This window comes from Leptodactylus fuscus, chromosome 1 (genome assembly GCF_031893055.1).
Source record: "Leptodactylus fuscus isolate aLepFus1 chromosome 1, aLepFus1.hap2, whole genome shotgun sequence".
In the NCBI taxonomy this organism is placed as follows: Eukaryota; Metazoa; Chordata; class Amphibia; order Anura; family Leptodactylidae; genus Leptodactylus; species Leptodactylus fuscus.
This window is the reverse complement of record NC_134265.1, coordinates 124,653,741-124,880,469: the sequence shown is the minus strand read 5'-3', so window position 1 is coordinate 124,880,469 and position 226,729 is coordinate 124,653,741. Positions and strand designations below refer to the sequence as shown.

General features: G+C 41.0%; 1 long non-coding RNA gene across 1 annotated transcript; it reads left to right on the top strand.

The window, feature by feature from the left end:
* Positions 1 to 5,812: 5,812 nt before the first annotated feature.
* On the top strand, positions 5,813 to 219,022 carry LOC142206766 (uncharacterized). The gene is made up of 3 exons (XR_012716884.1): positions 5,813 to 5,822; positions 38,682 to 38,710; positions 219,000 to 219,022. It is a non-coding gene; the product is annotated as an uncharacterized LOC142206766 (long non-coding RNA).
* Positions 219,023 to 226,729: the final 7,707 nt, after the last annotated feature.

Here is a 226,729-nt window from a genome sequence, read left to right as displayed (position 1 = left end):
ACATGGCCTTGGAAGAAACAATGTTTTTTTTGTTACACCAGCAATGTAGCACTAGCAGTGGAAAGTGGCAACTACAGAATTTTAAAAGGTAAGAAGTGGCATAAAAACAACCAAAATGATCCCTTTTCTGGAACATATTCTGCACCAATATAGCAATATTGGAAGGAACCAAAGTGAAAAAAGTACATAATTTGAGTGTTAGTGTCAATGAAGATGGAGAAGACATAGCCGAAAGGCTGTGCAGTATATTAGGTGTTTCAATAGCAGAGGAGCACACACTACCCTGACTCAAAGTAGCTGCATCATTGCTGTCAGATTTATCCTATTGTGATTGAGATAATCCTGCTAGGCAAAAGACCAGAAGTAGTGTGGTTGTTGCCAGTGCCACCCACATTACTGTTACTTGCAGTGATGGATGTTGTGATAGTAGCCTTGAGCGTTCCTTCTCCTCCTGTCTTTTTCTAGAGATTTTACTATGCAGCTTATGTAATAGTTTCACTCATTATATCAATGAATTTTAGGCAAAATGCTAAATTTTGGGTTACATGCAGTCCGGCGCTTAACTTCAGGGATAAAAGAATTACTGTGTGGTCAGATACTATCATAAATGTAGTTGTAAATGTGTCCTAACCGCACATAGGTGGCTGGCACTGCTAGGAATATATGTGTAGTTTTAAAAATACTGTGTCTGTTTTTTGCCAGATCTGGCTAGTCAGACTAATGTAAGACAGTGGACAGTTGCAGCCCGGCTACTGTAGAACAATGGCAGTTCTGACACTGTTCTTTTTGACAAAAAAAAAAATGCCTAAAGTGTAACTAAACTGTAGGAAAATTTGATTTTCTGGCAGCTTTTGTGATATTAATAAATATTGTAATATACTTTATTCATGGATTTTGACTTTTTTCTATGAAATCTCACACTGAAATCCAATATATCAATCCCAACTATGTTTAACCTCATGATCTCTTTGCAAGTAATTCAGAAAGCTTCGATTTTCATCTGAGTCTAATCTTTCATATGACACCAAAAGCACTGTTCTAGCTTGTAATGTATGAGAAATAACTATATAAAGTGGCTCAGTTCCCCTGCTTTATTAGAGCCTGTATACCCATACCCAGGGAGAAACTGTGAGTAAAGCAAGGCAAAGAATACATAGGGGACAGAAAATCTGTTAATAAAGCAAAATGTGTTATTTATTAGTCACAAATTGTTCCAGAAAATCAAAAGTTGTTCAAAAGTTTAGTTACGCTTTAATGAAATTGTACTCAAATGGTGACCTGGCCAGTGTAGATAGGTAGCCAGGCACTGGACTTTGCAGAGCTTCTTCCCACTATGGTGTATGGCGGAAGTATTTTATATGTTTATAGACTGGCCGTTTTTTGGACATGAGGCTGTATAATTTGTTTGTTCATGTTTATTTCAAATCTAGGGAAGGGGGATTTGAGTATTAATTTTTTTTTATATATATATATTTTTAAAAACTATTTCATTAGCCTAGGGAGCTTTTGATTGCAGATTCCATGGGAGATTCTCTACATAGCTATTGAGGTTAGTCATAGACCAGCCTTAATAGCTATATTGCTATGACAGGCCTGGGATCCTTCATTAAGTGCTGTAAGAATAGGACAGCTTCCTCACTGGAAAATGTATAGTGCTGGTGGGCCATGGTTTACTAATCTAGAGTTTGGGGTGGGCTCACAAAAGCAATGCTATGATCAAAGTGACCTTCAATCATGGGCGTTAAAAATACAGCGAAGACCTGGTGTCTATGGCACATACATTGCTTCAGAGTGGCCGCTATCTTTAAAGACCCAGTATCTGCTGTTACTACAGATGTCACGAAGGGGTTAAACACTGTTATAACACCAATGTTATTTATTATCCTTGTACTGTGGTATCAATGTGTCACTGCACAGCGATAGATCATGGCTGGACCACCACCGCTGTTACCAGTGGTGGTCCTGCTATCTCCTGTGATTGGTCCATTTGAATTCAGCACCAAAATGGTCGCCTTAGTGCAACATTCATATGGGCCAATCACAGAAGAGCTGGCAGCTGCTATTGATTTCAGTAGCTGCACGGCTCTTCTGTGATTGGTCCATCTGCACGTCTGACTACATTATAAGACCTGCTGCATTATATTATGATCTGGTGGTTCACTAAGTCTACCCTGCCCCAATTTCTGCCTCAAAAACACCTCCCAACTCTCCCATTCATTTCACTGAGAGTCAGGAGCAGATTTGTCCTCTGAGTTTTTCAGCTACAGGAAAAAAAAGAAGCATCAGGATCTAGATGCAGGCAGATTCTGCTTTGCAACACCCATTGAAGTAGGGTTTACAAGGCAGAATCCATCTTAGGGAGCGTTCACACTACCATCAGTTTCCGCTGCTAATGTCCATTCAAAATCTTGCATGGACATTAGCAGCGGACACTAGCTGTGTCCGTGACATTTTTCATTCATTTAAATGGAGATCGGGTGCGTTGTTTTACACTCCGTGCCTGTCCTTAAGTGTCCGTTCCTAAAGATGTCCAACTTTTCAAGCGGACAGCAAAACCCGACATGTAGGTTTTTTCTGTGCGCTTGAAAAGTCGGACATCTTTAGGATCGGACACTTAAAGAGGACCTTTCACCATTTTGCCCATAGGCGTTTCTATATACTGCCGGAAAGCTGACAGTGCGCTGAGTTCAGCGCACTGTCGGCTTTCCCGATCTGTGCCCAGTGTGAAGAGCTTACGGCCTGGTACCGTAGCTCTTCTATGGTCAGAAGGGCGTTTCTGACTGTTAGCCAGAGACGTCCTTCTGCCTCGCGGCGCCTATCGCGCTGTGCTGTGGAGCCGGGAAGAACGCTCCCTCCCTCCCTGATAACACTCGTCTATGGACGAGTACTGCGAGCAGATGGAGGGGGCGTTCCTCCCGGCTCTCACAGCACAGCGCGATTGGCTGTGCTGTGAAGAAGGACGTCTCTGGCTAAGTGTCAGAAACGCCCTTCTGACCATAGAAGAGCTACGTTACCGGACCGAAAGCTCTTCACACTGGGCCCACATCGGGAAAGCCGACAGTGCGCTGAACTCAGTGCACTGTCAGCTTTCCTGCAGTATATAGAACTGCCTATGGGCAAAATGGTGAAAGGTCCTCTTTAAGGACAGGCACGGAGTGTAAAAGAACGCACCCGATCGCCATTTAAATGAATAAAAAATGTCCCGGACACAGCTAGTGTCTGATGCTAATGTCCGTGCAAGATTTTGAACGGACATTGGCAGCGGACACTACCTGTCGGACACTGATGGTAGTGTGAACGCTCCCTAAAGTCCTGGTCTTGTGTAGTAATGCCCAGGGCTTGTGAATATACTACCTGGACTGGTCTCTAAAATAATCAAGGACATTTTATCCTCCACAATTACCAATGTGTGCCATGACATTGGCTCCTCTCAAACGCCCCCCTGGAACAGCTAAATAGTTGCAAATTGTTGTTACTCTTTTGTATTGTTCGTATAGTCAGATATGATAAGAACACGATACTGTTGCACAGGATTCTGCAGTAGTTCAGTGTAGTGCCACACAATATGGTAATAGTTTGCTGTAAAATATAATAATGTCACAGTATGTACATAACCTTATGTATGTGCCTAATGTTATACTGTAATCTAAATGAGATTATGCCATTTCTGTAAATATGGAACAAAAATCTATCCTCCATGAAAAACATAACAAACACGAACCAGGTCCAAAACTTACTAAACACTGCCATTATGGGGTTAAGATTTTGTTTAAATATAATGAGAAATAAATGATTTAGTTCCACATATTATTAAAGTGTATTGTTAGTTCTGTTACTGTAGTCAGATTATTTTAAGGTTTACCAACAGAGGGCATCATGCTACAACATAAATGTTTTTTGAGCATTTTTCTTTTCTGGGTGGAGATACAATGTAGTTTTAGAAGCAGGTATTTGGAAGGCTGTGCATTGTAGGTGCCATAGTGCGCTCACTTATATTCTTGAGAATGACAGTGAATTCCTATTGCTGCATGCTTATCTTATTTACTGTCATTCATCTATTTTACTTCTACCATAGCAATGTCCTTAGAGGCAAACTGTTAGGAGTTTAGGCTAACAATATATTTTATTAATAACAACAAATGCTAATTTATACATAATTTTAATATCTTTTGATTTGGTTTTAATCTGTGTTGAAGGCTCCAGTGCAGTGTCTGTCAAAAAATCGTAGATGAAGCATAATTTCTTTGGTTGCATAAACAATGGATACCAACGGGCTTCATTATAATCAACAGATCTCTCCGGATCCATTGTCTGTCATTAGATGGATCCAGATTAATGTTTGGTGTGTCAATGGATTAAATTGATGCAAATATGAACGCACCCTTAGCTACACTGATAATTGACATTGATCTGCATTCAGTGGCGTAACTAGGAAGGGCGGGGCCCCATGGCGAACTTTTGACATAGGGCCCCCCTGACTGATGCCAAAGACCCCGACCGACCGACCCCTCCTTTCCCCGCATTCCTGCACACAGTATTATGCCTCATAATGGCCCCTGCCCAGCAGCGCCTATAGCGCTATACAGTGTAAGCGAGGAGGAACACCCCCCAGTACTAGTCTATGGACGAGTACTATCCGGAGGGGAGAGAGGTGTTCAATACCGCTCTCACAGTACAGCGCTATAGTGAGGAAGGGCGTTCCTGACTGACTGTCAGGAACGCCCTTCTGGCGGTGAAGAGCTATGGTACCTGCACCGTTAGCTCTTCTCCTGGGGCACAGAACATGAAAGTCAATAGTGCGCTAAATTCAGCGCACCATCGGCTTTCTAGCGGTGTATAAAACCGCATGTGCCCCAAGTGGTGGTCCTCTTTAAGCAGTGGTGGCTGCCATCACTGCCCAAGTGATTAAAGCAATAATCATACAAAATAGAATAGCATGCAGGTGGTCAGAATGGGCTAAATATTCCTTTTACTGTCTTTCTCATCTGTATCTATATTAAGGAGTTAGAAAGGGTCTGCTTTGGTGTTGCAGCAGATCCTTAATGCTTCCATTCTCTTCTTCCTGATATACTGAAACCCTGTTTGATGCTTTTCTTACAGGCCTGCAGAAAATACTCATTCTATTAATGTATTTTACAAAGAAAATTCATAGCTTTATTTCAGGGGGTCAACAGGATTCCTCTTGAATTAGGAATGAACCCTCTTCATGACTACAGGCCTTCCAGTTCTATTTTGACGGGAGAGAAATTGTATACACTTCCTAACCAAAATTGTGTGTAAATGCAAAACTATACCTGAATCAACACTTATCACCTATAAATAAAAAGGGATTAGTGTCAGATTGTTGAGGGTCCCAATGCTCACGTGAACTCTGAATGGTGCGATAGTGAGCATACACAATGCTATCCCATTAAAGTCTATTGGATTGATGGGAATAGTCATGCACATTGTTTTCTGGTCTTCATCACTTTCCAATTTTTTTTTTCCAAAGTTGTATTTTGCCCGTTTTGCAATTGCAAAACCTAAACAAATGTACAATTCAAAGAAAAGTATCTACAATTAGTTAAAACCTTGACATAAGCAGGTGCATTTTTATACCACCCGAGTCTCCCCATACACCACACATCTACAAAGTGTTCGCCCTTTGTGTAATGAAATGTGTTATTGGCTGATGCTCCAGGCTACTTAAAAGGGCCGGGACTAGGGGAACGTGTTTGGAAAAGTTGTTAGCAATGAAATGGGTCATTAACCCACTCGCCTTGTTAACAAGAGCAGTGACTGCTTATTGCCCTAGTTTGTAATAGACCTGAAATTACTTTCATGTAAACAAGTGCGCTCCTTCAACCCTCAGGGAAAAGGGTGCTAATGTAAGTGGCAGCGGGCACCATTAACTCTTACTTCCAATATCACCTAGTCTGTAACTCCGCACGGTGAAATACCCTTCAGCTCGGATCAGGTTTTATAATTAAACATCCTTGCAGCGACGAAAAGCAGTTGTGAAACTCATGAGTGCACAGGACACACCAATTTTTAACCCCTTTATTATATGCATACGCAGAAATAAAATCGGAAACATTCGATCTTCCATGGGCTGACGTAAATTTTACTCTATGAATCCCTGACCAGATTTGGTTGTAATATTGTAGCATTGCTCCGTACTTCTACACACCGCACCATGCAAATAAAGTTCTCCAGGATATAACACTTGTATTTGCATATAGAAGCAGACTAGAGGGCTACAAATGGTGCAAGCAAATGAGTTTAGACTAAGTGCTATGAATTGTGCATACATGGCATCACTTCATCTGTGAAGTGAAACATGAAGCCTTGTCTCTGTTGAGTTGTTCAGATCAGGATGGAAGTGGCTTTTCACAGCGGGCTACCACGGCCCTGACTACCTTAACCCTAAATTGTTCCAACACTTTTCTATAGCTCTGGAGTTTTGGTTAGATGCACACTTCACTTTGGTAATGGCTTTTATGTTTCCTCTTATAGATTCATAATGCCGTGTCCTTGTATCTAAGCTAAATGTGCCCTAAGTGCCCCCAAAGCACCATCTGTGCAGCTAAGTCTCCGGCTTTTAGGACACAACGTCTAGTACGACTCAGGTGGCTAAATGCACAAATGTAGTCTCTAAGCATGCAAATCCTTCTATAAAAAACAGTAGTCCTTCAATATAATAATGTCAATTAATTATATTAATTATCATCAGAATCTATCTAAAAAGCCATTGAATTAATCATTCCATTATTTATTAGGAGTGCCAGGGTTAAAAACAATGGATAACATTTGAACCTGTATACCTGGATAGAGGCTCATATATGTAATGGTCTTATGGCCAAAGCAGAGGAAAACAGGGGAAATGAGTGATGTTCAAGTAAATGTAAAAAGTTATTCGAGTCTTAGATGCAAGGGAAAAACGTGATATAGTTATATACCAGTTACTCAATGAAAAGTAACAGAACGCATCTCAGGTAGAACTAACTACTTTCTCTCCCCCCCACTCCCAAATACTGTACATATAGAATAAACAGTACTGATTCACAGAGGATATGTCACCGAGGATTACATTGAAAGTCATGTCTTCTTATGTGTCCTTTATGCACCATGGCTGCAACTGCTACCACTGTACCCTCTATAGCAGGGGTCCTCAAACTATGGCCCGCAGGCCACATGTGGCACGCTAAGGACATTTTTCCGGCCTGCCGCATGTAGCCCGTGTGCCGTTGCCCAGATCGCTCACTAATGAGGAATCCAGTACAGGTGTACTGAGGAGCATATAATACTGTATGTGGGGGAGTACTGTGGAGCATATAATCTTAATTTTTTTTAAACTATATTTTGGCCCTCTAATGGTCTGAGTGACAGTGACCTGGCCCCCTGTTTAAAAAAGTTGAGGACCCCTGCTCTATAGCAACACCATTGCCATGTTATTATGTGGTATCTCTATGAAGAAAATGCATCACTATTCTCTTTACCAGTGATAAGGAATCCCCACATCAGTGACTACTAACTGGAATCTGACTATTCTCTTATCATCGAGGCCGCTGTAGTTATACCAGTACATAGTACATAGTTATACTGATCATCCAAGAACTTCAGTGCAAATACAATACACAAGTACAATATTTAGGTAAAAGAAGAAAGGCACTATATAACACAATGACTGAAAATAGACATCTACACTATTTCTGTTAATAACCCACAAGTCTGATGTGACACTGTGCCATCACTTTGTAGCACCAGTCAAGTGCAAATATTCGGAGTATATTTCATTTGCATGCATGGATGTATGTGTGCTTGTGCTTCTTAGGGTGCCTTCACACAGAGTTTACGCTCTGAGTATTCTCTCTACGCTCCGTGTATTCTTTCCGTTTTACACATGTAAAATTACACGTGTAAAATGTAGTTAGCCTCAATGGCTGACTACATTTTACACGTGTATTTTTACACGTGTAAAATGGACAGAATACACGGAGTGTAAACTCGAAGAACATAAACTTTTCACTATCCTACTAGTATCTTTCTTTCTGCTTTGTATCTACATGTGCATGCAGGCATTATTTAATGGGAAAAAACCCTAGAAAATACCATAAAATCTATACTTTTCACTATATGAATGTACAAAGGCATGCAGCATGAATGGAATATCACATAGGGATACACAGAAGGAGCTCTGATTATAGATGGGGATTCCCAGCTCATAAAACAAGATGAATGTCAGTCCAAAAGCAAACAGCCACAAGCGCAAGAAGGAGCCTTATGTCACAGAAGGAACGCCCTCCCCTATTACATTCCTCTCTGAAACTCCTGGGGCACGAATTGACATGCCCCCTTATCCCACCTCTATATTCTCCCATGGGAAAAGTGCCTTAACTCATTCACTATCAGATAAAAGGACAATGCTCCAAAGATGACATATCCATAAGAACATATATTCAGTGGCTCTGGGCCTAAAGCAGTGGCCTTTAGCACTATGACGGTGATCAATAACATAGGAAAGTGATATCTATGACATTGGGGAGAGTAAGAAGACTCATTTACATGTCAAAATAACCAGTCAGATATAAATACTATGGAGCAACTCTGTGTAATAACTGACTGCTGTAAACGGTTATAGAGACTGAATGATTAGTGATCAAATGCTTGTGGATTATGCCAATAATAATTTATGCCGACATAAAGTAATAAGAGGTTGCTTTCAAGTTATCTTTTACTTGCAACAAAAATAGTTTTGCATTAGCCTTGGAACGTTTCCAAGTATGGGCGGAACCAGTGTCCACCCCATATTTATCATTTATGTAACAAAAGTAGCGTAAATGACAGCAGAATATATGGTTTCTGGTTGAAAAGTGATGAAGAAGACTTAAAAAAAAAAAAAAAAAAAAAAAAAAAGGAAGTTGCTAAAAATGATCCCATTATGGGTGCAGAATGGCGCACCTCCATGGCATTAGTATTGAAAGTATCAATGGTGGGGGTTTTGTGTTATTTCACTGTTATACCAATAGTGTGCCAGTGGCAACTACAGAATTTAAAGAAAGATTTGTGGCAGATTGTCAGTGTGCCTGGACTGCCAGTTGAAAAGGAAAGATCCAAAGATTATTCCTTTATAGGAGAAGATGCTGCACCAAGAGGTGGCAATTACAGAACAAGAAAAATTTGGGCAACACTGACAGGGAGCCTGCCAGGTGAAAAGTGATGAAGTATTGGCTGGCAGATGCGACACCAAAATGACATTAGTATTGGATGAAGAAATTACATGGGTTTATTGAGGTGAGAGCTTTTTTTAAAATATATATAGCTATTATGCCAATGTTGGCACCAGCAGTATGGAATAGTAGAACATGATAGACCAGGCTACAGGACATGTCTAGCTGAGTGGTAGCTGGCGTGGCACATGAGTGGCAGCAGTACAGTGTGAAATATAATGTGATGGAGTAGGATGCATGAGATGATGTCCAGCTGTATAGTGGTAGCAGGCAGTATTAGCAGTACAATATATGGAACGTGATGCAGTGAGACCGATGCAGTGACAGATCTATTGACTGGCATCAGGCAGAGATGTGTCAAAGTCCTCATAGATCTATGTGCAATTCATTTTAACAAAAGTAATTTCCACTCTTGTGGTGGTCAGTGTTATCTGACTAGGTATTACAACTCCACTGGCAGCACTGAACACCCTCTCAGCCATTACACTGAGGCTGGACAGAATAAAATGTTCTAATCTATTGGCCAAAAATTCCATGGTGTGAAAGCTATCTGCTAGAATATTGGAGTACTCTAGTTACAAACAGGGGCATAACTAGCAAAGACTGGGCCCCATAGCAAACTTTTGACTTGGAGTCTTCCCCCAGGGCATAGCACCCCCTTTCCTGGACACTGCACAGTATAACACCCCATTTACACACACTATAATGTTCCAAAGTGGCCTCCAGACAGTATAATGTTTCACAGTGGCCGCTCCACACAGTATTATGTCTGATAACAGCCCCTCCACACAGTATTACGTTCCATAGTGGCCACTACATACTGTATTATGTCCCATAGCAGCCCCTCCACACAGTATTATGCTGCATAGCAGTCGCTCCACACAGTATTATGTCCCATAGTGGCTCCTCCACACAACATGTTCCATAGTGTCGCCTCCACACAGTATTATGCTGCATAGCAGTCGCTCCACACAGTATTATGTCCCATAGTGGCCCCTCCACACAGTATTATATCCCATCATGCCCCCAACGGTGTTTGTTGCAAATATTGCTAAAATTTCGGGTTCAGTACAACTCAAAATTTTGGGGGTATACCACCTATGAAATATTATTATACTCTGGGTTCTATAATGATCGGAGGCCCAGGGGAGGTGACAAACATGAAAGACAGTGTTACTAACTAGAGATGAGCGAACACTAAAATGTCCGAGGTTCGAAATCCGATTCGAACAGCCGCACACTGTTCGACTGTTCGAACGGATTTCAAACCCCTTTATAATCTATGGGGTGAAATGCTCGTTTCAGGGGTAGGCAAAGTTCGATAAAATTATACTTACCAAGTCCACGAGTGACGGTCGGGCTGGACTCTCCTTGAAGTCTTCTCCTGGCGCAGCGCCCCCGCGTCTTCTTCCGGCTGGAATTCACTCTGTCTAGGCATCGGGGCCTAGGCAGAGCCGACTGCACATGCGCAGTCAGCTCTGCCTAGGCCGGATGCCTAGGCAGAGTGAATTCCAGCCGGAAGACGCCGTGGGGACGCTGCACGGAGAAGATTTCTAAAGGTAAGAGAAGAACCAGCGTTGATTGGCAGAATGTATAGCATTCTGCCAATCAACGCTGGTTCTGCATCGAACCTTAAACTTCGAACAGCAAGTAGTGTTCGATTGAGTACGAGTATTTCGAATACCGTAGTATTCGATCGAACACCTACTCGATCGAACACTACTCGCTCATCTCTATTACTAACCACTCCTGCGCTCCGATGCAATTCCCTGCTGTTTTTGATCCTGTTCAATGACATCACAGATGTGGGTTACACCGGTGTTATTATGCGTCGTGCCGATAGCCAGACCCAAGTGACGTGGGGGATGCACGGGGCACCTGGTAGGACAGAAGGGAAAGTGGATGCGGCAATGAGCAGGGGCAGGGATTCGTAAGTAAATAGGTCCTGTTAGCTAACGGTCTATTAAAAAAAAAAAAATCAAGAGCGGTCCATCAAGCCCCCTAAGGTTGCGGGCCCTGTACGCGGTACTTACACCACTAGTTACAACTGCACCTGGTTGTGCATTTGGTGGGTGTCAGTTGATTGCTGTGAGTCCAGTTGGTGCTGCAGTGTAAAACATTTTTGGTTTATCATGTCCTAGATACTATATGGGCTGCTGTTGCTGCTTTTCCTCCTGCTAATTGTAGATGTGGCACTGGCAGAGGCAGTGGGGCTCAATGAATGAGTAGGACTGGGCGTGGGCAGAGCCCTCCTGGGTACACATGCAGCTGGCAGTGGCAGTGGTCTTCCTAACAGTTGCAGTCAAGCTGGTTGTACAGCCTATCTTGATAATATGCCAATGGAAGCAAGGAACAATTGTCCCATTTTGGCCTTATAGTAAGCACCCCTTTGCTTCAAACTAACAATGTACTTGTCATTATTTAGGCAATGAATTATGCGCACAGAATCCAGGGGTCTACCATGTTTGGTCAGTGTGGTTGTTCTCATCATCATCTTGAAACAAATTAGTCGGCCTCCTCCTTTGGCTGCAAAATATCAAGACCTTCATCTGTATCCAAAGGAAAGTCTTCCTCTTTCTCCAGTCTTGAAATCCCAGGTCCTCCACCACAATAATTCAGACCCAGTTCTTCATCCTCCTCAAGTTCCCCTTGCATCACCCCAGGGCGATGAACATGTCCAAGAGGTGGCAGTTCTTCTATTCTCATTGCACAAGTGTTATTGTTTGCTTTAAGATATATACAGTCCTATGAAAAAGTTTGGGCACCCCTATTAATCTTAATCATTTTTTGTTCTAAATATTTTGGTGTTTGCAACAGCCATTTCAGTTTGATATATCTAATAACTGATGGACACAGTAATATTTCAGGATTGAAATGATGTTTATTGTACTAACAGAAAATGTGCAATATGCATTAAACCAAAATTTGACCGGTGCAAAAGTATGGGCACCCTTATCATTTTATTGATTTGAATTCCCCTAACTACTTTTTACTGACTTACTGAAGCACAAAATTGGTTTTGTAACCTCAGTGAGCTTTGAACTTCATAGCCAGATGTATCCAATCATAAGAAAAGGTATTTAAGGTGGCCAATTGCAAGTTGATCTCCTATTTGAATCTCCTCTGAAGAGTGGCATCATGGGCTACTCAAAACAACTCTCAAATGATCTGAAAACAAAGATTGTTCAACATAGTTGTTCAGGGGAAGGATACAAAAAGTTGTCTCAGAGATTTAATCTGTCAGTTTCCACTGTGAGGAACATAGTAAGGAAATGGAAGACCACAGGGACAGTTCTTGTTAAGCCCAGAAGTGGCAGGCCAAGAAAAATATCAGAAAGGCAGAGAAGAAGAATGGTGAGAACAGTCAAGGACAATCCACAGACCACCTCCAAAGAGCTGCAGCATCATCTTGCTGCAGATGGTGTCACTGTGCATCGGTCAACTATACAGCGCACTTTGCACAAATAGAAGCTGTATGGGAGAGTGATGAGAAAGAAGCCGTTTCTGCACGTACGCAGAAAAAGCACATTTGGACAAGGCAGCTTCATTTTGGAAACAAAAATTGAGTTGTTTGGTTATAAAAAAAAGGCGTTATGCATGGCGTCCAAAAAGAAACAGCATTCCAAGAAAAACACTTGCTACCCACTGTAAAATTTGGTGGAGGTTCCATCATGCATTGGGGCTGTGTGGCCAATGCCGGCACCGGGAATCTTGTTAAAGTTGAGGGTCGCATGGATTCCACTCAGTATCAGCAGATTCTTGAGAATAATGTTCAAGAATCAGTGACGAAGTTGAAGTTACGCCGGGGATGGATATTTCAGCAAGACAATGATCCAAAACACTGCTCCAAATCAACTCAGGCATTCATGCAGAGGAACAATTACAATGTTCTGGAATGGCCATCCCAGTCCCCAGACCTGAATATCATTGAACATCTGTGGGATGATTTGAAGTGGGCTGTCCATGCTCGGCGACCATCTAACTTAACTGAACTTGAATTGTTTGTCCAAAATACCTTTATCCAGGATCCAGGAACTGATTAAAAGCTACAGGAAGCGACTAGAGGCTGTTATCTTTGCAAAAGGAGGATCTACTAAATATTAATGTCACTTTTCTGTTGAGGTGCCCATACTTTTGCACCGGTCAAATTTTGGTTTAATGCATATTGCACATTTTCTGTTAGTACAATAAACCTCATTTCAATCCTGAAATATTACTGTGTCCATCAGTTATTAGATATATCAAACTGAAATGGCTGTTATAAACACCAAAATATTTAGAACTAAAAATGATTAAGATTAATAGGGGTGCCCAAACTTTTTCATAGGACTGTATATATTAAAGGGCTGACATCACTGATGCTACAATTGTCTCTACTGACAATTTCCCTTATGAGCTTCCAATGGTGAATTTCGAAATAACACATTGTCCGTGTGATCTGCTGCATGCAGTAATCATTTACCGCCTTCTGCTACTCACACTCATCCTCCAGCATTTGCAGCGTGGTATTCCAGCGACCTGGAATGCTGCAGACTAGGCGGTGCAAGGACTGGCGATTTTATTGCTGCAAGTCCAATAGAACAGCTGAAATACTGAAATACGCAGCACCCCCTTCAAGCCACTATATGCGTTAATAAATTGTCAACCATCAAATTTAACTCATGCGCCATGCAGCATTAATGTCTTATTCTACACAACTATAGTACAGCCTCAGTATTTGTGCCATTGTTGCTGGGGATGGGAAGTAGTCCAGCAAAGAAAAACCAAAGGAGGCAGATGGACCCCTCCTGGTGTTGGAACTGAACATGCACAGTTGATGGTACCTGAACCTGGCCTTGTTGCATTTCTGGATTGTGGCCAATGCCGTTCAAAACATTGACCCAGTGGGCAATGAAAGCCATGTATTGTCCCTGCTTATAATTGTTTCTCCACATGTAGACAGTGGCATGTAGGTTTCCCCACACTTACATATCCAAAGAGAAGTCTACATTCTCCAATACATATAAAACAGGGACAGCTTTCCTAGAAAATTAATGGCAGCTATTTATTCTCCATCGACGCTCAGCGTGTGGCATCACTTAGTGAAAAACAGTGGAACCCACTAAGTGGTAAAACAGCGACTCCACTGGGAGCAATTTGGCCGGGCGAAAGTTACTTTCCAGAAACTCCAGATGACTGGGTGCATATTCCTGTTTCCTGGACACACATTCCTATATGAATAACTAACATTGGCATGGAGGAAAAGGAGGAGTTGAAGATGCAGATGGTGAATAATAATAATAAATTTTATTTATATAGCACCAACATATTCCGCAGCACTGTACAATTTGTAGGGTTCAAGTACAGACACATACATAACAAAGAACGTCATTTCACACAATGGGGCTGAGGGCCTTGCTCGCAAGAGCTTACAATCTATGAGGTAGAGGGGGTGACACAAGAGGTAGCAGGGGCGGCATTGCTTATACAGTATTCAGACAATTTTGTAATAGAGGTTACTGTCATTACACAAACAAAACTTTATGAGCCATCACTAGTGGTGTCCTGTAACATGTGGATGGAGCTTGGACATATAAAGTTAGCCTAAAATGTCATCATATCATGTGGGGTAATGTGGGAGCGGGGACAGAGGAAGGTTACATTTTGGGGATTCTAATTACGGTACAGAAGGGTTTACATTAGGAATTGTGATAGGCCTGTCTGAAAAGATGCGTCTTTAGTTTGCGTTTGAAACTGTAGAAATTGGGAGTTAATCTGATTGTCCAGGATAGAGCATTCCAGAGAAGTAGTGCAGCTCGGGAGAAGTCTTGTATACGAGCGTGGGAGGTTCTGATAATAGAGGATGTAAGTGTTAGGTCATTGAGTGAACGGAGAGCACGGGTTGGGCAGTAGACAGAGATGAGGGAGGAAATGTAGGGAGGTGCAGCATTATGGAGAGTCGTGAGCGTGATAACTTTATATTTTATTCTATAATGCTGAAGATGATGATAAAGGATGACCATGTGCTAGGTGTAGATGTAACAGTCCTACAAAAAAATCATGGACAAAATAAATATGACAGTCTTGCTTACTTACCCCAGCCACTGCCACCGCCAATTCTATTTTGCCAAATTGGGTGATTCCTTTTCATGTGAGTACAGAGGAAAAGAGGAAGAGGAAGCCACAGACTAGTAGAAATATCTTTCTCAGTCTGAGTGAAGATTAAGAAGACATGGTTGAGAGTGCAGAAAGGCCATGTGCTAAATTATTTATTACACACAGAACCCTGACTTAAGGTCACTCTTGTAGCATCACTTTCAGATGTAATATTCTCCTCTGTCCCCGCTCCCACATTTCCCTACATGATATGATGTCATCTCATGCTAACTTTATAGGTCCAAGCTCCATCCACATGTTAAAGGACAGGACTGTTGACGGCTCCTACAGTTTTATGTTTGTGTAATGACAGTAACCTCTATTACAAAAGTGTCTGACCTCTGCATAAGCAATATCGCCCCCTGCTACCTCTTGTATCACCCCCTCTACCTCATAGATTGTAAGCTCTTGCGAGCAGGGCCCTCAGTCCCATTGTGTGGAATGACTTTGTTTGTAATGTATTTTTCTGTCTGTACTTGAACTCTACAAATTGTACAGCGCTGCGGAATATGTTGGCGCTATATAAATAACATTTATTATTATTTATTATTATTATTATTATTATTCCTCTGATTGAGATGAGTGAGTCAAGTAATCAAAACTTCAACTTTATTTTTAGGAAGTACAATACTCGGGAGTCTACTGGTGGTGCTGCCAAGAACAGAACTAGTATTGCTGTTGCTACCCGAATTCCTGTGCTTAGTAGTGTTGGTACTTGGTGGATGTCATTAGAGTAGCATGAGCGTTTCCTCCTCCTTTACTCTATCCCTTGCTATTTCGAGTCATTTTACTTCATTGTTTATATGATAGTGATTGTTGACAATTCTGACACTGTATATTTTTTTGTAAAAAGCTCTATTTTCACAAAAATTGAGAAAATATGAGATTTAGCACTCAAAGGCCAGTGAAAGCTGGAGCAAAACACACTGGGTGGAATTCATCATTCTCTTTACAACAGTCTCCTGGTGTAGAGGGATGATATCGAGACACATGTTTGGTGCAAGGCCCTATCTTTCACCAAACATGTACCACAAGCCTCGATCCATACATCACCCACCTTGTGTGGATGTGGCCAGAGCGGGTCAGGCCAAGGCGAGGACACCTCGGTCCCACAGATTTATTATATATCATAAAATGACTTCTCTGCCTAATACCCTACATGCTGACTGTGAAAGTGAACCACCTAGAAGTTGTATAGTTGAAATAAAAAAGGAGCCGACTGTTACATCCCTGGATCAAGTCGGTGTTAAAGTGGCCTAGAATTAGTCAAGTAAATTGTTTATACCGGCAGTTGGCACTGAAAGATGCAATGGAACAAGTATTTTTGATGTACAGACCTTTTTCAATCTAACTTTTTTTTATGCCAACACTGTGGCACCAACAGTGTGGTGTAGTGAAATGTGATGGACCAGAGTGGTGGTAGCTGTGGCAATCAGTATAATATGACCAGGATCCAGAACATGTCTGTCCTTGTGGTGAGTGTGGTAATAGATGTGGCAACATGAGTGGCTGTATAGCATGAAATAATGTGATGTATCATGTCACAAAAGATGATGTCCGGCTGTGTAGGAGTAGTAGGCAGCATCAGCAGTACAGTAAATGGAAGATGATACAAGGAGACAGTGGCAGATCTATTTGGAGGCATCAGCAGTGTGTGAAAATGCTAACGGATCTATGATTGATTAATTTTGACAAAAGCCAGCACTACATAGAGTACATAGTTTCTGCTTGCAGATCTTGTGCAGTGCTATAAATTTATAATTTGCCAATGTACAAAAAATGCTGACACCAACAACAGCAGCAGTGGACACCTGCCACCACTCCCACCCTACGAGTTTCCCCCAGTTCTTCCCCGGAACAATTCTTTGAGACTGTGCATTGGCTAGAATTATTACTATCACCACTGCCACTACTTTCTTCTTCTACCATCTGATGTCACCTGGTCACCCTGACTTGGTTGCCAGTTCCTGTCCACAAAACATTCATCATTATCAATGTTATTGTCATCTTCGCTTTTTTTGGGCTTGTGATTGCCATGGGATACTTGCGCACTCTCATAATTTTTACTGCCAGATTTCCCCCCTAGTAACCTTACCAGAACTATAACCATAAGTAGTACCACACCCTCTGCCACTACTACCTCCACCACCAACAGTCACATTTTCTTTTTTCACCTCCGTCTCCTCTACTTGTAAAAAATGCTGAGCGTTTTCATCAAGCTCATCAAGAAGAGGTAGAAAACTGCTCTGACTAAGAGAAATGGCTTACTCAGTAAGTACCACATCACTACCAGGCATCAGTGAAGATGAAGGTGAAATGTTTGATAGTACAGAAAAGCCCTGTAGTAAATTATATCTTACAACATTAGAGAAAGAGGATGAGGAAAACACTGAAGCCTGACTCAAGATCACATCACTCTTTACTGCAATATCCTCCTGTGATTGAGATAAACGAGCTAAGTAATCAAAACTTCATATTCATTCTCAGGAAATACAACAAACTTGTGTTGCCACTCGCATTCTTTTTGTTAGTACTTGCACAAGTTTATTTATTTTTTTCATTTTACTGTATACTGCTTAATTATAATAGTGATTGGCAACAACTCTCGCACTGTGTGTATGCCTATATATATATATATATATATATATATATATATATATATATATATATATATAATACTATTTCAAGAAAAATAGCAACTGTGTCAGTCAGTTTCTTTTTTTTTTTTTTCTTTTTTTTTTTTTAGTTACAATCGTGGCAGTATGTATGTATATTTGGCAGTCACCCCCCCCCCCCCCCCCAACAAACGGATTTTTTATATTAGTAAACAGAACCAATGTTTATTGGGTAACCAAAAAAATTATCCTTAACAAACTGAGAGTTTTTAGATTAGGGTAGTGGGTCACTGTTTATTGGGTAACCAACAAACCAAACAATAACAAACCCTTAACAAACTGTAATTTTTCAGATTATCAGGATATGCCTAAATTGCAAAACTCAACTCAACAGAAACGCTGCAGCAAAAAACGCTGTGTTTTACATTACCTGCAAACTGGATGGGATTTTCGCAAAAAAAAAATCCACATTTCAATTATACCTATGGAAATTATGGTGTTTTTTGTACAGGCATAATAGGGGCAGAAAGTCTGCAAACTTTTCACTTTAGCCTTTTTTGCATATTTTTTTTCTTACTACATGGGCCCTTAGCCTAACAAACAGAATTTTTTCAGATCAGCAAATTTTCTAGGTTAGCACTGACAGAATCAATGTTTTACCATTAGAACACCTAACTATTCTGTAGTAATATGTATTTCACAAAGAAAATTAAACTCATGTCCCAAAAAATCCATAACAAAAGATTTTTCACTAACAGAACTAACTTAATCAATAATAACAATTTCAAACACTGTGTGGACAGTCACAGATCAAACTGTTCTATTGCAAAACAGACAGGAAAAAATATTAGATTATTGGCAATTAAAGGGTTAACTGCATCCTGTGTCTGGATTGCTGCATCCGTCAGGCTTACAGCACAGTGCAGATATTCTCCCTCTCTCACTCCATCAGCCTATAATTGATTAGATATGACTAGACTTTGTTCTACTTCTATTACTCTATGACTCTAGTTGAAGTTTTACTGCTATACATTGCCAAAGAAAATGGAGTAATTGCTTTGGATTGTGCAGTTTTGTTTATTCACCTCCCCTGGAATTCCGCTTATTATACTGTGGGTTCTGGGGCTAGTATGGGACATTATACTGCATAGAGAGCCCCTATGGGACAATATTCTGTGACAGGAATCTTTGGCACGAATATGAGGGCGCTGAACTTTCTGAGCAGTCCATGGCACCCTTAACCTGTCCCTGCATATGAGATATATGATATTATATTTGGTAGCAGGGGTGTAACTACCGGGGTATCAGCTGCCACAGGGACCGGGACATTAGGGGCACAGTGACAGCCGCTACCGCTGCATTTTTTTTTTTTTATAGGCTGTCACCGGTAATGGGCCCTATTTACTTACCGATCCTGGCAGGGGCTGAGATGGGTAAGTGGTGTTGCGGGCCCCACAAACACTATTATTATATGTATAATGATACATATGTATAATGATCGGAGGCCCAGGAGAGGCAAGGGAACATAAAAAAACACTGTTACTTACCTCTCCAGGCTACAGACAGCTTCTGGCCTACTTGTGTGAAAATGGCCCCGGTGACACCACCGAGGAGTGCAGCGGAGCCAGGGAGAGGTAAGTAACAGTATTTTTTATGTTCGTATCCTCCCCTGGGTCTCCGATTATTATACTCTGGGGTCTGAAAAGACCCCAGAGTATAATAATTGTTCATGGGTGGTCCACAATGGGGCATAATACTGTGTACAGGGGACACTATGGGTCATAATAGTGTGTGAAGGGGCCACTATAGGGCATAATACTGTGTACAGGGGACACTATGGGTCATAATAGTGTGTGTAGGGGCCACTATAGGGCATAATACTGTGTGCAGGGGACACTATGGGTCATAATAGTGTGTGTAGGGGCCACTATGGGGCATAATACTGTGTGCAGGGGCCAATATGAGGCATAATGCTGTGTTTAGGGGCCACTATGGGGCATGATAGTGCACACAGAAATGCGGGGTGAGGGGTTCGGTTGGTCTGGGTCTTCAGCGTCAGTCGGGGGGGGGGGGGGAACATGTCACAAGTTCGCCACGGGACCTCGCTATTCCTAGTTACGCCACTGGATGGTAGGCAACGTCAAGTCTGAACTGAGTGTGCGCTTTATTATTAGTGAACGTGTTTGGCTAAAGGTGCAGGTTCAGGTAAATGGAGCTGTCAGTGTTGATGCTTCACAGATACCTGAATGTTACCTGAATTCCTTATTGTCTCCCCTAGGGTTGACCAGAAGCAGATAAAGTTTTCAGATATTTTCTTCTGAAACATTCTACTTAAACATATATATCTGTAGACATTTCTGATGTAATTTCTATGATCACATGTAAATGACTGAAGAAACTGAAAGATGCCCCATTTCTCCATTCCAATTGAAAGAAAATAATTCACAAAGTCTCCAAATTGCATTCATTCTTCAGTTACATTTATTCCTACTAAAAAGACATCCTGTAGGTGTCATTAGACATAAGGCAGAAACAGTATCTCTGCCTTTGTTCTTCTATGAAAAATTGAATGCTATGGAAAAGCTGTCCCTTTTTTTTCCAAAAATATTTATAACTAGAGGGAGGACCCGGCTTCGCACGGGTATATTACATTTTATGTTTGTGTAGTGGCCGCATAAGAATTGTCCAATTTTGCACTGGTGTATTTTGTATGTTGTTTGTGTGTATGTCCATAAGCGTCATGTGATTGTGTGTATCTCATTTTGGATGTCAGTGAAAAACCTGTGATCAGTTGTTATGGATACTGTGATGTTGTTATAAGTATGTTCTGTATGTTCTGTTCTGCTTACTTATTCTGCTTTGTCTGCCTAGCAACAGTGAGGTAGTAATGGAGGAGTAGCTGAGCTTAGGGGGAGGAGTTGTTAGACAGGGAGCCATGATGGAGCATGGAATAAAGTGTTCTGATCTACAAGAGTAACCATCTCATAGTGACCTTATTCCAGAAGACCTGCATCCTCACTACAACACTACAGATACCTGGAGTAAAGCTGTATCTAATCCTTCCCCATGTAGTACTGTGTTTAGATGCAAGTATCCAATCCTTGTTGGTGTGGTACTGTGTGCAGATGCACATATCTAATCCTCCCCGTGCGGTATTGTGTGAAGAAGCGCGTATCTAATCCTCCAGTAAGTGAAACTGTGTACAGACGCGCATATCTAAAGACTCTGGCGTGCGGTACTGTGTGCAGATGCGCGTATCTAATACTCTGGCGTGTGGTACTGTGTGCAGATGCACGTATCTAATTCTCCCCTGTGTGGTATTGTGTGAAGAGGCGCGTATCTAATCCTACGGCATGTGGAACTGTGTGTAGACGTGGGTTTCTAATCCTACAGCATGTGGTACTGTGTGCAGACGTGCGTATCTAATCCTACTGAATTTGGTACTGTCTGCAGACGCGCTTATCTAATCCTCTGGCGTGTGATACTGTGTGCAGACGCACGTATTTAATCCTCCTCTGTGTGGTATTGTGTGAAGAGGCGCGTATCTAATCCTACGGCGTGTGGAACTGTGTGTAGACGCACATATCTAATCCTACGGCATGTGGTACTGTGTGCAGACGCGTGTATCTAATCCTACGGCATGTGGTACTGTGTGTAGATGCGCGTATCTAATCCTATGGCATGTGGTACTGTGTGCAGACGCGTGTATCTAATCCTATGGCGTGTACAACTGTGTGAAGACACATATCTAATCCTCCCCTGTGTGGTATTGTTTGAAGAGGCGCGTATCTAATCCTACGGCGTGTGGAACTGTGTGTAGACGCGTGTATCCAATCCTCCGGCATGTGGTACTGTGTGCAGATGCACGTATCTAATCCTCCCCCGTGTGGTACTGTGTGTAGACGCGCGTATCTAATCCTCCCCCGTGTGGTACTGTGTGCAAACACGTGTATGTAATCCTCCCCCGTGTTATACTGTGTGCTGAGACGCGAATCTAATTCTCTGGCTTGTGGTACTGTGTGCAGAGGCATGTATCTAATCCTCCAAAGTGTGGTACTGTGTGCACACACGTATCTAATCCTCCCCTGTGTGGTATTGTGTGAAGAGGTGCGTATCTAATAATTTGGCGTGTGGAGCTATGTGTAGACGCGTGTATCTAATCCTACTGCATATGGTATTGTGTGAAGAGGCGCGTATCTAATAATTTGGCGTGTTGAACTATGTGTAGACGCGCGTATCTAATCCTACTGCATGTGGTACTGTGTGCAGACGCGTGTATCTAATCCTATGGCGTGTACAACTGTGTGCAGACGCGCGTATCTAATCCTCTGGAATGTGGAACTGTGTGTAGACGCGTGTATCTAATCCTACGGCATGTGGTACTCTGTGCAGACGCGTGTATCTAATCCTATGGCGTGTACAAATGTGTGCAGACGCACGTATCTAATCCTCTGGAGTGTGGAACTGTGTGTAGACGCCTGTATCTAATCCTTCGGCATGTGGAACCGTGTGCAGACGCGTATATCAAATCCTTCAGTGTGTGGAACTGTGTGCAGAAATGCGTATTTAATCCTCTGGTGTGTGGAGACCCGTGTATCTAATCCTCTGGAGTGTGGAACTGTGTGTAGACGCCTGTATCTAATCCTTCGGCATGTGGAACCGTGTGCAGGCGCGCGTATCTAATCCTATGGCATGTGGTACTGTGTGCAGAAGTGTGTATTTAATCCTCTGGTGTGTGGGACTGTGTGCAGACCCGTGTATCTAATTCTACGGCATGTGGTACTGTGTGTAGACGTGCGTATCTAATCCTATGGCATGTGGTACTGTGTGCAGACGCGTGTATCTAATCCTATGGCGTGTACAACTGTGTGAAGACACGTGTATCTAATCCTCCCCTGTATGGTATTGTGTGAAGAGGCACGTATCTAATCCTACGGCGTGTGGTACTGTGTGCAGATCCGCGTATCTAATCCTATGGCATGTGGTACTGTGTGTAGACGCGCGTATCTAATCCTCCCCGTGTGGTACTGTGTGTAGACGCGCGTATCTAATCCTCCCCCGTGTGGTACTGTGTACAGACGCGCGTATCTAATCCTCCCCTGTGTGTTACTGTGTGCTGAGACGTGTATCTAATTCTCTGGCTTGTGGTAATGTGTGAAGAGGCGTGCATCTAATCCTTTGGCGTGAGGAACTTTGTATAGACGCACGAATCTAATCCTACTGCATGTGGTACTGTGTGCAGACGCGTGTATCTAATCCGATGGCGTGTACAAATGTGTGCAGACGCACGTATCTAATCCTCTGGAGTGTGGAACTGTATGTAGATGCCTGTATCTAATCCTTCGGCATGTGAAACCGTGTGCAGATGCACGTATCAAATCCTTCAGTGTGTGGAACTGTGTGCAGAAATGCGTATTTAATCCTCTGGTGTGTGGGACTGTGTGCAGACCTGTGTATCTAATCCTGTGGCGTGTGATACTGAGTGCTGATCTGTGTATCTAATCCTCTGATGCGTGTATCTCGGTTTGGATATCAGTGTTGTATTGTGCATGTGGAGTGACCGTGTGTATTGCAGTTGGAATACGAGTGAAAGACTTGCAGGTTTGTATTGGCTAAGGGGGGGGGGGGGGCATTGTGTTTGAAATGCTGTATCTCAGCAACGGTACGTCCGAGTGAGTTGGAGTCTTGTCTTAAACCTTCCCGGACACCTGAAGTATCTCTGTACCAAATTTGGTGAAGATCGGTCTAGTCGTTTGGTTCGCATTAGAGGACGGACGGAATCCCACTGCTGCTAGAAAACACGCTCCAGCGACGCCCCTATCTTCGGCTGGATCCTCCCCTTCGTCATCTTCTTTGCGTCACCTAAGACGCATGTGCAGTTGGCTCTGCCAGTGAGACACCAGCAGAGCCGAGTGCACATGCTGGCCGGCGGCCATTTTTGGGAGGCCGCTCTTGCTCTTGTAGTTCAATACAGGTATGAACACGACTGCAGGTAGTGGCTGACTGGCTGGTGGAAAAGCAGCTGGAAACATTATCCACTAGCCACTGTAACACCTGTTCCTGGTGCTTGGGCCTGGTCTGCGTTGTACCCTGCTTAACGCAGCTGTCATATCAGCAATTTTGATGAGCGCATGCTAATGTTTCTTTTGGTTTAAAGTTATGTTTCTGTCCATATTATTGTAGAGGAAAGAAGTTTTCGAATTATTTATCCACTTTCATAGAGGTTCTAGTGAGTTTGTACAGTGTCCAGTGGAAAGGATGGGATAGGATTTCACATAAGTCTGCCACCCATGGGCACTCATGGTGCAAAAACTGAGGGAGCTGACTTTGATGAACCCTTGGGTTTTGGAGATGGAACTCCATCAAAGGTCTCTGCTGCTCACACACCCTGCTCAACATATGGTATATAGGGTTTCAGTGTGTGGTGACCTCGCACAACAGCCAGTGCTTCAGGCAGATGTAGGCGTTGCTGGAGTGTATTGAGGCTAGCAGCAGCTACTGTAGACTTTCCAAAGTGGGTTTACAAACGCCGCACTTTAACCAGTAGCTCGTATAAATTGGGGTACATTTTTAAAAACCGTTGCATCAATAAGTTGAAAATGTGGGCCATGCATGGACTGTGTTGGAGGCTGGCAAGCTCCAGAGCCGCTACCAGGTCCCGGTCATTATCACACATGAAAAAATCTCATAGGCAGTGTGCTGTCTGTTCCCCAAGCTGATGAGCTTCAGCACGGCCTGCTGACGTCTCCCCGCGCCAGTGTTGCAGCGTTTCCAGCTCGTAGCTGGGGTCGAATTAACGGCGGCGGCGGAGGAGGAGGAAGAGGATGGTGTTTCAGCACTCCTGCAAGGAATATTGGGCGGGGAGACAAGGCAGGCCACCACAGTTTGCGACCCAGTCCCAGCCTCAACTACATTCAGCCAGTGTGCCGTGTTTGAGATGCAGCGTCTCTGGCCGCATGCACTTGTCCACGCGTCGGTGGTCAAGTGGAACTTTGTGCAAAGCGCAGAACTTAGGGCCCGCCTGATGTTACGGGACACATGCTGGTGCAAGGCTCAACTCACGCTAAGGGCCAAAAACACTGCTGGTGAATTTTGTTCAGTTCCAAAGGACTCTTTGTTTAGATTTGGCTCAGTCACAGCTCCAGAACATGCCTTGGAAGGCAAGGTTTCCTTTAGTGGCTCCATCTCAGCAGGATTACGAAGCTTGGTTAAATCTGGTGTTGAAAGGGAAAGTGATTTCTGATCTACATCTAAAGTACTGGAGCATGTTGTTTGGACTATTGACACCTGATCAGAACCCTGTAGAGGTAATGTAGAGTCAGATATTAGAGGACCATTACCAGTAGTAGTGGTTGCAGCCAATTCTCCACCTTTGCGGTCTATTAAATAAAAGTTACCCCCAAGACTTGATTCCAAAATGTTATCAATTTCCCAATCCAAATCAAGGTCAATGTCTGGGTCCTCAGTCCAATCCACTGTATCAATCCAACACAATGAGAGTGATGGTTCTGGAACCACCGTTTTAGGGGCTAACAATTTTAAAGGGGCTAACAATTTTAAAGGGGCTAACACTCTGGTGGTGCAAGGCTCAACTCACCCGAAGGGCAAAAAACTCTGCTGGTGCAAGGCTGAACTAAGTTAAAGGGCCTAAAACTCTGCTGGTGAAAGGCTGAAGTCACCTAAAGGGCCTCAATCTCTGCTGGTAGCTCAGCTTAAGGGCCTCTAACTTAATTTGGAAGGGCTCACGTTAAGGGCCATAAAAGTGAATTTTGGAAGGTCTTACCACATCACACACACAAACATCCACAATGACAGTTCAGGGTGGGTACTGTTGGATTTCCCATTGCCTATTCCATCTGTGGTTGTCATGGGCAACATGATTTAAAGGGGTGCTTGTTAATGTTTCTTTAGCTTAAATTTGGGTCCATCCATTTGGGGAAGAAAGAAGGTTTCCAGGTATTTTCCTATTTTCATAGAGGTTTTTTTGAATGTGGAAAGTGTGTAGTTGATAGGCTGTGATGGTGGGGTAAAACTAGATCCCACTGGAAAAGAGATCTTCTTTTACCTTATAGACATGGACTGGGACCCTATTCCAGTATGGTAGCTCCTGACGATTGGTTATACCTGTATCAAAACAAAGGTGGGGTAAAACTGTAACTTGGGCTTGTTAGATGCCCCCAGGCATGCTTCCCCTGCTGTCCCAGTTGCATTGCAGAGGTGTTGTCATCATATGCTGAGGTGTCATAGTGGACTTGGTGACCCTTCTGAGTCGAATTGTGAGTTCCCCTGAAACGAAGCATTTTTCCCCATAGACTATAATGGGGTTCGATAGTCGTTCGAATAGTCGAATATTGAGGGGCTATTCAAAACGAATAACGAATATATAATATACCTCTAAGGGGAGTCAAAGGAATATGAAGCGCTGACACCGAATGCACTACTGAGAGCATGTTCTCACATACACACTACAGGCAAAAAAAGTTAGGCCTTATATACGACAGTGGCTTTTTAAAATAAAGGATAAATTTCATTGATTTTTCTTTTTTTGACCAACGCACACAATATTTTTTTAACAGACAAATCCAGAAATCCATAAGAGTAATGAAAACTGGCATTACTTGCACTGGACTTCATATTCCTGGATCCGGTGAAAGGTGCGCCACCGATGGGATGTGCCAGATTTATGATAAATCTGGCTTGGGCCATTGGTCCCACACCCTGTACGCCAACACCCTTTTTGGGAAAGTGGCAAAAGTGGCGCAGACTATAAAAAGTTGTGTACAAGGCATAATAAACCTAGGTCAATATCTTCTCAAAACTGCTTTATTTATACTACAGTGAAAACTACATGGCTTTTTAGAAAACACATTGATTTCATGGCGCATTGACACGACTAAGTTTCAACCATGAAGCTCCCTCAATGTGTCTTCACATTTTTCATGGCCATTAGAAAAAAACTGACATGTTCTATCTTTGTCTGTTTTCATTATAGTTGTGGGGTTAGTACAGATTTTGCATTGGGCCCAGGAGATTCATTTTACACCTCAAGTTAAAAAAACAGACATACATGTCCCCATCAATTCCCATTATTCTTCAAACTGAGGTTTAATGGACATTATGAAAACCATTACACTTCTGCTTTTCACGTTTGTGTTCATGGGGCCTTGGGGTGAACTGGGGGAACTATTCAGATTCTGCTGCATAATTTATATGCCTAAAAGCCCACCTTGCATGGAGCAACCATTCAGCTTGTATTTCTAAACTATACTGAAGAAATGGTGGTTGGATGTTGCATGTCAACTAGGAAAGTATTGCAGTTACTATACAAGGCAATTTTTTTGTGTGGGGGAAAAAATTACACCAATACCACTACCACAAATGTTACAATATGACTATAAAAATATGCAACTTTTTCCACCCATAGAGAATCATTAAAGGGAGTGTCAGCAGTAAATTGGTTAGAAACCTAATCCCACTACCTTGTAGAGGTGATTCTACAGTTTCCAAATATACCTCTGTAATTCAGATTTGGAGCCCCATTTTCGTTCCCAAAGCAATTTTCCATAATTTGCATATAAATAAAATCTCATGTGATTTACATGAAAATATGCTTGCGAAGCTTTACAAGGTACTGAAATCAGTTTTATAACCAATTTACTGCTGACATTCCCTTTAAAGGGTCTCTCTCCAGGGACATATTGTGTTGTTGTGGAGATATACATTATTAAAACTTAATAATATAGTTTACGCGCGAGTACCAATGGATACATTTCAGTATCAGGCAGGTAATTTCACCCCCCTCTGATAGAAGGTGCCTGTCTTTTCCCCTTTGTCTGTTTCAACATCAGCTATGATGGAGCAGGGGGCTTCAAGGACCATGGAATCAGCACTGAAATGTTTCCATTATTGCAGTCCCAGACCCAAGCCCATTGTTGAAAAGTATGTGAAATCTGCAAAGCTTCAACTATAGAATGGGAGCCCAAATATTAACTAGTAAAAGAAAGGCGAAATAGGCTTGTTCTAAACAAACCACCAACTTTAGTTATCAGTTTGGTCATCTAGGACCAATTATATTGCTCAGAACACATGCCATGATAGTACTGTATGTTTGCAGAGTTACTACGACTACGGAAAGAGTTAAGAACCTGGCAAATCTGATGCAAGGCACTTGTAAAATATATCTAAATCATAAAATATAAATATATAAGGCCCTCTAGCTTTCCTTCCATATGGGTCCAGTTAAGGGAAATATTAAAAACTATCAGAGTCTATTATGTGCTCGCTTGTTAGAGAGCATTTGCCTGATTTATAAACTGCATGTACTTCATCAACTAAAATAACAAGGGGTGAATGGAGACATTAGAGAGAAAGAAGTGGAGAGGGAAAGGAAAAAGAGAATGGTTACTATAGATACTGTATTTTTTCCAAGGGAAGGGTCAAACCCACCTGCCACATTGTACACATACAGAGAACATGTAATATGTTACCAGCTGCTTGTCCAGAGGTGGCAGTCAGCTCAGCCCTAATATTTGACTAGTTAGACAATTTATATGTAAATACGTCTTCATATGTCTTATGAACAGGTTGGAAAGTAAGGAATATATAGTGGGCATGGAGCATCGGGAGGCTATTGGATGTCTTGCTAGTTACTTATTATGTAGATTTAGAGTAACTTGCGTCCGGGAAGGATTTTGCTAATCAAATTTTTCTGATGTATGTTTTATGTTGCCTTTTTTTCTTTGTAAAACAAGCTTATATGCAAAATATGCCCTGTGACAAAATAACACAGGTTTTGTTATTGTTGCAGTTGTAATGTACTCATGTAAGAGCTCGTGCCTATGCCAGAGTTATGTGCCCAGAGGCTGCAGGCACATGTGTGAATGGAGTGGTTGACACGCTGTGTGCTGCCATATGGTGCTCCATATGTCATTGTTTTCCAGAAATGTCCTTCCCTAGAAGAGTTTCTGAGTCATATGGAGAAAAACTTTGGTTGGAAAATAATGGCCCTTAAGAGGGGCCTATGCACTTGTATGGGTACTGTATTACAATTCTGCACAGCTTGGGGTTATATGACAATGGAATACAACAGCCTACAAGAGCCCTAATTCCCATTTTGCAGCCTTATGTATTAGAGTTACTTGATTTACAAAAAAAAAATATCACAAATTTGTCTCATAAAAGATAACTTGAGCATTATCAGAAAAGCTAATTCTCACAATAGTAAAGAAGTGAGCAAAAATAATACTGGTAATATACTGTCCAGTAATATTTCAAGTCTTATTTTGGGGTTTTATGGTACAGAATTTAGCTCACTTTCCTCCGTTTGCTCTTACAAGTGGAATGTCCTTTTAAAACTTACTTAGCTTAGAAGCAAAGAACTGCCTATTTTCTCCATACATTTCTACAGTAAATCACTGTAAAATCAAATTACAGGAGGCAAAAATGCTTGATCCAGACCTCAGTCTGCAATAATTGGAGAGACACAGCACACTTAGGGCTTCAAGAAAACAGCAAAGGCCCTGTTCACACAAGGGTTATTGAGCTATGACAGAGGTAGCCATACAAATCGTGTGACGTACCAATAAGTTTCTAAGAGTCAAGTGTATACCAAAGGAGTGTCACATGGACAGGCATTTACTGAATACATTAACACAGACTGCTACATTATTCAGTGTAAATATGTCACAATAAGTCATCTGCAGATGTAGATAACTATGTACCATTCACATGGCCAAGTATATATTATCTTAACAATCTAATAATAATAATGATGATGATGAAATTACCATTCATTTTACCAAAACTGAATATATAGCACACAAAATATCACCACTGTCACTTTTCTTTCCTCTCCGGATGCAGATGAGTTGAATCTGGGACATACCTCTCGCTGACGGGGACTATGGGCCAGAACCCGGAATCTGGGACTGTCCCACAGAATCCAGGATGGTTGGGAGGTATGAATGTGACAGTAAACCGGAAGCCATGTGGGGCTTTAGGCTAAGGCCCCACTGGGCAGAAACGCAGTGCTAAAGCACTGTGGGAAGAACCACGGCATGAATGCATGTGCAGGTCTTCTCGCAGCACTTTCAACAGAAAGTTCACAGAATTTTCCTCCGCGGACTTTCTGTTACAATTATATCTATGGGAAAGCCGCCAGCATTTCCGAAGATATAATTGACATGCTGCGATTTTCAAAATTGTGACGGTTTTGGAAATCGCAGTGTGTCCGAGCTGAGATTTTTTTTGCAAAGTGGGCATGGGATTCGCATGAATCCCATCCACTTTGCAAGTACTGTAAAATGCTGCGATTTTTCCCGCGGCATTTCTGGCCAATGGGGACCTGCCCTTAAGCTGTAATACACTCACACCAAACTGATAATGGAATGAAAGCAAAGGTAGGGGGTCTTGGGGGCTTATTTATTATTGAGACTGTCCTGGCTTGGGGCTGCACATGTCTGGTGCCACTCCCTTCATACTTTACAAAGGATTGCATGTTGCGGTCATGTGTACTATGCATTCACAGGCAGCAGACATGTGTAAAGTACTGAGAGACAGAAAGAACAGAATTCTATTTTTTTTTTTTTACCAGCAGCAGAAGTTTTCAATGTTCACATGACCACAACATTAGATAAAGTTCACATGCCTGTAATACTAAGGTAGTTTATGCTCTGTATTACAGCCACAATCTCTGCTATATGACTTTCACATGTGGGTTAAGAATGTTGCAATTTTGCACAGCACACGAAAGACTTCATCTTTGATTTATTTCTTTAAAATCAGCACATCGTGTAAAAAAGGTTCCTACCTCTGGAATAGAGCAATGGTCACACATGTGCAATGCAGCTTCAATCAAAGTCCATGGGATTGACTATCTCTGTTAGCCCAATAAACATCTTCTGCTGAAGCAACCATGTATGGCAGTTTGCATTGGTGACTCACAGGTTGCTCTGTTCATGTAGGATGCACATCAGGGGTTGTCTCACTGTGACATATGAAACTTCTAAAGGGTAGTCCTTCACCCAACATTGGCATATAAAATGGTCAAACCATTAAATGGGGATACTTCTAAAGGGGCTCTATAATCAAAATTATGCCCTATGAGCCCCACATATGCCTGAATAGTCTTTAAAAAGGCTACTTAGGCACCGCTAATAATATTTTAAAAGCCCCCCCTCCCGTTTTAAACTAATACCCTAAAAACTAATATTCAAATCATACTTACCCATGCACAGTGGGCGGTTCGTGCACTGGTGGACGTCATCTTCGGTCCCGCCTTCCTCTGGTATCTTCTTCTAGCGACGTCCTCCTGGGTTCTTTCTTCCACACCTTCATCTTCTTTTCTTCCGGCGGGTTGTGTTTAAATCCCGTGTGTGCGCAGTAGCGCTCCCTCTGGAGTGCTACTGCGCATGCTCCGGCGGCATTTTTGTCGTAGTTCTGAGGGGAACTGAGCATACTGAACATGCTCAGTATGCTCAGTTCCCTTAGAACTGCGCGAGTGTACTGCGAATGCGCAGTACGGCTGTGAACTTCCATTGACAAGAAACGGCGCACGCGTGGGAGTTAAACGCAACCCGCCTGAAGAAAAGAAGATGAAGGCATGGAAGAAAGAGCCCAGGAGGACTACGCTGGAAGAAGACACCAGAGGAAGGTGGGACCGAAGATGACGTTCACCAGTGTACGAACCGCTCAACGTGCATGGGTAAGTATGATTTGAATATTAGTTTTTATGGTATTAGTTTAAAACGGGGGAAGGGGCTTTTAAAATACCATTAGCGGTGCCTGAATAGCCTTTTTAAAGGCTATTCAGGCATTTGTGGGGCTCATAGGGCATAATTTTGATGATAGAGCCCCATTGATGTATAGGCTATGTCTGTATAGCAAGGCAAAGTTCCCATAATGCAATTTGGAAAGTGGACACAAGGAAGGGTAGAAATCTAAGTGGAATGAATAAATGTTTTAATGGTCATAAATTAGTATGCAACAACAAGAGGAAACAGCAGGATATAAACCTAAATATAAATCCTACTTGCCAACTCTACCGAAAAGCGGCTCCTACAAAGAAGGGTGAATTCCTGGCGAAAGAGTGCGAAAATCTTCTGGGCCTGCTGTAATGCTCCGCTCCTACAGCTGACGGATTTCTGGTTACAAAAAAAGGACATGACAGACACATTTTGTGCCCCATGACAATAAGGCAGCATGTCCCACCCCTAAAAGATGTGGAGTTTGGTAACCTGCTCTTAATTTAATGGAGAGGGTATTGTAGAGTAAGGGACATTACAGTCAAGCAGCATTGTGCTATATACACTGTACACACTACATGGTCAAACATTTATTTTAAAAGTCCCCTTAAAAGATGAACTCAATGTTAGTATCATAGTCATCTCTCTTCTTATAACTCCTGAGAGTCATTTGCTTTGCTTTGAATATCTTTTTATTTAATCTTCATATAGTAATATACTGCACAATTGTGTATTGTGTGTGACACTGCATGTCATATAATGAAAATGCAAGAACAATACAGACAGCATGTGCAATGCTAAAAATGTACCCTTCCAAAGTCCCCTCACCCTATATAAATGAAGGATGAAAGGATCCCTCCAAATCAGTCCTATCTAGAAATAGAAACGAGAGTGTGGCCATGAAGGATTTCTGTGAGGTGCCAGTTGTTGTACTCAGAATTAGAAACAGACGTCTTTTAATATCTAAGACTGTTGATAATGAGACCATGTTTAACAGAAATGTTTAGCTGGTTGTCAGAATTTAGAAGGGCAATTTTAATACATGAATTGGAAGAGCTAGGTGACATTTTTGATTGGACATAAGAGGTTAAATAAGTCACATGACTAGCGAATCCCCATTCCCACTTTGCAGGAAAATATGCACAGCGTAAATGTTGAGATTTCCAAAACCATCGCGTTTTTGGAAACTGCAGCATTTCAATTATACCTACAGAAACACCAACGGTTTCCCTATAGGTATGACCGAGGCAGAAAGTCTGTAGAGGAAACCTATGTGATCTTTCTGTGAAAATTGGTGCTGTGGTTTTTCTTGCAGCCTTAGCCAGTTTTCACATAAATGTGTTATTATTTTTTTGTTAAAAGTGAATGAGGATGAACCTGTCTATGATTCAATTGAGAAAAAAGATCACCACAGTTGCCTTGCTTTTCTTTCATTCTAGTATATATGCCTCTCCCTATTACAACTCCAAACATCTCCAGTATGAGTCTAGGGTACATTGGGTGTACCAGAAAAAATGATGACCCACCTTTGTAATAACTATGTCAGAGTATAGGAATGATGAACACATTAATGCCACAGAACGAGCATAATTATGTTGTACTATACACCAAGGTCTACAATACGAGGAATATGTACAGTATACAGTGATGTCACACTATAAAGGTAGAGAATACAGTGATGTTATAGTGCAAGTACTCATTGTAAATATGTCATGTCCTCCATCATAAAGGACTAATAGGTAAGTTGTAAATTGTGATAAGTGACTAGAGATGGACGAAATGTTTCAAGATTCGTTTCATTTCAGTTCGGGACCAAGATTCGTTTGATTTGAAAAGTTTGGTATGAACTATAGCTTAAATTTGTTTAATTCACAGTGTATGACACTGTCAGGGCTCCTACGAACCTATGTATCCAATATCTAGCTCTCTAAGGCAAACACAGCCGAGTTTATGTTAAAGAAAAGTGACATGTATGTCTATGGAAAAATGGATGGTAAGCAGTGAATACTAACCGCTAGTTTAACCAGACACTGCACTGTCATTGACTTTTACGTATTTTTACATTTAAAATGCTGCAAAATCAACCTTTTTTGCGTAAAGGGTCTTGGTTGTGATTTTTTAGACACACATGGTGGTTTTAAAGAAAACCTCAATGTTTTTATAGAAAAATTAACCTGTATTGATGACTTGTAAGTGCTACAGGCTTGTTGTTACTTGGGAGACACAGTTATGATTGTATGCCTAGTCAAAAAGTGATGAAGAAAATGACTTTAAAAAAACCTCACAAAAATAATTATTCCTTTATGGAATATGAGATCAAAATGGTATAGTGGAATGTGATGGACCAGGCTGCAGGACATATCTGGCTGAGTGGTGGCAGCAGTGGTAGCTGTGGCAATATGGCATGAAATAATGTGATGTGTCAAGTCCCAAAAGATGATGTCCGGCTGTGTAGGAGTAGCAGGCAGCGTCAGCAGTACAGTAAATGGAAGATGATACAGGGAGACAATGGCAGCTCTATTCAAAGGCATCAGCAGCGTGTGCCAGCGGTGGTAGCTGTGGCAGCAGAGTGGCAGTATGGCCCTCTGTAAAATAAGAAAGATTTTTTTCAGATTAGCACAGACTGCAAGACTATGTATTGGGTGAGCAATGAAAAACGCTTAAGAAACTAAGATCTTTTTCAGGTTAGCAGGCTCCATTACACTACTTATTGGGTGAACAAATAAAAAACAAAAAACAAACCACCATTAAATGCCAAAGATTTTTTCAGATTAGTGTACTCGGAATTAGAATTTTGCTATTAGAACAGCAGTTTGTAATGAAAAAAATGTAGACGCTTAAAAGAAAATTTGCACGAACAGAACTGACTTTGTTAGTAAAAACTATGTTAAACAATCTGTGGACAGATCAAACTGTTCTACTATAAAACATATCTATAAGTTCTATATGTATAAATTGCAATTCACACACTATTGAGGGGCTTCCAGAGCTTTAAAAGGAAATAAAATATCCAAACTTTATTTGTCTTCACTTTAAAAGCTCCTGGGTATAAAGAAGGGCAAAAGAGAGGCGCCACTTACATGTTTTAAGAGTGATCTATGCTCTTAATCACCTTGTAGTTTTTAAAGTGAAGACAATAAAGTTTGGAGCTTTTTCCTTTAGATCTGCTGGATGACCCATTCCTTATTTGTACTCTTTGCGTACAAAGCGTATTGCGTATTGCGTATTACAGATGATGCCATACATTAATATTACATTACAAATCACACTTTATTTCTGTTTTCTGTTTCTATTTTCACACATCTTTTAAGAATATATGCTTAGAAAATATGAGAGTTATGCCAGGTTCACACTAGCATACGGCTCTCTGTCTTTTGGGTCCGCATTGGGACCTGATAGACTGCTTAAAAAGGACACCCGCAGACCCCGTATAAACAATACAATATAAATTTGTCAGAAAGAAATGACCTCCTCGCAGAACTTTTCTCTCTACCGACTTTAGGCAGAGTCTCCTGTGGAGACGCCAACGCAGATGTGAACCTATCCTGAGAGTCCAATGGGAGCTTGTGCCTACTACAACTTTGTTGCTTTGATTCTTGATGGGTGTGCTGTCTCTATAGTCACACATTTTGTACAGTGCCCATTTTGTCTTTCAGAAACTGTTAGCTGTTATTTCTGAATATTATTTGGCTGTAAAGCCACTACTGATATCTTCTTTATTGCATACGTAGTTTCCAGATCCGTGTAGCCAACCTGTCAAGAGATTTGCTGTTAGTGTTTCCAGTTACTGTCTCAAGGATTCTGTCATTGGTTCCTGAAATCTAACACATTTCATCTTTCCCTGATCAACTATAACACATTCAATATTTGGCCATATAAAAAGGTATGACTGGATGTGTCTGACAGTTCTATGGTTGACCCTTCTCATGTACTATCAGAACCATTTCATTTCATTGATGGGCAAAATAGATCACAGTCAGCTCTTGTCTTTATGAGCGATGAGATTTCCAGACCGTTGGATGTAAATAGCCTGGTAGCCTGGGTGGCTGTGAAGCAGTTATTGGGTTTAGTATTAGCTATGAAGCTCTATGCTAGTAAAACTAGACTCAACTGATTGTAAATGGGATCAGGGGCTTGATGCCTGTATATGGTGTACCCCGGCCACATCCGCTATGCGCTGACCTCATTTAAAGCAAAATCTAGTACAGATGCAACCTTTCATCACATATGACCACTGGAATACACAGGTGTACTGGCAAATAGTGCATAGTGTATGTGACTAGGAAGCTTGTACGTGATAGGAGGAGCTGATCCTAATCTCATCTACTTTGTGCCATCCTTCCTTTGTGATCAGATTTCCCCCATAATTTTCATATAAATTAACAATGTTATAGGGGTACCCGAAAATTACCTATTTTTTTTAAGCCACGTTTTCACAGTAAACATATTTTGGATGATATTTTAAAGAATTTTCCAGCACAATATATGTAGGGTTTTTTTTTCTTTAAATTACTAAATCCTGCAATTTTCTAGTCTAGATCTAGGCCTTTATCTACTCCCTCTCCGTGCACCGAGCAGGCCTAGAAAACTTTCCCTTAGACCTGAGTCGGCTCCACACTGCCTATGGCCATGACTGTAAAGCAAATCGCTAAATGTTGTTATCAGAGCAGAGGGGAAGCTCAGGCCCCCCATAGTACTCCCAAGTATCCTGTTCTGTCCTGAAATTGGGTTCTGTGTATAAATGTGACATGCTCTGAAATTATGTCATATATTTTACATTTTTATGGGATCCACACGTTATTGACATACAAGTATGAGTGATTTGCTGAACATACTATTGGTGTTTGTATACGGCATATCTTTACCTTTGCATACCTTATTTAACCCCTTCATGCCAAACCAATTTTTTATTTTTGCATTTCCGTTTTTCCATCTCCTCATAGCAAGAGCCATAACTTTTTCATTTGTCAGTTCAAAGAGCCACATGATGGCCTATTGTTTGCAAAACAAATTGTACTTTGTAATGGCGCCATTCAATAGCCTGTGCAATGTACTGGGAAGTGGGAAAAAATTCAGAATGGAGTGCAAATGGAAAAAAAAAACACATTTGCACCAATTTCTTATGAGTTTAATTTTTACAGCATTCACTATGTGGTAAAAGTGACATGTTACCTGTACTCTGTGGGTCAGTATGATCACAGCGATATCAAATGAAGAGCTCAACGGAAAAATGGCCTAAGTCCAAAAATCAATATTGTGAGAAAAACAAAATTTATTGTGGAATATATCTATCCAATGTAATCAGCTAATGAACACCGTTAATCCTAATCATAAATTGTATTATTTATTAAAAAAATTGCAGCTTCATGTATAAATATATATATATTATTTATTTAATATTATTAATTAAAGCTTCAAAGCTGTATAAGTTCCAAAATTTAATACAAAAATTGCATAACAGAAATAAAGGCACATCTTAAATATGGCTTACACATCGAAGGCGCTACAGCACACGTATCTTTATGGTTGCCGCAGCAGTCGGCTTAAGTGCAATCTTATGCTAATATCGTCAAATATACCGTAAAAATTATTAAACGATGAAGAATAATAATTAACTGCCTCCCTTTTCGGCGCTAAATATGTGCAAAAGTCGATTTAGAGCCTTTTAAACAATAAGACAAAGTTTTTACACTAATTAAACAACAGACCGGAAGTCACGATTTCAATGAAAAAATGACCAACGAGAGTGAAGTAAGTAAGTTTGTATTGGACTTAGGCCATTATTCCATTGAATGTAAATTCTTCTGCATTGAAATATATGGACTTAGGTCATTAATCCTAGGTACCTTGTAAACCCAATGCATAGAACGAGGTACAAAGAAGCTTTCTAGGTAATAATTTGAAATATGACAAAATGTGGACTTAGGCCATTTTTCCGTTGAGCTCTTCAAATGTATATATCATTTGTAATGTTTTGATACCTTTTAAAAAATTAACTAAATTTAAATAAACTAAACATTAAATAACTTTACACCTGTAACTTTTTTATATTCATGTGTTTGGAGCTGGGTAAAGCGTCTTTTTATGCAGGACAAGATGGTGTTTTTATTGATATCATTTTGGGGAAGTTTTAATGGTTTGTGCACTTTTTATTCCATTTTTATAGGAGTCAAAGTTAAAAAAATTTTTTGGGACATTTTGATTTTTCCCCCCCACTATGACGCTCAGCCTATGTGATAAATATTTTTGAGACACTTTTGAGTGCGGCGATCCCTAAAGAGTTTATTTTTATTATTGTTTAATTATTTTATATATGATCTAGGGAAAGGAGGGTCATTCGAACTTTTGTGTTTTTTTTTATACTTTTAAAAACTTTCTTTCTTTACTTTTATTTTCAGACCTCCTAGGGACCTTCAACTAATATATTGCAGTATTGAGAAAAATCCAAGACAGGGTGTAATAGAACTGATGTAATGATAAGACTTGGAGCCTTTAATAGGTTCATGGCAGTCATGGTAACTGATCGGCGCCCTCTGATGACCATACTTGAGGCCAGCGATCGATTAAAGATATCTGCACCCATGGCATCTGCACACTTTAGATGCTGCGGCACCGTGTCAGCATCCGCCATGTATGGAGAGGGCTCAGCTCCTGAGCCCTCTCCATAAACCCCCTCACGCCTAATCACGTACATATATGTGATGTTACGTGAAGGGGTTTTTACAGAGGACCTGCTATCAATCCTGACATGTCTGTTTTAGTAAATACTTGTAATCCTTATGGAGAATATTTTCTCAGAGCTTTGTGTTATGCCATTCCTCCCTCTGTTATTCCTCCTAGAAATGTATGAATAAATGGGTAGAATTAATTAGATGCATAGTTTGTTGTATATTTTCTAAATCATTCAGTCATTACATTTTTTAATGAATTAGGGGATCTTTCCTGACCGAGGCTGTCAGCCATTTTGGAGTCAGAGCAAGAAATGGAGTTGGCTGTGGAAAAATAGATAGTAAAGAGTCGGTGATTTGGCCTACCAACGCCACAGCCCTGACTAAGGCTGAGGACCCACGTGACGGAAACGCAGCTTTTTCTGTTGCAGATTTTGTTGCGTTTTTTTGAGCCAAATTCAAAAATGGCTACAAAAGGAATGGGAAATATATAAAATGCTCTTATACTTCTCCCTTCTGCTATATCCACTCCTGGCTTTGGCTCAAAAAACTACAGCAAAATCTGCAACAAAAAAAGCTGCCTTTCCACAATGTGGGCCTCAGCCTGAAACCGACATGTCAGGAGATCTGATAGATCCTCATTAGTATCAGTAGTAAGTGCCTTTTCAGTATTGGTTTTGTCTTGGTTTTTGCTGCAGTTTATAAAGTTTTTTTGTTTTTGCTCTACAGAAAAACCAGTAGTGTATTTAGAATTTAGAAAATCGCATCACAACTTGTAAAAACACTGCAACGTGTGAAACTGAGGCTAAACTAATCATTTTTGTAGCTTTAACCTAAGGCCCCACGTAGCGAACCGCAACGAAAAACACTGCAGAAATGACTGCGACGGAAATGCATCAGGTTTTTGCCACAGCAGTTTTCTGCCCCTATTGTACGTAAATGGAGAACACCAGCGTTTCCGTAGGTATAATTGACGTGCTGGAAAGCTTTTTCGCTGTAGATATTATTCTACAATGTGTGAATGGGATTAGCCAGAATCCCATCCACTTTGCAGGTAATTCAAAATGTAGCATTTTTGCAACGTGGGGCCCCGGCCTTAAAGCAGATGAGTGATTTTCCAAAATAGCTACTATTATCAAAACTTCTAAAAAGTCCTATCAAGTATTGAAAAATCCATTGAGTTTGACTACAGCAATTTCTCATGAATCATCTCATTCCTACGAGCAGTGATTTCTAAGCGATTTTTAAAGTCGAGCAAAAAAAAGTTTGTGTACCCTTCACTTGCTGTACCATACCAATACAGAATACACATAAGGCGTCCATAAATTGACCCCGGGGTAACAATGCAATGCCATTCTATAACATGAGTGAAGAAGTCAGAGGGCAACATGGTATTCTTTGGTCATGTGTCAGGATTCAAAGTCGCCGTGCCTGTCATACCACCTCTGTCCACCAGATGGCAATCAAATCTCACTATTTAAAAGTTTTAAACATCTTGTTTAATTTATGCAGCTCTCAAAAATATTTCCTCATAATTCCATTGTAGAAAAACACACGTATGCACATTTTATGGCTTTATATAGTTCTTATTTGTAATTTTTATATCAAGGCCAGGGCACTTAATGCAAATAAGATGCTTTTATAAACCTGTTGCTATTGAGAAATAAATGACAGCTCCTGTGGTTTAAATGCAGATAGGAGTACAGTGTATTTCATCTCTGTTCACCTTGTATTAATGGCTCAGTTGTATTGTTTTACTTGGAGGATTTTATAGAATTTACTTTGAATGGAGGATAAAAGGGATCTGTTTGTGGCAGGAACATAGAATGTGCAGATCTCAGCCACATCTCATCTCTTAAAAGGCACCAGTTAATTAAGGGGCGGCAAATGATTGGCATGATGGGCAAACAAAGTATCAAAAAACATTCTGTATACTGTATCCCTGCACCTGATTCCATAAAAGGCTACATCAGATACCATGAGTGTCACTTTTGGCAGGTGTGATCTATTTCAGAAAAAAATATCACTGCAAAGCAAAATTTGTACTATAGTTCTGAAAAAAGACTCAATTGTTAGCGCTGGCGCTGCCAAACCACGAGCTAGGTTAGGCGCAACAAAGGATTGGAAGTATTTCTACATTTTTATTGTCTTTTGTTATAAGTCTCAGGGTGGCCAAATAAAAAAATGACAATATGCTGAACCTGACACATACAATGGGGTTCCTTTTTAAGAAATATACTAACATTATTACAATTACATATAACATGAAGCGTATCGACTAAATTGGATAAAATAAATTATAACATTCAGCTAGAGAAGCATTCACACGACAGAGTATAAGCCGTGTGACCGAATTTACCATGTTGACCAAATTTACTGGCATGCACCTTATGCAGGGAGATGGACTATTAGCAGTATAGTATAATATTATGCAGTATAGTATATATTATGTATGATGGCATGAGTTCCTGACTCCCAGCAGCATACTGTCCCATACTGTAATCGGTAATCTGTACTGGACTGTATTCAGGACACTATGTTGTTGGGAAGCAGACACTCCTAGCATCATAGATAACTATACTACTAGGATTCCCTATCCCGGAATAGGGTACAGCAGGTAAATCTGGTCAACACTCAGACCGAGAATGTGCCCTAAAACCTTAAGGCTAAGTTCACACAGAGGTTTTTTGGTCAGTGTTTTGGCAGAAATCCGCCTCCAAACCCTGAACCAAGAAACGCCTCACCATTCAAAGTATACAAAATGCTTCTGAATCTTTTCCGCTAGCGTTTTTTTCGCTAGCGGCAAAAAATAAGCGAGATGTCCTTTCTTTTTGAAGCCGTGAGAATTTTCCGGCTCACGGCTTCAATGCAAGTCAATGTGAGCTGCTTTTTTCCTTCTCACAGTTTTTTGGTCAAAACTTGAAGCGGAACCTGAAGCGTTTTTGGAAAAAACCGTATCATGAAACGCCAGACATTTTTTTTTCAAATATAATTCATGACCAGATCCCAAGAGGAAACGGATCAGAAAATGACTCAAAAAACGCTTCAGGAAACACTTCAAATGGCAAAAAACGCCTCAAGAAACGTCTCACACGTTTTCCGGTCCGGTTTTGACAATGCCAAAACCCTGACCAAAAAACTCTGTGTGAACTTACCCTATGGTGTCCTGTAGAGCAGTCTCTGCACATTGTGTATTAAGGCACAATATGCCCCTGTGTTTCCATATTTCATCGCAATGCTTCTACCTTTGTACATATAGTATCTGATGTAATATGCCACAATTTATTTTCTGCTGAATAACAAACCCTCTAAACACCTGTCTGTGAAAACAAAGTCATATGAATGTTTCGGAAAGAGTCTTTCACTGTTTGTTTCAATGTTACATATCGTGGCCAATTTATTAGAGGGATCTTCTGAGAGTTTAGGAAATTGGTCTATTGTTAAGGAATGTTACAAAATAAAAATACCCACTGCTTAGCTGTTCCAGTCTTCCCCTGCTGCTCCAGGAGCCCCGGCTGGTTCTGCAGCGATGACTTTCTGTACATCACATGATCACTGCAGCCAGTCACTGGCCTCAGCAGTTACTCTTACCCTACATACATTTAATTCTCTGTATGTGAATAGGGGCTACTCACATCACCAACGTTTTGATGGTCCACTTTAACGGACCATCACAAAATAGGTCAAGCCCTATTTTTGTCCATTTTCATGAATCCCTCAATGCACTGAAATCTGGGTGCACTGGAGACATAATGCTGGCGTGGAGATGTAATAGGTGAACACTACCTATATTATTTTATTCTAAACCATTCCCTGCTGTTAATCCATTTTTATAATAGCCATGAAAAGCCCTTTAACACTAGAAGTCCCAGAGAGGGGTCATTTAACATTTCTACCTTTGGAACCCAGAGACGGGTCGAATGACCTGAAGGATTTAAAATGTAAAAAAACAAAAAAACTTGATCGTCTTCAGTAGTTGATAACAACTAACTCACTGTCACCTCCAACTAACACAGGAACATTTCCATGCGGTCAGCAATGTTGCAAAACCTGCCCGCACATACTAACAACTGACAGGATAAAGATACCAAACTCGAACAAGGAATATAAAATTCCAGGTACGTTCACCTGCAGCACATCCAATGTAGTGTATTTAATAATATGCATCAAATGTTCCACTGATAATCTATATGTTGGAGAGACCGGACAGCAACTTAGAATGCGGATGAACTCACATCGCCATACAATTAAAGAACGAAGGATAGACCTTCCTGTATCAAAACATTTCTGCAATGAGGATCATAATATGACGGATCACATGAAAATTTTGGTTTTGAGAGGGAATTTCAGATCAAAGAGAGAACGACGCATTCATGAGTGTAAATTCATGACCCTGCTTCAGACACTAGAGTGTGTATTGAATTTGTCACAGAGTTTCATGTCTCTTTGCAGGAACGTGTGAACTGATAAGGACCTGTTGTCTCTACCAATTACTAACAACCCCCCCCCCCCCTTGCTCCTGGAATTCTAACCCTATGTGCCTTCTCTGTATATAAATATGCATCCTTCAGAAATGTTTTAAATTTACTTTGATAAAGGACCCAAGAGGTTCCGAAACGTCAGTAATTTGTCATCATTATGAGTTAGCCATTAAAAAGGTATCAACTACTGAAGATGATCAAGTTTTTTTGTTTTTTTTTATATTTCCAACCCACTGGCTAACAGGGTACAAGAACAAACACTTTTCTTATACTGAAGGATTTAAGCAAACACTTATAATCACAGTCTATTGTTCTGTAATTAAGGCCATTACTGTCACACCACAGGAGGTTGTTTGCCATTGAGTTTAGCCATTTAGTTTCTAGTTAGTTCTATTCAGTATATTGTATTTGATAATATAAAGACTATACATATTGTATAGTTTAGTTTTATTTGAGCAAAAAAAGCACTGAAACAATGAATAATTTTTTAGATATTTTAAATAGAATCAGAAATTTTAGAGCAAAGTACAGCTGTGAGTAATGACCAGACACATATGTCTAAGGCAGGGGTAGGGAACCTTTGGCTCTCCAGCTGCTGTGAAACTACAACTCCCAGCATGCTCCATTCACTTCCATGGGAGTTCCCAGAACAGCAGAGCCAGTATGCATGCTGGGAGTTGTTGTTTTGCAACAGCTGGAGAGCCGTACGTTCCCTACCCCTGGTGTAAGGCCTCAAGCACACTAGCGAAAAAAAATGCCAATGTATTTTCAATGGCACCGAGCACACCTGCAATTTTTTTTCGTGCAATTTTTTTCCATAGGTGCGATTTTCCAGCGATTTTTTTTTTATGCGATTTTTTTTTTATGCGAAAAAAACCCAGAGGAGTGATCTATGTGACCAATGGGACTGATCGCAAAAGTAGCTGCGATTTTTTTTTGCAATTTTTTTTTTTTCTGCACCCATTGTCTCGAATCTAAATATACAAAAAAGTAAATATACAAAAGAACAACTGTTATTTATATGTGATGGATTTACACTATTCAGCGCAAATTAGAACATAGCCTTACAGCAAAAAAACCCCCAAAACATTGTATCCATTGGCTCTTCTTTCCATGAACAAAAGAATCAGTCAGTTGAAATCCGACTGTCTGATCCTTATCTCCTCTGTTATCACATCTTTTGTCTGGGGGGAGGCAGGAGGACCACATACCCCTTAGATGAGGGCTAGGGAACCTTTGGCTCTCCAGCTGCTGTGAAACTACAACTCCCATCATGCTCCATTCACTTCCATGGGAGTTCCCAGAACAGCAGAGCCAGTATGCATGCTGGGAGTTGTAGTTTTGCAACAGCTGGAGAACCATACGTTCCCTACCCCTGGTGTAAGGCCTCAAGCACACTAGCGATTTTCCAGCGTTTTTTTTTTTTTGTGCGAATTTTTTTGTGCGAAAAAATCCCAGAGGAGTGATCTAAATGACCAATGGGACTGATCACAAAAGTAGCGCAAGTAGCTGCGATTTTTTTTTGCGATTTTTTTTTCTGCACCCATTGTCTCAAATCTAAATATACAAAATTGTAAATATACAAAAGAACAACTGTTATTTGTTTCCATGCTTTTATTTTTGCTATGAAAATAAAAAAAATACAAGGAATAAAATAATTCCACACATATTTAGAATAGGCTGCTGTGGGGGGCTGCGTGTGTGAGTGGCATGTCCTTCTTGTGTGACTAGCATTTCAGCACTCACTCAGCAGTCTGTCTGCACTGTCGGAACATGCCTGGCACTGCCTGGGTATGTCCCTGGTACATTTGCCACACGTGTATTTGTAGCAGTCAACACATCTCTCAGTTGCACAATTGTTCGTGCATCGATGGTTGACCTGACACTTCGCCCTTTTGCCAGGGCTGGGTGTGGAAGGTTGTTGCCGAAGGAGTTTCTCCTTGCGTGCCTTCTTTTCAGTCACATGAAAGCCACCTAACTCTTTTGCAAGCTCAACCAGGAAGTCCACCCGTCTCTCCTGCACCCCAGTGCATGCCTGATAAAGAACATGAGCATTCAGTGCTGCCATGTCAATCATGTTGTAGAACACGGCGACTGGCCATCTCCGTGTTCCTGCACGCACGCTGTACTCCCGCACCATTTGGTCCATTACATCCACACCGCACTTTGTGTGGTTGTATTGTGTGACCGTGTTTGGCTTCCTTTCGCTGGTATCCTCAGTCTCAACCATGCTGTGAATGCTGCTGAGAATGTAGACGGCCTTCTTTCGTTTGGGTGCATACACTGTGAGTGTAGCACCAGTGGTTGAAAACACCTGAGTGGTGAATTCAGTGCTGTCCATCTGTCTAGCGGATTGAGGAATTTCCCGGCGACTCTTGTTGACTGTGCCGAGGATAGTGGTTTTCCGGCTAAGCAGTCTTTGTGCAAGTGACAATGATATAAAGAAATTGTCCGTGGTTACAGTTCTGCCCTTGTCCATGAATGGTTCCATCAGCCTCATCACTACAGTTTCGGAAAGTCTCTCCCCGCTGGGACGACTGGGGTCCTTGCCAAGATATGGGAGGACATTACAGATGTACTTTGATTTCAAGTCGCAAGCCACCCAAAACTTGATGCCAAACTTGTCTGGTTTTGTTGCAATGTATTGCAGAAAACAGCAGCAAGTCTTTGACGGGAAAAGCTGTTCATCAATAGTGATGTGTCAACCAGGTTTGTAGGATGCGATGCAGTTGGTGACAAACGATCTCCACACATCAGAGATTGCAGCAAACTTATCGGTCTCCACTCGCTCACTGCGTGTGAACATGTCATCAAAGCGAAGGTGTTGCATGATGTCTTGGAAGCGGTTTCGGGTCATAGTTGCAATGATCCTTGGGTTTCCCAGGTTTTCTGACCAGCTGTCACGTAGTGATGGAACCTTGGTCACCCCCGCAAGATAATGACTGAAATAAATGCCATTAGTTCCGGGAGACCCATGAACCAATCCACCTGCTCCGTGTGACGTGCATGTTGAGTAGTCCATTCTTGAATGCTACGAAGCATGTCAAGAGTGATAAAACAGAGGAAGCTCTGAAGGCGACTCCGGACACTTCGTCTGGCCTTAGCACTTGGATCTCCATCTGTAGGGTACGGTTCTATTGGAGTGAAATGGAGACGTTTCCCCACTTCTACTTCACACCACACTGTGCCATCTTTTGCAGTCTCTGTCGGCTCACTCGCCAACCGAGCTCTCTTTTTTGGTAGAGGAGGAGTCTCCTCATCTGCAAGATAAATAATTTCAAATTAACATTTTGTTTTGGTTCTAAATAAAAAAGATAGTCAGGAAATAGAAATCAGTAATTTGAAAAATCTAACCTGAAGACAGCTCAGAGTCCGAATCCAGTTGAAGGACTATGTCTTCTCCATCTGAGTCAAAAGGGTTGGTGTTGCTCAGGATCAGTTCCAATGCCTGTTGAACTGTGTGCCTTCTCTGCATTTTGTTTCTTGTGAACTATTTGTGAATTAGTCACCTATTTAATTTGCTAAGGTGTTGAGGGGTGGGCAGACACACTCAGGAGCAGCTTACATTCTTTTGTTTACACCCTCTTACAAGACCTGAGGTGGATCAACACCATTGTCCCCTGCAGATTCCTCAGACAATGGCCACATTTGCAAAAGATAGGAAGCTAATTGGAGCCATCAGAGTTGCCTGTTTGGATTAAGGGTCATTTGACCCTCTTTCAGGACTTCAAGGGGGAGCTCGAAATTTCTGGGACTTCTAGTGTTAAAGCCGGGGCTCCACAGGACGGCAACGCTGCAATTTGCCCGTAATGGAAACGCTGCAGGAAAAATCGCTTCATCTTACAGTAATGGCAAACTGGATGGGTTTCTATCAAACCACATGCCCACTTTGCGGTAAAAACCACGGTGTGGACACGCAGCGATTTCCAACACCACAGTGGATTTGGAAATCGTTGCATGTCAATTGTACCTACAGAAACACCAGTGGTTTCCCCATAGGTATAATTGTAACAGAAAGTCCGCGTTGGAAAACTCTATGAATTGCTGCAGGAAGAGCCACGATGAGTTGCTGCCGCGGCAATACAGTGCTGCAGGATGTCCTGTGGGGCCTTAGCCTAAGGCTGAGGCCCCAGGTTTCCGAAACGCAGCTTTTTTTTTTTGTTGTTGCAGATTTTGCTGCTGTTATGTGAATCAGAGCCAAGAATGGATACAAAAGGAATGGGAAATATATAGGAAGTTCTTATACTTCTCCCTTCTGCTGACTACACCCTGGCTTTGGCTCATCAAACTGCAGCAAAATCTGCAACAAAAAAAAGCTGTGCTTCTGCAACGTGGGGTCTCAGCCTAAGCCTGGCATAGACAGATTCTTGGGAGGATTTTGTGTGGAGTGGACAATATTGTATGCATTTTACCCCAAAACAGGCAGTCAGCACTAGACCAGACCAGGCACATAATAATAATAATAATAATAATAATAATAATAATAATAATAATAATAATGACAATTTTTTTTCAGGCAATATTCATACAGAGCAGTTTGATGCAATTATTATTATTATTATTATTATTATTATTATTGTTTTTTTGTATCCAAAGCCAAAAGTGGATACTGAAGAGATTCTTTGTTTTAGCTAAAACAGAATACAAAACTGGTTAAGCTGCCTTGTGTGAACAGAACATGGCCTTCAATTGTAATCGTTTTTTCACATTTTTATGCTATTGTATGTGGAGGGGTTTGCTGATCATTTTTGTGATTTACATTATTAACATATTGTACATTCTTTTAGGGGAAACATCTAATAATAATCACATTTCCAACTTGTTTTTAATGAGCGATTTCCCAGTTTCTGTCATAGCTAGAGACGCTGTATTGTTAGCATATACAGTCCTATGAAAATGTTTGGGCACCCCTATTAATCTTAATCATTTTTTGTTCTAAATATTTTGGTGTTTGCAACAGCCATTTCAGTTTGATATATCTAATAACTGATGGACACAGTAATATTTCAGGATTGAAATGAGGTTTATTGTACTAACAGAAAATGTGCAATATGCATTAAACCAAAATTTGACCGGTGCAAAAGTATGGGCACCCTTATCATTTTATTGATTTGAATTCCCCTAACTACTTTTTACTGACTTACTGAAGCACAAAATTGGTTTTGTAACCTCAGTGAGCTTTGAACTTCATAGCCAGATGTATCCAATCATAAGAAAAGGTATTTAAGGTGGCCAATTGCAAGTTGATCTCCTATTTGAATCTCCTCTGAAGAGTGGCATCATGGGCTACTCAAAACAACTCTCAAATGATCTGAAAACAAAGATTGTTCAACATAGTTGTTCAGGGGAAGGATACAAAAAGTTGTCTCAGAGATTTAACCTGTCAGTTTCCACTGTGAGGAACATAGTAAGGAAATGGAAGACCACAGGGACAGTTCTTGTTAAGCCCAGAAGTGGCAGGCCAAGAAAAATATCAGAAAGGCAGAGAAGAAGAATGGTGAGAACAGTCAAAGACAATCCACAGACCACCTCCAAAGAGCTGCAGCATCATCTTGCTGCAGATGGTGTCACTGTGCATCGGTCAACTATACAGCGCACTTTGCACAAATAGAAGCTGTATGGGAGAGTGATGAGAAAGAAGCCGTTTCTGCACGTACGCCACAAATAGAGTTGCCTGAGGTATGAAAAAGCACATTTGGACAAGGCAGCTTCATTTTGGAAACAAAAATTGAGTTGTTTGGTTATAAAAAAAGGCGTTATGCATGGCGTCCAAAAAGAAACAGCATTCCAAGAAAAACACATGCTACCCACTGTAAAATTTGGTGGAGGTTCCATCATGCTTTGGGGCTGTGTGGCCAATGCCGGCATCGGGAATCTTGTTAAAGTTGAGAGTCGCATGGATTCCACTCAGTATCAGCAGATTCTTGAGAATAATGTTCAAGAATCAGTGACGAAGTTGAAGTTACGCCGGGGATGGATATTTCAGCAAGACAATGATCCAAAACACCGCTCCAGATCGACTCAGGCATTCATGCAGAGGAACAAGTACAATGTTCTGGAATGGCCATCCCAGTCCCCAGACCTGAATATCATTGAACATCTGTGGGATGATTTGAAGCGGGCTGTCCATGCTCGGCGACCATCTAACTTAACTGAACTTGAATTGTTTGTCCAAAATACCTTTATCCAGGATCCAGGAACTGATTAAAAGCTACAGGAAGCGACTAGAGGCTGTTATCTTTGCAAAAGGAGGATCTACTAAATATTAATGTCACTTTTCTGTTGCGGTGCCCATACTTTTGCACCGGTCAAATTTTGGTTTAATGCATATTGCACATTTTCTGTTAGTACAATAAACCTCATTTCAATCCTGAAATATTACTGTGTCCATCAGTTATTAGATATATCAAACTGAAATGGCTGCTGCAAACACCAAAATATTTAGAACTAAAAATGATTAAGATTAATAGGAGTGCCCAAACTTTTTCATAGGACTGTAAATGCTGAGACTCTCAATCTCAGTACTTTCCTAGTTCATATAAAACCAGAGATACACGTACTAGAAATGAGACCGGGTGGCAATATCTGCAATCCGTGCCCACATTTATTGCAAGCATTAAACCCCTGAAGCCTGGGTCAAAGCTGACTGAAGCGCCATTTTCCAGGCAGCACATGGGTGACACCATATTAGTATTAGAGCATTAGCTTTGCAATGCATTGTGTTAGTGATCAGACACCCTGGTGTTCAAGGCCATTAGGGAATATAAAAATTACAGTAAACAAAATAAAAAAAAAAATAAATATTTACATCAATCCCTTTCCCTAGAACACATATAAAAGTACATAAATAAGCACATACACACTAGGCATCCCTGTGTCCAAAAATGCCTGGTCTATAAGCTTAAAAATAAAAATATTTTTCCCATACAGTCAAAGCTGTAGTGGGAAAACAAATCAAAAGAGACAAATTTTCATTTTTTTGCTGTTTCACAGTGATAAAAAGTGATCGATTAAATAGACATTATTGGTATAAATGAAAAGTAAATCTGGCCCCACAAAAAAAGATGCCTTATACTTCCTTACCTTATGCAGAAATATAAAAAAAGTTATGGGTGTCACAGAATGGTGATTCCAAAATAATTTTTTTTGCAAACCCTACAATCTTTGGTTCCATGATGGGGCCCCTCTAAATAAAATTATAGGCCATGCTCCTCCATTTGCAGGTATTATTCAGCCCACACACAGTGTAATGCCCCCTGGCTCCTTCAGTATATATTCCCTTTTAGTAAGCCCCTCACAGTATAAGCCCATTTATTGGTCCCCCACAGTATGTTGCCCCCTTTAATGGCTCCCACACACATAATATTGTTCCCTTTGAGGATTCCACGCATACAATTACCTTCTTCTTTTTATTCTCCACACAGTATACTGCCCACTTTTTTTTTTTGCTCCCACAGTGAAATGTTAGCCTTAGATTCGACTCACATTTTCCAAACATTTTGGGCTCATCCTGAACCCGAAACTTTTGCAGTTGTCACCCATGAAGCACTCCACCGGTGCTGCACACGTTTGGCTGCTACCTATTCAGTTATTGGCTGATGTTCAACTGGACAGGAGCAGGGATCAGTGAGTAAAATAGTGGTGGATTAAAAAAATGCCGCCCCTCAGTTTATGGCAGGAGGGCCATCTGCTTTACAGTAGCACCCACTATTACCACTAGCACTCAAGTAGAGTACAAGAAGTATTTTTCTGTTAGTATCTATAGGGTTTGTGCAGGGCAAGAGAATATTGGCTTCTGTCATCCAAAAACAGTGTCACTCCTCTGTTTCACTGAAGTGAACAGGGCAGAGCTGCTATACTACACACTCTGTGAATAGTGGTGACATTCTTTTTTGGAAGACACAACCAACCATGTTTTTCTGATGATGCACATTCCCTTGATAGAGCTACATTGCTTTCATATAGGAATTGAATGGACACTACCACATAAACACATCAGTAAATGAACTAGAAAGCAACCCTGTAATCTTTTTCTGAAGAGCTGGCCATAGGCACAGGTCTACTATCCTTTTTCTACAAACAGCGAGAGCAGGGGCATAACTTGAGCAGGTGCAAAGGGTGCAGTCACATCAGGTCCCAGGAGCCTTAGGGCCCCTTCACACGGAGTAAACGCGCGTCTATTTTGGCAAAATAGAAGTGTAAAAATCAGACTCCCATTGACTTCAATGGGAGTCTTATTTTTACACATGTATTTTTACACGTGTATTTTGCCAAAATACACACGCGTTTACTCAGTGTGAAGGGGCCCCTAGGGGGCCCATAAATACTGACATCAGTATTGAGATTGCAGCTTCCATCTGGCCCATAAGCCAAGGAGACCCACAGATTACACTAACCACACTAAGGATGATTAAACTCCTTAGTACCTGTAATCATCACTATCAAGAATTCACTGTAGGGATGAGGTAGGGGCCCAGGACAAAAGATCGCATCAGTGCCCACAAGACTTTAGTTACGTCACTTAGTGGGACCATAGAAATTATACAAACTAGATACAGGTTCCTATATACTCTTCTTTCCCCCTGTTTTATACCAAACATTGATGCATTTCCAAAGAACAATTTTCCATAGTATGAACCTTATGTTGTAAGAAATCAGTGATATACTAGAGGGAAATCTAAAGATTGTTATTTATAGATCTCAGTCTTTAATAGTTTGGCAATACTTGGAGGAGCAAGAGGAGCCAAGAAGCTATATAGCAGTATATATAGCTCAAGACTTAGTGTCTCCAAGCACTTTGTGGAACTACCTTTTTGGACACATTTTTAAGGATAATCACAATGTGCTAAGAAATGGCCATAAATCTAGTAATTGCAGATGATGACGATGATGAAACCTTTTGCACTAATGATATACTTATCGGCAAATATTGAGTGTTTTGGGAGGCTCTTGTTGAGGGCAGGGACAGTGGGAGTCAGATACATTGCGTTCAGGCGCAATAATCTAATTACAAGTCCCAGTTTGTTGCTGTACACAGGGCAGTTAGTGTGGTTCACATGTGTATATCATAAAGGCTTTGGCACCATGTTATCAAAGTGAACTTGTAACCTTGTGATGGGAACAATTACTAGCAGCAAGCTACATTTCTTACCCATAATTATTCTTCTAAAGTCATCTATTACAGATATTCAGTGTTTTCTCTTCTTGTTGTAGTTACAGAAGGAAAGTGTGTACTTGCTTACCATACGTAGGGTATTGTATAGGAAGTGAAATCTTGTGTCCAGATTTATCACAGTGGCTGATTCTGGATGATAAATCTGGTCCGTGTCAGACTGGGTGGAAGGCCCACTAGTGGAGATGATTCAACTACTAGAGTACCTCTGTTCCCATAATATAAGGTATGCCCCTTTATTTTCAATGGTTTATCCACCTTTCTGATACTAATGGTCTATCAATATTACATCTGCTTCTGCAGATCAGCTGTACCGAGACAGCGCAGCTACAGGTAATAACAGGTCAGGAACTATATAACTCACCCTCCATATGATGTGAAACAGTGCAGTACCTAAACCCACCACTGCACACTGTATGGCAAGTGAACAGTATGACTCCTGGAAAAGGTAATACTACCTGTAGCAGCGCTGTCCTTGGGAAAGCTGATCTGGAGGGGCCCTGGCTGTCAGACCATCACAGATGTAATATTGATGGCCTATCCCAAGGACAGGCCATAAATATTAGAAAGGTGAATAAATCCTTTAGCAAGCCATGTGGTGTGCAGGGAGGTTTAAAAAAATTAAGTCTGGGCAACCCCTTTAATATTTCCCCATCGCTGCCCCCACACATTATAATGGACCCATCACTGGTACTTTATACAATGGCCCCATCACTTTTCCCTATATAGTATGGGGTGAACCAATGAAGTGGCCACTGTATGGGGGAGGGGTGGCAGTGAATGGACCATTGTATTATTACTTAGCAGCAGTACAGTACAGCAATATTATTTCATTACTTATCTGTCTGCTCTCAGGTTCCATTCTGTAACTCTGCTCCATGTGCACTGTTGTGACGTCATGTGTGCCCGGAGTGAGAGGTGCTAGAGAGCAGACTGGTATGTACTGATACTCAGCTTATCGGCCCAGGCTTAGTGCTGTCTGTGGACTACAAATCATAGTGTGGTAAAGCAGGAACCTGTGGCTTCCTTCTCTACTAGTAGCAGAACCGGATCAGAGTTCCACTTCTCCCCAGTTCTGGTTGTATTTTTAACAAAAAACAAAAAAGAAAAAGAAAAAATGCAGCCCACTTACTTATGAACTTTTATGCATGATCCTTGCTAGGAGTTCTGTGAGATTCCATGTAGCCAAAGGACGGAAGAAGCCCGGAATTCATCCCACCGGCTGTGGGTCAAATGGGATGGAATTTCCTATGAGACAATATTGCTTGTGAACATGTGTGTTTTTTAATTCTGGAATAAACGCTAAGTTTTATAAGGACCGTGGATGCAAGCTGGAATTTTTTACTTCTGAATTTTCTTGTATTTTTAACAACTGGATTGAGAGAACTGAGGAGAACATGGCTGCTACATTTACTTACTGATCCCCACTCTTATCTGTGGCCTCCTCTGCTTCCCACTTCAGCCTTCAATGGGCCCTGTGAACCTCACATGTTAGAATGTGATGATGAGGGCCACACGGTGGCTCAGTGGTTAGCAATGCAGCCTTGCAGTGCTGGAGTCCTGGTGTTCAAATCCCGCCAAGGGTAAAAAAACCATCTGCAAGGAGTTTGTATGTTCTCCCCGTGTTTGCATGGATTTCCATCCCATATTCCAAAAAAGACATACTGATAGGGAAAAAAAAAAAGCATTGCATAGGGCCAACTGGAGGAGGGTTTACCGGTGGGCCAGTCTGAGCCTGAATCTGGTGCATCTTTAGACTGTCTATTCTGTATTTATATAACCTTTTAGTTGACTTACTCTGAGCCAAATTTTTTTCACCTGGATTTTGGTGTTTTTTCTGCTTCGGAATTTGCTTGAAAAAAAAAAAAGGTTGATATTGGCTTCCTAATGCCTTATTTTAATTTTAAGAAACCACGCCATAGTTCATACAGATTTTCAGCCAAATGGAACTGAATTTTGTGTGGTGGAAAAAAAGCTCTACGTCAATTTTTATTGTGGTTTCAACACACACAGACACTGGCACAGATTTACTAATGTGGTTACAACTAGGTACTGACCTAAATGTAGCGCAATGTGGAGCATCTTTGGCACACTGTGGAACATCTTTAGTGCATATTGGTGCATTATGTCTAGACTAAAAAATTTTGACTTGCTAGATATGTGGTTGTGGATATTCAGAAAAATAAGTGTGGATAAAAATTCAGCAACATGTACTGTTAATGCACCAACATTGTTTTATAAAATGTTTGTGTGTGTGCCTTCCCATAACCACTGCCCTCATTTCATCCTGACAACTAGGTCAGAATAGCCTACATGGCGGACAGTTAGTCAAAGTGACAATCCTGCTTCAATGCTTCAATCTTGCTTCTGTCAATTGGGTAAAATGTCTTTGATTGCATTATGTCTAGCAAGCAAAGATCTCTCACTAAAAGGTATATTTCCCAAAAGTTGCCTTTGAGAGCATTTTTATAGTGCAACATGGGAAGCACTTTTACACCCTCTTGTAGCAATACTCATCGTCTATTCAGACCACACCTATAACCACTTACCGATACATATCTGCCCGAGACATAACTACATGTTAAGCAGTAACGCACCCATTTCTATCTGGGTACGTTATTTTATTTTTTAGGTGTGTATATTTGCGCCTGCCAGGTCTCCTTGCTCCTCTCCACATTTCATACCAATGTGACAAAAGAATCAAGTTTGAACTCAGAGTTTAGCTCTCTGGAAATGTAGTGTGCAAAGCTAATGGAATAAGTTGGGTTTGAGGCAGTTTACATCCTATTGCACAATTTCTGCTTCTTCTGTACATGAGTTATATTGTTTTATTGATTATTCTAAAATAAAAGTTTTAATATTTGTATTATTCCACATTGGTAAAAGTTTGTACTATATTATGCAAAATCCTATCTATCTATCTATCTATCTATCTATCTATCTATCTATCTATCTATCTATCTTCATATCTCACCTTTAGAGTTGACGTTTGTTAAGTTTCTTAAGCATGAAGTGACTTGTTCTTGCTACATTTATGGCATGATTAGACATTTTAGAAATATGTACTTACAAATGTACTTAAAAAAATGAAATATCTTCTTAATAGCTATAACATGAATCTTACTGAGTTAATATAACTTCAGTATCATTGGTTTCATAGCCACTTTAGAAATGCCCTAAGAATAGATAGTTTTGTAAACACATTACTGTTCAGTTTATCATGAAGTGTGAAGAAGATGGATCACTGGATAGTAGAGACTTTTTTGTAAACAGCCATGTCTCTCTATTCCAGACTTAAAAAAAGAATATTGTAAGTTATATAAAACTGGCGTTTATGTGAGAACTTTCTATGGTAATGAAGCCCATGTTCCAGTCATGAATAGACACTTGATATTACTGTACAATATATATATATATATATATATATATATATATATATATATATATTTCAATGAATAAATAATATGTGTACATACATAATATATGAATGAAATATTTTTATTGAATACTTTGTTCTGTACAAAGTTGAATGTGATGACAACAAAATCATAAATGGAAATCAAATTTGTCTGTGGTGCAGCGTGTCGTTGGTGGTTGGAGCGAGACATGTTGTCCCAGATGTGCTCAATCAGATTCAGGTCTGGGGAACGGGCAGGCCAGTCCATAGATTCAATGCCTTCATCTTGCAGGAATTGCTGACACACTCCAGCCACATGAGGTCTGGTATTGTCCTGCATTAGGAGGAACCCAGGCCAACCGCACCAGCATATGGTCTCACAAGGGGTCTGAGGATCTCATCTCGGTACCTAATGGCAGTCAGGCTACCTCTGGTGAGAACATGGGGGGCTGTGCGGCCCTCCAAAGAAATGCCACCCAACACCATTACTGACCCACTGCCAAACCAGTCATGTTGAATGATGATGCAGGCAGCAGATTTCTTTCCACGGCATCTCCAGACGCTCTTACGTCTGTCACATGTGCTCAGTGAACCTGCTTTCATCCGTGAAGAGCACAGCGCGCCAGTGGCGAAGTTGCTAATCCTGGTGTTTTGTGGCAAATACCAAGCATCCTGCATGGTATTGGGCTGTGAGCACAACCCCCATCTGTGGACATCAGGCCCTCATACCATCCTCATGGAGTCGGTTTCTAACTGTTTGTGCAGACACTTGCACATTTGTGGCCTGCTGGAGGTCATTTTGAAGAGTTCTGGCAGTGCTCCTCCTGTTCCTCCTTGAACAAAGGCGGAGGTAGCGGTCCTGTTGCTGGATTGTTGCCCTCCTAAGGCCCCCTCCAGGTCTCCTGGTGTACTGGCCTGTCTCCTGGTAGCGCCTCCAGCGTGTCACGTTACACCACAGACTGTCCAGCAGTTGGCAGATGCTTTAGTCCATAGATGTTAGACTAGGTTAAAGGTTGGTTTGGTAAATGAGTTGGCCTGGCTACTTCTACTATGTAACCATGGGGCCCCATCCTTCCTCTAATTCACAGTGTTAATACAGAAAGTGATGGTTCACTACATGGATATTACATACAGTGATATTAAAATACAGAGATATGCACTCAGTAATAGCAGGATAGTGTACACGGTGTGGTTACAGCATAGGGATAATACACACAATATCACAGTTCTTGGATACTGTTTACAGCTATGTCACAATAATGGGATAATATTCATAATGATGTCACAGTACTGGGATAAAATACACCTTATTGTCTTAGCGCAAAAATGACACACATAAAAAGGTTGTCATGTTCATTGTCACACTTAGAAAACAAATATAATGTCACCATATTAAAAATGCAAAAATATCAATACCCTGAAGAGAAGAGCCTCATAGTAAAATGAATATGGATTTCCATCTAAGATGGGCCTCCTAGTTGTTGGTGTCCACAGCAGCTGTGGACAAATGTTTTTTTTTTTAAAGTAGTAACTTATAGAATGATATATTTGGTAATCACTGTAATCTTACAGCTGCAGAATAAAGATCATATGACATTTTCCATGCATTGGCGGAATTATGCCTTCTTCCCATCACACCTCACAAATACATCTTTATTGGTTTGCAATAGATTATATTGGAAATTGAATGATGCTGCTATAAAATACAGTTTGTTTTGCAGAAACCAATTCCTCATATGGTGACAGATTAAAAGTTGTTGCTCTTGAAAGATAGAGAAAAAATCCAAGATGAAAAAAAAGGTTGAAATCACTGTTTTCTCAAGAGGTTAATACTGGTTTCAGGGACTAGAGGATACAAGGCTAGAATGTTAAGAAAAGTAACCTGTTTTCTATTGTGCTGTTTCCTAATGCTTTGAAAGCAGACCAATATTCAACAATGGCCATTTTTATTCCGCTTGCTGTAGCCAGGTTAGGGAATGGAATATTATGAGTATCTTCAGTTAGCACTACAAAAACAAGATGAGTGAAACCGTGACATGTCAGTAAATGCTTCTGGCTTATAAATTGTTACTATCATCTAAAAACTACAAGCGAATTGAAGGAATCTTGAATAGTGTAAAAAAAAACCTGCTCACTTCACAATGATGACAATGACATTGCAGTAACTTGTGACACACTCAGATAACCAAGAGGGTCATAAAGTCACTTATTGATAACAGAGTAGCTCAAGAGCTTGTGAGATTGTATAAGAAGAACACTAGACACATCCAAGACAACCGAAAAGAAAATTCAGATGTAGTAGAATATATGAAATGTAAGTGTAACGTTATACAGCTACTACATACATGCTGTGGATATGCCATATAGGTCTGATAGATATGAGTCCACTTCTAGGACACCCACCTGTCTATAGAACCCGGGGTCCTTCTACCCTATCCCTTCACATCTAGGATTCCAGTGGTGGCCAGAATTATGGACATAGCTGAGCATGCTTAGCTATACTGATAGCTTACAAGAGTAAATGGGGTTATGATAATAGTATATTTGTATCTCAGCAAGTTCAGCTGTTTCTGTAATTCACTGTGCTATGTTATTTTGTAAATCCTATTCAGTTCTATTGGATTAAAGGAAACAACGTAAGTTTTTTGAGCCACAGCCAGGAGTGGATTGAGCAGAAACTTGAGGTATAAGAACTTCCTATATATTTCCCATTCCTTTTGTAGCCATTCTTGGCTTTGGCTCAAAAAACTGCAACAAAAAAAGCTGTGATTCCGAAACATAGGTCCTCAGCCTAAAAGGTGAAAATCCTAAATCCCTTAGATTTTGCTAACCAGACTGGCTCAAATCAAGCCTGACTGGCCCAAGGACTGTTCAACCCATTACTGATTGATGTATAGACTTTCTTTGTTGGTTAATAGTAACTATGGCATCTAAGGAGATTTGAAGGGAGAGGGCTCCTTCATACAGGCTTTTAGACGGCAGCTGGGGGTCTAACGTAGGCCCCAAGGGCTGTCTATGTACATTCATCTTAGGCCGTGCCAAAGGCATGGCCTAATCGAATGCCTGTCAGAAAGCAACAGGTAGTATAATACATTGCATAGGTAGTGTAATGTATTATAAAAGCAATCAGAAGACAGCATATTAAAGTAAAATGCAAAAAAAATGTATTAAAAATGTGAAATAATTAAAAAAAATTAAATAAACCATAAAAATTAAAAGCATAACACACTTATTTGGTACTAGCTATACCCGCGACTTCGTCCGCGAACCCCCCTTCCTTGCGCGAACCATGTGCAGCGCGGCCCGTTGGCCCCCCCATGGCCCTTTTCTTGTGGCCACCACGGTCCCCTCCCACACCCTCGTGTGGCGGGACCCCACAGCCCTGCTGCTCTGGCCCCGGCTACCCCCCTAGCACCCACCCACGCCCCCTGCTCTCCCCTTATCTCCCATCCGCACCCCCTCCCCCCTTCAGAGCCTACAGTCACCTTCCACATCTCCCCCCCTGCCCCCCCCCACCACCAACCACCCGTGACCCCAGTCACCCACCCACCTCCCCTTTTAACCTGTGCAATTGGCCTCCCTCCTACTCACCCTCGGCCCTCTGGTCCCAACCCCCCCACCAAAAAACCCCTCCAGGACCCCTCCCTAACTCCCAGCAGCTCCCCTAAACCACCAACCCCACCTCCCCTCTTTCTCCTACCCAGCGCCTCTTCCCCCCCCCCAGCCCCCTACACACCAACTCTTGTAAACCCCTCCCACCACCACCACTAAGGAAACTGGAGATCATGGAACCTCCAGCACTCACCTTGCATATGCTGGGGATGTCTGTGTGTAGTGACCGTGACATGAGAGTGAGTGCTGTCTGTACTGTCTGTTCCCGGCCACACAGTACGCGGGTACAGACGGCTGTGGGCTTGAGGCCTGGTCCCACCACCACTAAGGAAACTGGCGATCACGGAACCTCCAGCACTCACCTTGCATATGCTGGGGATGTCTGTGTGTAGTTACTGTGACATGAGAGTAGGTGCTGTCTGTTCCCGGCCACACAGTACTTGGGTACGGGCGGCTGTGGGCTTGAGGCCTGGTTGTGCTGCTGTATGTAATGTCAGCATTAGACGATATGTGGCTGGCCGGCATGTGAGCAGCGTTGGGAACATGCAGGCAGCCGCCATGTTCAGGCAAGTGTCCTCGCGTGCTGGCCACGCCCACATTTCGGCGCTAACCTATGGGGCCACTGTGCTGTCTCCCTATCCCGCCCCCACACCGCCATGCACCAATCGGAGCTGCGTGTCACTACCTGTGCTGACCTCAGGGCCGACATTGGAGCCGGAGCCAACTTTTGAGGGTCGTGGTGGCGATTTGGGGTGAGTGAGATACGTTTAAAGTAGCCTATGTATCCTTCCTGGCCAATATGTAGATGTGTGTGAAATTTCAAAGCAATCCATTCAGCCGTTTGGGTGTGATTGAGGAACAAACATCCAAACACACAAACTTTTTTTTATAATATTAGTAGGATTGCCACCACTGTAAGGACCTGAGGAATACAAAAGCAATTTTATTTTACCCACACAACAAATGACATAATAAAAAAATAAAGAAAAATGATACCAGAATTGCCCTTTTTTGTCTGTTGGCAACCAGACAAGTGTTTTAAAAAGCGATCAAAAAAGCTTTATGTTCCTCAAAAGGTGTCAATAAAAATATCAGTTCTTCCTGTAAAAAATAAGTCCTTGCACAATTTTGTTAATAAAAAGTATATATTATATACAGGTATTTTTACATATATATTTAGACCTCTTAGGGCACTGTTTCCCAATCTGTGGTTCGCAACCCCCTGTCGATCCATGTTGTGAAGCAAAGTGAGAAAAGTATTCCCCATATACTGCAGAACTGCTGGCAAAAATAATTAGGGCCCCTTCACACGGAGTATACGCTGGCTGATTCTGAACGTGTAAACGTTCCGAATCAGCAGCGTTTAAAACAGATCCGATTGCATACCATGGGAGCCGGCATACGTGTGCTCCCCATAGAAATTAATGGAAAAAAGCAGCCCATTCATTTCTATGGGGAGCGCACGTATGCCGGCTCCCATAGAAGGCAATGGGATCTGTTTTAAACGCGGCTGATTCGGAACGTTTACACGTTCAGAATCGGCCAGCGTATACTCCGTGTGAAAGGGCCCTAACAGATATGTTGCATTTATTGCAAAAAGACCTTTCATGATGTGACAGGAGCAGAGCATATACAGTAGCTCTGGATGTGGTAGAAGTTTTGCAGGACTGCCTGTAGGGGCAGTATACTGCAAAATCCATTGACTTTTATTACAAGCTGCATATGGCATTGTCTAATAGAACTATAGCAATGAAAGGCCTGGGCACCTGGGTCATAGCAACTGATCGGCGCTCTCTGATGATGTTGCAATTGACTGCGGCATCTAATAAGTTTTGGCACCTTTTGTGACTGTTAAGGGCTTGTATGGCAAAGGCTCATCATAGCCATAGGTAGTTGTCACTTTGGTATTACTAATGCTGTCTTCACAACTTTAAAGGGGTTGGGTGCATTCTTAGGAGACCTCAGAGTATCATACTCCCAGTTTTGAGGCACTTATGATTTGGACTGAATTTATCTGAACCAATTCGAATCTGATGGCCAATTCCATCAAATTAGATCCAAAACAAATATCATAAAATTTGCTTACTGTAACACAAAAAAGAAGGAGGGATGTGAACTGTAGTGTGTCTCTCTCTGTTTTCCTCTTACCTCCTTTATGTGTGCACTTGACAAGTCCTTATGAAACATTAAGTGCAGCGTCTCATTAGCTCCCTTACACCTTCTGCATAAGGAGGTAATCAGTAGACGGCTAGGCTTTGTAACTCACACCACATCTGCTTTTCCCTCGCACTCTTCCACATCTCCACCTTGAAGACTTGCTTCTTTTATATCTAATAGTGAACGTTTTATTTTTACATGTAGATTCCAACATAACTTTTTATAGTTATTCTTTCCATCTCACTCCTAAATAAAAAAGTACCTTTATGGGGGCTGCAAGAGTCCATTGAGAAAATCAAATGAGTAAATTGTTGAACTGGGAAACATGTTTTACATTACATCTGAAAAATTGCAATATGTTTTAATGATGAGCCAAACTTTACTTAACACATTTGACTGCAGCCTTTTGCTATAGATGCACTCAGTTGATCTTAAGCCAGCAACATCAATCTGAGCTGATATCTTACCAGAGACCTCAGAAGTGTTGTAGACTCACTGAGGACCCATTGTCTGACACCTGCAGATCATCACTTTGTCTTAGGGAAGAACACACAGATCATCAGCCGTTTGCTGCAGGAGACATAACTACTGTCTCAGTTCAATATGTCTCTCTCCTTGTCCTTATCTCCCTTCCTGGGAATGGTGTGTGTGAATATTTCATGCCTGTGATTGACAGTTCTGTATGACCAGTCTATGAGATGGCGCCCAGCTAAAGAATAACATGCTTTACTGGCCCCAGAGAGGAGGTGACTCATCTTCTATATAAAGTGCTTTACATCCAACATTTAAAGATCTATATACATTTGACTTTTTAACCCCTATACTTTATGTCATAAAATAGACACGCAAGTATATGATATGAGATTTCATATGTTTCTATCAAATCTGGTTTCTTTTATTTGAACTAATCATGGATAACATGGGAAATATTTGCTTCCCCCCCCCATCCTTTCCGAACACAGCATACTGTGCACCTATTTGCCCTTTTATACTTTGTATGTACATATTACTATGCATATACCACAATAAACCATTTGTTAATACACATTGTGGGCAGGGTTTACATAAATATATCCCCTTTAGTGGTGTGGTCCAGCAATTTTTCCCTGTATGTTTAACACAGCATGCTGTAAATTCCCGTATTCAGCAGTCTTGCAGATGTTCTTGACAGTCTCCCTCCTTGTCATATTATGCTTGCTGGAAATGTCCCTCCTCCCCCTTTTTTTTTTTTTTTTTGCTCCAATATTGTGGTCCAGTGCTGGCAGTTTCTCTCCCCTTATGTCCACTAAACATCTTGGGTTCCTGCTTCTGCTTGCTTCTGATTCACTGCCCATGTGACTCTAATGTGGTCTTTTTAAAGAGGTCCTTGTTGTGAACCAAATGAAATATAGAACAGACAATGAGTACTGGGCAACCAGACTCCCCTGTACACTGAGGTAAAACAGCACTGAGCATCCAATGCCCTCCAAATTGGAGCACAACCAGGCCCCAGAGGTTTTTGCCAGAGCTCCTGATGGTGGAGATGGACTAGGTGAATTCTGGGACCCAGAACCACAGCTGTCCAGAGGGTTTCACACGCACAGCGCACCACATGTCACAGCAGGATCCAGAAACCTGAATACCACTCACTGCAGCCTTGCAGCACTGTAGTCCTGGGTTCAAATCCCGCCAGGAACAACATCTGCCAGGAGTTTGTATGTTCTCCCCGTGTTTGTATGGATTTCCTCCCATACTACAAAGACATACTGAAAGGAAAAAAAAAGTACATTGTGAGCCCTAAAAGAAAAAAATAAATACAATCGTCGTACTAGCCGGGTCAGCACCAGGAGGTCATGCGGTATCCAGGGATGAGACCTAGTCAGACAAGCTGGGTCACACACAGCTGGTCACATGGTACAGAAGGATGGAGCAAAAGGATAGTCAGGTAAGCTGGGTCAAACACAGGAGGTCACACAGTACAAATTCGCAGGTGAAGGAGAGGTGTCTGGAAGGCAAGCGGGGTCACAACAGAAGGCAAATGGAGGTACACAATACAGGCAGGAATCAAGGTCAGAAGACAAAACGGTCAGACAACAGAACACCAGGACAAAACGCAGAGTGGAGCTGATGCAGGAGAACTGAGTTAAACTTAAATAGACTCTGGCCCGCCACCTAACCCCATGACCCATATGTCCGTACTCCGAGACAAGCAGAAGACTGGCAACCCCTGCAAGTTGCGTAGGTTTCAGTTCTCCGATGGAGCAACCCAGAAGCACAGGGGCGGGCAGCGGTAGAAGAGAGGGCTGGCAACATCCGTGCATCGCCACAGAGGTTTCGGCCCGACTCATTAAGTCCTTTAAAAAAAATGTGTTTAAAAAAGGTAGGGAGGCAGTCCATCTCAAAGGAATGATCTTGTAGGGAGGTTTCACATTGCTATATAATAAAGATATTACAGTGTAACTGTAATATACTTCATAAAATGAATTAATTAAAATGAACAAAAACATGTGCACCGCCATTGAAATCAAAATGACACCTCAATATACCAAGCTACTCGTGGGTTACTTAAATATCGTCAATGTCATCTTGAATATCATCATACTATAGATGATAAAGGAAGGGGAAAAAAATGTTCACCAAGATTGGTGTAGCATCCCCAAAGATGATCATCTTGGGCCTTCTCCTTGGGATTTGATTTAAAGTTAGTTCCTAATACAACTGATTGTGTCAGAAAATGGTCCTAACACAGGATTTTCTAGAGCTCAAGTAGGCCAGTCCAACCTTGTCCAAAAGCAGGTTTGCTTGCTTCAGCTGAATATGCATCTTTCTTTCAGGAACAGGGAATGATAAGTTATTATCAGCCATCTGGGTCCAGGGTCGGACTGGGGTGTCTAGGGCCCACCAGTGGAATTGTTTCTAGGGGCCCACCACCAGGACCCTGCAGACCAGCGATGCCGAGACAGGGCAGCTAAAGGTAATACCATCTCGGGAGCCATGCTGCTCACCTGCCATACAATGTGCAACAACATACTACCTAAACCTACTGCTACACTCTGTATGGAAAGTGAACAGTGCAGCTCCTAGAAATGTTACCATTACCTGTAGCCACGCTGTCCTGGAAGAGCTGATCTGCAGAGGTCCTGGCTGTTGTATCATCACAGATGTAATATTGATGGCCTATCCTAAGGACAGACCATCAATATTATAAAGATGGATAAATCCTTTAAAGATTTGTCCAGGAATTGGAGCGACCCATGTGCTGGGAGGGAGGTGTAAAATAAAAAAATAAAAAGCGCCTTCACCTGTCCCCATTGCTCCATTGTCCGCCGCCAGTGTCCATTTAGTCTTGTGCCGGCGCCTCCATGCTGGGAGTCCTGCACCTCATGGGACCACTGAAACCAATTAGATACAGGATTTCCAGAAATGAGGCCATGAGACTGAACAGACACAGGCAGGAGGATAACGGGGCGCTGGGGACTAAAGCTCAATGAAAAACACTGCGTCTCACTGTTCTGCCTAATCCTAAGAGGACCTTTCACCATTTGGGGCACATGAGGTTTAATACACCGCTAGAAAGCCGACAGTGCGCTGAATTCAGTGCAGCTTTCCCGTTCTGTTCCCTGGGTGAAGAGCTATCAGTCCCGTTACTGTAGCTCTTCACTGTCAGAAGGGACAGTCAATCAGTAACGCCCTTCTTCACAGTAGCGTCTATTGCCCTGTACTGTTGTGAGGGGGCTTTGCTTTCCGCCTAGTGATGACGCTGAGCGGTGGGAACGCTACCTCCCCCCAGTACACGTCTATGGACGAGCATTATCAGGAGGGGAGGGGGCGTTCCTCACCGCTCACAGTACAGCGCAATAGGCGCTGCTGGGAAGAAGGACGTTCCTGACTGACTATAAGACACACCCTTCTGACAGTGAAGAGCTACAGTACCGGGACCGATAGCTCTTCACCGGGGGCACAGATCAGGAAAGCTGCACTGAATTCAGCGCACTGTTGGCTTTCTAGCGGTATATAAAACCGCATGTGCCCCAGGTGGTAAGAGCTCCTCCTTAACATCTCAATATACTATACATTATACTATAAGGATAAGGCCTAACACAGCATCCCGCAGCAAAAAAGCGCTGCAGGAAAACCCCCGGCGGCAACGCATCAGTTTTCCTGCAGCGCTTTTTGCAGAAACTCCACAGAGGTTTGCTCTGAGGACTTTCTGCTTCCATTATACTTATAGGGACACTATAGGTGTTTCCGTAGGTATAAGTGCTGCGATTTCCAAAAACTGCAACAGTTACCTACACACTCATACATATACACTCACACACACACACACACACACACACACACACACACACACACACACACACACACACACACACACTTATATAGATAGATAGATAGATAGATAGATATATAGATATAGATATATATCTAGCATATACACATTTATATACATTCATATACCATATATACCAACATATATACATACACTCACACATTATTATAGCATACTGTATATACACACACATACCTGTATACAAACATACAGTCCTCACACAGTATACAAGACACATGCTTTAACCCTTAAGTACTATCATGGTGTCTATCATAGTGATATGTGTATGGTAATGGTGTATGATAGACACCATGATAGGACTTAAGGGTTAAACAAATGTACACACATACATATTAAATATTACATTTTACCAAAAAAAAACCAAAAAAATATACTCACATTTGTGAAGCAGCAGCAGCAGACTCCTCTGTCCCCACACGGGCCGATGTAAGTGATGACTCACTCTGAAGAGGAGGGGGGAAAGTCCCGGCTTGCAGAGAGATCGCTTCTTAAGATTGCACTGGCAGGAGGCCCCTCTGTGTAAGTGTCGGGGCCCTGGGAAACTGCAGCAGCCGTGCCTCTTTATTCATTACAGCGCTGCCAGCAGCCTGGGGCCCCGAACTTACTGTTCCAGCCCCTGCCACTAGCAGCATCGCTCAGTTTATCAATGCAAATGCACTGGACAGGGGCCCGAACCAGTCCCTGACATCCCGATCGGGCCCCTGACCAGTGCTTCTATATAGTCGGGGCCTGGGGCCCACCGGGGGATTCCCCGGTGCTCCGGCGGGCCAGTCCGACCCTGTCTGGGTCAATTGTTATCTACTGGAGAACATAAGATTGTGTAGGTTACAAACCATCCTGTCCTAAACCTCTGGTCTCTGATAGCAGATGTAAAAGGATCAGTCAAGCAGGCATCTGTCAAGAAAGACAAGAACAGGAAGTAATGGTTCTAAATGAAATTTGCTTAGTGTCTGATTCCAAAGGGAATTTATTTAGAATTCTAGTAATTTTGTAGCAATTTTTCTATGAAACTTAGAGGAGTTTTCCATAACTACATGTTAATGTTTCCCTGAAACCACCTCCCCACTCTTAATGCATTTGCCTTTGTGAGTATTAACCTCAGGTGAGCTATTCTCTTGCTCTCCAAGCTGGTCATATGACTGGTCTGTAGGTAATTTCTCCACCTCCAGAGACATATTGCTCTCACTCAGTACTCTGCTCTAGCCTTTCTTCCAGCTAGAGCAGAGAACGGTCATATCACTGGTTGGGAGGGGGGCTGCAATGCCACATTAAAGGGAGGGTATATGGGAAGAGTGGCAAAGAGAGCAGAGCATGGAGAAAGCCAATGCAAGGTAACAAAAAAAAAGTCTTCAGAGGGTCCTGGAAGTGCTGCGGTAGGATGTAAACAAACTGCAGCACACAGAATGGATTGCATGAGCTTATATTTTTTAATTATCTTTAGGGTAACATAAATAAGCAAGGAAACATTTTTTTTTTAAACATGTCTAGAGCCCAGTGTCGGACTGAAAAGCCTAGGGTCCACCAGGGAAACTTGCTCTAGAGGCTCATCCAACAACTTTCTGCTAATACCTACACCACGCCTCCTTTTCTGAAATCTTGCATATGTGCTAACTATCTCAGTATTTTCCCAGTATAGTGATCCCCTTTAGTACCATGCATGCCCCAATAATAGGATGTGCAAGATTTTAGTGAGGGAGCTGTGATGCAGGCAAAACACATAGGGCGGGCATCAGGAAGTATAATGCTCCACATGGTATATAATGCTCCACTGTGCCCTCCACAGTAAAATATGCTCCTCTGAGCCTACCACAGTGGCTCCTCATGGTATATAATGCTCCACAGATGCCTCACACAGTTTAATGCTCTACTGTGGCCCCACACAGTATAAAGCGCCACAGAGTCCCCACACAGTATAATATACTCCCCAGCATCCCCACACAGTGTGATAGATTCCCCACAGTGCTCCTTAGTATAATGTGCCACAGTGGCCCCACACAGTATAATATACTCCCCAGTAGCTCCCCCCACACAGTGTAATACTCTACAGTGGTCCAACACAGTATAATATGCTCCCTAGAGCCTGCCCAACCACAGTATAATGCTCCCCAGTGGCCCCACATAATATAATATGCTACCTAGGGCATCCACACAGTATAACAGGTTTTCCACAGCATCTTTCCCCCAGTATTGCTCCCCAGTAGCTCTCACCACACAGTGTAATACTCCACAGTGGTCCCACACAGTATAATATTCTCCCCAGAGACTGCTCCACAACAGTATAATTCTCTCCAGTGGCCCACACAATATAAGATGTTCCCAAGAGCATTCACACAATATAATAGGCTCCCATCAGTGCCCCCCAGTATAATGCTCCACAGTATAATATAATCCCCAGCAGCCCCACACAGTATAATAGGCTCCCCAGAAGCTTTGCACAGTATAATGGCCTACAGTGACCTCACACAATATAATATACTCTCCAGCAGCCCACACAGTGTAATAGGCTCCTCACAGTGCCCACCCCAGTATAATGTTCCACAGTGGCCCCATACAATATAATATTTTGCCACGCTGGACATCCTTGCATCATTCCACTGCCTTCATTATCTTCCTCTTCCTTTCTGCGGCTGATGTCATGCATCCCAGGATGTTATGATGCCAGCTTGCCTCATGTAACTGCTGAGGCTCAATCACAGGCTTCAGCATTGACCCCAAGATCGCATGATATCATCCACAGGCCAGAAATTGAAAGAAGATGATGCTGGATGCCCTGGATGTTTGCTATTTTTAGTCAACTCCCCTGGGTAGGCTTCTATGGTAAAAGGACATGACTCCGGGCCTGTCCAGCATTGCAAAAAACCCTGAATGTGGAACACGCTTGTTACTCTCTTTTAGACATTTTTTGGTGCTTGTGGGAACTACTGACAGTCTATTTTAACTGTAGAACTAGCCATTTGAGAGTAACTCTGATCACTTGCTGAGCCATATTTGGTGGCACTGGCTCCCTCTTCACACCTTTTTAGCAGAAAATTCTTAAAATCATTCTACAAACAGTGAGGAAGGTTCCTCTGTCTCCTCATCTAATTCTACTCTGGGTCCTAACAACCACTTTCATCTAAGAAAGATCTGTCCACCCATCTTCTGACTGCAGCTAAAATGTTTAAAGGTGGTATGAGAAGATAGCCAATTGGGCAAATGAGAATCACACCAGGTTTGCACATGGTGGCTCAGTGGTTAGCACTGTTGTCTTGCAGCGCTGGAGTTCTGGGTTCAAATCCAGCAAAGTAAAGCATCTGCATGTATCTTCTCCCTGTGGGGTTCCTCTCACACTCCAAGACATACTGAAAATTTGATTGTAAGCCTTAGTTGGGAGAATGAGTGATATGAAAATCTTGCAAAGTACTCTGGAATAAGTTTGTGCTGTATAAGTTAGGCTAGGTTCACATTTGTGTTGGAGTTTCTGCCTAAAATTGGCGGAGAGAAAAATCCTGCAAGGAGGATTTTTTTTCTCTGCCGGTTTTATATTGAAACTGGCAGAGAGAAAAGTCCTCCATGCAAGACTTTTCTCTCCGCCTGGTTACCCCTTTACAGTCTATAGGGTCTGCAGGTGTCTATGGGTAAACACTTTTTAAGCGAATAGGTTCTCCGTGTTTTGAGTCCCATGAGTTGGAGACTCGGACGCTAGTGTGAACCTAGTGTTGGTATGATAATAAATAGTAATCTGGTCTTCTTCAGAAACACCCTGAATGGATACTAAGTTCATTGAGATAAGTATAATTATACAATATGGACTACTCCTTTCACCTACTCTACTCTTTGGTACCACATGAAACCATGTATATAGTTACTGTGATAATGCCGAACAGGTACAGGTGCAGCGGTAGCAGTTGCTATTGAGCCTTGGACCCTGAGGGAGCCCCCAAGGCCACATAAAATATACCACTATTCTGAATGGCACAAGTTAGGAAGGTGCCTCATTACAGATTTTGCTTTTGGGCCCAGCAATTTCAAGCTACATATACTGGATTTTGCTATGCCCAATCCCTTTGTTCTGCCAGAAAGTAAGATGTTATTTTCCATTGAAATAAATATTACATTATTTTCTACTTATTCTGTTAAGAAAATACATTGCAATGATTCAGCACTGGAAATCATGAAAAGAATTGACACATTAGAAATACCAATATTAAGAACAATTAAACGACGCTCAAAGCGGATGACACTTCCATCAGACATCACTACAAGCATAAAATGCTGCAAAAAACATTAATTAAAAAAAAATTAAAAGATCCAGCAACAGCTGAAAGTCTTGGGACAGAGTCAGAAAAAGCACATTTACACTTTCAGTGAGAGCGTCCTGGGACTACCCCCTCCATATTTCCTCTCATCTTGTGGTAATAAGATACAGTAGCCAAGCAGTCTGTAGTAACACTGGCTAAATTGATTTCTATGTGGGAGGGGGACGTGTTTTAAAAGTGGTTAAGATGATGTTGCTGTTTTCTCGCCTTGTCTGTCCAAGCTAATAAGCAGAATGTGGAAGAGGCTGATTTGGAAGAGGTCACACCCAGATATTCAATTAAGGATTTATGTGGCCCAAAATTTAACCCTTGATAGAAAGCCTGCTAAACGCTACATTGGCTTGAATCTATTAAAGGGGATATAGCAAAGCTGGCCATTAAAACAATTCATAATTAGAAGAAGAGGGTTAGTCCGCTGGTTTACCAAAGCTTGGAATATTATGAGGTAGAGCCCTGTGGAAACATATGGGGAAAGTCAAGCAATTACACAGATTTCAGCAGGATTAGGTGACTGTCTATTGTGTATAGTAGTGCGCTGATCAGGGGCGTAACCACCAGGGTAGCAGGGGAAATGGCTGCCAGGGACATTAGGGGCCCGTCAGCAGTTGCGGGGGAAAGGAGGTCGCGGGTGGGGGGGTCATGTCAAAAGTTTGCCATGGCGTCCCGCCATTCCTAGTTATGCCACTGGTGCTGACTCTTTTGAGGACAGAAAAATTGCACATGTTAAATTTCAACATGTCTGATCTTGTATTCTCATGGGAGATACTCTTGATAGTCATCAAGGTCTTCTTTAACAAAGTTTTATCCTTCAGATTACATGCCCAAGTCCTCCTCTAGCTAAATACTGGCATTTTTCCGATTTTCTTTTACCTGTCAGTGTACATGAATGTGAGGTAAGAATAGAGTGCAGAACACCACACATCCTGGATAGGCAAGCTTAAATGACAAACAAGTACTTTGGTTTTGCTTATCTCATCGATGTGAATGTTTTTAGCACTAACCTTCATCCTTTCCCGGTCTTTCTGTGTGTATGACCTTTTCGTTTCCTGTAGCATGTATGTTATCCTGTAGCTGCTCTTTTACACATTACACTGACACATAGTTCTGGAGCCACTTCCTTAGCTCACGTTTATTAAATTCCTATCACTTTCTCACACTTTTCGTCTTCTGAGCTCTTAGTGGCTTTCTGTCACTTCAGTGTCCCTTTCTCTCCCTCCCTTTCTCTTTGTATCCACATACTGGTTGCCTCCAGCTTTGACCTCGTGTCTCTGATGCCCAGAAATCAGGTTAGCGCTAATGCTGACACTGATTAATTGGGGACTTGTGTACCCAAAGGCCGGGTCTGCAGCCACATTCTCAGGGTCAGCTGGCAGGCAGTAGGGTCACATTACCCCCTATATTTGCAGGCTCTAAGGGATTCTGTCAGGATAGTTTAGGGAACACATAAGGAAAGCTGCCAGCCTCCAGGAGACAATGTTATCCTCTCCGCAGAAGGAAGAACAGAATTGTAATGGATGACAACAGAAAAGAGAGAAAAATCACAGGGAAATCAATGGAGTACTGCTTAAAAATATTAACATCAATGCACTTTCTGTGATCCAGTATTGGCAAACTGATGCAGGTACAAACTTCTCAGCCTAGAATTTTATAGCATTACAAGTGAAATGCTAAATTGATTTTATATTCAGGGTTGAGATGGAGGAGCTCTGGCATCAAAGAGTAGATGAAATCTAAACTTCACACATCTTTTTTGCAGATGCAAAACACTGACTGTTTCGGATCCACAAAGGTTCGGGTTAAGGATTTGATTTATCTGTAAAAAATGGGAAACATTTTTAAAAACAATTCACTGATGTTTTTCATGTAGTTTGTGAGAAAAAAAACCAGACAGCACATGGAAGACATCCATCTGCAAGCCATGATTTTCATGGACCTATAAAGTATGTTCTCCCCGTTTTTCTGTGGGTTTCCTCAGGATACTCCAGATTCCTCCCACATTCCAAAGACATACTGATGTTCAGCCCCATATGGGACAGTGATGGATAATGTCTGTAAAACAAATGAAATACTAACAGTGACCAGCTAGCACAGGGGGATTAATGGCCCTGCCCGCAAGCGCTTACAATCTATGGATACTATCTAAGAGGAATGGAGACAGTAGGTGAGAGAAGAGGCTGTTCAAATAGTGGTGTGGTGGCAGTAGTGTTATTGGGAGTTGTAGGCCTTCCTGAATAGGTGAGTCAGCATAGCAATAGTATTGAAAACCGTTAGATTTTATGAGTTGGCCAAGGCCATGGGTGTAGATGTAGCCTTGAGGTGGTGTGCGAGATGCTGAATGTGCGCTTGGTGAGGTATGAGGAGAGCCATGAAAGGGCCAAGTCTGTGATGCCAAGGGAGGAGAGATCTTGTAAGAAGAGGGAATGGTTTGAGTGAGTCAAAGTCAGAGGAAGGGTCAAGAAGAAGGAGGACAGAATAGTGAGGCTTGGCTTTGGCAGTTAGATGGTCATTTGTGACCTTGGTTAGAGCAGTTTCTGTGGAGTGACGGAGTCTGAAGCCTGACTGAAACCAGACAAGAGATAGGAGGATAGTTTGCAGTAGATGTGTTGTGCAAGCAATTTTGAGGCATACGGGAGCAATGAGATGGGACGATAGTTGGCTGCAGAGAACAGGTTGAGGGGTGGTTTCTTAAGGATGGGTGTGACAGTAGCGTGTTTGAAGGCGGAAGGGAAGGATCCTCTGCTTATAGATAGGTTGAAGAGATGGGTAAATGCAGGAGTAAAGACTTCAGTGAGGTTGGGGATGAGGTGCAACTGGATCAAGACAAGTGCGTAGGAGGAGATGTGGGATTTTGAAATTAGGCTGGAGAGCTTTTCATCGTGACAGTGGAAAAACAGGTTAAGTCTGCCTTCACACGGAGTATCGCCGGGCTTGTACAAATCCTCATTCACAGCCGTACACGCGAGCGCTGCGGAAGGCTCCCGAACACTTCCCATTCACTTCAATGGGAGCGCTCGTAACGCCGGCTTTACAAGCGCTCCCATTGAAGTGAATGGGAAGTGTTCGGGAGCCTTCGTGTGTATGGCTGTGAATGAGGATTTTTACAAGCCCGGCATTACTCCGTGTGAAGGCAGCCTAAGGATGAAGAGTTGGGTAGAGGGGTTGTTTGGGGGTTTAGGGCGAAACTGCTTCTGATGGTGTCAATTTTGTTTTTCAAATAAGAGACAAGTCTTCAGCTGAGATAAGTGATGTTGGAGGGGCAAAGGAGAATGGAGAAGGGAGTTAAAGGTAGTGAATAGCTGTTTAGGGTGGCGGGATTGGAAATCAAATCAGAGTCAAGGACTGAAGTAATAGTGTTATTATAGAAGGGCAGCAGCGGCATCTGCATCCTAGATCAGCGATATGTCATTGAGTGCTAGGAGACAGTAAGAGTGTTGAATTCAATAGGACCATATACATTGAGCAGGATAGAAAAAGGGGAGTGCACAGTGCAAATAAATATTAGTTAGGGCTAGTTCACATGGGAAGGAGATGGATTTTGACAGAGGATTTCACCTCAAAATCCGCATCCATACAATGGTGGTCTATGGAGACCACTAGCATTCTTTTTTCCGCTATCGGCATGTTGCTGTGGGTTGGGGGTTTGAGTATCGGTGGGTATGGGGTAGACAGGTGATGGGGGGGCTTAGTGGTGTTTGGGTGGTGGGTTTAAAAGTCCATGGGGGATGGGTGGTTTGATAGTCCATGCGTCTCATCTTCCTCTTCTTTGGTGACAGCTGGACACGTATTGGGCAGCGATCTCCACAGTGGCCTCCTCTTCTCCCAGTAGGATGTAGAGTTTCCTCTTCTCGTCTGCAGATGTGAGCAGAGAGTCTTTGGTAGTAGACGGCCCTCACAGCTGAGTATTTGGTGCAGTATAGCAGGAAGTGGGTCTCGTCTTCTAGGGCCCCTTGGTCGAAGTGCTGGCACAGTCTGTTCTCCCATGGCTTGTACATCTGCCTGTGCCACCCTGTTTTGATCTCTAGGTTGTGGCCGCTCTGTCTGTACCAGCTGAGGGCTTGCCTGTATTTGGGGTGGCGTATTCTCTCCAAGTAGGTGGCCTTGGTGTAGCCCCTTTGTAGGGATTGGTACATGGTCAGTTTCTTGGAGTTATTTATTTAGTTTCTCCATTCTTCGATGTACTGCTCTCTTTTTGCCTCTGTGGTTGCCTTTATTTGGGCCTTGGTCATCATCTGTTGGTGTTTTTGGTTTGGTGGTTGGCTGTTGTTTGGTTGGGGGGTGTCTAGTTTTTTTTTCGAGTTATGTGGCTTAGTCATGCTTGGTGGTGGTAGGAGTCGGGGTTTCTCCCCTGAATGTGTACCTGGAAAGCTAGTGCTCTCTTCTTTATGGTGAACCATAGGGGGAGTCTGCCTAGCTCTGCCCTGCAAGTTATGTTGGAGGTGCTGCGATGGACGTGGAGCAAGTATTTGCAGAACTCCAGGTGGAAGGTCTCTGTTGGACTGGAGTCCCATTTTGGCTGGTCTGGGTAGGTGGCTGGGCCCAAAACCTCGCTGCCATAGAGAAGGATCGGGGCAATGACTGCGTCAAATATCTTCAGCCAGACCCTCACCAGTGGTTTGAGGTGGTACAGTTGTCTTCTGATGACGTACAAGGTTCTGTAGGCTTTTACTTTCAGGGTTTCTATTGCTGTTTTGAAGCTTCCTGATTGGCTGAGCTCCAGCCCTAGGTAGGTATAGCTGTTGGTTTTCTCCAGTGTGGAGCCATTCAGTGTGAATTGTGGGGTGGGGGCTTTGTTGTGGCCCTTCTTCTGAAATACCATGACTTTAGTTTTCTTGTGGTTGATGGGTATGGCCCATGTGGTGCTGAGTTTTTCCAGTACTGACAGGTAGGAGGTCATCGGCATATAGCAGGAACTTCACCTTACTGTCATTCAGGGTGAGGCCTGGGGTTGGTGATGCCTCCAGGACTGTAGCCAGTTCATTGATATAGATGTTGAAGAGCGTTGGGCTCAGGCTACAGCCTTGTCTGACCCCTCGGGTCTGTTGGAAGTATGCGGTCCTTTTCCCGTTCACCTTCACACTGCATTGGTTTGCAGTGTAGGAGCTCTTGATGACATCGTACGTTCTTCCTCCTATTCCACTCTCTAGGAGTTTTAGGAGCAGTCCTGGGTGCCATACTGAGTCGAATGCCTTTTTGAAATCCACGAAGCAGGCGAATATTTTGCCTCTTTTGGTGTTGTGGACTTGGGTCTTGATGAGGCTAGTTGATTTACTTTGTGAGAAAATGTTTTGACGCTATTTTGGTGCATTGTGGTTCATTTAAGCTATACCTGCTTTTTCTGACAATCCACACCCACAACCAACCAAATTTATCCATCAATATCAAATGGTTAACCCCAAAAACCAATATGACTATACCACAACAAAAATTGAGGAACACAAAAAGTTAGATAAAAATATCAAATATATTTATTAAATAATAATAAAACACATACAAAAACATATAACACACAATGGAGAGCAACACAGAGGGGTCCTCCTGTATAAAAACCGGCGGACAATACCGTACCCCTCTCACTAGTGATGAACTGGAGATGATATCCCTTAGAATATGTATCCTATTAATATTATAAAGGTGAAAGTTTGTGAGTTTGGATGTTTGTGGGTTTGTGTGTTTGGATGTTTGTCCCTCAATCACGCAAAACCCGCTCCACCGATTTGGCTGAAATTTTCCACAAACATAGTTACTACACAGGATTGAGCAATAGGCTATTTTTCGTCACAATAGCGTACATATGTTTTTGCCAGGACCCCCACAAAACACAAACTCGCATCACCATCTCTGCAATCTCACACACTTTGGACCATAGCAAACCACAAAATTCCTATTGCCCTCTACAGCCTAGGCCCTAACCCCACACAATCACATTTACATATACTTTACCACTTTGCCTCTCACCTTAACGATACTCCAGGAGGCTACCTCTAAATCACCCCCCTTTCCCTAGAACACATATAAAAGTACTTACAGTCCTATGAAAAAGTTTGGGCACCCCTATTAATCTTAATAATTTTTAGTTCTAAATATTTTGGTGTTTGCAGCAGCCATTTCAGTTTTATATATCTAATAACTGATGGACACAGTAATATTTCAGGATTGAAATGAGGTTTATTGTACTAACAGAAAATGTGCAATATGCATTAAACCAAAATTTGACCAGTGCAAAAGTATGGGCACCTCAACAGAAAAGTGACATTAATATTTAGTAGATCCTCCTTTTGCAAAGATAACAGCCTCTAGTCGCTTCCTGTAGCTTTTAATCAGTTCCTGGATCCTGGATGAAGGGATTTTGGACCATTCCTCTTTACAAAACAATTCAAGTTCAGTTAAGTTTGATGGTCGCCGAGCATGGACAGCCCGCTTCAAATCATCCCACAGATGTTCAATGATATTCAGGTCTGGGGACTGGGATGGCCATTCCAGAACATTGTAATTGTTCCTCTGCATGAATGCCTGAGTCGATTTGGAGCGGTGTTTTGGATCAGTGTCTTGCTGAAATATCTATCCCCGGCGTAACTTCAACTTCATCACTGATTCTTGAACATTATTCTCAAGAATCTGCTGATACTGAGTGGAATCCATGCGGCCCTCAACTTTAACAAGATTCCCGGTGCCGGCATTGGCCACACAGCCCCAAAGCATGATGGAACTTCCACCAAATTTTACAGTGGGTAGCAAGTGTTTTTCTTGGAATGCTGTTTTTTTTTGGACGCCATGCATAACGCCTTTTTGTATGACCAAACAACTGTCTTTGTTTCAACAGTCCACAGGCTTGTCCAAATGTGCTTTTACATACCTAAGGGGGCTCTGTTTGTGGCGTGGTTGCAGAAACAGCTTCTTTCTCATCAATCTCCCATACAGCTTCTCCTTGTGCAAAGTGCGCTGTATTGTTGACCGATGCACAGTGACACCATCTGCAGCAAGATGATGCTGCAGCTCTTTGGAGGTGGTCTGTGGATTGTCCTTGACTGTTTTCACCATTCTTCTTCTCTGCCTTTCTGATATTTTTCTTGGCCTGCCACTTCTGGGCTTAACAAGAACTGTCCCTGTGGTCTTCCATTTCCTTACTATGTTCCTCACAGTTGAAACTGACAGGTTAAATCTCTGAGACAACTTTTTGTATTCTGCCCATGAACAACTATGTTGAACAATCTTTGTTTTCAGATCATTTGAGAGCGGGCTGTCCATGCTTGGCGACCATCAAACTTAACTGAACTTGAATTGTTTTGTAAAGAGGAATGGTCCAAAATACCTTCATCCAGGATCCAGGAACTGATTAAAAGCTACAGGAAGCGACTAGAGGCTGTTATCTCTGCAAAAGGAGGATCTACTAAATATTAATGTCACTTTTCTGTTGAGGTGCCCATACTTTTGCACCGGTCAAATTTTGGTTTAATGCATATTGCACATTTTCTGTTAGTACAATAAACCTCATTTCAATCCTGAAATATTACTGTGTCCATCAGTTATTAGATATATAAAACTGAAATGGCTGCTGCAAACACCAAAATATTTAGAACTAAAAATGATTAAAATTAATAGGGGTGCCCAAACTTTTTCAAAGGACTGTAAATACTGTGAAACACATACATGTTAGGTATTCCTGTGTCCGAAATCGCCCGCTCTACAAAGCTATACAAATATTTTACCTGGACGCTTAACGCCGTAGCCGAAAACATACTGAAAAGTCCCAAACCACCGTTTACACACTACTAAAACCTTACCCGCGCCTTTATTTACCCACTTCTACAATCACCGCAGACGAAGTCGCGGGTACCAGTTAGTAGCATATAATCCAAAAAGATCTAATCCTCATAGCTAGAGGTAAGTATATACACTGCACTATTCAAATATACACCTAAAAAATAATCAAGGTGCATAATACTAGCCCCATATACAGTATAACAAGGTCTCACCATATATGGTATAGTAAACCTATAATCAATAAATAGTATCCTAAATGAATAGTATCCTGAGTGAATATAAATAGGGAATACAGTAGTAGATATAATTGACATAACTCCCCCTGATGAAGCCAAAGTCGGCGAAACGCGCGTGGTTGCGCGTTATCTGTACAACAAGGATATAGAGGTAATACATTATATATACAATGCTTTAAGGTCCATATATTCTTACAAATTGTTTTTTTTTTTGGGTGCATGATTATGCCTTTATCTTCCTTATATGTAACACTTTGACTGCTAGAACTACATGCTAATATTCAAACAATTGTTATTCAACAAAAACTCTTGCTTCATGCATTAGATTTATGCAGTCAGTAAATAACATGTGCATAGCTAAATCATCCCCTGTATTATTTACACCAGGGCCAATTTGAGTAATAACTGACTTACCATATACCTTGTATGACACTTATTTGGATGTACTATTTTCACCCTTCTGAATTTTCTTTTGTATGTTCTAATGCTTTTTAATGTGATTTAATAAATAGACAATTTTTATTCACATTCATGTGGTAGTTTGCCTCCTTTTGGCATCTAGTGTAGTAGATAGAATAGGTCTATTCCCAATACATACCGATAGACATATTAGCAGTGTATGTATACCATAAGGGGTCAGCACCGGAACGTCACCAGCAAGGGAACCAAAACACCTCGACCCGCGTTTCGCCTTAGCGTAGCTTCAACAGGAGCCACACCCACAAGTCTAACATGTTGAAAAAATTTTTAGACCAAAAATGCGTCAAGATGTTTGCACCAGTGCCTAGCTGTAACCACAATAGTAAATCTAGGCCAATGAGATGTGAACAGAGCCTTACAGATAGGTAACTTGATTTTTCACTAAAAATTAGAGATGAGCGAGTACTGTTCGGATCAGCCAATCCGAACAGCACGCTCCATAGAAATGAATGGATGCACTTGGTACTTCCGCTTTGACGGCGGCCGGCTGCTTAACCCCCGCGTGCCAGCTACGTCCATTCATTTCTATGCGAGCGTGCTGTTCGGATCGGCTGATCCGAACAGTACTCGCTCATCTCTACTAAAAATCTTATACAAATAAAGCGCAAAGTCACACATAAGTATTATGGTTTAGGATTTTTACTAATTTCCACATTAAAACGTAACAATTAATTTTGTGAATTGTAAAGGTCTGCGGCGACCTTGTTCATTTAGGGTTAGTTGTACATCTATGTTAGACTTAATGCGCTAACATTGGATGTAGATTTGTTGGCTCAGCAGAGATTGATTGCAGCGAGCTTACAGGGTGTCATTGGGATGAAAGGCAGAGCAATCATTGTTCACAGTTTAACCCTTTTTGGATAAGCCCCTGGGAGACGAAAGAGTAATGATCTCAGCAGAGAATGGAGTACGGTTATGCTTTGCTCTCAGGGAATTCTGGGTTACTTGCTCTAATTGCGACAACCGTATAACAAAACCGCAACAAAGATCCCCCACTTAACCTAATTGAGTGCGAAGGTTTCCCAGGGACACAGGCTTCTTCCATAATATATACACTATTGACCCACAATTGGCGCCACAGGGATGCTAATTGTGCTCCTGCCGTCGTCCTGGCTGTGGCTCACATGTGTGTGTGTAGAAGGATGGTATTGACAGTGTTAGGTAGAAGGATGGAGACACGCGTCTTTCATGAATGTAGGACTGCGGCCCTTAATTCCCTATCATGTCCTCTACTTACTGCTGGCTTCAGTGTGTCACAAGGGAACAGAACTAGGAGACAGCTTGTCGTGGGGTCTGTTAGATCACTGTGGTATCCCACAAAGGACTCAAGAGGAATAAGCTATGCTCATTAACCTTTTCTTAGCCAGCGAGTAGGGCAATGCAGTTCAATTCAATTACAACATGCAGCATGTATGCTGAACAATTATGGCTACCTATGCTATTGATAGGCTGCGGATGCCATTGAAAGCATTTTGCTTGTATCCCATGACTTTAAATAGATATTATGCAATGCAAGGTAAGCTGACACTATTCTGTTTTTATATCACTTTTTTATTTTACAAAGCAAATCATGCAATCTCCAGATCTTACATAAGTGTTGAGATTTGCACAAATCTACTTCAGTTTTTGCATTTTGGAACCTACATGTACGGTATATTAAACCTTGACATGCAATGACATACACTGACAGAGTTTGACATCTGTATGTTTTTCTTGGAAACTCCCATTAATAAAGCAATTGTGACATCACAAGTGTGTTTGTGTCAGGCAAGCTGTTGTGACTTCACAAATAGGTTTCACTCAGGTAACCTGTTGTGGCATCACAAGTGTGTTTCTGTCAGGTAGTTGCTAGAACTTCACGAGTGTGCTCTAGTCAGGGGAAGTACTGCGACATGCTAAGAATGTTTGATAAGCTGCAGCGAGTTTCAGGCTAGAGTCACATATGCATTCAGGTTTCCGTTCGGGGGGTCCGCTAGGGGATCCCCCAAACGGAAACCTATTCCGCTTAAAGAGGACCTTTCACCATATCTGGGCACAGGCAGTGTTATATACTGCCAGAAAGCTGACAGTGCGCTGAATTCAGCGCACTGTCGGCTTTCCCGATCCGTGCCCGGTGTAAAGCGCTATCGGTCCCGGTACCGTAGCGCTTTACAGTCAGAAGGGCGTTTCTGACCATTAGCCAGGAACGTCCTTCTGCCTCGCGGCGCCAATCGCGCTGTGCTGTGGAGCCGGGAGGAACGCCCCCTCCCTCTCCTGATAATGCTCGTCTATGGACAAGCTGTATGAGCAGAGGGAGGGGGGAGTTACTCCCCGCTCCACAGCACAGCGCGATTGGCGCCGCGAGGCAGAAGGACGTTCCTGGCTAATGGTCAGAAACGCCCTTCTGACCATAGAAGAGCTACGGTACCGGCCCGTAAGCTCTTCACACCAGGCACAGATCGGTAAAGCCGACAGTGCGCTGAATTCAGCGCACTGTCAGCTTTCTGGAAGTATATAGAACTGCATGTGCCCGGATATGGTGAAAGGTCCTCTTTAAGAAAGCCGTTACCTGCAGACCCCATAGACTATAATGGGGTCCACTTGGCTTCCGCGTGAAGAAGGCTAAAAATGTGGAGAGACTTTTTCAAGTGGAAGAGGGTAATGGAATACGAGCCAATGCTAATGTGAACCCAGCCGCAGGTATATTGTTGTTACATAACAAGTAGATTTCAGTCAGATAAGCTGTTATGATATCACAAGAGAGCTTCAATCAAGTGAGCTGCTGTGACATCACAAGTGTGTTCTGTCATGTAATGTATGATTCACACTAGTGTCAGGCTCCTTTGGAGGAGGCCAACCTTTAAAACAGTGGACATGGTGGTCTGAAGCCGAATGGAGTAGGACACATGTGCCGCAACCTGGTGGAGGAGACCGGAGGATGGGAGTAGTAGTGACACTGGCTGTGCCACCTGCTCGGCTATGCACACTCCACATGCACCCCAATCCCACTCCAGGGCCGGACACTGTCGTGCGGGGGCCCTGCAGCACTACCGCATGGTGGTGGTGACAAGTAGTAGTGTTTCCTCCAGGGTACTTCTTGTTAGGAGAGGGGACCTCTCCTACCTGAGCTGTTGTGGTGGTGTTCAGAAGGGCCCTGATGGTGATGCAGGCACAACTCAGGAGTCTAGGTTGCAGTGTAAACCAGAGAACTCTTTAATAACCGCAACAATAGATACACCAGCAGCTTGCAGATGGGGGTAGTAGTTACAATTCAGACCCCTGTATTGGTCATAGGAGGCTGCCCAGGGAAGTCACAGACTCTGTGATAATACTTCTCCACTACTCCTCCTCTCGTGCCACTCCCTGTGTAAGATGCCAGGGACTGTAGCGGAGCAAAGAGATCTAACAGGGATCTGGAAACCTGGATTCTAGGCCCGAATGAGTTACTCCTGTTAGGGTCCTCTGTTGATCCTACTGGCACAGCTGGCAGACGTTTCTCAGAGATGCACCAAATAATCTCCTTGTCTCAGGGACTGCCTCTGGATGAGTCTGGGGCCTGAAAAAGTCCTCCTAGAGGCTGTCCTGGTGACCATTAGATTCCTGTCTGGGTTCTCCCTCTGCACAGCACAGCATGCACTGTGCAGGATGCTGCTCACACTAGACTGAGACAGTAACGGTCACTGTGAACACTACATGTAAAACGGAACATACAGTCCTATGAAAAAGTTTGGGCACCCCTATTAATTTTAATAATTTTTAGTTCTAAATATTTTGGTGTTTGCAGCAGCCATTTCAGTTTGATATATCTAATAACTGATGGACACAGTAATATTTCAGGATTGAAATGAGGTTTATTGTACTAACAGAAAATGTGCAATATGCATTAAACCAAAATTTGACCGGTGCAAAAGTATGGGCACCTCAACAGAAAAGTGACATTAATATTTAGTACATCCTCCTTTTGCAGAGATAACAGCCTCTAGTCGCTTCCTGTAGCTGTTAATCAGTTCCTGGATCCTGGATGAAGGTATTTTGGACCATTCCTCTTTACAAAACAATTCAAGTTCAGTTAAGTTTGATGGTCGCCAAGCATGGACAGCCCGCTCTCAAATGATCTGAAAACAAAGATTGTTCAACATAGTTGTTCATGGGCAGAATACAAAAAGTTGTCTCAGAGATTTAACCTGTCAGTTTCAACTGTGAGGAACATAGTAAGGAAATGGAAGACCACAGGGACAGTTCTTGTTAAGCCCAGAAGTGGCAGGCCAAGAAAAATATCAGAAAGGCAGAGAAGAAGAATGGTGAAAACAGTCAAGGACAATCCACAGACCACCTCCAAAGAGCTGCAGCATCATCTTGCTGCAGATGGTGTCACTGTGCATCGGTCAACAATACAGCGCACTTTGCACAAGAAGAAGCTGTATGGGAGAGTGATGAGAAAGAAGCCGTTTCTGCAAGCACGCCACAAACAGAGTCGCCTGAGGTATGCAAAAGCACATTTGGACAAGCCAGCTTCATTTTGGAAGAAGGTCCAGTGGAATGATGAAACAAAGATTGAGTTGTTTGGTCATACAAAAAGGCGTTATGCATGGCATCCAAAAAAAAACAGCATACCAAGAAAAGCACATCCTACCCACTGTAAAATTTGGTGGAGGTTCCATCATGCTTTGGGGCTTTGTGGCCAATGCCGGCTCTGGGAATCTTGTTAAAGTTGAGGGTCGCATGGATTCCACTCAGTATTAGCAGATTCTTGAGAATAATGTTCAAGAATCAGTGACGAAGTTGAAGTTACGCCGGGGATGGATATTTCAGCAAGACAATGATCCAAAACACCGCTCCAAATCGACTCAGGCATTCATGCAGAGGAACAATTACAATGTTCTGGAATGGCCATCCCAGTCCCCAGACCTGAATATCATTGAACATCTGTGGGATGATTTGAAGCAGGCTGTCCATGCTCGGCGACCATCAAACTTAACTGAACTTGAATTGTTTTGTAAAGAGGAATGGTCCAATCAGTTACGCTATATATCAAGTGTACTTCAGTCAGGTAAGCAACTGTGATATCATATGTTTAAGTTAAAGGGGTTTTCCCAATATACAACTTTAAAAAAAACAAACTTGAACAATCATGTAGATAAACCATCTGTATTGTACCTCTGACTTCACCCAACTCTTATGTGCCCTCTCTTGCAAGATCTGTACTTCAATAGCACCATTATATTTTCAGCTTGCAAAAGCCAGAGTGGACAAGGATTACTATGGATCATCTGCTTACTAGGGTGCACCTTGCTCTGTGTGCTTTCTAACTTATTTGTGCACTGCACATGCTCCATATATTAGAATGCCACATGCATGGTTATTTAGCCCTGATCTAATAAGCAGCTATAGGGAAGTCAAAGACAAACTGACCATGCTCACCTTGAATGAAGATGAACTATAAGGACGTAGCCATTGAAAACAGTGCTCAAACTGTGGTATGGAAAGGGGGATTGGGCTTTTTCTAGTGACATATACACTATATATTTCAATGGGTGACAGTGATATTTTGTACTTTTATATGAAGTCTGTTGTTGGGGGAATACCCTTTTAAGCTGCCGTGACATCATAAATGTGGCTCTGCTAAGTATGTAGCTATGACATCACAGGTGGGTTTCCAATAGGTAACCTGTTATTATTTCACAAGATGTCTTCATTCAAGAGAGCTACTGTGGTTTTCACTCAGGTAAGTAGTTATGGGATCACAGGTGTATTACAGTCAGGTGCTCTGCTGTGATATTATAGGTATTTTATCTATATGCACAGCTGTGACATTGGAAGTGTATTCCTGCCAGATGAGTGCCTATGACATCACTAGTGGGGTTCGCTTAGGTATGTTGCTGTGATATCATAATAGAGTTTCAGGGAGGAAGTTTCATTCCAATAGGATGCCATCTATCTATGGCCTGGTTCACATCTGTGTTTGGTATTCCATTCGGGAGTCCGCTTGGGGACCCCCCGAACGGAATACCGAACGCATTAAAAAGCAGTGCGTAATGGAAGCACAGGGACCACATAGACTATAATAGGGTCCATGTGTTTTCCGTGCGGTGTCCGCATGAATCATGCGGAGACAAAAATACTGCTTGAAGTACTTTTCTCTCCACATGATTTGTGCAGAAACCACATGGACCCCCCATTATAGTCTATGGGTTCCATGTGTTTTCATTGCTCACTGCTTTTTAATCTACTCGATATTCTGTTCAGGGGGTTCCCAAGTGGACTTCCCAAATGGAATACCAAGCACAGATGTGAAGCGGGCCTATCATTGGTTTCATCCAACCTCTTCCACCTCCACCTATCCTGAAAATAATTGGGGGTGCATGAGCCAAACGTGCCAGCCTCACAACAGGGTTTCTAATGGATTACTATGCAGGTTCCACCCTTGGCGGATTCAGTCTTGCATCAGCATAGAGTTAGAGGCTTACTTGTCCTGTTCATGGGTATGCACAGTTTGAAGAAAATAAAACTAACAAGTGCACATTTGTTTCTGGATAAATTGTTGCTTAGCAGTAATAGAACACTGAGCTATAAATATTGGATGCATGCAATAATACATCTCTTTTTTTATGTAGTTTATTAAGTTGATTTAAGTTTCTAATCTGAAAATTGAACAAGTGTATGCAGCATTCTTTATACTGTGTTGGCCATGTCTGTGCTGCTGTGAATATAACTTGTATGTCATTTTGTGACCGGGACATGTAAATCTGTCTTCATCTGTCAGAAGTTTGGAGAGTTTTGTTGTCATTTTGTGGAGTCTGAGGAACTTTACAACACATGACTTCAGACCCTGCTGTGCCACAGGACAGACAAGTCAGCCTGTGTAGAGAATGAGTGGAGAGATTGGCACATATATGTAAAACGTCAGACTGCTGGAACCACCATAACCATGTTCTCCTCTCACCCATATTGGATCTCTGAGTAAGGCCTATAGGTTCCATAACTGTCAAAGCTGTTGGTTGCTGTTTTATATCATTATCCAGTATAGTTGTGAACCATTTACCTGCACCTACCATCATGGTCACTATGACTCCCATCTGGCTCAGAACTGATTAAGGATGCGCCCCAGGAGAAGACTACCTTTGCAGCCCCTCTACTCTCCAGCTCAAGTCTAGGAGGACATTTGGAGGAGTCGGTTGAATGTGCAAGCCACCATGACCACTAGTGCTCTAGCTACTACTACTCCAAGCTTCCGGATTTTCTCCAACGAGTTGCTGCATGTGCATGTTGTAAATGTCTCTTTTCATATAAAAGTGCAATAAGCTGTTTTGTGGTGGGTTGCTATGGACAACATAAACCATTTTTTCTTATAGACAGTTTCATAAAATCTATTCTATCCTGTTATTTCTTGCATCTTTTTGGAGCAGTCAGTATGATTCCATGTTTCATGCTTATACATTTATGTTCTTGGTATGTATACTTCCTTTCCATAGGTCAAGTAACGATCCAGCAAGAGATAGGGACAGAATTCCCTGCTGTTGATCTACTATCACGATTCTCCTTTAGACAACAATAGTGAAAAGGTCACATAATTGTACAAGGTTTGTGTATCTGGTCTGTATGACGCACACAGCTGCTTCTCCCTTACTTTGAGTGTCCCACTGGAGCAATTCCTAGGGCCCACGCACAGTGTAGTAACAATAGCTTGTTATGTGGTCATTTTCCTTCTCTCCCAAGGTGCAGGTTGACATGTTTACCTGGTAACGGGAGCCAGATAGGAAATCAGAAGAATCAGCAGAGTAATAGTTCTCATGTTGAACTTGGAAAATATGAAAAATATATTTTGGAAAATATTATCTATATATACTGTATGTAAAGCATCTGGTTTAATCTTTAGTCTCAATTCTCAAGACATTTTTTATCATAAAAGGAAAGAGTAGTAGTGCTATTATAGTATATATCCCATATTACGCCTATAGTATACATTCCTCTACAACACTATCACAAAGTAGAGTAAACTGCTCAAAGGCGCTCTTCACTACAGCATTAGCTTATGAATTACTATGATATGTAGAGTGCTAAGATTAAAGGTGTTGTCTGGTTTAGAAACCATACTGTCAAATACCGAGCAGTTCTGAAATAACAGATGGATTCCTATTCTAAACCCTTTTCTATTATCCAAAGAAGACTGTGACTCCAAAATGAACCTCATGTAGAACGTATCGTTTCTATACATTACATTGATAGCCTATTGATTTCAAGGCGCACCATTCAATGCTCCATTTCCTGGCTGTGGTGCTGCAGGGAAACTGAACGCTTGCTGAGAGTCCTAGCGGTGGGACACATTAGGATCAGCTGATCATCTATAGACCCACTATTTGGGTCCACTCACACGGAGGAAAATGGTGAGGAATTTGGTGTGGAATTTTAGCGCTGAGAAAAAAGCCTCCCGTTGACTTTAATGGGTTCCTTTTTCTGCTAGTAGAAAAAGGAACCCATTGAAGTCAATGGGAGGCTTTTTTTTCAGCGCTGAAATTCCACACCAAATTCCTCACCATTTTCCTCCGTGTGAATGGATCCTTTGTCCTCTAATTTTTATTTCTTATTTTGTATACAGATGTTTCTATATGGTTAGTAAAGAAAGCAGGCAATAACAATGAAAATGTGGCAGCCTGAACAAATAGTACCATATGTAGCTTCTCCATAGTTTGCTCCATGCAAACAATGGAAAAAAATTACATTTGTGGAGCTGAGTATGACTGTAAGATCAGACTACACAAGGTCTATTTGTAGTCTGTTACTATAGAGACAAATAGATTTTCATAGGAGGTGAAGACAAAAAAGAGAGAAGTAGTTTAATTTTCTCATACTACATCCTGGAGAACACAGGGGTCCTATGTGCTGCTCGACCATGCCCTGTCAAGTGCAATATGTATTAAAAATATAAGCAATCCTTCCAAACTTCATCCATATCTGAAGTAGACGACTATAAAAGGAAAAACCTTAGATATCAGAGCCACACAAAGCTGGGCTTCATACACTCCTATTGGCATTATACAGAGGTACATATAGGCATCATGCACCTCTGTGCAGAGGTGGACATACTAGTGGTACAGCCTGTGAAGTTACACACAGACTCTGTATGTTAGAAGGCTCTATCACCTTAACACCTTCAAGATAATGAATTCTGCAGTATTGTTAGGAAGGTGTAAGAGGGGTGCGCTATGCTGAGATACTGAACAGCAAAGGGCCCATAACTGTTCTTACACAGAGATCCACAGCTGTTTGTGGATCCGCGTGTTTCATGCAGAAGCCGAGCGGAAACCACGCAGACCCCATTATGGGTACGGAAACCTGAACACAGATGTGAATAGGGCCTTATTAGTCTGTTATGTATGTATTCTTCCATAGAATATTGAAATATCTTGAACATACAGCACCTCAAAGAACACCACATCACCACACATATAATACAGAGATGAGGGGGTTACATATCTTTCTGTATTGCCTCATCCCTCGGAGTCTGCTGCATTCAGGAGGCCTTATCGTACAACAAGATGCTGCATGTCAAGTATGTCAAGTTACTCCAGAGTTGGGAAGTGTCATGCTGTATAAAAGCAGCATGCAGGCTAAAAAGGATAGAATGTAACTTTCCTAAGAGTCTTGTTGTATTTCTATCAGCAAACATGGGGTTAAGTTCATGAAGTGAAGAAAAGCTGAACTCCATCCTCTCAATAATTGACAGGCGCTTCAGGAAATTTGGACATGCTAAACGCAGGCAATATCACATCCTTTCTACACAAATAAAACACGGGCTGGCCAAAGGCCACTTTAGTTGTCTTCCGCCCCCCTCCACGAGCCAGGCGCTGACTCCAACGCTCTCGGCCTGTCTCCACACAGGAAGGGACACTTTAGGACCAGCTTCCTGGTATTATGCCTTCTTAATAGGCTCTAGGTGTTACAGGACTGGGCGCGGCCGCTAAAAATATTCTCTGACACTTGAAAGAGTCCTTTATTGTTCTCTGAATTTGTGAAGGATCGCTTTCCTTATTGTTCTATGGGTCTTTGGGGGGTTGCAGCGGAGACACTCGTATTGTGGATAAATTTAGGCACAGGGACTATATTGGTTTGTTGGCTGAATGCCCCGGTGCTTTCACTAATCAGAACAGGAAGAGCAGAGGTTTTGGATTGGCTGGGGGAGCGGTGCGTGCTGCTCGCAAACACTTCTGGTTACAAAGATGAACATAGTACTGTAGTCTTTTAACGTGTTTACTGCTGCTATCTGGAATATCTGCACGTTGGATTTGTTAATGGCAGGCAATCCACTGTATGCTGTTATACGCATGATAAAGTATCTTAACTTTACACGTTTAAGGATAAAAATAGACTGTAGAGTGTATGTAAAAATGATATTCTTACCAAATAAAATAGATTTCCATTTTTTAACAAAGAATGGTTTAGTTGGTGCAATATCCCACTACTAGAATGTTTTTGTTTTATCGTGTTATTTCTGTGCCAGTGTATTCATAACCAGGCAGATGTATGATTAGTGAGCTGTGCACCTGTGTTCATCATGTGACCATAGACCGTAAATCACATGACCATGGACCGTATATCACATGACCATGGACTGATTTCTATCCATTAGAAGTAAACAAAATGAATGACAGCAAACAGAGATCTAGAACACCGGAATTAATCCAAAAGGTATGTTGGAAATTGTACGTTTCATTATACAAACAATAACATTTGTCTCTCAATATTAGTCAGAAACTGGACAACCCCAAACGCTGGAAATGTTAAAAAGTATTATCCTATAAAACGTAGGGATTACACACAGTGATAAGTAAGTGTACCCCTAAACCCCATATATTTCTTGAAAGTAGTCAACCTGAAGATTACATGTGTCTCAATGGATTATCATTAGTCATGTCCATCTTCATATAACTTTGTGACAAACACAAATAGTCTTTTGAAAAAACGCACTAAAACACATATTTGCGCCTAAAACTCCTATTCAATCTTTCATTCACACACAAAACACATAAAATAATAGATCTAGATGTACACAATTTATATATACTGCAAACATCAACTACAACAAGAGCTCGTACTCTCATAAACACTGATACAGAAGACAAGCAACATTTTGCTATTATTCACTGATATGTTAGAGAGATTCTATCATTAGAATCCCATTTTCCATAAATACCACGTCGGAATAGACTTTAGAAAGGCTCCTACCTTTAGAATTCTCTTCTGAGCCACCGTTCGGTAGATATAATGGTTTTTGTTGTTATGCTAATGAGTTTTAAGACAGCACTGGGGGTGTTTCCCTGTCCTCAAAGAGCACTGGGGGTGTCCCCTGTGCTACTTGAAAACTCTCCAGCGCCGCCTCCATCTTCTACTGGTACGCTCGTGTAAGCGGCCACAAGAAAATGGCTGCACAGACATGCGCATTCGGCTCTGCCTGATGCCCCATGGCAGAGCCAACTGCACATGCGGGGGATTTAGATCCCGAAGACACCATCACCAGAAGAAGACATCGCTGAGGATGCAGTGTAGAGGCGTGCCAGTAGAAGATGGAGGTGGCACTAGAGAGTTTTCAAGCAGCACAGGGGACGCCCCCAGTGCTGTTTGAATGCAGAGGAATGCCTCCAGTGCTGTCTGAAAACTCATTAGCATAATGATGAAAACTGTTATATCTACCGAACGGTGACATGGAGAAGAATTCTAAAGGTAGGAGAAGAATAGCCTTTCTAAGGGCTATTCCAACGTGGTGTTTGTGGAAAATGGGATTCTAATGATAGAATCCCTTTAAAAATCTATACTGTATGTAGCAAACTGTGACTGTGATACCAAAAGGTAACTTTTTCAGATTGCACAGCATATCATACATAAAAACACAACTTACTGTTTCAGATATATAACCACCTTCATGCAACTTTGCAGCAAATAGAGATTACAAGTAAAAATTGCACAAAAATTCAAACTTGCCACTAAAGTTCTGGCTCCAGCAATCCCTTACTACAAATAAAATGTACTTTCCAAAAAAACTGCAAGGTGTGAGGAATTCATACATACCACATACACACATATATAGTTTTACAGGTGTTGGATGTTAAAGAAATGCCAAAATCGCAGAAATACACCAACCAATTGTGTGCATGTAAATTCTATAGGGGTTTACATAAGAATATAGTTTTCTATCCTCTATAAAAATTGAAACTCTATTGAATAATTATAATCTCTATACCTAACTAATGTGATAACTAGGGCTGGTTTCCAATTGGTGTAACATGGCTGCTTTATTGCTCACATATTATGGGTTCCCATGGTTCATAATTACTGGTGTTAGAGAGCCATAATTATAGATCTGATGACCTATTGGAAGTCATTTGTAATGTGGGTGCCAACCCCCTTCACTATTATACCCATCTGAAAACTGCCAAAAGCTGGGATAGATTTTATATGGTGACATTTGATTGATGGAACTTTTCCTCCTATAGCATGTATTTTATAGATTCATCTGTAGTGATTGCTATTATTTTAGGTTTAATGGATATCACTAGGCAGATGATTGGTGTATTTTACATTATAAAAATCAGGTATGGACAAGATAGGGACAGGGCCAAATGTAAACTTTATTGATGATTTTGTATATGTGTTGTTTGGTGCAACTCTTTTGCCGCTGTGATCTGGATAATGGTAAACATCTGGGTCACCGTGCCAAAAAACTTCCTGGTTATGTTTAGAGGGGTATTACATAAGACTTGTCCCTGTGATTAGGCTCAGGGGAGTATTACATTACTCCCCTATGTAACAATCAGAGAGAAAAAGTATAGTATGCGCTCTGATTGATAGACAAGGGGATAACATGGCAGAAGTCCATTCTACCCCTCCTCCTTGGGTCACATAACGGTTATGCACAGACAATGATGATTTATCATTGTCTGTGCAGTCTGCAGCTCTGCCCCTTCTCCACTTCGATGCTGCTTTGAGATGCTGGCCTGAGGTTGAAGTGGGGGGATTCTTTTAGAACCCCATATCTCAGGATCTGTTAGGGCTATGAAGATGATCTTGCATATTTCATAATATGAAAAGCTCTGCTTTTCGGACAGTCATACTACCTAAGTACATTCATAAATAATATCTACCGTATCTATGCTATATATTGGTATCATCTTTTAATCGTCCTTCAATTTATTTTGGACACCAGAAGGCTTACAAGTGTAACAGTGATTTTCCAGACCCATTGGTTAGGGACCTCTTCAGTTCTGAAGTTGATTTTAAATGCTTATATATTAGAAATCCCCCATAAATCTCTCCAAAGCATTTCAATGGAATTAAAGTAATATGGTGGTGAAATTTAGATATTTCATTTTTTTTTCAATAATACTTTCATTTAGCTCTAAAGTTTACACATTCAGGAGTTAAAAAAAAGAAAATGCATCTTACAGTTATTCAGTTTATACCAAGCACGGAAATACTCTACATGTGGATGTAAAGTGCTATTTCGGCACACAGCAGTCCACGTAAGGGAAGGAGTGCCACTGCGCATTTGAAAAGCAGATTTTGCTTAAATAGTTTTCAGGTGCAGTATCATATATGCAGAGCCCCTAAACAACATGTACAATGGAAACTCCCCATACCCCATTTTGAAAACTACACCCCTCATGTAATTTATCAAGGGGGTATAATGAGCATTTTGACATGGGGATGTGAAAATGAAAAATTCCTTTTTTTTTTTTTCAATATGCTGTCCATTTAGCCTAAAATTAATCATTTTTACATAAGGTTAAAGAAGAAAAAGCACATCACAGCTCATTATACCATTTCTCCTAAACACAGTAATACCAAATATACAGTATGTCGGGGCTCGAACTATATTGAGCGCTATTTGGATTTTGCTGAAACAGTTTTTGAGTGCCATGTTGCATTTGCAGTCTCTAAAGTACCAGTACAATGGAAATGCCCTAAATGATCCAAAAAACATGTGTTATGGGTTAAAGCTACTGTTTGGGCACATCAGGGCTCACAAAGGAAGGAACTCTGTGTTCTTTTTAGCATTTGGAGTATAGATTTAAAGGTTTCTGGATGCCATGTTGTTTTTGCACAGCCCCAGAGGTGCTGGTAAATTTGAATTTCCAAAGAACTGACATGGCACCAAAAACCTGTGTACAGAAAGTCATTCTATCCAAAAATGTGTCTGCATTTCACATATTTCATGTTTTGATTTGTTCTTAAAGCAAAAGTGTTACTATAAAAATATTTTAAAAAGCTTTTTTGTCTCCATTACAGTAATTTTTATATAGGTGACACATATTGTTGTGTCACTGGGACTGGGGGTAGAATTTTTTCTGTCTTTTTGTAAATATTTTTTTAATACATTGTTCCCCCCCTAAGGCATCCCCAATGCTGCAAGAGAAATCTCCAGAGCCGCCTCCATCTTCTTCAGGAATGATAATAATAATAATAATAAATGGGTCTTCTTCGCGTCTTCTTCTGGGGGTTGGCTTCAAACTTCTAGGCCACAGACCTAGGGCAAAGCTGACTGCGCATGCCTGCCGGCCACAAGAAAATAGCCGGTTACAATACTGTGCAAGTGTCCATTTTCTTGTAGCCTGTGGGTAAGCGCAGTCGGCTTTGCCCTAGGCCCGAGGCCTAGAAGTTTGAAGCCAACCCCTGGAAGAAGACACGACAAAGTCCCGTTCCTGAAGAAGATGGAGGTGACGCTGGAGAGTTCTCTTGCAGCATTGGGGATCTGGGGGCCCACCCCCAGTGTGGCGAGAGAACTCATTTGCATACCGTCGAAAAATGGCATTTCCACAGAACAGTTCTGTGGGGAACACATCTAAAGGTAGGAGAAGAATAGCCTATTCCTACATGTTAGGCAGAAAAAATTGAGTTTAAATGATAGGATCCCTTTAAAGAAAACCTTTCATGTCCTCTGACATTGTTAGTATTGGCACTGCTAGAAAGCTGACAGTGTGCTTATTTCAAAGAAATCTCAGCTTTGCTGGTATACGTCCGGGTGCCAGAGATATCAGTAAGTATAAGTGCTTATTTTATATTTCTCATTCCTTCTGAAGCCATTTTTAGCTTTGGCTAAAAAAAAGCAGCAAAATCTGCAACAAAAAAATGCAGCTTTTCTGCAACATACCTAAAGCCTAAAGCATTTTTGGATCTGTACACAGATTGATTCATAGCTATGACAATTCTCTATAGTGTAATGAAACCAATGTAGAATACGCCAGTTATAAGTTATTACATGAAAAGATATGCTGTATGCAATAACACAGAACTTTTATAACATGTTATTAGTATAATAATAAGTATATTTTATTTGTGTTTATGACTTACTTATACATACTTTATCAATATGTATGATCTTCACAATGCAAAAATGCTGAACTGCTGTATGTGAATATGGCACATTAGAAAGGCAAAAAACATATCAGGTGAGACTTTCTAAGACAGAAGTTGGTGAGTTTAGCACTTCCTACTTGATGTCATTTTCTAGAGATAGATAACTAGCTGAAAAATCTGAAAAGGTTAATAAAACAATGGAGGTCAGAAGGGATATTACAAGGAAAGACAGAGATAGGACAGAAACGTGAGAATATCCGACTAAGCAGACCGTCATGAGAGGTACATAGAAAACTGTATAAATATAGCGCCGTTCATACGGGATATCCTGCTGCTGTCGCTTTTCCTTGTCAGATTATTCATTAATTTTCTCTTCAATAGAGACTCTCTAATAACATCATCCCATAGTATTAGATTTATATCTCTCAGCTTTTACTTATATCATTATTAGAGCATACAATTTACTTATATCTGATAGAAAAAACTACATTTATGGAGGCTGCTAACAACAACTTATAGCCACTGCTAGATCTGTCAGTTTCTTCGCAGTTCAGCATCTTATTTCATATGTGTCTCAATCACAAAAACAATTGCTATTTAAAGCTAAGTCCCAATGTAGCAAATTGCTGCAAAAGGCCCTAGCCGAAAAGTATTGGTTTTCTTCCCCAGAGTTTTTCACAGAAACTTCAGAGTTTTCCTCTGCGGGACTTTCTGCCCCTTTTTCCTATATCTACACCTATTACCTATACAGAAAATGCAATGATTTTTGAAATTGCGGCTTTTCCGCTGCAGAATTTTATCTGCAATGTGTGGCTTTGCAGGTAATGTAAAATCCACTTTGCAGGTAATGTAAAATCCACTTTACAGGTAATGTAAAACTCTGCGTTTTTTTTGTAACATGGGGCCCTGGCTTCAAAGGCTCCTCACATTTTAGCAAATCGCTATCAAGATGGAAATAACTGCTCCTAATTCGCAACCTTTGGGGAGGACTTACAGGAACATCTAAGTAGTGCTGTTTCTACACTGTTCCTGGCAATCCCATAGACGTGAATGGGAGCTATGAAAGCTGCATAGAACATTTAGCTACATTGTATTCATAACTGCTATGGAAACCATGTAGCTCAGCTGTGCTACGCTTCTTGTGTAGCTCTCAGTATATTTGATGAAGTCAGCAAGAAGCTAGAGCCCCCAAAACTCCAAATAATGCTGAAAGAGTCCATGTATTTTTATGCTTTGTATCTCATCAGAATATCACAGCACCAGATTTAGACTGGGACTAATAAAACTTTCTTGGCACTGTAAATACTTTGTTCCAACCCATAATCCACATAACTACAGATGGACAAAGCAATTTGTCCTGAGTCAAATATTCCAAATTGCTCAGTTTTAACAAACTGAACAAAAAGCAATTCATCTCTGATTAACTAAAATAGCCACCACCACAAGTATTGCGCAGGAATAATACAGATGAGACACGTGTCTTGTGAGTCACTTTAACATTCTGGTGTCATCTGAAACCAACTAACAGCCTCTTGTTCTATAGTGAGTGGCGGGTGGACACCTTACAGTGTTGGTGTCATATACACTCTATAATATGTGCTGTGTGCATGAACATGTGGCATTGCAGTGATGGTGGATATAGGGATGGATCTGTTATTCATCTTACTGCATGACTGAAAGAGCACTGAGTGCTGAAAAGCTTGCAAATTGCAATAAAGCTAGAAAATCTTATGAGTAGGTTAGTTGCAGTATGGTCTGCTACTCCTAAAAAACAGCTACCACCACTCAGCCAAACATATCCTGCAGCCTTGTTCATCATATAATTACACATACCTCCCAACTTTTGAAGAGCTGAAAGAGGGACTTTTATGTTGACTCCGCCCATTCTTATTCATTTTTCATGTGCCCCCACACAGTATAATCTTCTTACAGTCACCTGTTCCCCCCTCCATCTCTCCCAGTTTCATATAACCCCTTTATCTGCCTCCAGTTTCATGTCCCCCCTCCATCTCTGCCCCCAGATTCATGTCCCCCTTCTCTTCCCCCAGATTCATGTCCCCCATCTCTGCCCCCAGATTCATGTCTCCCCCTCTTCATCTGCCCCAGTGTCATGCCGTTCTCCCCCCTTCATCTGCCCCAGTGTCATGCCATTCTCCCCCCTTCATCTGCCCAAGTGCCATGCCATTCTGTTCTCCCCTCCTTCATCTGCCCCAGTGTCATGCCATTCTACCCCCCTTCATCTGCCCCAGTGTCATACCATTCTCCCCCCTTCATCTGCCCCAGTGTCATGCCGTTTCTCCCCCTTCATCTGCCCCAGTGTCATGCCATGCCGTTGTCCCTCCCTTCATCTGCCACAGTGTCATGCCGTCCCCCCCCCTTCATCTGCCCCATTGTCATGCCGTTCTCCCTCCTTCATCTGCCCCAGTGTCATGCCATTCTCCTCCCTTTCATCTGCCCCAGTGTCAAGCCGTTCTCCCCCCTTTCATCTGCCCCAGTGTCATGCCATTCTCCCTCCCTTCATCTGCCCCAGTGTCATGCCATTCTCCCCTCATTCATCTGCCCCAGTGTCATGCCGTTCCCCCCCTTCATCTGCCCCAGTGTCATGCCGTTTCTCCCCCTTCATCTGCCCCAGTGCCATGCCATGCTGTTGTCCTTCCCTTCATCTGCCCCATTGTCATGCTGTTCTCCCTCCTTCATCTGCCCCAGTGTCATGCCATTCTCCTCCCTTTCATCTGCCCCAGTGTCAAGCCGTTCTCCCCCCTTTCATCTGTCCCAGTGCCATGCCGTTCTCCCCCTTTTCATCTGCCCCAGTGTCATGCCATTCTCTCCCCCCTCATATTCCCCAAGTTTCATAAGCCCCTACATTACGTTCCCCTCAATGTTTAACACAAACAAATACTTATACTCACCTTCCAACGCTCCCCCGCTGCTCTCTCCACTCTCTCACTCCACTCACATAGTTATAGGCCCGCTGTGGCGTCATCACATCGGGCCTACACACGCCGAAGCTGGAGCGCAGTGGTAAGGCAGGAGCTGAGCTGTGACAGCTCTTGTTTTACTCGCTTATATGTTCAACTCATCGGGACATGCCTCCCACCAACCAGGACCGCGGGACAGGACACCAAATTTGTGAATGTCCCGCGGAAATCGGGAAGGTTGGGAGGTATGTAATTACATGCTGTACTAACACTCAAGTTGCCTGAGTTACCACCACTACTAATTCTCAGCCAGACATGTCCTGCGGGTCAGTCACATTTCATTATATCACACTGTTCATGCCATGGTGTAGGCATGAAAAAAAATAAGAAAACTATTTTGATTTCAGATCTATCCCAGAAAGGAGTGTTTCATCACAGACATAAATTTGTCTCCCAAATAAACGGGGTAATTTTTCTACAAAGCCATTGCTTTATTGAATATAACCACAATGTGTGTCTTATAAACCACGAGCAAGCACCTTTTTGCCCAAAAAAGCGTTTTCTAATTTTACAATTTTAAAAGTGAGTTCAGCGCAGTGTATGGTTAAAATCGGGTGTTTGTATACATTACCATTCATTTTTCCATAGACATACGTGTCAATTTCACTTTGACATGACGTTGGCTATGTTTGCCATAGATTGCTAGACATTTGGTCCTAGGAGCCCTGACATTATTATACTCTATGTTTTAAGCCAATTTATGGTTCCTATCAAACTTATTTGACCTGAAATAAATCTGGGACCTGACCTGCCCATATCTACACATAACCAAATGGGGCCCAACCGTTCTTAGTCTTCTATTGAACTACTGATTTCCTAATCCAAGACCACCCCATTATTATTGGTCCCTAGCTTGGCTTTCTCATATATTTAGTCACCAGCATGGCTCACCTTCCCATTCCTGGTCCCCAGCAAAGTATCTCTTTAACCCTTTCCAACCACAGACATTTTGGGATTTTTATTTTTTTATTCCACATCTTCCAAAAGCCATATCTTTTTTACTTTTCCATCCACAGAGCTGTGTGGGCTTATTTTTTGTGATTGTACTCCATAATGGTACCATTTAATATTCCCTTCCTGGACAACAGCACGGCTCCTCTTTTATTATTTTACATAAGGCAGATTTGTTGCAGATTCTCATTTCTGTGAGTGAACAATTCATCTGACTGACTTGCACAAATCCCAGTGGTTTTAGTAGCACCACTGTAACCCACTGAAGGGAGCCAGAGGGTGGGAATAGTAGTTGTTGTTGTCAACAGTGGGCAGTAATGCTCAACCAACCCCTCCAGCCTACCTACCAAGTTAAAGCAGTGTTCAGGGAGCCTGCAGGGCAGTTTAACAAAATATGGAACTGAAGTAGACAACAGCAACAGGTGCAGCTTCCATTTGAGTATAGTAGTGCCATGGGAGTTCCACTGTAGAATGTGGTATGAGCCAGGTAACAGTTCCTTTCAAGGGATGCTCAGCATATAGATGTCTACTCCAGTGCCTAATACTTCCAACTTCTGTATAGCTAAGTCTTGCCGCTCCCACTTTATACTGTGGGCTGAAACACTGAAAGTCCCACTGGTACCCTGACTATCTGTGAGTTGCAGGATCCAACATGTTAGGTTCTAGGTGACCTCAACTTCTCCTCCAAATTGGCTCTCACAAGTAGAGTTCTCCTAACAAATCTTCACTCTATTGAACTGATGTGAGGTGACTCAAAGTCTCCTCCCCTTATTCCAGCCAGAACTACTATTATTATACTCTGGGGTCTCTTCAGATATCAGATTATAATAAGCAGAGGCCCAACGGAGATGAGTAAGTATAACAAACAGGTCTTATATACCTCTCCTGGGTTCCACTGCAGTATCCGTTGCAGGTACCCATCCCCTTCGGGTCTTTTCACAACAGTGGCCCTGGGGGGATTGCTGCGGCTCAATCACAATTGTGATGTTTAAAAGCAAGGATAAGGACATTGGTGCACCCCATGTGATTGTTGAGGCTCAATCACAGACCTCAGTCGTCCCCCAGGGCCGCTCACAACATTCAGGAGACTGGAAGAGGTCCAAAGAGCATAGGGATCCATACCAGATGCAGCAACAGAGCTCGAGACAAGTGACCTTAAGGCTGTCAGAGCATAAAAGTGGTTCATAGATGGAGAACCCCAAAAATTTAAGATTTGCCTGGACCTGAAATTTTTGGTAAATTCGTTATAAACCTGGCTTATAATGAATTAGTTCCAATTACCTCCTGCCCAATCCAGACTAGCACTGAGAACGCAGATCTTGAAAAATCTGCCACTTAGTGTTTTGTTTTTCTATTTTACGCTAAGGCATATCAAGGGTTTTTTTCTCACTTTTTTAATGCTCATGAAACTATGTCATGCTACCACATACTACCTTACGGAAGTGTTCACTAGGCATTCATACTATGGATACATACTACAGTTCCTACGCCATTACATGCCTCTATACTCACAAATTTGACATGTGCATGATACCTAAGGGTTCCTTCATTACAGTTTTTTCCATTTTGTGCATAAATGATGAATATAATAATTTTATAAATATTCTCTAATATATTATGTTCTGTTTTGTTCATATTTTAAGTAAAGGAAAATCACTTTAAGATTATTTTATACTGGCCAAATAATACCAACATGACAAACATGAATACTGTCTGAGGTTTTTATGCAGACAGAAAATGAACGGAGCTGTGCAATGTTTATGTCTTCATTGCTTCTTCTTCCATTCACATCTGTAATGACCAGCAGTGGCTTGTCTTGCCTTTAAGTGTATAACCCTTACAGTTACAAGAAAAACCACAATATGTACATGCATATGACTTTACCATGTCTTCTGGAAACAATAGGGTTAACAGCATTTCTGAAATATTATGCTACTGTTATTGATCTTATCAAATGGTTACCCGACTAGTGAGAGCCCGCTTGACCACAGATTAGCAGCTTCTAATGCCTGACATCCTGGTGTCTGCTCTACCTCGCCCCCCTCCTTTACAGTTCACTTTCTTTCATGCCTGGAGCATTGATCAGCTCATAAAGTGAGGAGAAGGAGAGTAGGAGACAGAGGGACTGGCCCCAAACTGGAAGCTTTAGATATGAGGACTAGATGTCTGCCTTGTCCAGATTTTATCTCCTGCATGTATGGTTTAGCTGTCCTCCCAGGCTAATAAAACCCTAATATGAGACTTTTTTTTCCAGTTCAGTCTACAGCCTACATTTCATTCTAAAACGTAAACATTAAAAGACCAGAACCACAAACAACAAATAGTGAATAATATGTTTCTTATGTTATTGTAAATTATTTGTAGCACTCAATTTGTCCTATTTTATATTGAGAACAGTCTAATATATAAAAACATATTTTTCTGATATTACTTCTTAAAAGTTATTACTCGCAAATGCATTTAGTGGATTTAATGATTTTAAGTTATTATGATCAGTTTCCATCTATGTTCTAACATTAACCCTCTAAGGATATAACAATTTTCCGTGTTCTTTCTTCCAAATTCATACAATGTACTTGGAAACTGGAAAAAAAAAATATTGATAGGGTGGAATTCATTGTGCATGTGTGTTCTCTGTGTAGTAAAAATTACACCTGTATTGAGAACAAAATTCCAGCAGCACAGTAGCTCAGTGGTTAGCTTTGCAGCTTTGGAGTCCTGGGTTTGAATCCTACCAAGGACAACATCTGCAAGGAGTTTGTATGGTCTCCCTGTGTCTATGTGGATTTCCTCCAGGTACTCTGGTTTCCTCCCACACTCCTAAGGCATGCTGATAGGGAATATAGATTGTGATCCCTATATGGGACAGTGACTGTCAATGTCTGTAAATAACTACGGAATATGGTGATGCTATTCAAGTAAGCATAATAAAATGTTTTTAATAGTTATTAACAAGTCTTTTTTTGCAGGGCAAGATGTAGTTTTTAATGGTACCATAAAGGGGTGCATATAACTTTTTGACTTTTTTATTTCATTTTTGGGGGAAAGAGGTATACCAAAAATGGCAATTTGTACAGCAATATGCATTGCTAGTTGTCTAATATGTTTATTTTTTTGTGTTATGTTACCTGTAAAATAGAAGATTGTAATATTTTTGTTTTTTTATACTTTTAAAATATTTTTCATTAGTGTCCTAAGTGGATAATGCAGTCATTCAAGAAATATACTGCAATACTTTTATATTGCAGTATATTGTAATAAAATTTCACTGATAGCAAACCTGAGAACCTTCATTAGGTTCCTGGCTATCATGGGCACTATCGCCACTCCCTATGACAAAGTGGGGACACCAATTGGTTCAAACTTGACCAGCTCCATACAAACTACCGGCTCAGATTCCAGGGATCACTTGATGAGAGTTGCACAATGTGGCTCTATTTCTTTTACATCACACACAAAATACATCACAAGAAATGGAAAGTCTATGCTACAATATCTCAGAATATTTCATGTTGAATGAAACATGAACAGAAAATGAATATTCAGTGACTTTTTCAAAATAACAATGACCTATGCTCACCATAGATTATCAATATCAGATGATGGGGTCCAACTCTCCGCACCCTTCATCAGCTGTTTGAATCCTTTTTATTCTTTAAATGCACATCATCTATATCATGGTGGCTGTGCTGGGATTTACAGCTTTTAACAGGTGAATGGCACAGTGAAACTAAGGCTCTGTTCCAAAGGAGTAACACGCCGTGCATTCAGACACGTATACACGTGTCAGAGTGTGAGTGCTCAAAACAGATCCCATTCACTTCAATGTGTGCCGGCTCACGCGCGCTACACATTGAAATCAATGGGAGGCTTTTTAATCCATTGATTTCAATGTGTAGCGCGTGTGAGCCAGCACACATTGAAGTGATTGGGATCTGTTTTGAGCGCTCTCACTCTGACACGTGTATACGTGTCTGAATGCGCGGCGCATTACTCCGTGGGAACTGAGCCTAAAGCCCTTGTATAGTCAGCATAAAACTTGCAAGGACATTTCTACTGCTTTTATTTTGTACTCAGTATCCATTAGGGTATGTTCACTCAGAGTCTTTTGCAGGCGGATTTTGAAGCAGCCTCAAAATCCGCCTAAAAAAAGGTTCTTCTTGACTTCAATGGGAGGCGCTCACTTTTTTTCGCTAGCATTTTTTTTCCGCTATTGGGAAAAAGAAGTGAGATGTCCCTTCTTCCCGCGGATTCCGCAGCTGAGACCGCCACGGTGTCCACGGCGCGATACTCCATCCTCATTAGGCCCATTCATTCGGGCCTAATCAGGAGCAGAATGCCGCGACTAGCCACTTGGAAAGTTTAAATGCGAAATTTGGTTTCTGCTGTCTGAACATACCCTAAAAAAATCTGCTTCAAGAATTAGGAAACTGTTTTTTGATGCATTTTTTTTTTACATGATGCGGTTTTTGATGCATTTTTTTTTCCTCTAGCACACTGTATGGACCTGGATACTTCACTTTGAAAATGCGCCAGCAATTTTTGATGCGTTTTTTTGCAAAAGGCTGTGTCAAAAAACTTTTGCTTTTTTTCCCACCTCCATTGATTTCAATGAGTTTTTCAAGTCGCAGTCCTCCTGAAGAGAGGTCATGTTGCTTTATTTTTTCTCCTCTAGCTTAAAAGTAGCTGAAAATAGAGGAAAAAAATCTGCTACTGACTCCCATTGAAATGAATGGTAAGTGTTTTTTGAGGCAGATTCGCCTCAAAATCCTCCTGCAAAAAACTCTGTGTGAACATACACTTACACATAAGGTTTTGAACAATCCCTTTAAAGAGAATATGTCATGAATAAATTATCTATTGCGTAAATTAAATCTTTATAAAAAAAAAATACTGCAGTTCCAGCTGCGGCCACTAAGCCTAAAATAATTTGTCACTTGCTGTTTCCTGGAGATGATCCATGGGGATTACGCTGGAGCAGACCCTGTTGACTTTTATGCTCTGTGACCTGTACAAAGGTCATTGTGTAGAGAAGATAAAGCAGATAACCTGTGAAATCACCTATTGGGACTAGTGGATTCTATATCTTATCTAAATATACATGATAGCTGTGATCCTCAGTGTGCTGATAAGTGAAGGGGTCGCAGCAAAAGCAATCATCTATATAACAGGAAGTAGAAGCACATCATTTGGCTTAGTGATTTATGTGAGTACTGCAGGATTTTTAAAAAAATCTTTGATATTGAAAGTATACTCACCAAAAGTTTAAAAAATGTATTTAAACAATAGGTAACTTTCTGATGACACATTCCCTTAAAACCAGGCCCCATATGGCGTGAACGCCATGTCTTTACATTCTCTGCAAATACGCGCAGCAGAAATGCTGTTATTTCCAAACCATTGCGTTTTTGGAAATCGCAGCATGTCAACTATACCTCCGTCAAACGCTGGTGGTTTCCCTATTGGTATAATTGAAGCTAAAAATCCAGAGAAGAACTCTGTGGACTTTCTATGAAAAGCACTGCAGGAGAAATTGTGATACATTTTCACCCTGTTTTTTCCTGCAGCGCTTTTTCACTGTGATCCACTACTTGGGGCCTTAGCTTAAAATAACCTTCAAATAATTTTACAGTGGTTGTGGATCAGTTTCTAACAATTTCATGCTCAAAGAGTCAGGAAAGCCTCCTTTATCAGGCAAATTGAAATATTTTGTTTAACCCTTTAGTACAGGAAATGCTAATGTGTAGTGAACAATGCACTCAGGTCAGTCTGACAACTACCCTGACAACCAGTCAGAGGACCAGTTCAGCAACTGAAGAAAGTGAACAATGCACCCGATTTGTGAATCTAGCGTTCACTACACAGTACTACATGTAACTCAGGGCTAAAATATAATAAAAATCGCTGGAGAGGGGCTTAAAGCCTTCTTTGATTTCAAAGAACCTTGGCTCTAAATATGCAGAGTGCTATACTTTCACATTAACCCTTCTTCTGGAGTAGGTTCCTGCTGATCTTTCAGTGAAGGGACGGCAATTTGACTTTGTCAAAACTTACTGACTCACCCAAGCCTCCTCCTACACTAGTCGCCTCTTGCTAAACTGCTGCTGTTCGCTGTTTGACCCTAGACTTCTGTCTGTTGCTAAACACCTACCTGTCAATGTTTATGTTTGGGCACATTGGGTAATAATATTAATAGCCTCATTAGCCTTTTTGTATTACACCAGAAATATTACCACCTTGGCACCTGGCAATTTTTTTTTTTTTTCAGTAGCAATGAATCAGTATAGATTCTCAAAGTTGTCAACCTCAGGGACTTATCACTAACTACGGCAAACCTGTTCTTGCATTAATATATGCAGTGCCTCATGGTAGTGTTCACTGTGGTGACATGCAATATCTCGACCAAGCGTAATGTGGTGTAGATACCTAGAACCACCCCTCCCATGCGACTGATGAAATCCCCAAACATAACAAAACACGAAACAGTCTCTTGGGTAAAAAATGTGGGGGTTGGCCACAGCTTTATTAAATAAACACATCAGCAGAACCCTGCTACCCCCCTTCTATGCCACGACAAGCACGTCACCGGAATGCCCCGCCACCACCTGCGGTGTGCATGTGCATGATGTTCAATGGGTGACGTGCCTCTCATCTTCTATACCAGCTGACCACAAGGAGGGAAGGGGAGGCGCAAGGTCCCGCCAACATGCCAGCTGTGACACCTAAAGGAAAACAAGACAAACAAAATCAAAGGAAATACAAAACCGAATAAATAACAAAACCCAATGTAACAACCCAACCGCAAAACAAACATAGCCCAAGACAGGGAGGGAATGAGGGCAACGCTTCTGTTCTTCTCACTCCGACGCTGGCGGGGGATCAAAGAGGAAGTCCCCGCCCAGCGCCGAAGCCTAAATAGGGCTGGCAAGCCACGCTCCTTCCCCAAACCCCGCCCAGGCCAGCATCAGCCGCCGGGAGGGGGGGGAAGGAGGTACGAGCGCGTACCCACGCCTGGTCAAGACCCGGACAACTTAAGCAGCCGTCCGGGTCACATATGCTGCTGTTTTGTTGCAGGTGTCAATTCGAAGCACTGTTTTTATTCAGTAAGTATACAGTATATATCTATCCATAGCCTTCTATAGCTATTTATAAATAATAAATATATATAAATAAAATATATATATATATATATATATATATATATATATATATATATATATATATATATATACATACTTAAACAGGCAAAGGAGTAGGGACGGGCACTCACCAGTCAGTAGTTAGTAGTCGATATATCTTCTTAAAGTAATTTCCTTTATTGGATATAAATAAAAACATACATGGGAGGGAGAAAAAGCATATTTAGGCGGAAAAAGGCATCAGCCGTTTCGCATTCAACCGAACGCTTTTTCAAGCCTTAGATGCAAGTGTTCGGTTGAACGCGAAACGGCTGTTAACCTTTTTCCGCCTAAATATGCTTTTTCTCCCTCCCATGTATGTTTTTATTTATATCCAATAAAGGAAATTATTTTAAGAAGATATATCGACTACTAACTACTGACTGGTGAGTGCCCGTCCCTACTCTTTTGCCTGTTTAAGTTTTCATAGTATCTTGCTGTTTTTTCTGGGGCATGTTGAGCACCATAATTCCAATTGTCAGGGTTTTTTGATCCGAGTGAATTCCTTAAAGAGAATACAAAAAGGAGTGAAGCCAATAAGGAGAATAAGGAGAACATATGTGTTTCTACTTGTACCTATTAGGAATTAGCAGTGCCATCCTTCTTTTTTTCTTTTTTCTTACTATATATATATATATATATATATATATATATATATATATATATATACACTACTCAAGAAATTTAAAGGAAAACTTAAGCAACACAATGTAATTCCAACACTGATTGACAATCAATTTCACATGCTGTTGTGCAAATGGAATAGACAACAGATGGAAATTACTGGCAATTATCGAGACACCCTGAATAAAGGAGTGGTTCTGCAGGTGGGAAACCACAGACCACATCTCAGTACCAATGCTTTCTGGCTGATGTTTTGGTCACTTTTGAATGTTGGTTGTGCTTTCACACTCGTGGTAGCATGAGACTGACTCTACAACCCGCACAAGTGGCTCAGGTGGCGCAGCTCATCTAGGATGGCACATCAATGTGAGCTGTGGCAACAAGGTTTGCTGTGTTTGTCAGCGTGGTATCCAGAGGCTGGAGGCACTACCAGGCGACAGGCCAGTACACCTGGAGATGTGAAGAGGGCCATAGGAGGGCAACAACCTTCGCCTTTGTGGAAGCAGGAACAGGAGGAGCACTGCCAGAGCCCTGCAAAATGACCTCCAGCAGGCCAAATGGTTAGAAACTGACTCCATGAGGATGGTATGAGGGCCCGACTTCCACAGATGGGGGTTGTACTCACATTTGCCACAGAACACCAGGATTGGCAACTTCGCCACTGGTGCCCTGTTCTCTTCACAGATGAAAGAAGGTTCACACTGAGCACATGTGACAGACGTGACAGAATCTGGAGACATGCTTCAGCATGACCGGTTTGGCACTTGGTCAGAAATGGTGTGGGGTAGCATTTCTTTGGAGGGTTGCACGGCCCTCCATGTGTTCGCCAGAGGTAGCCTGACTGCCATTAGTTACTGAAATGAGATCCTCAGATCCTTTGTGAGGCCATATGCTGGTGTGATTGGCCCTGGATTCCTCCTAATGCAGGACAATGCCAGACCTCATGTGGCTGGCGTGTCAGCAGGGCCTGCAAGATGAAGACATTGAAGGTATGGACTGGCCCATCCGTTCTCCAGACCTGAATCCGACTGAGCACATCTGGGACACCATGTCTCGCTCCAACCACCAACACGTTGTACCACAGACTTCCAGGAGTTGGCAGATGCTTTAGTCTAGGTCTGGGAGGAGATCCCTCAGGAGACCATCCGCAACCTCATCAGGAACATGCCCAGGTGTTGTAGGGAGGTCACACAGGCACGTGGAGGCCACACACACTACTGAGCCTCATTGTGACATGTTTTAAGTACATTACATCAAAGTTGGATCAGCTTTTAATGTGTTTTTCCACTTTAATTTTAGGGATGACTCCAAATCCAGGACTCCATTGGTTAATAAATTTGATTTCCATTGATGATTTTTGTGTGATTTTGTTGTCATTACATTCAACTATGTATAGAACAAAGTATTCAATGAGAATATTTCATTCATTCATTCATTCATTCATTCATTCATTCAGATCTATGATGTGTTATTTGAGTGTCCCCATTATTTTTTGAGCAGTATGCATGCGGCTATTATAATGTGGTTGCTTTTATTTGTAAGAGGGAAACTTTATAAGGAAGGAATTGATAAAGGGGCTATTATTTATAACAGGACTAATATTTATAAGGGGTATTATTGTTAAGAGGGCTATTATTTATAAGAGGGCTTATATTGATAATGTGGACTATTATAAGGTGGAACTATTATTTATGAGAGGGCTATTATTAATAAGGGGGAGTATTTATATTGGATCACTATTTATGAATATAATTATTTATGTGCAGGGCTATTACTTATAAGGGGAAACGATTACTGATATGGGGCACTGTTTATAAGTAAGGACTATTTATAAGGAGGCACTATGGGTATGATGGGGAGGTTGTTACTGTTTTGGGTGCAGAAAACGGACATTATTAAAGGGGCTGCCCTGGAAATATGATGGTGTTGTTGTTATATCAGCATTTGGGGCCCTGCTTTTAATTTTGCCCAGGACTATAGTTTGTCTAAAACCAGCTCTGCAGCTCAGATATAGACTGGAGGATAGCTGCTTTTTAGAGCCTGAACATTGTCGCCATTTCTTCACATTATCGGCATTCTGTAAAAGACCATGGATGGTTAATTAATCCTTGTAATATATATTTTGCTTCTATGTTTCTGCAATGATTTCATAATTACATCCAGAAATACTAGTTGTATCCAGTCATTCTCACTGACACTTGCCTTCACTGACCAAACTGAATGTAGCTTGATACTGTAGAAAGGTGTGGTAATTTACAAGTAAGGGATAGTAGCATTCAAGCAAATAGAATATCTGTACCTCATATTCCTTGCATTATGTGGAAATTTCCAAAGAGATACTAGATAGCATGTAACAATGGCCTCTACAAGCTATATATGTGTTTAGTCTTGTTCTGAGCATGAGATAGAATTTATTGTAGATATTCCTTATTACATCACTTGTAAGAAGAATCAAAGGCCTAAATTCAACAATAAATTTCACCTGTTATTTCACATACTATAATGACTTCTGGGTGTAATCTGTATCAAAGCATGTCGTTGAAAATTTTAGCAATCAATTTATGGCTAAAAATGTTATGTTAAACTGGCATGCTATATATAAATTATTTATATTGCCCAACCTCAATCCAACAAGCCTCTGTTCTAATGGATCTCTTGCTTATAAGAAAAGAATGAAAGCTTATCAGAGTTTAGGGAAACATTTTGGTTTGTAACTATCATGTACTTTAGAAAATTGCAAACCTATGCGCTACATGCTGTTATGATTAGACTGTAGATACAAGGCCACAATACAAGCAATAGCAGGAGACTGGCTGATACCTGTGAGCTATCTAAAACTAGCACACTTCTGCGAGGCAAGACAAACCCTCAGATGCCTTCATCAGAGGCCACCGCAAAGAGTTGGACTTGTGCTGAATCTGAAAGTCTGAATTAACACCAAACAGATAATGTACTAATAATAAATGTGGCATGGAGACAAGAGAAGTTGTACCGGTAGGGTCAAAACCATGAGAGGACGTAATAAACAGAAACAGGAGACGACAGCAATATCCGGGAAACAAGCCAAGGGTCACAAATCCAACCGGGAATGTTAAAGAAGAATCAAGAGGCAAATAAGGAATCCAGGGAGCAAGCCAGAGGTTAGTAAGCAAATAGGAATTCACAGACAAAATGGAGAACCAAACTAGGAATAGCAAACTAAATCTACAGCTTCAGGTGCAAACTAAAGACATATGTTTTCAGACAGGCCTATCACAATTGCTAATCTAAATCCTTCCACAGAATCCATAAAACAAACCCTCCTGTTCATGCTCCCACATTACTCTACAGGATATGTTGTATCGGAATGTAACTTTATATGTCCAGGCAACATCTGCACATTAAAGAACACTGACTGGCGATGCCTCATACAGCTTTATTTATGTGTAAAGAAAGTAACCTCTATCACAAAAATGTCTGGACCAATGTATAAGCAATGCAACCTCCGATACCGTACCTGCTACGTCTTGTGTCACCTCCACTACCTCATAGAATGTAAGCTCTTGTGAGCAGGGCCCTTAGTCCCATTGTGTGAATTGACTATTACTTTGTAGTGTCTCTTTTTATCTGTACTTTAATCCTACAATTTGTAAAGTGCTACAGAATAGCACCACATAACTGCTGGGGCCAATCACAGGCCCCAACAGTAAGGCCTAGGTGGCAGAACCTCAGTCACCAGCTCGAGAAGCTCCGGAGTGGATTCTGAGCCCACTACAGGTGAATATAAGTATTTTTTTTTATTTTTAATCACCTCCGCTGGCCGCGGGCCCCATACCCTACGCCACTGCCAAGTGGGCTCTCTCAGGAGTTTGGAGCCCTGGCACATGCCTGAGTATGCTGGATGCTGACACCAGCCCTGACTGTAAACACACACAATGGACATATGACATATGTCATACATAAGTAAAATAAATACATTATCAACTTCCATATGCCAAATCCGAAGACAATCATATCTGCCTCTATGAATTGCTGCTTTTGCAAATTCTTAAGTAAAAGCAAGTACCACTCTATATGGCTTCTGTTATCCCATTAATTAAATCAATGGTTCTAAAAATCCCTCCCTCTCGCGTCAGCTACTTGTAGCACGAGCCTTCACAACACCTCTGCTGCTAAAGATTTATTAGCTCCCATCCCTGGCAGGCAAATGTTAGGCCAAGGAATTAATTTATGGTCTTGTGAAAATCCACCGTGCATCCCGCCCCACGAGGTCATAAGGAATGGCATGTTTCGCTTGCGTGCATTTTGATCGGAAATGCGCCAGCTCTTGGAGGAGATGCACAGGCTATTTTGTAGGTGTGTGAGTTCAGTATTTTATTAATATCTTAGTTTCACCCTTTTCCACTCTTCCCTGATATTCTCCTCCTACTTGCTGTAAGCAAGAACTGAAAGATAAATTCACAGCTCATAAAGATAAAAGAGGTCAACCTGAATCCTTGGTTACAATGCTAAAGCGCTGTTTCTTCACAGGCAGGTGTGTCAGTGCATCTGCTTCTGTAATGAAAATGTAGAACAATGTAATAACAGGTCACCTGTAACACGTATTCGCAACGTTCATACCTTATATATGGAGGCAAGTAAAGTTTTCCTTTTATCATTATGGTTCTTGTTGTCCATAGCACTTAATAAAAGCCAATGTTTTTATATAGAAAATGTAAGCAAATCTCAGGTTGTTATGATCAACAAGATCATGTTTGTTCTATGAGGCTAAAAATAAGAATACCGATTTTTCTAACTGATCCATTTGCTTTTGATTTCTATTTGATTATATTGTTATTGCATCCGCATTCCATTTCATTAAGAAAAAGTGGCTTCAAGAAAACATGTACATGTAGTACAGTAAAGAAAAGTATGATACCTATAGCATAGTACAAGTAAAGAACAGTACAGTACATGTAAGACAGGTAGAGAGTAGTACAGTATATGTAGTACAGACGGAGAGTAGTACAGGTCATGTATTACAGTTAGAGAGAAGTACAGTACATGTAGTACAGACGGAGAGCAGTACAGGTCATGTACTACAGTTAGAGAGAAGTACAGTACATGTAGTACAGAAGGAGAGCAGTACAGGTCATGTATTACAGTTAGAGAGAAGTACAGTACATGTAGTACAGACGGAGAGCAGTACAGGTCATGTATTACAGTTAGAGAGAAGTATAGTACATGTAGTACAGACGGAGAGCAGTACAGGTCGTGTATTACAGTTAGAGAGAAGTACAGTACATGTAGTACAGACAGAGAGCAGTACAGGTCATGTATTACAGTTAGAGAGAAATACAGTACATAAACTACAGGTAGAGAATGGTACACTACATTTAGTACACATGGAAAGCAGTACAGTGCATGTACTACAGGTAGAGAGAAGCATAGTACACATAGGACAAATAGAGAACAGTGCAGTACATGTAGACAGGAGCATAGTACCAGGCTTTAACTGACCCATGAGGGGTACTAATGAATCCTTTAGTTGGCCCCGCGCCTTTAGGGGCACACCTAGCACTTTTTTAATAGGCTGTTACCCTTAGTATGCTTCCATACAGTGCTTCTGGACACATAGATTTTCCACTAGTTGAAGGCTGCACATATACTTTCATTGCTTCTAATGGGAAAGCACAAGTGCATCCCGATTAATAGCAGTAAACTCATGTGTCCAGAAGCATCTGGTGGCAGCACTTCTGTGTTATGGCTTGTGGTATATGACTTTATTATAGGGGAGACAGCCTTACAATTATTGCCTGGCATTCAACTTAGATTTTTTAATTGAAATCATCACGCCGTACAAAAAAGGTTGCCTATCCCGGTATAGAGAATGAACCAGACACCAGTAGGCTGCTTAGCTCTGTGTTGCAATATGTTTACGTTATATTTCCAGAGTATCTATGGAATTTCAATAAACAGCACTGTAATGCTGTTGGCCTTTCTGTACATTGATGCCAGACATGGCTCAGTAGTACACCCCATATTTGTTGTTATTTGCACTTTTTCTGAACAATAGATGCAGATGTCCACCAATACAATATTTTCTATATGCTACACTTAACATTGCAAACAGAGCACAACCTAAATGTAAAGAACAAAGTCTATTACAAATTTTTTCTCATACCTAGAAAGCACTGTAAAAAAAAGTTGAAGCAGCTGCTTAGGAGGCAGGGGAATTCCCTATTAAAAACTAAAACATAAACCAAGCATGAAGATTCTCCACTTCCTTTTATCCTCGTAGACTGCGTAATCTCCTTCAGGCACTTTCTTTGCCATCTGGTTGGGTGTTTGCTACTTTTGTTCTCTTCTTGCTCACTTAGGCATTCAGAAACAGATTTGGTTACTAAATATTGGTTTGAATGACAAGAAGAGCAATATTAAAGAAACCATAGAAATGCAATAATGTGATAAAGATTGCAAATTCTGCATATTGGTATACTGTTAGGGTACGTTCACATGACGGAAAATTAAGAGAAATTACTCCTCAATTTCCGCCGCCATAATCGGACACAGTCTAGCTGTGATGGCTTGCCAATGCAGGGCATCAGCTTTCTATTGCAAGTTTCTGCTGTTTATTATGCCCAGATGAATGAGCCTAGCAGGTAGTATTGAGCCTCAGAATCACGGCAAGATCGAGCAGGATGCAGATTCGTTTTCAATGGGAGGCAGACTTAAGGCAAATTACTATGTGTGAATGTACCCTAAAGTTACATTGCGAATGTATGGATGCGCAAGTCCGTGAGAAAACAGTCGGCATATGGATGATATCCATATATTGTCTGTGACCTCCACAGGTTCATAGATTTTGTTATTCCATAAAACAGACAAGAACAGGACCTGTAATGAGTTTTGCTCCCAAACTCATTGCTGCCTACACAGACCTGTGATAATCCAGGGGTATATGTATAGGGCCTTAGAAAAATAAAGGGTCAAAATACACTCAGCCATGTACATGGAGCCTTAGTAATTTAGGTTTTTTCTTGCATAAAACATAATGCAAGGGGTGAGAAAATATGTGACTAGTTAGTTCTAATCGATGACATAATATTAATAAGCTGATTGGAGCTCATTTGGTTTGGCCCTTTACACAGACCAGTGCAAAGTACATGGGGAGGAATCAATGCTACAGTGTTCATTCTTCACTTTTACGTATCACATTTCTGCTTGAATAGAGTTATATGTTGCTGACTATCTCTTAGGCTGTATAAAAGATGCAATCTGCCAAGAAACATGCATTAGTTACTTAGTCTGTTGATCAGGACATGTACACGGGCCAGTTATTTGGAATGAACCTTCTGATGAATGCATGTTCCCAAATATTTGCTTGGTAGTTGCTGCATGTAATAGGCCTCTTAAGCTGTCTACTTTATTGTATCCAATGTCCAAAGGATGTACTAATAGACTAATATGTCTGGAGGCAACATGACTGTCCCCTGATTTTGTGAGCTAGAAAAAACAAGGTTTAAAGAGAACCTGCCACATTGTACATAGAGTCCTTTATGTGGTCAGCATGGCATGCAAAGCAAGAGTTGCTGAGCAAACTGAGAAAATATGTTTCTATTTTATTTATTTAAATCCATGCTTTTTATCCAAAGAGTGATCCTACTAAATGATTGACAGCTATCTCCGTATACACAGTGATACAAGGAAGGCTGTTAGTTTCTGATAGGACTCCTAAACAGAGCAAGGGTATAAATGAATAAAATACAAGGTGTGTATATATCATGTAAAATATAGGTATATATATATATATATATATATATATATATATATATATATATATATATATATATCATGATATTTGCAATCGAGTATTTTCTTACAGGATAAGTTCTCTATTGTCTTTTAACTTGTTCTTTGTTTTCCTGACGGTTAGCAAAGCAAGAGATATCTGACAGGGTCTTATCCTTGTGAGACTACAATCCACAGTAGGAAAAGTGACCTCATATATTCATCTGTCTACATTATATAATGCATTGTAATATGCGTTCAGTACAGTTTACTAGCTTTAGGATTTACATTTGTGTTATTAATTGTACACTTGAATTATGAATAAAAAGTAATAACTAAAATCAGTTAAGGGGTTAATATGATTCAGTATTACTTGTGCACTATCAAAGGTTCATCTTGGAAAAAGCCCTTTATCCTCAGGGACTTACCTACGCCCGCTCCCCAGGTGTTACAAAAACAGGACAATAAAACACTAAATACACACCTTCCCTCCCTGACCTGTGTCCCTTCGCACCTATCCGTCCCAGCACCAAGGTAATTGTCTGTTTAGACCAATAAAACTCTGAGTAAACTCTTACTTTTATGTGTTTATATAGGCTGGAGTTATGGTTTGTAGCTGGAATAAAACAGGGAAGAGAGAGGTGATAAGAAGATAAGACACCCCCATTATATGGCAGACTTATCTATTACCCTGAACCCTGCTTCCAGCTAGAGTCATAAAGGAATCCCCCTCCCATTTTGTGCTTATCAAGTGTGTAATTTGCAGCAATGTGGAAAGAAGATATGGCTCTAGATGGGATGGTCATTTACAGTTTCTATAGCAATACTTAGCAAGGATGACTGGGCGCCAGCGTGTCTGTTGATTGGAACTTGAGTGAGAGGAGATGCCACCTTTGTCACAGGAAGGTGACTGACATCATCAAATGTTATCTCGTCATATCCATTAACTCTTGTATTGGTTTGTTGCTGCATTCTCATCTATTTGTTTTATTGAACACATGATCATGTACCACACTGTGTACAAGTTATGATTTCTGTTCCATGGACATGACACATGTCTTGCGGAATGATTCTCACAAAATCTTACAGACAGCTGCTAAGCAGAGTCTAGCTATTGTTAACTATGCAGAAGATCCACTGGCATTGGTTTCCCCATCTCTCATATACACCGAAGGATTAATAAGAACCTGTGACCTGGTCTCAAATGTCTAATAACATACATCACCTGATAGGCGCAGTCACCCTGAGAAGTTTGGTGTATTCTTTATCCATATATGTTCAGCCATTCTAAAGATATAAGCCCTGTTAGTGTTGATGCAATTTAGACTATAATGGCCAAGTGGGTGGTAACACTGCATGATATACAGCAAACAGAGACCCCCACCCCAGAGAAACCACAGTATAACCAAATCCACATGATTTCGATAAACAAAACACTAAAATGCTCAGGGTGACAGCATCAATTAGATCAGGTTTGTCATTGAATTTTTGAGACTTGGGCTTTTCTGGGGGTTAAAGGGGTTGTCCAGTTTCAGAGCAACATTAAGAGATAAATATTACTGTTTGTATAATGTAAAATTATACAATGTTCCAATATACTTTCTGTATCAATTCCTCACAGTCTTCTACATCTTTGCTGTATGTCATTCATTCTACTTAGTACTACTGGATAAAAACCAGTCCATGGTCATGTGATATGCAGTCCATGGTCATGTGATATGCAGTCCATGGTCATGTGATATTCAGTCCATGGTCATGTGATGGACACAGGTACACAGCTCGTTACCAGGTAGATGTCTGATTACTATGCTGTGACTATAACGAGCCGTGCACCTGTGTGTGCATCACATGAACATCAACTGTATATCACATGACCATGGACTGTATATTACATGACCATCAAATGTATATCACTTGACCATGGACTGTATATTACATGACCATCAAATGTATATCACATGACCATGGACTGTATATTACATGACCAGCAAATGTATATCACATGAACATGGACTGATTTTTAACCACAGCAAGCACAGCAAGCAAAGATCTAGAAAACCGTGAGGAACTGATACAGAGAGTATAATAGAAAGTTGTATAACTTTTCATTATACAAATAATAATAATAATACATTTTATAATACATTTTATTTATATAGCGCCAACATATTCCGCAGCGCTGTACAATTTATAGGGTTCAGATACAGACATACATAACAAAGAACGTCATTTCACACAATGGGACTGAGGGCCCTGCTCAAAAGAGCTTACAATCTATGAGGTAGAGAGGGTGACACAAGAGGTAGCAGGGGCGGCATTGCTTATACAGTGTTCAGACAATAAAATTTGTCTTTAAATATTAGTTTGACACTGGACAACTGCTTTAAATATTTATGATCTAACCTTAGACAAAGTCACCGATATTTGATCAATGGGGGTCCGACACCCAGTACTTCCACAGATCAGCTGTACAAGGCCTGTTTGAGGTCAGTCACATTGAAATGATTGAGGTAATGATGCAATACCAAGTACAGCCCCTATGCAACACACAGTACTGTATTTGGTATTCTGTGAAGAGGCAGCAGCACTCAAGTGAGCACTACAGTCTCTTCAAAAAACTTATCTTGAAGTTCATGGGTGTCGGTAGGTCATTAGTAATGCCATCCCAGAAAATTCATTTTCTCACGTTGTGCAAAGTGGATGGGATTCTGGGTAACCCATCCACACATTGCAGAAAAATATCCGCAGTGCAAATGCAGCTATTTCAAAAAAGCGAGCAGGGTCGGACTGGCCCGCCGGAGTACCGGGGAATCCCCCAGTAGGCCCCAGCCTGGACTATTGAGACTTCATTATGGGGCCCTACCGGACCTCCACTGCGTTTTTTTTAGTAGACAGTGGAGGTTCGGTAAGGCGTCTGCCCAGGGCTGCTGTCAGCACCCGGGCAAGTCACTGTGAGGGATGAAGGGAGAGAGACGTGCTGCAGAAGGGCTGAAGGATCTGTGATGATGTCATATGTGGGCGGGGCTACACGGATCGTACAGAGCAGTGTTACACAGGAAGATTAATCGGCCGGGAACAGACTGATGGAAGGAAGAGAGAAGAGACAGCATGTGTGGTGAGTAAGAGGGAGACATGGGGGGCAGGCAGTGTGAGCAAGAGGGGAGACATGGAGGTGCAGGCTGTGTGAGTAAGAGGGAGACATGGAGGTGCAGGCTGTGTGAGTAAGAGGGAGACATGGAGGTGCAGGCTGTGTGAGTAAGAGGGAGACATGGAGGTGCAGGCTGTGTGAGCAAGAGGGGAGACATGGAGGTGCAGGCTGTGTGAGTAAGAGGGAGACATGGAGGTGCAGGCTGTGTGAGCAAGAGGGGAGAGATGGGAAGGCTGTGTGAGCAAGAAGGGGGGAATGGGGGTTTCAGGCTCTGGGGGGATGGGCACTGTGAGCATATAATACTGTGGGGGGTGTCACTGGTGAGCACATAATTCTGTTTGGGGGCCCCTGTGGTGCACATAATAATGTTTGGGGGTCACTATGGAGCACGTAATACTGTTTGGGGGCCCCTGTGGAGCACGTTGTACTGTCCCAGTATTGCTTACATGTGGGGCGTTGCGCTGCTTGCTCACCGTATTCTTGATAGCTGCAGTTGTGGCTACTAAAGCTGTATCTCTTTCAGGTATCTGAGATATTGCTTTAGCGCCCATAACCGCCACTATCAAGAATTCGCTCTAGTAAGGGGATAGGGGGCCCTGGACAAAAGTTTGTACCCAGGCCCACAAAACATTAGTTACATCAATGGCGGCTGCTCTGGGCTCAGGCGTTGCCATTAATATACCTTATTTTTAACTAGATGGACTGTGCTGATACACAGACGTCCTGGATGTAAAGTGGGCGACTCCGTTCATCAGGATCGCAGGTAGGTATAACCCTTTTTTTAAGCTTAGGTGTGAGTATTTTAATAGTACAAGGGGTTGTTTGGAGGGGGAAATTATAATTATAAGGAGGGGGCATTATGAACATAAGGGGGGGTCACTTATATAAGGGTTATTAGGGGACATTACAAATACAAGGGGAGGTTATATTAGGAGGCATTATGAACATAAGGGGGTGGTCATTGATATTAGGGGTCATTAGGGTTGCAGTATTTGTCAGGGGGAATCAGGGACATACTATGAGGGGGCAATTAATTTAATGAAAGTGGCACTTAGGCTTTATTAAGACTAATGCCTGACACTGCAAACTGCAACAAAATAGCGCTGCAGGAAAAACCACAGCAGCAACGCGTTGTGTTTTTTTCCCGCAGCGCTTTTCACTTTCTGCTTCCATTACATCTATAGGGAAACCATCAGTGTTTTCGCAGGTATAAGTGATATTCCAGCAATTTCCAAAACCCCAACGGTTTTGGAAATCGCAGCATGTTCACTGCACATAATTTTCCACAATGTGTGGATTGGATTTTCTAGAATCCCATTCACATTGCAGGAACTGTCGGCTTTTCCTGTGGTGTTTCGCCATATGAAGCCCCATCCACACTTTGCGGTAAAATAAGATACTTGCTGTAATTTCCAAAGCAGTCTTGGTTTTAGAGTTAGACATTGCAGCATGCCTACGGAAATTCTGGCGGTTTCAATATAATTGAAGCAGAAAATAGAGAGGAAAGCTCTGCAAACTTTCTGTGCAAAGGGCTGCAGGAAGAAACGTGATGCGTCATGGACGCGGTTTTTCCCGTAGTGCTTTTTTGCTGCAGGACACCACGTGGGGCCTTAGGCTTAAGGAGTTTTCCAGTTCATTTATATTGATGATCTATTCTCAGAATAAATCATCAATAAGAGATAAGTGACCCCCTGATCAGCTGTATGAAGGGGCCATGGTGCCTGTTTATATCACACGCTGTCTGTTTATAGTGACCGTGTGGTGTAGTTACAGCCTTGTCACATAGACGCTTATAGGACCAGGCTGTAGTTACATGACATGGCCACTATGAGATGTACGATACTGTGTAAACAGAGAAGGGGTCACTGCGCTTGCACAGATGCCACGATTCACTCAAACAGCTGATTCATCTCTCATTATTACACCTCAGCCACGGAGGTGTAAAAAAAAAAAAAACACACTCGACTGTCCCCAGCACCCGGTTGTCCTCCGCCTCTGTCTGTTCGGTCTCATGGCAACACCTCATTTCTGGAAATTCTGTACCCAATTCCTCTTAGCGGTCACATGAGGTGCAGGACTCCCAGCAAGAAGGTGCCAGCACGAGACTGAATGGACACTGGCCGAGGACAACGGGTTGCTGAGGACAGGTGAGTATGCTTTTTATTTTAAACCTCCCGCCCGGCACATGAGTTGCTCCAATTCCTGGACAATATCTTTAAAGGATTTATCCATGTTTCTAATATTTATGGCCTGTCCTCAGGATAAGCCATCAATATGACATCTGTGGGAATCTGACAGCCAGGACCTCTGCAGATGAGCTTTTTCATTACAGTGCGGCTACAGGTAATGGTGACAATTCTAGGAGCCACGCTGCTCTCTTGCCATACAGGATGTAGCAGTGGATTTAGTGCAGTGGTACATATCGTATGGCAGGCGAGCAGCCGGCTCCTGATATTACCTTTAGCCATCCCGTCTCTGTACAACTCATCTACAGGGGTTCTGGCGGTGGGCCCCTAAAAACAATTCCACTGGTGGGCCCTAGACACCCCAGTCCGACCCTGAAAGCGAGTATTTTTGTAAATCACATGCTGACATTTTCCATATACTGTAGGTATAATAGAGGCAGAAAGTCCACAGAGAAAAAAAAGAAGCTTTTACATGGCCATGATACTGTGTGAATAAGCTCTGATATATGATCTACTCCTTTTTTTCCCTTTTTTTTTTTGTTTAACTGGCTGCTGCCACACAATGTCATAGTGGCTACTGGTGCTTTTTTGTGACTCAATAGTAGATGCAGCATGAGAGCCAGGTAAGGTTTGGTTCACATCTGTGTTCGGGATTCTGTTGTGGGAGTCCGCATGGGGACCCTCAGAATGGAATACTGAATGCATTAACAAGTGGTGATCAATGAAAGCACATGGACCTCATAGACAATAATGGGGTCTGTATGTTTTCCGCGCGATGTCCGCATGAGTCATGCGGAGAGGAAAGTAGTTCATGAAGTACTTTTCTCTCTGCATGTTCCGTGCGGACGCCACGCGGAAAACACAGAGACCCCATTATAGACTATAGGGTCCATGTGCTTTCATAAGCTCACTGCTTTTCAATGTGTTCGGGGGTCCCTATACTTCCCGAATGGAATACTGAACGCAGATGTGAACCAGGCCTGAGTTAAATCTTGTGACCAACGCAAACTTGGTCAAACTTTGTTTGCTTATCACCTGAAAATATGAACTTAGATAGATAGACAGACAGACAGACAGACAGACAGACAGACAGATAGATAGATAGATAGATAGATAGATCCTGTATCTATCTATCTATCTATCTATCTATCTATCTATCTATCTATCTCTAAAGTGTCACCTTTCTGTACTTTTTCTGTATTTTTCATCCATGCTCCGTGTTATCGTTCTGTACCAGTTAGAGCATTCCTCCCTATAACTTCCTTTTGATCTCAGTCAATAAATGAACTTTCTCCTCTCACTGTTTTAAATAGACTGTTTAATCTCAGTTTACTTCAAGTTTGATTTACTACACAGTGATTAAGAATGGCGATGCCTTCAAGGGGGAACAAGCGAAACATTTTCACAGCATCATATTTAAAGCAATAATGTGGAAGATTTATAGGTACCCCTTTCACCTCTTCACTTCACTGCCAAAAATATTTATAAAGCATTCTAAGTGAGCAGGCAGATCACGTTTAACATCAAAAACAGTTGGCAATGCCATTATCCTTCTCTGTACTGTATCTAAAACTGAATAACACTAATGCGACTTGATCACAATATCTCTCAAGAGCTATTATTCACATTGGCAGATGCCTTATGTTTAGATGTTATATTTTGTTTACAATTTATTTTATTTTTTTACTATTTCCTGTTGGTTTTCACCCTGCCTCTTGTCAGTAATTCAGACAGTTATATATGTATGTAACATTTTTTTTTAGTTACCTTTTTGTGTTCCAGCAGACTTGTTGTTTTTTTGTTCAGTTGAGTTATATGATGCTTTGTTTGCCATAAAACGAGTTTACATATATGCTGCATATACATTATTGTTATTATTTTGTGTTAAATATATTACAGTTTTTGTCTTGCAAAAATCCCCTCCAAAAATCCTGCAGTATTTTAAAATTGAGGATTTAGGTGTTTTTTTTATTTATTTTATATTTTCAAATTCTCACTGTGCATGAGTTTTTTTTTATTTTATTTTAATTTGTATATTTAACTATATCACTAGGCCCGTACCCGTTGTTAGGACATACTTAAATATGACCTTATTTGCATTTTTTAACCGCAATACCCTTGAACTATTGCTATATGGCAGAACCTGTTTGTTAGGGCATATCCAAGTATACCTTTACAACAGAAAATATGGTCAGACAGCTCTGGAGTCCATCAATAGACCCTGGGCTGTCTGCTCATGCTAAGGATGGATCTTGATCACGTCGCAGGGATTCTCTATGATATGATCAAAGGGAATTCTACTAAGTCTTCTCCTTTAAATGCCATGATCAGTGTTGATTGCAGCATTTAAAGGGTTAAATGGAGGAAATAAGAGATTCCTCTGATCTCTGCCGTTTGAGTAGGGTTATGGCTGTGAATTACTGACATGGACTGATATGATTAGGTTAAAAAAGGAAACATAGGGGCAAATGTCATGTAAACACATCCCAGTTGGTCCTGCAATGATGGGTGACTACTTCCTGCAGAAAACTGTAATATGCTGCTATCATGGAGACATTTCATGTGAATCCCACTATTTTTTTAATAGAATTCAGAATCAGTGCAGTTGTTTGTATACTAATAATAAATGGATATTGCTGCACTGATCCTATACTATACTTGTTATATAGCAGAACTTTGTTTATGGATTATATGTAGAGATGAGCGAACACTGTTCGGATCAGCCGTTCTGAACAGTACGCTCCCATAGAAATGAATGGAAGCACCTGGCACGTACACTTTGCCGGCGGCCGGTCGCTGTGCCAGATGCTTCCATTCATTTCTATGGGAGCGTACTGTTCAGAACGGCTGATCCGAACAGTGTTCACTCATCTCTAATTATATGCATATGCTGCGCAGTAATGTTTGTGCTGCACAGATTCTATATACCATATAGTGTGTTGTGTATTATATATGCAGAGTCTAGAATCAATACAACAGGGTCTACACAGTAATATTTAAGCATAGCTGCCTTAGTATCTCAGACCTGGCCCATTCCTGGATCTCCTCATACCTCACCGACCGCACATTCAGCGTCTCCCACTCTCACACCACCTCCTCACCATGCCCTCTCTCTGTAGGTGTCCCCCAAGGCTCCGTCCTAGGACCCCTCCTGTTCTCCATCTCCACCCTTGGCCTGGGCCAACTCATAGAATCTCATTGTTTCTAGTACCATTGCTATGCTGATGACACCCAAATATACATCTCTCTGGACCAGACATTACCTCTCTGCTGGCCGGAGTTCCAGATTGTTTAACGGCTGTAGCCTCCTTCCTCTCATCCCGCTTTCTCAAACTCAATATGGAGAAAACGGAGTTCATCATTTTCACCCCACCCCATATGGCCCCTCCACGCGACCCATCTATCAAAGTCAACGGAACCACTCTTACCCCTGTTCCACAGGCCCGATGCCTTGGAGTAACACTGGACCCCGACCTATCCTTCAAGTCACACGTTCAAACCCTCAACTCCTCCTTCCGCCTCCAACTCAAGAACATCCACCGAATCCACTCCTTCCTCACCCCTGAAATGACTAAGATGCTTGTCCAGGCCCTCATAATCTCCCGCCTAGATTACTGCAACACCCTTCTCCATGGACTCCCAGCAAACGCCCTCACCCCCCTCAAGTCCACCTTAAACTGCGCTGCTCATTTAATTCACCTCACCCCCCGATCTTCATCGGCTGCTCCCCTCTGCCAGTCCCTTCACTGGCTACCCATAGCCCAGCGAATTGAGTTCAAGCTACTAACATTAACATACAAAGCCATCCACAACCTATCCCCTCCATATATCTCCAGCCTAATCTCCCGCCACCTGCCCACATGTAACCTCAGATCCTCTGAAGACCTCCTACTCTGCTCTGCTCTCATCCGCTCCTCACACAACCATCTCCAAGATTTCTCCCCTGCATCCCCCATACTCTGGAACTCCTTACCAAGACACATAAGACTGACCCCCACAATCACAGGCTTCAAGAAGGCCCTGAAGACTCACCTATTCAGGAAGTCCTACAACCTCCAATAACACTACTGTCACCACACCGCCATCTGAACTGTCTCCCCCTCTCCTTCTGTCTCTACCCCCTTCCCTCATAGACTGTAAGCCCTCGCGGGCAGGACCCTCTACCCCACCGTGCCAGTCGGTCATTGTTAGTATTATATCTACCTGTATATTTTGTGTACTGTATGTAACCCCCAAATGTAAAGCACCATGGAATTAGTGGTGCTATATAAATGAACAATAATAATAATAATGATAATAATAATAATAATAATAATAATAATGATACCATAGAGTATAATATACCAGAGCAGTAGGCCCGAACCAAAGATGTAGATATATTGGGTGCAAAAGTAGCAGTTGCACCTGGGCCGTGGTGCCTCAGAAGACCAAAGGCCTCTATGATATGTATGAAGTCACTTAAACTAAAAGTAGCACATAGCAGGTGGGAGGCCTTGGTACAGATTTTACATTTGGGCCAATGAGTTTAAAGTTACTCTCTGGGCTGTACATATTGGATAACATTTAGTACCTGCCAATGTAAGCTTAGACAGGCCTTCTGAAAAGGCACCAGTTTTATCACATGGGGGCTGATGCTATATGATAAATACTTTAGACGCCTATGTACTTGTTATTGCAGAGATCATTCTCCCCATGTTACTTTGTAACATGCAGTTTTATGTAGTGTACACATGGTTTTTAAACATAACATTTTTTCATGATCACAGAGGTGCAGGGCAGATCAATATGAAATGACTGCAATACCAGTGCAAAAAACAGGGGTTGCAGATTGTGGTAAAGGATCCATTGAGGCACTGAAAGTACATGTGAAAGTCCACAGCCATTATATGCCTTGCAGTGAAATTAAAGTTAGTCGACATGATACTGATGAAGTGGTATATAGCAAAAGTATGACAATAGCTTAGAAATGGGTAGATAGACAATAAGAAGAATCAGGATGTGTGCATGTAGGTAAATAATTATATGGATCTGTGTTTAGATGAAACCATATTCAACTATTTTTTTCGTAATCACTGTACTTATTAATGTGGCCAAAGGCATTCTTGAAGATAGAAGACAGGTGACATTTTGTTCCATTTTGGACTTTTTTGGGTGGTGGTCAGCCATAACCTGTATGATCAGTTAAGTAGCAGTCAGTTGTCGTTTTCTGTTTTTCCCCTTGTTTTGTACTATGCTAATCTTATTACAGAGTGGTCATGAAAGAATAATTATATTTACTTCTATTTCATCTCCAAATCTTTCTTATCTATAATATGGATTGTTCACTGTCATTTGGATTCAGTTGTTGTTTTGTTTAAAAATGTATATCCTCCACTATGCTTACTATATTTCACATTAAATGGTCTTGGATTGTCAGTTACCAAAAGAACCTGACTGGATGGCAACTCTTCCTAACCAGCTTTATCAGGCCGTCTGCATGGAGGAAACATTGTGATCACTTTACACGCCTGTCAATCACTACATACAGCAGAGTGTTAATGTCATTGTAATGTCATGCTACATGTCAAATATCAGGTATCTTATAAAAGTTGGTAATTTAAGGACACAGGGTAGTTTGGGTATTAAGACTCAGTGACATTTTTTCATATCTTTCATTTTGACTCCCAAACTTCATAATGTAATTTTTCCGTAGATTTTTTTCGGTGAGTGTGTGCAAATAAATACACAATTCTGTCATTATTATTTATGTTTTCTTTTTATGGTGTTTGCCTTGACATTGCTTTTTCTGGAAGATTATTGTGATTATGGTTTCATTATGCATTGCCATTTTACTTTAAAAAATAAACGATTTGCCAGGGGAACCATATTCTGATGTCCATAACAGTTTTTTTCTTTGAGGGCTCTTTTTTGTTGGTGATGTTATGTGCCCCAGGTTCACTGCTGTATCCTGAGATTGGGCCTCAGCGGTTACATGGAGCACTCCTTGTTTCATAATGTTGATGCGCCTCATGTGACCTCCTGGAGGTCCTTCCCACCCAGGAGGCTGGAAGAGGCCAGAAGAGGACCCAGAGAAACTGAAAAACACAGGACGCCTAGGAGAAGTGAGGGAAGGTGAGTATAACTATGTTATTTTTTTACACTTTCCCTGGGACTCAACCTATTATATTCTGAAAAGACCCAAAGTATAATAATATCGCTTCCAGGAAACTTTGGGTCAAATCTGGTTTTAAGCTAAACTGAATCACTCATCTCTGTCTGGAACTGCTTGATCCCTGCCACCATATACTGCAATACTTCTTTTTTATTAAACTTTTTTCTTTAGTCCCAGTAGAGGATTTGAACCTGCAATCTCTTGATTGCAAGATATTATACCATATACTGCAATACTTCTGTATTGCAGTATATTGTACGTTACTATCTATGTGTATTAGGCCAAGACCTATTACACATCTGTGCATGGCATCTAGGTCATTGATTGACCTTCTGGCTAACATGGCATCTGCTCAGTACCCTGTGATCCTTGGGTGTAAACGAAGGGGCTTCCCTCACCACTAACTACCAGGATGCTGTAATTGATATTGATCACAGCATTTAAGGTGTTAATCTTCAATAGTCTGAGTATTTTCTGACCTTATCAGTTATTCCTGGGTTCCAGGTATATTAGACAGCAAAATCCTGTGAGCGATCTAGCAGGTATAGCTCATGTGCTTTTTACAACAATGCAGCATACTATGATGGCATCAAACATTAACTGTCTCTATCCTCCAAGTGATGTCATAGTACAGTACTGAGCAGAAGCTGATAAGCTTATAAGAAATTTTGTGTGTTACTTATATAAATACAACAAAGGCATAATATACATATAATATACATATATTATATGAAAAGATTCCACTAAATATATTCTCATATTATAAAGAGGAGATAAAAAATAGTTCAATAAAATAATTTGTCATTTCATGCAACTTGGCATAATGACCATTGGTGTAAAGTCACAAGAAACAATTTGAGCCCTTTTCGTTGTAATTAATAGGAGGACCTCTTCATGAACTAAAAATTGCTGCTGGCACATTACCCCTTGACCAGAGGACCCTGCAATTCCTCGACAATTTGTGACAATTTGTTTTCTTTCTAGAGTCAAATGTCCACACACTCTCCTAACCCCAAATGAAAACCCTCTTGGGTCCCATAAAAAACCTGTCTGTGAAAATAAAACTGACTCCCCAGACTACCTCTGTGTGTGTTCTCTTTTACTGGCCTATTAGCTTATTAAAACAGGGCTCCCCTCTCGCTGCCCCCTCCCCTCTGTTGGACATGAGTATCCATTAGGCAGCTGTTGACAGTTGTTAGACCTATCAGCAGCTCTGGAGAGCCTGTTTGTTCTGGGGAGGTAGATGTAAGACACCTAGTAAATGCCATGGCCTGTGGTTTGATGTGTAACTTGGGTGGGAAGCAGACCAGGGACAAGGGGGACCTGAGGTGGCCATGGCAGTCCGAGGTCTTGGAAGTGTTTCTGGATGTGGCTGTTTGATATTAACAAAAGTGATTCCCATGGTGCACATTGTACAACACTCTAGGTCAGGGGGGTTGTTCCAAATCATCCTTTCAGTTATTGTGTGTCTACGCTGAACCACACTTCGTGACTGTGTTACTTCATTAAAATGACAGCATGTTTCTTAGTGTTGGGTACACAGCAGCTGTTGTAATGGAAGATGCACACAAGTCCTTTTATCTTTCCATGTTTAAGCAAGAGCACAACATTCTATTCTGTTCTCATCTGTATTACTATAATATAGTAAAACCTATAACTAAAGGTAATATAGTTTTCATAGCTTTTAATAGTATCTTATTGCTGCAGCTTACGGACAAGCTTCCATGCCTCAGCCACTGTTGTATCATATTTTGCTGCCTTCTTATTTCAACCTTGTGTAGCCAATATAATTAGTATCTAAGAATTTCCCTGGCTTTTTGCAAGTACTACTGAGCATCATCTTTCTAGTCAAATGAAAGGATCACCTATCTGAACTCTATTAATATAGACATGTCAAGGTACCGGATGCCATGTAAACCATTTGTTTCACTTTTGTATTAATAGATGTTCTTCCTCAATTCTCTATCTAGTCTAAAACCTCCAATAATAATTCCTGTAAAACTATGCATTGCAATTTTTATAATATACACAAACAATATAATTTGTTTAGTTAAATTGTAACAAGAAAACTTTTAATATGCCAGAGACATGTCAGAAATTTCACACTGATCACTAAATGAAAGGGGTAGAAGATTTCTGAAAGCAAAGTTACACTTTCATTACATTGCAAGAGGAAATCTGTGTTATTTTCCTATCTTATCAAAACTATTTTTTTTTTTTTAAATAAATTCTTTATTTAAAGAAAAACAGTAACAAGTACAACATGGAAGCAGGGTGAGGTCAGAGACACCAGCCCCGCCCACCCACAGCAAATATAGGAGAACGTCCAAGACAAGTGGAGGGAACAGAGAAATAAAATATAGGCCATTAAACAAAACGAGGCAATTCAATAGCAACAAACAGCGGAAAGAAGGGGAAGGGAGGGGAAAGAGGAAGAGAATAAAAAAAAAAAAAGGGGGGGACACACACCAAAAACCCAGTCCACAGGGAGGGGGGGGGAGAACCAGGGCTCCAGACCAGAAGCCACATCAACAGCCAATAGGGGTCTCAACCCGTCAGAGCTTTATAAGACTGAGTCCCCTGAAACAGAAGCCAGGGCATCCAGGTGTCCATGTAGACTACGTGAGCGTCCCTGAGAGAGGCTATGAGGTCCTCCATGATCCGGATGTCCTCCACTTTATGAACCCAATGATGGAGGGACAGGGGGTGGAAGATTTGCAAATGGCTGGGATACAAGCTCTGGCCGTGATGAGCATATGACGCGGGGAAGATTTGCGGTAGGAGTGCAGAGGAAGGTCCGACAAGTGGAGCAAAAAGAAAGCCGGGGTGAAAGGTAGAGGGGACTGGAAGACCTGACACAGAACTCTATGGATTCCAGTACAGAAGTCCCTGAGTGCAGCTCAGTCCCAGAACACATGCAAAATGGTCCCCTCCTCCAAGCCTATCCAACCTAGTTCTATTGGTTATGTAGCCAGTCTTTCCATCACCTGGGGCAAAGGTTAATTTCAGTATCCTGACTCTGTATCTAAATACATAAAAGTGGCATGTTGGTGCCCCACTTGACAACCAGCACCGGGGACACAAACCTTTATATCTGCCACCTTAGCTATGCCTATGGAATGTGTATTCCAAACAAAGAATTTTTGCTGGAGTATAGTATCACTTTATGATTGGTAGGGTTTTTGCTGCCTTTAACCCCATGAGCGTGGGGGCTGCAATGCTGGATCAGCACCATATCTCCTTAGTTTTTTCTTCACTCCTGGCCAGAGGTCCAGGACTGTGCATGAAAGCTTTGAAAGGTTCTGTGGCTCGTTCAGTCTCAGGAAAATCCTACTGATATGCCAACACTTGTAACACCAATAACCCTAAGGGATTAAGAGTCTATTCATACAGAAATATGTTTATATCATAGACGATATTACCAGATCTTCACAGCTGTCAATCTTCTATCCTCCAGCTAAGACGGACCTGAAACTTTTACCTAGTATACTAGTTGTTAAGGAATTTCTAGATCAGCAATTCCCCAGTAACTGTTTGAACCCTGGGACGGGACACAAGAGACAGTGAGCCCTAAGCTGAAGCCCCCAACTGAAGCAGAAATAGTGATTGTAAGGAGCAGGTATGCACACAGCAATAGCAAACACTGGTGTGAATGAGAGCCAAGATAAAATAGGGGAGGAAGAACCTGCCCCTGGAGTTGACAGGAAGGCAGGCTGTCAATCACAGGCAAGACAAAATTAACCACTTAATGGACAGAGGCAACAAGGGCAGAAGACGGGTGTGGTGCAAATACAATCACAGAACTAGAGCCGACTTCACACAGTGCAACCAAAAACTTTTACCCGAGAACCAAACTGCACCCGCCTCCTGCGCCACAGCACGTGAGCAGAGGGTGGTGCAGTGACCTGAACAGGCAGAGATGTTACACTAGTATACCCTTAGTGTTGTACCCTTCCTTTATACATTTAGATAGAATGATGGATAGTTAGATAGATAGATAGATAGATAGGGAGTTCACCTCCAGTTCAACCCCCTGTGCACTGCTTTTTTGACCTCTATAAAGGACAATACAGAGGCTGTAATTCTAAATTTTATATTTTGTGTACTGCAACACATTTTTTGGCAAATTTAGGTAAATAAATGTGGCCAACCTTTTTTCACATACCTTATTATAAAGATGGTTTGTATTAGCTAGTGCAAAGAGCCATTACAAAGAAGTAGGTCTCATCCTCCAGGATCCATGTTTTACATACTGTAGGCTTCCAATGATTTTAGTAGGCACTCCGTAATGCTTCCCTTTCCATGTACTGCCAGCAAGCCAGGTAAATGAAAAATAGGTGTCTAAACAAGAAAAACCCTTCATTTTATTTTAATCACCTTAGTGAAGCCAGATGTCTGATGGGAGGATTACTTCAGGTAATGGAAGTTGGTAGGTATTATAGTGCAATAACAGCTAGACTTTTAGTCTCTAAAGGAAAATGAAATGAAAAATCATTTGCAGTTCATGAGCGTTGGATCCTTTTTTCTAATCTTGTCTTTTGTGCTGTATTGAAGCTATGATGTCAGTAATAGTCTTCCCCTTAACTACCTGTCTTGTTTGACACCTGGTAACTCGACATCAAGCATTTGCATGCTCAGCTCAACATGATAAACACAAGTTCCTGTGGAGCTATTAAAAGTATAATCCTTTGAACACCTCTGTGCGTTAATAACCCGTCCTACGCACTTAATCCTTTTACTGACATCTTGGCCCTAGGGGCATTATGACAGTTTTTTGGCAATTAATTTAGTTGCACTTTCAGCCCCAAAGTACAACCTACCTAGCCCTGGGCATCTGCTAATGTACAGCGGTGCAGCTTGTCCTGCTCAGGAATCTTATATAATCCTTCCCAGGCTGCAGGACCACCATACTTACCATCGCTTTAAGTTTATTTCCCCATATACAGAACTCATTGCCATCATTTGTCTTCATTTTGTTACTGTCAGTTAGTATTAATCCACTAATATATATTCCATAAATATAGTAGATGAATCTAGTGTCCAAAAAGATGCAAACATGTTTCTTGCCAAAATTTGCCATTTAGTAGCATCCTGATGTTTGCCCAATATTGTCTGGCTGAACTTTCTTGTTAAAGGTGTTATAATCTGCTGACAACTATGCATCTTAAATGCATGACTATCTGTCACAGAAATCTTATGACATCATTGGTTTTGCAATATGTGTGAACAAGTCCTAACAGGTTCAAAGACATTCAAACAGGTAAGGTTATGCTAAAGACAAAATCGCTTCAACCCTTTTAGGACTGTGCTGAGTTTTGATGTTCTCTTTTGTGTTTTTCTCCTTGCCTTATATAAGGCTATAACTTTTTTATTTTTTCATTGACATAGTGGACTTGTTTTTTGCTGGACAAGTTGTATTCATAAAGACACCATTCAATGCTTTGTGTGATGTACTGAAAACAGAAAAAAGAATAAGAATGTCATTTCCTTATAGATTATGGTTGATTTTATGCGATTCACTGTGTAGTAAAAATGATTTGCTACCTTTGAAAAAAAAACAACAAAAATGTCGAAGCATCACCAATATTCTGGAACTGTGTAAGAAGCATGCTTTATGAGGCAAGCTGTAGTTTTTATTGTTACTCTGTTGGGGAATGTGTGCAACATCAAACAAAAAAAATAAATGGTGATTTTGTCATTAACCCCCAGAATACTTAAACCATTATATCCATTATACAATTAACTGCAATACTACAGGATTGCAATCTATGGGAAATTTGCTATGTTACTACTGAGCCCTGCCATAAGCATGGCCCTATAGTTACATGACAGCGACAGGCCCAGGAATCAACCAAACTGCTCCTGTGATGTTAGTCCTGCAAACTGAAACTGAAAGTAAAAAAATTCTCTCAGATGCCGCAGTCACATCTGACTACAGCATCTGAGCGATTGAATATATGTCATGTGTCTGATAACTAGTATTGCCACCAGACCCCTATTGTGTACAACAGCAGAGACATGGTGCCTATGATGCCTGCTCAGCTCATGAGTAAGCACATCTTTCAAAGACCCTCTAAAGCAAAAGCAAACCTCTCTTAGTTGCCCATAGCAACCAGTCACAATGCAGCATTCATATTTTAAGAGCAGAGTACAAAATGAAAGCTGCACTGTGATTGGTTGCTATGGGCAACTAAGAGAGGTTTGCTTTTAGACCAATTTATTGCTAGGTTTACACCTGCTCCTGGATTCAGTTTGGAGTTCCTTCCCAGAAACTGCTTGAAAAATTGTGAGAGAAAAGTCCAGAAATTCAATGGGAAAAAGAAGCAACACACTTTCTTCAGGTGGATTCCGCGGCTGATTCATCCACGGATGTCCACGGCGCGACACTCCCTATCGACTAGGCCCATTCATTTTGGCCTAATCCGGAGTGAAATGCCGCAATTGGATACCAATTCACTGTATGCACTGCACTGGCATCCATTCGTGGCTAGCCGTTTTTTGGACCTGATTGTGAGGCGGCCTCCAACTCACAAACCAGTCCATAAAACCTCGTCTGAACCCAGCCTTATAGTGCCACGGGTAACCGCTTTTTTGGGGGTTTCCGTTTTTTTGGGTCCACAAATAGACCTGAAGAATGGAAATCTGAATGTAGGTATGATCCTACTGTCAGAAATCTGCCCCATTGTGTCAAGATATAGAACTGACTATTTTGAGAAAACTTGTAGTATATTTGCAGATCTTGCAGAACCGATGTGATTTTTTCATCAGAAGGTTCTTTTTGGAATTATTTATGGTAAAATTTCTGACTGCGACCTTCACTAACACTAGTGAAACACTTTAGTTAGAATGATTTAGCTCATCCTTTTCTAACCCCTTTCAATAGGAAATGGAAAGTCATTAAAGGGGTTGTGCAAGATTAGAAAACTTTGCTGATTGTTTCCTTCTCAGAAAGTGACCTTATATCCGTTGGTCACACGGCTATGCAACAGCTCAGTGATTTTAAAATGAATGGGAATGGGCTGCAGCATGGACAGGTGACAAATGGACATGATGCACACCAGTGGAGAGTACCGAGCAATCCACTGTTATCAGCTAAGAAGGTCGTCTAGAGTGCTACTGCGCATGCGCAAAATTTCAATAGAAACCGCTGGGAAGGACAATGCTGGAGGCGGTGAAGAAGAAGGAACAGGAGGAGTTATGCAGCAAAAGCAAGATAACGCTGAGGGGTGCACGGAACGCCCACCGTGCATGAAGAGAGTGATTTATATAACAACTTCAAAGGCATACCTCCCAACTTTTGAAGAACAGAAAGAGGGACAAAATGTGCGGCACACATAGGGCACCATGGCAAATTTATCTCCGCCCACTTTTACGCTGACTCTGCTCATTCTCTTTCATTTCTCATGTGCCCCCCAACACAGTATAATCCTCCTACAGTCAACCGCACATTATATGTCCCCACATTATAATGTTCCCTCCAACTGCCCCACGGTATTAAGTCCCTCTCCTGGTGCCCCAGTTTAAACATGAAACTGGAGCAGCTGGAGGGGGACATTAGCAGTGGGGGTAGTTGGAGGGGGACAATAAAAAGGCAACTGACGTGGGACATTAAACTCAGGCAGCTGGAAGCAGACATTAAACTGTAGGTGTAGCCGGAGGGAGACATTAAACTGGGGGCAACTAGAGGCAGACATGTCTCCCTCCAGCTACTCCCACAGTTTAATGCCCCCTCCAGTTGTTCCCAGTTTAATGTCACCCCAGTTTAAAGGGGTTGTCCCATAACAAAGATCCTATCTATACTGCTAGTTTATGTGGCTATAAGACTTTTCCTAAATACATTGCTTTATCAAAACTGCTTTGTTTGGCCGCTATCTTAATTTATTCACTTCATTGTTGACACTGGCCCTTGGGATTATCTGCTCATTTGTCAAGTGACGTAGCTGCCTGCTCTCAGGGGGGAGGGAGGGACTGACAAGCAACGGAGCTCCTCATATAGGGGAGGGGGAGGTGAGAGCTCTGGGATTAGGGGGCGTTCACACTACCGTCAGTGTCCGACAGGTATTGTCCACTCCTAGTGTCCATCCAAAATCTCGCACGGACCTTAGGAGCGGACACTAACTGTGTCCGTGACACTTGTCATTCACTTAAATGGCGATTGGGTGCGTTCTTTTGCACTCTGTGCCCTTCCTTCACTGTCCGCAGGTAAAGATGTCCGACTTTTCAAGCGGACAGAAAAACCCGACATGTAGGTACTGTGAAACACATACATATTAGGTATCCCTGTGTCTGAAAACTCCCACTCTACAAATCTATAAAAATATTTTTCCTGTACGGTAAACGCCGTAGCGGGAAAAAAAGTCAAAAGTGCCAAACCGCCATTTTTTCACAGTTTTGCCGCTGATAAAATTCTGAATAAAAAAATGATCAAAGCAAAAGCAATTCCCCAAAATGGTATAACTAAAAAGTACACCCAGCCCCACAAAAAAAGACGCCCTATTGCATCACCGTACACGGAAGTATAAAAAAGTTACGACTGTCAGAATATGGCGACTTTTTGAAAAAAAAAAAAATTGACACAGTTTTGGATCCCCAGAATCGTACCGAATACAGGTGACATGACATTTTGCCTGCACAACGCTGTAAAAATCGAATCCCATAAGAAAATAGCAGAAATGCACTTTTTCTTCAAATCCCCCCATTCTGAATTTTTTTCCAGCTTCCCAGTACATTGTACAGAATAATTAATGGCGGCATCATGAAGAAAAATGTGTCCCGCAAAGATTAAGACCTCATATGGCTCTGAGAGAAATAAAAAAGTTATGGGTTTTTGAAGGGGGAGAGTCAAAAACAAAAAAACTAAATAAAAAAATGCTGTCGGCGGGAAGGGGTTAAAAATGACTAACAGCACCTAAATAGCCTTTTTAAAGGCTATTCAGGCATATCTTTATCTCAAATAACTAAATTGTAATGATAGAGCCCCTTTAAATAAGTTTGCTTCAACTAGTTAAATTGCAAGTGCATTAAAACTACATTAAACTTAAAGGGGTTGTCCAGCCTAAAATTTTATATTTTAATTAGGCTGGGGAGGAGAAAAAAAATAAAAGAAAACTATACTAATCTGTCCCTAGTTTTCTGGGGCATCCCCATATGGTTTGGTCCTGCAGCTCCATTGTTGTCTTTCGGCGAAAGTACATGCTCCACGTGACAGGCGAGGCCAATCAGCGCCCTCAAAACGGGAACTGGAAACATCATTACATGTGACATCCCCAGTTCCTTTCCTGACGTCGCTGATTGGCCTCAGCAGTCACGGGACCGCAGAGGCCAATCAGTGGCGGCCTCAAGAAGGGAACTGGGGGAGATCACTACAGCCGGTGAAAAAGTCATGAACAAGAAGGCAGACGACCGGATTGGACTGGACCGCCACAGTGGAGAACACTATTGGGCATAAGTGAGTAAGTTTTTTAAAAATATATTTTTTTCACCTCCCCTAGACTCTTCTGCTAGCAGAAAAAGGAACCCATTAAAGTCAATGGGAGGCTTTTTTTTTCAGTGCTGAAATTCATTGAGCACCATGTACACAGTGATCAGGAAGGCAGGGATGGTAATAAACTGTCCCTGCCTTCTCTAGGGGAGTTCTAAGTGTTCGTTCCCATAGGGTTTAGCATGAACATTTGGCTGCCGCGACAGGATGCCGATGCAGTGCACCGCTCCGGATTTGGCCCAAATCAGTGGGCCTAGTCTATAGGTTTGTTTTTTGTTTTTTTTTTTAAAATGTAGATTGTGAGCCCCACATAGAGCTCACAATGTACATTTTTCCCTATCAGTATGTCTTTTTTTGGAATATGGGATGGAAATCCATGCAAACACGGGGAGAACATACAAACTCCTTGCAGATGGTTTTATGCCCTTGGTGGGATTTAAACACCAGGACTCCAGTGCTGCAAGGCTGCAGTGCTAACCACTGAGCCACCGTGTGGCCCCTAGTCTATAGGTTTGTGTCGCGAGGTGGATGTCCGCTGAATCAGCCGCGGAATTGTCTGAAGAAAGGGCAGATCGTTTCTTTTTTCCACAAGCGGGAACAAATCGCTCATGGAAAAAGGAAATGACTGGTTCCCATTGATTTCAATGGGAAGCAGTTTTTTTAGCAGGATTTTGACGCGGATTCCACGTCAAAATCCTTACTATTTTGCCCCGTGTGAGCTAGCTCTGACTATACTTACAGCTGGCTTCCCATTTCAGCAGTTGCACAATTTCATGCAGCTACTGAAAACTACAAGGATGAACCTGTCTGTCCTTGCAGAACCAGACAACCACTATTTGGATGTATATACTCAATGGGCAGTTTGGAAGTGGCTAAAGCCACACATTGCAGATATGCAGCTAAGGTTGAAGTCCGACGTTGAAAAAATGCAGCATTTTTGCTTCACACTGCATTTTACAGTACCTGCAAACTGAATAGGATTCTAGTTAATCCGATCCACACATTGCAAAAAAAAATTCACTGTAGAAAAGTTGCATTTTCAAAAAACGCCTGTGTTTTCAAAAATCGTAGCATGTCAATTATACTTGTGAAAATGCTGGTGTTTTCCATAAATGTATAATAAGGGCAGAAAGGTCGCAGAGAAAAACCCTACAAAAAAGTTGAATTTTTTTTTGCTGCATGTCGCTATGTGGGGCCTGTGCAAATAAACGCAGTTGAAATGCAGAAGAGAGAAGATGCAAAAGCATTGTGTTTTTCACTGCTTTTCATTGCAGTTTTTTTTTTTTAATTTTTACTATGCCCATCCCATGATAAGTATGTGGGGAAATTGCAATGTTTCCCCAGGTAAAATTAACATGCTGCATTTTTCTAAAATGTGTGCGCTTTTGAAAGCGCAGCTTTTCCACGGTTTTGAGAATACGCAAAATCTCAGTCACTTTGCTGGCATTCTAAAATGCAGCCAAAAATGGTGTGTTTTTGTAATACATGGCCTAAGGTCCCATTCACACAAGTTTCTACCGTAGTCTGCGTGTTGGCCAAATTTACAGGCTTGAAAATATTGCCGGAAGAGGGACTCCTAGCAGTACAGTTGTCTATGATGCTACGAGTCCCTGCCTCTTCACTGACGTACCGTCCCATACTGATTATAGTACGGGACAGTATGTTGCTGGGTGGCAGGGATGCCTAGCATCACAGATAACTGTACTGCTAAGAGTCCCTCTCCCGGAATATTGGTCAGGCCGGTAAATCTGGCCAACACATGGACTGTGTGAATGCTACCTTAGCCTAAATTGCATGTAGTTTTAGATGCATTTTTTACTATACACAATTTCACCATCTACACACACTCCTACAATTCAGTGTTAAACACTGATTGTCTTTAATATGTCCATGATTGTAATAAAATAATAAAATGTCATGACATGGGCAGTACATAGTGGACTGTAATTTCTCAGACTTCTTACGTGAAGAATGCAGTGTGATGCAGTGAATGTACAGGAATAGGATTTATATTTCACATATGCATCATACATGCAAATACATAATCCTATTTTAACACTATATTATAGGTTCAATGAATTTGCTGCTCTAAAAAATAGCAGCTCAGTAGTCGGTTGGCATAAAATGTCATAACTTCCTATCTCAATATCCTGAAGGTGGCAGGGTAAGGCCTAAAAATACCACAGGTTGCTGAGCGCTGTGCAGAATTCAGATCATGGCTGCATTTCCTTCCCTAAAAGAGATTATGTTGTTTTGCTAAACAATAAGGAGAATAATAATGTTCTCCACCTATACAAGTGTTTTTTATTATCTTGGTAAAGGAAAATGTTTACTTAGTTAACGTAAAGGTAGTCTCTGGAAAAGGCCAGAACAATGTGACATGTTTAAGTGCTTTAACAGAACAGCACAATAACACTACTTTCCAGTTTTTAATAATTTGTCAAATTTAACAGTTCTTGGCACCATTTTGGAGTAACATTTAGCTGAGGACACACTGGGCGTGCTCACTTGCTGTAATGTACATGGTGCACGATATCCCATAAAATAGTAGCAGTAAAATAAGGCTTACAGCAAAATGTGCACCTTTTGTAGAAGTTTTTTGTCACACAGCCTTTGATAAATTCCTCAAATATTGTCTATGTATGAAATATGTCCTTATTAGGGTGCGTTCACACGATGTAACGTGCCGCGTGATCTGGCACGTTATACGGCGTGTGAGTGTTTGCGCGCCGTAAACGCCCCCATTGATTTCAATGGGAGTCCGGATCATATACGCCGCGTTATTTTGCGGCCGCAAAATCACAGCCGCAAAATAATGCGGCATATACGATCCTAACTCCCATTGAAATCAATGGGAGCTTTTACGGCGCCCAAAGTCTCACACGCCGTATACGTGCCATATCACGCGGCACGTTACTCCGTGTGAACGCACCCTCAGAGATGAGCGAATATACTCGATAGAATACCTCGGCCGCATAGCTCCCAGTGCAAAAACACTACCGGGGCTTCAAATTTTTACTGCCCCTCCCACCTTCCCTGCCGCTGGGAACTATGCGGCCGAGGTAGTCGATTGAGTATATTCGCTCATCTCTAGTCCTTATCAACTGGCAAACCTTGACCCTACAGTTCCACCTAAAGAAATAGAACAGCAATAGATGGGTGGCTTTAAAAGACCCCATTATTTATATTGGATAGTTTTGTGATCAAAATTAGCAAAAAATCAGTGCGTTCTATTATTCTATTACTTTCCTTCCAACTTGTATAAATTCCTTAGTTTATAGATCAATTGATGGATCCTATTTATATAGTATGTATGGAACATAGACTGGTGTAAAAAGGGCTTACGCTTTCATTTCTATCAGGCTTTTTAGTATGATCATTTATCATACAATAAAATGCTGCAAAAAATATACTAATAAGATTATATAATTAAGTAAACAGGGCTGTCTTATTCCATTAGTGCATCCCCCCACATAATTCAATGTCCCCTCAAGTTTCCCATATAATATAGTTCCCTAAAATAGCCCTATATAATTCCCTGTGCCTCCTCTGCAACCATATAATAAGTACATTACCTACAAATTAAAAAGAAAAAAAAAGTTATACTCAACTGGCACCATTCCCATGGAGTCACCTGCAGGCTCTGGGTGTAGTGATGCCTTCGGTACGATCGGCGCTCATCACTCCTCCCTGCTGCAAACATCATCTGCCAAACCCTGAATGGTGGAGCATACAGGTGATAGATCTGTACTCCACTATCGTATTCAACTTTATCTAAGGGTTCAGTTAAAATTGCTACCTACCCAAAATGCAGGACTATCCTACTCAATTTGAGCCAGATGAGGGGAAACCCAAAAACCATAGGGCCCAGTTCAGATGCATTATTAGAACTACGGTTAAAGTGGTGCTGAAAGTAAGGGGTTAAATGTGTTGATAATTATATGTGAAACTAATTGGATATATTTTGCCTTGTTCTATTGATTCCTTGATGATGTTTTGAATGGGACTGAGCTGCAGGATGGCCATGTGACCAGGAGATGAATGAGGAAGTGAAGCTTTTGCTAGACAACCCCTTTAAAAAAAATTGTCTGACCAGGAACTAACAAAACCAGCTCTCACTCTGGGGATCTCAGCTATCCATGTTTTGCTGTACAAGACCAATTGGCTGCCCTAAAAATGCTTAAAGGGGCTCTATCATCACATTTTAGTGTTCTGAGATAAAGATATGCATGAATAGCCTTTAAAAAGGCTATTTAGGTGCTGTTAGTCATTTTTAAAAAAAACCCCTCCATTTTTTAAAATTACATTTGAAATGGTTATGTAAATCACTGTCTTCGTGCATGGTGGGCGTTGCGTGCACTCCCCAGCGTCATCTTGCTTTTGCTGCATAACTCCTCCTGCTCCTTCTTCTTCACCGCCTCCAGAATTGTCCTTCCCGACGGTTTCTATTGAAATTTTGCACGTGCGCAATAGCACTCCCTCCATAGCGCTACTGCGCATGCTCGAGCGCCATTTTACTGTTTGATATCATTGCGAGCTGGAGCATACGCTACTGCGCACACGCACAAAATTTCAATAGAAACCGCCGGGAAGGACAGTGCTGGAGGCAGTGAAGAAGAAGGAGCAGGAGGAGTTATGCAACAAAAGCAAGATGATGCTGGGGAGTGCACGCAACGTCCACCATGTACGAAGACAGTGATTTGCATAACCATTTCAAAGGTAATATCATTATCTCAGAACACTAAAATGTGATGATAGAGCCCTTTTAATACCGTGGCTGCTGCAGGGGAAATGGTTGGCCCTGACTTCCCCTATAAAAATCAGCTTTGCCAGGGTATTTTATAATAAAATAGTCATCTGTCATAAAAGAAACTAGGCATACAGAGGGCAAACAGACAAACATTAGGAACAAGTTAATTTGAGACATTCCCTATACTTGCACTGGGAAGTTCTTCACCCTGCGACCAGTTTATATATTAGTAATAAAGTAAACCAATGCAGGGAATGCACTTTATTACTCCCTGAATAATCCGTTTGAGTTTTGAAATTGATCATCTGAATGTTTTTCAGTGTTCCAGAAATTTTTAGTAAGGTCTCATGCAGATCGTTTTTAGTGTCCATCACATGGCCATTTTGAGACCACATTGAATCCAATGTGTCTATTTATGTGGACATTTTTGTTCGATGGGGTCAATCTCATAACTGTCAATAAACTGATATACTCTATCTTTGTCTGTCAAAACAGACATAGATAAAGCTATTTGAATAGACCTATTGGCATACATAGGTTCTATAATGGCCATCAAAAACAGCCATCGCATGGTCATTATTCACTTCTATGTGAATGAGGATGAATTCACACCAGTGAAACTGTGTAACGCCCATTACAGACCACCATGGCATGGATCAGTGTGCTATCCAGGTTTTTTTTCTAGATCGCGCACAGTTCTGGCCACAAACTCAGGATATGTCCTATTCCTGTCCGGTTTTGCAGCCGTGCTTCCTTGGCTCCTATTCATATTCATATATGCAGCAATGTACTGTCCCATACTGTAATTGGTATGGGACAGTATGTTGCTGGGAAGCAGGGACTCCTAACGCTATAGACTACTATGATGCTAGGAGTGCTGCTCTCAGCATCAGGTTCAAGCCGATAAATATGGCTAAGGCCGAGGCCCTACATGGCAAAAAACATGGAGTTTTACAGTCCCTCAGAATCCTATCCACCCATTATGGAAAAATACAGGCAACAGATACACAGCGATTTCCAAAACCTTTGCAGTTTTGAAAACCGGAAAATGTCAATTATACCCACGGAAACGCTGGCGGTTTTCCTATAGGTATAATGGAAGCAGAACATCTGCAGTGCTTTTGTTGCCTGGCCCACTACGTGGGGCCCTAGCCTAACACATGGACTGAGTTCTACAGTTGAACCTTGGTTGTGTGTAGCTAGCCTTAGCCCCTTCTGTGAACTTGCACGGATGGACATGGCTTTTTTCATGGATGTTGATCCTTGAAAAATGGCACATGTGTGAATAAACCCTTAGGCTAGATGCACATGACCGAGGTGCCATGAAAAACATCCATTGATCACAGTTGTCTTTCACAATTTAGTGTATGGAGGGATCTTTGAAATTGGCTAAAAATAGGACTAATAACAGTCATGTGAATAGCCCCCACTCACTGACAGTCAAATTAATTCTGATGTGTGATGTTCATTAGGAAAACGTCACGTCGCCAGGATTCACTGAATGTAGCCTTATTCTTTGGTGTACAGGCATAAGTTGTAAAATATAGGTAATGTGAAGCAAGAGAAGTCCAGCAGCCGGAGATAAAATTCCAAAACTTTATTCAGTCCACATAAAAAACCAATACAGGATTATTCAGGTGGCATAAGGTATTTCCCAAAAGGATATGTATATTGCTATAGCGTCACATGTGATGTAGGTTGGTGTTACATATTATATAAGTTTGTACTTTATTAGATTGTCTTAATGTAAGCAACAATAAATAGAATAATGATATAAATAGAAATGATAATGTATTGACAAACTTCATCCCATCCAGCAAGTACAAGGTTAATACTCCAGCACTACACTGGTCTGTGCATACTGCCTTAACTCTGTTTAGACCTGTAGATCAAAGCAATTATGAGCCATTACAAGCCTTTAAAAAGGCCTTTGCTTTTACAGACATGTGCTAAAGATCACTTTTATAAATTCTTCCCGCCTGGTAATCACTTCATCTCCTCGTTCTTTTACTTATGTTCGATGGAATATTTAACATGTTATAATGTAAAGTCTGCCGTGTTAATGTCCAGCAGTTTACCAGTGTTCCCTTTAGTAAATGTAGACCGCATTGGTTGCCTAAAGGGGTTACCTTTAGGCTAGGTCATCAATATTAGATCTAATGTAATGGCAGCATTATGTACTGCAGCACTGACCCATCAAAATTTATGTGACAGTGCTGCAGTACTTAAAGCCTCCCCTATACTTTGCACTGTGAGTGAGCACTGCTCGCAGCATTTAAAGAGGACCTTTCATGTCCTCATGAAGGTGTGGTTTTATATACCGCCAGAAAGCTAGCGTCGGCTTTCCTGGTATGTGCCCCGATGCTGGAGATATTGGTGCTGTTAGTTTCGGCACAGATATCTTCCCACTGTCTGAGAAGGCGTTCATAATTGCCCAGCGATGACGTTGAGCTGTGAGGAACGCCCCCAGTACAAGTCTATTGAAGCTCTTTTCTCTCCGCGTGATTTGTGCGGACACTGCACGGAAAACAAATGGACCCCGTTATAGTCTATAGGGTCCATGTGGTTTCTTTGCTAACCGCTTTTTCATGCGTTTGGTATTCCTTTTGGGGGGTCCCCAAGCGGACTCCCCGAACAGAATACTGAATGCAGATGTGAACCCGGTCTAACCTGTGGTTACTTACACTAGTACATTGCTTTGGATATTAAATGTTGGTTTTATGACATAATAATAATCATAATAACAACATTTAAATTTTAGAGCAACGTATTCTGCAGCATTTTACAAAGCATAGGGTTCAGACAAAATAAGACATTACAGAGCAATAAATCAATGTGAGTGAGGCCCTGCTCACAAAAGCCAGAGGTAGAAGGGTTAACATAAGGGGTAGAAGTGCTTGCACAGTGGTCCAGCCATTTTTAAACAGATAAATAAACCTGTATGAGCTGGTCACCAGTCAGTGTCCTGTAAAGAACCAAAGTACCTGAGTTAAATCTTGATAAAGGCATCATGTTCTATAGGATAATTGAAGTGGGGTGAACAGAGGAGAGTTAGTTTAGGGAGCAGAATTTAGGAAATGTGACAGGCCTGCCAAAAGAGATGTGTTTTAGGATATGCAGCCTAAAAACTAAATATTATTTTAATTATTTCCAATTTGGCAGTTTGCTCCTCTATTGATTTTAAGAACCAATGAGTCATGGGGAAATCTCATAGGTTTCCATAACTCCCCTTTAATTTCTGCTGGCATCATATACTGGACTAGTAGAAATGACCAGAATTACCATAACTGATTTGTGGTTGATAGGTCATAAATTATATTATAAAACAATCTCTATCATTTTATAGGATGCACTGGCCAACTCTTGCCACAAATCACTTCTTTCTGAGCAATTGAAACCATTCTTGGATCAGTATAAATGAAATAGAAGATCAATGAAACACAATAGGGCTAAAGCCCCACATTGCAGAAATGCAAGAAATGCTACGTTTTTGGCTGCTGCAGAAATACATCATAAAAAAACACTGTGTTTTGCTGCACCAGCAAAGTGAATAAGATTTTGTTTAATCTCCTCCACACTTTTTGAAAAAATAAAATGTTACGGACAAACTGCATTTTGAAAAACACTGCATGTTTATTTTAACTGTGAATTTGCAAGCATTTTCCCTATATAGGGGAAGAAAAAACAATCAAAAACTCAATGAAAAAGCATTTTTTAGCTTTAATTCACTAAGTAGGGCCTTAATCTAAGGCCGGGTTCACACGGAGTATTTTGGCTCGTAATGTGGAACGTAGACGCCGCGGGATCTTTTGCGGGCCGTATACGCTCCCATTGTTTTCAATGGGAGCCGGTACCGTATATGCGGCGCTATTTTGCGGCCACCGCAAAATCACGGCCGCAAAATAGCGCCGCGTATATGGTACAGGCTCCCATTGAAAACAATGGGAGCGTATACGGCCTGCAAAAGATCCCACGGCATCTACGTACCACATTACGAGCCAAAATACTCCGTGTGAACTCGGCCTAACACTGTTTAATCTCAATGCTGTTGTTGTGGAGAGAGATGAGATGAGCAAACCACTCCGACATGAGCCAGGTTCGTCACAAATATTCCAAATTGTTTGTTTTTTAATGGACCCAAGAAAATGGTGATTCAAACAAAAATGGCCTGGTGGAGGATGTCTGATTTATGATGAGGCCTTTGTGGTACATGGATCATCAAGACCAGCACACAATATGCTTGTCCTGATGATTCCCCTCATTGTTTCATATATGCCCCTACCTAGGCACAGCAATTGTACTTATGTATTGAAATTTTTTGAAAAACATTTATCGCAATAAAATGGAGACAAAGCAAAATGAAATAGGCACAGAGTGCTCAAGCAATAAAATGACCAAACGAGGCGCAAAGGAGAGCACAAATGCACCCCTAAGGCTAATAAAAAGAGGATATGAAGGTCCAAAACCTAGGGCATATAATGGCAAAAGTAGAAAGGGGAGACACAAGACAAGAAACAGGAGGAGAGAAAAGGAAAGGAGTAGGTAGGATAGTGGATAAGTCGCATTATCAACGGGAGGAACAAAAGGAATAACATCATCAGTCATTAGATTTCACAAAACACCCAAAAATTTTTCCAGGGTTCCCATATAGCCTGACTTCAGACCTCCTCTTCATTCAGAAGTGCAGTCAAGTGTCCCAGAGTCCTAAGTTCTCTTAGTCTGGTATATAACTGGCACGCAGACGTCACTATATACAGAAGTAATTGAAGGGTTTTCTTCCTTTCTCCATAGGAAAATTAAGAAGGTGCGGGGAAGAAGTGGTAGGCGAAGTCCTAGAACCTGCTCTATCAGAGATTGGACCTGGAGCCAAAAGGGTTGGATCAGAGGTCATGATCAGAAAAGGTGAAATATGTGAGCTCCACGAACACCACACCTCCAACAAAGATCTGAAATAGGAGGGTTAAAAGAATGAAACAAAGCCAGGATGTAATACCAACAGAGCAACTTCTTGTAGAGATTCTCTTTGTATGTAACACTTTGAGAAGTTTTGGTCTCTCATCTCCAAATAATGGTCCAGGACAGATCTGAAAGAGTCTTGCCTAGATAACCCTACCATTTTAGCATATATGGATGTTTGGGATACATTTGTGGAGTAGGATTTGAGATAATACGATATATCTGAAATAAGACCTGCCAGTGGCGGATCCAGGGTTTGCGGGGCCCTGGGCAATTGACTTTGGCGGGGGCCCTACTTACTGGGGGTCTCGCACTTCTAACCTGTACTTCCCAACTGTTGAAGACCAGAAAGAGGGAACAAAATGTGCGGCGCGCTGCGCGCCGCAGCGAATTAGGCCCCGCCCACTTTTATGTTGACTCCACCCATTCTCATTCAATTTTCATGTGATTCCACATAGTATATTTAAAACACAAAAAAACCACACAGTATAATCCTCCTACAGTCACCCATAAATTATATCTCCCCCCCATTTTCATATACACCCTTCATCTACCCCTAGTTTCATGTCCCCCCCTCTATCTCTGTCCTCAGTTTCATGCCATTCTCCCCCTTTATCTGCCCACAGTTTCATTTCCCCCCCCCCCCCCCCCGTCTCTGCCCCAGTGTCATGCCATGGAGATGGAGACCTGCAGGCATTTTTCAAACCCGTTCACATATGTCACCTGTGATGTCACGTGTCCTTTCCTTAGGCCGCTGATTGGCCTCAGCAGTCACGTGTGGCGATGACATCTGCCAGAACAACGCTCCGGGAGCCACTGGACCAGACGGACGTGGGAGACACCGGGGACAGGCGAGTATGGTTTTTTTTTCTTATTTGTGACCTTTCCCTTGCAGAGAACTGTAATTCCTGGATAACCCCTGTAACATCTCAGTATACTGAACATCACACTATAAAATACAATTCTAGTATGCATAATGGTAGACATGTACAGAAGAAAACACAGAAAGACACTCATATGCTGGATATACTTAGGCCTGGTTCACATCTGCATTCGGTATTCCTTTTTGGGAAGTCCGCTTGGGGTTCCCCCAAACAGAAACCTATACGCATTAAAAAGCGGTGAGCAATGAAACCACACGGACCCCATAGACTATAATGGGGTCCATGTGTTTTCCGTGCAGCGTCCGCATGAATCGTGTGGTGAGAAAAGTGCTGCAAGTACTCCTTTTCTCTCCACGTGATTCATGTGGACACCGCACAGAAAACACAAAGACCCCATTATAGTCTATGGGGTCCGTGTGGTTTCATTGCTCAACACTTTTTAATGCATATAGGTTTCTGTTCGGGGGAACCCCAAGTGGACTTCCCAAAAAGGAATACTGAACGCAAGTGTGAACCAGGCCTAATACATAACATATTTACACACATACATTCATATACAATATACATACATACAGACACACACACCTATCTACAAACATACAGGACTCACACAGTATATCAGACACTTTACACAAATATACACACATTAAATATACATACATATATACACACACACACCTATCTACAAGCATACAGGGCTCACACAGTATATCAGACACTTTACACAAATATACAAACATTAAATATGCATATTTTTACCCAAAAAATGTACTTACATTTGGCCTGGTGCACTGGATATGAAGGAGGCTCCTGTGCAGCTTTGTCCTGTCTGGCCTGTGGTGAAAGCTCTTGCTTCATTGCAGTAGCCGGCAGACTTCCCCCTGCATACACCGATCTGTGTGGGGGAGGGGCAGCACACGTCCTGCTACATGCCGGCAGTGCACAGCACAGGGAGGAGAAGCCCCGCACCTGCTAACTCGCAGGGAATGGTAATAGGTCCCGGCCGTGCCGCGGGGCCCCGCTAAGCGCGGGGCCCCGGGCGGTTGCCCGTCTCGCCCGGCCCTGGATCCGCCCCTGAGACCTGCTGTAGAGGAGTCCTATTTACAGTTTCTCAAGCATCGACATAGGAGCCTGAGGACCCCGATAAACGGAACAAGCTAGATGGTTAATCTATATATGTGAGAACTCACTAGAGAGGGGGAGATCAAATATATCATCAGTTCAGCGAAGGGAAGAAGAAAGCGAATCTTATGCACAGCTTAAGCATTTGCTGTACAGGGCCTTAGTTTGGTTAGGATCATGTCATTCACAGATTTGAAAAGACCTACATGTATTAAATCAGAAGAATAGATAGCATTTGTGCAACCTGGACAACTGTACAGAGACCCAGTAGGCAAAGTGGCCTACCTCCACAATAGAAGCAGCAACTATCAGTTTGCATGTATGAGACTGACTTAAATAACCGCATGACTTATCATTTCTGGAGGATTGTTTTGACTTATGGGACATTAGCCATGATGAGCTAATTGAGAGCAAGGGGCTAGTATATGGTGCTTGTGCCAGGACCCTAGTTGTCTAGGCCGCCCCTGTTTTAAATGGAAACCTTATTATTAAAAATATTGTTCTAAAATTTTTCAGACTTATATTGCAGGACTCAAACAGTTCATGAAAAATGGGAGCCTGAGCGATTTCTTTGTCATTTGTTTTACGCATAAGACTTTACATGGGTAACTGCGAATATGGATGTTTGCAGGGAAGGTAATAACACCTAATAAACAATAATTGTGGCAGCAGTCAACCAAAGGAAAACCTAAACGTTTTATAGCAGAATATTAATATTACATGAAATGCTGCAAAATCTATCCTCTGCTTTACTGTATGTTTCCAGCTTACTACAACAACATAATGAATCTTTTCTTTCTGCACAGAACGTTTCATCATTAGTAGTATCTCCAGTGGCCAAGTTATCGTGAAAACAGACGGCTGCTACTATAACATTTTATTTAGAATTTTTACCAATATTAATAATAGTTAGCGAAAATGATTTGGTGCCAAAAAAAGTTAAAATAATATTGAACAAAACCCTTGTGTGTTCTTGTTATGCCAACATGAATAATTTTTTGTAAAAAATGTTTATGCGCCAAAATTAAAAAAAAAAACAACAAAAAACAAAGAACAGCAAACAACTGTATAAAGAACTACAAGCTTGTGTGTTTCTGTTATTCCAGCCTGGGTTCAAGTAACAAGTAAAGGTAACATATTTACTGTAAAAGTATTAAAGGGTTATTATGGTTTCTGCAAATGGGGCAGTTTGACAGTGAGATCCATAAAGTGAATGGAGTCATTGTTGTTTTTTATTTTTATTTTATTTATTCTCTTACTTATATAGCGCCATCATATTGACAGTATAGCCTCATGAAATCCAGTATGGTTGGATATTTTGCCACTGTAGAGACATTCAGATATGGGTATTTCAATCCTAGCCATTAAAGCCTGGGATGGGAATACTCTTTTTGGCTGAGGCCCCATTTTTTTTTTGTTGCAGATTTTTTTGCGTTTTTTTGAACCAAAGCCAGGAGTGGATGGAGTAGAAGGTAGAAATATAAGTAATTCTTATATATTTCCCTTTCTATTTGTAGCCATTCTTGGCTTTGGCTCAAAAAAACGCAACAAAATCTGCAACAAAAAAAGCTGCGTTTCCGCAAAGTAGGGCCTTAGCCGTAAAGTGCCCATACAGCTTCAATAGAATGTTTGGAGGATGGTTATTCTTCCTGACTCGGGATGTTCCTTTTCTTAGACTGCGGAGGCTTCTGATTGGTCTCAACGGTCACATGTGGCAGGAATTTTTAGGATTGTCAAAAGAATGATCATCTAACTAGTTTTTCCCCTTTCTGTTTACTGATCCTCAGGACCTATTTCTTTGTGATCTCTATGTTATCTATTCTGAATTCTTTTTTACTATTTTATGCTCCCCCTCCTTATGTAATATACACATCTCTCATGCAATATTTGCTCTTCCCTTTTTCTCTCTATGCGCTCATTATTTGCAACATTTGTCAAGTACGCTACAGATTAAAGAAGATGATGTCATCCTTTTGTTCTTCATGAATCATGACTCAGTAGCAACAATATTAAGTTACATGCTGAAGGAACCTTCCTGCAGCTTGTGATTGCAACTGGTCAATAGCATCAGAGCTCAGCAGATATGACGGTATATCTCTCCACACCTCTTTATTGCAACAGTTACATATTGTTGTATGGCATTTATGTACTTTACTTCCAGCTTGCAGTCCTCTCGTCCTGTCTTTCAGTTGTGCAGCCGTGCACTTATTTCAATAGATCTCTGTCATCAAAAAAACTATAATATGACGACAAAAACAACAAGGCTAAACGTCAGGAACTACAGAGTATATGTCCATACAGGATGAAACACATATGACCACATTGACATATTCTTGGTCTTAGACACATTTACTATTACCAATATCTAGACAGTGTACACTTACAATAGAAATCCTACTTCCTATCCTATCCTACTAATATCCTATTCCTATTCCTACTAATATTATAAATGCAAAAGTTTGTGTGTTTGTTACTCAATCATGCAAAAATAGCTGAACGGATTTGGATGAAATTTGGCACATAGATAGTTTGTAACCTGGATTAACACATAGGCTACTTTTTATCCTGGTAAATGACATGGCTTCATGACTGTTATGAAATTATGCTGATATACTATATTAAACTGCTCTTGCCAGCAGGAGAATCAGCTAATAAGAGTTTGCTGATAAAGCCAGGTCTGTTATTTCTCTATGTAAACACACAGATAACACCGAGTCCATTGTGTACACGTATTTGCATATTATCTGATCTTCTCCAGTGCTGAAACACTGACATGGAAAAACCCCTTTAATCCAATTTGCCAATTTTAAACATGCCAGGAAAAAGAAAATATAATTTGTCGCAAAATTCTCAAAAAATGAGAGCTATGAAGGTAGCCAGAAGTCAACAGAGTTGTCCTCAAGCGGAGCTGAGGAGGATTGAGCAAGCTAGGCGTTAAGCAGCTCTTAGAGCAGCAGAAACGCTGGAGCAGTCGGATCATCAGTACCGTTTTCTGAACTTGTAAGGAAAAGCGCAGTTCTTTCTAAATACTGGATGATTGTTGCATCCGTGTTTGGTCCGTATTGTTGCCAATGAAACAAACTAGGGTTGTTCATTGTGTCTTTATGGTTCCTTAAATTCAAGTTGCAGGAACAATATATCTATGTCAGTCAGACGCCTGATGGTTGATTGATGCAATCATAAAAAAAAATAAACACTATAATACATTGCCACATAGGGGTTGATAACTTGCCTCAGGTTGGGACACTAGACATGGCCATCCATGGTCATTCATGACAAACTAAGAAGGTTAACCATCACTTTCTTACATTGCCATGGTGCTGTGTACACTACAGGTCCTTATCTCCACAGAAGTAATAAAATAGTTGCGTATATACTAAGTGTTATGAATTAGGTATATATTGGACTGTGTCTAATTATGAATTTTGTTCTATGTTTTAGTTATGTCTGGGTTTAAGTCTTAGTATTTATAGTGTATGTTCCATTACATATATGGGACCATAATATTAGGTCCAGGATGTTATTTCAGTTATAGACAGACAGAATACTTTGCAGGTAAATGCCAAGAAGCCAAATGGCCTTGTGTGATATCCTCTCAGCTAAAACTCTCAATATGGACTAAATGGAAAAATATGATTTATGCAATGGCATGTATATCATAATTAATGTTTTATAACTATCTGTGAATAGGAATATGGTCAAGGCATACATACTCTTCTGTGGGCCTAAGTACACAGAATGTTAATGTTCATTACCACCTCAAATCATGTATCTGCAGAAGGGATGATGATTTTATCCCCATTTTTGGTATGCCTGGACTTGCAAAAACATTTTGCATAACTTTCCAATATGAGGTACCAAACCCGAGTTATGGCATAATCCCAAAATAAGTAATTTCCCTGTTGATTTGGGTGGGAAGTTCCCAAAATTGGACTGGATTAGGATTCTTTCAAAATTGGTGAAGCCTGTCCAACTTTCTCCACTGAACCCCTCAGCCAGGCTTCGTAAAAGGTCACTTTCTTTATGTTATTCCCTTTTTTTTTACCGTATGCTCTTTACTTGTATGTATATATTTTTATTACATGTTTCTTACATCTTTTTTTCTTTTGTAACTGTAAGCACTCTACTTTTGGTGTATATTAAATCTTAAAATTTAATAAGACTTCCTTTGGCCCTAAGACATCCTCACAAACCTGAATAGGGAAAATACTGCTTAACTTTTTACCCTTTGTATACCAGTGTGATAAATGTTCACTGCTCACGTATAAGAGGTCTGGGTATATCGGTGTCTTGTCCTCTGTAAGCGGCTGGTGTTGGCAGATGTGGGGATCCTATGCTGCCCCTGCTACCTCCTGTGTCACCCCCTCTACCTCATAGATTGTAAGCTCTTGCAAGCAGTGTCCCATTGTGTGAACTATTTCTTTTGTAATGTATCTTTTTTTTTGTCTGTACTTGAACCCTACAATCTGTAAAGTTCTGTGAAATATGTTGGCGCTATATATAAAAATGTATTATTATTATTATTATTATTATTATTATTATAATATTGGGGTTGATACACTCCTTTGTAGTTTAGTGTGATAGGTGAGTGTGAAAGCAAAGTCCCCCTATTAAGTGAACACCTTAGGTCACATGTTCTTCGTTGCTGGATCTTTAGATCTTTAACACTGGATTGTACAGGAATCATTGCTATATTGTTGTGATCTCCCACTATTGGCTGAAGTTGCACTGCACAGTCTTCCTGCACTCTGTATATAAATATAGAAGCAGCTAAAATAAGGCAAACAAGTCTCAATCTATCAGATTTACTTGCACAAAAGAAAAACATGTTAATAAAATTATATTTTTCTCAAGTTGTCTTTATCAGTTATCTATTATTTGCTTATGTTTATTGTACTTTAAAAGTGCATGGTAATAGAGCACATGGGCAGGAAAGAAAGGGACATTATATTGAAGAGCTCCTTCACACGTCTTTTATCAGAATTTTTAAACACTAGTAAAAAACACAAACTTTAAGCATTATTCATAGTGTTTTTAGATGTATTTATGTTTTTTTTTCTATAATTTGCTACAAATGTAATTTGTGTATTTTTTCACATCCCATAAATAAGATTATGTGAAGCACTAGAAGATAAAATGTTGCACAATGCTGAAAAAAGGACACTTTTTTCTCTATTTTTTGTGGATATATGTATAATGTATATAAACCTAGAATATGATGTACTGGTGTCGTAGTAAAGTGTTTAATGGTCGCTGGGTATATTATTGTGGTTCCTTTAAGTCTTCCATATCTCCTTGCTACTTCTCTGCATGCATTGGAGAAGTGGAACCTTTTTGAGCATTGCACCATGAATGGGGTTCACCTGAGCATACCCTATGGTATAACCCTGCATAGATACGACCTTATGCTGGGTCTTACACCCCGGTACAGAGAAGTAGGATTGCTTGCATGCTATTTCAGTTTGGGTGTTACGTTTTTATACCCTTCTGTGCTCTCTTTTGTAGGGTAATCGATGCTTCACAGATTAAAAGGAGGTTAACTATCTCTGTAATCTCTACCTTCATACTTCATCCTAACTGCCCTCGGTGTTGTTTTCTTGTAAGGACTATGCATACCTTGACTTGTTTAAAAGATCATTTCTTAAAAACTCTGCAAAAAGCGAGTGTGTTTTTTGTTCTACCTCCAGCATGACTGCATTACAGTGTTTCCCTGGGTCGTGACTAGAAGCAGGAAGGGTTTCACAATGACAAAAATTTCTAAGGTGCGAATACCCTTTTAATCAAATATCAAGTTCCAATGTCATAGTGCTGTGATAGCGAAGCATATATAGAATTTTTTCTACATAAGGATATGTATTATGAGCCTTTTTTAACATATAGTAGGTCAAAATTATGTTTTTATAGCAGCATGCATGCAGTGGAATGTCTCTTACAGAGTTTTAACATTTCAGTAAAAAAAAAAACATTCTAATTTCCAATATACTTTTTCAAAGACTTATGGTTGCCTCATGATAGTGACAGCTGAAAGAAGATACATATCCATACAACAACTCATTGAGCGATGGTGGGGTATGTAAGCAAGTAAAGACAGAGTGGGAGGCAGGGCTAGGTCAGAGGGGTGACGCTCTCACACATGCTGAGGCCTATCTTATTCTGCTATGAACAGGGGTTCCCTGGCAAACAAGGAATAAGCCGTGCCAGAGAAAGAGAGCAGAGCTGTCACCACTGTGCCAGCGCCTCCCACCACAAAAAAGCAAACAGTGATTCACTGCTGAAACACACGCAGAGCCTGGAAATGCTGCAGCCATCTGAGGTCTGCAACTGACTAAACCGGATCTTACACAGAATGAACTGGCAGGTAAGGTAATAAGGGGTCATATGATGCAAACAAGGCCTCTGGATATATGCTACTTCATGGTAACAGCTTCTGAACATATATACTTGGATCAGAGAGGAACACGTCACAAGACTTTCTCAGGATTTCTGTTCGCGTAACAATAAAACAAAAATGTACTCACTGTGTGCTCTCTTATGCCCTACCCCGGTATGTGCATTAACATCAAAATTCTATATCAAGCGGAAAAGCTTAATGACCTATAATAAAAAGCAGCTGTACGCACACATGAACGGATGTACTTTAGGGTTATTGTTTTATTTCAAAGTATTGCAGACCATGGTCCATATATGGAACTTAAGATCTGCAGTATTTCCTTTAACATTTTTCCCTAGGAAACTTACTGTTACTGTAGTTACAGAAGTTTGGAAGCAAACATGTTTCCTTCTATGTAACATTAAGAGAATGCTCAGTTGAGCTTGTACATAGTGCATGAAGTCACAGACGCTCATTCAAAGAAATGCACAAGTATTGCACCAAATGTTGCTGTTTGTGGTTGCATCCTTTACTGTTACAAAGTACATACACCGCAGCTTTTAGCAGTTTTTATCAGACTTTACTCTATACGAAAAGATTATTTCATTTTACATTCCTTGTTTACACCCACTGCATGTCTTTTTCTGAAGGTGGAAGGGAGTAGAAGAGAAAAAGCGCTAAAATATTTCTTAAGCGCTGTTCACACTTATGCCACTGTCCGCCCTGGGGTTTCCATTGTAAACCCCGGGGAAACTGTATAGGGGACAGCTTCCCTGTGGTCAGATTTAAAACCCATTCATTTGAATGGGTTTTTAAAGGTGACCACTGGTGTCCGTATGCGGCCTTTCCGCCTGGAAACCGTTTTTTTTTTTTTTTTTGCATGGACACAAAGTCGTACATGCAGGACTTTGTGTGCATGCAAAATAAATGGTTTCCAGGCGGAGAGACTGCATACTGACACCGGCGGTCACCTTTAAAAACCCATTCAACTGAAGGCAAGTTGTCCCCTGTCCAACTTTCCCGAGGTTTACGACTGAAACCCCGGGGCGGACAGTGGCGGTAGTGTGAACCCATCCTTACCACAAAGAGAAAGAAATTTACTGCATGTTACATTGAGGACGTGTTGTCAATTGGAAGCAAAACTATGAGACACGTTCTAAAATCCGCCTATTTATTTTTAATGTTCAATTTTTACTAAATACCATCTATTATAATATGATACTGGATGCTCAAAGGACAGTGCAAATGCCTATCTTCAACATTACTGTCTTCCCTTGGAGGTATCAGGTGAGGAAATTCACGTGAATAAGGTTTAAAGAGTTTATCCAAAAATAGGGGCAACGTGTGTGGAGGCTGTGGGAGGTGTAAAATGGAAAAATAAACCACAATCACTTGTCCCCCAGTGGTCACTTTCTACTACTTCTGGACCACCTTTTAAAAATTATACAAGCAAAAAAGGGAAGTGGGAAAAAATTGCTGACTGGGAGAATTGGGAGGTCCCCATAAACATTAGATGGTCAACTGCTCCTGTTGAAGAGATCAGATCCATCAGAATAATGGAAAATACCTGAAAGAACTCTTTAAAGGGGCTCTATCAGCAAAATCATGCTGATAGAGCCCAACATATGCATGAATAGACTTTAAAAAGGCTATTCAGGCACCGCTAAAGTTATATTAAACTACCCCCCCCCCCCCGTTTTAAAATAAAACCCTAAAAAAGGATATGTTAATCTTATCTATCGTGCACGGTGGGCGGGCATTCAGGGTCCGACATCATCTTCAGCCTTGCCTCCTCTTCCAGCGATGTCCTCTGGTCCCGTCTTCCTCCGGCGCTCGCGAACTGCCATTGATAAAAAATGACACCGGTGCATGCGCAGTAGCATACTGCTACTACTACTGCTACTGAGAATGCCCCCGCGCCATTTTATATAAATGGCAGTTCGCGAGCGCCGGAGGAAGACAGGACCCGAGGACATCGCTGGAAGAAGAGGTGTGGCCAGTGGCGTAACTAGCAATGGCAGGGCCCCGTGGCGAACTTTTGACATGGGGCCCCCCCGACTGACACCGAAGACCTCGACCAACTCCCTCCTCCGCATTCCTGCGCGCTGTCCCTTAGTGGCCCCTGCACACAGTATTATGTCCATTAGTGGCCCCTGCACACAGTATTATGTCCCTTAGTGGCCCCTGCACACAGTATTATGTCCCTTAGTGGCCCGATAACTGAAAAGTACTTTATTTATTTTATTTTTTTAAAACTCCCCCCTCCCCCCCCCCCAGGGACTTGAACCTGCAATCATTTGATTACAAATCCCATAGACGGCAATACAAGTGTATTGTCGTCTATGGGAGATTCTATATATTACTATTGCGGATGGTCATAGAGACCAGCCGCTATAGTAATATAGCGATGACAGGCCTGGGAGCCTTCATTAGGCTCCCGGCTGTCATCTGAACAGGTCGGCTCCTGCAAGCTCGTCGCGCAGGAGCCGGCCTGCAACTTTAAAGGTATGGGGCCGGTGGCTAACTTAACCCTTTTTTCTTTGGGGGGGGGGGGAGAGGACATCTCCTGAGGCCAGGGCATCTCCGCTGTTAACTCTTAAAGTGGAGATGCCGAAGCTCGCTATTACATACCCGGCATCCGGACCCTCCGACACAGCATGCAGACACCGGGGCGGGTCATGCTCATCACGCTTCTGGCAGAGTACTGGAAAGCGAACACGGGGTGTTCGCTTTCCAGTAGTCTGCCTCTGACTCGGAGGGTCCGGTCCGTATGTAATAACGAGCTTCGGCATCTCTGCTGTAAGAGTTAACAGCGGAGATGCCCTGGCGTCAGGAGATGTCCTCTCCCCCCCCCCCCAAAAAAAAGTTTCAAGTTAGCCCCCGCCCCCCCGGGACCGTTCCAATTCTTGCAGCAGTTAAAAAAAAAAATTCAAATTGACACATCGGGGGCCCGGGCCCCATGACATGTCGGGCCCTGTGGCAGCTGCCTCTGCTGCCTCAGCGGTAGTTACACCACTGGGTGTGGCTGAAGATGACATCGGACCCTGAATGCCCACCCACCGTGCATGATAGATAAGATTAACATATTCTTTTTTAGGGTTTTATTTTAAAACATGGGGGGGTAGTTTAATGTACGGTAACTTTAGCGGTGCCTGAATAGCCTTTTTAAAGTCTATTCATGCATATGTGGGGCTTTATCAGCATAATTTTGCTGATAGAACTCCTTTAAGTTAAGTTAATCCTTTAATAGCCCCACCATGGGGAAATTCAGTGTGTTACAGCAGCATGGATAATACAGTAATATATTACAAGAAAGAACACATACAAGCTCATAGCAGATAGAAAAGATACTAGGAGTCATAGCAACTAAGAAGAAAACAAAAGCTTTCAGGATCATTTAGTTCTCTGTGCGGAGTGATCTACGCATAGCCTGATGTTGATTATACATCCTGACCGCGGTTGGGAGGAAGGATCTCTGCTTCTAGTATAAAAATGTTGCATAAAACTACAAAAATGACATACATAACAAAGGGAGGCTATTTATCACTGTAATGTTCTATGTAACTTGGAATATACTTGGGGGAGGTAATAGACTCGCTGTTAGGAAGAAGTAACATGTGCCGTGAATGTAAGTTTTTGTTGTAGTAGCAGATAGGACTTCAGCATAACATTTTATCTTTTTACTGTATACTCTTTTTAAAGCAAACAACTACCGTAGGTAAGCAAACGAGACAGTTATGGATTGTATTTACTCTGTGTACAGAGATTCCTTTTATGTGCTCTACTATATTTGAATCCTTTATTAAAAATGGCATCTTGTTAAATGTACTGCCTGTCACATTTTTGGCTTCAGCTACAATAAATTATGATGCATTGTTGTTAATTCATCTGAATTATTAACTTTTATTAACTACACAGTATTTATTTTAGGCAAATTAAAGGTGGCTCATATTACATAGTAAGTAAATTAGTGATGTAAAAAATATCATTAAAATACAATTATATATTTTCTAAGTTAGATTTATCCTGATCCTGCTTTGAATATATTTACATGATAGGGCCTTTTAGAGTATTAGCTAGAGAAGCTTGTAAGGAATGTTACATATATCCCTCCAGCAGGTGCTTTGCCACAGTGGCTATACTGGTTTCAGAAGGGACTTAGGGTAACATTAGTGCATATGTTATATTACTAAGTCTATTATAGTCTAACCACATTACAGAATGTTTTCAAATCCTGTTATTTCCACTTAAGGTTTCTGACACACTTATAAAGTTTCTAACCTTAAGGCGGGGATTTGCCCTTGGGGCCTTAGCCGCACTCTTTTTTTGTTAAAACAAACAAAAAAACTATCATTGCCTATGTTGATTTTTTTTTGCCTTTTTTTGTTTGTTTGTTACCTTTTACGCTAGGTTCACACTAGCGTTCTGGTCTCCGTTCTCAGCTTTCCATCTTCTGCATGCAGAAGACAGAAAGCTGTCAGAGCGGGTTCGGCCGTGAGCGGCAGTGAGCGTTTTATGCTCTCCGCCGCGAAACTGTTTTTTTTTTTTAAATCGGACACAGAGTTCTGCATGTCCGACTCTGTCCGATTTAAAAAAAACAGTTTCGCGGGGGAGAGCATAAAACGCTCACCGTCACTCACGGCCGGACATGTTTCATACCCATTAAAATGAATTGGGTATGAAAGAGTCCTGCAGGTTTCCGTCTCCTGCCTCTGTTTTGTGCAGGAAACGGAAACCTGCAGAATGGAGACCGGGCGCAGATGTGAACGAGCCCTTACGAGGTGGGAAGGACTTTTTTTCCCCTGATATGAGACAATTGGCATCTAATATTTTTGCCTTTTTGTGCATCAACACCGTAGTGTAGGATTGAGCTGATCTTGAGATTTCAGGATCAATTTTAAAATCCGATTTCCGATCATTTTCCAGCTGATCCCGATTGTGAAATTTGCTTGATCGCCAATCTGAATCCGATCTTTCCCGATCCTGATCGCTCAACCCTATTCATAATATATACATGAATGGGGTTGAGCCGATCTTGAGATAACCTCCAACATGGATCCCGCCGGAAAAGATCGGGATCGAAATTCCGATCGCGAAACTTACTTGATCGCCAATTGGAATCCGATTTTTTCCGATCCCGATCGCTCAACCCTACTGTAGTGTTATAGATTGGACTTGATGGACCTGGGTCTTCATCAAGCTTCTTTTATGTTACTATTAGAGATGGGTGAATCTCTTAAAATCCATTTCGTGTTCAGGTTTAGTGACTTGTGTCCTCGGTTAGTTTTGGGACAAACAAGTTTGGTACGAACAAAACTTCAATTTGGCTAAAAACATAGTGTAGAACACTCTTAGGGTATGACCACATGGAGTTTTTTGCAAGCGGATTTTAATGATATATCAAAATCTGCCTGCAAAAATGGCTCTCATTGACTTCAATGAGAGCTGCTTGCTTTTTTTCTCTGCTACCTAGTAGCGGAAAAAAGAAGCAACATGACCTATCTTGCTGCAGATTTCGGGGCTGAGTCAGCCGCGGCGTCCGTGGCTTGAGACATGCTCCTGTTTAGGCCCATTCATTCGGACCTAAACAGGAGCAGGATGTGCAACGGAATGCTGATGCTTGATTGCATTGCATTGCATCAGCATCCTGTCGCGGCTAGCCACACCGAAAAACCACAAAAAAACAAGCCCTTAGTGCTCCTAGAAACCTATGAGCATAATTTCTAGATCTCTAAGGCAAACACAGTCAAAGTTATGTCAAAGTGAATGTAACATGTATGACTATGGAAAAATGAATGGTAAGCAGAGGATACAAACTCCGAGTCTACACTACACTACACTACACTGTCACTCACATTTATGTATTTAACATTTAAAACGTTCCAATTACCCATTTATTTTAGACACCTATGGTGGGTAAATTGCAAAAAGCAATGCTTTTGTAGAAAATTAGCCCATTATGATGGCTTGTAAGTGCTACATAGACATATTGTCATTTTGGAGCCACCAAAAATTATTCCGTGACGTGAACAGATGTGAAATTAATGTTTTGGAGGTTTTTTTTTATAATAACACCCTGATAATACCAATGCTATAGTAGAATGTGATGGTGGACCAGGCTGCAGCACGTCTTCTTCAGTGGTGGCGATGGTTGTAGGCATAAGACAGCTTTGGCAACATGTGTGTGGCAGGGTATAATATGATGGATCAGGCTGCAGAACATGTCATCCTGAGTGGTGGCAGTGGTGGTAGGCACTAGGCAGCTATGGCAACACCTTGTATCACGGCCATTTTTGTTTGTTTAAAGAAAATCGCCATAAAAAATTTGGTATATTTGGAACATAACCAACTTGTTACAAGTCATTTCGCCCATCTCTAGCTAATATGTTCTTCCTATAAATATGCCAACCCGAAATATACAGCATTTTGCAAAAAAAATGCCAAGAATGATAACCCCCCCCCCCCCCCCAAAAAAAAAAAACATGAAGATAAAAAGCAATGTAGGCTCTTCATAAACTGCTGTTGACTAACCTGTGACACCTTGATGCAGCATTTTTCAGCAAAAAAACAATTAAAACAAAAATACAGAAGAAAACAAAGTGTGCAACCAGTGTAATAGCGTCAAATGATCAAATGTTATTTATTACCATGATCACTTCTAATTTCTTTACAAAAAAATCTTTTTTTTTATTTTTTTTTTATAGACCATTTACAGTGTAAACCTTTCCAACTTGCCTAACTATTTTCTGACCTGTAATTAAAATTTCCAATAGCTGGCAATGACATATTTTTCAGCAAAGTTGTGTTTTTTTTTGTTTAAAACTCCACTTTGCATATGTATAAATGACACTGGATTAAACAGAAAGAATATCAATTTTACATCTATAGATGTATAGTCTGGAAAAAACGGTATGCATGTCAATCTTGAGTCTGTTTCCTAGCTTCGCTCCCCATTCTGTACTTTGCTGTTACATAGCTGTCAGAGCAGCGCTAGATCTATTTTGAAATATAACTAAATCCGGGCCCAATCACATCTATAAGTGACATGGCCTACGGTTTGTAACTAGGCCAATTTCACTGGCTTAGCTGACAGCTCACTTGTTGCCAAAGGGAAATGTGCCCCTGCTGCTACTAGTTTGTGTTTCTGCATTTGGAAACGATGACTGCCAATTAAAACGCACCAGGTCTCCTGCAGGGATTATGTGTTTCACTTTGTTTATTTGTTTCCTTGAAGATTCCTCATGTCTCTTTTTTTCTCTCCTTGGGTGACTGAGGGCTGTAGATTTGGTCACCCCACCAAAGGGGAAGCAGCAAATACTGCGGGCTAGTAGATGCCAGGCCACAGGGGCAGTCATTTTTTATCTGTGTAAGTGCTATTCTAGGGGCTTCAATAGCTATGCTTTATTTTTGACATTAGCCTGTAGAGGTTTGTATTTCTTTAGAAACTGGTTGAATTACATTTGTTTCATGGTGCGTTGATCGCTTACACCACTTTAAACACAGAATACTATTAATTTCTAGTGGACTGCAAAGAAATCCCATATTACAATCAAACTATAGGTGATGATTTAAGGTGGATGAGGGCTGTATCAAAGTTGACTTTCCACCAAAGGTGGTCTGTACTGAAATGGTGTTTGAATGATGTAGATTTCTTTCCCCCACAGTAAAATGTGGCATGGATTCCCAAATTGGATTTACCAGAACTACAAACTGAGACACAGTGCTCCCATATAATTTTTTTTTTTTTTTTAATGTAGATTGTGAGCCCCACATAGAGCTCACAATGTACATTTTTTCCCTATTAGTATGTCTTTTTGGAATATGGGATGGAAATCCATGCAAACACGGGGAGAACATACAAACTCCTTGCAGATGGTTTTTTGCCCTTGGCGGGATTTGAACACCAGGACTCCAGTGCTGCAAGGCTGCAGTGCTAACCACTGAGCCACCGTGTGGCCCCGCTCCCATATAATTTACCACTACCATGGGCATAACTTTGGGGGGGACAAACCAAACATTGACACATAAACTGACAGAACCTTTAGTGGGTCCTTTAGTTGGCAATTGGGTTACTGCTTGAGACTTTAGTGAAGCCTATGGCCACTCAATTGCAACAAACTTGTGTTGTGCAATAATCTCTGGCACAAATGTGTGAAGGACCTGCAGAATGACTGCAAAAATAAGGTCTCTTGACCACAGAGGTCCTAATCAGAACTACAGAGTGTGTGCTATGTTTAAGTGTAAGATGTCTGAGGTCTTCGGCATCCTGATGTGGGGTCTGTATTTATTTAGATTTTGATCTAGTTTTTGATTTTTGTCCTACTCTACAGGCAGGACATGACTCCAGAAACAAGGGTTCAAAGAGGCCTTTGCAGTCTTCAGGAGAAATCATTGTGGCTTTTTTGACTGTAGCTCAAGCTACTTGCTAGCACAGACGGCTTTGCAATGGTAAATCTCGTGCCAGAAGGGATGACTATTAGGAAATATGTTCTGCAGCATGTGCTAAGAACATTCCTGGAACTATTATGAACCAGTTTCTATAAAAAGTTTCTCATTGCATGTCCTTTGCCAGCCTTGTCAGCCCATCAAGCACGAGTACAACATGTCTGAACACTTTCTGTAGTCTCCTTGCTATAGAAGCTGCTCATCCTGTTGAACAATAAGGACAATTAGAATATAGTGTCCTCAGAGCCAGGGTCTCTAACGTTATTTACTGTATTTTGATTTTTTTTTTTATCTGTGGCATTTGTTAAAAATTTCAATTTAAACCTTGTTTGTAAAGGAGATAACGTGATTTTAGGATTTTGCTTCAAAAAATATTAAAGGGGCATTCACACTACCGCCGCTGTCCGCCCAAAGGGTTTCCGTCCTGAACCCCAGGGAAACTGGACAGGGGACGGCTTGCCGGCGGTCAGCTTTAAAACCCATTCATTTGAATGGGATTTTAAAGGTAACTGCCGGTGTCCGTATGCAGCCTCTCCATCTGAAAACTGTTTTTTCAAATGAATGGGTTTTAAAGTTGACCGCTGGCAAGCCGTCCCCTGTCCATTTTCCCTGGGGTTTAGGATGGAAACCCCTGGGCGGACAGCAGCGGTAGTGTGAACTCCCCCTTACAAAGCCAAGTCTAATAATAGGGGTTGATGTATTCTTTAATATTCTCATCCTGTAGCATCTGTCAATTGCAACTAATTTTGCAGAAGGTGGCAAGGTCAAGAGTCTCTTTCTCTTAATGAGTTTACATGTATTTAATGAAATTTTCACAATGAATATAATGTGGTATGATAAAATGTGGCACAAGGTATCATATGCCAAGGGAATTAATCTGTGTAACATAGCCTGTATTACAGATTGAAAGCAGAATACAGTATATTAGCATAAATATGTAATGTATATCAATGTCTATGCAGCTTGTGTCACTCCTTTGTCAGTTCAGCAGGTTCAGCACAACAAAAAAGACCAACATATTACGGGAGTGATTTCGGCTGTCAGCCTTCTTTGACATTGCACCACAAGGCCTGGAGAGCTTGTCTCCAGTCCTTTGGGAGGAGCTAGTTGTCCTAGCTCACAAGAGAGCAGATGTCAACATAAAGCATAGTTGCCCTTAACAGATTCTGAATGTGACTAATATAATGATATGTTATAAAAACATGTGAGTGACACATTAGATGCATTGTACATCACTTTAAACTCTAGTAGTGTTGGAATTATAAAGCATGGATTTAGAAGATACTTTATTTGATATATAAGATAAAATAATCCTTTAAAGGGGTTCTATCAGCAAAATTATGCCCTATGAGCCCCACATATGCCTGAATAGCCTTTAAAAAGGCTATTCAGGCACCACTAATGGTATTTTAAAAGCCCCCCCCCATTTTAAACTAAGACCGTAAAAACATATATGCATAATTATACTTACCATACACGGTGGGCGGTTCAGGCACTGTTGGTCGTCATCTTCTGTCCTGCCTTCCTCTGGTGTCTTCTTCCAGTGACGTCCTCCTTCCACGCCTTCTTCTTCTTCTTTTCACCGGCGGGTTGTATTTAAATCCCGCGAGTGCGCAAAAGCGCTCCCTCCGGAGCACTACTGCGCACGCTCCGGTGACATTTTTGTCGTAGTTCTAAGGGAAACTGAGCATACTGAGCATGCTCAGTTCCCCTTAGAACTACGTGAGCGTACTGTGTATGCGCAGTACGGTCTCGAACTGCCATTAACAAAAATGGAGCCGGAGCATGCTCCGGAGGGAGTCCGGAGAGAGCGCTACTGCGTACGCGCAGGATTTAAACACAACCCGCCAATGAAAAGAAGAAGAAGGCGTGGAAGGAGGATGTCACTGGAAGAAGACACCAGAGGAAGGCAGGACCGAAGATGATGACCACCAGTGCCCAAACCGCCCACCGTGCATGGTAAGTATAATTTGCATATATGTTTTTATGGTCTTAGCTTAAAACGGGGGGGGGGGGGGGGGGGGCTTTTAAAATACCACTAGCGATGCCTGAATAATCTTTTCAAAGGCTATTCAGGCATATGTGGGGCTCATAGCATAATTTTGCAGATAGATCCCCTTTAATAGTCCCACCGTGGGGAAATTTCAGTGTGTTAAAGGCAGCATGATAATACAGATAGAGGATAATAAAAATTAATATATTACAGAAGGAGACACACATAAGCTGAGAATAGCAGATAGGAGAAAATACTAGGAGTCATAGCAGCTAAAGAAAAGAAAAAATTTCAGGATCATTTAGTTGTCTGTGCAGAGTGATCTTCGCTTAGCCTGATGTAGATTATGTAGCCTGACTGGGTTGGGAGGAAGGACCTCCGATAGTGTTCCTCACACTTGGGGTGAAACAGTCGGTCACTGACAGTGCTGCCAAGTGCCGTCACTTACAAATCGTCTTTGTTGTCCATAGCAGCCAATCATAGTGAAGCTATAAGAAATGAAAGTTGCACTGTGATTGTTGAATACTGGCACTTGTTGTGTGCATGTAGAGTAGTGAGTGCCTGAGATCAGAATTTCCATGCCCTAGGAGATGGGATCTAATGTGTGTGGTGAAGACATTTATAGTAAGCTTAGACGCTGCTACACATATACTATAGTGTAGACTCGAGCTTATACTCATATTATTTCCATCATTTTAACAACTAGTTTATATTTTTAATGACCATATTTACATGTTCAATATATATATATATATATATATATATATATATATATATATATATATATACTGTATATATATAATGTGTGTGTGTATATATATATATATATATATATATATATATATATATATTTCCTGTATGAACACCATCATATAGGTCTCATGTAGTCTTCATCACAAACCCATAGCATAGCCATAGCAGTAGCAATATGTTTTCATAAATCACATGACTCGTTCACAAGCTTCTTTCTGTACGGTGCAGGAAAGGGCCTGACCTTTCCAGTCTCTAGGGGGTTGGAAGAGGTAGCAAGCACAAGATATGGAAAAAGAGCGAAAGCAGTTAGAAATAAAAAGGTTACAGAGAGAAAGGGTAAATCTTGTCAGAAAGCAACACTTATCATGCAGTTCTAGTTTCAAAAGCAAGCATGATACATCTAACCTGGAAGAGGCCACTGCTGTCTCAGACCTCCTGAAAGCAATGCTGGCACGCTCTGCTTCAGCAACGCTAAGCCATGCTTGGATAACAGATTCTGACATAGATCCATAGCAAAACCTTTTCAACCCCTTTCTGGATGGGAATAGGTCATATCTGGCACTGTGCTTAGACCATGCAAAGTAAGGGTTGAGAGGGCGCTACTACCCGTATATCTGTCTCTTTGTATCTCCATACATATTGTCTTAATGTGACACACTGAAAGGTCTCATACCCCTCTCACTCTCCTTCTCAATGTAACCTAAATGTTTCTTGATGCTTGAGGCACCAAAAGAGAGCAGAGAGGCTGAGATGTCACACCGCACATGGTTTTAGAAACTTGAAGGAAAAGAGTTCCAGTGTAAAAAAGAGGCTTATTTATCATCCTAAAGTACACTAGGAAATGAACTTTTCAGAATTATTCTTATTTTTTTGAATAATTTCTTCAGTGTTTTGGCACAGTTGTATGGTTTGTTTTCCTGGGTCCATCTCTATAATCAGAACATGCAACGATGGCCTAAGATCAGCGAAGGAGCTTATAAGTTCTTATTTATCTTTCTGGAGACACTGATCATCCTAATGTTATGGGCAGCAATCTGTATAGGGCAGCAGTATATGATGGTGCTATATGACATGGAAAATAAATATGATGCATATAAGGCTGAACTATATAGCCCAGTTGATATAAATAATGGACTTGTTACAGTATTATACAGACGTGGACATTGGCATAGACAGGAATACTCTATATAAGCAGAATTAGCTTTTTGTCTGATAGATCTTTTTCTATTATATTACAATGACACATTATCCTATATAGAACCTAGTCCGTAGATGATTTCTGCGAATGCCATGAAAAATTCTCCTGCCATTGAGTAATAAATTTAGGAACTTACTATTAGTAAATAACTGATTTCAGCAAAATATAAGAATCAGCCTGTTTCTGATTAGACAACGTATTTGGGTCATACAAAGAATCAATGTCAATGCTTTAATGATGGCGGGCTAGGAGATAAGAATTATCAATAACTGTATCAATCTGTTCTATATTAATGCTAATCATTTATCACATTCTTAGTAATCACATGTGAAAAAGACTTCACCAAGCATTTAGTGTAAAGGATCCGCAAATATAAGTAAAAAGATTGCATACATTGAAAATAACTGTGTTCAAAAACTGCAGCATGTATAGTCATAGTTATATAAATGTGAAGTAGATTGAAAGATATAGATGTGACAAAGACAAGATACATCTCAGGCAGATAGATATCTGACATATGGATAGAACGCTAAATAGAGAGACCTCTATGTAATAAAGTACATAATACTAAGTAAAGCCCTAAGTGATCTGATAAATGGAGCAAAAATAAATAAAAAAATTGAAATTTTACTCGCTGTCAATTGGTGATCCAAATGAACATTTCAAGAATGAAATACAAGGTGTGAAAACGTTTCGCTGATATTTGTGAGTGACACTTACTCACACCCTGTTTATTTTCTGTAGGAATTGAAGTTAAATGTCTCTAATAAGGTTATCAAGCATGCATTGCAATTGAGTTTTGGATTCATACACACATCATAACCCATCACAATTCTCCATGCTCCGAGAAAGCGAAGCGCATTAGATGAAATATTCTCTGGATGGAGTAGTGCCGTTAATTTAAACAAGAGCTTATTACTTTAATGACTTATCCAGATAATCAGAATTCATTAACATCCTTGACTGCCGTCTCCTGCACTTGCCCTGGGCATGGCCAACCCTTCAGGCACATGGACACAGTAGTAAGGAGATACACATGCAGCGATGTGATATTACTTCCACTTTTGAAGACTTTTTCTTTATTATTTGCATGATTATTTTCCTCATTCGTTTCTGATTAGAGGCAGAAGTAATGTGGGTGATGATATGTTTAATGAGCTTGCTTATGTAGATGCCCAAGAGAGGCCAGTTTGTTATTTTAATCTTTACATCCAATTATTCTTATTTAGCTATTTTTGCATGTCTATGTGTGTATTTTCTTGGTATTACAATGTATTTGTGCCATCGCTAGATAGACTCAGGAGCAAGGAGTACAAATTAAACAAACATAGTCCATAATAAAGGTAGGCCACTTTAATATTATATTTCTTGTTGTGGCACTATGTCGCAAATATTTCATGCTGTTCTATGCTTTATATGTAAATTTTATATCACAAATCTGGAGTCTATATTAAATTCATTCAATTGCTTCTATACATTTACCAAAGAGTGGGCAGACTGATGGGCATATGATGGGCATATGATGTTTGTCCATATTTTGGTTTAGTTGCCCACTTCTCACCTACCGTAAGTGCAATGTTCAGCAGTTTCAGCAAATAGATGTCTCCTTGGTAGGGTTGAGCGATCGGGATCGGAAAAGATTGGATTCCGATCAGCAATCGAGTAAATTCCTCGATCGCGATCGGGTTCTGATCCCGCCTAAAAAAGATCGGGAACAGAATTCCGATCTTGATCGCTCAACTTACCTGCACAGATCCGCTGCTGCTCCTCATTCTTCTCAGTCCTCTCCTCTGTCATTCCTCCGCCTCCCTAGGCTAGTGTTACAGATGGTGGGAGAAGGCGGGGCTTGTGGCTTAGGAGAGTGTGGGTGGGTACTGGAAGGGGAGACGTGAGTGATGCACTCACATCTCCCCGCCCACACTCTCCTAAGCCACAACAAGACCCGCCTACTCCCAGCATCAGTAACAGTAGCCTAGGGAGGCGGGGGTGCGCACGGCACTCTGAAGGCATGTGAATGACTTGTACCCTTATAGTCCTATGGTGAGGAAGTTTCCTGACCAAATTCTTGACCAAAAAACTCTGTGTGAACGCAGCCTAATATTCCATTCACACGGAGGAAAATGGTGTAGAATTTCAGCACTGAAAAAAAGCCTCCCATTGACTTCAATAGGTTCCTTTTTTGCTAGCACCTCACCATTTTCCTCTGTGTGAATGCACCCTAATGTTGTATACTGCTGGAGCTAATGATTGGCTGAGCAATCACATGTGTATATAAGCACATCACTGCTCCAGCCAAGTAGACAGAGACCTGTGGGGCACTAGCAATGGAATAAACGGATCAGTAGTTTATTATTTTTTTCACATCTCCACCATTTTTTTTATCTCAAGAAAAAACATTCCAGAATTAATAGATAGCTAAATACATAGCCACAAACAATGGAGCAGGGAAGTTGTAAAAATGTTGTACCCAAACCTATAAAACCTTTCAACATACCTAAACATTTTATCATTACTTTTAATTGAATACATTATATCATATATATACAGTTTCAGTTCAGGTGGATCCTAAAGTAGTCCCATATGGGAACCATTATCAAATTAAACACAATCCATCTGCATTCCCATCCATTTGATGTCTGTCAAAGCCAAGATCTGCATAATATCAACTCTCAGAAGTAAAAAAAAAAACAATATTGGTTGGTATGCTGTTTAAGAACAGTTGACACTCAGATTGAAAACTTCCTAACTCTAAACCCAAACCCATTAAAGCCTAACTTCTAAAGTTTACCTATGTTTAATATGGTTCCTCTTAATACCAAATGTGTCTACTGGGTTAAAAGGTAACAATTTGCATTGATGCTCAAAACTGTTTTAAAGAAAAAAAAAAACGGTTTGATAAAGACCTGCTACCTTTAAAAATGTCAAATGCCAAAATGCCAAAAATGCCAAATAAATATACAGTATTATATAATTGACACTATGTTCCCGACTAATGTAAATTTTTTTCACCATACTGCTCAGTATACCAAAATCTAAACTTCAATTAAAAAAAGGATGCATGGGCGAATAGCTCTTCTGATCATGGCCTGATTTCGAGACTATCTTATCGTTACTAGTGCAATTTCTGGCTTTGTGGATTATTCCGAGCAACAGTGTAATTTAGTTTATTAAAGATATAATTAAAGAGTTAACTAATGTACAGTACATAGCATATTCTAAAATTGTTCATGTAGGAGCTTTCTCTATAGCTAGAGAATGCTGTATTAGTAAAATATGTATATATATATATATATATATATATATATATATATATATATATGCACATATACATAATGTTATTATGTTAAGCAAAGATTTGACGCTCACAAATACATACAGTCCTATGAAAAAGTTTGGGCACCCCTATTAATCCTAATCATTTTTAGTTCTAAATATTTTGGTGTTTGCAACAGCCATTTCAGTTTGCTATATCTAATAACTGATGGACACAGTAATATTTCAGGATTGAAATGAGGTTTATTGTACTAACAGAAAATGTGCAGTATGCATTAAACCAGAAAACAGAAAAGTGACATTAATATTTAGTAGATCCTCCTTTTGCCTCTAGTCACTTCCTGTAGCTTTTAATCAGTTCCTGGATCCTGGATGAAGGTATTTTGGACCATTCCTCTTTACAAAACAATTCAAGTTCAGTTAAGTTTGATGGTGGCCGAGCATGGACAGCCCACTTCAAATCATCCCACAGATGTTCAATGATATTCAGGTCTGGGGACTGGGATGGCCATTCCAGAACATTGTCATTGTTCCTCTCCATGAATGCCTGAGTCGATTTGGAGCAGTGTTTTGGATCATTGTCTTGCTGAAATATCCATCCCCGACGTAATTTCAACTTCGTCACTGATTCTTGAACATTATTCTCAAGAATCTGCTGATACTGAGTGGAATCCATGCAACCCTCAACTTTAACAAGATTCCCGGTGCTGGCATTGGCCACACAGCCCCAAAGCATGATGGAACCTCCACCAAATTTTACAGTGGGTAGCAAGTGTTTTTCTTGGAATGCTGGGTTTTTTTTGGACGCCATGCATAACGCCTTTTTGTATGACCAAACAGCTCAATCTTTGTTTCATCAGTCCACAGGACCTTCTTCCAAAATGAAGCTGGCTTGTCCAAATGTGCTTTTGCATACCTCAGGCGACTCTGTTTGTGGCGTGCTTGCAGAAACAGCTTCTTTCTTATCACTCTCCCATACAGCTTCTCCTTGTCCAAAGTACGCTGTATTGTTGACTGATGCACCGTGACAACATCTGCAGCAAGATGATGCTGCAGCTCTTTGGAGGTGGTCTGTGGATTGTCCTTGACTGTTCTCACCATTCTTCTTCTCTGCCTTTCTGATATTTTTCTTGGCCTGCCACTTCTGGGCTTAACAAGAACTGTCCCTTTGGTCTTCCATTTCCTTACTATGTTCCTCACAGTGGAAACTGACAGGTTAAATCTCTGAGACAACTTTTTGTATCCTTCCCATGAACAACTAGGTTGAACAATCTTTGTTTTCAGATCATTTGAGAGTTGTTTTGAGTAGCCCATGATGCCACTCTCCAGAGGAGATTCAAATAGGAGAACAACTTGCAATTGGCCACCTTAAATACCTTTTCTCATGATTGGATACATCTGGCTATGAAGTTCAAAGCTCCCTGAGGTTACAAAACCAATTTTGTGCTTCAGTAAGTCAGTAAAAAGTAGTTAGGAGTATTCAAATCAATAAAATGATAAGGGTACCAAAATTTCTGCATCGGTCAAATTTTGGTTTAATGCATATTGTACATTTTCTGTTAGTACAATAAACCTCATTTCAATCCTGAAATATTACTGTGTCCATCAGTTATTAGATATATCAAACTGAAATGGCTGTTGCAAACACCAAAATATTTAGAACTAAAAATGATTAAAATTAATAGGGGTGCCCAAACTTTTTCATAGGACTGTAAAAGCACCTTCAACCTAGACACTGGGCTAGCAACAACCTGGAATAGCTATAAACTGCTGCCAAGGCAATATACATGTGAAAATAAACAATTATTGTTACTGCTTGGATTCCCTCGATCTCATGGTGCCAGCTCTTCTTGTCAAGCAGCCCAGATACTGAACTTGGAGCTTCTTCCCTGGGGGGTGGGATGAGAATAAAAAGTTCTGGTAGAAAACCTTGCGTGCACACTAGTAGATATTGTAAATTTACATTGCCAGCCAGAACTGGCTCCATTTGAGGAAATAAAATGTGTAGCAACCTGGTTGTGAAAAACAGCCAAGAGCTGCAGAGAACTGGCAAACAAAAAGGTATTGCAAAGATCTGTGACACCTCTGGGGTATTTATTGTAATCGTAATCAGGGTGAGAACCTAAATATATTCCTTAAGACATTTTTAACATGTACAAAATTCTCACCATCCAAACCCCAAAAATAATGTGCACAGAATACTCCATATAAGTCCATATTAGAAAACTGGAAAAATCTTTTTTGCCACCTGAAATGAATATAAAATCCAGCATATGACAAATAGTACTGTATAAACAGGTCTCTGAAGAACAATAATCTAGCTGTCATTCACACCAAGCTCATGTAATTCCCTAGATTCTAAACTATAAGGTGCCCATATTTTTCATTGTTCTGGATGGTTGCCCTCTTCGGTATCTTTTTTCCAGTGCTGCCAGGCGGTAAGCATTGTCCACATATTCTCTGGTGGTGGGACCCCATCGTCACACCAAGCTCAGCAATAAGTTTGCAGACCATATAAAACATTCAGGTAATTGCCAACTTCCAGGTATGCTAGTTGGTAAATCTTCAATATAGCGCAGTATTCATACAAATGTGGACAAGGTAATATACAATTTATATACTTTGTTGATAGTGACCGCCACATACTTCCAAAATTGTTCCAGTTCTGACTATGACAATAGCATATGCAGGAGAACTGCTTGCTGGGACCTACATATGCAACACGAGAACTTGGGACATACTCCAATATCACTGTGTGTAGGCTTCATTGAAAGACAACTGTTGTACCCTTTCCAGTATATCCCACCAACCATCACCCTCTGTAGGCCCAACATTCCCCTCCTATTTGTCTTTGTTTTTATCAGGCTCCTGTCCAGACCAATAGATATACATTCAGTTATATAATCCCAGCAGTTGTATCATTTCTCAATCAATCAAATTTTTGTTAGGAATGTATGTATCTTCATGATTCCTTAACTCTACTTGACAAGCATGTCATAGATGTAGGTATTTATGGAAGTCAGTGGAGGAGAGAACATATCCTGTTTGCAGTTGGGCAAGTGTGACAATTTGTCCCTTATGACCTGTGACATAGCATACATTTCCCAAAAACACCAGGGTACCACATCTCATGGCATCTTCACACTTTAGTAAGTTTTACTGTACATACTGTGCAGGTACAGCACACTAGTGAATGTGAAAGACTAAATAGTGGTTATCACCATGTATGTCCTGCACCATGTATGTCCTGCACCATGTATGTCCTGCACCATGTATGTCCTGCACCATGTATGTCCACCACCATGTATGTCCTGCACCATGTATGTCCACCACCATGTATGTCCTGCACCATTTCTCTTCTATACAACACCTACAGTGGTCCCCTACTGACTAGCAATCCTTATAGTAAGTCTATGACTGGTTCCCTTTGGGCAATAAACCATTTCCATGCGTGTGAAGTGTCATGAGCTAACATTACAGTTGTTAGGTACACAAATAGAACATAGTTCAGAGTGAGAATGTCATCTACCTGTGATGTATTTCTAGCTTGCCCTACAATCCTTGGTTTTTGAAGTTTCTATATAAAAACTGTAAGGCACCGTGGCGCATCCAGCTATATGACCTTTGAAAATTTGTCATGATTAAAATATTTCCCTTTAAGGAGCCTAACACCTCCCCCAAGCATATTAAACTGATACTACTGCATTACAGAGCACAATACAGAATTGGATGTTTTGAACATTTGAATGGGGTTAGTGCCATACTGACAAACTAAAGTGCAAAAATGCAGACCCCTCGTAACTAGTCCAAAAGCTTGAACAAAAAAAATTGAACACCAGTGGTTTCAAATGGTTCAGAACACATTAGGAGAATTTATTAAGACTGGTGTTTTCGTAGTCTTAATCAATATTCCTGCTGATGTAAGATGCACCCAATTTATTTATAGGCTCCAGGGCTAGAATTGGAAACTATGGCAGTCAGGAAGTTGTGTAGAATTTTGGTATAACTCTTGTATTTTGTGGGATGAATTTTAGTTAATTGTATGGCTGAGAATTCCCTCCCTGGTCCTCCTGGGTTTCCTCTGCTCCAACTACAAGGTGAAGAAACAATAATTTGATGCGTCTCTGGTGCAAAAAGGGTCACGATATGTTTTACATTTCCAACCATCTAAACCAGAAATCTGGTGGGGATGGGTTAGTAAATTTCCCTGACTGATATTATATTTCTGTCCAAGTTACACCTGTATATTTTGTGCCATATTCTAATTGAATGTGTAATTCTTGTATGATAACCTTTTGCCAGTGTCAACTAAGAAAAACAAAGATATAAAAATTAGTGGGCAGTTGTTGAGGCTTTTTCACACTACTGTTATTACAGTCCACTTCTCTCGTCTATCATAGGATGAGAGCAATGGACATTAATGGTAGTAAAGTGACGTGTGTAGAGGGAGCCCATCTCCCTCTCCCATCTGCGTCTGTTCCCTTTGACTATAATGTAAAAAAAAACATTAGGAACGCTTTCTTCCACTATGTTTGTTTACTTTTGTAATAGAGGAAAAGTTCTGCACGTACATGAAAGCTTCGGTCATGTTTTATATGTGAGGGTGAATAGAGATGGACACCAAATGGAGTAAGCTCCATCTGCATTTGTCTTTTCGACTGAAACCCTACAATGTGAAAATGCAGTGTGCAGTAATGCGAGGGCAAAAATTGCTGCGTTATACAGTACCTGCTAATCCCATCCACACATTGCATTTTTTTCTGCAACATTTTTTTTGCTGTATTTTGGTATGTGGGGCCTTAGTCTTAATGTCTGTTGCTTTTATCCTGTGATGGACAAGAGAAACGGACTTTAAATAACGTTAGTGCAAACCCACTCTTAGAGGGTGAAAGGTACACTAAGTCATAAAAAGTGTAAAAATGAAAATTTGGCATCAATATACTGAAACATAAGCAATTCTAAAAACCATAGTAAAAAAAAAAAAAAACAAGTTACAATTGGTCAGATATTAAGGTTGTAAAGTTGTACGTAAAAGAGAAGAAGGTACAAATGGTGCATAATAGATAGATAGATAGATAGATAGATAGATAGATAGATAGATAGAAATATAGCTATAGATATATAACATAGAGAAACACAATCAGAAAGAAAGGAAGATTAAGAAGAAAAGTGCAGGAAAAATAGAACCTCAGATGCAAAGTTAGTGGAGGATCTGAAGGAGATCTCACCAGATAAACTGGAAGAATTGATCACACTATGTTCAGATCGGTCAGGTATAAGGCACCACTTCCCAAGCTAATTCCACAGTAGACAGAGGTGATTCAGACAACTACCGAATTTTGTGTGCAAAATTAGGGAGCTGATCCAATCAATTGAAAGTAAGAAAGTATTTTTTCTCATCCCAAAAAGTTTTCTCCTAATTCAACCGAATTTATCGTAAAATTCAAGCTTGAGGTACAAACTTTCTCAGTTTATGAGCTACTTTTTATGGACCGCTTGAAGAACATAGTCTTAGCAGGAGCAATAGAAATTATTAGCAAATGCCATGTTAGTGTGCCTTTGAGGAATGGACATTTCTAGCTGCTGAACTAATACTGTTCAAGTTCCACCTAGAATTTAACCCTTTCCGTGGACACTAGACATGTAATCTAGTCTACGTACTGTAGCGTGTGTTCCTACACGATAATTACCATCATTACAAACACAAATCATAGTAAATGAACCGTAATTAAACAGAGTGACAAGGGGAGTGCATGGGTGTTTTGCTCATAGTCCTATGTGTGGAAACACATTTATATTAAGCAGATCATTGTCTTAGCATTTTCTCATCAAGATTACATATAATGAACAGCAATGGAAGTCAAATTTAATAAATACTTAGATAAGTAATAATGACTGTTTACACACCTAATAGTGGCAATGAGTTTACTACAATTTGCAAGTGAAATGAGGCTATGTAAGATTAGTGATGTGCATATTATAAATCATTTAATTTTCCTTACTGAACTTGTTAGCAATGCGCCATCTTTGTTTATGGATTGTGATTGTGGATTATGTGTAGTTCACCACAATAAAAATGAAATGGATGCTTACAGTACGTCTTATATTCATATAATTGTACCATTTTGATGGATGTAATAGCTGTTAAAAACACACGTACATGCATCCACTTTGCAACTGTTCCATTCTATTTTTCCATTTTGACACCCTTTATTAACCAACCACTAAAAAACAAAAGAATTTCATTGGTCTGTCCTTTTTGTTCCAAACCACCGATCCAATTTTAATATCAATCCATGTTACAGCAATTCAAAATGGATACATTGATGTCTGTTCGGCCATAAAAATGGACAACAATAAAACTTGTTAGTTTTTTTGATGGCATGATAAATGGTATGCTAAAAAAAAAAAAAAACAGACATGTGAATAGACACATTGAAATCAAACAGCTATGTGTTGGCCGTTACTTGGCAAATAATCTATATGGAGAACACAGAATATAACTGCGCTAGCATATGTAAAAGCTGTCTAAGCTCTTGTATGTATAAAGTACACATACATAGTACTATTTAAGTATATATTTTAAAAGAATTACTAAAACAGATAAAGGATTTCATAAACCTACCTGAGTTTATACTGTAAGCAGGTTATAGAAAAAGCTTTTAATTTTGACTTTTAAAACAGATTGTTTAATTGTATACTCTAGATCAGTGGTTCTTAACTGGGGTTCGATCGAACCCTAGGCCCTATGCACGGTTCATTTTGTGTACCAGTAAAAAAACATATACCTATGTCTTGAATTTGGAAAAAAAATCATATTTGATATATCACTAAAGAAGGGTTCGGTGAAAGTGCATATGAGACTGGTGGGTTCAGTAACTCAAACAAGGTTAAAGGGGCTCTATCAGCAAAATCATGCTGATAGAGCCCCACATATGCGTGAATACCCTTTAAAAAGGCAATTCAGGCACCGTAAAAGTTATATTAAACTATCCCCCCGATTTAAAATAATAACCTAAAAAAGAATGTGATCTACTTACCGAACGTGCACACTGGGCGGGCATTCAGGGTGTGTCTTCATCTTTATCCACGCCTCTTCTTCTATTTTTTTTATCAGTGTCCGCGAGCGCCGGAGGAGGACGGGACCCAAAGACATCGGAGGAAGAAGAGGTGTGGATGAAGATGAAGACACACCCTGAATGCCCGCCCAGCGTGCACGATCCGTAAGTAGAGCAAATTCTTTTTTAGGTTATTATTTTAAAACTGGGGGGTAGTTTAATATAACTTTTCCGGTGCCTGAATTGCCTTTTTAAAGGCTATTCACGCATATGTGGGGCTCTATCAGCATGATTTTGCTGATAGAGCCCCTTTAAGAACCACTGCTCTAGATACAAAACTTCTTTATGTGAACAGTTTATCAAATGTTTAACTTATAGGGGGCCACACGGTGGCTCAGTGGTTAGTACTGCAGCCTTGCAGTGCTGAAGTCCTGGTGTTCAAATCCCGCCAAGGGCAAAAAAACATCTGCAAGGAGTTTGTATGTTCTCCCTGTGTTTTCATGGATTTCCATCCCATATTCCAAGGACATACTGATTGGGGAAAAAAATGTACATTGTGGGGCTCACAATCTACATTAAGAAAAAACATTAATGTATAGAATTTTAATTTTAATTCTCTTCAGATGCTTTGTCATTATATTGAGACAATTTACAATGTATTTACATTTAGTTTCAATAATTAAATATAAGCAGGCTCTGTCCCAGTATACACTGCAAAGCTGCAATCATAATTGATGAGCTTAGTTGTGTTGGCTTCCAGTGAATTGCAAAATAGATCTGATATTTTTGTATGGTTAGTCACATGAAAGATAAACATAATATCACTATGCACACTAATTTCTTAGAAAAGGAATGACAGTTAAAGGGGCTCTATCAGCAAAATCATGCTGATAGAGCCCCACATATGCGTGCATAGCCTTTAAAAAGGCTATTCAGGCACTGTAAAAGTTAAATTAAACTACCCCGCCGTTTTAAAATAATAACTTAAAAAAGAATGTGATCTACTTACTGAAGGTGCACGCTGGGCGGGCATTCAGGGTGCGCCGTCTTCTTCTTCCCCGCCTCTTCTTCCTCTGACGTCTTCGGGTCCCGTCCTCCTCCGGCACTTGCTCGCGGACACTGACAAAAAAAAAAATAGCCCGGGCGCATGCGCAGTAGCACGCGGCTTCTACTACGGCTACTGCGCATGCGCCCGGGCTATTTTTTTTTATCAGTGTCCGCGAGCAAGCGCCGGAGGAGGACGGGACCTGAAGACGTCAGAGGAAGAAGAGGCGGGGAAGAAGAAGACGGCGCACCCTGAATGCCCGCCCAGCGTGCACCTTCAGTAAGTAGATCACATTCTTTTTTAAGTTATTATTTTAAAACGGCGGGGTAGTTTAATTTAACTTTTACAGTGCCTGAATAGCCTTTTTAAAGGCTATGCACGCATATGTGGGGCTCTATCAGCATGATTTTGCTGATAGAGCCACTTTAAGCTGCTCGTTCCTCCTCTTTCAGTTTCATCTCTGTGACAGAGCATGCCCACAACACTCTTCACTATAGTCAATGTGATGTCTTCTATTTATATGGCATATCTCTTACAGCTTAGACGAGATTGTTGCCCCCATAATCACCTGAAGAAAGGAGAAATAAAATATTGAAAGTACATTATAAAAAATAATATATTTCACGATCTGCTTTCGGTAGTATAGATTTATTCAATTTAAATAGATATTTATCCAGTGTTGATTATGATTCTTCAATAGTAACTCCCTAACATACTGTAAGTTTTCTGTTGTTTGTACCTGGTTGTTAGGATAAGCAATGTAACACTGCTATTTTACTGTAACCGTGCTTGTTTCTTGCTCTGGGCAGTGACTTAGCACATGTACAGTTTTGACGTCATCACTGCACAGACCAAGCATGTATATACCACACGGATCTGGAAGGAGACACAAGGCCTGAAGGATTTCACATAGCTGTATTTGCCATGAATTCAATTTTTAATTTGGAAAAATGGAATTATCCTTCTTTGCTCTCGGACTGTTGCATATAAATTGAGATTTTTGGATTGAAAGTGCTTTCTGTCTCTCTCGTGTAATGATAACTATAAGATTATAGCTATAAGAAAACATGCATACACAGGTAAACTTAGTTTTCTGTGACTCAGGATACAGGCCAAGGCAAGTACATGCAAACTGTTTCGTGCACAGATATATTGACAGCAAGCTGAGTGTTTTATGTGCTTGGGGGGATACTTCTGTGTTAAAGTTTGCTTTCCTCCAAGCACAACATCTATTACAAGTATATACTTAAGCAATTTATTCAGTGCAACCCAGATTTGAGATGATTACAAGAAAGGTGATTAGAAGTTTAGACCTTGCTGATCTGACTGTGGCATGACCCCATGTATAAGCCTACATACCACTATTCAATGTCTTCATTATTATGGGAAAAGAGGAAAAGGAGGATCAGATACCAGACGATAATATTAAAACTTGGATATCCTTCTCTTCTAAGGTTAAAGAGCCCAGCTGTTTAGCAAGAGGAAAAGCAGTAGATTGATGTGGTTGTGTGGTATGACGGATGTATGTGGTGTAAGGGTACTGTGAGCCCAGCGAGCAGACCTGTTTTTGTTTTATGTGATATACTGTATTATGTATAGGCTTAGTCAGAAAACAATGCCATAACTGAAAAACTAGGTGAAGCATGCAACTATTACCACTAATACATAGCTAGTGTCTGTCTTATAGGAAGTTAATGTCAAACATCAGCATCATGGACATGTTTCATACATATTTATTTCCATGGATATGTCCAACCAGATGATCAGCTCATAAATTTGCAATAATGGGTACAAACTTGCATTACTATGTACTTTAGCTTTTTGCAATGTAGTAGAGTGCATGTGCCGGGAACATAAGGCTAAGTGCACCTTGAGGTCACAAGTTTCGCTCTTTGATAATCTAAAAATTTAGGACTCAGGATAATTTAAATGTAGACATTGTCTGTAGCCGCTCGAAGCCAGCAAGACAGCGCTTAACATCTCTGTGCCCTTAATCACTTCCTCAGTGTTTTGTTTATTAAGGGTCGCCAGTCTTTTTTCTTTCGGTGAACATTTGGTTCCCATTAGAGTGCAATCCACTCTGTTATGCTACATAATTGCTTTAATAACAAACCAGAGAAGAGCTTAAAAGACCAATTTTTTCCACCGCTGTGGAGGAAAATCTAACACAAACCAAAAGTAAAGAGGAACCGGGATATTACATAATTTTATTTTAACCCTTTATGTATCGACAACATTTTATAGGATAAGCCTAGATCTTAAATATTATTAAAAATCACACAAGTAAGCCGAGTTCTTGGGTCAGTCCTCGATATTTCATATTGAGTTTATCAAGCACAAGGCATGCAAATGATTTATTATTGATAGCAAGAAAATTAGTTTGGAGTAATACAGTGCATGTTGTAGTATAAAGGGAGTTGGGGGGTAGTAGCTGAAACAACATTAAAGGGGAGGGAATCTGCAAAGGAGGGTTTTAGGAGGATTGACTTACATCACGGCAGGAACACCCTGCCCACACTGCAAAAAGAAAAAATATGCAAGTTGTACAAAACGATAATGGTTGCTCTAAAACTAGCATATAAGTACAGCTGCCTAGGGAGTGACTGTGATATTTTTGTAAGTTATACTAATAGGTATACTAAAACCACATAATAATTAGTTATATTTACTATGATAACCTCTTCACCTCTGAACTCATTGCAAAACAAAATATAAATGTGCACCATTGAGTGCTAGAGCATGGCAATCAATAGGTTAATTTATAGCGTTTGTGCTAAGTCTGCAATAGACATCAGGTTAGCTATACCACGTTTCTTTTAGCTAAGCTCCACTCTTTAACAGATCTCTGATTTAGAAGTCTATCAGAAATGTTTCTACTTGGCTGTATTTACTTTCATTCTCTCTCTTAAAGGGTTTAACTGGTGATGTCAAAAACTTTTATGAATGTTTTACAAATGAAAATGAATTAAATTTACTATTATACTTTAATTATGAAAGCTGCACCAATGTCCCCTCTCTATGTTGGCAATGTGCTTGAATGGGTCAGTTCATTGGCTGTGCAAGCCCACTTCTTAATCACGACTGATGCAGAGATAGAGAAGGGGGATGGCTTCACCAAATAGTGGCAATTGGGCAAAATTCCCATGACAAATCATAAGGGACCCTTATATCCCCCAGTGATTAAGCGAAGATGTGTATAAAAGAGATAATAGTAGGTTTTTGAGAATTAAGAGTAGGGAAAATAAGGCTGAAACAAAATGGCAGGTAGGCAGTGAAGGTGACGCCAGGTAGTCTGGGAGAGAAGTAAAAGAATACTGAAAAATAGTTTAGGCATGAAAATTGTCATGAGAACTAATTGAATAAGGGAATTGGGAAGGGGTAGAAGGGAGTATACTATTAAGGGGGAGCTAGTGGAGGTGTATGTGCACCAATGGCTCTTAGTTTGATGGAAGGGCATTCCTTGGTCCATCATGTGCGGTGCCACAATCTGTTGGGTTCACCCAAATGTTCTTGAAGTTTTTTTTTTTTACTTTTTTTTGTCTCTTTCCTCCCTTTCGGAGGGTATTGGATAAAGAAGTTTATGCAATTTCTTTGATATTTCTATGTGTATCTTTTTATGTATTTTGGATAATAATAATAAAAAAAAACCTGTTCTTGAAGTGTGTAAATAAAAGTGGTTGAGTACCACAATTTTTGCCAAATGATGGTTGTCATGTGTATGGCTATATGAGCGTCTGTTTAACATGTGCATTCCTTATGAGTTGAGCTAGTCATCCCCTTCAAGCATATTAACACTGAGAGGTGGAAGCTTTCTCCCTATGTCAGAACGAACATAGAAGTGGAGGGCAATCTGAAATTGGATCATTGGTGCAACTTTCAGAATTAAAATACAGTAGTAAATTGAATTAATTTCCATTTGATTTGCAAAATATCTTAAAAGTTTTTACATCTCTGGACAACCCCTTTAATATTACACAATTATTTGCAATAATCGCTGTTGAACATTAAAGGGATTGTGCAGAACAACAACCGGGGAAGGTAAAAAAAAAGGAAACTCCATACACACTTCTCCCAGGGCTTCCATGTCTCCCAATGCTGTCTGGTCCTGCAGCACCCAGGGGCTTGTTCTGGTGGACATCCTTGCCACACGTGACCGCTCAGTGTCTTAAGGAAAGGATCGGGGACATCAGTCACATACGTCACCTGTGACTTCCTGATTTCTTTCTTTAGGCTGCTGAGATCACTGATTGGCAAGGACTTCTACCGCAACCACCCCTGGGGATCTGTGGGACCAGACAGTGGTAGTTGACGATGGAGCATAACTAACCTTTAAAAAACTTTTCATAAACCAATAGTGTAATTTGTGTACATGAAGAATAACACTATTTCTGGCCATTCTATGAATGGCATTCTGTATTATTTACCAGTTTTCTCCTTTGTAGGCTGTATCTGTAGCTTGCAGTTCTTTCTGAGCTACCATACACTGTACACAGTAAGTAAATTTAGAATCAGCTCCATAGCTGACTCGCTCTGTAAGGGGGCGTTCACATTAGCGTCGGTATCCGACAGCTAGTGTCCAATGCTAATGTCCACGCAAAGTCTTGTGCGGACATTAGCATTGGACCCTAGCTGTGTCCGTTACAATTTGCATTATTTTAAATGGGACATCATGCAGTGTCCTTTACTGTCCGTGTCTGTCCTTAAGTGTTCGTTTACAAAGATGTCCAATTTTTCAAGCGGACAGCTAAATCCTACATGTACCCTGCTTAACTCAGAACCAAAACTATGTTGGTCATGTACTGAGAACTACTGGTGTTAATAAAGTACTTTGATTCCTATTTAGCTGCAGTTTCACACTTAAGCTGTGTTTCCAATGTTAACTCTATCTCTACTTTTGCTCACATTTACTACCTCGTCTCCATATACTTCTATTAAACATGTGACATGTTGAGATGTACATGTGACCTGAAGTACAGTGGGGGGAAAAGTATTTAGACAGCCACCAATTGTGCAAGTTCTCCCACTTAAAAAGATGAGAGAGGCCTGGAATTTACATCATAGGTAGACCTCAACTATGAGAGACAAAATGAGAAAACAAATCCAGAAAATCACATTGTCTGATTTCGAAAGAATTTATTTGTAAATTTTGCATTTTTCTCTGATAAGATATATTTGAAAGTTTCTAATAATCACCTGTACATTTATGCAAAGTTTGGTGAAAACTTTGTGCCCATTTAAGTTACTTGGCTTTATATACCTCAAATATTTGCTGTTTTTTGATCAACCTTTCACACCTTATTGGGCTAAAATGTGTAGAGTCTCTCTTCTGGTTGCAATGGCAAGCTGCATTGTAGTTGGGAGACATCCTCAGTCAGCTGACACATTGCATTGGAGACACAGTGTGATGTCCAGTCATTCTGCATAGCGTAATCTCCTGCAATATTTTTAATGTGACAACTCAAATTGATAGAGCCGTAGTTTAAGCTTTATTCTCCATGTAAAATTCACAGGTGTAATTCATAAACATGCTATATGCACTAATTCACACAGAGCAACAATATTCCAGCAGCACTGCCCACTGCCATCACCTAGTACCTTGGGGTGGATTAATCCTCGGTTTACCTACAATTGTTCTTGCAGACATTAGGAACACCCTCAGGACCATTAGGACCTCTCTAGGTACTCAATCTCAGGAACTGACAGTATAACCAAGCTGCATAATAGGCATATTAATATTTCACATCTCAGCATTTTATCTGAGTTTTAGTCTCTCAGGAAGAAGGGGGTGCTGCTTTATTACAAAGCACTAGGCAAACGAAAGATCATGAATAATATAACAATACTTCCTTTGTTTTCTTTCCATCTATTCATAGAACAACTATTCAGGTGCCCAGATTATTGCACTACAATTGCCCAATACAGCACTCTGAGTCATTGAGGCTTTTCTCACCTATAGATCAAAGTCAGCTAGTTAAATATTACAATTAGGTGCCGAAAAATGTGAATATTTCCATTGACACATTTCTGAGGCTGGGTAGGTGATTAACTGTGTTTTCTGAACTATAAGACCCTATGCACACAACCATATTTTGTCAATGTGCTGTCTGTTGGTTTTTTTTAACGCATAGCACACTGACCGATTCATTTGTATGTCCCCCATGCACACGTTCATGGTTTTCTCAGTTATGTGTGGGGGTCGTGAACCCTGTCTAATTTGTTCTGTGGGATCATCATTCAAGCGTCTAGATCCATGAAAATATGGGTGGAATATGGATACCATCCATATGCTGTCCATTTTTCACAAACCTGTACAGGAGGCATCATTGTATTCATGTAGCCTTAGACATAATGCATTGTAAAATGCACCCAAAGAGCAAAAACTAGTAAGGAAAAAGTATTTAAGACTATTTAAGACTTTTCTGGTGGTCTAGGTTAGTGGAGTCTCAAGTATTGAAGGAGTTAATGCCAGCTTCCCTGTTGGTCTAGGAAGACAAGTGTTAATACATATGCCCCTTGTGGTGTAGGTTTGTGGATTGGTTAATACCTGCTTTTCTTGTGTTCTACACTAATAGACAGCGGCCACCACTGTATTATAGAGAACATTACAGTGATAAAAAAACCCATTTGTTATGGATGCCACTTTTGTAGATTTGGAGAAAAACAACTGTGAAGTCTAAAGCAAATTATTCAGTGCCCTTTCATAGTTCCCTAGGTATAATCTGCACATTCTATGGCCTGATTCTTTACATTCACGCTAGAATGGAAGAATCTCCCTATAATACAAGTTTTCTAATTCTTATTGGAAGTTGGGAGTTCGGTTTAGTCTGATTCAGAACTTTAGTGTGGTCAGTGCGGAGTGACCATTGAGTACCCAAAATTCTGAAATAAAGCAAGACAATGGAAGTCTAAAGTAGCAAGGACCATATGAGTTCAATACACCCCTGAGCAAACTGGAACATTGCTAAGTGTCAGTGCAGGGTTGCCACTACAATACTGTCTAAAGAAACCATTACCTGTGTTCTGTGAAAAAAGTGAGAAGCTGCTGTACAACTTCTGTGAGTTATTGCCAAGTCCTGCCGTAACCATTAACTACCTCCTGGTAAAATGTTCAATGAAGCCATGACCTTCTAGTATTGGCGTACTTTTTCTGCCTAACTTCTGAAAGCAGTGGTGTAGTGGGAAGTTAGCTACCCTGTTCATCTCTTTCATTAGGCTGGCATGACTGGTGAACGGACCTGGTGCTGTTATCAGTGGTGTATCTAAAGTTTTGTGGTTCCCGGTGCAATCTTTTGTCCGGAGCCCCCTACCTCATCCCTACCATCAATTCTTGATAGTGATGGTTACGGGTGCTAAGGAGTTTAATCAACCGTAGTGTGGTTAGGGTAATTTGTGGGTCTCCTTGGCTTATGGGCAAGATGGAAGCTGCAATACTGATGCCAGTGCTTATGGGCCCCCTAAAACACCTGTGCCCCGATGCGACTGAACTCTCTGCACCCCCTCAAGTTACACCCTGACTGTTATATTGCCACCACACCATCACTTTGCCAGTTTAAAGAATAATGGACAAGTCTTGGCAGTTTATTACGTACCCCTGGTGATGTAGTGGGTACATATGAGAGCTAAATTCCAGCATAACAATTAACCTTTAGGCTATATAATAATGTGTGGGCTGGCTAAAAAAACAAATACAATTTAACATGATCAAGATGGTTACATGAAAACTGTTCTTAATTAGAGATGAGCGAGTAGTATTCGATCAAGTAGGTATTCGATAGAATACTACGGTATTTGAAATACTCGTACTCGTTCGAATACTACTCGCTATTCGCAGTAAAGATTTGATTCAGAACCAGCGTTGATTGGCCGAATGCTATACACTGTATAGCATTCGGCAAATCAACGATGATTCTGCAGCCGGCTCGTCGTTGCTAGTCGGGAGAGCTGGCAGCTTGCAGTTATGCGGGAGCTGACTTTTTCTCATAGGAATGCATTGACCAGCGTTGATTGGCCGAATGCTATACAGTGTACAGCATTCGGCCAATCAACGCTGGTTCTGATGGAGGCTCATCTGTGAGGAGGTGGAGTCTAAGATCGGACCACAGCAGTCTCCATTGTGGTCCAATCTTAGACTCCCGAAAGGAATATCAGCGCAACTGCAAGCGCTGTGCAGTTAAAGCGCACGGACCCCATAGACTATAATGAGGTCCGTGTGCTTGCCGCACACTGCCCGCACGAATCATTCAATCATTCAAGCACACAGATCCGTTATAGTCTATGGGGTCCGTGCGCTTTAACTGCACAGCGCTCCTCCTAAACACTCTCCTCCTGCTACTCATGGACTTGGTGACTCTCCTTTAGTCGAATAGTGGTTTCCCCTGAAACGAGCATTTTTTCCCATAGACTATAATGGGATTCGATATTTGATCGAGTAGTTGAATATTGAGGCTCTACTCAAAATGAATCTCGAATCTCGAATATTTCACTACTCGGTCATCTCTATTCTTAATTTATCAACACTGTGCATTTATCCAAGCTGATTGGTCCTATACTGTATATGTACAAACAACGCATAGAAGCTCTCTCTCTCTCTCTCTCTCTCTCTCTCTCTCTCTCTCTCTATATATATATGCGCATCCTATACTATTACAGTTCACTCTTAGTTTACAATAAGTTAGAACATATGCAATAATTTTATGTTATATAATTAACAGTCAGAGTAGCAATACAGGGTGCATTCTGGACCCTGGTACCTAGGGGAGGTAGAAGGCATCTCTGCCCCATAAAAAGACACCGGTATTATTATAAATGGCACATGATAGGTAGGAATCTTTTTACAGATTTTGCACTGCAGTTTCAAGATAAATGAAGCATGTAAGAAGATTGTAGATAAACCTTTATCCTATATTGGCTAGTACTGAATACCACACCATTGAAATTAGAAATGCTAGGGACACATCTTGGGTCCTGTTGTTAATAGGCATTGATGGCTAAATGCAGGTTACCAAAGTAACATCTAGTTGCGAAGTCAAGCTCAAGTGATATTTAAAGTCCTTCTTTAGATGTGTGACACCTCCCACCTCGCTGAAGATAACAAGTCTTGGCTCACAGGACTTCTGTTTTTAGTGGCACCAGTTTTTCATGCCTCAAGGTGGTTAATCATGGCAGAGGCGGTGGGAGATGGGTCATTGAGGGTTGCTGGTGTGGGAGGGGGCTTGAAGATGCTCTAAGCTGTAGGGGGGGCAGAAATTAGCAGTCTTGGAGGGACCATTTACAAGCCACCAGTTTGATTTTGGCTCCTCAGGGCCTGTTAGGGAACTTGATTGAGTTTGGCCTTAATGTTCCCTGCCACTTTCCAGCACTTGTCTTTACACATTAGCAATGGGAGCGGGCGCTGGTTTTAACGAGGCGATGCTAATCTGTGCTTGTTAATTCTGTAGATATTCAAATTAGACAAGGATGAAGTGCCAAGCCTGCCACTGCTACATGAGGACCAAAAATGATACAAATTTTTAGAAAAACACAACATATTTTATAGAGTATTGTAATAGCTCTTGTTTGATACCCATGTTAAATCTTCACAGATATTGAGTTTTTGCATGAAGATCTTAATATTAAAGTCATATTCCATTTGGTTGAACTAACAGTCTCCTGAGTTAAGAGTAATGGCTCAAAATCTTCCCAGAGGGAAGTGAAATTATTTTAAAAATAAAAAAAATCCAGTTAACATGAGATAAACTACGTCCCAATACATGTGCTATGTATCTACATACTGCATGTGACATGTATTATGTTTTACATACTATTTGTACATGGCTTTTTATGATGCTCCACTGATTCTGCTCTGTTGGAGTAAATGAACAAGTTGTAATCCATAGAATTTTAGAACATGTAAAGGATATATAAGATAGTGTATAAGAAAAATCATCATGGATTTTTTAAAGACTTTCTATTTTCTCAAAGATTAATCTGAACAAGTTGCGATGTTGATGGAAGATATTCAGTTTATTTCACTAGATAATAAGACATTCTCCTGTAGCAGTACACTGCGTTCCAAATTATTATGTACATTATATTTCTCTCTTATTTTTTCTAAATGGTTGATACTAATGACAGTAAGTATAATATAAAATCTTCACCCGTTAGAGTAGAAATCAAATTTTATTGGATAAATCTGCCATGGATAATTTTTTTTCTCCACAAATTAAAAAAAAAAATCAAAATCCACTTCCCAAATTATTATGCTCAAACATTTTATAGGTTATAAAGAACTGAAAATGATAATTTGTTGAATTTACAGCGTTAAAAGGTCACATTTTTCTGTGTCTGTTCGATTTGTGCTATCAAGGGCTAGACAATTGAGGGTGGCCATTGAGGCGAATCTACTCTTAGTTTCCCTCCCCTCCTTACCATGGAACCCATCACATTTTTCCCCAAAACAGATTTGTCATACATTTTCTTCTGCGCAATTCCCAATTGTATGGGATTCTGTATGTCAGAGCATTACGCCCCCTTCCTAAATATACTGTGCCCTAATTTCTCACCACTTCCAAGATTTCTGTTTGCTATATGAATTATGAATTGAATATACATTTTTTTTTTATATCCAGGGGTAGAAGACCTGGAAAAAATATAAACTTGAGGGCCATATTTCCCAGACCGAACGTGGTTGTGTACATGGAAATTACTGCATCATAGTGAGATATCATGTAGTGAACTCCTGAACGGCCCGATTACTACTGTACTAGACTGACATAAAGGATCTGAATAAGGAAGGAATCAATTGTGTTAAATTGATTAGAGAAATTAAGGGTTACAAATACACGTTTGCATGGATTCATCTATCTATCTATCTATCTATCTATCTATCTATCTATCTATCTATCTATCATAGGAAACTTCAGTGCCTAGATCTGTTAGGTCTCCTGTGATACTCAAACGTATGCCAAATGATAAAGGTTTCTGGGATGCATACATATCTGTATAGGGCATTTGGAAAGTCATCAGACCCTTTCACTTTTTTATTTAGTGTTAGGTTTTGGCCTTGTAATACCCTATAATGAGAATGTGAAAACAGAATTTTAGATATTTTTGCAAATTTATTAAAAAGAAAAACTAAAAGTCCACATACAGTGTTGGCCAAAAGTATTGGCACCCCTGCAATTCTGTCAGATAATACTCATTGTCTTTCAGAAAATGATTGCAAGCACAAACTCTTTGGTATTAATATCTTCATTTATTTTGCTTTCAATGAAAAAACACAAAAGAAAATGAAAAAAAAAAGTCAAATCATTGATCATTTTACACAAAACTCCAAAAATGGGCCAGACAAAAGTATTGGCACCCTCAGCCTAATACTTGGTAGCACAACCTTTAGACAAAATAACTGCGAACAACCGCTTCCGGTAACCATCAATGAGTTTCTTTTACAATGCTCTGTTGGAATTTTAGACCATTCTTCTTTGGCAAACTGCTCCAGGTCCCTGAGATGTGAAGGATGCCTTCTCCAAACTGCCATTTTGAGATCTCTCCACAGGTATTCTATGGGATTCAGGTCTGGACTCATTGCTGGCCACTTTAGAAGTCTCCAGTGCTTTCTCTCAAACCATTTTCTAGTGCTTTTTGAAGTGTGTTTTGGGTCATTGTCCTGCTGGAAGACCCATGACCTCTGAGGGAGACCCAGCTTTCTCACACTGGGCCCTACATTATGCTGCAAAATTTGTTGGTAGTCTTCAGACTTCATAATGCCATGCACATGGTCAAGCAGTCCAGTGCCAATGGCAGCAAAGCAACCCCAAAACATCAGGGAACATCCGCCATGTTTGACTGTAGGGACCGTGTTCTTTTCTTTGAAGGCCTCTTTTTTTCCTGTAAACTTTATGTTGATGCCTTTTCCCAGAAAGCTCTACTTTTGTCTCATCTGACCAGAGAACATTCTTCCAAAACGTTTTTTGGCTTTCTCAGGTAAGTTTTGGCAAACTCCAGCCTGGCTTTTTTTATGCCAGGTTGACAGAAGTTTTCTCTGTGGACTTTCTACTTCCATTATACCTATAAGGAAAGCACCAGCATTTCCCTATAAATATAATTGACATGTTGCAATTAGTAAAACCGCAATGGTTTTGGAAATCGCAGTATTTCCACTGCACATTTTTTTTCTGCTATACATGGATGGGATTTCCTAGAATCTCACCCACTTTGCAGTGTCTATAAAAGGCCCCACATTGCAGAAAAGCTGCTTTTTTGTTGCAGGTTTTGCTGCAGTTTAAAAGAACTGGATTGACAATCAACTGGAATTCTGGCTTGACAATCCATGCATGTTGCAAGGGTATGAGAATTACTTGGTGGAGGAAGGAGCAGCACCTACTGCTAGTATAAAACTTAGACCATATTGTTGGTACAATCCACATCTATTGTGCGGTCATGGCCGTAAGCCTTGGTACCCCTGAAATTTTCCAGAAAAAGTAGTATTTCTCCCAGAAAATTTTTGCAAATCCACATGTTTTGTTATACACATGGTTATTCCTTTTGTGTGTATTGGAACAACACAAAAAAGAGGTAAAAAAGGCAAATTGGACATAATTTCGCATACAACTCAAAATTGTTGGGACCTTTTCAAAATTGTGGGTAAATAACTTTGTTTCAAGTATGTGATACTTGTTCAAACTTACCTTTGAAGGAAAAATTAATGACAAGCTGGAATGCAGGATAGTCCAGATGGTGGATCAGCAGCCCAAATTAAAGGGGTTATCCACTATCAGACCAATATTGAGCCACCAATGTTATTGTTTGTACAATATAAAGTTCTACAATTTTCCAATACACTTTCCGTATCAATTACTCACCGTTTCCTAGATCTCTGCTTGATCAGGCAGATGTCTGATTACTGAGCTGTGGCTATAACCCGCAGTGCATCTGTGTGTTCATCACATGACCACGGACTATATATCACATGACCATGGACTGTATATCACATGACCATGGACTGTATATCACATGACCATGGACTGTATATCACATGACCATGGACTGATTTTTATCCACTGGAAGTAAGCAGAATGAATGACATCAGAGAGCTAGAAAACCAAGAGGAATTGATGCAGAAAGTGTACTAAAGAATTGTCTAACTTACTTTTATACAAACAATAACATTGGTCTCTCAATATTTTTCTGAAAGTGGGCAACTCTTTTAAGTTCTAAAGAAATCGAAGCTGTCCTTCAGGCTCAGGCCTGGTTTACATCTGCATTGGTAATCTGTTCAGGGGAGTCCGCTTGGGGACCCCCCGAATGGACTACCGAACACATTGGCAAGCAGTGTGCAGTGAAAGCACACAGACCCCATAGACTATAATGAGGTCCATGTGCTTTTAGTACGGTCTCCGCACAAGTCATGCGAAGTAGATTGTGAACTACTTTTATGTCTGCATGTTCCATGCGGAGACAGTGCAGAAAGCACACAGACCCCATTATAGTCTATGGGGTCCGTGTGCTTTCGCTTTTGCCAATGTGTTTGGTAGTCTGTTCGGGGGTCCCCATGCGGACTTCCCCAAATGGATTACCGATGCAAATGTGAACCAGGCCTCAGTGTGCATCAGTGTCAGCGTGAACTGTCGACATTTAAATGAAATGAAACATTATGGCAGGAGACCCAGGAAGACCCCACTGCTGACAAAGACATATAAAGCTAGACTTCAGTTTAACAAAATGTATGTGAGTAAGCCAAAATCCTTCTGAGGGAAAATCTTGTGGATAGGTGAGACCAAGATAGAGCTTTTTGGTAAAGCAAATCATTCTACTGTTTACCGAAAATGGAATGGAGGAAAAGAACAGAACACAGTTCAAACAGTCAAATATGGTGGAGGGTCAAAGATGTTTTGGGATGGTTTTGATGCCACTGGTTCTGGGAGCCTTGACTGTGTGCAAGGCATCATGAAATCTGAAAATTACCAAAGGATTTTGGGTCTCAATGTTAGATCAAAATAGATCATGGGTCTTCCAGAAGGACAATGATCCAAGTACCTCAAAAAGTCCCTAGAAATGGATAAAAAAATAGCTGTGGAGAGTTCTAGCCAGCAACGAGTCCGGATCTAAACTTCATTGAACACTTATAGAAAGATCTTAAAACTGCTGTTGGGAGAAGGCACCCATCAAATATGAGAGAAATGGAGCAGTCTGCAAAAGAATAGTGGTCTAAAGTTCCATTTGATAGGTGTAAGAAGCTTGGTGATGGTTACAGGAAGCCATTGATTTCAGTTATTTTTTCTAAAGGGTGTGCAACCAAATATTAATTTGAGGATGCCAGTAATATTGTGTGGGCAATGTTTGGAGTTTTGTGTGAAATTATACAATTTTGGCTTTTTTTCTCAGTTTCTTGTGTTGTTCCAATACACACAAGGGAAAAAAAACATGAACAGTATAACTAAATATGCAATGATTTTCTGGGAGAAATACTTCACTTTCTGGAAAAATTTCAGAGGTGCCAACACTTAAAGCCATGAATGTATGTTCTAAAGCTATTTTCTCAACATCAATAGCCAACTACAAATACTCATTCACTTAGATGAATTTTGCGTATACAGATGGCCCTAGAGACGTTGTCCCCATTAAGACTTCAGTTCATTATGGGTTAATTCCTATAACTTATTGAACCATAGGACTAGCATGTTATAACCATATCAGCAATGTATGAAAAAACACAGGTTATACTTGACAGCAAAAATGGTAATAAAGAAAAATGTGACATGTCGAACAGCAGGCATGTATTCTTACCTAACACATCTGCTTGCATGGATTGCATGTGGTGAAACAATAATGGCTCTTTACCTAAAAGCAGTCCAGTGCTTTCCTCGGATTTGTATTTCACATACTTTGTGACTACAGAGAAGTGTTTTCATAATGGACCTGGTTGTTTTGTAGTGCTGCTATATACGCATACTATATATGTGGTAGGTAGATAAAAGACTGACTAAAGCTCAACCAAAGAGCCCCATGACTTCCTATAGCAAAATGGAATTGCAGGATAATAACAAGAACTGAAAATAAAGCAGGTATTATTGGTAATGGCAGAATATGATGAAGATTTGGAGCTTTTTGTGAAATTCGTATGTGTGTAATAGAGATCTCACTATAACAATATCTGTTCTCATGAGTATCAACTTGGAAGGTAAGAAAAAAGCAAGGATTGAGTTGGTAGATTATACTGTGTAGCAAAGGGGAAAAATATAACAGGCATGCAGAAAAAGAGTGAAATGAAAAGAGGGAAGAGCGAGCGTGACAGAATAGGACGATAAAAAAAGACTAAGAGAGAGGAGAACAGACATGAACTAATTAAGGCTTTCCTAACAAGCGAGAAACATGTCCACATGTGACAGTCAGTCAAGCAAATAAAGGAAATGAGCAAAAATCTGGCCTGCGGAGGGCCCGCTAAAGAGGGGGGAGTGGGGATAGAGGGGGAGCTGGCAGTGAAGAGCGCATTGAGAGCCGGGGGAAGCCATTCAAAGGTCATTTGCATGAAACACGTTGCTTGCCTTGTCATCTGCAGGGGTGAAATTAACCCCTTTCTGATCAACGGATTTGTTCATACATAGCGTATCTAGAACTGCAGCTTTACATAGGTTTACTACATATTTGGATGTGTTTTTATTTTTCTTGCTTCCAAATATCAGAATATATATAGATATCCAAATTTGACACAAAATAATTCCCTATGTACAATAACACTATTGTGCTAAAATACCGTATGCCATTTCAAAGTGCTCCGAAAAAGAAACAAAAGTACAGTATACATCTCACTAAAGACTACCATAGATTTCAAGGGGCTTTCTTTTCCACTCAAATGAGCAAAAATGCATGTCAATAACCATTGGGACCATAAATGTTTTGTGAAACAGACAGAAATAGATAGCTAGATGCTCCAGCAGCCTTCTGTGTGCATCGTCGTATGATGATGTGTCGTCCATGATAACAAAACAACACCTGACTATGACGGCCAATGAACAGTCATGGAGGTGCTGTCACTATGACGGGTCATCAGCATAGACGACATATCATTACCCAGCAGCATACACAGAGGAGCAGCATTGGACCTGGAAATGAGGATTTGGAAGATCACTATGTTGTGGGTTTTTTTTTTTTTTTTTTAGAATTAAAGATACAGATAGTTGTTTTCCGCATCCATAATGAAGTTGTTTTAATTTTTAACAATAAATGAATTGGGAACCAGACATATACTGTATCTATACCCAGCCATATATTCATGAAAACATATGTCTGGCTACAAAGTACATTTGCTTGGTTATAAGTAATATAATGTGACTACTACATATAGACATCAGTCTATATTAAAGGGGCTAGCTGTTAAGAGGATTCACTTTGTATGTCGGAGAGAGTCTTGTGAAGCAATGATCAGGTCACATAGCAAACATTTGTTCCTCCTGATCTGGAAATCTATTAGAGCCCTAAAGTATTTCTTTTTACCATGATGGTTATTTTCCCAACAATCCTTGGTGATACTTATTTTGCTGAGTTTAGTGTGAAGTTTTTGCGTTGTCGGGATTTTCCTTTAAATGGAGTCTACCACCATCAAAAATCGCTCCAAAACCGTGTACATGTTGTTGTAGGAGCCATTAGTGATATGGTAAATATACTATTTTTGTGTCAAAGTACAATCTTACTACTGAGATAATCAGCATTTAATCCATATGCAAATTATGCTGCTTAGTGCACTTGGGACAGGGCTAATTTGCATATGGATTGAAAGTTGATTTTTTTATGTGCTTTCATGCAAACAAAGTCTATCAGTTTCTATCATATCCACAGTAAAATTGCATTACGTAGGCAATTACTCCAGACATACCTTTGTTGTTGACCAGAGTTTTGTCACTCTTGAGCCAAATCACTTTTTATCCAATCTCAGTGCACCAGGTGCCCAGTGCAACCATTTCTGATAACAATTGACACTGTTGTGTCAGGAGTAAGCAACAATCTTACACTTGTGTTGGCTGGTTGTATACAAGAAGCCATGTCCTTACTGCATCCATAGGAATTAAGAGGGTAACAGCATCATCAGCAAGTGTGACCACCTCTATAAAAGCAGAAGTATTGGCAAATGTACAATTAGAAAAAAGACTGAACAAGTATGGCTTGTTTGGAAAGGATGAAAAAAGAACATTGTAACACAGCTTCAGTTTCAAAAGTTTAAAGGAGTTATCCAGTTTCTAACATTGATGGCCTATTATTAGGCTCCTCTATTACCCAAGACCTCCCTAGATCACCCTTACCCAAACAGTGTGGCTCTCGGCAGGGACACATCTTTCTCTAGAGAAAGACCTATTCATTATAAGGAAACATAATTTTTACTCACTTATTCACACACCTGTCCAGGCCAGCCTCTGCTACTACCTCTAGGTGGCGCTGTCCTTACGTCATAACACTGAAGAACGCCAGGACGCTGCATACAATGTCCTGGCGTTTTTTAGTGTCGGCTACTGCACACTCTGGAGACAGCAGTGGAGGATGGCCCAGACAGAAGCTCAAACAGGTGAGTAAAAATTATCGGCTCCTACCTACTGCCTAAGATACACTGGGGGTAATATACTGCATGTGTGGGTGTGTGTATTTGGGGGGGGGTGTGTAAAAAATGGGGTCATATACTGCATGTGTGCTGGCCATAAAAATGGAGATCATATGCTGTGTGGGCCATAAAAGGGTGTCATATACCCGGGTGTTGCTCCCTCCCAGATAGCTAATATTGATGACCTATCCTAAGCATAGCCCAAAAATTGGATAATCCCTTTAATCCCTATAATAAGACTTCTGGAACAGTGTCCTTTGGACAAACAATATCATATTTGAGGTGTTTGACCATAATGCATAGTACCATGTTTGGAGTAAACCAAACACAGCATATCAGTACCAACACTTCATGCCAACTGTCAAGCACGGTGGTGGACGAATAATGAACTGGGTTTTGCAGACACAGGACCTGGCTACCTTGTATTCTAGAATCAAATGTGAAGCCATCTATCCAACAGGAAGAGCTTGACTGAAACCTTGATACGTAACAAGACAATGATACGAAGCATACAAGCAAGTCTACAAAAGAATGGCTGAAAAAGAAAAAAAACAAGGTGTTGCAGTGGCCAGTCAATGTCCAGACCTCAACCCAATTGAAATGTAATAAACCATAGGATTCAAAGACGATGTGTTCTGTTTTTATCATGACTATATGTCAACTAAATAGCTCAAACGAAAAACAGAAAAAACAGCACTCAGCGCTAATCCCGTGATACTGGAAATGACAGTATATATAATACGCTATTAATTAGGTGCTCACCTTTTAAGGTTGTGACAATCGTTCACAACCACTTAATATACATATAAGGAATATAATTCCTTCAGAAGATGCAGACCTTTAGGCCTCAGCAACGCAGGAAGAACCACGTCAAGATCAGTAGTCATGCAGAAGAGAAGAGGCAGGGAGAACGCTGGTCCAAGATGTAATCCTTTATTTCTTAGGATAAACACATGACGCATTTCGGGACTAAGTCCCTTTTTCAAGTGTGTACTTGTGTCAAATAAAGGCTGACATCATTTTGTGAATACAGTCTAACATGACTACCATTCGGGAATCTTTTTATGAATTGAACTGCTTTTGCTTGATTGAATTATTACATATTTTACATGAATATAATATACAATATTAATGATTGATTTTTTTTTATATAAGTGTATGTAAAGCCTGAGAATATGTAACTAAGTAATCTTCTCAATTAGAGTGAATGCTGGAACCCCTATAACAGATGTGAATAGAGCAGATGTGTGCAAGGTCACTTACAAGGGCAGATTAAATAAGGACAAAATGGGTCGTAGACTGGGGCCATAATGCCTGCATGATCCATGTAACTTCTGAGGCCTAGTAACATGACTCAGTGGTCCCTGATGTCATTCAGAAGGCCAGAAGAGAACAGGAACCCATGCCAGAGCCCAAGAGAGGTCAGTAACACCTGTTAGGTTTACTCACCTGCCTTGGATCTCTAATGATTATACCCTGGAGACTGAAGAAGCCCCAAGGTATAATAGTAGTTTGTGGGTGGTGAACCCCAAGAGTTACAGGTTCAGCTGGGAAATGTCTGTCTGAAGATCTCCTGATGACCAGAAATTTATGGCTAAGGATAGGCCATAAAAAAATCACAATCAAACTCTTTAAAGCGGCATTCACACTGCCGCTGCTGCCCGTCCCAGGGTGTCCATGGTAAACCCCACAGCAGACAGCTTGCGAGTGGTCGGCTTTAAAGCCCATTCATTTGAATGGGTTTTCAAAGGTGACCGCCCGTGAGCCTTTTCAGCCTCTCCACCTGGTGTCTGTTTTTATCTGTGGACACAAAATCCTACATAGAGGACTTTATGTCCACGGAAAAAAAACGGAAAACAACGGGCAGTCACCTTTGAAAATCCATTCAAATGAATGGGCTTTAAAGCCGACCACTCGCAAGCCGTCTGCTATCCAGTTTCCCCGGGGTTTACCACAGACACCCTGGGGCGGACAACAGCGGCAGTGTGAATGCCGCTTAAGTGAGAAAAACATTAACAAAATATGTAGTAAACCATGCAAGTGGACCTAAATCCAGATAATATACTATTTTGTTAAATGTATTTGACACCAATAAGATTATCTTTTATAGAGATCACTGTTAGAATGTCTATGTTATAGTTTAGTTTACGTTGATCTGGTGATGTATAGGGGTGAGAATTAAAGAGAAGGAAGATTATGTCCAGATAACTACAGTCCGCACCTTTCCGTAGCCATTTTGGCATTAAAATAATGATGGTGTGATTAATGATAGCTGCTAACTTCAGTGGAATTAGTCCTGCTGCTAGAACATAGCCCTAAAAGCCAAAAGCTGGATATACCCTAACATCCTCCCAGCATGTACAATTTAAGAGTGTGATACCCCCTACAGTTTATGTGTTATTTATAAGCTTGGGGTGTTCCAGTGCACACTTCTCACCTGGTATGGAAGAGCCTGAGGAGAAGACCATCACTTGTTTCTGTAGCTTTAAAAGCTCAGTAATTGACTGTAAAACAGGTTTGCCGAGCAGCTGAAAACCCTTCACTCTTACTTTATGATAATCCACAGTACTGTGGGAAAAAGTAGACATCAGAGCGAATGCGCATTATTTATCCCATAGACATTTACACCATACGATGGGCTTAAAGTGCATATTAATATGTCAGAGTATAACAGAAATAACAAAACAGGGCTAGATGGTAAAGATCTTTATTGTTCTTGTCATGTACATTGCCATTTTATTCTAGAACAAGTAAATCAACTTATATCATTTTCTCTCTGTGGAAAGACAGTTAATGACATAATTCTGTTGTGACAAAAGAAGCCAAGGAATGGAGACACCCAGACAGGTAGCCAAGGATATTCTGACCCCAATCATTAAGATCATTAGCAGACATGAAGACAAGGAGACTGATAGCCGACTCATTTCACCTAATTGTATGCATGCTTGTTGTCTGGGGTCATTTTACATACTGGTAAATACTGGTGTATACTGGTGTGATAACATTTTTCTTGTTTTTCAGGATTTACATTTTTTAATGACCTATTCTTATCAGCATATGCGGTTCTGGGAATACGCTGTATATAGTGACAGTAGCACATTTCTCCATACACTGTAGTAGCCCTGCTGGGTCACCATAGTTCAGCTTCTATTCAAGTGAATTGGAGCTAACTTGCTGTAACTAGGTATGTCACTACATAAAGTACAGTGCTGATGGAATCTAGATCTGTACGCTGTGTACCCTGGTGCTGTTGATCAGCTAATGGGTGCCAGGGTTAGCAATAGTTAAATCCTGAACACCATTTGCAATACAAATGCTTACATTTTTGTACTAAAAATCCAGCATTTAACTAAGTTATGGAGTGTCATAAAGACATGTTCTCCTTTGTGTAAATTCTTTCTATAGTACTACAAATAATCAATATAATCCCAAAATACCTAATAATATAGTTGCCCAAAGTACAGTTTAATAATATCATTCTTCAATGCTAAGGCCCAGTTTACATCTGCATTCAGGTTTGTATTCAGAGAATCTGCTTGGGGAATGGAAACCTATACGCAAAAAAAAAGCGGTTACCTAAGGTAAACCCGTGGACCCCATAGAGTATAGTGACGGTCTGTGTGGTTTCCGCATGAAACATGTGTAGAGAAAAGTGCTTGCATGGCTTTTCTCTCAACATGTTTCATGCGGAAACTGAGTGGAAACCACTAGGACCCCATTATAGTCTACGGGATCCGCGGCTTTCCCAGGTAACCACTTTTTTATTTGTATATTTTTCCATTCGGCTGCTAGGGAATTGCTTAGATGACAATTCCCCAGTAGCTGCTGGAGAACCCTGGAGAAAGGGGCATAAGAGACAGTGAGCCCTAACCTGAGGCCCCCCCACTGTCCCTTCCTCTTGCCAGGCCCTATCCTATGTAATAGGTGGCAACTTGGAGACAATTCCTTCCTATAAATGTGACACACAAAACGCAGACAAGACAAACAACAACAAAGGGAGGTCAGCTAGCCAGGGTTCGGTAACAGTCAAGCAATGCAGTGTCAAATCGAAGTCCTAAAGAATAGTCAATAGGAAAAGCCAGAGGTCAGGATTAAGAATACAAGTAATAAAACAGCAAGAGAAAACACCAGCAAGCAAGAGGCAATAACAGGCACCAGTGTGAATGTGAGCCAAGACTAAATAGGGGAGGATGAACCCGCCCTGGACCTGACAGGAAGACAGGCTGTCAATCACAGGGCAAGACCAACTTTAACTACTTCATGGACAGAGGCAGACAAGGGCAGAAGACGGGTGTGGTGCAAATTCCATTAAAGAACTAGAGCTGTGTTCACACAGTGCAACCAAAAACTCTAAGCAAGGAACTAAACTGCACAAACCTCCTGCACCGCCGCATGCGAGCAGAGGGTGGCGCAGTGACCTGAACAGGCAGAGATGTTATATCGGGTGTCCCCAAGCGGTCTCCCTGAATGGAAACCCGGGAATACAGCTGTGATCCAGGCCTAATATTTTAATAAATATGTACACATTTGCATCCATTATTTGAAACAATAAATCTAAAACACAAAAATAAGCTACTTTGCAACTACTGACAAGCAAACCATGTGTAAGAATATTCTAGAGCTGCTTTTCAACTCTTCCTTGATCCTTGGTAACATTGCTAAAATTAGAAATATATACCAGAATTGTGGTGTGATTTCCACCAGAAAACTGATTTTAGACACTTTCTAAGTGATGTAAGTGATATTTTAACATTCTGAATTCAGAAAACACTTTGAAAAAATTGTCATGGACTATGAACAAAAGTGAAGTCCAGGTTCCCAGTACCAACTGATGAGACCCTACTAGTAAAAGACTGAGAAGCCATACATTCGAGTACTAATAGAAATATTGGCATAAGTATACTTGCTCATTGATTCATTACACATTTATATTATTCTTTGAGTTAAATGGTACTCTTTTGACATTGCCATTAGTTTACATTGGGTGTAAAAATAGCATGTTTGGTCTATGCTAACAGCTAAGAACTAAGGTTCATCTATGGTAAATGTCTTAACCATCAGTGATATTCTGGTACAGCCACTGGATGAATTTCATATCTTTTAATGTAAAAGTGACGTTCCTTAGTTTAGAAGTCTACTTCATTTGACATTACACGAAATATGTTCCTGAGGACAAACACACAAGTAGCAGCCTGCAGCATCACAGTAAACCCAATTACAAAAGCATATTGGTTTATAACCAGTGTAAGGAGTCTTTGAAATAAGGTGATTATGGAAAAGCTGAAACATCATAATATAGACTTTCCGTACGGCAGCAGCTGCCAAAACAACAAATCAGGATCATTATTATAGCATAACAAGCATCCATCTTATGACTAGCAAACCACCCAGCGTTAATAATGAACTTTTGCCAAGCATAAATCCGCATAGTAAAACCTTCAGTGCAGTTTCAGGAAACTTAGCATGGTGCAGCTGTATGAAAATGTATCCAACCGAATTGTACAAGGCTTTTAATGAAAACCGTTGACACAGTGGGAGCTATTTTTGTAGAAGTGACTGGCATGACACAGTATATCTACAGACATTCCATTGTGCTTCATTCTACATGACTAAGCCTATATTACTGTGCACCTCCTCTGAAGTCTATAGTTTATACAAGCATTCATTGTATGTTTTCAAGGCGGAATTAAAAAAAAACTTTACATGTCTTTCTGTAATCTTCTACATACTTGATGTATAATGAGCATGCCTGTTACATGACTGTGCTAAGATTTCTGGTGAAAAAATGTTATTAACTTTTTTAAAGAGACAATGTTAAAGGGTTATTGTCATTCTGCAGAAGAAGCATGAAACCTTTCCGTTTTTAGATGGCATGCATATAATGGGTAGCTATAGACAAAATCTGAAGAGTCATTTTAATTCAAGTTGGGTTTGTTTGATAAAATACAAGTTTCAATTGGCTTAAAGCATAGTATATGATGCTGTCATGACTTTTATATGCTTTTTAATATAAACAATAAAGATTATTGTCTGTTTCTTTCCTATTTACACAGTGATTATATTGGAAAAGCAATGGTTTTACAAAAAATGAGGCCATTTTGGCAACTTGGTAGTGGAACTGTTTTTTATTTTAGAAAAATATTTATGGCAAGTTTTCTCATTGACCCGCCAAACATATAAGAATTTTTTCCCTGCCTCATCGACTCAAATTATCACTTTAAAATTCCAAAAAACCTATCCGAAGGAGTCTGCACCAGGTTATCTCTGAGAGTGCTATATATGCTGGAAATAGATGGAGCTACTACCAAGCTTATAAACAATGACTTACCTAGCTTGTTAGATCCACCTCGTTCTGAACATCAATAAGTGTATCCATGAAAAAGACTTTGATTTGGTCATAGTGGATATACTGGAAGGGGCATAGGCATCCTCCATGCCAAGTCAAGGAGGTTCATTGACATGAAGCCACTGACATTTAGTATCCCCTTATCACGTCATTCACTATAAAGTCTGTTGTCTATAGCGGGAAATGTATTAACTTTGAGCCCTTTTTCTAGATTAGTAAAATCAAACATTTTGTACGTATCATACGTGCTAAAATCTAATAAATATTACTTGGTTGCCAACTTTCAAAAGTCGTGAGAAAAGTGAGCATGGTTAAGTAGGGAGGGGAAGTGTGCATCAAATTTATAAATTCTAAAGACAAAAAATAGCGCAAATCTACTCAAATTTCAGTTTCTGTATTTAGGACAGCCTGAAGATGCACCAAATCTATTAGTTTAATAAATATGGCACACTTTGGTGTATGAATATGCCAGTCTTAATCAATCTGCTCCATTATTAACGATGAGCGAATCAATTTGGAACAAAACAACTTTGACAAAAAAAATTTCCAAATTTAGATTTCTAACTAAACTTAAATTTTTGATATTCATCTGAGATGAATTTCTAAAATGGCCGCTGCCATATATAACATAAGGCAGAGGAGAAAGATCACATGGTTGAAGCTGACTCCTGGCATTACCTGAAAGTCTTTCTGCAAATCATGAGTGGTGGGAAACAATTTTTTGAGAGAGCATGTTAGGGAGAAGAACTGTACTGTACTGTAATTCCAGCGCATTGATAGTGAAAAATCCAACAACATAGAAATAGCACTACTAAATTATAAGAGAGGAGGATTCTGGAGTATAGTATAGTAAGATGTAATACATTTTATACAGGCAGAAAAATCATAGGAGTAAAGGAAAATGTTCCGCACTGTACTGTTACTACATTATTCACTGTCTTAGGGGGCGTTCACACTACCGCTAGTGTCCGACAGGTAGTGTCTGCTCCTAGTGTCCATTCAAAATCTGGCACGGACATTAGGAGCGGACACTAGCTGTGTCCGTGACACCTGTCATTCATTTAAATGGCGATCGGGTGCGTTCTTTTGCACTCCGTGCCTGTCCTTCACTGTCCGCTTGTAAAGATGTCCGACTTTTCAAGCGGACAGAAAAACCCGACATGTAGGTTTTTTTCCACAGCGATTTTCACAGAAAGTCTGCAGAGGAAAACATTCTGCCTATATTATACCTATGCAGCACTTACATAGGTAATATTTATTATTATTATTATTATTATTATTATTATTATTATCATTATTATTATTATTATTATTATTATTATTATTAATAATAATAATAATAATAATAATAATAATAATAATAATCATTATTGACAAAACTGCAATTTACAAAAACAGATTTTTTTTTCTGTAATGTTTGGATGGGATTATCCAGCATCCCATCCAAATGCAAGTACTGTTAAATGCCACCATTTTTGCCACAGCATTTTGACGCAGCCTTAATCACCGAGTTTACGCTTCGCGGAGCCCCAGCTTCAAAGTGATATTGGGATGACCATAACCATGTTTAAATTTGCAGAGTTTTAAATCTTTTATCTAACCATCTTAGTGGCGACAAACTTTTTTCTTGATCAGTTGCAATGTATATAACCATAAATGCAGGATATTTCTGGTCTGACAATTTTGTCAGAAATCCAGCCATGATTTCCTTAACTGGGTTATCTTCTTGTACATGTAGTGTCCCTGCATGATAATCTGTCCACAATAAGGAAACCATAGCTGAGTTTATGACAAGTCCCAGACCATAGAAAGTTCCTACGTATATGGTTGTATCCATTGGCAACCGATCAAGACAGCAGACTGGCATCAATAAGATGGCTAGACAAAATTTTTAAAACTCTGCAGAATTTGAAATTATTTATATTGTATGCAAATTTAAATTGATATGAGACGCCACGTTGCAGAAAGGCAGTTTTTTTGTTGAAGAATTTGCTAGGTTTTTGTGAATAACAACAATTTGCAACAAAAAAATACTGCGTTTCCGCCTTAACCTAAGACCATGGTGTGAAGAGTTTTTTGACAGCAATGCTATTATAAAAATGTAAGTTTGCTTTTATTGGCTTTATAGTATTTTGATGGAAAGAAGTGCAACATGTTGGATACAGATTGAAAGTCTTATCAAAAATTATTACTGAAAGTCATGATTGATTGGGAAATATTATACATGCAATGCATGGTCCTTTCTTACAAGGAGTTCTAAATGCTGAATAGCAAGATATCTAGACCTTATTCAACCAGTTCATTGGACTTATGGCTCTATACTTCTACGACAGTGATACAAAAAACGAATGACAACTGCATTTCTTTACAAGCTGACATCTTCTCACAGCAGGGCCTGAAGAGAAAATGTAAAAAACCCAGGGGTGTCGATGAAGCTATGAAGCAAAGTGGCAGGAGGGAAGCTATGCTGTAGGGTAAATGGATACAGAGGGGTCTTCACTATTGTGAGCCGGGAAGACAGACAATAAACATATGCTGGAAACCGAATGTATATTACAGTCCTGTACCACTGTCTTAATGGATATTTTTTGTTAGTTTATGATCCCCAATGACCTTTCATACTCACATGCTTATTGGAGCAATCTTTATGGTAGGCGTAAAATGGATTCTACATTTAAAACAAAAATATTCAATACGAAAGGCTGTAATAATAACTTAGACACCTCCGACTTCACCATCATGAACATATCTTAAAAGGGAGGAAGATTTTTATTTTTGACTTATTGAATATAATTGAAATAATATTAGAGGAACTCCAGTAGACACAAGAAAATGATTTCTGCCTTGCCCTAACCTAACTCTCAGCTTTACAGTATTCATTGGCTTTGCCTCATGCCACTTCTACCTTCCCTTCTAGAAGAGAGTAAGTAAATACTGACACAATGCTTGAAGTTTACATTTTTGGTATAGATTGGAGGGATTTCTCAGTATATGCCTCTGACTGATGCCTCCTACATTCCAACACGTAGGATATATATGATGTAATATTCTTGTCTTATAACATTGCACACTGCTTGGAAGGTTTATTAAATGGATGATTATATATAAAATAGCATAGTTGACTACCCTATTCTATATACAAACAATGTATACTGGCCCAACAGAGGCCAATGAAACACTCTTTTAGCCTCAGTTGGGTGAACAGGACACTATAGATGTGTCTGACATACAATATACACTGGGACCACATATGGCAAATGTAATGTGAATGCATCCTAAACCAGATTATGCCTATTTCTGACTCACTGTATGCTGGCAGTTCATGTCCTGGGGAGATTCAGAACACCCCAATACATTTTAGAAGGTTGGCTTATCATTATACTTGATAAACTTGATGCATCTGTAAATCTAACACTTTTGTCCTAAGATGTTATAGTACTTCACTTAGTATAGACATCTAAGACAGAATAACACTTTCTCACCACCTTTTAGGATAGAATGCTTTCTTTAGACCACTGATTGGTCTCTACAGTCACGTGACTGGTGAGGCCAATCAATGTCCACAATGGCATCTGGAAAAGAACCGGCAACATCACAGGTAGAGACATCCCCAGTGCCCTTCTTCTTCTGATTGGCCTCAGTTGTCATATGTGGTCAGTATTTCCACCGGAAGACAACAATGGAGCTGCAAGACCAGACTGTGCAGGGAGGCACCAGAGCATCGGGTACAGGTGAGAATCAGTGGGGTGGCACCTAATACATGCTAAGAACTTGAATTGGTAGAGGTGGTGTAGCTTTACAAAAAGTCCTAAGTCAGAGCCTTCTGGGACCCTGCTGCTTGTCACAGCCTCAACTGTGCTGTTTAACCTCCCCCCAATATCCCGAACCCCTGGGCCTGGACATCATATATACCTTAACCCCAGTATCACTGCATATTTTTGGTGGTACATAGGGCTTTAGTTTTATGCAATTTTTTTTAATACCCAGGAAATTGTTTAAATAAATGGGATTGTCTGTTGTTTTTTTGGTTTTGTTTTCTTCTTTTTTGATAGCACAAAGTGCTATTAAAATGTATGTACACTTTTAATTGTGTCCCATTTATGGCTATTTTTATGTTGGCAAAACACATTTTGTGTTGCTGGGGGTGGTCCTATAAGCTGTGATGTGGGCTGATGGTAGCATTCTTTTTTTTTTTATTTAAATTTTTTGTTTTCAATTATTCACACATTGTGCCCTCCCTAAGTCTAAATAAACTTTGGGGGGATAGTTTAAAATTAACTTATTGTTTCAAATTGCTGATTTCTCCTGTAGGTGGGATGATATAGTAGACCCGGTTCCAGAGAGATGGAGATGGAAACCTCCTAACATTGACTGCAGAGCTCAGAGTCTGCTCCTGCAGCTACCCACTACCCAGTGATCACATAGCCACTGAGGCCAAGACTGGAAGCAACATGGCTGCTTTCTGACCTGTAGATACACAGTGCTGTGTATACAGTAAGACAGAGAGTATGATAAACCATCTCTGTTATCTCTATTGGGAGTCAGTAAGAGAGCTGACCTTTCCATGTAATATGCTGAGTTTATACACAGGATAAGCTAAACTGTGTCCTAAGTGATTAAAGGGCTTGCTAAGTTTCAGACCAATATTTGCAAATGACAAATGTAAATGTTTGTATACTAAAAAGTTGTAAAATTTCCCAATATACTTTCTGTATCAATTCCTCACATTTTTCTAGATCTCTGCTTGCTGTCATTTATTCTACTTACTACCAGTGGATAATATTCAGTCCATGGGCACGTGATATACAGACCATGATCATGTGATGAACACACAAGTGCACAGCTCATTACAGTTAAGGTATGTTTACACAGAGTTTTTTGGAGACTGAAAAAAATGTGCTTCAGGAATTAGGTAAATTTTTTAAGCTTTTATTTTTTTTTTAAATGATGTGTTTTTGACTTTTTTCCACAGTTTTTTGCTCAAGTACTCTATATGAACCTGCAAAATTCACAGTAAAAAATGTTTGCAGTTTTTGCAAAAATGATGATTGACAGCAAGCAGAGATCTAGAAAACCATGAGGAATTGATATAGAACATATATTAAAAAACTGTATAGCTTTTCATTAAAGGGGTTGTCCCATCACAAGGATTCTATCTATAATGCTTATTAATGTGAATGTAAGACTTTTCCTAAATACAATGCTTCAGCAAAATTGCTTTGTTTGGCCACTATCTCACTTTATTCATTTTTTTGTGGCCACAGCCCTGACCTAGCTGCTCCTGAGTCAAGTGATGTATCTGCCTGCTCTCAGGGGGAGGGAGGAGGAGCTAAGTGCAGGGAGCGAGCCTGGAGGGGGGGGGTGGTAGTTTACCCTTTGGGGGAAGGGGTCGCCAATACAGGGTTAGACACTGGCACAGGTGAAGCCAGCAACATCGCTATGCTTCTGCCCTGCATGAAGCCAGCAGCGGCAGAAGCGATGCTGTTATTCCGGGGGGAGGGGGGGGCGGTGGAGCGGAATAACAGCATCGCTTCTGCCGCTGCTGGCTTCATGCAGGGCAGAAGCATAGCGATGTTGCTGGCTTAACCTGTGCCGGCGTCTAACTCCCCGGCATCCGCTGTAATAGGCGGATGCTGGGGACTGTTAGACGCCGGCACAGGCACATCACTATGCTTCTGCCCTGCATGAAGACAGCAGTGGCAGAAGCGATGCTGTTCCGCCGCTCCGGGGTCACATATGCAAAGCCAAGCGGCGAGATGCCGCCGGCCCTGCGTGCGCGCTCATACACCAGTCTAGCCTTCACAATGTGAATACAGACCCGCAGGGTGTCGGGTCTGTATTTGCATTGTGAAGGGTAGACTGGTGTATGAGCGCGCACGCAGGGCCGGCGGCATCTCGCCGCTTGGCTTTGCATATGTGACCCCGCCCACCAATGACGAAACAAAGCCGGAAGACAGAAGATTTTAGAGGAACGAAGACGGGTGAGTATGCGACGTGGGAGTACCCCTTTAAGCAAGCAATAGCATTTGATTCTCAATATTGGTCTGAAAGTAGACAACCCCTTTAATGACATAGGATGTGATGTCTGACTATGATTGTTATCAATAGCTGGGTCTAATTTACCTATAGGCAGAGTTTGGCCCGTGCCCTGGGGAAAGGGGCGTCTAACACATGGATATTTACAAATGAATAACACCTGAGCATTTATAGTCATATGTCGCTGCAGGGGAAATATATGGCTGACCATAGCTTACCTTATTGATAATGATCACTTTGGGTGAGAATAGCCGGATCTATGAAGATAAGCTGGCTTCATATTAAAATGTATTAATGTGCGTCATCTCATACACTTACATACACCCTGTGACTGGTAGTCCTGATACTATTGTTCGGGTACTGATATGACTGACTGCTGCTATAGCATGAAAACTTACAAGACTGGTGCTAATATAGTATTATCATTATTATTATTATTATTATTATTATTATTATTTATGATATTTTGTATGAGTCTAGGAGAAAAATGGAGACTCATTTGCTAAGCCAGTATTGTAGTGGAAGGTAAAAAAGATTGTCCTTTCTTTTTTTTTGCAGCCCACTGTGATTCATTGCATTCATGGACGTATGTAATGCATTTAGTTATAGAGATCACAATTTTTAAAATATTTTGATTAAAATTAGATTAAGATCTTCAAGGTTCAAGGTTTGTCATGAACTGGAAGTACAGCTTACCTTAAAATGTCTGAGGGTTCCTAGGATTTTATGGAACCCTGCTCTAGATCTCTGACACTACAAAGGCTGGGTTTTATTAAAATTATGGGAATAGATATGGCTATAAGTGAATCGATGGTAGCTAGTGGCAACAAAAATCCTGTTTATAAACCCTACACTGTAGGATTTATTTTTTAACACTTTTTAAAATGAATTTTTAAAGATCTAGTCTTAGTCTTATTTCCCCTCTCAAGACTCAATTATAACACATAGGCACCAACCTCACTAGTGTTAGTTTAAAGCTAGGTTCACACATGTGCCCTGTCTCTGCGATTCTGTTCTCCATTCCGCTTTTAGGGTGGAAACCCCAAAGACCCCATTATAGGTCTCAGCGGATAACCACAATTTTAAGTGGATTAGGTTTCCGTTTGTTCCCCAAGCGGACAGAAACTCAAACACTAACGTGAACCTACTAGTATATAAATTCACTATCCCTGGAGGCTTTTGTAACATGTATGTAACTAATGTTCATAAATGAAAAAATTCAAGCCTATTTTTAATGAATGACCGAGTCTTATGCAGCAAAAACTCAAAAAAAGAGGAACACTGATCGTACTAATATTAATGTAGCCATACCTCCCAACCGTCCCGATTTCTGCGGGACACTCACGATTTCGGTATCTTGTCCCACAGTCCCGGTCGGCAGGAGGTATGTCCCGATTTCAACTCATCGGCGTCCGTAGGACAGTTCAGCTCCTGCTTTAACGCTGTGCTCCGGCATTTGTAGTCGCAATGTGATGACGTCACATCGTATCTACAACTATGTGTATGAGTGAGACTGCGGAGAGAGCGGCGGGGGAGCGAGGGAAGGTGAGTGTAAGTGTTTGTTTGTGTTAAACATTAAGGTGGAACATAATGTAGGGGGCCCATGAAACTGGGGACAGATGAAGGGGGAGAACGGCATGACAATGGAGCAGATGAAGGGGGGAGAACGGCATGACACTGGGGAAAATGAAGGGGGGGGAACGGCATGACACTGGGGCAGATGAAGGGGGAGAGAACAGCATGACACTGAGGCAAATGAAGGGGGGAGAACGGCATGACACTGGGGAAGATGAAGGGGGGAGAACGGCATGACAATGGGGCAGAGACGGGGGACATGCATCTGGGCAGATGAAGGGGTTATATGAAACTGGGGGCAGATGAAGTGGGGGAATGGCATGAAACTGGGCAGAGACTGGGTGACATGAATCTGGGGACAGAGATGGAGGGGAGACATGAAACTAGGGACAGATGAAGGGTGTATATGAAACTGGGGGAGAGATGGAGGGGGGACATATAATTTAGGGGTGACTGTAGGAGGATTATACTGTGTGGGAGCACATGAAAAATGAATGAGAATGGACGGAGTCAACATAAAAGTGGGCGGACCCAATTTTGCCACGGTGCGCTGCGCGCGCCGCTCGTTTTGTCCCTCTTCAAAAGTTGGGAGGTATGGAGTAGCTAACATTGTCCGTATCCCTGGGGATATATTTAGTAGCCAATATTTATCAGGGAGTTGTATGACACATAAATTCTACACAGCACCTGTGTATGTTATGTCACTGGGGTGATGACATAATAATGGTCAGTGACACATGAGGCCATATAGGGGGCAAAACATTTTTCATTGTAGAAATACTGTTTTGCAGTGACAATGCATGTACAATTAAATGGAAAATATTGGCAATTTTTATATATTAACTATTTAAATATATGATTTTTTTCTAATGTGATTTTATTTTCTGATTGTAGTTTGTAGTTTCTGTACATGATTATAGGAGTCACCACCTTGCCTGAGCTTCTCTTTTGCTCTGTTAACACCAGTTAGTGATATGCTTTACAGTAGTCTCATGGCCATAGGCAGCAATAGACTGGAGCCGATTTATTGGGGTCTATAGGAGAGTTATCTAGACCTGCTCTGTGCACGAAGGGAGAATAAATAGACTGTGGCATCATCTATTGATGGGGCAATGGTGTTATCTATACAGGCATTATCTTCTATTGTAATCCTGTCTCTGATGTAAAAGAGGTGAATGGAAGCAGAAAATTACAGGATTTAGACTTTTTGTTACATATTGATTGTGACAGGAAAGAATTAAATTAAAATCATCAAAAAAATCTTTAAAAAGTTTGTATAACATAAAAACATGGTGTGTTTTCAGTCCCCACATTTAATCTCATCCATACATTACTGAAAAAAAATTGCGTGGAAAACGCATCTTTGAAAATTGAAAGATTTTAATTTTAGCTGTAAAAACGCTGTGTTTTTACTGCGTTTTTGTACGTAACAGTTGTCCACTGTGTTTCCTCAACATGTCGCCTAATCTTAATTAGGAGTATAGAAACGTAAGAATAATAAAAATGCAGGATAAGATTTTCAACCAGGATCTCAGTTACCTGTTAATAGTATAAACACGTAAAAGGGTGTTAATGAAAACCAGGCCGTAATTTGCTCATACTTACATGCGAGGTCTTCTTGCTATGTAATTTATCCTGACACCACACCAGCAACTGAAGACCGAAAAACTGGTGTAAGTGTCAAATCATTTCATTTGCTAATGGAGAACTAAATTAGTACCAGTACACATTACTTGAGAAGTCACACATTTAGATGAATGACCTTTGTCTATGGACAGTAACTGCGGTCTATTCTACTGGGGAATCAATGCATCTTAAGCAGTCTTGTGGGGAGATTAAAAGCAAAACTTGTAATTGTAATATTACGTAATAGAATTTAAGGCTGTTAAAAGTAAATATTGTATACAAAATTTTCTCTGCTATAAAGAGTTCAGTTTTGTAATAGAAAAAGACTCAAAGCAGAAGCAAGTGTTTGCAAACAGCAACAGTAGTCAAGAAGAAACGGAATACTACAATTAAGGGGAATGGTGACACCAAGTTATTTATAATGTTTTATTTTTTATATTGTTTTATCTATACATTGCCATGAAGAATAACTGAGACATGGTACAGCACAGAGATGCAAAAAATAACCCAACAGTGCTCCAGAATTGAGAGTGCACTGGCAAACCAAATGTGTTGAGAAAGCTCAGCGAACATTATGCTCTAATATCGAAATATCTTGTCTTAGTAGACCACAGGATTAACTTGTAAAGATTGGAGGCTGGGTCCATTTTCTTCCAAACACTGTGCAATTCTTATCTTTGGTGTGCCTCAGTTATACAGAGATAGATGATCCACCTGCTAATAGCTACAACTGCAAAATGCACGTGGTTAGGCTAGGCTAAGCTTAACTAGGTTCACATCTGCGTTGAAGTCTCCATAGGAGACTCAGTGGCAGATTCTGTGTAAAATTGGCAGAGAGAAAGGTTATTATTATTATTATTATTATTATTTATTTATATAGCACCATTAATTCCATGGTGCTTTACATTTGGGGGTTACATACAATACACAGAATATACAGGTAGATATAATACTAACAATGACTGACTGGCACAGTGGGGTAGAGGGCCCTGCCCGCGAGGGCTTACAATCTATGGGGGAAGGGGGTAGAGACAGAAGGAGAGGGGGAGACTGTACAGATGGCAGTGCGGTGATAGTGTTATCGGAGATTGTAAGCCTTCCTGAATAGATGAGTCTTCAGCGCCTTCTTGAATCCTGTGATTGTGGGGGTCAGCCTTATGTGTCGTGGTAAGGAGTTCCAGAGTATGGGGGATGCATGGGAGAAATCTTGGAGACGGTTGTGTGAGGAGCGGATGAGGGCAGAGCGGAGTAGGAGGTCATTGGAGGATCTGAGGTTACGTGTGGGCAGGTAGCGGGAGATGAGGTCAGAGATATATGGAGGGGACAGGGTGTGGATGGTTTTGTATGTTTGCGTTAGTAGCTTGAACTCAATTCGCTGGGCTATTGGTAGCCAGTGGAGGGACTGGCAGAGGGGAGCAGCTGATGAAGATCGGGGGCTGAGGTGGATTAAGCGAGCAGCACAGTTTAGGGTGGACTGGAGGGGGGCGAGGGTGTTAGCTGGGAGTCCATGGAGAAGGGTGTTGCAGTAGTCTTGGCGGGAGATTATGAGGGCCTGGACGAGCATCTTGGTAGTTTCCTGGGTGAGGAAGGGGCGAATTCGGTGGATGTTCTTGAGTTGGAGGCGGCAGGAGGTGTTGAGGGCTTGAATATGTGGCTTGAAGGATAGGTCAGAGTCCAGGGTTACCCCAAGGCATCGGGCCTGTGGGACAGGGGTAATTGTGGTTCCATTAACTTTGATAGATGGGTCAGGTGGTGGGGCCATACAGGATGGGCTGAAGATGATAAACTCTGTTTTCTCCATGTTGAGTTTGAGAAAGCGGGAGGAGAGGAAGGAGGCTACGGCTGCTAAACAATCTGGAATTCTGGCCAGCAGGGAGGTAATGTCTGGTCCAGAGATGTAGATTTGGGTGTCATCGGCATAGCAGTGGTACTGAAAGCCGTGAGATTCTATGAGTTGGCCCAGGCCAAGGGTGTAGATGGAGAACAGGAGGGGTCCTAGGACGGAGCCCTGGGGGACACCTACAGAGAGAGGACGAGGTGAGGAGGTGGTGTGCGAGTGGGAGACGCTGAATGTGCGGTCGGTGAGGTATGAGGAGATCCAGGAATGGGCCAGGTCTGAAATACCAAGGGATGAGAGAATTTCTAACAGGAGGGAGTGGTCAACTGTGTCAAAGGCAGAGGAGAGGTCGAAGAGGAGGAGGACAGAGTAATGGCGCTTGGCTTTGGCGGTTAGCAGGTCATTGGTGACTTTTGTTAGGGCAGTTTCAGTGGAGTGCCAGGGTCTGAAGCCTGACTGAAGTCTGTCAAAGAGCAGGTTGGATGAAAAATAGGAGGAAAGTTCTGAGTGGACATGCTGCTCAAGAAGTTTTGAGGGGTACGGGAGCAGAGAGATGGGACAATAGTTGGCAGGAGAGGACGGGTCAAGGGATGGTTTCTTAAGTATAGGAGTGACAGTGGCGTGTTTGAAGGCTGAGGGGAAGGATCCATTGGTTAGGGATAGATTGAAGAGATGGGTTAGGGCTGGAGTAATGACTTCAGCGAGTTTGGGGATGAAATGTGACTGAATTGGGTCGAGCACGCAGGAGGTGAGGTGGGATTTGGAGATAAGGGAGGAGAGTTTTTCATCAGTTATGGAGGAGAAGCAGGTCAGGGATGAGGAACAGTAAGTAGTTGGGTAGAGGGGTTGTCGGGGGAGTAGGGTGAGACTGTCTCTGATGGTGTCAATTTTAGTTTTAAAGTAAGAGGCAAAGTCGTCAGCTGAGATAAGTGATGTCGGAGGAGGGGCGGGAGGACGGAGGAGGGAGTTGAAGGTGGAGAATAGCTGTTTGGGGTTGTGAGAGAGTGAAGATATGAGTGTGGTGAAGTAGACCTGCTTTGCGGAGGTGAGTGCGTTCTTAAATGAGAGAACTGCTTCTTTGTACCTGAGGAAATCCTCCTTGGAGTGGCTTTTCTTCCAGAGGTGTTCTGCAACCCGCGAGGCACGTCTCAGTTTTTTAGTTATGCATGGAGGACTTTTCTTTCCACTGGTTTTACCCAGTGTCTGCAGGTAACAGCTTTTTTAGTGGAAGGACTCTTCGTCGTTCAGGTCTGCATAGGGATGGACACTAGTATGTATCTAGTGTAATGCTTTTCAGTATCAGGGCTTAGGGCTCTAATATGTAATTGTGTTGTCCATATAGCATTTATGGCATTTTTCTATTGTATACCATGAACTTGTCATTGATAAATTCTATAAAGTCTTTGAGGTCCAATCCTTGGTGCTTTTTGACTAAGACCAATAAGGATGCGTTAAATCATTTGGTAAATGGCACTAAGTATTTACTGAGGCAATAACTTTAATACATCTGTCTTTATAGAATTGAAAAACAAATAACATTTTTTTTAGCCTTTTTCAGTCCAGTTGCACTTATATGGGCCAGTAAGACTATACTTGTTTTTTACTGGATTTTCTTTGCAGTCCTACAACTTCTTTTTGTTTATTTGGAGTATCTACGATATTGGATCAGGCTGCATTTGCTGGCACCCACCATGTACCTTTAGAGAGCTGCTTACTGCTTTGTGTTCTATATAAGTGAAGGTAGACAGATATAACTGAGTGTCACTGGAGGAACACAGTTAAAATTATCAACCAAGCAGACCACAGATAATAATGACGCCATTGTGGGAGTCAGTTAGTTCCCATCTCATCTGTTCTCCACTAACATTAGATCACGTTTGAAGGAAATATCCTTTAACTTTTTTTTTCTGTTTTGGACCTTGGTCTGCTCAACACAGACTTAGAATGGTTTTACAGTATCAGGCTGTAAATATAAGCGATTGATATAATTTGTGGTCACCGGGTTCTAGAACTGATGAACCAATTGATTACTGCGGCAAACCACCGAATGGACCATCACAAACCAGAAATGAAATGAGCTTGGTCCTCCCCTATAGTACACTAGGGAGAAAGAGTGCGAAAGCTAAAAACAAAACTCAGTAAAAGCAGTGGTGTCCTAAAGAGAGGCCTGGATTTAGTTCTGAACCGGTCAATTATGAATGAGCTGAAATAAACAGCCGGCTATTTGCTAGGAATTATGGATCGTAAATAATAGAGGAGGAAGAAGGGCATTGGATGAAAGCCCTGGGGTGTCATTTTTCTTTTGCTGAGTCACCTTGTTACAACTAGACTGGACAGAGTGTCTATAGGTTTATGTTCTCATTATCTGGCAATGCTATTCTATACACCCTATGAGGAAGCACTTACAGTACTATATCCATCTGTCCATCAGTCTACACAATGGAGACGTAACAGGCACTTTCACCTGCTGTATAGAAAGAATTAGAAAACAAGAATTTGCACAAAGAACAGGATACCATGTGATAAAATACAAAAAAAGAATGCTGACTTACTTTATCTTATCATCCCAGATATTTTTTCATATTTAACAAAATTTACAGAGTGAAACATGTTTTTGGCATGGTGGGTCCCGATCCCTATGTTGTCTTTTTGATACTTTTCTTGCAGTGGGATGTGTTTTCTTTACTGTTATTCTTATTGTGGTTTTACTATGTAACGTATATATAATTCTTCAGTGTGTTTATGCTGTCCATCTCATAACGCATTTACCTCTTGTAATTATCATACTGTAACATCTCTGCCTGTTCAGGTCTCTGCGCCACCCTCTGCTCGCGTGCTGCGGTGCAGGAGGCGTGTGCAGTTTGATAATTTGCTTAAAGTTTTTAGTTGCACTGTGTGATTGACAGCCTCTCTTCCTATCAGGTCTGGGGTAGGTTCTTCCTTCCTATTTATTGTTTGCTCACATTCACATTGGTGTTTGCTATTGCCCTGTGCATGCTGGCATTTCTCTTGCTTACCTGTTACCTAAACTCTTATTATTGATCTTTGACTTACCTTTGACTTTTCTCTTGGATTACGATTTTATACTGCATTTCTCAACTGTTACCAGACCCTTGGCTAGCTGACCTCCCTTTATTGTTGTCCGTCTTGTTTGCGTTTTGTGTGTCGCATATACAGGAAGGAACCGTCTTCGTGGTTGCCGCTTATTACATAGGATAGGGCCTGGCAATAGGAAGGGACAGTTGGGGGCTTCAGCTTAGGGTTCACTGTCTCTTGTGTCCCTTCCTCCAGGGTTCTCCAGCAGCTTCTGGGGAATTGTCATCTAGTACTTCCCTAACACATACATAACTATAATTCCTCTCATGTTACCCATCAATTTACCCCTTCTCTTTGTGGAAATAAATAACTTTTTTTTGCTTTTTACTATGTTTAACATGGTATTGATTAAATATGTTATAGACCATGTATTGTATAGGATATCAAATTGGCAAAACTTTACCGTGTCTAGATATTGCTGTATTTACTTGTTACAGTGACCTGCAAAGTTGTTTTAATGGTATCACAGAGCGTCTATCTAATGCATTGAATATTGGTAGCTCAAAAGGTCCACATAGATTTTCGCAAAACCTATAAACATCATGTGGCTCATTATGTGAGGGAACCAACCGAACACTATGAGGTATCATGACAAATAGATAATAGCAATTTTTAGACACAGGACCATTCTTATATATGTATTTCAATTAAAAGTGTTATTGTTTGTAATATTTAACAGACTAAATTAATATTTAATTGGGGGCCTACCCTTTATTGCTGGTCTGTAACACAACCCCAAACCAAATTATACAGCTCTTAGATATACTTCCCTAACAACGATTTAGACAATCCCAGGTAAAGCAAACTCGGACTCCATTGGCACGTCCTTTTACTATTTTTTAGATTACCTTATTGCCCTGTATAGACAGGGACCATATAATAACAGTGTATTTTTATTGAAGCCATTTTGAGTCTATCATTAAATATGACCTTTCACCTCTCCTGTCGCCTACACTACAGTGCAAAGAGACTAAAGGGACGTTTTGATCATCATTTTAACTGATTAGTTTTACAGAAATAAAGCCAAATGCTAAGAACAGTTGTAAACTGATGGCCATCCATTTACCTATAGAGTCAATGTTAAATGGGTTATCTTCTAGCAGCAAAAAAGATTGAGCAGTGCATATTATTTTGTGACTAAAAGCTGAAGTCACAACATACCCATGAGGGCAACATGATGCTCTTTGGTCGTGCCACAGTATATATTGTTTGCATGTAATATACTCAGTGGCCAAAAGTCACGGGAAGTTGTGTGGGTTTCCGTGGTTAACAGTTTCTCGGGTGGATCTGCAATATCGCAGAGACAATGTTGGCAGTGCGTAAACCGGCGCACTGGACGACCATGAGTGTTCGATGTCTGAGGGAATATCCAACGAAAGTGAAGGAAGATCCAGCAGACTTTTTTCCAGATAAAAAAATTTTCTTTGCTTTATTAAATAATCATGATTATAATATGAGTATGCACCAAGGAAAAAGTTCAGACATGAAACGTGATGGTTACAGACTGACGCGTTTCAAACTAAATGTTCTTAATCATAGTCTGATGTTACTAAGACTGAATGATCCTTTTAAACCTTGCAACTCATGTGTGACCAATAAACATGATTACAAAAATCAACACCAACATATGTGTAAAGACAAAACACACACGATTTACAACCACATACACATCAAAATAATAAAATATAGCAAAAAATCATAGACATGAATGATCCAACATAAAAGGAAAGAAAATAACACCATGAGTAATTCCAACGTTATTAATACAAGCTAAAAGGGACAGCATTCAAACCGTATGTTAAATTTAAATATCTGTTTACCCAACCATAAATGCATGATATATGCGGTACTGCATCAAAACACCTATATTGAATAAAGTATTGATGTTCATGGTTATCCTTCCACACCAAATATCCTATATCACTAAAGGATATATATTTAGGACCCTCACAAGATATTCTCAATTCATCTTAATAAACTGTAACCATATATGGTCCTAAAAAAGATGCAGCCGCTTGTGCCAGATTACTCACACATTGTTTTCAATAGGAGTGACGTCCAAAAACAGCGAAAATTATCACAGCGCAGCCTCCAACACATCCCACAATTCCCTCAACAAATATGGCTCCGAAGACATCACAGTTATGCATGCGCGTGCGTGAATATGCGCACATCAGTAAACCTGGTTATCACCTAACACATTGTGCTAGGTTGCTCCCACATTATTTACAAGAAGTGTGGCATCCTGAAATAGCAAAATTTGTCACAGCGTAGCCTACAAACCATCCCACAGTTTCCTCAACAAATATGGCTCCGAAAACATCACAGATTGTAAATGCGCATGTGCAAAAATGCGCTGATCAGTAAACCTAGTTATAACCTATTACCCCGATAGATACTCATTCACGAGAAACATCACATAATGTATGAGCTGTAGGAGAAACAGGTGAAGACATACTCTTATTATGGATACAGAAATGTCGTTAATAGATGTAAGCAAGATCATTTCTCCTATTTAAACCATAGGATAAGCGAGTATTTAATTTAAAAATCCATGATACTTCCCTGAGTTTCAGGGAGCGTTCACGGTCGCCTCCCCTAGGAGATTTCTTGACTGTTCGATGAATGGACATCACATCACCTCCGCAGAGTCGTACGGAGCTCTTGACAGGCTACTGTGGGTCAAATTGCCACCAATTTGAATGTGGGGTGCCAGGACCCCATTTCCCCAGGACCCCAGAACTGTACGCCAAGCACTGCATGGCATAGGCTTCAACAGAAGACGCACAACCCATGTCCCTTTGCTGATGCCGCAACACAGAGCTCGAAGACTGGCAGGGGCCCGCGACCATCATCATTGGACCATGGAACATTGGTGGCATGTGGCATGGTCTGATTAATCATGATTCCAGTTGTACAGAGCCAATGAGCATGTGAGAGTGTGGCATATACCCCAAGAAGCCATTGATCCTGCATGCGAACAGGGATGATTCTAAGCGGGAGGTGGCTCCATCATGGTCTGGGCCGTGTTCACATGTTGGCAATTGGGCCCCATTGTCCGAGCACAGGGATCAATGACCAGTGCTTGATATGTGCAACTTATGGCAGACCATCTGCACCCCCTTCTGATGTTGGAGTTCCCTGTTGGAGATGCTGTGTACCAACAGGACAATGCAACATGTCATTGCTCATTGGTGGCATGGGACTAGCTTAATGAACACACCAGTGACCTCATGTCCCTCGATTGGCCTGCCTTCTTGGCCAACTTCAACCCTATAGAGCTCCATGGACCCAGCACCAACTACACAGGACTAATTGTGGGCTGCAGTGCAGATTGTGTGGATCAATATCCATCCAGAACTCTTCCAACACCTTGTGGAGTCCATGCCATGTTGTCTTGTTGAAGTTATCAGGGCACACGGAGGGGTGACCTGCTATTAATGGCGCATCCGGCACCTTCCCATGACTTTTGGCCACTCAGTGTAATAAAAGGGTATTCCAGCTCATTTTTATTATTGACTTATCCTCAGGATAGATCATCAATAAGAGATCTATTGGACTATAACACACAGAGCCCCTATGAACAACAACTTAAGAAAGCCGTGGGGCTTATACAAACGCAGTGAGTCTTTCATTAACATTGCTCACTTGTATAGTGGCCATGCGATGTAATTACAGCCTGTTCTACTGTGTTTCCCCGAAAATAAGACAGTGTCTTATATTAAATTGTTGTCCTAAATATAGGACCTGTCTTATTTTCGGGGGATATCTTATTACAACCGGCAGTCATGCCGGCAATACCTTAGCGGAGTGCCGGCATGATTGCTGGTTGTAGGTAGTGTAGGGGAGGGGGGGGGGGAAGGTATCCTACTTACCTTTCGCATCTTCCTAGCAGCGCTGGTGCTGCTGTTCATCCCGGTAGTGGTGGGGGAGGCTTAGCAAGGCTTTGGGGGCGGGGTTTAGATGAGCTTTCATGGGCGTGGCTTAGCAATCCCCACTTCACTGACACAGCAACCATTCTCTGTGCTCCGTGTTCACAGCAAAGCCGGCTGGTAATCTGTGAGTCTCCTTGGCTTATGGGCCAGATGGTAGCTGCAATCTCAATACTGATGTTGGTGCTTATGGGCCCCCTAAGGCTCCTGGGCCCAGGTGCGACTGCACCCTCTGCACCCCCTCAAGTTACGCTTATGCATGTTGGTCATTATTGAGAATGGCCAAAACGCAGTTGGGAGATCATTCAGGCAGTACTTGTTGGAATCAATGTAGTTTCATTGGAGAGAAACAAGCAGAAGTAAATCACCCACCGCCTTCAACCTGGAAATCAATGTTCACACATTAGGGCTATTAGCTTATTGAAAGAATAATGATGGATGGAGAAGTGTAGATATGCAGAATCCACACCTGGATTCACTATGTCCCTTCTTTTCTGCATTGATCTGGAGAGAAGTGATAAAGAAAAGTGAAGACAAGATCAGCATGATTTTTAGTCAGTAATCCATTACAGCCATCAGAGAGTAGGGCTATAGTGGTAGTAAGCAAGTTACTATGTGCCAAAGAAATGCAGACAACACATGGACATACTGTATATGGCGACAATTATTTAAGTCAACATATCTGCTGCTGGGAAACCATATAAGGCTGTGGCTTCACATTATAGAAAAGCTGTTTTTGTAGCAGATTTTGCTATGCTTTTAGGGCCAAATGCAAGGATGGAATTTAGCAGCAGTGAGAAGTATAAAAGCTTTTATATTTCCCATTTCTTCTTCAACCACATAAAAATAATGTAGTAAAATCTGCAACAAAAAAGCAGCTTTTCCGAAACATGTTGGCCCCAGTGTAATACTGGAGCCCCATTTTGCAAAAACACTGCATTTTGCACTACCTGTAAAGTGGATGGCATTCTGGCTAACCCCATCCACACATTGCAGAAAAGATTAACACCCAGTTGTCAATTTATTTATAAATTCCTTGAAGGATTAACAGAGGAATGGCACAATGCAGAGTTAGGCAGGGTTCACACTACCATTGGATTCCGTTATGAAGGTGTCCAGTTAAAAGAAAAAAAAACGGACACCTATCATAACAGACATTAGCTGACACTAAGGGTGGGTTTACATCTGCGCCTGCTCTCCGCTTTGTGGGTTTCTGTTTTCTGCTCGAGAAATCCTTACAGGAAATGGATCTCAAAAACAAAAGGGAATATAGACACCAAGCAGACCGTAGTGTAGTATTTTTACAAGCGTTTAGAGCGTTTAAACAGATGAATGACGCTCACCTTGTAGGGTTGTGAGCCCAAGTCACAACTCTGAAATCGCACTACAAGGAGGCCGAAGGGTTATTCTTCGGGTTGAGGCAGCATGTTCCTAACACCACATGGGTGGATAAGCGTATACACAAAGGACCAATCCGGATAAATCCGGCAAAAAAGGAACTGCGCTCTTCTTATTGGCAAATACAGATTTATTGGCATCAAACTCACACACAACGCGTTTCGGGCGTATAACCACGCCCTTCTTCAGGTGTAATAGTTTCTCACTGTCTATACACAGTAGCAGCCGGGAGGTTTGGTCCAATGTATTAGAATGAGCACCTTGTGATCTGAGCTAAGTGAGTCCGCCTGTGCGCCCTCCCGGCTGCTGCTGTGTATAGACAATGAGAAACTATTACACCTGAAGAAGGGCGTGGTTATACGCCCGAAACGCGTTGTGTGTGAGTTTGATGCCAATAAATCTGTATTTGCCAATAAGAAGAGCGCAGTTCCTTTTTTGCCGGATTTATCCGGATTGGTCCTTTGTGTTTACAGGAAATGGAAACCTGGCAGTCAGTGTCCGCCTGTGAGTGCCCATGAGTGTCTTCTAGTCTCTATGCCGAAATCGTTTTTTTTTAAGTGGACACAAAGTCAGACATGCAAGACTTTGTGTCCAGTAAACAAAAAAAAAACGGTTTCGGCACAGAGACTAGAAGACACTCATGGGCACTCACAGGCGGATACTTTGCAAACCCATTCAAATGCATGGGTTTTAAAAACTGACTGCCGGTTTCCGTCTCCTGTCCAGTTTCTCAGACAGAAGACCTAAACCTGCAAAGCAGAGACCAGGCGCAGGTGTGAACCCGCCCTTACTGATGCTAAGTGATGTCAATGTGTCAATTTTTTTTAACTGATCCATTAAATGGATCAGATAAAAAAACGGACACATTAGTATCAGTTACACTGGGTTCACACCTGCGCCTCGGTCTCCGTTCTCAGGTTTCTGTCTTCTGCAGACAAAAGACAGAAACCTGTTAGACCGCGTCCAGCCGTGAGTGCCGGTGAGCTTTTTGGGCTCTCTGCGGCAAAACCCGTTTTTTTTAACTGGACACAAAGTCCTGCATGTCCGACTTTGTGTCCAGTTAAAAAAAACGGTTTCGCCGTGGAGAGCACAAAACGCTCCCAGGCACTCATGGTCAGACACTTTTCAAACCCATTCAAATGAATGGGTTTGAACAATGCCTGCAGGTTTCAGTTTCCTGCCCAGTTTCGGGCAGGAAATGAAAACCTGCAAAACGGAGACCCGGGGCGCAGATGGGAACGAGCCCTTAGCATCAGTTGTTGTCAGTTAGCATCAGTTAGTGTCCGTTTTTTTATACTGTTGGTTTTTTTTGCTGTTTATGCTTTCTGAGCACGCGCAGAAAATAATCAGACACAAAATAACGGACAGTGACTGATGGCTATCAGTTACTGTCCATTACATGTCTGTTGCCCATAGACCTCAATGTAAAAAAAAATAATGGACAATTGCTGCCCGTTTTTTCAAATGGACAGAAAAGTCCTGCATGTAGGATTTTTTTGTCCACTTAAAATAACGAACATGAGTGTAAACGGAATGGAAATTGCAAACGGACCAGTTAATGTCTGTTGCTAAAATCTTGTACAGATAATAGCCATGGACACTGCTGAGCGGACACCAATGGTAGTGTCAACTCCCCTTTAGTCCTCATTCACACGTTTGTATCCATTTGCAGGTGGTATGGTATCTGTGGTTGATCTGCTTTTCACAACAAATCAACTTGTCTTACTTCTATATTTTGCATTGTGGGTCCATTAACAATGGATGACACAAGGATTTTATTTCACAGACCCACAGACTTTCATTGATGTGATGCATCTGTCATGCATCAGCATCAGTAAAAAAATAAAGGACATCCCATCTCCAAAAAAATTACAGACATCTGAATAAACACATTGAAATGGATGAGCATGTATGACGGCCAGTAAACACACCACCTGTATTTGATATGGGGATGTGTGATTAATGCCTGATATGACAAAATGCTCCAGAATAATTTTAAGTAACAGGTCCATTTTACACTAAGGAAACCCCTACTAAGCGAAGGAAAAAAAACAACAAAAAATTTGTTGGATATTCATTGAGCTTTAATTGCATTTTACTCTGCGATTTTTCATCCCCCATTAAGTCTATAGTGATTCCACAGCTAAAAATTCACAAATTTTTGAAAACACAGCTTTTCCACCGTTTTTTTTTTTTTTTTTTGCAGTGTTCAAATGACATTAAACAAAATCTGATATATTTTGCTGGTACTGTCAAATAAAGACAAATATAGGCAACATGGGGCTTAACCCTAATCAATTCTGCCAAGGAAAACCGTGCAGCTATAATTGTGCCACACATTTCTCAAGTATGTTTTTGGAGATGTAGCCAAACATAAGGCAGATTTCACACAAGCATTTTTGGGCTAAGGCCCCATGTAGCAAGCTGCAGCCAGGAACATTGCATTTTTTCCCGCAGTTCTTTTCATAGAACATTCCAGAGTTTTCCTCTGCAGATTTTCTGCTTCTATTATGCCTATAATGAACACTCCAACGGTCCCGTGGGGCCTTAGTTGCGGAAACACAGCTTTTTTTGTTGCAGAATTTGTTGCGTTTTTTTGAGCCAAAGTCAAGAATGGCTACTGAAGGAATGGGAAACATATAGGAGGTTCTTATACTTCTACATACTGCTCTATCCACTCCTGGCTTTGGTTGAAAAAAATGCAGCAAAATCTGCAACAAAAAAAGCTGCATTTCCACAATGTGGAGCCATAGCCTAAGGCTAAAGCCCCACTGGGCAGAAACCCAGCGCTAAAGCGCTGCGGGAAGAACCACGACGTGAACGCATTGCGGTTCTTCCCTCAGCGCTTTCAACAGAAAGTTCACAGAGTTTCACATTTATATCTATGGGGAAGCTGCCTGTGTTTCCATAGATATAATTGACATGCTGTGATTTCCAATATTGCACCGGTTTTGGAAATTGCAGCATGTCCGCACTGCAGTTTTAAATGCAAAGTGGGTATGGGATTCGCATGAATCCCATCCACTTTGCAGTTACTGTAAAACACCTTGGGCTAATTGCGGCATTTCCTGCCCGTGGGACATCAGCCTTAGGGAGCCTTCACATGATGTAACGCTGCGCTCATTCTGATCGTAAAAAGACGTTCAGAATGAGCGTGTAAAAGGCAGCTCCCGTTGACTTGAATGGCATACGTGCACTCCCCATTGAAATCAATGGCAGGCTTTTTTCCCTATGCTTTCCCTATACGCGCGTAATACATTGAAAGCAATAGGGAAAAAAGCCTCCAATTGATTTCAATGGGGAGCGCACGTATGCCGGCTCCCATTCAAGTCAATGGGAGCTGCTTTTTACGCGCTCATTCTGAACTTCTTTTTATGATCAGAATGAGCGCAGCGTTACATCGTGTGAAGGCTCCCTTATTGCGTTTTAGGACATTTTATGCTGTATCTTTTGTTGTTTTTTGTGATGTGTTTATATGGACAAAAATAACATCATGCAAAAACTACATGCGAAGGAAGCCTCACTGAAGAAAGTTGCCGCTGCAATGAAGATGTATCAAATATTAATTTTAATTTTTTTTTTTTGCTTTTTTGTAGTGAATAGAAAATTTCACAAACTACAGTCTAGCATCATGGAGTTTAACAGAAATTGCATTTTTTTCCCCCAAGAGTATATAACATAGCAGACTACCAGTAAGGATGTCTTTACTGTAAGCCATTCTCTAAACAATTCACATGTATGAGTATAAGCAGAAGGGTCCGGCTGCATTCCGCTACAGTACGTCCTGGTACATCTTCCTGTGATTTTCGGTGGAATATGAATGGCTTACAGACACACCACACCTCAGTCTGCCTGGTGACTGCTCTCTCACCCTCCTGCTAATTAGCCTGATCCTTTACACGCTGTAAAATCCATACAACACCCAAAGAGTCTCCCTCTGGCTGTCACCGGCCCGGACTGAATACCTTGTAAAAGTTGAACACACATGCCCTGGTTTGAAGCACATGCGTGACACAGGTACATACAGACAGGGCTGGTTAGTGTAAGTTCTTTACTCCCCGTGATACCTACAAAAAGCCTCCATAAAACTCTTTTTTACAAGGTGGTGGGATGGAGTCTGTGAATGAAGAATAAAAAAAAAACCTCTTTCTTCATTTTGAATTTTATTGTTCTTTTCTCATTTCCATCACCACACACCCAAATGGTCCTGCCATAAAGTGTCTCATTGGTGGGATTGCACATGGCGCTGTGTGGTCCAAGGCAGTTATGTAGAAGAGACCTTAGAGTAATTTATCAAGGTCGTTAGGATGAAAAAATGGAGGAAAGCCAGGAGAAATCCTGCCTGACACACACTCACATCTCACAGTCCCACAATAAGGGAACATGGCTTTTGTGTTGGGAATACCTATACCGAAGCTATTAGTTCTTACATGACCAAATCTGAAGAAATGCTAAGAGCTTTTATGGTAAACATAAAAAGATGGCGTCTGCGCCTTTCAGATGGATAGAATACAGCCACATAATAGGATGCATATTACAGTTATAACATACACACAAATTACAGCTCTATTGAACTGAACATAAAGTACTAAAGTGATGAGGAGATGCCTCGGCAATACAGATCCTAAGACGTGACCTTACTTTAGATGTCTGAAGAGGATGTTACTGAAAGAGCATACTTATATTGTGGAGTGAAAGAGTAAATCTGCATGTTCCTGAACTCAAGTAAGGGTTGGTTCACATCTGCATTGGTATTACATCTGGGGGAGTCCGCATGGGGACCCCCCCCAAACGAAATACGAAACGCAATTGCAAGCACTGTGCAGTAAAAGCACACAAATCCCCATAGACTATAATGGGGTCCGTGTGCTTGCCGCCAGATCTTCGCACAGAACATGTGGACAGGAAAGTACTTCACAATCTACTTTCCAGTCTGCATGATTCATGTGGGCAGTGCGTTTTAAGCACACAGACCCCATTCTAGTCTATGGGGTCCGTGTGCTTTTACTGCACAGTGCTTGCAATTGCGTTTGGTATTCCATTCTGGGGGGGGGGGGGTGCCCATGCAGACTCCCCCGGACGGAATACCAATGCAGATGTGAACGAGGGGTAAGGACATAAAACATGGTCATTTATCACCAAAAGAAACATGTCATACTGAAAATGTAATGCAATCTGCAGGCAGCATGTTATGTAAAAGGAGCAGCTGATCAGAATAACATATAGTTTCATATAGTATCATATAGTATCATTTATATCTCTACTTATTCCTGGCTTAGTTGTCAAAATGGCAGGCACACTTGGGGGTGAACAGGTATCTCTGCGCAGAATAACAAGAAAATTATGCGCCGAGGAGGAGTTATTGAAATTGAATTAAACTTTCTATGTGTGAATGTAATGATGTCATATGTAAGTGATTTCAATATTAAAGGAAAATAATACATCTATATGGCGAAATCTGTACAAATGAAAGGAGGTTCAAGTACTATGTTAGACCATCTGTACCCTTCATACAGGATTATATATGGTTGGCATGGAGGCATACAAGTTCCATATGGTATCCTGTGGCACAAAGTTGGCACACCAGCTAGTTCCATAAATTCTTCATTAGCGATAAATCTGATGACACAAAATTACCTTCTGCTAAGCACCTGGAAGTGGTTCAGGTAGAAACAGAGGTACGTAATGAAGGTGCAACCGAGGACCCATTATTCCTGTTTGCTACATGGACAACCCTTTAATTTAAATGGAGTGCAAGGCTAAGGCCCCATATGGTATCCCGCAGCAAAAAAGCGCTGTGGAAAAAAACGCAGTGGCAATGTATTGTGGTACTTCCCACGGCGCTTTGGACAGAAAGTTCACAAAGGTTTCCTCTGCGGAGGTTCTGCTTCAATTATACCTACAGGGAGACTGCCAACGTTTGCATAGGTATAATCGACATGCTGCGCAGCACGTACCTTTGTCACAAACGTGCCTAATAGAGATGAGCGAACAGTAAAATGTTCGAGGTTCGATATTCGTTTCGAGTAGCCCCTCAATATTCGACTACTCGAATCGAACCCTATTATAGTCTATGGGGGAAAAATGCTTGTTTCAGGGGTAGGCAACGTTTGATCACTCCACGAGTGAGGGTCGGGCTGGATCCTCTGAGCAGTCTTCTCCTTGCAGCGTCCCCACGGCATCTTACGGCTCTGAATTCACTCTGCCAGGCATCGGGCCTGGGCAGAGCCGACTGCGCATGCCCGCACTACAAGCGGACATGCGCAGTCAGCTCTGCCCAGGCCCGATGCCTGGCAGAGTGAATGAAGAGCCGGAAGACGCTGCGGGGAAGCTGCACGGAGAAGACTTCTAAAGGGAGGAGAAGAACCAGCGTTGATTGGCCGACTGTATAGCATTCGGCCAATCAATGCTGGTTCTGCATCAAACTTTTACATTCGAATAGCGAATGTACGAGAGTACGAGTATTTCGAACACCGTAGTATTCGATTGAATACCTACTCGATCGAGTACTATTCACTCATCTCTAGTGCCTAACGCTTCATTGTCCTTGTGTTAGTAAAGAAATGAACACTTGCTGCCAATTCACAGCACAAATTACAGCTAACCAGTGTGGGCCCCAGCTATATCCACATATTGTCACGAGTTCCTTCAAAGCAGACAATCCCTTTAGGCTGGGGCCCCTCATAGCATAAACATCGCCATTCGCCTGTGGTGGAAACGCTACGGAAAAAAACACAGAGTTTTACAGTCACAGCAAAGTGGATGAGATTCTAGCAAATCCCATCTGTACTTTGCAGGAAAAGTCCTCTCCGGATTTTCTGCCTCCATTATACCTAGAGGGAAACTGCCGGCATTTCCATAGTTATAATTGACATGCTGCAATTTCTAAAACTGCAAAAACAGTTTTGGGAATAACAGCATTTCCACTGTGCATATTGAATTCACTAGAATACCATCCACTTTGCAGTGACTATAAAATGCCAAAACCCACATGGGTTTCTGGCTTAGAGGCCACCATGCACACAATATGCTACTTTAGGGTACATTTCCAAATTGGTGGACTCGCTATAAACTGATGCAATTATATGCCAACAGAAGGGCGTCGATTTACTTGGGATTCAATGTATCGTGATCCATCGATGTCCATTTTTTTATCGGACACATAAATATGGTAGACTATGCTTTTGTTCTTTAAACAAATTTTGTGTCAACGATTGACCTTCCATTGGCTTCTCTTTGCATCTCTTTCAAAAGTGTGACCAAAATATAATGTGAATGTACCCTTAGCATGTAATACTGTAAAACAGGAACTGTATATTGAGCCATCATATGCCAAAATATTGTGATACAGTGTAAAGTGCTCTGAAATATTCACTTGGGATTGCTATATGCATGCCACTA